General features: G+C 36.6%; 22 protein-coding genes and 1 long non-coding RNA gene across 28 annotated transcripts; 12 read left to right on the forward strand and 11 right to left on the reverse strand.

The window, feature by feature from the left end:
* Positions 1-4,530: 4,530 nt before the first annotated feature.
* On the reverse strand, positions 4,531-5,358 carry LOC137572320 (cytochrome b5 domain-containing protein 1). 2 transcript variants are annotated; one of them, XM_068284068.1, is made up of 3 exons: positions 5,201-5,358; positions 4,778-5,143; positions 4,531-4,727 (listed from the first exon to the last, which is right to left on the reverse strand). In XM_068284068.1, the coding sequence occupies exons 1-3, from the start codon at positions 5,345-5,347 to the stop codon at positions 4,593-4,595; spliced, it is 648 nt and encodes a 215-aa protein (XP_068140169.1). In that variant the 5' UTR covers positions 5,348-5,358; the 3' UTR covers positions 4,531-4,592. The 2 variants fall into 2 exon arrangements, with proteins under 2 accessions (XP_068140169.1, XP_068140170.1); XM_068284069.1 differs by having other exon boundaries at positions 4,778-5,152; positions 5,201-5,306.
* Positions 5,359-18,479: 13,121 nt separating this feature from the next.
* On the reverse strand, positions 18,480-68,275 carry IA-2 (tyrosine phosphatase IA-2). Of its 2 annotated transcripts, XM_068284065.1 has the most exons (12): positions 68,120-68,275; positions 66,966-67,062; positions 48,047-48,376; positions 30,314-30,367; positions 28,268-28,325; positions 26,748-28,190; positions 26,599-26,682; positions 25,923-26,535; positions 25,640-25,861; positions 25,383-25,580; positions 25,163-25,329; positions 18,480-25,100 (listed from the first exon to the last, which is right to left on the reverse strand). In XM_068284065.1, the coding sequence occupies exons 3-12, from the start codon at positions 48,360-48,362 to the stop codon at positions 24,617-24,619; spliced, it is 3,639 nt and encodes a 1,212-aa protein (XP_068140166.1). In that variant the 5' UTR covers positions 48,363-48,376; positions 66,966-67,062; positions 68,120-68,275; the 3' UTR covers positions 18,480-24,616. The 2 variants fall into 2 exon arrangements, with proteins under 2 accessions (XP_068140166.1, XP_068140165.1); XM_068284064.1 differs by lacking the exons at positions 66,966-67,062; positions 68,120-68,275 and adding an exon at positions 59,009-59,312.
* gNacalpha (germinal nascent polypeptide-associated complex alpha subunit) lies at positions 51,951-52,895 on the forward strand. The gene is made up of 3 exons (XM_068284062.1): positions 51,951-51,980; positions 52,039-52,162; positions 52,221-52,895. Exons 2-3 carry the CDS (start codon positions 52,066-52,068, stop codon positions 52,814-52,816), a joined length of 693 nt encoding a protein of 230 aa, XP_068140163.1. The 5' UTR covers positions 51,951-51,980; positions 52,039-52,065; the 3' UTR covers positions 52,817-52,895.
* Positions 68,276-71,456: 3,181 nt separating the features above from the next.
* S (EGF receptor activation regulator Star) lies at positions 71,457-103,721 on the reverse strand. The gene is made up of 5 exons (XM_068283981.1): positions 102,744-103,721; positions 84,418-85,471; positions 73,239-73,750; positions 73,013-73,177; positions 71,457-72,950 (listed from the first exon to the last, which is right to left on the reverse strand). Exons 2-5 carry the CDS (start codon positions 85,394-85,396, stop codon positions 72,723-72,725), a joined length of 1,884 nt encoding a protein of 627 aa, XP_068140082.1. The 5' UTR covers positions 85,397-85,471; positions 102,744-103,721; the 3' UTR covers positions 71,457-72,722.
* A 238-nt stretch (positions 103,722-103,959) lies between these two features.
* ast (protein asteroid) lies at positions 103,960-106,683 on the forward strand. The gene is made up of 2 exons (XM_068283982.1): positions 103,960-104,980; positions 105,040-106,683. Exons 1-2 carry the CDS (start codon positions 104,033-104,035, stop codon positions 106,597-106,599), a joined length of 2,508 nt encoding a protein of 835 aa, XP_068140083.1. The 5' UTR covers positions 103,960-104,032; the 3' UTR covers positions 106,600-106,683.
* Positions 106,684-109,296: 2,613 nt separating this feature from the next.
* Positions 109,297-116,545, forward strand: Tps1 (Trehalose-6-phosphate synthase 1). The gene is made up of 5 exons (XM_068283984.1): positions 109,297-109,914; positions 113,904-114,444; positions 114,507-115,399; positions 115,469-116,090; positions 116,156-116,545. The coding sequence occupies exons 1-5, from the start codon at positions 109,781-109,783 to the stop codon at positions 116,393-116,395; spliced, it is 2,430 nt and encodes an 809-aa protein (XP_068140085.1). The 5' UTR covers positions 109,297-109,780; the 3' UTR covers positions 116,396-116,545.
* LOC137572248 (protein YIPF6) lies at positions 116,542-117,708 on the reverse strand. The gene is made up of 5 exons (XM_068283985.1): positions 117,567-117,708; positions 117,287-117,506; positions 117,045-117,216; positions 116,824-116,981; positions 116,542-116,757 (listed from the first exon to the last, which is right to left on the reverse strand). The coding sequence occupies exons 1-5, from the start codon at positions 117,582-117,584 to the stop codon at positions 116,645-116,647; spliced, it is 681 nt and encodes a 226-aa protein (XP_068140086.1). The 5' UTR covers positions 117,585-117,708; the 3' UTR covers positions 116,542-116,644.
* A 227-nt stretch (positions 117,709-117,935) lies between these two features.
* Tango6 (transport and golgi organization 6) lies at positions 117,936-120,945 on the forward strand. Its single transcript, XM_068284058.1, has 3 exons — positions 117,936-118,051; positions 118,110-120,320; positions 120,377-120,945. The coding sequence occupies exons 1-3, from the start codon at positions 117,991-117,993 to the stop codon at positions 120,874-120,876; spliced, it is 2,772 nt and encodes a 923-aa protein (XP_068140159.1). The 5' UTR covers positions 117,936-117,990; the 3' UTR covers positions 120,877-120,945.
* On the reverse strand, positions 120,892-122,886 carry L2HGDH (L-2-hydroxyglutarate dehydrogenase). Its single transcript, XM_068284059.1, has 3 exons — positions 122,489-122,886; positions 121,535-122,398; positions 120,892-121,478 (listed from the first exon to the last, which is right to left on the reverse strand). Exons 1-3 carry the CDS (start codon positions 122,602-122,604, stop codon positions 121,091-121,093), a joined length of 1,368 nt encoding a protein of 455 aa, XP_068140160.1. The 5' UTR covers positions 122,605-122,886; the 3' UTR covers positions 120,892-121,090.
* A 474-nt stretch (positions 122,887-123,360) lies between these two features.
* LOC137572264 (uncharacterized) lies at positions 123,361-126,091 on the forward strand. Its single transcript, XM_068284005.1, is given in 3 exon segments — positions 123,361-123,525; positions 123,586-125,400; positions 125,402-126,091. Coding segments are annotated over 3 exon segments (2,517 nt in total). The 5' UTR covers positions 123,361-123,454; the 3' UTR covers positions 126,033-126,091.
* A 2,308-nt stretch (positions 126,092-128,399) lies between these two features.
* Swip-1 (EF-hand domain-containing protein D2 homolog Swip-1) lies at positions 128,400-144,003 on the reverse strand. The gene is made up of 2 exons (XM_068284047.1): positions 143,423-144,003; positions 128,400-129,507 (listed from the first exon to the last, which is right to left on the reverse strand). The coding sequence occupies exons 1-2, from the start codon at positions 143,662-143,664 to the stop codon at positions 129,093-129,095; spliced, it is 657 nt and encodes a 218-aa protein (XP_068140148.1). The 5' UTR covers positions 143,665-144,003; the 3' UTR covers positions 128,400-129,092.
* Positions 144,004-144,141: 138 nt separating this feature from the next.
* LOC137572270 (NIF3-like protein 1) lies at positions 144,142-145,180 on the forward strand. Its single transcript, XM_068284014.1, has one exon. The coding sequence runs from the start codon at positions 144,228-144,230 to the stop codon at positions 145,113-145,115; it is 888 nt and encodes a 295-aa protein (XP_068140115.1). The 5' UTR covers positions 144,142-144,227; the 3' UTR covers positions 145,116-145,180.
* On the reverse strand, positions 145,123-146,214 carry mRpL4 (mitochondrial ribosomal protein L4). Its single transcript, XM_068284013.1, has 2 exons — positions 145,464-146,214; positions 145,123-145,395 (listed from the first exon to the last, which is right to left on the reverse strand). Exons 1-2 carry the CDS (start codon positions 146,132-146,134, stop codon positions 145,176-145,178), a joined length of 891 nt encoding a protein of 296 aa, XP_068140114.1. The 5' UTR covers positions 146,135-146,214; the 3' UTR covers positions 145,123-145,175.
* Positions 146,215-146,393: 179 nt separating this feature from the next.
* On the forward strand, positions 146,394-148,526 carry LOC137572266 (uncharacterized). 2 transcript variants are annotated; one of them, XM_068284010.1, is made up of 2 exons: positions 146,394-147,575; positions 147,634-148,526. In XM_068284010.1, exons 1-2 carry the CDS (start codon positions 146,558-146,560, stop codon positions 148,524-148,526), a joined length of 1,911 nt encoding a protein of 636 aa, XP_068140111.1. In that variant the 5' UTR covers positions 146,394-146,557. The 2 variants fall into 2 exon arrangements, with proteins under 2 accessions (XP_068140111.1, XP_068140112.1); XM_068284011.1 differs by having other exon boundaries at positions 147,259-147,575; positions 147,618-148,526.
* Positions 148,523-150,868, forward strand: LOC137572267 (uncharacterized protein CG42266). The gene is made up of 7 exons (XM_068284012.1): positions 148,523-148,946; positions 149,014-149,082; positions 149,141-149,191; positions 149,269-149,307; positions 149,379-149,423; positions 149,992-150,033; positions 150,093-150,868. Exons 1-7 carry the CDS (start codon positions 148,636-148,638, stop codon positions 150,766-150,768), a joined length of 1,233 nt encoding a protein of 410 aa, XP_068140113.1. The 5' UTR covers positions 148,523-148,635; the 3' UTR covers positions 150,769-150,868.
* A 55-nt stretch (positions 150,869-150,923) lies between these two features.
* LOC137572341 (uncharacterized) lies at positions 150,924-152,796 on the forward strand. The gene is made up of 3 exons (XM_068284087.1): positions 150,924-151,269; positions 151,328-152,729; positions 152,787-152,796. The coding sequence occupies exons 1-3, from the start codon at positions 150,924-150,926 to the stop codon at positions 152,794-152,796; spliced, it is 1,758 nt and encodes a 585-aa protein (XP_068140188.1).
* Positions 152,797-157,606: 4,810 nt separating this feature from the next.
* Positions 157,607-158,053, reverse strand: Hyls1 (Hyls1 centriolar and ciliogenesis associated). The gene is made up of 2 exons (XM_068284088.1): positions 157,825-158,053; positions 157,607-157,767 (listed from the first exon to the last, which is right to left on the reverse strand). Exons 1-2 carry the CDS (start codon positions 158,051-158,053, stop codon positions 157,607-157,609), a joined length of 390 nt encoding a protein of 129 aa, XP_068140189.1.
* On the reverse strand, positions 158,028-168,790 carry chif (chiffon). 3 transcript variants are annotated; one of them, XM_068284006.1, is made up of 3 exons: positions 167,978-168,790; positions 159,783-164,832; positions 158,028-158,271 (listed from the first exon to the last, which is right to left on the reverse strand). In XM_068284006.1, the coding sequence occupies exons 2-3, from the start codon at positions 164,811-164,813 to the stop codon at positions 158,164-158,166; spliced, it is 5,139 nt and encodes a 1,712-aa protein (XP_068140107.1). In that variant the 5' UTR covers positions 164,814-164,832; positions 167,978-168,790; the 3' UTR covers positions 158,028-158,163. The 3 variants fall into 3 exon arrangements, with proteins under 3 accessions (XP_068140107.1, XP_068140108.1, XP_068140109.1); XM_068284007.1 differs by lacking the exon at positions 167,978-168,790 and adding an exon at positions 164,955-165,200; XM_068284008.1 differs by lacking the exon at positions 158,028-158,271 and having other exon boundaries at positions 158,927-164,832; positions 167,978-168,789.
* A 30-nt stretch (positions 168,791-168,820) lies between these two features.
* LOC137572271 (uncharacterized) lies at positions 168,821-170,254 on the forward strand. Its single transcript, XM_068284015.1, has 2 exons — positions 168,821-168,992; positions 169,086-170,254. The coding sequence occupies exons 1-2, from the start codon at positions 168,824-168,826 to the stop codon at positions 169,439-169,441; spliced, it is 525 nt and encodes a 174-aa protein (XP_068140116.1). The 5' UTR covers positions 168,821-168,823; the 3' UTR covers positions 169,442-170,254.
* Positions 170,255-171,054: 800 nt separating this feature from the next.
* On the reverse strand, positions 171,055-173,322 carry CaBP1 (Protein disulfide-isomerase A6 homolog CaBP1). The gene is made up of 3 exons (XM_068283990.1): positions 173,097-173,322; positions 172,808-173,028; positions 171,055-172,379 (listed from the first exon to the last, which is right to left on the reverse strand). Exons 1-3 carry the CDS (start codon positions 173,107-173,109, stop codon positions 171,309-171,311), a joined length of 1,305 nt encoding a protein of 434 aa, XP_068140091.1. The 5' UTR covers positions 173,110-173,322; the 3' UTR covers positions 171,055-171,308.
* A 13,657-nt stretch (positions 173,323-186,979) lies between these two features.
* jhamt (juvenile hormone acid methyltransferase) lies at positions 186,980-188,132 on the forward strand. The gene is made up of 2 exons (XM_068284001.1): positions 186,980-187,634; positions 187,691-188,132. Exons 1-2 carry the CDS (start codon positions 186,980-186,982, stop codon positions 187,939-187,941), a joined length of 906 nt encoding a protein of 301 aa, XP_068140102.1. The 3' UTR covers positions 187,942-188,132.
* On the reverse strand, positions 188,059-189,259 carry LOC137572262 (telomere-binding protein cav-like). The gene is made up of 2 exons (XM_068284002.1): positions 189,036-189,259; positions 188,059-188,971 (listed from the first exon to the last, which is right to left on the reverse strand). Exons 1-2 carry the CDS (start codon positions 189,153-189,155, stop codon positions 188,303-188,305), a joined length of 789 nt encoding a protein of 262 aa, XP_068140103.1. The 5' UTR covers positions 189,156-189,259; the 3' UTR covers positions 188,059-188,302.
* Positions 189,260-216,971: 27,712 nt separating this feature from the next.
* LOC137572326 (uncharacterized) lies at positions 216,972-217,563 on the forward strand. Its single transcript, XR_011031619.1, has 2 exons — positions 216,972-217,248; positions 217,313-217,563. It is a non-coding gene; the product is annotated as an uncharacterized lncRNA (long non-coding RNA).
* The last annotated feature ends 33,306 nt before the right edge of the window (positions 217,564-250,869 follow it).

Below are 250,869 nucleotides of genomic sequence, written 5' to 3' on the forward strand. Positions count from 1 at the left end.
TTGTAAATTCGTAACTTTTTTTAAAGCTTAAGTCAAATCAAGCGAATATCTGAAGTGTTTCTTTATACAATGTCGTTTTGAAGTTTTATTTCACTTTAAAACGAAATCATTCTTGGCGGAAATAGGGCTGTAAAACTTAGCTGTCCCTTCTTAGAATACTCAAAGAAATATTTGAAAGCAACTGGGCATAATCTACTGAGATCATAAATGATTCTCGAAGCAATCATTGGTAATAGAGACATTTTTAAAGCAACAAGTCATTCGAAAAGTTAAACATATGTTGGAAACAACGCATATGTTATTGCATACTTTAAGGGACAAAGTTGCCATAGTACGTAGATCCGCCTATGCCATGCACACTTTTGCCAAAACTTGCAGCCAAATCTTATTACGACCTCTTCTGTTTCCATAATTAAAGAAAACTTTATTTAGATAAGAAGTAAGATTTTTACTTTGTCGAATCAAGACTGAACTAGTCTTAAGTCTAAATGTCTAGAAGAAGTTTACTTTGATTCATACAGACAGACTAGAAATCTGAGAAGAAACTGATATAACTTTAGGAGTTCGCCTAGTTGGGCAGATCAAAAGTATAAATGTTTACCTTATCTCATCATCAATGTTAGGAAAGTTATAGAAGACTCTAAGTAGATTACAGGGAATAGAAGGTCGCAATCAGAGCAGAGGACCCTAACAGGCTCATGCATGGCACAGTTAGACGAACAACGACTAAGGGTTAAAGATATAATACTCTACTCTACTCCGTCTACATGGTGCCGACAGATTTACCTGAGCTAATGGCTCAGGCTAATCAATATCACCAATTAGGAGCTTGTGCATAAAAATAGCATCAAGCATAATTCTACGGTTAGTTAGGGTTGGAAGGTTAATCAAGAGAAGTCTACTAGAATACGAAGCCAAATTGATATGGCGATCCCAGCTTAAGCCACGAAATGCAAATAGCAAGAACTGCTTTTGAACGGATTCAAGTCTAGTCTGGTGCGACTCATATTGAGGTGACCAAATGCAAGATCCATACTCTAAGATAGGACGGACAAGCGAAGTAAAAAGAACTTTAGTTGTATAGGGGTCGTCTATGAATAAGACCAATCCTGTGATCGCTTATACATTTTAAATAATTGCTTCAGTATATTCTAAACCGAATTCGGTGCGACGACTTATCCACTTCATTGAGTTTTACTTAAAAGACAATGTCAAAATAAAAGCATAAATTAATTCTTTTAAGTAGTCTTAATGTACACTTTCCTGTTGTTTGTCTTAGTCTTAATTAGCAAATGTTGACAACACTTTTTAAAAGGCGACATATACAAATCACTTTTAAGAAATATGTTGGAAATGTGTTCTGAATGAGTTTGCCCAAAATGAACTTTTAGTCTAATTTAGCTGGCAGTGGCTTGAAATTTAAAGTCACACGTCTTATAACCTTTTTTTGAATATTGTTTCTAAACACATGAAGATATCTTTCAGGATGTAAGTTATACCTATAAAGCACCGCAGATGATATCCGTTCGTTGCAAAATACTCGACAATGTGTCATTTGAGACTCTCGAAATCGGTCAAGCAGCAAATGGCCCCCAAGTTAAGTTGGCATTTCATTATCGTAACGAGTATATTTAATATGCCCATGACAATGCCAATAATACTTATGCTTTATGTCGCCAGTGGCCACTGTCTGCTGGCATCCGAATATGGCAGGTTGAGAATTTTGTTTTGTGGCGTGGCCACTTCCTAATTTGGTTCCGCTATTTATTGTCACATGGGTTGGTTTTTTGTTTTTTTTTTTTTTTTTACCAATTTTTATTTATTATTTAATTTTCTTGCCTCTGGTGTAGAATGCCAAATACATAATGTTGGAAGCGGTCAAATTGTGATGATTTTGTATGCCAAATGCAATTTGCTTTGAGGCGGAGAGAAAGAGAGAGAGAGAAGACCATAACGGATATTGCTGGATTGGGTGTGGGAGAACTTCCTTTTTGAAAAACGCTTGACCTTCAGGCCAAAACAAAACTGCAATATTTGTCTTGGCTTTCTATTTTCTAATCCAGTCAAAAGTCATACAAAAATATTTTATGTTTATGCCTGGTTAAATTAGTTGCGCTGAGAACTCACCAAAGAATGCTCGACATCCGCTTTGGCTTTGGGAATGGAATTCAGATTTAGATTCATAGTCTACGCATAGCTCAGACTGTGAGAATGGGTCATGGTGTGGATGATGATGATGATGATGATACCCCTTTACTCCATTGAAGTGGGTTAGCTAGTTGTGGGTGCTTGCCAAAGGAATGTTGCTACCATGAAGAGGGCAATTTATGTACTTGTCTCTCCCATTTGCTCTTCATCTCTCTCTCTTTCTCTTTCTCCCTCTCTCTTTCTCTTTCTGTTCCTGTTGTTGTTGTTGGCAAGAGATGTCACATTCATGTCCAAGCACCGTTAAAGCTGTAGCTATTAAAATAGTTGCAGAATTCTGCAATCTTCACAGTTACAGTTTGGGTCATGGCCTTGAGCAATTTGCTTACTAATTGTGAGAAGGTAATTGAGAAATTCCTATAAAAGAGTTGATATATCAACAGTTGAACAGTTTGCCCAGAAACTGGAAAAGTTTTTAGTTGAGAAACAAAATTTAGAGATTTAAGTACCAAAATATATAAATATATTGTAACTTTTCCAAAATATTTTCAATGTAGCTTAGCCCTGTATGTCCATATGCTCATATTTCAGGTCGACCCTGGACCCTGACCTTAGTCACCTTAGGTAAGAATAGGCAGAATCTGAAGAATATAGTTTTCGAACAGATTTCTTTTATAATAAAGTTCCATTTAATAGTTTTGAAATCTGAATTTAAGCTTCTATCGTTTCCGTTAGCTGCAGCTGCATATGACCTATCCCTAAAATTTAGAGGAAATATGAGAAATAAATTGAAACAAATGTCTTAGTAGGGATAAGGTATTTATATTAAGATATTTATAAGTATATATAAATATCAGTTTTTATAATTTAACAATTATAGTTTATTACTTAAACATTCTTTAATAAAGCTACAAATGAATCCTGTCTCCATAAGACTAATTAAAAGTCAACGACAAAACCTAAAAATTATTGTTACAAACAGATTTCTAAATACATACATATATAATTTAGTTGTAGCTTCAAAAATGCATAATAAAATAATTTATTTTTTATTCATAACCAATACAAATCTAACACTTCACGAATTGGTCTAAACAAGCTAAATAATTGCATTGATATTTGCCACTTTATTTGTTTATTCAAATGTTGTATAGATATACAAATATATAGTTGATTTGCCAGATTTTATGACTGCGTGGAAAACATCGCTTAATAGGCAAAATACATGAGGCATTTGTCTGAAAGTGCAGGCAATGAACTCATACCAAACAAATGACTTAGACAACGAACTCGAATTCGAAGGCATGCCAAAAACTGGTTTTGGTGGAGCCAATTCACTTGTTTACCGTACATGTTCGTTGGCCAGTGCAACAGTTATTCTACGCAATTCTCCCACATCGTTGTGACTATTCCACACCTCCCCCTCATTACAACACACACCGCCCACCTCTCTCTCTCGCTCTCTTGAAGCCCTTAAGAGTTGAAGTAAACACAGAGTGAGAGAGAGAGAGAGACGGAGAATATTTGCCATATTTAGGTATCTATTGGCTACCTTTGTCTGATTATCTGACTACACTACAAGTTAAAACCTGCTCCTTTTCCCAGGCTTCACGAGACGAGACAAAAAAAAAACGTTAAAGAAACCAGAAAATGTGAGTCATTCTCCGGTTTTAAGAATTTCACAACTTTGCCTTTGCCTTACTTGAGAGACGAAAGATGCAAAAAGATGCCACCGAATCTTGCAAAAATTGGTGAAATATTAGAAATGCTTGCGGATTAGATTGGCGGTAAACGTAACTGGCTTAAGGCAAGCCTCTTGTTCTTGTCAAAAATCCTACACCAATTCTTTGTCACACTTGGCTTGCTTGTTTAATGTTTAATAAACAACCTAGAGCGAACCATTTATGGAGCTTAAAACTGGTTTGCAATTAAAATGTGTTTTTATATTTGTTGAAATTAATTTAATTTATGCTTTAAAGATAAGCTCCAGCAAGCGGGGAGTCTTTGGCCCGGAGGTAAGTTAAAGTGGGCGTCGTATCCACAGAATACAGAGAGAATTCTCTGACTTTGGCATAGCTCACGAATACAAAAATGAAAAAGAAAAAACGCCTGGCTAACACAGTTGAGTAAGCAACACCCCTAGCAAATGGAGAAGGGCTCATGTCTAAGGCTGCCTCGTGCCAACAACATTTAGCTAGCTGGTGTTAGGGCCAGGGGCAGCTGCAGTCAGTCAGTCAGTCATACACGAGTTCACAGCTCCAAGAGAGCAGCTCTGTTGCTCCCGAAACCCGCATAAATTACCATCAGGAGGCAATAAGCCACTGCAACTAGCTTACATTAAGCGATCATGTCGACCATGACATTGGTAGAATGAAACAGGAAAAGTTTACCCCGATCTATCCGTTTAATTTTGCCAACTTGAACCTAAAACAAAATGTAATCAACATTCAGGCAATTGTTATATCATCGGTATAGTACAGCCAAAGAGATGGTGGTGGCAGTTCTATGGAACTTTCCTCATCCGATGTTAGACCATTCTCGTCCAAGGTGCCATTTAGATTCAATAGGCCGCACATTTTGGCCTGAGTTAGGACAAGTTATTAGGTCAATCTAATTGGCAATTCTTACTTACACCATGGGAGAACTTGCGCCACTCATAGCTGCCAGCATGATGATTATATCGCTCCTTATATTTCTGTTGTATATCATAAATGGTGTCCTCGTCGCATACCGTCATATACTGCGAGTGAGCTGTCAGAGCATTAATAATCCTTATCAGACGAGATCTTCGTGTGGTCATTCCAATATGATAGACTGGATCCTGGCTCCAGATGAGTCCAGGAGTCTTGACAAATTCACTCATGGCCACCTCTAATATAGGCGGAAAGAGGACCCGCGGTTTACCACTTCTCGAAGAGATTTCTGTACGGGGTTCGCAGTTTTCGTGAAACATATGCGAGAGGTCTTTGCCCGCATGAGCCACCAGATAATCCATATTCTAGATGATCTTTAAATAAACTCACAAAGTGGGGAAAGTAAATACATGAAAACATACTGTGTTCCAATGATCGAGTCTGTCCTTTATCAAGGCCGTCAAATCGAAGACCTTCCGATGGATAATAACCCAACAGTCGCTCTTCTTATTGTGTATAACAACTTCGTCTTTAAGATAGTATCGAAGGTTTTTATTAGAACGATCCATTTGGGAGTAATTTGAATTGTGTAACTGAGAAACTGACATAATTTTCCAGTGTTGTCTGGACACAATGGGTCTTGGGTCAAAGACACTATCAACTTTTCGGGACTCCAAGTTGGCCAGTCACGCGTGTTGAAATCAACTTCCGCAGGATTACAAACTTCATAGGGGTCGAGGGTCAACAGCTGCCCCGTTGCGCATGCCCAGACACAAGCCCAAAGGGATTTGCCATGGCAACTCGAATGACAAACAATAAAGGATACTATGACAGGGTTGAGCGCACATATCGTATTCATATTTCCATTATAGATTCAAACAAATACATTCTCGCAGATATTGTTTTTAAGTGCTAAAAGGATTTACAGATACTTCAGTATTTACTTTAATTGGTTTACCCACTCTCGCTCTGCTTAGCCACGCGTCTGCCACCTCTAAGTGGATTTTAATATTGGGTTCATTTCAGCCTCGCAGGCTGCTTGATTTGTGGCAGCTGTCGGCTGTTGTTAAAACATCATCCAGAGGCCAATTAATGGTGTTGTGAAAGAAAGTGGCATCCTTTGCCATTGCTACTATTAATATATATTTGGCCGCAAAAGCCACATGGAGGAATTTTTTTGGGCCAACAGATGATCGAAAATTGCCATTAATCACGCAATGCCATTAAATTTCGTCCTAAAAATAACTGGTTTCAGGAATTGTGAAATGAAAAACTCTATTTGACAATAGTTTTACATTATATCTTTGAAGTAAATCAAAAACTGGAGTCTAAGGAGATCCATCAATATCAATAAGTCATAGATCTACATAAATCGATCACAGATCATCTGTTCGATAACTTTCTGACATTTTAAACAAAAAACTCTAATAAAGTTTATAAGTCTCTCCGGAGCCATAGAATTTCTCTTGTGAATCGTATCATGTGATCTTGACCATTAGTGGAAAAAATTGGACTTCACAGAAGGTGAATTTCCAAAACTTTAAAATAATTTATACAATTTTAAAACAGAGAAGAATTAAAATTACAGTGGTCAGCTTGTAGCAACACTGTGATAGTTGTTTTCTAAAAGAAATGCAAAACTCGACAGTTTTCCCTTTTTCGGGTCCTGCGAATTGAACTGCATCATTAGTTTTTTAAGTTATCACGATGGTTTCATCCGAAGTTTTTATATCATACACCCATAGGGTGAAATGGTATTTTAAAGTCGACAAAACGTATGTAACAGCCAGAAGGAAGCATCTCCGTCCCTATAAAGTATATATATTCTTGATCAGCAGCAACAACCGAGTCGATCTAGCCTTGTCCGTCTGTCCGTCTAGAGCCACCAAATTTGGTATTTAGACTCGTGTAGTATGTAAATAGGTCAAGTTTACTTCAAAATTTCGCCACGCCCCTTTCCGCCCCCGCAATTTAAAAAAGGCGTTTATCTCAACGACTATTCTAGCTAGAGACACCATATTTGGTATATATAGGTATTTGGTTAGTAATTGCGCACATTATGTTTGTGTAAAGGTCTTGCCACGCCCCTTTTCATTTCGTGAAAATGCATTTGTTTAATAAAATTAAAATATTTGCTTTATTGGTGTATGGTATACCTAAGTCGGCGAGACGACTTACTTTATTTATCATAGATTCTATTTTTTCAAAAGGGTCTTTTTTTCATTTTTCATTTGTTTCTAACTTCTAAAATAACTAATGATACACATAGATTTGCAGGACCCGAAATAGAGTGAAACCGTCGAGTTTTACCATGTGTTTTTTATTGACTATCACAGTGTAATTGATCCACATCCGAAATGTACTTAGATATAAATCAAAAAACTTGAAGGATTGTTTAAGTTCAACTTTGTCACTTATAAATGGAAAAGCAGAAAATACGATTAAATAATCTGTTGGTTTAATCCATACAAAGACGACTAAATACGAAATAATTGTTCTTACTTCAAATCTTCCTACTTTTATATATAATCCTTATATACTTAGATATAGCAATATATTTGTTCTAAGACTAACCGCTGATACATATATTATGTTTGATATATCTAGTAAAAATTGTTTACATTAACACTAAAAACACAAGAAAATTGCCTATGAATACTGAAAGTTCTATTTGTTAAACATTGGAACCACTTTTCCCGTTGAAATTTTATTACAAATTTTTTATCGTATTTTTAAACCTTTTCTTACTTTAATTCTCTTCTCGTTTCCAAGTCAAACTTGTAAAACGATTTCCCGCAATGTCGTTCAAGGCAACTTTTTTTACCCAAGACGAATCTAAGACTTAAACTCAACCAAATTGGGAAAGTTTTAAGCTAAATTGATAAACAAAATTAACAAACTATTATTAAGGAGTCATGTTAAGCCCTTGGAAGCACTTCTATACAAGGATTGATTGGGGTCCGAGATGAAAAACTTTAGTTACAAATTTTCAAGTTGTATTTTTGAGTCTTCCGATTAAGCGTCGTTTGGCAAAACTAATTTCACCCTTTAACCTTATCTTAACAACGAATGAGATAGTCTATTTAATTCCTTAATTACTTCCTGATATTTATTGGTATTTTAAATTCAACTACATATTAAACTCATAAAACTCATTGCGAGAACATTTTAGTCAACAAACTAAAAATTTGTTGAGTGTATTACAAAAATTAAAGTGAAATTAATTTTCATATGTCTATACCAATAAAAATACAACTTATTATTAGTCATACCAAAAAAAGAAGAAATTTGATGCTCTTCAGTTGTCATAATTTCGAGCTATATATAAGTTTCGATCTTAGACTATCTACTATTTGAGTAATATTTATGAGTGAAATGTGAAACCTGTCGGTAACTGAAAGGGAACTCAAGTGTTGAAAAGGTTCAGTAAAGGGCGACATTGAGAAACTGTGGACAAAAACTAATAAATGTTTCAAAATTGTTCCTCAAAACAAATATAGATGCCCACCACTGATGGGGTAGAACACAATAGCATGAGGAAGTGGAATTGTGTGCTGAGGACTAAGTTAGCCCACTGAACGGCAGCTGCTTTTCTCACTTTAATTATGAACAACGCCTCGCTTGGTTTGGTGTGGCTTGGTTTTTGTTTATGGATTGGTCTGTGGGTGATCAACAGCTATTCGTTCTCAGTTCATTTGCATTTGTAGCCACTGTAGTGGCAGGGACAACCCCCTGGCAAGGGTGAGAGGATGTGAGTCCACACTAATTGCCTAGAAATCAACTGTGAAGCCAAACATATGTCGGGTATCGAGTTGGCCAACGAAGGACAATAGAGGTTTTTCTTTTTTCGTCGGCAGGTTTTGATTTTCTAGCTTCTTATGGATGAGGACAGCTGGTTAGACCGTTTTGACGTGCCTAATGTTGATCTTAGGCCAAGGAGTTGCAGCAGCTGGTGGCTGTTTTGTTGGTGGTGGTGGTGGTGGCAAAGTGTCTTGGGTCATGGATCTGCGTGTGGCAGGCACATGCGACCGGGGCGAGTGAAGTGAAATGAACAATGCTGGCGAAACAAATAAAAATGAAAACTCAAATGCTGCGGGTCACTGGCAAGCAACCCCAAAAAGAAAAAAACTCTGAATGCAACCCCTACGCAAACCACGTGCAACATGCGCAGGCGTAGCCGCTGCTGCTGCTGCTGCTGCTGCCGCTCGCTGCAAGTGGCAGCCAAAGGGAACTCCGACTGAGGCCCCGTTCCCGTTACAAATCGAACAATGGGCCAGGGCCAGTGCCAGAGCCAGCCCAAAGCAAAGGCTTTTCAGAAGAGTAGAAAGAGAAAAAACCCATTAAGTGCGTTATGAATATAAATAAAAACTAGCAGCAAAAATACTTTGTTGTAAATGGCAGGAAATGTGCACTTGAGTGCCAGCATGGCTCCCTCCCCCAAACCAACTCCTCCTCCTTCTACTCTTCTCCCTCATCTACCAGTATTGTAGGTTCCCCTGAGAGGCTGGCAGCAATTAAACAAATATAAAAATAATAAAGACCAGAAAATAAAAATCCACTTAAGCGGAAAAAAAGTGTGACAAAAAGTTGTAATTGCAATTGCAATTGCAGCTGCAAGTTTATTAGTTTTTTGCAAGACCATAAGAAAAAACTAAGGCATTCAATGCGTAGGCTTAACAAGTTGTTGTTGTTTTTTGTTTTTCTATAATTTTATCGCATTTTTGCAACTTACCTTGACACAATGACAAAGTGCGGCGCCAGTTTTGTTGGTTTCAACTAAATTTATGAATTGCGAGACTAACCAACCCATATAAGTCAACGTGGACATATTGATGAAACTTGTTGGAATCTCATTTCTACAAGTCAACACATGACTTGGCCAAATTGTGTACCTCTGTCTGGGTGCTTCTTAGTTTCCACTCAACCTCACAAGGGGTGGTCTACACAATAGTTAACACTCTGCAGCTGACGGGGTTCCTTGTGATCAAACACATTGTACATGGATGCCTCTGTTGGGTTGAATCATCAAACATGCAACTAATTGGAAAAGTGTGGCATAAATTTCAAGAGAAGAGCCCTACCAACCAGGGCGGAAGGCAGGATCATGTCAGATGGACGAAAAGATCGTAACCAACTGTTATGCCATAGAGGGAGGGTATTATTGTGTCTACTAGTTGCACACAAACGCAGAAAGAGGGCTGAAATTCTCAACATATGTAGGTAACTTAAGTCCTGCACAAATAGTTTTCAAAGAGGATTTCAGCAATTAACTCTCCCGATTGCCATCTGTGTTTGTGTGTGTGTGTGAAAGATTCGCAAATGTTCCGAATGAATTATTCAAAGGTTTGCGTAATTTCGTTGCCAAAGATCTTGAACAAAATGAATGGAAATATTTCATTTGAAATTCAATTTCATGAATAATTGCAATGCCAGTCACCAATTGTAAAGTGAACAGGAACGCATTCACAGCTCAACAGCTTACATAATAATCCATGCCTGGGCTAGAGAAAGGGCCAATTCTTATGGCCAAATACAAATGTGAGTATGGCCTAGAGGCTTAATCAAAAAAAACGGCTCCAAATTGCATTATGATTAGCTTTTAGCCGTGGCATGCAACATGCAGTTAGTTTGGCATGTTGGAATGCTGTTTGGGGGCGGCCAAGCCCCCAAACCCAAGACCCGAGAACCCCAGTCTGAAGCAGATTCCGAAGTGCAAGCCCAGTTAACAGTTAGCGGCAGACAAACTTGGCGGCAAACTTAACAAGACACCAAGCAAGGTCGTTGTCGTTCAGCCAAAAACTTCCTGTCAGTTAATTGCAGGTATTGTTGTTGTTGCTGCTAGAGATGTTGCTGATGTACTTTAATACTGGCTTGGTTGCTTGGTTGCCGTTTGCCATTAAGTCAAATTCCATTTTGGCGTTTCACATTGTCATCATCAAGTCAACAAAGTTCGCATATATTTTAATTGAATTTTGCAGTTCATGTTGTTGCTGTTGTTGCTTTTATTGTTGCTGCAGTTATTGCCATTGCTCTCTCTCTCTCTCTCTCTCTCTCTCTCTCTCTCTTCCATCAACCAGTTTTTGTCTGCTTACTTATTTTGGGCAATTTAATTAAGTTTCTCACTCTGGTCTGGTTAATATGATTACCGTTAATCGAGTTGATCTTATTGCCAGTTTGTGGATTTCTGCGCTTGTCTTTTGAAGTTACTACAATTTAAATATGTTCTTTTTATGGATATTTATTGAATTTCTTGTCTTTATTTAGTTAAAGTGCAGCCCTTGAAACGAGTTCCTCGTTCATTGCGAGCCATACCAGGAGAACTTATGGGGAACGCAGACGCCTTTGTGTCTGTTGAACATTTTGTTGTTTTTGTGTGGAATGCCACACAACACAACGCAGACTAAACAAAGTGCATAAGTTGCCCCAAAACCAAAACGGGTCTGGGGGCGGGCAATGTTTACATTAGGTTTAGCACGCGCCATGGCCAAATGGCATTAGGAATACTCCGGTCGATCGGATTTTGGTTTTTCTCAAGTTGCAATTCCACATCATTTTGGTCTCGACGTGCCGAATATTGCATTGATTTTTCACTGGGGTTAGAGGCTGGAGCTGGGGCTGGAGCTATGTCTGGAGCATGTCTGGGCCATGCCTGACATTGACATTAATAAAGTTGCAAATTCCTCATCGAACGAGCAAACAATTGCTGTAAAGAAACAATCACAAACAAGTAGTCGACTTTGATATACTCTATCTTATTATCAGCATTGGATGAACTTTAATTGTAATTAAGGTACAGTGGCGGACACGAATTTAAGACGTCTTGTTTTTTATTTTAGTTCTGATTTTCTCGGCTCCTAAATAACATTATAGAATAATTTTTCCGCAATTTGTTGATTATTGTATTCAGATAATGGGCCTTCAAAATGTTGATTTTTCACAGGTGCATTTGAACAAAGAAAAGTCCGTTTTTTCGGGGGCATATATTTATGACGTTTTTTCCAAATCTTAAAAATTACAGATAGAAGTTTGAACTCTTTGAAGCAGTTGCAGATATAGCAAAACTAAGATAAACTGCATACAATAATTTTTCATATAATTGAAAATCTGAATTTTGCATTGGAGTTTTTAGTTCTTTGGGCGAGGCTATTTTACAACACAAGTTTGTACTAAAGTACTTATTTTCTTGAACTACAACAGAAAGTGAATTAAATTTCCCGTCAAATGACATATTTTTCATTAAAATCGGATAGAAAATATATAGTTTTTATCGCCACTGTATATCCATCACTAACAGGAGAGTTCAATCAATTAATTAAGGAATGGTTTTAAGAATTTTGGGACTACAATTGAACTAAATTTTGATAAACTTTAGTTTAATACAAAAAATATCAGGTAACCTAATGTATTTTAGAAGGTTTTATCAACTATATTAAGGTGGCTTTCAGCCTCTTGGCACCAAGGTTAAGGAAAAGCATTGGTTTGTCTGCTGACTAAAGCTAGTTGAAGATGAGTTTAGTAATATTAGCTAATTGGTGAAAAGAAAAGATCAAAATAAATAGAAAGATGACAGATATTAGATAAAAAATACAGTCTAACAAGAATAAAATCTAGACCCAAATTTAATTTAAAACATTCGGAAAAATTTCTTAAAACTTCTAAGTTATAAGTAATTTGCCAAACTTTGTCTAATCTTCAAAAGTCATAAAATTAATTTTTTTAGATTTATTCTTAAATTGGAATGTAAGTCACTATAGTTATCAAATTATCTTTTTAAGGAAGTCAAAAATTGCAAGGAATAGCAAAGTATCCCCACCAATTTTTATAATATCTTTCAATCTAATTAATATCTCTTAAATACTTAAATTTAATCAAATTTTCGCAAAAATCGGGCTAAAATTAAACTTTTTTAAATATCTAAGTGTTTAATTTTAAATAGAGATTTATATAACTGAAATCGGTTACAAATTGACCCAAATACAATGGAATGGAGTGGAAAGTTTTCGCCTCTCCCAAAATCTTATATTTTGGTGCCTTGGTTACTGCATGCTTAGTCCGGCACTGAAAGGAACTATAATATTTTTGGGTGTGTTCCTTGAAAGAAATTCTAATTTTTCGATTAAGAATTGATTAATAGAGCGATGTTTCGGACTACAATCTGGATCTATCCATGGTCGAAAGGGTGGTTAATCTTAATAAATAAAAAAACTACTTATTCAATAGTATTTAATTACATATTAAAGTATTTAAGTATTTAATTACATATTATTGTTTGTTCTTTGATTTTTATGTTTCCATTATTAATAAAAATAATGAAAGCAAATTAAATTTTTGTTTAAGTGTACAATATTTTCCCTTGATACAATTTGCATATGAAAACTAACTCATTTTATCCTCTTCAAGACAATTTGATGAATCTTCCCACTTAATATTCACCTTGCAATACTTACCATTTCCGCAATGCATTACCCAACACTATTTTGCAAAAAAACCAAAAAAATGTCATTTGGTTTATTTGCAATGCAAATTCCTTATAGCCAATTTCGCGGATAGAGTATAAAGTGTAAATCAGCCATCTGTCAATGGGTTCAACTGATTCCTCACACGTGCCTAACCGGAATATTGCACACTCATCATCATCTCGGGCATGGGACATGGACACGTCCCGCCTAACCTCTGATACGCCCCCTCCCTGCCCAACATCACGTAACTCTTTTCATTTCAAATCCATCATTATGGCCAATGCTCACACAGTTTGCCACTAATCGATTTCGATTGATTCGCTAAATTTATGCGCTGTGTGTTGTGTGTGTGTGCGTGTGTGTGTGTGTGTGTGCGGGTGTTTTTCTGTTTAGTCGGGGTTTATTTAATTCCTCTTTTTGTTGTTATTGTTGTTGGTTGTCTTTTATGTTGGTTGTTTCATTTAATTTTATGTTTTATGTCAAGTCTTTTTGTTGTTTTTGTTTCCTAGCCACTTTAATGAGATTTTTTTTAGTTTATGGCTAGCCAAAATTGGTAGTAGACGAGGCTATTCGACTATTCCCGACTCGGCTTGGGTATTGGGTGTTTAATGCTTTTTTATGCTGATACAAGTGCCTGTCATTAATGATGTCACTCGAAATGGCAAAGAGATAGAGTAAGCGAGAGAGAGAGATAGAGAGGGAGAGCGCGAGCAAAAGAGTGAAAAGTCATTGGAAAAGAGGAAAAACCACATAAATAAATTCGCTTTGCAAACGGATCGACGTCAGAGGTAGCGAGTCAAAGCAGCTTCCCATCGATAATTCACAAACACTCTCTGTGTGTGTGTGTGCCACACATGAAAAGCGAATTTTCTCCCCAAGCAAGCAAAAAAAAAAAAAAATACCAGCAGAAAGAAAACATCGGAAAATTCGATGTCGGGGTCGAGTATGTGTGTGTGAGTTTTCTTTCTTATTTTGGGGGTTTTTCTTTGGTCAACTTTGCCTGCTAGCGAATGCTGTTCGCCTGTTACAAATATCGGAAAATTCCTTTGAGGATTTGGCACAAAGGCGGAAAAGCCGCAGCGGCAACCTTTGATGATTTTTCCAAACACATACGAACTCTCTATTGCCATGCATGTCTCTCTCTTGCTCCATCTCTCTCTCTATCTCTCTCTCTCTCTCTCTCTCTCTTTGCCTATCTATCTGTCTTTCATCCACTCTCTCTTGCTCTTGGTGAACATTAATTTTCCCGATAGTGACAAGCATTTGCAACCCCCTCACCAGACTCTGGCCACCCCTCCACAATGTTGGCAATGAAAAATGTTTTACGACCATGCTTCCCTTCGCCACTCCTCCCCGCCACGTCCTGCTACATCTACGCCATCTCATCATCATTCCTCCAAACCGCACTCTTATCTGCTTCTGCTGCTGCTGCTGCTTCTTTTACGTACTTAATACTTTTGACTTTTTGGAGGAAAAGCATTTTCCAAGTCAAGCGAGAGATGTGTGCATGTGTATGTATGTATGTATGTGTGAATGAGTGAGAGTAAATGTGTGTTCCTAAGCGATTTTTCTTGGCAGCTGCTGCTGCTTCTGCTGCTGCTCGTCAGCGTTTACACGTTTGGCATTTGGCTTCGCTTTCTCTATTCCTGTTCGCCTGTTACATAATTCGCGTAATTTATTCAATTTTGAGAATTAATTTTTTAGCACCCGCGAGTTTTGGTCCATGTCGTGCATTGCATATGAGAGATTTTATTGAAAAACAAATGGTATTCAATTTATGGATATATTTGTATTCTTTACAGTCCACCAAAATGATTCATTTCAACTTTCGTATACATATTCTCAAACACTAGATATATTAATGGTCTACTCTCGAATACAGGAGCGGAATTAGTGGGATGATATATGAAGTTAACATTTAGCCATTGTACAGTGAAGTTTGAGAAAACTTTGGTCACAGTTTCATAAAGCTTTTGTATTTGAAGTTTCAAGATTAAACTACTTGTCACAGAGCAGCCTAGCATCTATTTATTCTTCTATTTCAATTTCATTAATTTTTTAATTTAATTTAATTTTAAGTTAACTAAAGTTGAATTTCCTTAAAATTAAAGCAATTTTGTTTACCACCTGAGTGACTTATTTCAAAAGTTAACAGTTTAAGGTTGGTTTAACAGTCACTGTTAACAGCCTCAAGAGTGAAAAATTGTGTGCATACTTTTAGGCATTTTGATTATTAGACTGCAACTTTAAACCAATTAACATACATACTTTTAGGTTAAGACCCAAAATCATATTCTTTTACTCTTTCGTATACGTTGAAGACTGTATTACAGCTTATTTTAAGGTCTAATTAAGACTTATCCGCCGAATGGTAGTCCACCAATTTTCCGTCATAGGCAAAGACTATAAATCTTGAAATGATAAAGAGGCCAACAAGGACTTGGTCTAAACTTATCTGTAGGAAAAGACAAGAGCCGCTCGCTCTATATATACTTAATGGTGACACAATTAGACCCAGGACATCAATTGTTACCTGAATAGAAATTCATATCAGGCTCGAAATTTGTTGTGTGATTGTTGGACTAAAGATCTGAGACATAAACTGGAATTTACTTACCCTTGAACAACAAAATGCTATCATGTACAAGTTTCTTATGTGTCATAAGCCGTTGGCGAAGCAGAAAACACACGCATGAAGGATCATGGACATACTTACAGACTCAATGTTGCCTTCATGGTCTACTCCTGTGATTTTCTCACCCTCTTGCTACGCCCTTGCTGGCATCTACTCGTAACCTTAACCTAAATACAAAAAAAAAAAAAAAGAATTAAAGCTATTCCCTGCTCCTGTTACTGTTAAGGTTACGCCCAAGTGCACTTATTCAAAACTACAAAGGAATTGCCGCATTCAGACAGCAGAGAGCCGGAGCAAAACAAGAGAACTCTATAATCTTGTTCCACACACGCCAGCCACTCCCCTAAAATTGATATGCGGCGTCGGTGGCGGCACACCAAAACCAAAAACCAACAGCAACAACATCATCATTGAACATTGAAGCGGTGGTCAGCACAGAGTCTCGTCATCGAGAAGAGCATTTTGAACGCTTCACTTCCTTGTCGTCGTCGTCGTACTCATCGTCATTGTCGCTCCTCAAACTCATTCCCGCCCTTCCATTACCCCAACCCCAGTTTGAGTTCATGTTGCTGTTGCCATTGCCGTTGCCGTTGCGGTTGTTCGTGTTGGTAGCAGCGGAAAATCATCAAAGCATTTGCACGGCGGCTTTTTGCCTTTCATTTTCGGCATTTCAAAGAAACGTTCCGACATTTGTACCAGGCGAACAGAAATCAAGCGACAGCTGATGCTTTCTGCCAAAAACTGAAATGGAACGCCACACCACCGTCACTCCACCCCGTTCCCCTCTAGTCACCCTGCAGTTGCTTCTGCTGCTGCTGCTGCTGCTGTGGCTTCTGCTGGGCGTACAAAATTGGCTGTGCCCCGATTTTATTCTAGGTTCATTTTATTTAGTTTTTTTTTTTCATTTCATTTTGAAATTTATTATTCGCGGTCGCTCTTGGCCTTTGTTGTTGGTTTCGCTTCAGTTCTATGGGCGAAAGCGGAGAGCGTCTGCAAAAGCAAAAAAAAAAAACACAACAAAAAAGAAATGAGGCAAAGGGGGTTGCAGTTGAAGCAAAAACGATAAATGAAAAAGGTTTATCAATCAAAATGCAAGCGAAAAGGTGCTCGATTGCAGCTAATTGTAAGACGTGAAAAGTGTCAAGACTAGCAAAAAATGTGTGCAAATTCGTTTTTGGGGTAGGTTTACCATGGGCGGCGACTAAATTTTTGCTAAATTCCACAAATTGGCTTCAAATCGCAACAAAAGAATAACAATAACTACCTGAATTTTAATTCGAAACACCGACTCTTAAATACTCTACAAAATTAGTCAACAGAACAAGAGTATGCCATAATAGACTGATGGTAAGACCATCGTGTGGATCATTATGACTATAGAAAAAAATAGGATTAAAAAAATGATATGTTAGTATGAAATTATCTAAAGAACTTTTTCAATCAATGTTTGTAAAGGGGAAGTTTGATTGAGATTATATTTCCCCATAGAATATCTAGAGCTGTACAAGGTGAGAACTTTGATCTCTAAGGTCATTAATACATTAAGCAGTTTGAACATATACAGATATTTGGGAATGTCCTATGACAGCCTATTGCATACTTTAAGGGGCAAAGTTCCAAATACCTAGATCTGTCAATTCTGGTTGCTGATGATGAATTGGATAGACAAGCTACAAAATTTACATATCTCCAATTAAAACTATTATTAATATGTACATACATTATTATTTTGATAGTTTTCTAAACATTTTAAAACTATATGAACTAAATTTGAGAAAATTATTTGTGTCATGGGCCTAGAAATCGTCTTTATAAATGAAAACCTTTTAACCTTTAAGCCGACTCGAGCTCAATTTTCTGAAGAAGATCAATTCGAAGCCAGCACAAAAGGTTAAGGGTTGTCTGTACCAACACGTTTTATTATCAGCAGACTTTGCTTGCAATGGCCATACTTTAACGCTAAAACTAGTTGGGAATTGCAACTAAATGAAGCAAAACAAGATTGGCGATTGGGCTCCATGATGATTAGTGTAAGAGCTTCGCCCTTAACAATCAAAATATCATGCCCTAATTTGAGATGACATGCTTATCGGTTGCCTATGATATACAAGTTCTTATTGTCTTCTAGACTGCTAACTAATTCTAATCTTCTTGAGAATGGGGAAAAAACAAACTGATTAACTCAGGTGAAGAATTTCAAAATATCATTAAATAATACTTTTAGAAACTGTAGAGAAAACATCTCTATATAATCGAGTGAGTCCAAAGTACTCGTGTATTAACAAATTCTATTAGCTATCTAAATCGTATCTTCACACCATAAAACCAATTCTTCTTAGAGAACAAAGCAACCTCTTCGAAAGGGTATCAAAAGCACTCGACTTAATGAAATCACCACAAAAGAATATTGTTCTTTGCTCACTTTGAATGCCAAAACGATGTTATCAGTTTCCGAGTAAACTGCATACAATAAAACTAACAAATTCTTCATTAAAAAAGGGCTTGGTTTTTTAGAGTTTTGTTTTGTTTTTTTTTTTTAGTATTTTTAATGCTTGCTTTACACAAATTGATTAAATATGGTACGAATAGGTACATTGATTAAATTCATTTTGGTTTTGCGGTTATTCAGTTAGACACATTCACATTCACATGAGAAGAACATAGAGTGAAGAGCTCAAGAGGATTCAAACTCAAACAGATTCGTGCCAATGTCCTGTCGTAGCTTTAAGCTTTTGCCTTTTTGTGACTCTTAGCTATTTTGGAAGCTTTTGTGATTGATTTCATTATGTTTTGTCCCCAGTCGGGTGGGAGGACAATTAACAATAATTTATAATTTGTTTAAGCAATTGAAATAACCGTTAGTTTTATTTCTTATGTTTTTGTTTTTCTTTCTTTATCTTGCTACTATTAACTGTATACATATACCTGATGTCGGTGTTTTGAGAGAAAAGGGGGCGTTGGGTGCTGGGGGTGGAGTAATTGAGTCATATATAGTGGGAAAGTTGCATGCACAAAGCCAAAAAAGGATCAGAAATTTCAAAATCTTTTGATGATATCAGCCAATCTGTAGAATTTGGATAGTATAGAATGTATATGTATGTATATGTGTTTGTGGGATCAGTTTGCTTTAGGTTTTTATGTTTGTGTTTTGATTTTTCGAAGATATACCTATATACTACCTATACCTTTTTTTGTTGTTGCTCTATATTTATGTTGTATGGATGGTGTTGCGTTTACAGTTTGAAAGACACTGCATTTAGCAGTTTGCGTCTAGAAAAAAATCTCAATAATAAAGTCGATGAATCGACTTTGAAATATCCTGTATCTAGAGATAGTATGAAATCAACCATTTAAAGTCTTCAGCTCCATTGCCAATAGCCAATGCTTTGTTTTGGACTCTTTTTTTAATCTTTCCCCTCAATTTGAATACAACTTTTAAGTATTTTGATAGTTCTAAAAGTTTTTGATTACACAATATGTGTTTTAAAGATGAATCTTAGATGGGAAATTGCAGAAATTATTGTCTTTTTTTGTAGAGCATTACCTCTCGAGATAGTAAATTTAGCCCCTAAAGTATGCAATTGATTGCCAAAAACTGCATTGCTTTCAAAAACTATAGATCATTTGGACAAAAAACGATCTATATAGACATTGACGAAACATTTTTCAACTACAGGACATTCTACAAGTTGTTTACAAATGCTTTGCTGCATACTTTTGGGGATATCTAGACAGACTTCTCAAACTCAATCAGCATACAGGATACAGGATATTTTCGTTGCCTCAAATTGTTTTGAGCATTTTGTTTTGAAAATAGTTTCTAGTTATTTCTATAGAATTTTAATAGGTTGATTTTCAGTTTTTGGTTTTGTTGTTTGTTTTGTTTTAGGGTTTCTTTATTATTTTGTTTTGGTTGTTGTTTGTTTTTTTTGTGTCTTGTATTATAATAATAATAATAATCGTTATTATTACCGGTTCAACATCTTTGTTTACTTTGCTTTCCTTTGTTTTAACGAAAATTGTTCGCTTTTAGTTTTTGGGTTTTGCTTCGTTTTGGTTTTTCTTTTATGTTTTATATAATTTACACATGCAGTTAACACATATATATAAATATGTATGTATATGTAGATATTGTAATTGTTTTTTTTTTAGCATTTTTAGCATTTTTTGTTGTTTTTGTAGCGCATATTACACAATGGCGCGATACACACTTAGATTTCCTTTTTGTATATCATTTCAAGACACATATATACATATATATATATGTATGTATAATGTATTTGTATATTTTACTGAAGAATATTTGTTAAAATACATAATTGTCTTGTTGTATATATATATATTTATATATATTTTTGTATGTAATGGTTATGTTTAAAACACTTAAATTGCATATTCATATTCGTATTCATGTTTCTTAGATGTTTTTCATATTATTTGTAATTTTTTTTTTGTTGCACAAAAAACCTTTAATAGGTATGCTCATTAATTTGTATAGTTTGTGTTGTTGTACATTTAGATTTTAATATGTAAAGTTTTTTTTTTTTTTTTTTAAATTTATTTATTTTCTTCAATTTGTTTATAAGTATCCTCAGCCAGCATAATTTTTCTTGCTGCATTTTACGATTTTTTTTGTGTCAGAGTTTTTTTACTGAATTTTTTTGGTTTGATTTTTTTGTTCATTTCCATTTTTGTTTTGTTTGTTAGTTGTCTTCTTTAGGCCAATTGGCTATATATATATATATATACTGATTAACATATACACACCGATATTTGTTTGAAATGTTTTTGCACTTAGTTGCTAAAAATGTTTTTAATTTTTTTGTTCATTTTTTAACTTAACTATTTTAGTTGTTTTGTGTCCAAAAATGTATGAAAGCCTGCGCTTATTCAATTTTGTTTTTGTGTTTAGCTTAGTTCATTAATTAATTGAATTATACAGCAATATTTATGTATTTGGTATATATATATATATGTATATATATGGTTCGATATATGTTGTTGTTGTCTTTTGTATTTATTTGTATTTGTATATATACCAAAACTCAGGGAAATCATTTGTTCGGTAAGCTATAAATATATATATTTTCATATGTCATCAATTTAGATTTTGTTTTTGTTTTTTTTGTCATGTTGAACGTCATATGTATATGTATATATGGTTTATATATTCCCACCGACTTTCTAATCTAAAAGCAAAACTTGCCCCCAATTTGTGGCATTTGAAACTGTCCAGAAGGTGAGGTCCATTTCGGGTCTGAATCTCATTGTGTAAGAGGCCTAAATCTAAATTGTCGTTCAAGTTGATGTCCGTTTGTTTTGTTTTTGGGATGGTCAGATCAGTTTAGCTCATTTCAGATCATCCTAATCATGATCATGATCAGCGGATGTCTACCTAACATTGTCGGTCGCAGTTCCCAATGAAAAGTATTTGTCAGGTTGTTGATCTGCTGTTTAGTTTGTTGGATAGTTGAGATGTGCGTATATACAGCCTGTCCTGGTATTCATTGTGTCGTCGTCATCATCTCCATCATGTGTGTGTGTGTGTGTGTGTGTATAGGAACTCAAACCATTTTGTGGGTCGGTCAGTTAGTCGGTCATTTTACCCTTTTAGACCCTTTAAGATAGTTTCAAATGCCTCAAATCAAAAGCCATTTTTTGTTTTCGTCTAGTTTTTCTCATCTTGTCCGAATGTCTAAGGTTTTTAGGCTTTAATTCTGTCCGATTTTAGTTGTTGTTGTTGTTTGCTTCTCGGTACGAGGTTATCTTTTTTGTATATCTATGTTACACCATCAATGAAATAAGAAATTTTAGTTTATATTATAGAAATCATAAACTGTGCCTGACTTACATTATCCCTCTCTCTCCCCCCCAAGACTCCTCACTCCCACATAACTTCAGTGGGGCAGAGACAAGGGGGCGTGCGAGGGGGACATGTAATAATAAATGTATATATATGTATATATAGGTTGATATAACATTGATTATATAATATATGTAGAGTTTACTTGTTTTTTTTTTTTTTTTGTGTAAGTTCCGTTCAATTTTCTACGCATGGTTGTTGTTTTCTTCAAGTTGTTAAACATTTGTTTTTTATACATCAATAAATAATTAATTGTTATGCATATATATTTCTTTAAATATATATATATATATATATATATATATGTCGTTATATGCGATTTGACTACAATCAAGTTAGTTAGTTTGTTTTGTTTTTAGTACACTTATTTAATTTGTTTTCGTCGAAGAACATTTTGAGAAAAAATCAATTTGAAAAAACTCTCTACTAAATTTTAATTTGTTTAATTGTATTTGGTTTGCATTTTATTTAATATTCTTTCTACCACATTTAATAAATTGTTGTTGTTCTTGTTTTTCTTTTTGCAAGCCCTTTTGTTGTTGTTAGTTGTTGTTAGTTGTTGCCATCAAGGGCCTGCCACAGTTATTGTAATATTGTTCTTTTAAATTTTTTATGTATTTTATGTTTTTTGTTTTTGTTTTTGTTTTTGTTTCGTGTTGTGTTGTAAACGAGAAAAAATTTGCTAACAAAGAAAATTGTTTGGTTTTTTTGCGTCGAGATAAATTCATCTTAATGTTAAGTTTATTTCAACTACATTAACTCATTTTTCTTAGGTTTTTTTGTTTTTTTTTTTTTTTTTTTTTGCTTTGTAATTTTCAACTGCTACATAAAACTGTTAATTATGGTACTTAGTTTCCCTCATTTTGTTTGTTAATTGATATATTTTTTTTGTTTTTTGTGTTGCGCTTTATTTTTGCAGCAATTTGCTTTCGTCTCCTGTCAATTATCATTTTTGCTTTCTCTGCTTCGATTTGTAAGGAATATATGTATATATTTTTTTAATTTTTTTTTTTTTGTAATTTTTAATATTTTTGTGTTGCAAGTTGGTTTAGCTTAGCTTCATCTTTTTGGTCATTTGTATCTTTGTGGCTGTTAATGTCGAGTGTCCCGTGTTGAATTTGTTTTTATTTTTTACCATTTGTGTCGAGTTCCGTTTTAGTTATTTGTTTTAATTGTCCTTTTGAGTCAATTCAAAGGGTCAGGCCTGAGTGGAAAGTTACTTGTGATGTGATGTGTGTGATTTTATATGTTTGTATATATATTTTTTTTTTTGTTTTTTTAACATTTTTTTTTGTTTTCTTCGTATCTTTTAGCTGGCATTCTAAAAACAGCTTGTTATGTGGCACATTCTCCTAACCGTAGCACTTTTTATTCTCTATAAAACCTTTGCCCGTTTGCTCTATTGACTATCGATGGTATTTAATGTCCTGCATAACTTTATCCAGTTTTTAGCTGCCTCAAAAATGGTATAAGAGTAGAATTATATATGGTTGATTCTGGTCTAAAGGTCTGTTTTGGACTTTATATAGAGCTCAGGGCAAAGGGCGGTGCTTTACTTTGTTTGTTGATGGTAGTTAAAGGATTAAAGAGTGAGAAGCTTATGTTTTAGGTTAGAGAAATTTTCAAAAGAAAAACAAAAAAAATAAAGAACAAAAAAGTCGTTTTCGAAACTGAACAATTTCTTTTGGATATACGTATCGCATATGGTTTGGTAAAATAACACGCATCTCTCAATTTCATTTTGCACATTTAGTATATGAATATTAGTATATATATGTATATATGTATTGTGGTTTAATTAATTGTCATACACATCAATATAATAAGTAGATTTCTTGTATGTAAATAGAATTTTTTTGTTTTTGTTCTTTAGGTACAACATTTTGCATATTTCCATTTATTTTTTTGGTTTTTCGTTTTGTCTTCATCCTTTTTTGTTTGTTTGTTCTAGGACAAATCGGAATGTATATGTATATGTTTGGAGGTGTATATGTGTGTGTGTATATGTATGTGTAGGTGTTTGTAGTTTTTGACGGCATATGTATACCATTTAGCTCTCGATTGTTGTTGTTGTTCTTATATCAGTTTGCCTTTTAGCTATATATATATATGAAGCTTTTATCATCTGGCCATATCTGTCAAGCACATCGATTAGTTTTGAGTTTCAGTTTTTCTTTTTTTTTTTTGTTTTGTAAATTGATTAATGCCAACATCGATATAAAGTCAAAATGCACATTTCATAATTGAATTGCTTAACATCTAGACACATGTACAGAGAGATATATGTGTATATATATAGAGGTGTATATAAGTATACATGTAAATATGTTCTGCTTGTATATACCATTACATTGATAACACTCAGATATATATATATATATATATGCTAAATATATGTGCATTAAGTTTGCATTTCATTTTTTGGTTTTTTTTTTTTTTTTTTTGTTGCACATCGACGGGTCCGGCACGGAGATTGATCCACTCGAAACGCACTTGAGATGCGACGGGCTGGTGTGCACACCAAAAGCAGCGTGCGTGTGTAGCAAGCCCCAAAAAAGCTAAATGCCATCCCATTTTCAATGTGTCCTTAAGGATGAACTTATTGCAAAATTATATAATTTGAAACCATCTCTAGCCAACCATATTCAAGCCTTTTTCGAACCTTCCAAGTGCTTAGACCAAATAATACATCAACTTAGAATCACAATACTATAACTAAAGGAACAAAGGGTAATATACTGATAGATCTATATACCTACTATATACTTATATAAGGGACCCCCGAAACGCTGCAACAATTTAAAAGCATTAAACAAAATTACCAAAACTTAAGAGAAAAAATGATGATGAAACGAAATAAACGCCGAACGTGGACGTTGATTTACTTCTTTGCCTGCTGCGGCTGCTGTTTTTTGGCTGGCGTCTTTTGTTGTTCCGCCGACGCCTTGGTGCTACTGGTCGGTGCCTCCTCTTCGGCTGCCTCCTGGGCCTTGTCTTCTTTTAGTGGCTCTTTGGTGGAGGAGCCAGTGGCCACAGGTGCTGCTGCCGCTGCTGTGAGTGCCGGATCCTTATCCAGTTCACGCTTTTCGCCCGACGAATTGGCCGGTAATGCCTTCAAGATGGCATGAACCTCTTCGGCCACAGCCATGAGAACGAATTCGAATTGCTGTCGTGTGGCCACGACACCAGCTCGTTGATCTCTCAAGTGTTCCAGCGTGGCGGCAATGTCAATTTCACGGGCACCCTTGTTCATGCGTTCCAAGACCAGATCCAACAATATATAGGCACCAGTGCGACCAGCACCAGCACTTCCATGGACCACTATGGGGCAAGAGCGACGACCTCTATACGATTTGTTCACCTTTCTGTTATAAACAGGACTCGGATTAGTAAATTTTTCAAGGGAATCATCGTTTAGTTGTCTCACCGTCTAAAGTCCAAAAGGGCTTTGGCTTGTGTGGGTATGCCCATTTGAGGCCAGGATAGGAAATGGAATTGTGTTACTGTGCGGGTCTCGCTAGTGCGCAGATTTTTCAAATAGAAAGAACGTACGAGGTAATCATCACACCAAATGTGTTCACTAACGAGATGAACCTGAGAGGAGGAAAAGAAGAGGTTATGGGTCACTCAAACAGCCTGAAGCTTACCTCATAGATGTGATAGACCTCTGCACCCTCTTCCGGCCAGTAGCGAGCACAAGCCACCTCTCCATTCTCTTGAAGGCGACACAGGGCTACAATGACCACTGCACCCTGTTCCCAAATCATTTGCCAAAAGTGTGCCAAAGTCGATGGTAGGGGTCCTTGGGCAGCCACATAGGCTGGAGCACGTGGATCGTGATCAGTCTGAGAGAAGAGAATTTCAAATTAAACTCTGACTACGCAATGTTTGTTGATAGACTTACAATTGTTGAAGCATTCACATAATCCAATCCCTCGGCATTGGCCAAATGATTGAGGACCACACGCGAATGATCGTAGGGCAAGGGAGCTCCAGGACGGTTAAGGCTAACGCACTGAGGCTGTGAGGCAGCCTCCCGTGCACTGGGTTCAGCCTCGTAGCGGCACAAGGCCTCCCATTCCCTTTGCAGTCGTCCCTTGTTTCGCAAGTGATCCTCCATGTAAGACTAAAAAAGCCAAATTCATTTAGAAGTCATTGAAATTGTGTTGTGATCGGTGATAACCTACCAAAACCATATGTCCTGTAGATATATCCATATTGGTCAATGCCGGCTCCTCGCTCCACGATGAGGTACTAGATCGCGAGGATGGTGGTCGTCCTTCGTTCTCCTTGCTCAGCGATGTTATGCGTCCACTGTGGGCAGGCTCCCCAGCAGCTCCAGTTCCAGTTGCGCCTGAGCCGCCACTGCCACTGCCATTTTTGCCAGCCATGCGTGCCCGGCACAGTTCCTGATAGTCCTTGCTGCAGGTCTCTGCGCCAGCCATGCCCGATTGCAGACCGCCCAGCTTGTCGCGCTTCCGATCGTGCCTCTTGATCAGAATCAGGGTGACAAAGATCACAATGACTGCCGCAGCGCCTGCTCCAGCGAACATATATGCCATAATGTGGGTGACATCTGGCCCCTGTTCGGCCAGCTCTATGCGCGAGGCAGAGACACTGGGATCTGACAAATCCTTGATCTTGTCACCCACGCCAGCATGCAGGACATAGAAGCCAACGCGTCGCTGAATGTTGTTCTTCACGCCGCGATTCTCGTTGATGATGCGTGCCACATCTCCGGCGGTTTTGCGTTCGGGGTTGTTTGAGTCCACCCGGAAGCTCACTTCGTGCGGTTGAACGCTATTGAGAATAGAATTTCATCTTGGCGTATCGCGGAATATATAGCAAGATTTTGTTACTTACGTTAAATAAGAAAAGTATCCCTGCATGTGTAGTATTTGCGCCAACTCATTCATAATACGCTGCCCATCGTACCAACTGTCAATTCTGCGAAACAAGAAACCACATGGATTAGATCTCGAAGAGACTTGAGAGAGATCAAAAATTCTTACGGGTTCTTCACGAACACATGTGCATATTCAGTGTCTACGGTGTGCGGCGCATGATCCTCGGCCGAGTGCTGCTCCTGCATGACCTTCTTCTTCTTGTGTGCATCGTCCTCGTCGTTGTTGCTGCTGCCCTTAATGTGCGCGGGTAGGACCTCCTTGTTCTGCTGTTTGCTGCTGTGTGCCTTGTCCGTTTCCAGGTGATTGTTGAGCTCAGCGGCCGCGGGCTTAGGCGGTCCTAACTGTGGTCCAGGTTTCTTAACATCCAGACGCTCGTGTCGGGCAAATCCCAGCATATTGGCCAACAGCGATTGTTTGATGGTTGCTGTTGGTTCATCTGCCTGCATGCCTTCGAGGTCTGAATCCTGGTCCGAGTTGTAGGGCATCATTAGCAAGCCGCCTTCAGTGTATAACCTTTGGCCATTGGCCGTCCGGGGAAAGGTGTTTGAGGCCAGCATAGCTTCTTCCTGCAGTGGAGTCAGTGAGTTGCGCAACAGACCAGTATCGAAAGCCAACTCCTGTTGATCATAGAAGGGCGGACGTCGTTTTACCATCGCCTCAAGCTCGGGCTCTGCCGCGTTATTTCTGCTGTCCAGTTCACGGAAGAAGGATCGCTTTGGTGGCTCTTCGATTTCAATCGGATTGCGTCCACGTCCTCGAACACGCTTGAAGGGTGCAAAGTTATCAGGAATGTAAAGTTCACTGGACTCGTTCACATCTTCGGGCACATAGACAGGAGCCTTCTCCTCCTGCTCCTGCTGCTGCTGTTGCTGTTGCTCTTTTTGCTGTTCCACTATCGACTCCAAGGTGTCCATGGCATTGGCTTGCATTTTACGTTGGTAGGGCTGAGGATCGGGCTCAGAGGCGGCCAAAATTTGATACAGTTCCAGACGTTCATGCTGCTTCTGTTGCTCCTGCTCCTGTTCGGCCAATCGGGCTTGCTGTTCCAGCCTCTGCCGTTCGGTGTCCAAAAACACATCCATTACACTCGGAGTTTCCAGTTGAGCTGCTTGCGCCCCATGACCCAATTGATCCAACTTGCCGAAATGCTCTAGCTCACCAGGATCGTGACGCAAGCGTCGCCTGTCCTGCAGTTGCAACTGATGGATGATGCTATTGATGCCGTTGTCTTGGGAATCCTGTTTCTTATGCAATATGGGATACAATTGGCCCGGCTGCTGTTCGTAGTAGTCCAATTCGCCCTCGATTTGCGGTTCAGGTGGAGTGAAACGGACATAGGCCAATGCACTGGCCGGATCGCCATATTCCGGGGGAACTGGCGCCAGATTGGCACACAGATTCGGAGGCAACTGCTGTTGACGTTGCAGCGAAAAGAGCGTGCCCTGGATGCGGCATTGCACATACGGATGATCCCAGCCTAAGCCCGCGCCCTGGAGCTCCTCCAGCATGGTGGCCAACAGACGGGACTGGTCCTCAGTGAGTGGTGTCCTACAAAAACAAGAAGAAAATAACAAAGGATTACATATGCTGGTCAATCTGAACTGAAGTCTTTGCAGGATAATTACTTCTCAATGTCCTCAACATCGACGCCGGTGGTGGGAATGCATTTGCCGAAGATGTTATCTAAAAGGGGACAGAGAGAGAATTAGTGAGAACAATGAATTCGTTCATTTATTTTTTCTGTAGGTATTAATAGAGCGTGTAACAGCATAAATCGAGCGTCCCGTTTGCACCACTTGCCGCCATCTTCTTCGGTGATTCAGCACCTTTTGTTTTCATTACAATTTACGAGCATTTAAATGCATATCCTTGTGGCTTGTCTCGGTTGTAATTTGCATAATGTAAATGCCTTTTCATGTGGACCAAACCGTGACTGTGACTGCTGCATATATGTATGTAAGTGGGACTTTCCCCCATCTCCCATCTAGCCCACCTTCTCTATTTACATTCACCCCGTCTTCTTTTTTTTTTTTTGAGGTCAACCATTTTCCTACAATTTTCGCAATTTTTCGCAGTAGCAGCAGCAGCAGCAGCTGCTTTTCCAATTGTTCGCTGGCTCCCTTCGCTTTGTTCATATGGTGAGGGTCTCGCTGTGTGTGCTTACATAAGTAATTGAGTGTGTTCTCGATAATGCACCGGCTCTTTTTCCCTCCCCCACCATCACAAGCCTCCCTCGACACTGTTTTCCCTTCTATCTAACCTACAAGCATTTGTTTTGGGTGCCGCTATACGAGCTCACCGCCGCTTGGCCTGGCATTGAAGAGCTTGGCAAATACGAATATGCCATTGCTCCATCCCTCCTCTTGTCACTTCGGAATCGCCAATGATTTTGTTGCATTTTCCGCTTGAGTATGGGGCAAAAGCAAAGCAACTGGTTTTAAATTCCCATTTTGTCTGCACTTAAGGCAATTGAGCTAGCCGAAAGGACCTTTCACACAGCCCGAGTTTATTTTGCCCAGAATGATAAACAGTTTTTTGTTTTTGGTTTCTTTTGGGAGAGGAGCCAATAATCTGGCTATAAATCTGCGTTACTCCGACAGACGCTACTACGTCAATATGACACTACATATGCTAAGGCAATTGTTGAAAACTTTCTAAGCATTTTGCCTAACTTGGGGAAAATTGTGTTTTGTAAGAAAACTTTTGTCATCACTTAACACAAGTTTTATTTCGAAACGCTTCTCATGCTTACACTAGCCTACAAAAAAAGTTTGCAAACCCAAAAAGAAATTTCATAAGGAAAATAAGATAAAACTCGGAAATAACTTTCCAAAAAGGGATATTTTTTAGTTAAGTTGTCATCAATACTGGACTTGAGCTGGTTTGTGGTTAGAAAATCTTATGAACTTGGAACATTTTACCTTGTTAGATCTTAATATTATTCGTATCTTTTTAATTAATCCCAGTATAACCTAAGAGAAAGTCCTCCCTGTATTCACAGGTTGGCGAGACGTTAGCTATCTCTTACGACCTCAAAACTAAGTTATTTAATTAATTTTTTTTATGTTATCAAAATCTAAACAATCTGACAAATGCTTAACTACAATGTTTCGCATTATGATCTCATAAGCTCAGAGACTATTTTGCATAGAAACAGTCAGTTAGTTGGACAGAAGTACGTTGTCTAACTTGTTTCTTTCTATTTCTAAGAAATTATTGGGATCTTTTCAATCGAAATGTTTCGATATACGATGTCCTATTAAAAAGAACACTGATAAACCTTTTAACTCACTTGATTCATTAAGCATTCCCTGGAATCAATTGAATTTCTCGTTAAATGAGACGCAAACCAATTTATTCGTCATTTCAGACTTAAGCCTTATGCTTTTTTGTTTCCTCTGGTTTTCTTACGAAAAGTGATTATGTCCATGTAAAAGCTTAACTCAAGTTAAGAGAGCATATTCAATTTTCGTAGAATTTTCACACTCACTAAAACCCAAATACACACACACACACACACACACACATACAAACTGACACGCAGACACATTTCCATGCTGCTTAACTGATGATGAACACAATCTGTGAGCTTAACACCATCTTGGCAATGGGGATATATCAGTTGGCCAACTAACAATGAGAGCGTGTAACTATGTGAGAAGGGGACTTACCATCATAGCAAACCTCGGTGTGGGGTATGCAAAGCGTCCTAACAAACTGGCAGCCTGCAAATAGAGAAGAAGAAGAAAGAAAAAAGAGTTGTTTAACAAGACCATGACAAAGACTGGAGAAGCGAACGTTCAGTTAAGACATAATGATGTGGTAAAAGCCAAATCAGCATTACATCGCCCAAGCAGCCTTACCCACACCCACACCCGTATCCAAGCCATGCTTCTTCCCCCCCCTGGAGAAGAATGCGTTGACGTACATACATGCTCCGCTTACTCTCCGCGTTGTGTGTGCGGCACGTCGCTGTCGCCATTTTGTCGTTGCCGCTGTAGTTGGTGGTGTCATGTGCCACTTGCTTGGCTCTTGGCTAAATAAATGCTTTTTATGAGCTTGTAGCACATGACTAACATACACACACACACACACACACACACAGACACAGGCACAAAATATCCCTCAGCCCCGAAAAGTATGCACTGTCTTTAGTCAAATGTCTGTTTACTTGTCTTGTTTGTTTCGCTTCATGTCCTGACGTCAACACCCGCATCCATCCAGCTCACCGTTGTTTTTTTTTTTGGCTACCCTTCACTCCCTCCTCAATTCACCCCCTCTCACTAACCATCCTCCTTCTTGACAATGTCGCCCAGGAATTTTGCTACTGAAAAATTTGCCACTGTCGCTTGTCAGAGAGCAAAATAGAGTGAGAGGGGAAACAGAGGGCACTGGCATGTCCCTTCAACAAACCCCCCATACCCCACCCACACCCTCCACTTCCTCTACTCATAGAAACTTTGTTGTCAACAGTTTTGCTTGCTGTTTTTTCATGGTCTTTGGCTGACTTTAACTTTTGACGTCGACGTCGACGACGTTGGCAACATGCGTCGGCCATTAATTAAGGCTAAGGCTGTCGCCAGTCCTGGCATTCGTTTTTAATTGCTGAATAATTATAAAATCCAGAACGAAATGAATGTGAATACAAAAATTAACTTGACGCCCAGCTGGTGACTTCTAATGACTTCTTTCTGTTCATTTAACAAATGAAAGGGGGAAAACCGGAAAGGTTCAACTTTCCATTCAATACAGATTTCATAGAAAAACAAACTCAAAAAAGGGGCGGCAGCAATAAAATTTGTCAATAAATGTTGCCCTTGTCTGTCGGACTGTCTGTCCATTGTCTGTCTATTTATCAATAGGCCACTGGGACGTGACTTGGTTGGGCAAAAAGCCAGGCGTAACATAGAAACTAATTAAATGAAAGAAAGCAAACAGCCGCTGAGAAGCAATTTTCCACTAACAAAAAAGGAAATAGAAAAAATGAAAGGTAGATAACCAAAAAAAAAAAAATAAAAACGAAGGACCAATCAGTCCATGAAATGAAAACTCTCATAAATATGCAGACCCAAAAGTGGTGGGAGCACGGGGCGGATAAGCAATATACGCTCACTGTGAATCTGTTGGTCAGCAGGAAAAATGCAGAAAAAGTGCAAAAGAAAATGCCATATAAAATGAAAGTGAAACGAGGCTAAAAGCTTTTTTTTAAGAGCCACTATCTATATGCCATTTTCAACTCTACCTCCTCCTGCTCGTCTTCTTCTCTTTCTACCATATCGGGGCAAACTGACCTCTGACTGCCACCTTTATTTATGATGCATTTCCCAGCCAGTGATAGGATGGCCGACAGGAAAGAGCTACATGCAAATGCCTTCATCATGATTGGCAATTGACGCCAGTTCGAACAACAACAATGGCTGAAACAACAACAAATCAAAATGCTGGCCTTTTGTGTGCGGTTCATGATTGATACATTTATTGGTTGCGGTTAAAAGGGAGCAACTGGGTCGATCGAGAGAAGCATTTCATTTTCTAAGCATAAATTATGCCACAGGCTGTGTGCCTGTGTGGGTGAGGGTGGGTGGGTGTGTATGTGTGGCCACTTGGCAAACAGACCAGCGACCGCAACAATTTAATAAATTTTCTACGCCACAAGGCAAAATTGAAAATTCCTTAGGCACTGCCGCTCCTCCATCCTCCACCATCATCCCTTAGTGGCAGCTCCCTTCCTACATAAATTTTGTGGACTCTTGCCGCGAATTGCGGCTGCTGTTGCATTTTGATTGATGTCCTGCTCCCAGAAGGTTGCCACCAGTGCGTCCAAGAGGAACCTTTGGCTGTTTACTTATGTCCCAACCTCTCTCTCCCACTCATATTTCTTTCCATCTTCATTTTCATTCCGCTTACTTTAGCTGTTTGCTTTTGGGTCAAGGCATTCTTTGCAGTCTAAAAAAAAAAAAAACCGAACGGAAAAGAAACCAACCGATTTTTATTTCATAACAACATTTTTTACTGGCCACAGGATCCAGGTTTTGTGCCACGGCATGGATGGACATGCCACATGAACATGCCACGTGCCCTGCCATTATAGCAACAGAGACAAAGCAAAGTGTGGCAGGGGAAGAGGAAATGGAATTCTGTGGATGTCTTATGTGTGCCACAGGCGCTTTAATCTCGGCTTAAATGGTTAGCATTTTGCACTATAAAAAAAAGAAGGAATCAAACGATTTGGCACACTTGTTGAAAAAGAAAATGAAACCAATTTGCTTTCGCCTTATGGTGGTAAAAATCAAAGGAGAAAATTTTTTATTTGCCTTGCGGAAAAAGTCGACAAAACTTTTATCAGAAAAATTGTTGAAATTGTCATAAAATATAATTGTGAATTTATACGAGAAACGTAGTCACAGTTGCAAGAGGATTTCCTTCATATTTTTTTCTGTTTTAATAATGCCATAAAAGGACCTTCAGCAATGATAAAGAACGTTGACAACATGTGTCAATGCTGTGAGCCAGGGCCAGGAGCAGGACCCACACGACCGGCAGCAACTGTCAGGGACTTGGCACAAAGAAAATAAATAATAACAGGGCCCCCCATTAATCATGACAAAGACAAGAAACAAGAAACAAAGAGCCCAAAAGCGAAAGCAATGGCAAAGCAAACATGGATGCAAGTGTTCCACAGCAGCTCATTAAAGCGTGCCAAGTCCTCCACGTTACTGAAACCCACCTCCGTCCACCATCATCTCATCTTCCCTCCTCCCACAATTTTTCTGCCTTTCCAGTGGTCTTGATGCTGTTGCTGCTGCTGCCTGTTTATGCATTAAAGCTGCGTCTTTCGCCTACTTGACTTGCTAAACATTTAATGCCTAGGCACACACAACGAGAACACAACAACACACACACACACCCAGAACTAAGCTTAAAAATTTGCATGGCTTATTTTAAGGATTCGAATGAGGAATACTCTCTTAAAAATATAAAGAAAGCAATACATAACTCACAGTCTAAGACGTCTACAATATGAATTTTCCTCTAGAAATGGCTTTCAAAACGAATCTGTCCATTTTTCAATATATATCTGTTTATATCTAATCTATGGGTAATCGCTTTACTTCTCTGTCTATACCAGAAACTAGTCCTAAGAGTATTTAGCCTCTATTTAGTATCTCTATTCCTTTTCAAAATAGAGTGAATTTTTTGAAATGACAATGTTATCACTCATTTACATATTACTGATAAATTTCCAACACTTACATAACAGAAAACATTGTAGTAACTATCATTAAAGACATGATAATAATACCTAGTTCACAATAAAAGTATTTTCATCTCCAGTGAGTCATAGTAGTTTAACCAAGTACTAACTAAGTAATCAAACGTTGAGGAAACAAATTTCAAACTTGCTACATTTGCAACTTTCCAACACTAAAACACAAAGCTTACGAACTGTAACAATTTTATTAGCCAAAGTGTTTTATGCTTAAATGATTAAAGGGACTCTAGAATGATATCTAACTCAAGAGCGTTGATTGTGAAACGACTGGGACTCAAGTACATCGTTCAACTCGCTTCGCTTTAATGGCGAATTTAACAACTCGACGGGATTAGAGGGTATCTCAATTGCAGACAAACAAATAAAACATAATGGAGCTCAGCCGGAAAGTCTAAAAAAACAAGCAGACTGAGAATGCTGCTGTGGCAGCAACCATGCCCGGTTGGTTGGTGCATGTGTTGGGTGCCCCATGTGCCTGGTTGGCTCATGCATTTGATTTTATGTGGCTTTGGTTGCAGCAAGGCTTTGTCTCAGCTTTATTAAGTGTAAATAAGCAGCGGCATTTCACGGCAACAAGATTTGAGCCGCATGGCTGACACCCACACGAAGCTTATGATGGTCCTTTTTCTTGGTGGTGTTGTTTCTAGCTGTGGTTCTTGCTCCGTTTTTCATTTTTTCGCATTTTATGGGTCTGTGTGTCGCCTCCGCCTACTTCGTTGATTTATGCAGACTCATTTTATTCATAAATTTTCAACACGTTTGTCTTTCTTTCTCTTTCTCTATCTCTTTGTCTGTCTGTCTGTCTCTGTCTCTGGTTGATTTATCCTGGCACATTTCTAAGCAAAAAATGTTGTGGCATCCACACTGACCCCCACACAAATTTGGCACGCAATTAGGCAACAGCTCCTCGACCAAAATCCAGCATAAATATAAACTTTTTCGGCAATATTTTTGTTCTCGTTGTTGTGGGAGCCACTTTTAGACATTTTCCTTTTGTGTGTCTAGTCAAGGAGCGTACTAATAAATTGAGTGGCAGAAGCTTCAAGAGGAAAAGTGGGAGAAGATAAACTGACGCATAAAGACCACCAAAATGGTCAAGAATGAAAAAAGAAAGCAGGAACAGGAAGTTGAATGGCAACAAAAAGTGACTGATGTGAGGTAGTTAAGAAGAAAAACCGAAGAAGACCAAAATGTTTTAAAAATCATTTAAAATTCCATTTTTAAATGCAAAACATTTGCAAACGTCTTCAAATGTTTCTTCTTTCAAACAAGGAGTAATTAAGTAATTATTAAGACAAAATGTGGCCATTAAGTGAAAGATTTTTGACTTTCCATATAACTTAAAGTACTATAAGTTAAAAGGACTAACAAGTCAACTGGGATAAGATTTATTGTCAAGGGATTAAATTACTAAGACAAAAACTCTCCCAAATAAAGTCAACTTGAACTATTTTTGGCCACACACTCAGAATAAAACATAAATTTTAATAAATGAGAGAATGAAAACTAAATGTTTATTTAATTTGAATTTATTTCTATCTACTTATTTAAAAATAATTTAGTGAACTCCATGTTAATGATTTTCATTTTGGTTTTGCATTTTATTTTCAGTCGTGGTCAGATTTATGTTGTAGAGAATGAAATGAAATATAATTATCTTTTATGTTTTTGTAATCAATACATTGTTTATTTAGGCCACGTTTCGTTTTTCATTAGGTATTTCGCACTGTTTAATCAACTTCTATAAAATCCTTAATCGATGGTAATTGTTTTGCAGCTTTCCACTGGCTATATACCTCTATGTATATTGTGTTTTAATAATCTAATAGTCCAAGAAATAATACTATAATAATACTGTAGAATCAATTATTAGCTTAAGACCAAGTCGAGACGATAGACCCAAAAAGAGCAATTGTTGAATAGGGATTCGAGGCAGAAAGAAAATAACCCAATCTTCATACGTTGAATTCAAAATATGAACTGATTTTATTTACAAAAGTACGGAGTTTATATAGGATATCTTAGGTTCTAAGGTGTGACAATTCTTCTCAAAATATCTCATTCTAGTGAGTGATTGTGAGATTCTATAAACATTTGAGTCTTTTTTGTGATAGTAATCCAATGAATCTCATTTATATATCTATAATATAATTATTATTAAAGTTGGTCAGAAGTGTTGTGATTATTCAAAGTATATATGTCGGAGCGCCAAGGCTGTTATTCACTTTACTCATGTTTTTAATAGTTTCCACTTTAGACTTTTCACTTTCACTGTAACAAATTTTATTTGTAACTCTTTGGCTTTTAAACTGAGCTCTCTAGCCCCTGGCTCCCCTTTATAAAGAACTTGACCTAAAGACAGCTCTTAACATTTGTTGCTGAGGTTGCTTAGATGCTCAACCAGGACTACAACTGGAACTAACTAGTAGGCTTTGACATATTAGTCACTGAACCAGCACTATCCGACATATACATATTCTTGATTGATATAGCGAGTTAAGTTTATCAGCCATTGCAGTTTGTACTTCAGTTTGTATCAAGGCAAACTAATAAAGACTATATAAATATACAGTTGTGATCACCAGGTCAGCACGTTTTTTGTTTTTGAACTTTAGTATTGTATATCAGATTGGACAATTATTTCATATCGCATCACTATTGAAAAATAAGCGATAATCCCAAAAGATAGGTTAAAAGGTTACTCAACTGATGCTTGTGAGTAACGAAAAAGTAGTAGAAAATCATGCAATAGCGCAATTTTCATTTCCTCATATTTCATAGGCAGTTTTATTAAAGTAGCAGTGTAACTTGAATTTCTCAACAAAGTCAAAAGAGCTGTCTATTTAGAAATTTCATTTCATTGCAAGAGAAAATCCTACTAACGAAGAGGGTTTCAGTTTTAATTAGACCAAGAAATTCATTTCTCATTGTCACCAGTCACATAAGTCATTATATGCAACTCTAAGCTTTGTGAAGTCTTCAAATCCTTAATGAACAGAACGTCAGTTTTGCATTTCTTTTCACAAAATTGCCAAGAATGCAGTACCAAGTCTGTGTCCACCTTTGTGTCTATTCTCTTTCTCTCTGTCTGCTGTTGGGTTTATTAGAAATTCTGTTGCAAAATGACCTGCAACCTGTACGTAATGCCATGCCTTCTGGACTTCCATAAACCACACAAACTAGACGAATGGAAATTGAAACGAAATGAGTCAACGTCAAGGCAACAGAAATTGAAGAAGAAAAAAAGAAAACCTTTAGAATACGCATTCGAATTGAGCCAAATGGCAATCGAAATCAAAAATCGTATATAATATCAAACTGATTGCTAGCCCCAGGTTGCCAAGAGATGATGATGCTGAACTTTACAACCCTTTCACCCTTATTCCCTTCCCCTCTCTCCCCTTGTGGTTTTTCTCTCTCTCTTTTTGCAAAGTCAGCAAATGCTGCACATAGATTTATGTCAGGTATTTATCTCTGGGCTACAGTTGGATTGGTTGGTTTGCATAAGTAGGAGAAGGTGGACGATGGGAGCTAGGCGACATGATGGCCTTTAAAATCCCATACAAAATTGCCAAATCTCCCCTAACAATTGGCCTTACATAAGAGATTTATTGAAGTAGGCGTGGTTGATTTTACGATGCATTCAAATTGATTTAATTAAATGCAAATAATTTGAAATTTGCTTTTGCTGTTGTATCGGTATTAACGCCTCAATGGTCTTTAATATGCAATTAGCTTAGCAATTTGCCATAAAAATACAACACACACAGCAACAGGCACACACACACACACACTCTGAGAGCGAAAAATCTTTATGGCTTATTATTTTTCAGCGTTTTCCTTTTTACATTTCCATTAATGGTAAGGCAGCTTTTAATTTGGACTCATTAATGGAGGTTTTTTTCAGAGATGGTGAGGGGAGGGGAATGGCAAGGCAACGCCGATTTCTTTCATTCATGAATTTTCATTAATTTGTTGTTGTTCTTGTTGTTGTTGCTGCTGCTGCTCCTGTCCTTTTGCTGTCTTTCGAATCCACCTACTTTTGGCATATAAAAAATTCATTAGATTTTTCTTCTTCGCTTTTTTTTTGTTGCTTCTTTTCTTTATTTTGCATAAATTATGGGCAAAATCAACAAACTACACGAACCAAACCAAAACAAAAAGTTTCGTGGCATGAATATTTATTAGTTGAAGTTCCTTTTTTTCTGGGGTTTTAAATTTAATGCAAAATGTTCGCTTGTGGGAAATTTAATTTGCGGCAAATTATTTTATTCGCCAGACTTAATTTGTTTTGCCATTAAAATGTATGCGGCGCCAGGCCCAAAATGTCTGGTCCATAGGGTTAACTTGATTTATTTTTCAATGGTTTTTGGGTTGAGGTTCAGATAAATCAAATCATTAGCACACACACACACAAATCGTTGGGTGTCTGTGTGTGCCCTTTGCCAAATTAAAGCAAACCAATGGAGCATGCTGACACTTGTATGTTTGTATATATGTATGTGTGTGTGTATGTGTAAATGGCGCTCAATTGCGATATATACCTAAAGTACAGTGGTTTTTTCGTCCATGTAAAATAATAGAAATAATTTAATAAAAATTAACTGCTTGTAATTGATTTTTGAAATTTATAACAAATTTATTACTCATATGTACGTCATGTTGCCATAACCCATTTTATTATGACTTCTTTTAGAAGTTACTTTTATGGAGAGTCTATTCTAAATAGGGTACTCAAATTTACTTGTCTAATGAAACAAATAAGTAGAACTTAATATTCTTTAAAATTGTTGAAGTAAAAAGAAGACAATGTCGATGACTCTCCACTAGTTCTGTTACCTAGTCGGTGGCTCAATGGAGACCGACTAAAAAACTACAATTCTGTTGTGCTCGAGCTCGAACCCCGACGTAGGTCGAGTTTCCTTCGATAAAGTAATACTGTAAGATAGTTCTGTCAGGAATAATGGAAACGATTGTGGATAACGAATAATTTTTTTCCCACTAGTTCTGCTGTCAATGCTCTTGCAGTTGTTGTTGTTGTTCTTGTAGTTGATGTTGCTATTGTTAATTTATTTCTTGTTAATCAGATATTATCCACCGAATCAGCATCGTTATCTGAGCTAATTTCATCATCGCTTTCAATATCGTCATCGAATCCATCCTCAACGAATGTGACTGTCTCATTAATGATATTCAGACCGATCTTATTCTAACACTTTGTAATTTAGAATAGATCTTATTTCCACCATTTCACTGGCTTTAGCCATTCGAAAACATTTTGCTTCTTGAAACTGTTTCTGGTGACGAGCTTTTTGAAACTCCGGAATTTGTTGTTACCCAATTATTTAGTCTTTTTTGAGTCCTTTACCTGATTAAACGACTCAAAAACGCTTCTTAGATATGATAAATATGACAATCGTTGAAACGCTGGTTGGTCCAAAAATAACTAAAAGGAAATCTTCTACAAATTGTCATAATAGATTGAATTTTATGTGAAACATATACCCCAACTAGCTCAGTCAACTTAGTGTCCCATATACATTTATGTATATAAAATATCTCAGAAAATACAATGCAATAAAATAAAAACGTTTATCCACTTGTCCAAAAGTCTCTATATCCTTTTTGTTAGTTTTTAATCTTTTTTGACATATTTTGAGAGAAAAACTATTAGAAATTGCGAAGCACAGCTTAGAAAGTGGTTACCTAAAGCAACAGTACGTATGCGTAATATTTTCAAGATTTCCTAAGTCAACATATAATTTTGCAGAGTTTTATTAATAATTGCAAATTCTCAGTTACATCAGGCAAAAGAAAACCAGCCCAATGTACCACACACATACACACACACACACACGCACACACACAGACACACACATACGCATATTTATCGTACATATGCAGAGCATTTGTTTTCTGTATTATTTGCGTATGCGTAACACATAAAAATCCAATTCTTATTAAATTTCCGCACGCCCACACAAAGGGCTAGGCCGAGATCCTTTTACCCCAGCTGTTGTTGTTGTCGTTGTTGCCTGTTGGTGCTTTCTTGGCATTTGCTCAATGAATTTTGCATGTTTTCCTCTACTTTCTTCCTTGCTTTCTGACTTTCCTTTACGCCCCCTTACACTTTATTTTTTTCCTTTTATTCTTGGGGCCCCTTTGTTTTTTGCTTGTTGCCGCCTCTAGGCAAAGGCCCCAAAAAGTAGGCAACATGCAAATAAAAGTCAATGTATTTGTGCTTAGCACACACACACACACAGCAAGAGATTGGAGTGAGAGAGAAATACCACCCACATAGGCTTTGGTTGTGTTGGCTGCCTATTTGCTTACACCTTGTGGCCAAGTAAACAATATTAACATTAAATTAACATTTATTTGCTTTTCTCCTGGCTTTGGCTTCGGTTTCGGCATGGGCTTCTCTTTCGCCTTGGCCAAATAAATACATTTGCATATATTAGGCAACATACATACCTACATATAGCTGACTGATCCACATTTGTTTTTGGCTTCAAAGTGCCAACATTTGTAATTGTTGATATTTTGGTTGTTTTTTGGCCTACAGCAACCATTTCTATAAGCATATGCCCATCAGCCAACAGCAACCGCCCCAACAACTCATTCCCCGCCCCACCTATTCATGTCATCTCATTTTTGATGGCCACGCCTTTTTTTCAACTCCACCTCCTGCTCCCTCTCACTCTCTCTTTAGCAGTTTGAACGCATTTTACGCATATTTGCACTCAGCATCATATAACATCTTTCATATAACCCAAATGTTCAAATATTTACGATGTCACGTTAATTTTTATGACATTCTCGACAGACAGATAGCAATTTGTTGCTCTTGTCGTGGCCTATCAAGAGTCCTTTCGAAGGGGAGGGCAAAAAAAGAAACAGAAATAAATGCAGAATGAAGCAAAATTAAAACAAAAGCCCCATAAAGTTATGCCACATAACACTCCTTTTTGCCGACATGGCAGATAAAAATCTTAGAAAAAAATTGAAAAATATTTCCTTGAAACTTTCTAGACATTAAATTTTAACTGAAGATTCACCTGCTAAACTTAAGAACCTATTTAAAATATGTTTTTAAAATCTGTATATACTAGGAAGACAACTTTTGAAAGATTTCAATCGATTTAATCTTGAACTAACAAAATGATTTGTCTTTGGGGTGAAAGTATTTGCTTAAAGAGAAACAGATATGTTTTCACGTTGAAGTTCCTTTAGCTAAAGAAAATTGACTAGTCAAGTGGATAGAATTACTGTTTATATGCTTAGTATAGCGTATCAAAAGGTCGACTAACCACCTTATGTTTAATGGTTATACTTATTACTATAATACATGTTTATGATGATTACAGTTATCAAACATTAGCCACGCTTTGTGCTGTCGCAGCTGCTGCCTGAAATTTTCTTTTCATCATATGATTATCGTCAATTTTTGTGGGTCTTTTGATGAAATGAAATACTTGGCCATGTCTGCTTAGCAATCAACATTATCTGTCAATATAATAAATGCAGGTGGGCCCACACACCCCCACAAATACACACACACAGACAGAGAAGAGGATATTATATTGCTTATAGTTTCGCTTTTATCTCTTAATTACATTTTCATCTCTGTGCCATTGAAAGTTTAATTAACTTTCCTGGACAGGAAAGATGGCAAGTCCATTCAATAAGGATTTCGTGGTCTTCAAGAAACTCTCCTTATACCCGGCTATAATTGAATTGTTATGGCATTTAATGATAGCAGCCAATACAAGAATGTTGGGTAAATAGAATAGAAAATAGAAATTAAGCCATTCACTTGCATCAATTGGTCAAGCATACTCAAAGATTTATGTGGTGAGATATCGAGGCTCGTAGAGAAGTGTCCCATTCAGATTGGGGGACAATAGACACAGTTAGGATATGCATTTTGTATTGCCTACCCTTATTCTCCCCCGCATTTGGCCACCTCTTGCTCGAATGTAATTGCAGTACACAAAAACGTTTTGCCTTTCAAGTTCTTTTTGGGGCTTAACTTGCAGCAGGCAGTTGCCATTCACTCGATGTTGCAACAGCCGTTTTTCCCACTCGTTTCCTACATTTTCCGGCAAATTGAGCGCGCAATTATTTGACAAGCTAAAAAGTGAAAAACAAAACCCCCTTCGGAAAAATGGGTTTGCATTTAAAAGTCTGTGCCAAAGTTTCGCACAATTTTCAGTCTCCTCTGTTGTTCTTACAACGAATGCACCGAAGCGAAAGGGTAACTGGAATGTATGATGCTATAGCAGCTGGATTTCTCCTTTATGTTAACAATTTCCTTGGAAAATATGGAACATATTTGCTAAAGCAGACAGCAATTTGTTCCATGTGACTGGAGAGGAGGAAAATTAAGTGCATTTTCATTAGTTGCAAGTTGTTTGCCATCTTCTCTCTTCCTTTGCCCGCCGCCCCCGGACGAACCATTTGATAAATTGAATTGCCCCGCAAGGACAACAAGAATGAGAACGAATACGAGGCGAAAGGAGTGAACCAAACAGAAGAAGTAGAAGTACACAGTAGTCAAACGGAGGCCAGGCAACTTGAGGCGCTTCAAGTTTTCGCATAGCAATTATTTTCTTTCCCCTCTCACATTTGTTGCACTCTCTCTCACTTTGAGTTGCACAAACAGCGGCGGCAACTTTAAACCTTAATTTTTGCCTCTTTTTTTGGGTTTTGTTTGTGTTTTTTGATGGGGCTATCATTTGCACCCACTCATCAATGTGCAGAGAAGAACCCTCTTCCAGGATAGATGAAAGTTTGCCCCTTTTAGCTGGCCCAACAAAATTTCAAGTGTCTAACCGAAAAATAAAACCAACACACTGCCACGGACATGTAGGGATTCACAGTGAAATGGCCACAAATTCTGTTGAAAAACTTTGCTTTTAATGAATTTTAGTTAGTTTCTAGTTTTAAATTTCTTTTGCAAGTGCAAAGAGAAAACTCTTTTAGGTATTTCCATTTAAATTGAAGCCGAAATATCAACAAAAAAAAAAAAATTTAAATTCATCCAAATGGGACAGGAAAAGTCTGCGAATATTAAACTTTTGTTTCCACTAGAAGTTAAATAAAGCAATTTGCATTTTGATTATGTATTGGAAAGAATTATTAAACAAGAAATATATTCAAATCAGGCCACTAGAGTTTATATACTGTTCCGAATTGGAGTTTAACAAATTTGAAATGGAAAAGTTGGGAGTTGTCATTCTCCTGTCCTGAATACGAAAAACATTTTTTAGAGACTTAAAGTTTAAATACTGAAAATTTAGTTGATTTTGAAATCAGAATCAAGAAAATGGCGAAATCTTTGATTATTTTATTTAATCGTTTGCTTACTTCCATATTTTCAACGTATCGTAAAAATTTTAGTCTGTAGGATGGTGAGCATTTACAGAAATATTATCAGTCAGAAGATTGATGGTTGTTTTTTTCACCTAGATAAGTCTGTTTCGAGTCATACATTTGATTAAAAAATTATTAATTTCATGCACAATTACAAGAAGACACAAATTTTCATTCATATTTTGATTTATATAAAGTTTTTTTTATCAAGAAGTCAAATTAATGTGAAAAGTTTTTGCAAAGACTTTTTGAATTTGCTTTTTCTCACTTACTGAGTCTCACCTTTTGAACGACAATTTCATTGTTTTCAAACAAAAAATCATTAAAAAGAGACTTGGACAAAGAAATTCTCAAACAATGCTCAAGTGAAAACTGAAACAAAATAGGAAACTAATCTCTAAATCAGATGAAAATCGAGTATTTTAAGTTTTTTTTGGCTTCTGCTCTGATATTGAGCTTAACGAAAAAAACGACCAACTTAAGCAAACTAAAACATCATAAAGTAAGTACGTACATATTTGATTAAAAATATATGATTCTAAAAAGATTCGAAAGTGATACACAGAAGAGACTGTAACCAATTACTCAAGTGAAGTAATGGCTCGATATTTAAGTCGAAAAGATTCGTATAAGATCCGCAATTTTATAAAGAGCTCTTTGGTATCAAAGAAGGATGATAGTCATATAGTCGAATCGTTCCATAAAAGAATCATCATGACTCTTAATTGATTAATATTTCCATCACTCATTTATTTCATTTCACAGACTTATTCATTTGTATTTGTTTGCTTGAGAAATACTTACCATTTAAGGTAAGAAGATTCTAAAAATTTATTAAAATGAGTACTCCATTAAACAGTATTCAGAAAACAGATTCTTTTCATTAAAAACTAATCTGAATAAACAAAGTTTTGAAGGTATTCATTAATTAAGTACTAGTACAGCTAAATAACTAATAGAAAATCTAATTTATTGATAAACTGAAACTCAGAATCTGTCAACATTGTCTTAAAATTTTCACCTGAATACTAAAATAAATAATGACTTTTGAAATTAATTTCCATTGTTTTAAGATAACACCCGTAAGATTTTCTACAATATTTTGTATTAATCAATTTGCAAAGATAGAAATCAATAAAATTCCTGAAGGCTTAATTTCTAACAATTTACAATATTAACATAAATGAATATGTTGTCTTTAAATATCAAAATAAATGAGCCATCGAACTGCATCTGTGGTTTGGGAAAGAGGATTTAAAATTTTAATGAAATTATGGCCTCTACGAAAAGGCTTTTGTATTCATTGTCTCTCAGTCGAATGGAAATGCAAATTTCGTTGATTTGCTGTTCCATTTTGATGACAGAATCGATTGATTATTACCATTATACCATATATACATATGTATGTATATGTGCGTGTGAGTGATCAACAACAATGACAGAATGGAAATACAATAGAAGTTGCATTTTGCCATTTGTGGTTTTCCATTTAGCTCTCAATTCTCGACAACAAAAACCACAGAGAGTCAACTGCAAATGCAAAAATCTTTTCACCTACACTTTTTCACCCTTTTTTCCCCTACCCTCTTGGCTTTCCGTTGTGTGTGCGTAATAAAATGTTCTACATGGAAATTGCATTAGACCCAAAAATGAAACGAAACGAAAAGGTTTTTGTGTAAAGCGAACTAATTAATAATGCATACGCGATTTGATTTGAAAATGTGTGCAAATGCGCCAAAATGCAAAGGATTATCCGAATGGATGGATGGATGGATGGATGTGGGGGGGCAAAAAGTGTTGGCAACGAGTTTTACATTTTCATTTTGCATTTTCCTTCGAAACACAACAAAACAAAACCAAATAGAAAAGAAAAAGGGAATTTCATTAAAGCGCTGCGCAAAATAAAATATGATGTAAAACCAACAACAACTATCTGCAAAAGCTTTTCAAAATGAGTGCAAATATTTGTTTTTCAAATGAAATGAAATGAAAATGAATAAAGGAAAAGTTCTCAACGAGCTAGGGGAGGGAGAGGTCTGATAAAGAGGGAGGAGGGAGAGGTAGCCGGAGGAGATATTCTGTGTCAGTTTAATGAAGTTGCAAGTGCAAAGGTCAGAGGAGTGCTCGTTGTTGCCTGCAACTTATGGTGCAGCAGCTGTTAATTAAATTTTATTGTGCAACCATCAGAAGTTGCCACAACAACAGGGAGGACATGTTACCATGAAATATGCGAAGGACAGAGAAAAACATCGAAGAGTGTGGAAGGTGGAAGGTGCAGGAGGAGTAGCGCATCAGCTGCTGCTAATGATGATGTTGCTCCCGTTGGTGCCTAGTTGTCTGGTTGCTAATTTATACATGAGATAACAGAAAATAACGACAACAACAACGACAACAATGTCGCCCATTGTGCGGAACCCTAGCATCAGCAGCAGCAACATCAACAACAGCAACAACAGCACCACCAGCAGTGGCAAAAAGGACATTTATCTGTGTGTCGTGTGTCTCTCGTCTGTGTGTATGTCGTATGTGTGTGCACCTGCAGGATGTGTGGGCGCTTTGGAGTGGCAATCAATAAATCCCAGAACCCAGCTCCTGTTGATATATGTATGCACAAGGCTATGCATAAATGTAGAATGTGCAACTCCTGCACCCCCCAATCCTACTCCTACCCGCCCACCTTTTACACTCTCTCCCCCTGATTCTCATTTCGCTCTACATTACCATGCCCTTCCTTCGATGGTTAACTTTCTGTGCATGTGTGGGTTGATTGCTGACGTCCATGAAAACGAAACGAAAGCTGCAAATTTGCATGGCCAACAGCAACAACAGCAGCAGCAGCAGCAACTAGTTGTTGTCATGGTAGCAACAACCAGAAAGATGATGCTTACATGGTTCTGCAATATGAGCTGTGAATCGTCAGTGCATGAGCTCTTTCCAGGAGAGAGGACTCAACTGAACCGTCCAAATCTATGGCGGAGCAGAGAGGGGTACAGTTGTGTTCGCTTCACTTACTTTGTGTAACAGTTGTTGGCAGTTGTTTCTAAAACTCTGGCAATGAATATTTAAAGAACTATGTTCTCGGCTTGTTTGACATACATTTTGTACCAAACATTTGACACATTAGACAGATTTATGACTTAAATTTATGGAATATCTAAGATATTTGCAAATAAATTGCACATCAAACTCAAATATTACCTTTGGTTTAATCCTACAAATGCTTAATCTTGTAGATTTGTAGCAAAGATTCAAATGGCAATTCCTAAGGATTCCTTATTTGATTTGTATTATATATAACTATTTATAAATATTTATATTGTGTTGAGTCATTTTGTTCATCAATCAATTTACAAATGAACAAATTTTGAAGATTATTACATCTTAATATAAAAATTACCCGTTTTCAAGGGGTAAAAGAAGTCAGTATAGTAACAAAAGTATTCAACCAAAATGGATAAGACGGAATCGGAAATAAGATGCTGTGCAGTTGCAGTCAATATCTAAATTAAATCATCTTTGATCAATCAAATTTCATTCATTCATTTCATCGATCCGTAATATTATATTTTGGGTTCCCTTTTTGGGACAAAATAAACCCTTATGATCAGTAAAAAGCTCATTTATGACGGTTTTAACAGAAAAAGAATTAGAAAGGATTCTTATGTTGCACTCTGAAGTTTGTCGAAATAAGTCCATGAAGTTCCTCTTATCCACACGATAAACTCTTCTGAATTAAATTTTATTAACTTTAAACTACATACAAACTGTAAGGCTCTCTTAATATCTTTCTCTTTGTTGTAACTTTATGATGAAATCTGTTAGGAAGTCTAACACTTCGTGAATACATTCAAAACCCCAAACGAGTTATTCGGTTTTTGTTAAGTCTGACAACTTGCTTTACTCATTTGATATAGAACAAAATGTTTGAAATTTGAAAACGAATAGAAAAGAGTTCAAAAAACAAAGTATTTGATATTCAAAAACGAATAGAATTGGGACTTAAATTTGTGAGTTGTGAGTCAATGGCTTGAACTTGACATTCACTGAATAGTCTTTGGTGTTTCAAGTTGTATGTAGTAAGGGATTGATTTAGTATTGTTTAAAAACATACCTTACAAAAAGTTTGCTACTTGCAGTTGATTTTCTTTCCTTTTGAAAATTCATCAATGGGGTGATTATTCTCTCTTGTGGGAGAGACGATAGACATGGCAATTAACAGTTTGTCAATTGATTTGGCCCTTTTGCCTGTTGCACACTTACGCTTGCCCAAAGATAATTTGATTTTAACAACTGTAACTCATTTACGGCGATGTTTGGGTCAGTTTCCGGCCAAAAATTGGCTACTGCACAGAGGTCACAGGTAACGCACATGTATACATGGTCCATGTTGGCCAATTACGTGGGTAAACTAGTTTAAAACATATTTGCATCTCGTTGTCCACAGAGGGAGAGTGAGTGAAAGTCATAGCCAACGAGGATGGGGAGAGGGAAAGGAGGGAGAGAGGGAGAAAGAGTATATATGCAACTCATAAGGGAATTGCGGCTGACTTTGCTGCAACATGTGTTGCTGGTGCGTGTCAAAGTTTTAATTAAACTTCTAAATGTTTTCCCCCCAGCCCTATACAGAACCGCAACACAGAACACAACAGAACAGAACAGAACAACTGTGAGAAAATGAGAAAAACATGCAAAAAGTTAAGGGAATTAATCCCCGCCACCGTCTCACGAGACCCACTTAAAGTTCTCAAGCACTTACCAACATTGCCCTCCGCTTCAGCAAAATCTCCATGAGTGGACAGAAAGATGATTAGCAGAAGGAAACCAATTGGAAGAAATTTGGATGGTTGTCTTAGGACATTGAGAGATGCACATAGCAGGAAAGATCCAGAAGCAGCTCCAATTCTTATGCCTGGTCGCTTCGATGATTGATCAGGCCAAGCTTGGCACTGCTTTGGGTGCTCTAATTCTGAGGACTGTTCCGTTGCTCGTCGCCGATGCAGTTGCCGATCTTCACTTGTTGCGTATGGATGTTGTACCTGTTGTGATTGTTGTTGATGCACATTGCTTGCCATGATAACCGGCCCACCTGGAACGCAGAAGAAGGAAGAACATTGAAAATTGATTTACAAATTACAAACTCGACTCAAGGAATGGGGGGAAGGGGAAGAGGTAGAAGCTAAAGCTATTTGTTAAGTTTCCATTGTTGTTAGCGGAAATTAGCAATGTAAGCACCAGAGCTTGCCACGCCCCAATTCCCATTTTTAAGGGCAGGGAAATTGCATTTTATTGTGTCTGACAACAACAGCAGCAACTTTGCGCTTTTCCGGCATTTTCCATATTTCAAATATTTTCACCACAAAAGAGGCGAAACGTGGTATCAGGGTGGGGCTCAGGACGCAGGACGCAAGACCAGGACCTTTGTTTATGCGCATTTGTCGCGCTGCAGTTCGCAGCTTCCTGGTTTTTTTTTCCTTTTTGCTGTTCAGCCATTGTTTGCCGCCTATTCGCACTTTTCCGCCCACCTACTTCAAGGAAATTTCTCCTTTTTTTTTGTGTATATGTATGTGTATTTATGTATATAAATGTCGGGTACTGGTATATATGGTAATAAATGTCAAGCTCCATTTTGCCAAGCCGCCCCCAAAAGAAATGTGCAAAGGAAATTGATTTTCTTTGACGCTTGAACGGCTGTGACTCTTGGCAGCAGGTATGTATCAGACATTGTCGCAGCCAAGGGAATAGGGAACGGAGTTTGTCTGGATCGTTTCCCGAAAAGCGTATTAGACTTGACATGTTTTTTATCCATTCTTTCTCTGGGTGTGTCAAGGCTGATTTATGTACACTCGCACACACACAAACACACACAGCGTGTAGGCGGAAAAGCCTTCACAAAAATAACTTAGATTAACTTTTAGTAGAACAAAACAAAATGTCAAATAAATAACGAAACTAAACCAAAGAGTAAATCGAATTTCTCAATTCTCTTGGAAAATAATAATATTAAAAAGAGAAATATGTTTAAATTTCTTAAAGGATCTTCGAAGATTGCGGTTAATAATAGTGCTACCCATAAAGTTGGTTAATGGGTTGCACTTTTGTTCAGTGTTATTCAATGATGAAAGAATTTTGAAAGTAGTCTTAAAAACACGAATCGAAAGACAGTTAGTCAGACCTTTGATACATAAAGACTCTATGAGAGAAGAACCTAAGAAACTTCTAGTTTTCATTTCTAACTCCCTTAATATAGTTTATATTCTTAGCTTAAAGAATATCGAGAATGAATTGCATTCATGTTCAGTGTTGTAAAGCGTTACTACTCTTATGAATCCACATCCATTAGCTTCTCAACTAATCTGCCTTTTTTGTAGAAATTAGAATTCTAGCTTCGCTTATCTCATCTAAAATGCCCTTTACTTAAACTTTATTTAAGTTTGGACTTTGGTAAGCCACGTACTTAAATCGTCTATTCATTGCCCTATTTCTTGTTTGACTTTCTCAACTTTCCGTTCCATCACAAAATATGAATTCAATCATTTGGCATAAGTTGCATGATTAATGTGTAACAGATTCCATATTCATCCCCATCACCCCCATCTCCATCTACGTCTGTTCTGTTTTCCCATGGACTTTATTATTGGCCTGACATTGCCGATTGGTCCCAGCCTGCCGCCTTGATGTCTCCTTGGGCTTTCGACTCAATTCATTTTTCATACGCGCCAAGAAGAAGAGGGAAAAAACTAGCTACAAAACTAAACTAAGCTTCAATAAAACTTTGCTCCCGCCTCGACTAGGTCTGGCCTTCAGCCAAAGCGGATGACATCGCAGCCATATGGGGTCGGTATAATTAATCATAGGCAAAAGGAACGTGCATGGCCCAGAAAGCCAAAGGAGCAAAGCCAAAGTGAAAGTTCTAACCTCTTGAGCTCTTTATAATATTAGAGCAAAAAGCTGACAAAACTAATATGTATGTATGTACCTACAGAAATTTATTGCTTGTAAAAGGGAATATTTGATTAAATGGCCACTAGAATTCAATTAAAATGTTATTATGACTAGACCGAAAAGGCAAGAGACATCGAGAATGAAGGGAAAGAATGCCATCATTCGGCATAGGTACATATATAATTGATGTAAGTTAATTTAGATTAAGGGAAAGGATAGCAGCAATTAGAAAGGACATTAGAGACGTGGGATTATTTATAAATTGCAATTTGCAAATGATTGTCGCTTGCTCCTGGAGACTTTCTCGGTCAACAAGTTGAACAATTATATCTGTTCAGCAATTGGGTCGCGGAAAATTTGTAATTAAGTTAACTGGAAGGCTTTCAACCAGACGTCTACATAGGACACATCTCCCATTCTCATAAAGCTATATGTATGTAAGTATGTATGCATGCTCAGACCGCAAAGTGCACTTGTCGCAAGCAATCTGCAATGGGAAACCACAGCCAATGGCAGTGCCAATGCCATCATCATCATCACCACCGCCGACAGCACCACCACAGCCGCAGGAACCGCCTTTGCGCCGTTGCTCGTTTGTTTGTGCGGCATTCTCGGTTATAAGCCGCCCATCACCCCTTCCACCCACTCGCTCTCATTGCTGCAATTAAAATTCAAGGAAATTATTTCCCCAAAAATACATTTGTTGCTATCCCTGCTAACTATTCACCACAAACCCCACCACCACCACCACCACCACGAACAGCCTTTGACTCCTTAGCCACCAATTTGTTTGTCATCCATTCTGTGCTTGGATTTTCATTTTCCATCTGCACTTGCCAAAATTGCAGCGCCAACAATTCATCACGCTTTGTCCATGGCTTCTCCTCCGCAATTTCATAAAATTTCAATCGAATTCGTCCTGCATAAGTTTCATCGAGCAATACGCGGAAATTTCCATAGCCTCTTTGCAATCGTGGGTGGCAACTTTAAATTCAATTAGAACTGCGGCAAAAAACTTATTTCACTTTTCCATTTCTTTGATTTTCTTATGCGGATTCTAACTTTTGCGTATAAATTAGCATGCAATGCGAAAATTGTTACAGCTAAGTTAAATAAATTTCTGAAATGAATCGATCATGGCTAAGAAAAGTTAAGAACATTCAAAGCCTCAAGTGAAATCAACGAGTGTAAGTAAGTACATGGGTTTGAAAAGGTATATGTAAGGATGTAAGTACTGAAAGACAAGTATACAAATACTTTTACTACGGAAATGTATCCTGTTATTTAACGAATTGAAAAATACTAAACGAGTCATTTAGAACTATAAATTCTTCAAATTTCACCATTGGACCAACAATTTAAAACAGATTCGCATTGATTAGTTCAAACAGAAACTAAAACCCTTAATAATAAATTTATTCATTGAGAAAATAACATTTCAACCCAAATCGTCGTGGACTTAATGAAATTTCTTCTTATGTTATTTTCTTGAATTATATATATATTTTTTATATTTTATATATATTATATAATAAAGCTATACACTAGACAAAAATCATTTCATGATTTGTGATCTCACAAAAGTTCGAATGTTTTCAAAACAGTGTCACGAAATCTGGCCACACTTAACTGTAGAACACTTAAAACCACTTTCCAGCACTAGCAAAAACCCTTACCAACACTGACTAAGTTTTTTTTCTTTTCATGTGACAGGTAGCACGTTTGTGAGAAATTTATTGTCAGCTTGTGTAAAGTTTGTAAAGTATTCTTAAAAATTTTTTTTTATTAATCTGAATAATTACAAAGGGCAAGAAGCAAAAGCAGAAGAAGACCATGGATTCGAAGCAATCAGAGGAAGGTGGTGCTATCAAAAAGGATAGTAAACCCAAGCCACAAGCGCTCCCCCTATTCTCGACAGGCGTTACAGAAGGTGTGAAATTTTCAGCCATCAGTCGATAGACATAACATACAATTCTGCTCTTACTCAGGTTCCAGCATTAACCACTCATCGGACAATGAGGACATGCCTGAACTGGATGATGTGTCGGAGAAGAACGATGACAAACAGTCGATTCCAATCAGCGAGCAGCTGGCTAGCCTTGTTGCTAGGCAGTCCCGTGGAGAGAAGAAAGCTCGCCGCCTTTTGATGAAACTGGATCTGAAGCCAATAGAGCATGTGCAACGTGTCACCATGCGTAAGAGCAAGAACATTTTGCTGAGCATGGACCTTCCGGAAGTATACAAGTGTCTGCACACGGACACTGTGATATGTTTTGGCGAAATCCGCGTCGAGGATATCTCAAATACAGCAGCTGGCCGGGCTACCGAACGGGTCTCTAGTTCTCCGCTTCTAAATCCAAATCTGTTGCACGATGCGAAGCTGACTGACCCATTCGGAAATGTACAACTAGTCAATGACGATGAGGACGATAGCGATGACAGTGCCGATGCCACAGGAATTGATGAGAACGACATTCAGTTGGTACAGATGCAGTCAGCCTGTTCACGCCAGAAGGCCATCAAAGCACTGGCAAAGAACGACAATGATGTCGTCAATGCCATAATGGCCCTGACTGTTGGTTAACATCGGCAGGTGCCAAACACACACACACACACACGGAAAACTTGACATCAGTCAATAAATGAATTCAATTAAGTTTCGATTCGAGCTAAATGCATTTTGTTTTTATTTTGTCCTAGGTGCTTTTGTGGTTACAGTTTCTCTCGCTTTATCTCAGATTTTCCATTGTGGAAAACTTTTTGCTGCACTTTTTTGTTTACTTTCCGCTGCTCTGGTTTTTACTTCTAGTGGAAAGCATTCATTCAATTAAAATGGCTTTTGTGAAAAGATCTCTTTTGACATCCTCCTGTCTAGGTGGCAATGTTGATGTGGACAATGATGATGACGCTGGAGGTCTTAGCCAAGATTTTTGAGACAGAGAGAAAGTTAAGCCACTTAATAAATGGCTTGGCTCTAGCTTTCAGCATAATTTTATTTAATTTTCTGCTGTCGTCAGCAGCCATAAAAAAAGGCTTTATTTTAGCATCTTTCGCAATGGCTGGGCACGTGCAGAACAGAGAAAAAGTGTAGAAGAAAATTAAACCGAAAAGTGAAAACTTTATATTCCATTTTGGCCTGGATAATGCGTTCGTGTCAGAAGGAAAAAAAAAAAACTTTTACAGCCCGAGGAAGCATCAGAGCAACAGAACTTTAGCCGGAAATTGATTAACTTGGCCACACACAGCTGTTTTAAGCCAAAGTCAATGGGATACGTTAGGAAACGGTTTTGAAATACAAATCAGTTGACAGACAGGTAAACAGCATCTGGCAGGCATATTTATCTCAAATGATTTGGAACAGTTAAGCTCCATCACCTTCACTCCCATCTCCAGCTGAAACCAAGAAAACAAACTCTTTTTTCTGCCCCTGCCTTCACATCCAAGCAGATGGCAGCCTCCTTTCACTTCAGTGAACAACTTAAACAGGCCGAAACATTTGTACCAACTTCAGAGCTCAACACCAAGGACCAAGAAGCATAGTCCTTGGTGCTTCAACCAACTAACTAACGAGCTGCCAGTTGGCCCAGTGGCCAAAAAACTGTTGTAATTTTCAAAGCCAACAGGATACTCTCCAGAGCACAGCAACAAAATTTGAAGTTTTTTTCCGCTTTCCTCTTTATCCTCAAGGTGTACCCTATCCAAAACAGTTTAAAGTTTTAGCTAAGTCATGGCATTTGTGAGATTACTTAAATGCCATTGAAGTAGGAGTTATTCTCAGATTATCGCTAGCGTTTCAAGGGCTTTAACTTTAAGTTTAAACTATATACTAACTTTTAATATAAACTTTGTATATTTAACTTAAACTCACAAGAAGTATGTCTTAGAAACTTTAAAGACCATTTGTCATAAGTGGCTAAAACATGGTCCTGATTGAAAACTTATATGTATATACAATACTTATAAGATGCATCAACCATCTTCAACCACCTATTGCATACTTTAGGGGGTCAACTTTGGCTCAATTCACATTCCAAGACACACCTTTTAAACATCAATAGCTAGATTGCAATGATTTGTTCGGAATAGTAATTCAAAACTAATGAAAGATTTTGAATGTTTCAGCTAAAAACATTAAAGCCACATTCTTTTATGTATCGTTTATTAACAAAGGTTAAGAGTCGAAGTAAGAGTTAACTGAGTAACTTACAAAGGACTTAAGTAATTTTTCCCACTTAGTTTTGTTGTTAATTTTAGAGTTGTTCATATCAAGTGAAATTATAATCTCTTCTTCTTTTTTTTTTTTGGGTTTTGTTGAAAAGGCTTAGGGTATTACCATTTTTGGCCTTTCATCGCATAGTTTCACTTTGCACATTTTCTTTGGTCTTAACCTCAAGGTTTATAAAGTTTTCATTCTTTGGTGCTTTTCCTTTTTTTTTCCTTTGCTGTGCAAATGTTTGGCCTACTACTTATAAGACAGAGATAGGGAGAGATAGGGAGAGTTTTTTGGGTTTGAGTTTTTTATTTTGGGGTTGAGTTTGGGGTTGAGGTTGGGGCTGGGTTCTGGGCCTGGGTTAGCGGTTTTTATGCATGACTCCGTGGGTGGTCTACCCTGCTGTTGCTTTCAAGTTGATTTTGGGGTTTTACTTTTTATTTTTCGTATTTTTGTCTTATTTTTTGTGGTTGTGCATTTTGCTTGACCAAAATCTTTCAAGATTTTCCATTTCAGATGATGCTGTCCTTTTGCCTGTTTGCCACTGTCTGTCTGTGTGCGCTTAAGCATAAAACCTGTGCGATTCGGCTTAACCTCAGAAATGAATCCCTCAAAATGTAGAAACGGAATAGGATCTGGGGTGTTTTTTTCTCTTTTTTGTTTTGTGTATGCTCGAATGGTTCAGTGAAACTCAGTTCAGTCAGTTCATCACATTAAATCGCTCAGGATATACGCACATATGGAGTCCTGAGCTAATCATGACGCCAATGATGATGTGCCAGATCCAACTGATGGGAGCAGGGGACAAAACTCGCGTTTGGACCAATTTGAAAGGTCGGAAAAGATGCCACTTGGCTGTGGTCTGAAGTGTTGGCAAACTTTTCGCCGTTTGATTTGATGCCTTGCTCTTGCTGTGTGTGTGTGTGCGTGTGTGAAAGAAAGAAGCTTCGTCGGCGGTCGTCAGTTTTTGTTTGCCCCCATTGGCAGGTGTTGGCTTGCACTTTAGAGCTCTTCAGGGTTCTATTATTGTGAATATCGACAGACCGACAGTCCAACAGACACACAAACAGATAGACACTGAGCCTGAGTAAGAAATGCCTAAACGGGCGTTGAGTGGCAGAATGGAAATGGATTTCGTTTTGGATGGGTTTTTGTCAGGTGATTTAAGGTCTCGGCAGGCTCAAATTTCCTGGTTGCCTTTGTGTAATTGATGCACAACATGGGTATTCTTAGCCAAGGTTTATGTTAAAGGCTAACAAATTGCTTTTATCTTGCTTTCGCTCTCTGTTCCTCTCTCTCTCTCTCTCCTTTTTCCGTTTCACCATATAATTCATAATTCTTTTTCTATTTCTGACTTTCTTTTGCTTGTTTTTGTTGTTGATTTTCTTTTTTTGTCGTACTCAGCTCAGCATGAAAAAGGATTTCCGTTCACAAAATGAAAAGCAATTAGATAAGCATGCCAGCAGCTGGAGATGCGGCAATTGAAAATGAAAGTGGAAAATGTCTGAACAATGGCGGAAAGCAAAACGGATGGGTGTCCTTCCAGCTGTTTATCAATTGGTCAGCATTAGATTACAATTTTTGTTTTGTGTCTTTTTTACTTTAAACAAACTTTTGAAACCAGTTCAGAAGACCAAAAGGCCAGCAACAATATCCATGCAAGTTTTTTATATGAGAGCACAAAATGAAATGCAAAGTGTGGAAATCTAGAAAACAATGAAAATATTCATCGTGGGATTCTATAAAAGTTTGCGAGTACCAAAAATGAGTGAAATACTAAAAGATCAAATATATTTCGTATATATTGGAAAGCCGTCGATAACAAAAAAACAGGTTAACAAACTTATTCTTCTTCAACTATATTAACTGTAGTATCAAAAATTTGATCTAAAAATGCAAGTAAGACACTTTCCCGGTATAAACAATAAAAGAATCGGTGATTTTGAAGAACTTCTTTTGGAGTTGGTGAATAAAATATTTTGTAAATTTTGTCTCTTATTGGGCTTACATTTCAAGCTGGTATATTACTCAATTTAGGGATCTAAAAATAATTTCAAATCGATCAAAAATAATCATCAAAGTTTAGTTTAAAAGTCCGTGAGCTGCACAGAGTCTGAAATTTGAAATTTTTGTGTGGGTGCGGGTCACATTTTTGGATCTCTTCTGGACACAATTAAAAATATTTTGCTTAACCCCGAAGTGAATCAGATTATTGATTTTGAAGCCAGCAAATATTGTAAAACTTTGTTAAAATACAATTCTTGCCACTTTGTCTTAAGAAAATCAAATGAAATCAAATCATTGTAAATTTGTTGGTACCTATTTTTTAAAAACTCTTTCTTAACCTAGTGGTTCTCGTTCAAGCAGATGCTTACCAAACCTCCACTAGTTTCCATAATTTTCTAATTAGAGCTAAGGAAAGCAAAGTTCATCTACTTTATATACTGAATTTTTAATCTACCTCCAAATTTAATTATAGAACCTGTTGTAAGTAAGATAAGATATGTAGAAACAGTCTCAAATTTACCAAAAGTAATTAAATAATTAGGACATTTTTAAGTCACTTGTATTTTTAAAAACGCGAACCTACTAATCGAAATACTTAAGTATTATGAAATAAAAAAGTAAGTTGAGTTCAGTCCTAAAGATAATAGTGAATAGAAGTTTTTAAAAGTTGATAACTAAAAGTCACTGATTTAATATTTATAAAAGTTTATCTAATTGCAATATTTGCTTGAATTGAGAATATCCTTTGAAAAATTTAAATAATTACTTTAAAATCTTAATAGATTATATAATTAGCTATAATTAGCATTCTATTCAAAGACCTTCAAAAGAATTTTATTATATTTTAAGATTTCACATTATTAAATTGTTTAATTTGAACATTAATAATTTAGAAAAGAACTTGCTCAATTCTTGTTTTAATACAAATAAATAATTACAAGATTTTTTCTCTTGAGTTTAAACAATTTCTACATTGCAATACTTTTTTTAATTATAATGAAAAGTTTTTTTGTTAGACTTATTTAGAGTAAAATTAACACACTAAAGAAACTTACTAAAAGTTAATATTACAAAACTAACTTTTTGTTTGTTATAGTTATAAAAAGTTCTATAAATTTTTTGATAGATGTCTAATATTTAAAACTATGTCCAAAAGTGGGGCATATTTTCCATATGTTTTTAAATTTTTTAAATAAGAATTAATATTATTATTTAACTCGAGCTTACTTTAAATGAAACTCTTAAACTATTTTCAAATTAATAAACAATTTATTTCTTGTGTAAAAGATGTTTCTAATAGTTTATGGCTCAGTTTGTTAGACTTTTTCGCTTCGTTTTGGATTAAAATATTTTGAAAATCCTTTAGCTACTTTAAGGCTTAGCCTGTGTCCACAAATTGCTTTTCATTTAAGCCAAGCAAATTTCCATCAAAAAAAGAATAGAAAATGGAAAAGCTAAACAAACTGCATGGAAACCCGCTTACATGTTCTCCAACACTTTGGCAGGTTTACAGATTGTACTGTTGGCTCTGCTTTGGTCTACCAATTATACTATAAGCCAGCTTGCGAAGGGCTCTATTTCTTTTTTTCCACTTTCCTTTTTTTTTTAGGAAATTCTCAAAAGCGCAAACTGCATGGAAATTGTGCACCGCATTATAATAGGAGGATGGTGGTGGGGGGTGGGGGGGACAAAAAAGCAGCTTATATTTTGCTGCTGATGTTGCCGAAAAAGGTGCATGCAACGGGCAACATATAAACGAATTTTTATATACGACAATCCGCTTTTTCCCTATATGCTTTCATTCCTTCTCGGTCCATACTTTATGCATGCATGTAGGATACAATGTATATTTAAATAGTATATATATACATATGCAAGTCAAAGGACCAAGGCTCAATTACTTTCTCGCTCTGATAATACTGTTAATTGGCTCGTTGACAGTTAACGGGGCGTGGGGCCAAGAGCGGAGAGAGAGAAGGAGTGAAAATGCATATCAGTTGGAAATTTTATTTTCCCTGCAAAACAAATTGCGCAGCCAACAAATTTCAATGTGATGAAATTTTGCTTCTTATATATATTTTTTATCTCTTCGTTTATCTAGGTGACAGGAAATTGATACATAATGTATGTATATCTTTTTTATTTTTGTCGGTGATAATGTTTTCAACCTTCTCTGATTAACGTTCTACTAATGGGTTTTTCATCATCATTGTTATTATGATTGTGATAAAAATAATTTGATTTAAATTATTGACTCATATGCAAATTATATTTCACAATTTGTGTCAATACTGATGAAAATTGAAATTAATTGGCAGATTGTACGAATAAAATGTATAAATGGAATTAAATTTGCATTTTGATTGAATTTTTATGCAAATTCCAAAATTTGCATTGCCTACTTTCTGGCTGGCTGATCCTGGTTTTGCTTGTTTCACTTCGTGTGTTTTGTGTAATTGGAAAAGTAATTGCAATAGTTTCATTTTACGAGCATTGAGCCAAAGGTCGGAGTGGTAGTTCTTCCTATTTTCTTTTTTTGTGTTCCTGATGGCCACTTACCGCATGTTGGCATCCAAAAATGTTTGCCATATGTTAGACTTAGTCTTTCGCTTATCAGCCGAAACAGTCGCACACAGAGGGCCTCCGCACACACAATCACACGCAGGGGAAACAGGACGGCAAGTCGTTGGAGCAGCACTCTGGTCCGATGGCTTCGATGAAGTAGCTGGCGCAGAACACTAAATGGGAATTTTTGTTCCCTACTCTGGCTGTTGTTGGTAGGTACTTGGCACTTTTCTTATTTAACCGCTCAACACTCCTCAGTGGGCCAAGCAGCGTTCACTCCGCTGCGCTCACCAGGTTGAACTGAACTCACTGCCGGAGCCGTCGAGAGCATCAGGTAGCCCCCAAATAAAACGAAACGCCACGAAAGCGAAACGAATCGTCTATTAGGAAACGAAGTTCGAGCCGAACCGCTTTCCAGTGAAATTCCAATGCCATTTCTCGGCCTGGGGAAATGTCGTACGGACGGAAGAGAGCTTTGGCAAAAGCTTTTACTTTCTGCTGTTGCTTCTCTTCTCCTGTTGCGTCGACAGAGAGACGCCCACACACCGAAAGCTTTTGGTTTTAACACTCTGCCAAGCTTTCATCGCCCAGAGCGTTCCTTTTTGTGTGACACCCACGCACACTTTGCGTGTATGTGTGTGTGCGCCAAGCTAAGGAGGTTCTTTGGGTGGGCACACTTCGCGAAGCTTCCTTCTCCCTCACAGAAGACCCAGCCCTGCGGTTCCAAAAATAGCAACAGCAGCACGAATATTCACATTTGGCCGTGTCCTTGCCCATACATATATCCTTACAGTGTATTTTGACTACAATTTCACTTAAATGCTTTTCGCAGTGAGTTTTTAAGCTGACCCACCGCAATCGGACTTGTTTGTTTGTTAAGTATTTTTCTCACTCCTCCTCTCCTCCTTCCTGACACCTCTTGGTAGGCACTACCTTACCAGAACCAGCTATTTATAGCGAATCGCCGAGGCAAAGTTGTAGCCTCCCCATTGATTTTTATTCTCCTCTTTCGGCAACGCAGCCTGACGCAGCTCCTTTTTGTGAATGAACTCGGCACAAACACACACTCACGCACAAATACATACAAACATACATTAGAATTTTTTGTGGAATATGAGAGACCGCTGCACTCCCACTTGAATGGTTAAGGAGTGGGCAAGGTGGCTGGGGAGGCAGTGGTTGCGGCTGGTGGGTGTTCCTTTCGGTAACCCTAATAAGCGTCTTTTCAATGTCACTACGCCTGCAATCTCATTAAGTAAATGGATTGTCGTCGACGATGTCGTTGTCGAGGTTTCGTGATAGAGACATTCTCGCATATGACGCCATTGTATCCAGCAGGAGAATCATTGGCTAAGGTCCTCATGATGTCACAATGTGTAGATGAGTATGTCTGCCTGTATGAGTGTGTGTGTACGCGATTCTCTGTTTATGCCTCTGTGTCTCTATATACATATATATATATGTCGGAGACGTGCTCTAGCTTACAGAATTATGATTAATATTGGCTCATTTTAAAATTAATTGCATTGCCGTTGCCATTGCCATTGCCATTCTTACGGAATTCTCATTAATAACAGCGTCCTTAATTGATGAAGCCAGATTTTTCGTTTTACGGAATGTAAACGATTATGTAAGACAGGTAATCCAATTAAGGGCGAGTAATCTGAGAGTTACATATTGCATATTTATTCAGAAATTTGCCAAATATTATCATTAGGTAATATTTCCTTTGCTCGTCCTTATCCTTGTCTATTTGAATACACAAAATTACATTTTAAATTTCCTGGAGTGTTAATGTTTTCGTAGAATTTCAATGTATTCAAAGTATTTTAACTTCATATTAAATTCAATATCATGCGTACCTATGTATGTATATCTATCTATTCAAATCAACAATATCTTGGCCTTGCCATTACCGCTTTGTTTTGACAATTTCAAAAGTTACTTTATCCCATCTGACTGAAATTTAGACTTTTGACAATGAATATTACTTCACTGGCAAGATCCTATGATAAACAAAATATCTTATAAGATGTGATAAATCGAATCTTATGAATTGTTAACCTTAAGCCTTTTATACTAAAATTACATTGCTATTATAATAAAAACTTATAAATAAAATATATGGGAAGTTGGCCACATTGGGCAGTTTTTATAGCCCTGCAAAGGATATCCAAAGTGTTGTTCAGACAACAAATTGTAACCCCAAAAAGTATATATATTCTTGATCAGTATGAAAAATTTACCTAAACGCTATTGGGATAAAACTTTCCATTAACTTTGTGAGACAAAACCCCCGCCTACATCATTTAGAAGAGTATGAAAACTCGAGAAGGGTTTGAACTTCATTTATGAAATGAAGTATTGAATTAGTTTTTAATGCAATAGATCATATTCCTAAACTTAAGTAGGATAAATAAATAAAACACAAGTTAAAGATCTAAGTCTAGAAATCAGCGAAGCAGCTCCGAAGTTTGAATATATGAATACATATACATACATAGTTACATCTAAGAGGCTTTTGCTGGTGATGCTAAAGATCCTTAATGGATAAAATTGTTCTGCAATAAGCAATTGATCATTTCTATTTTGAAAACAAAGATATTTCCTTTCAAATATTCTGCCGATAAAAAAAATGTCTTATTATGATGAATATCTTAACTACATGGTCAAGTAAAAGTTCAAAAATTTTCGAAAACAATAAATATGTTTTACCCTCAATTAATTTTCCCAGATTGGCAATTTACTTCATTTCACTTTCCTAGATATACATATGTACATATATGTATATACTTAAAGCAAATCCGACAAATATGTTCGAAGCAATAGCTGAATTTTTAGGGCCAATTAGATGTCTGTGTAAGCGACTTTTGAACCTTTAAAGGCGCTTTTCTTAAAAACTTATATTCTTCTTAAATTGGTTCCCAAGGAGATAAAAGCCGATCTAGGTGAGTGGTACACTGATAGAAAGGACTTGCCTGGTATAAATTGCCTGCCATCTCGAGTGAATGATAATAAGATAAAACAATATTTATAATAAATATTTTCAATATTGGCTATGACCAAAATTATATACATATGTATCTATGTAGTTTCATAATCTTTTTATAGTTTTTTTAATTGTGATTATTTTTAAGGAGCCTTCAGGTTTTGATACTTTTTCATACAATAGCCTAAAAGAATGTTAGACAGATAAATAAACTCCAATTAACTATTAAATAATTATCTTTGAATAAATGTTTTGAAATTACTTTAGTTTTTGGGCTTCTAGATGAACATTCCCTCAAAGATGGCTTTAAATTTGTCGACCTTTATTATTATTTTCAGAGCTTTCTTGACATTTTGTCATTTTCCGAACGGTCTCAGCATGAATATTCTATATACATATTTGAATGCTTTAGGACAAAATATCAAAGAAGCTAAGTTTATATACCTTTGCAGTCCGTAACCATAATATTTTTACTTATTCCAAATTCTGTATTAATGCATAGACAAACTCTTCCAAACATGATTTCCATTTCCTCTACTTTTTCTTCTTCCCCATGCTGAATTATGTAATGTTGCGTTTGTTGTTCGAAATTTCGGGATCTGATGTTTTATATCCAAAACTATCATTAGTAAATTTCATAGAGATACTCACTCCAATTAATTCATCTATATTTCTTCTAGAACTATATGATATGGTGGTCAAATCCTGACAATTTTCATACTTTATCTGCCCCCTTATATAAGTAGCTCAAATATCAAGTTTCATCCTGATATCTCTTAAGATGGCACAGACGGACGGACGGAAGGACGAACAGACGGACATGCCTATATTGACTCAGCTTCTCATGCTGATCAAGAATATACATATATTACTTATGGGGTCGAAAACGTCTCCTTCTGTGCGTCACAAACATCTGACCAATTTTATAATATCCTCTGCAAGGGTATAAAATTAGCGTCTGGTTCTTGAAATCGTTAAAAATATAAAACAAACCCAGAAGCAGCACTTTAAATTTTAGCAAAGTCCGAGAAAAGCTTTTAAAGCGCTTCGCTTAGAGATAAATGATATTAGCCAAATTAAAATGGATTTGTTTGCTTTTCACAGTGTCTACCAATATTTTGACATTAACTTCTAGACTTTATATAGGCCATAAGAAATGTTTATTTATCTTCGCAGCGCTAAAGTAAAATGCCTCATAAGTTTTGGTTTTAATAGTCAGCCCCCGCGCTCCAGTCCGACTACTCCGACTGCTCATTGTGGCCTTTACATAAGAAATATGTTTATGCATTTTTTATACGCCCATTTGTTGATGTTTACGCCAAAAAATATTTGCGTTTCATTTTTAGTGTTGGCTCCTGCCATCACCATATTTCCCTCCTCCATCCTTCCTTCCTCCCCTTCGAGCAATGCCTACAACTCTCAGCCAAGATGTGGCTTCCGGCTGTTTACGCAAGTCTTAATCAAATGGGCCTTTGTGTGACATTTATATACCCATCTATATATAACTCAACTTCTAGGCCGGACCGGACGTATATCCTCTTTCAACGACAATAACAACAGCAACAACAACCACAAGAAAAACAATAATGTCAACAGCATTCAATCAAACGCAATGAAGTCAATAGGGTCGTCATTGTCATTGTCATCGCGAATGTCGTTCACATTGATGAATTGAGAAGTATGGAATTTTATATTGTAACGCAGAACGAAACAATTATAATCAAGTCACATGTTCAGCACCTGAGGGCAGCCACATCACGTTGCAATACCCGGAGTATAATCCACCAGAGTGAAATGGCAAAAGGTCAAAGAAAGCAAGTAGCAAAACCTTCCCCTATGAAAGACTAGATTAAATGTAGATGGAAGTTGCAAGGGATAAAAAAATATATACATATACATACAACAAGCAACAACTTTCCAAGTTTTTATGTTCCCGTTGAGGTTGCTGTGGCTTCAATCTTGGGTCACCATATACTAAGTAAAGAACAGGATTTCAGGTGTACAATATGGAAATTACCATGCAGAGTATATACATACACAGGTTGGACAGTGACGACTTGACCTAAACTATAGCGAAAGTGGCATACCCTTATTTTCGTATTTTCTAAAATGTTTCTTCATTTCTTTCATTTTTTTCTTTCAACTTTTATAGCTTAATATAAAGCGAAAGAAATTGTCTATTTGATATTGGAAAATTGTGTGACAGAGCTCTTTGGCATTTCATATATGTATATGAGAAATTCCGCAGCGCAGTCTTCTCTGTGCGAATATAAGGAATGCTTTTTAAAAAAAGGCGTCCTCCCATTTAATTTCTTTGTTATCAGCTGACAAAAATGGCTGACACTTTTTTCGTTTAATTTAAGTCAAAGTCAAAGGCTCATTTGATATGAAATTTACTTAACTTTCTTTTGCCTGAAAAGAAGTTTTAGTTTTAGTTAAAGAACTGCGAAAAAACAGAAATATAAATTTGCATTTGTCCTTTAACCTTATATATGTATAACCTTATGTCTTCAGTAAAAATGAAGTAAATAAGTCGGCTCGCCGACTTCAGTATACCATGCTTCATAGCAGTTGATATTTCGCTCACTCACTCGGGCCTTAAGGACCTAATTAACTTTTAACTTTGTTTTCGAGAAAATCAGTTTTATTATATAACTTGCGGGGGGCGTGGCAAAAATTTGAAATATACTCAATAACTGTACATACTACACAAGTCTACCTACTAAATTTGGGGGCTCTAGCTTTTATAGTCTCAGAGATCTATGTGTTCATACAGACGGACAGACAGACAAGGCCATATCGACTCGGCTGTTGATGCTGATCAGGAATATACATACATATGTACATATTATATACTTTGAGGGAAAAGCTCACTTCTGCTATTTTGACGACTTTAATATACCATTTCATCCTATTGGTGCATGGTATAAAAATAAACAACGTATCCTTTTGACCATAGTAATTAGTCTGCAAACCGAGTCCGACTAGTCAAAGGAGTTATAATTAATTAACCTTTTCCGAAATAATTGTTTGCTTCCAAAAGGATGTGTATTAATGAGGATATATGATCAATATAAGTACAATAGAAAACTCACAAAGATGTTTGTGTACTTGATTTATATATTTTATTGATTGAAAAAGTAATCCTAAAGATTTCCTACTTTCTTCCTACCCGTTCGCATAATTAAATGTCAGGCATGTATTTTGTAGAACCTAAATTTATTATCCTTAAAGTAAAATTTGTACTTTGATTTCTTGTTAAACAACAACCTGCAAAGCCAAAGCAAAACGTCTAAAGAATATTGAGGCCCGGCATGGAAGGAGTCGTCACACAATAGGATACTAAAATTTCCTTCGTGTGGGATGAAGCAAAAAAAAACCAGAGGGCCGGGGCTAACTTCGACCGCGTCAAAGTTTGTATACCCTTGCAACTTTTTGGTGACTCTTTCCTTACCTATTAGCCATCAATGTGGAAGAACGTTTTATCTAAAAAGGCTTCTGTTTGCGAAAGAATGGCCTACAATCATAGGAAATAACGAAGATATTGATCAATGTCACTGTTTTTCACCGATCGTTCCTATGGGAGCTATATGATATAGTCACCTGATCTTTATCAAATTCGACACAGTCATTAACAGATATATTAAATTAAGAAATGTTAATTTGAAAACAATCACGTTAAAAGTAACGAAGTTATTTACAAAAGTCACTGTTTTCGCCCGATCGTTCCTATGGGAGCTATATGATATAGGCACCCGATCTTTATCAAATTCGGCACAGTCATTAACAGATATACTAAACTAACAAATGTTTAATTTGAAAGCAGTCGCGGTAAAAGTAACGAAGTTATTTACAAAAGTCACTGTTTTCGACCGATCGTTCCTATGGGAGCTATATGATATAGTCATCCGATCTTGATTAAATTTGGCACAGTCGTTTATAAGCGTAATAAACTCTCTAATATTAAGTTTCACGATAATAACACAGAAAATAACGAAGTTATTGAGAAAAGTCACTGTTCGTGACTTTGGGGTTTGTATGGGAGCTATATGATATAGTGGTCCGATCCGGCTGAATCCGAGATATACAACGCCTGCAGTATACACAAGCCTACGTGCAAAATTTCAGCTCTGTAGCTCTTACGGTCTAGGAGGAGTTTGCGTTGATCCAGACGGACGGACGGACGGACATGGCTAGTTGAACTCGTCTCGTCGTGCTGATCAAGAATATATATACTTTGTATGGTCGGAGATGCTTCGTTCTATGCGTTGCACACTTCTGACCAAAATTAATATACCCTTTTTGCAAGGGTATAAAAATACAAAAATTTTATGGAAATTCGTTTAGAGGCTCTGGTCTCGCGTACGTGCCTGTTTAAGCTCTGTTTAAAAATAAAAAGTCATTTTAACTTTCCACCATCAAATATTTGATATATGTACATATATGTAAGTACATATGTACATACATAGGTAAAGGTGATGTCGTCTATTGTGTCAGAAACTTAACTCAATTTAGCGATATATGTATACATATACATACATATAGGTATATAAGAAAATTTTCAAGTGTCTGAAAGATCTTTCAATTCATTTGTTTGCTCTCCATTACTTTAAACGCTTAGAGAACAAAATGATTACATTTCTTTATTCAAAATGTACCGAATTCAGGTATTCAAAAGATTGCAAGTTCCTTAATCGATAAACCCACAACATCTCGAACGTATGTATATGACGATTTGCATTAATTTAATTCCATTAACATGCTAAGAAAGGGAAACTTACTAAACTAGTTGCACGTGCCTTTAATTGAGGTTGGCATTTTTAAAATATGCATAGCCTGCTTTTTGGGGCACCTGTTGCCAGTGAAACGAAAAAGGTCATCATATGCGAAATTGCTTAAACTCACAAGGACTAAAACCCAACTAATATTAATTGAATATACATAAATAACGTATTGGCTTACCTCAGTTTGACATTTATATTGTGGCTCATGTAGTTTTTTATATCATTTTCAGCACAAGCGAACGAAGACATGCAAATTGTTTAATAATTGTTGGTGACTGGAACAACACACATACATACATAGATGTAAATATTGTAACAATGTTATATGTTTGATTTAGATGGCAAATTTCATGAAATTTGCATAAGAATTTTCTTTGTTATATATATATATTGTATATGTATTTATATATGTATGTACATATAGAGGCGTGAAGAGGCAACAACTTGTTTTTGAGGCAAATAACGTCAGCAACTGACGACAGCAAAAGGCAGAAAAGAAGCCAAAAACCCGAGACCAAAACTCAAACTGAGCAAACAAGAGACGAACAAGGAGAGAGAGAGAGAGAGCGAATGAGCTTGTGTGTGTGTGTGCGTGTGAGCTTATGAGAGCGCCGGTAATCTTTCTATGTGTGGGTGTGTGGGTGTTCCAGGTGTTCGCAGGCGCACGATGTGACGTTGCCGTCTAATTGCCGCTACGGCCTGTTAATATTGCCCACATATTTGTATTTGTATACTTTATATGCCTTAACAAAAGAGCCCAAAAAAAAAAAAAAGAAGAATAAGAAGAAAGGTGGAAAAATTAAAGCACGCCCACTGAGCAAAATATGTCCTGGCTATTTAACGACGCAATAAACGTGACAGAGAGAGTCAGGGCGGGATAGAGATAGAGAGAGAGGAAGAGACAGAAAGACGCCTAATTAAATGGATGCTGTGGCCACACCATATGCTTGTTATTTTTCTCTAAAGCATACTTCTAGGCTGTCACTTTAAGTAAGCGCACACACACACACACAGGGCTAAAAAACAAGTATACGTCACACAAGCACACACACACATGCACATACACCCACATAGCACACACACATACATACACTACTCAACTTTGTATTTGACTTTTGTATTTTAATGAAGTTCAGTGTCAAAAATTTTATTTTCTCCAAAAAAAAGCGTAAAAACGAAAACGATATCAAAAGCTTTGCTTGTCGTCGCCATATTTATGTAAATCGTTTCTAGTTGTTTCACACTCTTCAGGCATTTACACATATCCATACAACACAATATATATATATGTACACGATTAAAACGTTTAACACAGTGTAAAATTATCTTTACTTTGTTTTTTTTTTCTTCTAATCTTTTATCTAGTGTTTGATTATATATATATGTATAATTTTTTTGTTGCTCGTTGCTCGCTGACTGGTGATTTCTTCTGTCTTCTAGCTCGCGTTTGACCGTCAGCCGAAGGACTGCCTGTCCTACTGAAATTGCCATTCGTTGGCATCAACATGCCAAGTGGTCTTCGGAGTTACACACACAAACAGAACCACATCTACTCTCACTCACACACACACACACACATCCTACGAACGAACAAAAAGAATGAAAAAATTCCTACGCATTTTGCTCTGGGTTTGTGTTGGTAGGTTAGGCACATGAAAGCTTGCCGAAGCTCTCTGCCGTTGAAGTTTAAATGTCAATGCATATGCGGCTTACAGTAAAGGCCAGAAAAATGTTGTCAACATCGGGGTCACCATAAACAAACATATACATATCCCCAAAAAGATCCAAAAACTTACGTTATATTAAGATATCAGTGTTTAATTAGATGTGATTTAGTTTAGAAACTTTACTTGGATTTAAGCTCCTTCTAAGACAACATCTAGCCATCTTATGACACACAACGTGTGGTCCTGTGCGGCCCTTATGCTCACACCTTTGCAGCTTTTGTTGGTTCTAGATTTTGACGTAGGTTGACAGCTGTTTGCCTTTACGCACAAACTTTATTGATATTGATTTTGCTCCGAATTCCGAATGGAAGTTTCTCTTGGTCGTTTTTTCTGTTGTTGTTCTTCTTGGTGGGCGCAACAGTTTGAAAGTCGCAGCTTTCACTTTCGTGGCCAGCAGGCAGCAGCATCCTAGCCTTACATATGTGTTAGTGTGCCATTTTGACGCCTGCGCCGGAGCACTTGGAAAGCTTTTGATACTCAGCAACAACAGCCTGTTGCAGGCTCGAGACTCAAAAAGTAGGCGGCGCCCATTTCACACGCACACACACACACCGACCCAGACTATAGCTATTGAATGACAATGTTCTTGTTGAGGGGCATTAAGTTCCAGGTAGTGGTGACGGGCTTAACTACAGGCGCCAATGCGCTGGAAGTCCTAGACAATGACCATGCATAAACGGCAGCCACCAAGGCATCACATACTTGACATAGCTGGGTTGAGCATTGCACAAATTAATTTTTATTACACGACAAAACGAGCTGCATGCTAATACCCCTTTAATGAGTTTTTCCTTTGAATGCTTTCATGGTCTTCATCCTCCTTTGTGTGCATTGTGGCTCCTGGGACAAAAGCCAAACGCTAAGCTCCAACTAAATGTTGAGCTTTAGACTTTGGCCTTTCGGCCATTTGCAATGAGCCAACTCAAATGGGTGCGGAGTAAACAGTGAGAGAGAGACTGGTAAATGGCTCTACAGGCATAGCAACAGGTTGCACAAAATGCTTAGCATACTTCTATGCGCAATAAGGATATTTAAATGAAAATTTATCACCACTAAAACTAAGTTTGTATGAACCAGAAATTCAATAAAGATTCGCAATTAAATCTTTACTACTAACTGTTAAAATTTTCAAACATTTTAAACTATTAGACAATTAAAAAGTAAATAAAGAAATGTGTATGCTTTAATCTTAAAGACTATAGACATTTTAAGTTGATTTTAAATGAGTAAAATTATCTCCCAAAGGTGGGCTGTAAAAGTATTTATAACTTTTTAGGCCTTATATATGCGTAGCAAACACTTGTAACCACAAAAATAAGAAATTGAAAAACTCAAGAATACTAAACTATTTGATTTGAGTTTCCCAAATTGAAATAAACTAACCTTTTAATCTATATACCTATTTTTTATATAAAAACAAATTGAAAGTATAGACAATTCATCTACAAACTGATAATCGAGTTTCTTCCGCTTCCTATAAAAATAATTCTTTGCTCCACATATTCCGCAGCATACTTTTAGGAAAACTCAATTTTGTGATTGATTTTATTATTTTTACATTTCATGTAAATCTTTATTCACTTTATTCATTCATTAAAGTTGTGTGTATATTTTGTTCATCAATTGTTTATAGAGTGTGGCATATAATTAGCTTCATATGCTCAATTCTCTGATTAATCTTTTTGTTGAGGACTTTTGCAAATTGGTTTAGCGAGTATCTAACTATATATATTTGGATGTAGATGCATTATATTTTTGATTTCCATTTGATTAAATAGTCGAATATGTATTCATATATATGTAGATAGTTTGTGTGTTTCTATATATTTCAACAGTTTTAGTTTTTGTTGGATGTTTTTTTTTTTTTTTTTTGTCAAGTCTAGTTTCATAAGATAATCCATTGTTCAGTTTCTTGCCAAGGATATATGCAAATATGTTTAGAAATTTGTTTAAATATATAAATGGTTTGTTTGTTTTTTTTTTTGGAAATTTTCGTTTTTATTTATTAATATATATTTATATATTAACTATAAATTGTTGTTGTTGTTGTTTCTCTTAAGTTTTTAAGCAATTTTCAATTAAAAATTTCTATGTAATGTTCGAGCTTAGCATGAGTTAGCCTTTTTTTTTGTTGTAAATGTATGTGTTTGAGTGTGTGTGTGTGTGAGGGGATAATGTAGTTAATCGAAAGTAACCTACTTAAAATTTGGTTATATGCTAGATTTTACACAAAATATAACTAAATTTATATATAATTCGCATTCTTTTGTTTAAGCAACAAAAAAACAAACAAAAAACTTAAATAATTTAAAGTGATGTTTAGTTTGTATGTGCTGAAGAGTAATTAATTCAATGATTGATTGGCTGAAGTTCTGAGGTGAAACAAGTTGAGACGGATTTATTTTTTGCAGTAACTTTTTGAGTGTTTTTTGTTTTGTTTTTATTTAAGGCAAGTGTAGGCAACAAAGTGACGGCTGTTGCTCGGCTTTTCTAGTATGTACAACATATATTTGTAAATTTCTATACACACATACTATATATAGATATATATATGTATGTGTGATTGTTTATAAAGAACATTAACTATTGATCTATGCTAGGTTTTTATTTTTTTTCATTTTTTGATTTTGTTTTAAAGTCTAAGAAGAAGGCACTGATTCTGTTAATATATTTGAATTCAATTAGTTGCTTACTAATGTTAGGCCATATATGCCATATATGTCTATGTGAGTGTGAGTGTGTCTGTTTGTGTGTTGTTGTTGTTGTTTGCATTGTGGAAGTGGGCGAGGTTTAACGAGTTCACATATCATCATCATCATTATTATTATTATCATTATCATCTTGATGATTAGTTAGCAGCAACCGTCACTCTGTGTGTCTTTGTTTTGCATAAAATAATACAAGTACAATTAATAATTACTAAAATGTAATTGAAATACGAATTGGTTTTTTTTTACATTTAATTAGCTGCTCGTTGTTCTACATTTACATTTATTTCATATTTATACTAAATATACATATAAAAAATGAGTGCATGAGTGTATATGAGTGTGTATATGAGTGTGTGTGTGTGGATGGTTGTATTTAAAGTTTATCTCTTTTTTGCCTCGTTTCGATTTCGATTTTCGATTCGCTTACATTTTAGCTATGAGTTATGAGATGAGTTTGAAAGCAGATTTATCCATTTCTATATATGTATGCATGTATATGTGGTTTGTTCGTATGTGTGTGTGTATGTTTGATTCAATAATTTAGAATTTAAATATTATTATTGTTTGCGTTTTAGGTGTGTCTATGAATTTTTGGGTATGTGTTTGTTTGTGTGTTTTTTTTTTAATTTTCTCTTTTATAATAATTTCTCTTTTGTGACTTATGTTTCACTAAATAAAGCATTCGATAGATAAGATATAATATATATGTATAAAGTTTGATAGTTTCTAAACAACTAAAGAGCAAAGCAAATACAAATTTTGTATATTTCATTTATGAATTTTAATTTATACATAGACAAACGGAAATATATATGTATTTAGTATATATATATATATATTTATATAATCCTATATAGAAGGGTAATAGTCTCCTGCATTAGCTTATAGCATAAATCATAATACATTACATATAAGTAGTTAGGTAGGCCTATATCCTATATATACATATATAGTAGGCTTTTGCTTTTTGCATCTGTCACACACAGAAATCCAAACAATTAAACAAAAATGAATAATAAAGACTTGAGGGTCAGGTCAAAGGGAAAGGGAACATGAAGACACAAAAAAATTTTGTAATTAAGAAGAAAAAAAAAAGTTGTACAAAAAAAATATAAACTAATTATACAATATATCTCAAGTGGTACATGTTTATGGGATATATATCTCTATATATATATATCGTCTAGCCGTATATAAATCGTATGTAACATGTATTGTATTTATCTGTGTTTGTGTGTGTGTGTTTGTTTATGGGTTACATATAATAATTATCATTATATTATAGACTTTCGATTGCAAGTTGAAAGTTTTACATTATTCATTTTGCTTCAACTCTCTCTTTTAATGTTGTTTTTTTAATATTTTTATTTTTTCGCTTTCATTGATTTCTCTCTTTCTTGTCTAACAGTTAAGGCTTTGTTTCTTTTTTTGTTTTCTTCTTTGTTTTTAATCTTTACTAATTTCGTTGTTTCTCTCTCTCGCGTTCGTTGTAGGAGTTTAGGGAGTCTTCAATAGCAATATATCTTTCTTTCTTGTCCGACTTGTGTTTGAGTTCAGGCGCTGATAGAAATAATTTCGTCCAATTGTTCGTTGCATTTTATACGATTTGCCGGCTAGGAACTTTGTTATGCTCTGCACATAATCACGCACATCCTCATGATCCTCCAGCAAGTGTATCGATATAATATCGATTTGCACTTTATCGAAGGGCAAAGTTTGCAATATCTATGAAAAGGTGGAACGAAAGTTTAGCAAAAGTGTTGGCGAAAGTTTTGGGGTCCACTCACCTCTAGCTCATGGCCCTGCACACCCAGACTGAGTAAATCATATTCGGTGCGCTCACATGCCAGCATGATTGTATAGAGCGGAAAGCATTTCACACGCGAATTGAACCATGAAATCGCCTCATCGTGCAGACTATTAATCCTCACATCCTCGTTGTGTATGGGAATCTGTACAGACGAAAGAGAGTTTAGAGTTTCGATTGTCGGGGCAATTTATCGCTTTACTCACCTCTTTGGGGTACGTATTGGGTGATACACAGGCATGGACCACCTGCATGCGTGCTCGTTGAGCATTTTGCTTACGCAAAGTGAAATACCAACGCGGTTCCGGCTCCACAAGGACACCCATCCAATCGAGATGTTCACTCAACCATGGAGCTGTTATCAATTTGGCCAATGGTCCACTCAGAGACTGGATGACGGCGCCATTGAATTTGCCACCCACCAGATCAGCCACATAGTGAGCCAATTGATCGGCTGCATTGCTGCTGCTACTGCTGCTATTCGCTGATGCCGCTCCACCAAATTTAAGTGAGCCCGTGCCGGCGGGCCCACCACTCCTGGAGTCGGCTCCAACTGATGATGATGATGATGGCGTTGCCTTTTGTGCCGCCGTTTTGCCTAGATTGTTGCGCATATGTATCTGGCGCAGGAATGCTATGAGTGCGGGATCATCTTGCGCAACGCTATTCAGTTCATAGTCGCGCGACATGTTCAAACGAAACTGTTGATGGCGGATTTCTGTGGAATAGAGAGACAGAGAGAGAATGGTGGAGTCAGTTAAAGTATGAGTACGTATGTTTTTGCTGGACTTGATAGTAATTAGATTTAATTAAAACTTGTTGCTCTAGTGGACGTTGTTGGCGTGCCAGGCTCTAACTTGGCCACGCTTCGTTGGCAATTGGAGCGCATTGACCATATTTATGATTTGCATTTCAATTGCCAATTGTGCAGCAGCACCACGACCAGGAGAATGCTTGCAGGCGGAACGTTTTGGCATTTGAAACAAGGTATAAAGAAAATTCAGCAAAGGCCGTTGCCAAAAAATAACGAATTTGGCGGCAGGAAACACTCGTAACTTAAACTTGGCATAACCTCGAAAACCTCATGACCTCGCCTTGAAACCATATTTTGGCCCGGCGGCTAGTCGGCCTTAGACCCAATATGAATTAGTCTAACCTTTGATATTTTCGAGCTGGCCCAACCTGTCCACATAAGTAAACAGCCAGCAGCAAGAAAACACGTCAAAACGATTTGTTTTACTTCTTTTGACTGCTTTTCACACTTTCCTTGTGCCAATTTTCAACTCTTCTTCGCTTTTGCTATGCTCGCTATACTTGGCCATTAAAAAGTAAAACGAAATTAAAAAATTTATAATGTACTTGCACATCATCATGTAAAGGCGTGCCCTCCCCCCCCCATGCAGTTTGTTTGAGGTTAGGTACATGGAAAAATGGAACAAGCTTTTGTGGTTTTTGTTTTTTTAATACACAAACTAGTTATGGCGAAAATTCACTTTCTAGCTAGTTTCTAAGATCTAAGACCCCACAGTTCCCCCCACTCACCCCCACATATACAATGAATTTTCCTTTTTGCCAAATGTTTTCCAAATGCTAATTTTATTATACAGTCTACATATACATTTTTTATTTGTTGCTGGTCACAAAATGGCCATAAAGTTTTTAGGAATAGAAACAAACGAGCGCCAACCATTAAAACCGAAAAATGAACATTATATTTTTTGCGTCCGTCCGTCCGTCTGTTTGTCCGCCGTCGACATTTTCGTAATTTGACGTAATGGAACAACAAAAGCGAACAAATAGCAAAACTTAAACTAATTAACACCATGTTGCCCGCTTCACCCGGGCCAAAAGTGGAGACAGTGGTGAAGAGAGCGGGAGGTGGGAGAGAAATTTTCCATCTATTATAGGTTTTTGGTTGATGGCGTTTTGAATAGAAACTTGATACCATCTATGAGGTTTTGAATTACAAGCGATTAAATGCTAAACGAATTATTTCATGATTTGTCTACCAGCATGAAAATTCGATCCGTTGATCTTGTGAAACGAAATGGCATAGAAACAGAGAAATTGCTGCAGCTGGTATTAACCGTTAAATTTCGAGCCCTTGTAAATCAACCAAATGAGAAACAAAACAACAACAAAAAACCCCAAAAAAAGAAATGAAATAAAAATCTGCCCTTAGGGCCAAGTCTGCAATTTCGGCGTCAAAAGCTGACATTTCTAATTTGCAAGGGTCGTCAGTCGTCCCCGTCACCGTCAGCGTCAGACAGAGGACGCAAGACGTCAGGGTGGTGGTGGCAAGACAAATGACTGGGCAAGGCCCCCGAATATATGTATGGTAAGTAATTTTTGTGGATAAGGAGCTGCAGGGACGATGTTTAATTGCGGTTAAGCGGTCGCAGCGGCATCAACTTAAACTCAAAGCTTCAGGGGTAGCAGCCAGCACACGCCCTATTCAATAACTTTAACAAAAGAAATGAAGAAGTAGGCAGAGAGAGCCCATCAGGACAAATAAAAAACTTTTTTTCTTCCTCTTTAATGCATTTTCAATTATGTATAAAAGTTGAAGAAAATGATTATGAAAAACTTTTTCCTGTTCTTTGTTTTCCTGTCCTTTATTTACGTATGTATGTACATACATATATACGTATCCTTTTTGAGGCCACACAACTTTGGTGGCGACATCGGCGCAATGTTACCCTTGTTGTGTAATCTTTGCTACGACCAAGTTGCGTGTCCTGGTTGCTCCTGCTCCTCCCCAATGCTTGTAATTCATTTCTATTGCCTTTTTTATTGATTTGTGCAGAGGCTCTTTGGGCTCTTTGTATAATTCAAAATGGCCTGTTTCCCCTCCCACCCCATCACCCATCGCCATAATGTTGACTCGTTTTAGCTGCTTTAGTGGAATGATAACGGCACATGTTTTCCATATATTTATACTATATATTGGTTAAATGCTTCATTCTCACTACCAGTCGACAATGACGCTGATTTATTGCTCTGTAATCTAAGTAGGTCGATCTTAATTTGCTGCCTGCCCTAGCTTGGCCTGGCCGGAGCTGGCCTGGCAAGTGGTGAAATGCAAAAGGGCACACAATAAATGCACACACAAGAGACACAACAACACACACTCAAACTCACACATCACGTGCTCAAGTGCAAACTGCTGCACTGCAGCAATAGCAAGGCTATGGGGGAGGAATCGGGCCTCTGCCATCTACTATCTTTAGAGAATGTTGGGAAAGGTATATATACATACATATGTATATAGGTAGATAGTAGGTAGAAAATGGTAACAACCAAATTGGTCGGTTTCTACATCAACAATATCAAACGATGTCTTATTAACGTGTCGAAATGACATAAATATTTGAAAATAACACAGAAATGAGGTCCTTAATCATTATGCGATTATTAACCAAAGACTTTCTCGTATATTGCTTTCTATGGGAACCAAAAGACTTAAATTTGTTAATTTCGATGATTGATTTTTATAGTGTACATTTACATTAGAAATAACAACTAGAGAACTTACTTAATGCAATATTATTTTAGGGGTTTTAGGTGTAGGTTTACGTCTCACCGTATGAAATCTCACAACTTTCGGGCTGGGAAATCAGTTTTTTAATTTTTTAACATCAAAAAGTTAGAGACAATAAATTGCCTTTGGAGAGACTTTATAATAGATCTTTATAACAATTGGTTTGTTTTTTAAAGAATTTAGAATTCTTACTCTTTTCCCGTAATATGTACATTTAGTCAGATTAAATCATCTATCACTAATTGATCGTCCAAGTATTTGTAAAAGTTCGCTAAGATGAATCATCTCTTTCACACATTTCAATTAGGCATTCTCTCAACAGGCCTTTCATTTTCAAAACAAAGAATATTCCATTAAGTATTATCAGAATCTAATGAAATAGTCTGGCGCATGTGAGTAAGTATTTAATCATGCTTTTAGCTCGATTTCTTAAACAAAATCGCGATAAAGCAGATTTCGAAAGCCTGCAGTTTCTGCATGACTTAAGAGGGCGATTTAGTTCAGACTCGTGTGGCTGCTTATCGCGTGGCAATTTTGCACAATTTCAATGGAACGCGGACGGGGGGAAAACAAGAACTCACACGAAGAAGAAGACGCCAACGCCGACGACGACAACGCACAAGAAATTGCGCAATTGCTGCAAGGGTTGCAATAAAGAGAGGGAAAAGAAAACAACCTAAGAAGCAAATGCGGGTGGCAAGTGACTAAGTGAAGTAGTGCCTGAATGGGGCATGCTGTGATAATGCCATTTGAGCTTTACTTTTCAAATTGAGCACTCGCTGGGCTTGCCAAGAAATGGAGAGTGAGCTGGGATGATCGTTGGCCAAAGAAAATAGTCAGGGCTATGACACAGCAAGAATGGACAAATCAGACATCGTTGACGAAACAGCGGGGGTGGCTTTTCACCGACCGGAGAGAGAGAGAGAGAGAGAGAGAAGGAGCTATGCAACTATGTTGTTTGCATTGCCACAGGAAAATTATGAATCACAAGGCATGTGAATGGTGAATTGGGGAACGGTGCGAGGGGGAATTTCGATTGACATCCGGTGGTTAGCAGAGCAAAAGTGGGAATGGAACTTATGTATGTACATACAGCTGCGAACTTAAAAATAGCACCACTTGCTGAGGTAATGTGTTCAAAGGATTCCTAGGCTTATTTTAAGGTTCTAGGAACATGTGAATACGTTTTTGAACGTAAAATACTTTCTACTAATGGAAGCAGAAAAAAAATTCTATCAAAATCCAACGTTTTCAAAGATTTTTACAAAAAACCTTGATATACTCAAAAAATACCCGAAACTAAAAATAGCACCACTTGCAGTATTTTGCAAAATACCGTTAAATTTCGCAGAATTGCATAGCAAAAAACACATATTTAATAGTCCCTGGTTCAAAGTCGATTTTAAAAGCAACAGTACTACAAAATATCCGAGACCTTTAGATATAATGGGTCGGGGAAAACACTGCCCCGGGAAAAAAGCGAAACGTCATCCTAAACCAGGTTTTGGAGAAAAAATCGGATCTTGAAGATGGAAAACTGGTTGGTACTTCCAACAGAGTGATCCGAATACCGATCTATTTGAAACAGAAGCCTTAAACTCGCAGACGAAAGCCAAGACTGAAGCAGCAAGAAGTCGGTCCCTTAATGCGAGAGAGCAATAAGGATTCTTTTAAGGCTCTAACAGATCTTAAAAAGGACTTTCAGCCCCAAACTAGGGTCCAAATTGTTCGCAACTACCTCCGGAAGATCAATTCAAAAGATTCCAGTCGAAGAAAGCCTCCACTTTTGAACGCTAGACATAATGCCAATCGCCTTAAGTTGGTCAAAGATCATGAGAATTGGCTTGTCCAAAACTGGAGGAACGTACAATGGACTGATGAAAATAAAATTGTAAAATATCGTAGAAAAGGCTATAGACCATACGTCTGGCGTCCACAGAACCTGGAATTCAACTCCAAATTCACCCTAGAGTCTAGAATCAGTGTCATTGGTATGGGGCTGTTAGTCTTATTATGGTGTCGGTCACATATCAGTCCACAAATCGATTATGGATCAGCAAGTTCATGTAAATATCTTATAGACGGTGTTGCCACTATACGCTGAGGATAATATACAGCTAATATGACCCTTTCAACAGGACATCAGCCCAAAGCACACCAGTAAGAAAGCCAGGAAGTGGTGCTCAGCGAATTATCTGAATTTAATTGAGTGGCTGGGACAGTCACCAGACCAAAATCTCATTGAAAATCTTTGGTCTGATATTAAAAAAGCAGTTGCTGTTTCATTACCAACAAAAATTGAGAAGTGTTGGGAAGTAATCCAGGAGTCCTGGGCAAAAATAACGGTCAAATGCTGTCAAGACCTGGTTGACTCAATACCAGGACGATGTGCTGCGGTTATTGCCAATAAGGGCAATGCAACAAAGTATAAAGTTTATTATTTAATACTATTTTTAATATCTGATCATAACTTGTTAATGAATTTTGTTTTTTTCTGCTATTTTTTAATTTTGAGTAAATATTTGTAAAGTGGTGCTATTTTTAGTTTCGGGTATTTTTTGAGTATATCAAGGTTTTTTGTAAAAATCTTTGAAAACGTTGGATTTTGGTAGAATTTTTTTTTCTGCTTCCATTAGTAGAAAGTATTTTACGTTCAAAAACGTATTCACATGTTCCTAGAACCTTAAAATAAGCCTAGGAATCCTTTGAACACATTACCTCAGCAAGTGGTGCTATTATTAAGTTCGCAACTGTACATATGTAGGGGTAAATGTAATAATAGTAAAAACAGCTTAGAGCAAACAGCGGGTGGAAGTCAGAGGGAGAGACAGAGAGAGAAAGCTGCAATGCGTGCTTAACGGGAATTAAGTCATTAGTGTTGGTAAATGCGCACATACATATATGCATGACTCTTTCATTCTTGAAGTCTCTCATTCTCTCCATCTCTGTCACTCCAATCTCTTTTTCTAGGTTTCAATTAAAGTTGCAATTTGCAAATTGTCACATGGTGTAATCACCACACAAGTGTGAAGATAATACGGTCTTAACATGATTAATGCCATCGAGAGACCTCGAGATCCCAGGGTTGCCCACACACACACACACACACACACACACACACACACACACACACACACAATGCAAAAGTCAAATAAATGACAGAAAAAAGAAAAGTGTTTGTTTTTTTCTTTAACCATTCGTTGTTTACGAAATATGCTGCACAAAAGTTCAGTTTTGCGCCATTTAAGATTTGGGCTAATGCGATTTATGTTCGTGTTTTCGTTCTTGTCTCTTCAGAAGGTGAGGCTAATGACATGTGAACAACAGCAGCAGCAACAACAACAACAACCAGAACAAGTGAAAATTGGCAACATTGTCCACCCCCCACAAGGTGTAAAAGGCGTGACTTTGTATCTTTTGTGTTGGTTGGTGCCAACCTGTAATCGATTACCAATTAGTTAATGCACATGACGGATATGGACAACTTTTCAGGGCGTCAATAAGTAGGCTATACGTATATAGATATGTGTAATTGGAAGACGTTGCCGTAGGGCAGACAAAGCGGTTGTTCAATGGACAAAGACTACCGTTAAGTCACAAAAAACTATTAGTTAAACAAATCAAACCAACAATAAATAAACAGGCTAAACTACTTTACAGGAAATAATAATCAGTTTTGTGTTCAGTTAATTGTAATTCTCAACTTGTTTTGGCTAACAATCTGCTGAATGGGATATGCTTGAAAGAATGCAGATTGTTGGAGAGAGTTACATTAATAGTTTTATTTTTTCTTAAATAAATTAGTTGAAATAACTTGATATTTATAACTTTATTATGTTCATAAAATTAAATCGGTTATATTCAAGTATCGTATTACGCATGTATTTTCCGTATTTGGTTTGTGTTTCACATTCCCTTAGATGCTCTAAAAATGTCTCTTGATCATCATCATCATCATCATATCACATTAAATTCGATATCCATCTACCTCTTAGCCCCCTTTCTTTCTATCGCATTTTTGGTTTAGTGTGTTCTCCAGAAGTCGATGTGTGTAAGACAATCAAAGCTAAAAACGTGACTGTAACAAGAAATCAAGGGATTTGGTATAGACCGCACAACAACAACAGCCGAAAATCATATAAAAGCAACCTCTGAAACCAAATAGAGCGTAGGCAAGCAAAAAGAACCAAAAGAAAAGACCGATTTTGGTTTGTGAGAGTTTTTGGTATTTCACATTCTTGAAAGTCATGGTCAAAGAAAAAAAGAAGATGAAATAAAAAAAAAAAACACCACAAAAAATTTGTCACTTTAATAAGCGCATTTTACATTTTAAGAGCGACTGCCGCCAAGTGCATGATTTGAGGAAACTAAAAGAAAATTTTCTTTCCAATGCAGAACGTGTTTCCACATTCCCTACTCCTCCATCTTTCACCCCCCTTTTAACTCTACGAGCGATGCTGAAATAGAGAAAAGAGAGAGAGAGAGACGAGAGGAGAACGACTAGATTCTAATTTATGCACCAGACCCCATTTGTATTATTATGGTTTATGAATCCGTTCGGTCGTATAAACCTAATAGAGTCATCAATGTGCCATAAAAATGAGGCTGGTCTGGGCCGTGCCCCGAAACCGAGAATCCGAGCCGTAGTCGAGGGTAAGCGCAGCAGCTGCCGCTTCTCCACCGATTCGTGACTGGCCACGCCCAATACCAGTGGCAGGCAGCTTAAACAGAAGGTTATTAAAATAGAAGGAATCATAAATCCACTGGAAGTAAACGAACTAAATGAATATGATAAATGCTCCAAGTTTTAAATCATCTAGAAATATCAGCGAAGCCACAATTCCCCCCTTTCAATCGATTCCATTGCTGGTAGTGGGACTTTTTCCTGAAGGATTTCCATTTGCTAAATATATTTTCAATTTCTTGCGAATATTTATGTAAATACTTCTAATTCAATGATTGAAATTTCAAACCTCATTATCGTATCATTTTTTGTTTACTTTACTCATCATTCAATCAACTGATGATGGCGACAATAAGGATGATGATAATGTTGATGATGATGATGACGATGATTGGGTGCTGTAAAAATTATTCTTAAATTTGCATATAATTTTCTTAAGACAAAGACCTGGAACGGAAGAAGACTTGGAACAGCCAGCAGCAGCAGCAGCAGGAGAGAGATTGACACAACTTCTCCTTCATGTGTTCCTCCCTCTGGCTAAAGGAAGACGATGAATGAAGCGAAAATTGTCGGCACTTGAGTGGAATTTTAAAAAATTGTCGCCCCAGCAACAACAACAACAAAAACAACGACATTAGCAGCAAAATCAGCGAAGGTTGCCAATGTGAAATTTGTTTTTGTCGTTGTTGGAAATTTACAGCTGGCGCACACAATGGTCTGACATTGATTTTTGGGTCTCGATTTAAGCGCTGATGACTCACTCGCATCCATCCATCCATCTATCCATCTACCATTCCGCAATCCATCAGATGCAAAATACAAATTAAATGCTTTCCGCTTTCATTGAGCAACTCAGAGCCATATACAACAAATTAAGCAAATTTATTTGTACTAGTCTCTGGCCGTCTCTGTGAGTTTCTGTTGATATATGTATGTATGTACATGTGGTACACATGTAACTTTGCCAGCAATAACAAAATATTTTAGCGAATTAAAAGAAAATTGTCTCATCCGACAACTAAATGACATAGTCGTCTAGACTCTCTACATAACTAAACAACCTCCAGCAGTTTAAAACTAAATTGTTTAGCTTGATGACTCAGCGACAACAGAACAGATAACAATAAATATGCAAACAAATATGCAAAAACCATTTTTAACACTTTCAATAATAGGTACATATATTTCTTATCTATCCCACAAAAAATTTATGACAAACTTATAAAACATGATAAAATTTGTTTTCAAGCACAAAAAGTGGTTAATACTCAACTTTAAGCTGATAAGTAGGACAGGAATTTGAAAAGTACTTGGAATATATGTATTAGATATTTCTAGAGCCACAAACTAAACACATTTCAAATGTGTTTTTCAATGGTAAATTGTTAAATTTGCACTTTTAAAGCTTATTAGCTACCTCGCCCTATGAAAACTTTTTGGACATTTTCTAAAGTATGAAACTCTTGGTTGTATTGGGGTTTGTCTTATAAACATCCTATGTATGTGTATCATATCCTTTCTTAACGTAGGATACACATTTCGTGCGCTAATCAATCAGCAATTCCGATAGTATGTATACACTGGCGGTCCCGAAAACCGGACCACTTGCAACACTGATAAATAATTTGTAGTTTATGGAAATCCCATAATGGGTTTTCAATTAAATAAAGGGGGGTTCCCTTGTTGAAGAATTGTCGATGTGCTTACATCGAAATTTCGTCATTTACGAGTGATTAACCGGAAAGACAGTTGTTTTTGAGAGTTAATAGCGAAATGCAATGAAAAGAAAGTCATTATCGACACATTGGTGAAGAAAGGGCTGACTTATAGGCAAATTGCTAATGGAATAGGATGCTCTCATTCGACCGTAGTGCGTTTTGTGAAAAATAAATAATTCTAAAAATTCTAGCCAGATTAATATTTGAAGGCTTAATTCAAACAAAGTTTTAAGAAGTTCTATGATCGTAGAACTTTTTATTTGGATACTTGTAAAATCCTCAGGCATGAGGATTTCTACGATCATAGAACTGATTCTCAAAACTTTGCGTTAATTAAGCCTTCAAATATTGTTTGACCATTTGACCACTTTTTCAGTTGGCCAATCTGTTGATCAACCTCAATTTTGATTCCGATTTATTATCTAGTATTCTAGAATACTTATAGAGTTTATATTCCTGGTACTATTGGCAGTAATCATTTATTGCAAGTACAGTAGATGCCTGTAATAACGATACTCAAGGGTTCTGCCGGCTTTTTGTTATAACCAAATGTGTTTGTATACAAGGAAGGAAGCCAAGCAAAGCTTCCTTCGTTATAACCGAAATATAACATGAATCTTCTGTACTAATAAATACTAGTGTACTTTCCTTATCACTTATCATTTATTTACTAGAAACATATTCCATTATTAAACTAATTGAATTGATTAATGTCATGTCTGAAAGCCTAGTGTTTCCCCATTTCTAGTTCTAGTTCTTATTAGCATGCTAAAAATAGGAGAAAAAAGAGTTGCTGCTCCTTTATTTAGCTAAATGCTCCTCCCACTTTAAGTACAATGGAAAATGGCAATTAGATATTCCTTTGGCGTTTGATGTCGGCTGCCTTTCTTCTCTCTACTCTCTTTGGGTATCTTTTTTTTCCTCCTTTTTAATATGTATACAGCTACATACATATATACATACTTGCATATAGTAGGAGGAGGAGGAGGAGAAGGAGGGCACGTGTCTGGCTTTGGGGAGCGACAACAGCTGCAACTTCTGTTGCCAAGTGAGACATCGCTGTCGTTGTTGTTGTTGTTGTTATTGTTAGTCGGTTTAGTGACAGGAAGCGCCACTGCGCCACATAAAAAATACCACGCCCATGCAAAAACTAAAATGCTAAACGATCTATGACTTTGGCCAGTTTTAGAATGGTAAACTAATCTCAAAAGTGTGCCCAAATACAAAAAAAACACAAAAAAAAACCATGCCAGGAAAAAGGATCCTTGGAAGGATCGAGCAAAAAACAAACACAGCCTACATCCGGTGAGAGAACGAGGAAAAAAAAAATTTAAACAGATGAGACATATGCCAAAAGATATCAAATTTAAAGAATATATGTATGTAGATAGTTAAGAGTGCTTAGGGAGAGGGGTGGGGAGGGGACTACTCTAAGGACTCACCTGTCGTATCCATGTAAACAATTAAAGTGGCAAAAACTGCGGCAAATGACAGCAGACACAGGGCTATGGGCAATAGCTGGCGATAGGGCGAGGGGCTGGGACGCGGATCTAGTTTCTTGTTGGCTTTACAGGCTCCAGCAGCAGCTCCTCCAGCACCGCTGCCCCCACCACCTCCACACGGCGTATTCGCATGATGATGATGATTATGATGCTGGTGATGTTGATGTTGATGAGAATGATGATGCGGATGATGTTGTCTCGCCCTTGATTCAGAGCTGGCTAATGATTTCGATGCTACTGTTGATTTCTGACAGCAATGCTGCAGTTGCTGCATGGGCGGCAATCTAGTGGGCGTGGATAATGGCGTGGACATGTTGCTAACCGATGGTGAGCTTAATACACTGCTGTGATCGCTAACATCCCCACCACCAGCACCTCCACCGCCGCCAACGTCTTCTGCTCCTCCACCTTCAAGTTTATGTGTCAATCGTGTCGTGTTTTGGTGTCGCTTGTGACGCAACTGGACATGATCGACCTCATCAAAGCTTTGATCCACACAGTCTTTGGTTTTATCTGTTGCTAATCTTGTTGTGGCTGGAGTTGCTGCTGCTGCTGCTGTTGCTGTTGTTGTTGGTGTTGTCGTTGTCGTTGCAGTTGCAAAATTAACCTCATCAATGTCCTCGCCCTCAATGTCATCATCGTCATCGACGGCTGCATAACTCTTGGTTCGCACCGGTTGCGTCTTATTGGCCATTATATTGTGTGTTTGGGCTGACGCACATGTTCTGCTAATGGCATACTTTTTGGGCATAGTTTTGGCATAGTGTCGCCTACTGCTGCTGCTGCTGGTGTTATTGTTGTTGCTAGTGCATTGTGGATTTTGATGGGATTTGCCAGAGGAAGCCTCCAATTGTTCGGCACGCTGTAATTGCTCAACGGCCAGCGCTGGATGAGCCGAAAACACTTGCTGTGATGACATGATGTGTTTGTCTGCGGCTCGGATCTTCTTAGATAATGATACTCTGGTCCTTCTATAGCCGCATCCTTGTAGTTTCTGCAAAATAAAAAGGAAACAAGAATCCAATTAGTCTTGATCGTTTTGACTAACCGAAAACTAATTTTATAAGGTTTATTGAACCATGGTGAGACAGAGGCAGAGACAGCGAAAGAGAGATAGAGATAGAGAGAGAGAGAGAGAGAGCGAGACGAACCAAAAAGCAGCCTTTGGTATGCCCAGCATCTTTTCCATATGTCTGGCATGCTATATCTTTTGTCTGAACTCATTTTCAGTTTTATGAATAGGCAAAAAAAAAAAAACCTATATTAAAAGAACTCAAGGGCCAAAAGTCGCTCAAAAAAAAAAATGAAAGAAATTGAATACGAGAAAAAAAATCCACCACCTGTCAAAAATCGAAAGAGCAGACAAAAACCCAAAAAGAACCGAACCACAGACAGACTCTTGAAGAGGCCAAAAGAATTTCAAGAACAACAACAACAACAACGCGCGGTATTTTGTGAACCAAATTAAAAAGAGACACAACAAGTGAGAAAGAGAGAGAAGGGCATAAAATGCATTGCAGCGAGGCATGAGAAATATATGTAAATGGAGAAGAAGAAAAAACAACACCAACAGCAACAACATTGACGAGCAGCAGTGAGACGAGGAGCGCATCGACTGAGGAAATGGCAGCCGCTTTAGGTATATTTGTGAGTTTTTTGTGTGTGTGAGTGTTCCCCCCTCTCTCACTCTCTCTGGCTTTAGTACACCAGCTCTCTCATGTACTTGTAAATGCGCCTGCGCAACAGCAAACGAGACGGGAATCATCGTTTGCCATTGCTATGCGAACGTGCGGAAGGGGGGAACGCAAAGAGTGAGCGAGAGAGGGAGACAACAATAACATGAATCGAGTTCATCAACTGGCAGCAACAGCAGCAGCGACAGCAACACCAACAACAACAACAACAAAAAACAGCGACAGCAGCAGATGTTTTTCCAATGTTTGGCGGCGGCTGTTGCTGAGGCAGATTCTTCTTCCTCTTCTTACATTATGGATAAATGTACAATACACTTTTCGAGAAAGGCCTAAACCGACCTGTTAACGTTATCAGGAAACTGAACGAGAGAATGAAGACTTTAAAAAAAATGTCAAAAATCAGAGAAATATTGGTCTTGATAAGTCGTAAGCCAGCTTAGGAACAATGTAAAATATCGATAGGCACCGTTTTCAGTTCTCGATATCGATTTTTATAAAACGATCGATAACTGTAGATTTAGGCGGGTTAGGTATTCTGTTTTGATTTTTTCTTTGATTCTTTGTAATCGATTTGTTCGATTCATTTTCTTGATTTTCCTAGGGAATCTATCTGAAGTAATGTTTATAAGTTACCTTATGTTAAATATCATCGATTAGTTCTAATTCTTTTAAATTGATAAGTTTTCGTATGCCATGTAACTTAAACATTGTTTATAACCAATGTTTGTTTCTAAAACTCTGTTTTATCCACATGACGTACCAAAATTGAGTTCTGTGACTGATTATTTCATACTTTCCCTCATTTTACAGCCCTAGATTTGGTTATAGTCTTAACTACAACAATATTTACCAGAGTAAGTTATTAATTAACCATTGTTGCTTGTTCTAAATGTTCTGTTATCTAAGCTACATCTATATATTTACCCGAGAGTATTTGGTAGTCGTTGTAATTATCCCTCAGGTTTAGATTGTAGGTTTTTTTTCTGTCTTTATGAACCATAACGTCTTCTGGTTTAGTTTAGTTTGCTTTGAGTTGTGTTTTTTCGCTCTCTTTTTGATTGTGCTAAGGGCAAGGCTACCATCAAGAGCCAGCAGCCACTAGGCAGATTGCTCCAAACGATCTTTATATATATGTATGTACATATGTACATATTAACTTGGGTCCACATTGACTTATGTGTGGATGCTGCCGCAAGGCATTTACTCCGCGCATTCATTATCCATTACGCGTGCGCCCCAGTGCCCAGAGTACAACAACAACAACGAGATTGCGTCCAGGAATCTCAGGTCTTCAATGTTGGATTTGTTGGAGGAATTTATTGAAATATATACCAAGAGTCGGACTCGGAGACCTGTGATTAAATGGCCTGTTGCTGCTGCTGCTAAGGATGCTGTTGCATTTAATGATACCTAAGGACCGAAATCTGCTCTCTTCTCTTTTTTTTTTTTTTTTGTATGTCATGTTGTCTTAAACGATATTGTTCTGGGAATTCGTTGGGTGGGGGAGGGCCTAATTAATAATAGTTTTCAACTTCTTTTTGACTCAGAATTTAGTTCATTTCTGTCGACTTTCAACTATTTTATACCCAGTATTAGGTTTTCCCTATACAAAATAACAATCTTTGATATAATATTTGGCTAAAATATCAAATCAGCAACCATGAATCACGATTTCCCAATGAACACTTTAAAATTTAATCGCATTCTTTACACTTTCGTATTGTTCGATTTTCATTGTATTCAAGTACCAGCAGCATTTTTACAACTTTAAGTTTTTCGATTTATTGAAAGAAAAGGCACAACACGAAGCGATGGCAAGCCATCATAATGTGCTTTTAATTTAGTAATTAGTTAGACTATCTATCTCCTCTATCTTTTTCTCCTCAATATGTATAGGCTTTAATCGTATAATACCATGAAATGGAACTTGAAAGAGAGAAAAACTATAGAGGAATGAATGGGAGGTGGGGGGTAGAGGGAAAACGACTGCCGTGTGATTTACGACTTGTCGCAGTGCATAAAATCGATCGTTTAAAGAAAAATAGGAAAAATGTATCTCTTACATTTATATATTTCTATATGTATATCTAAAGCCGGCACGGCTTTTATTGATGTTGGTGTTTTCTGTTTTTTGTGTCTGCTCCATGTCTGGGAAAAATTTTGTGTATGCAGTTGGCAGGCCAACAAATGGCGCCAGCCACATCAACAATAGCAGCAGGAGCAGGAGCAGCAGTTGGAGAAGGAGCTGCTGCAGAGTACAGTTCAATAAGATTTATGCAAATGAAAGGATAAAACAGCAAAGAGTAGAAATAATTATGTTTTGGTTTTTTTTGCAACAACTTGAGATACTTTATTCCAAGAATTAAGAAAACCAAATAAACATTGGGATGAGGACAGCAGCAACATGTTGCCCAGAGGTGGAAACATTAGAGAACCAACAGCAACAACAACACTAGCAATGTTTTGCGGTTAATGATCGTTCCAACAACAGCTACAACAAAAACACACAGGTAAAGATAGAGAAAAGGAGAGGTAGAACGGCACAAGACATTTTGATAAACATTTACAAACGCACTGAACCAGAACTCCACACCAAGTAAACGTCGACGACGATGACGATGACGACGACGACGACGACCAAGAGACCAAAACGAGGTAAGACACACGGCAAGCAACTTGGCCTGCTACGCTTTTAACCATATGGTTTATTTATACACAACAACAACAACAACAACATGAAGAATAACCATAGTAGAAGAGTCAGCACACACACACACATACTCAACAAAGTGGCAAGACAATAAAAATGCAATTCTGAAAACCTACAACCAACAACAACAAACACACAAACCAGAAAAGCAACAACAAACAGCCAACAGAACAGTTGACGACAACGCTTGGCCAAGAAGAAGACGAAGAAGACTATCACAAGTCGAATCGGCCAAGTAGAATAAATGTTGTTTGGAATTTGTTTTGTTTTTTCCTTTTGCTTCTTACTCAACGCTCAGGGGGGGGGAACTGATAATGTTCGTTGGCCAAAAAACGAGGGTAGCTTAAGTAAAATGTTTAATGTTTATATTTAAAAACAAAGTGTTTCGAAACTTTTGAAAACATTCGAACTATGAAGTTAGACTATACACTAAATCTGATCATGTGATTAGATTAGTATATACTAAGCAAATCTACATATGTACATATATACCAAATTTTATCTGAGAAAGTGAACTAAGGAATCAAAAATGTGTGGACATGGCTATATAGATACATATGAATTTTAATAAAACGTCTTCTAAATACTTTTTTTTCACTAAATACAATTTTTAAAAAATCAGACAAAATGTACAGACTTTTTAAGGAGTTAAATTTTAGCGTAGATCTTTAAATATGAAATAAAGAATGATCTCAAGGGATCTAGAAAATATAGGAAAATAAGGATTAGTTTCAGGATATATTAAAAATGCTTGACCAATTCTCACTAGTAAAGCGTAAGGAAAATCGACAAATTTTGAATATCCTTTGAAAATATCGATGTTTTGGGAATCTTCAGACCTCCCTTCTTGAATCCATCCATGATCAATATAACAACTTCACTATTTCAGAGCTATTACAGCTGGAATTCCTGCATTTCCATAGAAATGCCATGAAACCTTCTTGGTTTCTTAGTTTTTCTACCTTATTATTCGACCGCCCGACAAACCCTCGTTTCGTTTTTAAATAGCTGATGAAATTTACCAATTGTAGCAGCAATTGTGTACTTGATCTTTTTAGCCCCCCCTCAAAAAAAAAAGTAGCCTAGCGACCAGCCAAGCGATAATGAAAAAATTCCCTTTTTTCCTTCGCTCTCTAAGGCAACTTAAGGTAAAGAAGGTATTTTTGAAATTTATTGTTAACGAAAAGAGAAGAGAACAAAAAAAAAAAAAAAAAACAAAGAAATAAGTGAAGAAATGGTCGACGAAATGTGGTGCAGCATATGTTATTGCAAGTGCTGCCGGTGTGAGGAAGGGATGAGGGAGTGAGAGAGGGGACCTGCCTCCTGTGTGAGGTCCGTCATTCGGCGTCGTCGTCGTCGACGTCTTCGCCGTTTGCCGTCAAACTTATCTTGCCTTGTTAATCATAGCCGGCATTTTAATTGTTTGCAGACCCAAAGGCAAACAGTTATTCTTGTCAGTGTGAGTGTAGTGCCTCTCCCCCCGCCGCTCTGACTACTTGCTGCTGCTTGTTTCTCTAGTAAATTAGCACATAAAATGTGCGGCAAATGGCAAGTTGCCAAAAAGAGAGAAACAAAAACGAAATAGTCTCGAATCTAGGGTAAAATTGCAAGAGAAAACTCAAAGAGAACAGAAAAGAAAAAATGGAATGCGCTGCTATTTTATTGCCTTTGCATGTTGTGAAAATTTATTACACCAGAGTCAGAGCCAAAAGCCAGGGATAGGTCTGGATAGGCTTCAGTTGGCACTCACCAACAACAACAGCTGCGCGGCGGGCGTGTGCCAAAATGCGCCAGGACCAGCACGTTCCAGCAGGAAGTTTTTTTTTCTTTTTGTCAAGACGTTCTTTGCCTGCAGCACTTTGTGTCAACGGCCCCTAGTCGACATCAAATTGCAATTGCAATTGCATGCTTCTTGGCTTTTTCATCTTCCATCGTGCTTTCTCCTTTCATATATCGCCTATCAATGTCCTCTGAGTGGAAACACAAAAAAACGCTTATCTTAATGAGAAGTTGACGTGTTTGCATGCCTTCCGGAGCAAAGAAAACCACAAAAAATTGCCTTAATATGTGCCGCAAAATGGCGCAGATCAGCAAAATTTATGGTCATTAGACGGTGGTCCCGACCATCAAACCGGCAGGGAGGCAAAGTCAATAAAATTGTGGGAGTTACTTGGCAAATTGCGCTATAAATATTACTTGCTTTTTTGGCCACAGGGTGTTGGTGGGTGCTGCTGCTGCTGGTCTTTGTTGTTTACACTATATTCAAGACAGACACGATTGACTACTGCACCTCATCATCATCATCATCATCATCATCATCTAAGGGGCCCATAACTTTGACCGACTGATTAAACTAACAATTGTTTGCATTGAAAATGAAATTTGTATTCTAACTTGGCCATAAATATTACAAAATTATTTCGCAATTCATTTCTATTTGAAAATGCCTTACACTTGAAAAAATATAATATAGTTAATATTTTTTTCACAATTTCTAATGACTTACAAACTTACATACGTTCAATTTAATATTTCAGACACTGTTTAGAACACTTTACTTAAACATTTTAACCTCTTACTAAGTATTTTTTAAAACAAAATGAGGAGTTAGGCAGACAAATTCCAACTTTAACTTGGCAAATACTTGATTCGAATTCAATAATCAGTTTTCAATGCAATAATAAAGCGTTTAAGAAAAATATTTCATGGATCGGAGTAAATTGATTTCTTTCTGGTTCTATAACAACTAAATGGGAATCAATTTTGACGCAGATAAATTCTTGAAATGCCTTTTAACAAATTAAAGCATAGCTTAATAAAACTTGTAAGTCATTAGAAAGTGTACAATGGCAAAAAAGGGCAACTAAATTTTAGATGTGTATCTATTTTTCTGCCTTTTATTGTCTAATTCGTAATTTCAATATGCAGCAAAGAAAATTGGATACATCCAGACATTGCAAATATAAACTAGTCACCGTTTTAGCTTCCTTTAGCTTGCAAGCTCAGTTTAAAAGTTTAAGTCGTTTTACAAAGAGTTCTTAGTTACAGATCCTCGAGTAAGAATATGAGTAAATTTTCCTCCCCCAAGAAAGAGATTTTATGGTAAATTTCCATACCCTACACCGATTTCATTTATTTTACCTTATCATAGAAATCAATCTACTTGCTTCTAATAATGTTTATATCGATGCAACTAGTATTGTGGCCACATGTGTGTAGATGTATTGGTAGTAATTATGTAATACTCATCTTGGCATGCCAGGCAATTAAATTGAAATTGAAGACTCTTGAGCAGTATTGGTAGTGAATAAGCATTCACATTTCACTAGAATCTAAGGAACGTTATACTAATTTGCTAAACATAAGGCACACCATGTAAGATATAGATGTCGATATCTGTAGATGATGACGTGACTGCAGTCAACCAAAGTACGTTAAGCTCAATGAAATGGGAGATGAGATGATGGGAGATCTTTTTCCATGGCGCGTAATGAAGAACACGCACAGAATGAATTGGTAATGGAAATGGATCAAGAGCAACAGATACACAAACAACAACAACAAAAGAAAAAGATAGAGAGAAAGAGAGACAGCGGCAGGTCAAGCAGGTACACAAATGCAACAAGCGTTCGTTCGCTCGGCTGATTAGAAAAAAGAGTGCAATGTGCGTGCAACAAATACAACAACTCTCCAAGTATGTGTGTGTGTGTGTGTCTATTTGTTGGAAACATAAACAATATTTGATGGACTTTGGTGGTGGCTGCTGCTGCTGTTGCTTCTTGTGTGTCTACACATGCATGACGAATGGCTGAAAGAGCAAGACAGAGATAGAGACAAAGTGAGCGAGAGAGAGAGAGAGACAGAGCGTTGCACTTAATCAGGCTTCAACGGATTTGCCGCCGCCACCGAGACTCACACTCATCTATCTTTTACTAGTTTCAGTTCAAGCCATAGACAAATTGTTAGCCGCTTTGCTGCCACACTGATAAGGTCAAGACGCCGACCGCTTAGACGGACCTTAAAAATGGATGCGGGGCGGCTTAAACAGGGCAGGTGAAAAATGAAAATCGAGATTTTTCCAACTACTCAAACACATGTCGTCGTTGTCGGTGCCGTCGAGGGAAAAACGGAAAAGACTCTGTGCATAGAGAGGAAAAAGAAAAACTCAAGTGGAAAATTTTACCCTAGGATGTTTTTGTTTGCAACACGTACAACATTTGTACATCTCATGCCATTCTCTGTTACTGGACTTTATTTTTTAAATGCCATGACATATCATTTTTCGCCACACACACACACACACACACACGGACAGACACAGAAATTACTGCAGATAAAAGATAAAACCTAACAAGAGATTTCACTAGAAGTAGAACAGAAAAGAAACGAATTCAAGGCAATTTGTCGAAAAAGCAGCTGCTGTTGGAAAAATGAATTTTCTTGAAGCTCACACTAAACTCACATACACATAAATCGATCGATGGCAGATACTTTTAACCCTTTATGCACCTGATTTACAATTCCCTATACTTGTTTTTGGTAGTGTCAAGCGAAGGCACCACACAAATGGCAATAAATGTCAGTCAAAAAGTGCACAATCGAAGTCAGAGTAACGAGTTTTGAACTTCGAGTCGAAGGGTTTCTGTCAATAAATCGAAAATGTAAACTCAATTTACAACCAAAGAAAAAGAAAGAATAAAATTGAAATTGAAGCAACCAAGAGGGTCAAAACGGTAAGGGCGACTGGTCGAAACGTTGCACCTGCGCACTCACCTGTACAGAAGCGACAAAAGGGGAGGTTGGTTAGGTAACTTCCACGATGATTGCAAAAATCAGGGTTAAGACTGCCCCACAGCGGGGTTGTGAGGAAAGGGGACAGCAGCGTTTTGGGAACCAAGGCGTGGAGGTGTGTGACCTTTTGGCCAAAGTCGTCATCGTCTTAGCATTCGTCGTGTGCGAAACATTAAAAAGGCAAAACTTGACGAAAATTCGCATAAAATTTGATGAGAAAAAAAAACCCTAAAAAAACTTTATTGTGTGATTTAAATGAAAAAGATAGGAGTTAGTAGCAGTTGCCTAACCCTAAAGTTAGTTCAACTTTAGTTTTTTAATGATTTAGTTTATCAATTCGAGGAGTAGCGGAAAATGAAGGTTGATGATGGAGAAGGGGAAGCAGGCGGAGGAGGCATTGAACCCTAACATGGTCTATGCAACGATGTGCAGCGGCTTGTTGCAGGAAGCCACAACAAATTATCATCAGGTGCGACAATGACGACGAGACGAGACAACATGATTGAGCTTAGGTAATTTAGTTCGAACTGCCAGCCATGACACATTTTTTTTTTTTTTTTTGGCTTTGTGTTTTGCTTTTTTACCGGGCATTTTTTCTGGAGCGCAACGACAATCACACTTCAGTCCCCCTTCTTTCTCCCTCACAGTTCCTTGGTTGTAGGTAATTGAAAAATTAAGTAAAACGTTAAGGCATCTGCAGCAGTATTTTAATTGATTCAAACAACTGTATACTAACGGGACGACTGGGAAAATTGGTAAGTAGTGACACATTTTATTATAAATTCTTTTAGATTCTACAAAAGATTTACACTGTTTCTTCTTAATAATGGTTCAATGGTAAATGTTTACTTTGACTACTGTAGATTTTAGTGTTGGTCAACGTCAACAGTGTTGATAAAGGGTAAACAATTATCTCTATTAGCAGTGCTCAAAATGTTTTAATATCTCCTTTTTAAGTTTTGGTAAATTTTTAATTATGCTACACGGGCCCAAAACACTATAAAGGTATGTACATCAATTTGGTTTGAAACGAAAGAAAAAGTTCCACGATCTCAACGATATATGTATGTACTTATGTACATACATATGTATGTTTTAACATATTTTCCAACACTATTTCGAAAATTTATAACTTAATTTTAACGGATTTTAGACAACAAATATCGTTATATTAGTTGCAAAAACTTTTTCCACGATCAATTCAGAATAAATAACTATTCTAAGTAATGCAAAAAGTAAGGAAAAAACGTTGAAAATCGTTTTGGATTGCAACCATTAGATACCATTTTAGGATTGAATTACCTATAAGTAAATTTTAAAAAATACCTAGAAAGAGCATAGAAATTTCCGTCAATGTTGAGAAGATTTTTTTACCACTTTCTTGTATTTTCTTCTTTTTCTGTTCAGTCATTGTCATTTGCCATATTTTATGATACCAACAAAGAGAAGTCGGTAAGAGGGAGGACCAGCAGTTGGGGGGGCAAAAGAGTTTAGTTTAGTTTAGTTAAGCTTAAGTTTTTGTGTCTTTATCTCAAAGATACATATATTCTTTTGTTATTGTTGTTGTTGTATATTTTGTCGCCACACCCCAGTGAGAAAACTTTTAGTGCTATCTCGCTTCTTCCGATTTTTACTTTAGTTCTTTTCTTACACACACTCATACAAAAGAGAAATACACACACCTTTTTCTTGCTTTTCCTTGGCTTGTTTTTGTTTTGGCAGCTCTTTTTTTCTGTTTCTGTTTTTGTTTTTGTTTTTTTTTTTTTTTTTTTGGCCTGAAGTTTTCGTTTTTGTGGTCTAGAAAACACAGTCAAGTCAGTCAAGTCAGCGAGCGAGTAACCACAAGAAAAAAGTTTGTATTTCAAAGCAAAACCACATTTGGATTCTTTCTTCTTCTGCAACTCCTCCACCTCATCTTTATCCAACTCCTCTCTTATTCTGCTTCTTCTCTTTCAAGTTGGAGTTTGAAGAAGACGACACTTGGATATCATTTTTTTTTTTTTGGTTCGTTTTGGGGCGGTTTTGGATTTTCTGTATCTGTGAAGTTGGTTTTTTTTGGTTTTGGTTTTGGTTCGTCGTCTCCTCGTGTGTGTTGGTTGTGTGTGGGGCATTGTTATAATTATGGGAATTATTATTGTGGTTTTCTTCACTCTGTGTGGTTTTTTATATTTTGGTATCTTGGTATCTTTCGCTGCTTCTTCTTCTTTTTTGGGGGTAGCGCAATTTAAGTTAAGTCTAAAGTAAACTGGTTTTTGATGTAATCGATGATAAGAAGAAGTCGACAAAATGTGTCTGGGAAAACTTTTGGACTTTGGCTAATTTAGTTGGTAAATGGTAAAAAGAGCAGAAAAATGTCAACTGATTTCAATTTTCGTTTTTGGATTTTATCGTTTGAAGTGGCAAAAAACGTAGTAGTAGTCTAAATAGTTTATAAAAATTATTTCTAGAAAGCTAAGGTCTTAATCATGTGAGTTTGGTTAAGTTTGTTTTCTTTTTGACTAACGAATTTTTAAAAACCAAGCTTAAAAACCCCCTTTTTTAACTAATTGGTTTTGATTTTTAAGGCAATCTATAAAAAAAAATTTAGAAATTCCTTGAAATTTGTTCCTTCTTCATCCCTATACATGGATGTTCTATGATATCCAAATATAACATTTCCTAGACAACTGATAAAAAGGAACGTGTTTGTACTGCAGGATAAATATAATATTCCATATTCGATTAACTTCTATCCACTAGATCCGGGGATCCATCAATAACACTTTTCATATTTAGTGATAACTAACACGACACTTTTCTCTACAAATGTCATTGGATAGATGGGTAAATTTCCCAAAAAAAAAAAAAAAAAAAATTGCTTCCGATAGACATCAATCAAACACTTTGATATATAGCTCACTTCCATAATCGATAATATCAATCAGACAAACCATTTTGTATGTGTTGTTTTTTTTTGTTTTTTGGTTTTAGAAAAAATTGGCAAATAAATTGTTGCAAATCTCTTTGTTTATGCCAATATATCACACTGAACGCAGCAGTTACCGTCGATTGATGGCTTAGGCTGATTGATTGGTCAAGAATGTGCTAACCCACACACAAACCCACACCTATGTATGTATATATATTTATCATAAAAATACAAATGCATTTTGCAGATAATATTTATGGACTCTTCTTAGAACTCTTATCTATAGACTCATTGTTAGAGTAAACTGTATTAGTCAATTGGTTTATATGGAGTGAGTTGGTCGGATCGGGGGGAAAGGGCCGATAGGATAAAGGGTTCCCACACTTTATCAAAAAAAAAAAAAAAAATGAGTATGCACGCTAAGTGAATCATTAAACAAATTACAAATTAGTATGCCAGTTATAAATAGCAAAAAAACGATGAAGAGAAATATGAACAAGAAACGAAAAAGAACGCGAGAAGGAAACCGAAAGCAGACACAAAGTAGGTAAACATATTGTATATGTCCATCAATGTTGAGTAAATATTGGCGCAGTATCCAACTGAATTCGAGTGAGAGAGACCGAGAGAGCCAGCCAGCGAGAATGAGTTAGCTGCTGCACCACCCACAGTCATTCAATTGAATTTAATTCAAAAAAATACAAAAAAAGCCAAAATAGTCAGCCAACTGTAGTCTGTTCTTTTTTTCTAGTCAGCTGTTTGGTTGTTTGCACAAAATTATGATAAATTTTATATAAATCACAACTGACTACTAAAGAACATTTATTTCATTAGACTCTGACGTCACGCGTGTTGGCATGAAAAAAGAAGAGAAAAACGAAAAGCGCCAATTCATTCAATTCCTTTCCCCCAAGTTTCCCCCAGACCACATGATTTATTGGCCAAGTCTGTTATAATTATATCAATTAATGATCTCTATAATCGCGTTTATTCGGTAATTTCAAAAACACCAAAAAAAGTGTTTTTAATTTTTTGCATTGCCAAACAAAAAACAAAATGAAAAGAAAGATTAACGACTTTTCCGATCAGTGGAACGGAATCAAAATCGATGAAGAAGAAAAAAATTTTCCATGTTCTTGTTTTGTTTTGGTTTAATAGATTGTTCTTGGAAGTCATTATTTATTGGAAATGTAACGATTATGGGCCATCGATCAAGTTTAATTATAGTTTAATACTTAAACTTTTGATTTAGTTATGTATAAAAAGTGTTTTGTCTTGGTAAATCGACACAATCAACGAATTTGCATAATATTTACAATCTTTTTTCGGCACTATCCTAGGACTAACATTCATTGCCTAAATGAATTTAAATCTGTATCGTCCAAGCTTATCGAAAACAGTTAAGTGGATAATTTACAACTACGTTCTATACTATGAGAATCATAATATCGGGGTATACAGTGACTAAACTTTGTAATCACTCAACAAATGCTTAAAATATAAATTGAGGGATTTCTTTGCTAACTATTTTTAACAAATTACAGGTTATAATGTTTCAAATGCCTAAAAAGGCCATTTCTAAAGGAATATTTTGGCTGCATTACGAAAATACAAAGCAGAAGTCCAAAACAAGCACCTGGTCAATTATGTTAACTAGCAAAAATATAACTTTGAGCTTTTAGGAGTTATATAGAAAAAAAGTGCCTTAAATTATAATTTATATGCACCTGATCGATGTCTAATAAGACTCGAAAAAAAAGTTTAAAAATCGAATCTAGAGATACATCATTTATTTTGAATAGATTGTTAAAACGATTTTAGTAGCCGATTCTTAAACGATAGTTGTTAAAAGTTATAGTTCTGAGAAGAGTGCTGGTTGGAATACCTAGTTGTTTCACACCATACAGCCATGGTGAAATGGTATATTAAAGTCGCCAAAATGTATGTAACAGGCAGAAGAAAGCTTTTCCGACCGCATGATCACCATTAACAGCCGAGTCGATCATCTCTTTTTCATCTTAAAGTATTAGTTAAGAAAAACGTCTCAGTAAATAGTCCAAAGTCTTAATCTACGACTTTATCGATATAGGAGAAACTAATTTTTGGATAAGTTTGGCGTAGAAAATATAGCATAGAGAATCAAAGAACTAAAATTGCACTGACAATAGACACAATAAGAATTCTAAAATAAAAGAACGTTTGCTTAAATAATTTAAGGTGAAGGATTTCAAGATATGACAGTCGACCATGTGCGAAATTTCTTGAAATATACATACATATATGATTATTTATAAAACAATTTGTGCAGTTTTCTGACGGAAAAAAATCGTAATTCTTTAAAGAACATTTATATTGAATTGCATTAACAAGAAGCTGGCAAACGTCTGCTGTGTTAAAGTAGTTTAAATTTGACCAATAAAACGTCTTGTCTAGACTTTATTGAAATTTTTGGAACGTAATTGCTGGTCTCTAATTTCGTTTTGGACCTTCCAAGCAAATTAACTTCCATGATAAGCAAGTGACAGATATGGGCGGATCTAGGACCATAAAATAAAGGACCTCAAGGGTAATTTGTCCCAAAGGCTGGAAAATTGTTCATTGTTTTTTACAAATTTATAGCTGTTTGTATGCCTAATAACTTAAACATTGACCACAATATTTTAACCAAATTAAACTAGACAATGCTTTTGCTCCACTGTGCACTAGAGCCGGCTCTAAATTTACAGAAAATGTCCACGATTTGGGTAACAATAGCTTAAAAATAGCCTAGATCAAATCTTTTGGAACTCCATACATGGGTATGAGGAGCTCTTTTTTGGAATGGAAAGAATGGAAAGTGTTGTTTTAAAATTTAAACAGAGTGACTTATAGTTAAATGGCTCCCCTCCCCCATTGATTCGTTTCGATTAAATATAATTGTGAAACACAGAATGGACACTTATTGTGAGCTAAAAAAAAAAAAAAATGATGACGATGACTCAATCTCGTGTTGGTTTTTTTTTTTTGTCTACCTACTTTACCTACTTTCAATATTATAATGTTGACGCCAGCGAAATGAGGCGGCAACCAATCAATTGGCAACAAGACATGGCCATATATAATATATACATATGTATGTATGTATATATGACGTAAGCTTACACATACCGGTAGCCCTCAATACTCAACATCCCCCCTTCTTCTTAATAGAGAAAATCTACCAACAAGGCAATGATTTATGAATTTTATTTTGCCAAAGATTTTTTTTTTTTGGTTTGCGAAATTATTACAACTCAAGTTTACCCACACACAACAAACAACTAGAAAGAGAGAGAGAGAGAGAGACACAGAGCGTCGTAACGTAAAGTAAAATGGAAACGTAAGATTCATTCAAGACTCATACTCATTCAATAAACAAAATTACACTATATCCGGTTCCGGCTTTGACATTGATAAATACGAGAAATATACTGATCAATAGAAATACCTTTTGAAGATAAGGTTATCGATCAATTGAAAGTAAACCTTATTGATATTAGATCGATTGAAAGTTTATGCGAAAATTGCAATAGCAAGTGCAAATGAACTTGAAAATTGACAATCAAATTAGAATTAGAATTTACCCAAAACGATGTTTGAGCTTCAAAACCTTCTCATTTTTCCGTGCATTTTCCACAAATTTCTGTGGGAATATGTGATCTAAGTGTCTCATAAAATAAGTAAAATTAAATGTTTCACTTAAGTGACAGAGATCGATCAAGGTAAGAATTAGTTCTCTCTTTCTCTCTCTCTCTCTCTCTCTCTCTCTCTTATTGTATTCTATTCTTCTAGGTGCATTTTGTGTTTCCTTTTTTGGATTCATTTGGGGAGCAGGGGCTTCTACCCGCGCACGTGTTGGGGAAACCAGCAACAACAACAAAAGTTGCTGCCGCCAGCAGCGGTTGAAAATGAAATTCTTCTTTTTTGATTTTAGTTTTTTGTTGGTGTTATTTTTGGTTTGGTTTAGCTGCTTCTTCTTCTACTATTTGATATTTTTTATGTCTTTCCGCATGTGAAAGGAAATAATTACTTTATTTGTGTGTTTTGAGCATAGTCGTAGGATCTAAAGGGGGGTCCGCAAAAGTAGTGTTTGGGCGGTTTAGGAGCACCTTAAACGCTCAACTGGTTTTGTTTAATTCCAAGTACTTTTGATATATTTCCCCCTTTAAACGCCCATGGTGGAATCAGCAGCTGCCTCTGCATTTGCTTCTTCTTCTTTTTGCTTCGGCTGCATTTCAAATAATTGAGAAATATCGAGAGAGAAAAAAATTGTTTGCAAGCTTTAGCCAACACTTATACAAAATAATTAACAGTAAATAAAATTTAAAAATGGTTGTGGGTGGTTGAGCGGTGGGATGGGCGGGGTTTGAGGGGGTAACGTGTGGGTGTTGGTGGTGTGGCCACCAGACACAGGAAATTGTCTGTGATTGACTCTTGTAGGTCAAGAAGAAGCACAGAATTTGTGTTGCAATGGCTAACTAACACACACACACACACAGAGAAAGAGAGACTAACGGTATTTAATTTCTAATGACTCATAATTATGTAGAAGGAAAGTGAGATCACAACGCAAGAGACAAACAAATTAAGTCTATATCTTTTTTTTAAGCGACAATTTCCGCAATCAGCAGAAATCACATATGCAGAAAGAGCGAGAGAGAAAGAAAGATAAAGACAGAATATTAGACAAATTTGCACAGTTTTATTAATCAAAGACAATTAAAATAATTAAGACAAATAAACTAGAGTAATATGAACTAAAGGAAGAACATAGAAACACCTCCTCTGACCCTCCCTCTCTCTCTCTATCTCTCTCTCTCTTTCCCACTGTATGAGTGAGATGGCATTAGAAGTGCAGCATAACATTTGTCAAGTGCTGCTATTGCACTTCCTACTAGGAAATTCTTTAGAGAACCAACCAACGTTGGCAAGTGTCATTTGAGACATGCACACACACAAACACACCATACACACATATACAGTTTAAGACAAGAAGCAGCTGCGTCTCTTACTCCTAACCTATCTGTCTGTCCCTCTCTCTCTTTCACTCCTTCTAAGATATCTTCACGTTATAAGAAAGTCATGAAAATTTAGATGATTTTATTGAAGGAGCATCTGCAATGAGTTAAAAACTCTCAATAATATAGGGATAGATACCGAAAATACAGAGATTAGGATTATTCTAAAAAGTCCATTCGAAATACTGAACGTTCATCCTTCTACCCATCTCTCTCCTAAATTTCCAGAATTTTACCAATGTTCTATATCCAAGTCACCCAAGAATTATGTAGAAGTCGATCCTTTCATTTGACTGATTCGATACATTTCAAAGTTCGAAAACTGAAAATTTTTAGAGTGTTAGTTTACCCAATTGAAGAAGAATTTCAGTTTCATTTTCAGAATTTTGAAATCAAAACACGCTCAAATATAGAAAACTTAAACTAGTGGAAACAATGAAATAAAATTTCCACAGGACAACGCCTTTTATTTGCTCCCATTTTTAAAACCTTTCTCTCCTTTTGCTACTAGAAAGAAGTTTCTTTTGGTTGTTGTGTGAACTTTTGTGCTAAATTTGGCAGTTGCCAAAAATCGACAAAAGACGAAAATGTCGCCAGATCGTTGTTGTTGTTGTTGTTGGCAATCAACATGATTACATAATTTGGAATCGGGGAAAAGTGGGCAACACATTAATATAGAGCTTCACTTTATAGCCTTCCTCTCCTTCATTTTGATTTCGGATAATTTGCTAATCATTTTTCGCAAAACAAATATCAACGGGAGGCCCTTTCTCTAACATTCTCATTTTCTCTCATTATCTCAGAGTGTGCCTTAAAATTTTCGTTTCGGGTTTTTCGGTTTGCTTCTTTTTGCGGGCCACCTACAGAGCGCGACATGGAAAAGAAAATGTGAAAATTTGTTGGAAATTTTGTTCATCTGCTGCTCTACCTGCTGCAGAAAAAAGGAAAGGAAAGGTAGTGTTGGGCAGGGGAAGGAGCATGGACTAGGGCGAGGGGCGTGGGAATTGCAATTGCAGAATGAAGGAAGAAAATGTGGGAAATACAAAACGGAAGACAGGAAATATGACACGGAGAATCTTCCTGGAATTTTCTTTAGATTTTTTTTTTGCCCAATGGGAAATACGCACCTTGATGTTCTCTTTTTTGTTGTAGTTGCTGCTAGTTGTCGGTAGTTGTTGAATGTTTGAAGAGATAATTATCCAAAAAAAAATCTTGTCTTCTCCTTGTTGTTTGGTTGTTTCTTTGCTCTCTCTTTTTTTGATGATTGAATTATTATTTATTGGCCTTTTGCTTATTTCTTGAGATGATTTTTTCGAAATGCTTTTCTGGAGCACTCACACTCACACACCGATAGAGGGAGAGAGAGAGATAGATGGGTGAAGAAAGAGCGAAAGACGCGAGAGGGGGAGAGCGAGACACACACGTACAGCAAGTACGTAACGGACGACACTCACTAACTTAAACACCCACGTACACACACACAGGAACAAGTAAATAATATTCATTCACTATACGGGATTTTTACGGTACGTATTTAATGATATTCGCGATCGCTCTCTCATCCATATTGCTGTTGCTGCTGCTGCTTGGTCTTGAAGAATAGATAATAATACTATAATTGTGTAAAAATGGCGCCCGACTGGTTTTTTCTTTCTATCTGGTGCGATTTGGTTGGGTTTTTTCTTTTCTATTCTGTTGTTGTTGTGCAAGATATTTGGAAATTTCAAATTTCAATATTTTTGGTTTTTCATCATTTTTCTTGGCGTTGTCGCTACCTGTGCACACACAGCGACGCAAACAACACACAAACACAGACACACACTTAAACGCACGCACACAGCGACGCAAAGACACCAACACACGCGCAAAGTGGTGAAGAAAAAAGCAACGGAACCCGTATATATGCACGCGCTTTGCAGAATCAATTTTCAATATTCACGTTTTCCTTTATTATTATTTCTCGCACCAAAAAACTATTGTTTAATATTATTGCTATTTCGTTGCGGCAATATCAAATTTACACGGATATTCTCCACAAAAATTTTATTTCTTTTCAAAATTTCTTTCCGACAGACCGCGCGCACGACTCTTCAGCTTGAAAACAAAAACAACAATAAAAAAAAAAAACAACAAACAACATGGCGAAATCAATTCGCCTCGGTGCGACGAATTTGCCTAAGACGTAATATTCGCTTTAAACCACATGCAACAAAGGAGTCGAACTCGAACAATTGATGCCAACATCGAACAAAGGAGTCGAACAATTGATGCCAACATCGAAGATTAGATTTATATTCGCCGTTTTCCGTACTTTCCAACACTGAAACTAATATCTTTCTAACACTGAGACTAATACCGCACGTGCGTAAGCTGATGTAAACAAACCAAAACAATAATTCACCATCAAATACTTTAAATGGGCGTTCGGGGTCTGACCAGCTATATAGCCCAACGGGCGGAAGTCTACTTAAAGCCGTACGAACTCCATTCGACGGCTCTGGTAATAGATGGGGATAATTTGGCTTGCAATCTTTACAAAGATGTCACTGGATTGTATTCAGCATTTGGAGGCGATTATGATGATTTCTACCGGGCAGTGCTACAATTCTTTCAGGTACTGGCTGAATGCTCAATACGGCCATTCGTCCTCATGGACGGCGGCTACGAAGAGCGCAAATTGCGAACTGTTGGCCAGCGACTGAGAGGCAAAATTGCAGTGATTAAGCGCATAAACCCCAATGCATCCATCACTCTGTTCCCACTGCATCTCAAAGAGGTATTTGTGGACGCTGTCCGGGACTGTGGAGTTCCAGTGATGCGTTGTGTCTTCGAGGCGGACGACGAGTTGGCTGCACTGGCCCGTAAACTCAATTGTCCCGTGTTATCCTACGACTCGGATTTCTATATACACAATGTTAAATATATACCACTGATTACTCTAACTGTAAAAGTGCTAACCAAGCAAAGGAAAACCCAACCACGAGATCTTCGTCGCCAGGAGGCCAAGCATATGGAGAAACGCACAAAAGCCCACAAAATCATGACCGGAATACAGCAAAGCAGCACCGGGGAAGTGAAAAAACCGAGTTCCTATAAGTATTTGGACTGCTGCATATATCGTGTGGAACACCTTTGCGGCCGTGGGGCGTTGAGTGCCGAAAAATTGCCTCTGTTTGCTGCCCTACTTGGTAATGATTATATAGCCAGATCAGCATTTCGCAATTTTTTTGACGCTGGCATGGGTAAAGCAGGACGCAGTCGCAAATTAAAGAAACAACAACGTCGTATACGAGTGATTCTTCAGTGGCTTAAGACGGAGACTGCCGAATCCGCTCTATCCAAAGTTTTGTCCCGTCTCAAAAAGGTATTTATTAGAGACGGAGGATCACAAAAAGGGTTTAATTTTATTTTGTATTATTGCAGGGTCAACGGGACTCTTTGGTGGCCCAGGTCCAGGCAGCCATTTCTGGTTATTCTAATGAACTGTGCCATGCCTATGCGTTCTTTGAGACACACTACGACAATCCATTTAGCCATATTAACATAGCTAGTGAATCAGACGATGATGGGGTGGAGGAGGAGGAGGAGGAGGAAGATGAACAAATGGCTAAAAACAGCGATTCGGAAGAGGAAGAAGTCTTAGAGATCGATCATAAAAATGAATCCGCCTCTAGCAACGAAGAGGAAAATGCAGATGACGATGATGCAGAAGAAATTGAAGTGGAAGACAAAACTTTACTCTTTCCTCAGTGGTTTCTTGACAAACTCTATCCTGCCCACCTTTCACGTTTCCTTGTGGATCTAATGCACTTGCGGAAATACATCAACAATCCCCAAATTGAACATTTTCCCCATCCTGATTCCAATGAATTGGCATTGCCTATACTAAACTATGTCTATGCCCTGCTAAATCATGTGGACGTAGAGGAATCATCACCACCCGAACTGCCAATTGAGTACACGTATCTAACCCGAGCCCAAAGAATAACAAATGTGAGATATAATCGCATGGCCATTGAGCAAGCACCGCCGTATAACTTCAATCCTTCAGTAAGCGATATATGTCACCTGCGTTTCATATTTGAAAGCAATCTGCCGCAGTTGGATACGGATAGACTATTCAAGGAGTTGGATGTTTTGCCACAGGATTTGCAATTATATTTTCTAGCTATTGTCTATTGGCTACACCGTTCCGAGCATTGTGATCTTTATCATTTGAATGCTATTATTTTGTGCCTTGTGGTTTTAAGGACCATCGACGTACGCATACCGGCCGAGCGAGAGGTGAAGACCTTTCAGCGTCGTTTTGGCAAAATCCTAAAGCAAGAACGAGCCGTGCGCAATAAGGAATTATTGGAGGGCATTAAACGTGGAGTAAAAACATCTCTAATGGAGTTATCTGTGCCAGAGCGCATGCAACATGTGCCCAAATCGGATTGCTATCTGGTGCAGGAACGTCTCCTTCCGCATTTTCATATGCAGGAGATATTCAAGAAGAAATACGATCTCTATTCCACATCAGTTTTGCATGCTTTTGCGGAATTTCAGGCTGTGATCTATCAGTTAAGCGCTTTAAATTCGCTGATCGGTTTTCCCTTACTCAATACCCGCATGAATCAATTGTACTGTGGAGCATTTCTATATAATCTCTATGATCTTTTGCGAAATCGTCTAGATGTACGCTATCACGTGGAACATTTTCTGTTAACCGATTCTCAACTTATGTTTGATTTCTATGGTTTTTTATTGGATTGGTGTGGTCAGTTTATCCCATCGTGGAAGCAATCGGATGCCAAACAGCAGGCGGTGGTCAAAGCCCAGGAAAAGAAACGACTTAAAAAGAAGAGGCAAGCCGCTCGTAAAGCTGAAACTGAGCAGAATTTGGCAGATCCCAATGTGGACATGATTAAGGAAAGCGACGAAGACGAACCGGAGGATGAGTTTTATGATTTAAATAATAAATTTTGTGGCCTTAAGATGTAAATATTTCTTTACTGCACTTAGAACATTTGTTATAAAGTATATCCCGCTATCAATTGTAAATAAATTATATAAACTGTTGTAAAATCATTTTTTGTCATTATACAGTGGGCCCTCGATTAACAAACACAATTAATTCTGGCTAAAAAAAGATAAAACTATCGCACTGAACAGCATCAAAATGTGTATTCAGTGTTTTCTTGCAAGAATTCCCCTTTTTCTTGGTCATTATGCGAAATAATGTTCGTTATTCGTGGGGGTCTACTGTATATGACTTCTCTTGTCTGAATTCCTCTGGAATATTGAATTTCTGTAGTAGATTTCCTAACAGATCCAATCTCACTCACATTTCAATCAATAAATTCATAAATTTTACTTTCAACGAATATATTTTAATTTGCCGCCTCGCACACTGGCGCCTCCAAAAATTCGTTTGAACTCGAGTTGGCAGCCCTAGTTTAAAAAGTAACCGTTACACGTTCTCGGCAGGTGCCTTTGAATGTTTTAAACCTTTGCTCTAGCAGACTCGAAATAATTTCACTTACGTCAATAGACAATTCGGTTAATTGCATTTGGATTTAAAAATAAAAATTTCCTAACCCTTTGCCCAATGTTGATAACCCAAATACGAATTCGATTGCAATTGCAATGTAAAGTGTTTTTGGCTGACTAATTTGTGGCAAATGCTGCGTATTGTGTTTTGTTGGTGCTGTTGTTGTCGTTTTATTTTTAATTTGATTGCCTTGCCCAACATCTAACTAACAGCTGAAACTAAAACGATAATCACGTAAAACGCAAAACACATCATCGTGTTGGACACGTGATTTAGGTCCAGACGCGAAACGATGCTAATGACGATTGTCATCAGCCTCATCCTCATCATCATAATCATGTTTAGATCAAGCAACGTTCAAGTTCAACAAAAGTTTTCCATATATACAAACGTATATATATGTATGTATATATGTATATAATTAGGAAAGAAGCCAAGCTAAGCCAACCAATTAACCAAATCCAAAAACCTCTATAAAAAATGCATTTAAACACATAAACAAATGCAACTTACTTTTACGTTAATCTTATCTACCATATACGACGGTCAGAACAAGGTGATCCCTTATGCCTTGTTAACTTGACATTTGCGAGAGATACTTGGCATGTAAACATTTTGCTAAAACTAACTAGAAATACAAAAATTCACTATATAATTAGTTGGCACGACTTTTGAACACAATATTAAAAGGGTAGTTTTAAAATGAAATACCGCCAAAATCAATTAAATTTATATAAATTATATATAATTAATAAATTGGAAATCATAGGCGGATCTAGGACTATGAAATGGGGAAACTTTCCCCCTTAAAGTATGTAACATTCTGGAAAAGTATTAATTATTTGCGACAATTTTACAACGTTTCTTATGTCTAATAACTTAAGAGTTATCTACAAGCTATATTTGCTTTAACAGTTTTCTTTTTATCGATAGAATATTTTAAAAACTTCTCTACTTGTTTTAGAAAGCGAATTTTATACAGTTTATTGCATACTTTTGAGAGTAAATTTCCCTGTTAACCCACGACTAAATCTGACCATGCTAATATCTACATACATAAATCAGCATAAAAATTACATTATTTACTAACTTAATTAATTAAAACTTAAAACTGTTTTCGAAAATTGTTAATTAGAAATAAAAACTGATAGTTTTTTAAATAAACCTTATCCTTATAATAGTTCTTTTAATATGTATATTGTTTAGAAATGTTTTTGTTTTATGATTACTTTAGAAGTTTAAAAGTAAAACATCTGAATTAATTTTTATATTAAGATTGAAATTGTTAACTATAGCCCCATTTTCGTATTCGTACTTTAAGTAATTTTAAGAATTGAAAAAAAAAACTTGAATGAAGCAGAATATTCTCTTTATAGCTCTGTCTGATGCAATCTTCATCATTTCTTTCATAAGCGATTTCTAAATTCCAATTAGTTATAGTAAGATTAATCACCGATGAAAGTCCATTTTAACTGAATCTTTAATTAGTCTCATTAATTCGAATCCTGTAAGTAAAGGAAAACTGGAGGATTCATCTTTTTCGGTCAACTTTTGAAGTGGGAAGATAAAATCAAAAATTATTATTTGTTTACCATTTTTGGCATGATTCCAATGGACTCGTTTTTTTACCCTACAATGCACGGATATAAAAAGAAAATACGAGTACACTGAAAATCAGCGTAAACAAGCAACGCCTCAGCCTACAAAATCAATGTATTCACAATTATCGCCTTTAAAAAGACAATATAAAGAAGATGGCGGCGTAGAGGCAAGCAGGGGGAGGAGTTTGGCATGCTGATAATACCAGGCCCGACCAGTTAATACTAGAAAATTTAAGCCTTACCCAAGGTATTCTAACAGTTTATAAGCATATAAGTATATTGGCCACCAAATTCGCTTGGATTCGCTTGGATTATGACCCCATTGGCCTTTGTCGAAGGATCTGTTTGGAAAATGAGTACGTGACTGCAGTTTTCCAGCAGTTTCTCTCCATGAACAAACACAGACTCTGGAAATCAGAGAGACTGAGAGCGCGTGAGACAATAAACTGATAATCAGGGTCTTCAAATCATCTGAATACGTTGAATTTTTAGCAGAAAAAGTGCGACTTGAATGATCGATGGGCTTAGTACCATTTTCGGCAGGGTACAGAACGGAGCAGACTCCGCTCTCGCGAGCAAAAAGCTACTCCAACGTCTTGCTCTCGTTAGACAGGAAAAATCAGCAAAGAAAACAAAAAAAAAAAAAGTATATATAAATAGATAACATTTCTCCGTCAGTGCATTTCTCTGGAGCTCTTCCATAATTACCATAATTTTGACTGTTGCTGTTGTTGTTGTTGTTTTTGTTACTGTTGTTGATAAGAACAGATCGGCTCTGATTCGGATTGACATTCCAGGTATAGATTCTCATTGCATTTTGAATGCAATTTAGTCGAACTGCGAATAGCCAAGTGTCAAGTCTAGTCCAAGTCCGAAAATAAACAAAAAAACCAAAAAAAAACCAAAAACTATGCTTTAATTTGGTCAACAACAAAAAACATAAAGTTAAACAACAACGAACAAAACCAAATAATAAAATAAGAGTTCAAGCAATTTAGAAACACACACAAAAAAAAACAGGACCGTCAATATGGTCGACACCGAGATTATAGTAACCAATGCTGGTGAGCCTTCCACTAAGGCCAGTCTCATAGTGGTATCGAATCGTTTGCCTTTTGTTTTAACACGAAATGCCAAAACCAAGGAGCTCGAACGTAAGGCCAGGTAAGTGACAAACAAAACAGAAATGGTCTTTAAATTTGATATAGACTTTTCAAATTTCGGTTACGCAATTGTTAAATGGATATAGTTCTTAAAACATCATTTGTATAAATATTTAATTTTATTTACTGTCGAATTCTTTACTTGAATTGTTTCGATTGAGTTTAGAAAAGTTCAATCCCAAAATTCTAGTTACTCTCTGTGAATTCATATTGGTTATATAAGTTATAAGAATTATTTGTCAGTCTGGTTGAGGAATTTGATTAACTATCAGTAGTTTTCATAGTGCAAATACATTAAAAACACAAAGACCATTAAATTCAAGTTGAATAAACTGTCGTCGTTTAAGCTGAAAAATGTCAATAATAGACATTTCTGTATAGAAACCAATTTCTTATCAGAAATCCCCGTCGGATCTCTCTCTCTCTCTCTCTCTCTCTTTCACTCTGCTTTCGACTGTATCAAAAATTGGTTAGTTTCCAACTTGTACAAATTGAAAAACTAACCCAATTCGAAAAGCACGAGGCCTACAATTTGCATTTGAAACAATTTGATAATGTTTAGCAGCACCCAACCCCACCGAAAACGAATAAAAAAAAAAAAAAAATTAGAAGCTGACAAAATCTTATCAGCGCAAAATACAAACAAACACCAGGCGGCAGATAGAGATAGAGGGAGTGAACGATGAGATGAGAGATGAGCAAACGTGTGTCTACAAAAAATTCGAAATTAGAAAACAAATTCAATAATATTTAAATTGACAAACAGCGACTATAACGACAACGTCGATCATTTGCTAGCTTATCAGTGAGGTCCATTACGCGTTTTTGACCCCAAAAACAGCAACAGCAAGTGCGGCTACTGCTGCTCCTTCTCCTGCTGCTGCTGCTGCTAGGAGATGATGATGATGATGATGGGCAACAACAGCAAATAAAATGGTGTTAAAGGGGTCAATATGAAAAGCCATTTATTCAAGGCTTATGTAAAAACAACAACAACTAAGTATTGAACCTGACAATGAAACTTGATATGGCATCACGTGAATGGTTCAGCTTGCTTTAGCAAACGGAAATCACGAATATCTGAAAAAGAAAAGGCTACGAAAAATAAGTGTTGCATATCTCAGAGGGCAGTTTCTTGTTGGTGATCAAATTGGTTTTTGAGGGACTTCAATTAACAAAAATTTGTTTTGCTTAAAATCTCTCAAAACGGTTACTATAAGAAATATTTTGTGATTTTTTTTTTTGCAACCTTTTTGATTGATATCAACACTTCAGTTAGCTGTTATGAGTTATTTTAGTTGTTATTAGACTTAAAATTTGTCTTCTTTCTTTTCGTTTTAAAAGTTTTTTTCTTCAACAAAAATCCAAAAGAAAAATCACAGAGTTGACAATATTGGTTTTTGTTTTCACACTGTTGTTTAACTACCTGTAAACGAGAGATAAAATTGTGTATTGTTTTGCTTTCAGTCTTTTTAAGAAAACAATTTCAATGAAGCAAGTAAGTCGACTCGTCGACTCGGGTATACCATACACCAGGTGAAACAAATTTTTTTTAATTTCGAAAACCAAATGTATGTCTATTAAATTGTTTTTACATGCTTCATACTATGTGCTATCTCGCTGACTCTACAAACACACGAGCACTCTAGCGCCGCCACTAGCCAACGGCCAATTCTGGCCTTGTGGACCGCTTAGTAAAATACGTTCATACTCATATTTTGCATGTTTCTAGTCCGATTTCAATAAAATTTGGGAGTTTTGTGGAAATAGATAAGATTAATTAGTCTGCCGAATTTGAATGCGATGGTCAAAAAACTACAGGAGGAAATCGGTTTTTTCTTAATTGTGGAGGCGGAAGTGGGCGTGGCAAAATATGAAAATATATATACTCTGCGCGCATACCAAGCCAGTATACATACTAAATTTGGTGACTTTAGCTTTGTTTGTTTTTGTTAAAATCAGTTTTGTTTGATTTGCGGGGGCGGAAGTGGGCGTGGCAAAATTTTTAAATAGCCAGTTTCTGCGCATCTATTAAACTAGTCTGCATACCAAATTTGATGTCGGTAGCTGTCATAGTTTTTAAGAAAATCAGTTTTATGTAAATTCCGGGGGCGGAAGGGGGCGTGGCAAAAAGTTTAAACAATTAGTTTCTGCGCGCCAACTAAACGAGTATATAAACCAAATTTGATGTCTCTAGCTGTTATACTTTTTAAGAAAAACAGTTTTATGTGATTCCCGGGGGCGTAAGGGGGCGTGGCCGAAATTCCAATTAACTCTGAACATGTGCATACTACACGAGTATACATACCAAATTTGGTGGCTCTAGCTCTTATAGTCTCCGAGATCTGCGTGTTCTTACGGACGGACGGACGGACGGACGGACGGACGGACAGACGGACATGGCTAGATCGACTCGGCTATTCATCCTGATCAAGAATATATATACTTTATAGGGTCGGAGAAGCTTCCTTCTGCCTGTTACATACATTTTGGCGACTTTAATATACCATTTCACCCTATGGGTGTATGGTATAAAAATTTCAAAAATGCATCCATTTTGTGTTGTATACCAACCTTTTTGGATTAAGTTCTCTACAATATTTTAAGTCATAGAACTATCTCAGTACTTAAAAGGCAAGTCCTTGCTAATTGAAGGAATAATTTTTGTTAAATATAAATCAAAATTTCATCATTAATCAAGGTTTAATAGTTCAAACAATTTGGCAGGTTTAAAGCCATTTTGGTTAATTATCAAAATAAAATCATTTTTTGTTCAGATGGATTTTGGGATTTTTTTTACCAACAACAGTTCCATTTAAATAATATTTTAAAAATCAATAAATTAATTACTTCCACAATTATTTTTTTATTTTTCAAAAATAAACTCCAACTAAAATTGTTTTCAAAGTATCCACACAATCTTTTAAAAAAGTTGTTGTTGCTTTTAAAAAGAAAAATTTTACCAAGAAAATTTAATTTGTTAATATTTTTGAATTAGTTTATATTTTATTAACATTTAGTAACATAATTTACACTAATGATTACAGAACTTTAACTTAATTACTTACCAAAAACAATAAATAGAAACTTCATTTTTTATATTTACTTTTCTGACAAAAAAAATGTAGCAAAAAACAAAAATTTTCTTAAAATATATTTAAATCTGTTGTTTTGAAACTTGAACAACATCAAAAACTTGGTTAAGAATATTCTGAAATGTCTACTAAAAAAGCTTCTTTCCGTTCGAAAAAATTTGTTAATTTATTTCGTTTTTAACCTCTTGAAATCTTCCACTTATATAGATGTCAAATTCACAAAATAATATGTGAAATGTGAAATTCTTAAAGTTAAAAAACAATTTAGTTATTTTCATTCCGATTTCAATATTAAGATTTCCATCTTATTTCTTATTATAAGGACATCCAATTCAATACAATCCTTTTGAAAAAATAAGTTAAATATATTGAAAATATAAAAAAAATTGCCATGTCAAAAGTAGATATCATGGCTCCCTTATCTCTAGCAGCAATTCTCAAATAATTGTTTAAAATTATATCTAAATTTTGGATTTGTTTCAAGTCTTGTTGAAACATTTAAGAGGCAGTTAGGGAAAAGTCTCAAATTGATTGATTGAAATTCTCAATTTCTGTCGCTTGTCTGGATTAATCAGATTCAGTTTTTGGCTAGTCTGTTTCGTACTGACCCTACACAAAAACCAAGATTGAGGGCTTCCAAAGGTTGATCGACAAGCCGTAGTCGAGGTTGTTTACACGCCGTATCAGAAGCCTCTACACTGGCGTATATTCAATATATTGGTGTGTTTGCGTTTCATATGTCCATGTGTGGGTATATTTTTTTTAATGGATTTTTTTGCTTATCAAGAAAGATGGTGTCAAGCACTCTGCATAAAAATGGGCTGGGTCTCTGTGGTGGTGGTGGGTTACATACGCGTTGGTAAATGATTTTATTATGTATTATGTATTTTTGCAGCGCTGGTGGTCTCGTCACGGCTGTCTGTCCGGTTGTGATCAAGGGCAGCGGTTTGTGGGTGGGCTGGTCTGGCATTCATTTGGAGGACCCCAATGAGGCGATACCCGAATCGAATCCGTATGATCAGACACCGACGGCGGGCTTGAAGTCGGATCAAGTGGTATCGGTGAACATTGATGCCAAGATCTTTGATAGCTACTACAATGGTTGCTGTAACAAGATCTTTTGGCCGCTCTTCCACTCGATGCCGGGTCGAGCCAACTTTGGTGGAGAACATTGGCATGATTATGTGACGGTGAATAAGCATTTTGCTGTCCGCACCATTGAGGCACTGGAGAAATGTCTAGCCAAGAATAATGGTAACGAAAAGAATCCACCAATCGTTTGGATTCATGACTATCACTTAATGTTGGCCGCCAATTGGGTGCGTGAGCATGCCGAGGAGAAGAATCTTCCCTGTCGCTTGGCCTTCTTTCTTCACATACCCTTCCCCCCGTGGGATATCTTCCGATTGCTGCCATGGTCCGATGAAATCCTACAAGTGAGTAAATCTATAAAGAAACCAAAACTTATTTTAGATATGATGATGATCCTTGTTTTTAGGGCATGTTGGGCTGTGATCTGGTTGGCTTTCATATCCAAGACTATTGCCTCAATTTCGTGGACTGTTGCCAACGCAATTTGGGTTGTCGTGTCGATCGCAACAATCTGCTGGTGGAGCATGGCGGACGCACTGTCCGTGTCCGTCCTCTGCCCATTGGTATACCCTATGAGCGTTTCGTGAATTTGGCTCACAATGCTCCCAAGGTGTTGAAAACATCCAAGCAACAGATTATCTTGGGTGTGGATCGTTTGGATTACACCAAGGGCCTGGTCCATCGTCTGATGGCATTCGAGGCCTTGTTGCTTAAGTATCCACAGCATAAGGAGAAAGTGAGTCTATTGCAAATTTCAGTGCCCTCACGCACAGACGTCAAAGAGTATCGGGAGCTGAAGGAGGAGGTCGACCAGCTGGTGGGACGCATCAATGGACGCTTCACCACAGCCAATTGGGCACCAATACGCTACATCTATGACTATGTCAGTCAGGATGAGTTGGCGGCCTTGTATCGGGATGCGGCTGTTTGCTTGGTCACACCACTGCGCGATGGCATGAATCTGGTGGCCAAGGAGTTCGTGGCCTGCCAGATAAATGAGGTGCCCGGTGTCTTGGTGATTTCCCCATTCGCTGGAGCCGGTGAGATGATGCACGAGGCATTGCTCTGTAATCCGTATGAGGTAAATGAGGCCGCTGAGGTAATTCATCGTGCCCTGACCATGCCGGAGGATGAGCGTGCTTTGCGTATGGCGCGTCTGCGTCGTCGTGAGGCTGAATGCGATGTCAGTCACTGGATGCGTTGCTTCCTGAAGGCAGTTGGGGCTCTGGAAATGGATGATGTGGGCACTACCATTATGCAGCCGGTGTCTGTGGATGATTTTGATGACTACTTACTCAAGTGAGTGAGACAAAGCCTCTGAGCGGAGTAGCAACAGATTCATTACGAAACTTTCTCTTATTCAATTAGATATATTGGCTATAACCATAAACTGGCTCTATTGTTGGACTATGATGGCACATTGGCTCCCATTGCACCCCATCCAGATTTGGCCACACTCTCGCCAGAGATTAAGAATGTGTTGTACAAACTGTCCAATCATTCGGATGTCTATGTGGCTGTCATCTCTGGACGAAATGTGGATAATGTTAAGAAAATGGTCGGTATAGAAGGCATCACCTATGCCGGTAATCATGGCCTGGAGATATTGCATCCCGATGGCAGTAAATTTGTTCATCCCATGCCCATTGAGTATGAGGATAAGGTTAGTCATTTGCTGAAAGCTCTGCAGGATTCCGTTTGCCGTGATGGCGCCTGGGTGGAGAACAAAGGGGCTTTGCTCACATTCCATTATCGTGAGACACCGAATCAATTGCGTCCCGCAATGGTGGAGAAGGCGCGAGGTCTAATTGAGAAATATGGTTTCCGTGCCACCGAAACCCATTGCGCCCTGGAGGCACGACCTCCTGTGCAATGGAACAAGGGCAGAGCATCGATATACATTCTACGCACATCATTTGGTGTCGATTGGAATGAGAGAATCAAAATCATTTATGTGGGTGACGATCTTACCGATGAGGATGCCATGGTGGTAAGTACAAATTTCAGAGACATCCTAAACACATCTCATTCTCATCCTATTCTTTTGCATCGCAGGCACTGAAAGGTATGGCTCGTACTTTCCGTGTGACATCGTCGGATATTGTGAAAACTGTTGCCGATCATCGTTTGCCGTCGACAGACTCCGTGTACACGCTTCTCAAATGGGTCGAGCGTCATTTCATGGGACGCAAGGCGAGAGCCAATTCGCTAACCTATAGGCCAACCAAGGGAGATGGCGTTCAAATGCAAATGTCTCTCGAGGTGGCGACATCGGCCAATAATCTAGAGGTTTAGTCCTTTTACAATATAAACATGCAGCACACACACACACACGCACACACATAAATAAACATCTCTTATTCCGCATTAACACAGATTATTTCTAAGATTTCGTAAGAATAAAAAATACAACAAATAAAATAAAAATACAAAATGGACAATTGATTTGGATTCTTAAGTTTCTTAATTCGTTTCTGTTTTTGTTTGTTTAAATTACATTTAAGGGAACGTGCACAGTTTACTTATAAATTAATTAGTCAACGACTAGTTATGAGATAAAACCAGCCAAGAAATGACAAAGAAAAATAGAAAAATGGGATAGACAGCTAAGGGTTTACGATGCGGCGGTTGACTTTGACCCAGGAAAACAAACGAAGCTACAGCACAAAAGTGAAAATGTAAAGTTAAAAGATCATTTTGTGGTTTTAAATTGATGCACCTACCATATGTAGCCCAAGCAAAGCCCACTGTGGTGGTCACAAAGCGCAAGAAGAATAGCAAATGTGTTTGGTGGGTCAACAAGATCACACGGCAAACAATTAAAGCGATGGCCACAGGAGTTAGGCAATAGCCTAACACGCACACAGACTGGAAGAAGGATCTATTGGCAGCAGCGTTTAATTAGTTAAATTTTCTACTAAAGATTTTTATTTAAGTTACTCACATATTGCCACCTAACAGTTTGGAATTTAGAGTAACAACAGCTGCTCCTATCCAAACAATCACAAAGACCTGGGCAAATTCTGGTCCATTATCGGCCATGCTGTCCGCTGAGTATGAACCCTGCAATATGGTGGCCATGAAGGTGCACAAGACGAGAGGTCCCCACAGATCCCCTGTAATTAGAATACCAATGTCATGAGTAATTTGCTTACGACTGCAAACAAATTGATAATGATGACGTACAATCACGCAAAAGACTTGACTTCTCCTTGGGGTAGAGAACATGATAGAACTTAACGCCCACAGCTCGTATATCCCGCAGCACAGTCTCACTAATCGGTTCATCCAAAGTATTGTAATCGGGTACTCCGTTCTCTGTGGGCTTAGTTGTTGTCCTGCGGCCTGGAATGGACATGTCACCCTCTAACGAATACGTTGGCGATGTGCTGACATCTTCGAACATCTTGAAAAGTAACAGAAAAGATGCAGTAACAATATCTGGGTGCGGCTCTGCAATACTTACGTCTAATTTTGCATCCATTCTGCCAGAAACTATAATTCGTTAAATTACGTTTACATAGAAAAAATTGATAAATAGTCCGCCAGCTGTCAGTTAGTGTGACCGTGCCAATGCAAATTCATTAGATATAACAGAGTTTGACGTGAGTATTTTAATCGAACAAGATTCTTCTTGTCACCAGACTTTTAGCTATCACTGTGTTAAAGTTATTTAAATAATATATTTAGTTTAACTTCATATATACTTATTTAATAGCTTAACTCCATATTTTTGCCTTAATTACTTTGGCTGTGTCAACTCACCAATTTACAGTTGTTATATTTAAATAGAAATTCTTTCCATCTCTAAGAGACTGCAATCGGTAGACACGGTTTTTTATCGATACAAAAGCACATTATGCACAATTTTTAATTTTAGGAAACTAAAAATGACAAATACATTGAATTACTTTAATCTCTTGGGGAGTTTAAAGTTCGAGCACGGCTTGAGTAAGTAAAAAAATGGTTTAGTTTCAAAGAGAATATTAAAATCGAAATAATTTAACAGAAAAAGAGGATTCGGCAGAGCCAATTATCTCGAGCAGTCTTCAACCCAATTTGGAAATATTGGAGAAATCCATAGCTTTAGACATAGATCAGCAATTACAAGAGCTATGCTCTCAGTACAAGTTAACTTCTGAGCAGACCGAATGCATTAAATTGCAAGGACAACCACAGTATTGCTACATTGTGCGACTCTCTTATGTGCTCCACTTAATCATAAGAAACACAAAATTTGATAGCGATGCCAAGGAGGATTTAATATCAGTGGCCCATCTGAAGCTATGCATTCAAGCTGTTCAGGAGTTGTCCTACTACGCTTTACGTTGCCAATTATCGGAAGATTTCTACAAAATAAGTAATCCCCGCGTTACTTACCCTAAAAAGTCGCCAAATCCGGAATTGCTATGCTTAAGCGTTCAATTCTTTAGGCAATTGATGCATGTAAGACAATTTCATATTGCCGATTCTATGCACATGGTACAACGCGATCTATTGTCTGCGATTCTGAGTTTAGATGAAGATCAACCGGATTTAAGTATTGCAAATCTTAGTAAAGCGGATTTCATTTCTCTTTTGTTGCTGCTAAAAGCCACTGGCGGTATGGAGTCACATCGAGATAGAATTTTGCATCACACATTAATCAGACAGTTGAATTCCCCTCATGGACTTGAGAGTTTAGTGGAATCCTTGCGTCAGCAGTCACAAAATGATAACCCAAATGTCCTTGCCGAAATCGTGGCCAATACAATTATTCGTTCATGTCGTAGCCAACAAAACCAAAAAATGAAAATTTACGAAGCTTTTGATATTTGTTCAAAATGCTTAAAGCAAGATATGGATGATTTTGAAGTAGGATCTTTAACTCTGCGTCGTCTTTACGATCAAAATGGTGAGAATCAATCAAAGATCAAAGATATAATGGCCAAACAATGGGAGGTTCTTATAAACCCTACAGACTTGCTTACCGGTGTGATTTTGCAAGAGCATGATGAATTATGCCATCTCATTAGAATGTGGTACCACATCTTTTGCAGCTCCACAGTTGCCTGTTTGCCCAGTAGTTTGCTTATAAATTACTTGCCCCTTCTGCTGCAGCTTTATGATGGTTTGCCCTTGCAGTTAAATGAACGTAAACAAGTTTCGGCATTAATTATTCGATGCCTTGACAATAGAGAGATGCGTGAGGAACTACCTAACCTTCTAAGAAAACTTTTCAAGTGGGATCTCATTGAAAATAAAGAAAGCAATTGGCTGATTCTTCATCCTCGCATACTGTTAGTACCTGCCTTGGATGCAACTAAAATCGTTGTAAAAATGGGTCCTATCAATCCCGACGATCATCACTCAAAACGGAATTTAATTAAGATCCTTGCCGAAATCTTACTAACTAACTCAAATCACTCACTGACCTGTAATGCATTTCTGGCTCTTCTTTCACATTTGGGAGACCTTCTCAAAAATATTACTTCCTCGAGCATTGATTTTATTTCCACAGAAGAGGAATTAGAATTATTTCTTTATGCCACATACAACTCAAAACTGGAGTTGCTCTTGTTACTCAATCAAATGGTGGCCCATAAGCCTCTACGCTCACAAATTGCATTGAATGGCAAAGAATTCGTAAAACTAATTGAAAAGCTACTACAACAACGTTTGGACTTGCAATCTGGGGACTCTGACGATCAGATATTATTACTTATACTCAGTTTACTACAAGAAGTTTTGGATAAAAGTGAGGATTTACTGATTGCCGGGCATTTCAAGCGACTTCAAGAGCAATTGCAACAGTTGAAAATGCAGACATCAAATCTGATGATTCAACAATCCGCTGAAACTCTTCTCAGCCAGTTGCAAGGCATTTGGAGTCCAAGTGAAACGTACAAGTCGGAAGCATTCAATAGAGCACGCTCGCTGATTGAGGAAAAGGAATCGCATTTGCAGGTATATGGAATTCAATTGCTGTTAAAGCTATTGCATCAAAAGGATCCCACAACAATGACCAAGGGTCATCTGATAATCGCCTTAGCTTTAGCTACTCTTAAAGATAAGGAATCGTATACATTTCTAAATTGTGTGCGTCTATTTGTGGTCCTAACCCACACAATGGAAGCGGAAGTAATGGAGAAATTAAGCGATGAATATCTATCGGAATCAAATAATTTGGACTATCGTCTGGTGGTTGGTGAAGCTATACTCAAATCAGCACAAGAGTTGGGTAAGTTTGTGCACTCTTAAACGAACGATTAACGCCTTAAAGTAACATCTTTTCAGGACCGCTTTGCTATCGCTATAAAGCAGAACTTCTCAATGGCTTCATGCTTGGTTGTCGTTCCAATCAGCCAGAATTCCGCATGTCATCGTTTGCCAATCTGGCCCAATTGTGTCGCATTTTGGCCTATCAAGTGCATAATTTCTTTCAAGAGTTGCTGCAACTCATCAATGCGGAATTAAATCTAACCGATGGCTACCTACCCTCGAAACGGGCTGCTGTTTTGGTTTTGGCCGAACTCCTAAATGGCATGGAAAATCTTTTAGACTACCAAGAGATGCTGTTGCCCATTTATCGCCTTTTAAAAGCTATTGAAGCAGAGGAATCGGGTGATTCACAAATGCGCCAACATGCATCAAATGGTTTAAAGATTTTGAATGAAAAATGTCGAGATTTAATAAAATCTGTGATCGATCAGCAGTCTTTGGTAAAGGAAATCCAAATTTTGGGCATCAATGATAAGCCAAAGACAGACAGAAAAAGTATATTAGAATTAAATTAAATGAAACATGATTCCTTTTTGTTTTTGTATGAAAATATAATGACAATTTTATAAGTTAAAACAAAGAAATGCACAACAATTAATAGTTCTAGATGGAACAGTCAGAGGGCTAAAAATGCTTTTAAGGCCATAATTGATGAAATCGGATTTGGTATTACCACTTTTGAAGCAATTTTTCAACCCAACATCGAACCTTCATCTTTTCGTCTTCCGATTACTTTCCAATGTTAAATTCCACTTCAATTTTATCGGCAATCATCTTAGCTATGGCCAAGCTACTTGTAGCACCCGGCGATGGAGCATTACGGCAATGAAGAACTTGTTTCGCCAATGCTCCCTCACCCTCGCCGCGATCGAAGACGAAATCATCAACCAGATTACCCTGCAGATCCAAGGCTTGAGCCCGAACACCGGCTGGACCACGTTGAATATCATATTCATTGATATCTGGGATATACTTTTGTAGGGCTTTCGTCTGAAGATTAATAAATGCCGATTTGGACATTTCACTAAGGCCAAATCCAATATATTTGCTAGCCATCTTAAGGAATCCCGGATAACGTAGTGCGTCAAAGAGTTCCAACAGATTGATGTCACCCCAGCTGAAAGAGATTCGAAATAAGTTAATCTGATAGCCAATCAAGCCACAGCCGCTCACGTGTATCCCTCTCGCTTAAGGGCCAACACCGCATTTGGTCCCAGCCAAATAGAGCCATCCATGCGTGGAGTAAAGTGCACACCCAGGAAGGGGAAACGGGGATCGGGTACTGGATAAATATTTCCCTTAACCATATGTTGCTTCTCCTTGGAAAGCAACAGGTATTCTCCACGGAAGGGTACAATGCGCGGCGATCGCGGACAACCCGTCTTCTCGGCCAGCAAATCGGATTGTAGACCTCCGCAGGTTAAAACATTTCGTGTGCGCAGTGTTTGACCCGGTTTAGACCCATGGATGGTCACTGGATATTCAGCACTGTTTCCTTCTTTGGTTTCACTGAATTTCTTAACATTGTAATCGAGATAAATGTGACCACCAGCCAGTTTAAAGTCATTGCCATAATGTTCGGTGACTAAGGCCCAATCAACTATGCCCGTATGAGGACTATGCAAAGCTTTAACACCTTTGCAATAGGGCTCAATCTCTTTGATTTGATCACCGTCAATCATACGAAGATCGGGAACCTTATTGGCTATGCCACGTTGATGCAGATCCTCCAGCAGTTTCACCTCCTTCTCGTCGGTGGCGACAATCAGTTTGCCGCATTTCTTATATGGAATCTTACGCTCATCTAGATACTTGTAGGCCAAATGCAATCCCTCCACACAAAGGCGAGCCTTGAGAGTGCCCGGTTTGTAATAAATGCCAGCATGTATTACTCCCGAATTATGCCCACTTTGATGGACAGCCAATTTCTTTTCCTTCTCCACAACAGCCACTTTAAGTGTAGGATGTCTCAGTAGGATTTCTCTGGCCGAGGCTGCACCAACGATTCCACCGCCTACCACAACCAGATCGTAATCTCTAAATTGAGAGAGAAAGAGACACACGAATCAAGTGAATTAATTTGACACGCGCAGACGACGGCGACTCTTATCTTAGGCCACTACATACCCAATGGATGATGTTGATGATTGCCAACGTTTTTGGGCTATTGCCGATGATCCCAAATGACTTATCCTTGGAGTAGCACCCAATCCCAGGTGTCTCAGTTGTCTAAGCTGTGCCATTGTTGATACACTTTACTTTCTCCACCCACACACTTTATAGAAAATTCGTTCGTAACTATGCCAAAGACCTTGCTTGACCTTGCCAAATTGACAAATTTTCCTCGAATTCGGCTGCCAGATGCGAGCACACGAGCAGATAGACTGAAAACAGAACTCGAAGAATTCTCGTCTAGAAGGCAAAAATAAATACGCTAGCACATAAACCAGGCGGGTCAGTAATAAAGACGCTAATTGATAAGTGTAAGTCCCAGCCGGTGGACCGACGAGGGGCTGGTGAGGGTTATTAACCTAACCCTCCGCATATCAGCTGTTTTTGTTTTGATAAGAATCTTTTTTGCTTTGTTAACAAACACTGTTTGCTTGCGGTGGGAAACAAGTATTCGTGCCTGAGTCGTGAGTAGAGATGGCAAAAGTCATGTGACGACTTCGTGCTTAAAATACACAGAAATTTGATCGATAAGCGAATCCACTTTTTCTATATAAATTAATGAAATACGAATTAATGTGTTTTTAGTTGAAAAACAATACCCTATGCTCTTATTTAAATTGTTATTTAATGAAAAAATATTAAATGCATAAAAAATTCACCATTATTCATATTTGAATTCAGCTTTAATTTAAAGTAATCTATAATATAATATTTTCAAATGAATTAATTATATTTATATATATTCTATGATTTTCTTTATATTTTAATAGTGCCTTGATTATTCGTGTTAATAGAGTGACAAGCTTGTCACGCTCTCATCTCTATGCGCAGCTGATAGCAAGTTGCAAAGGAAGAAAAGAGCAAAACAAAAGACAAATTTGTAGATAAATGCTGAAAATTGTTTAAGGATTTCAATTGGCCATGCCCGCCCACTGCGCCGTTGTCAATTGTAGCGATAAATATGTACATAAGGGCAGCATATCATTTCACAGGTAAAGTAACAATTGGAAAAATGTTAAATACTGTTTGTAATATTTATGTCCATTCCAAAGGTTCCCCTTTAAGCGCAAAGATCTGCTACAGAAGTGGATTAATTTTACCCAGCGTCAAGGACAATGGATGCCCAGCAAATGGAGCGCCGTATGCAGTCGCCACTTTGTGGATGCGGATTTTAATTGCAGCAACAATCGCAAGACACTCAAGAAAAATGCAGTTCCAAGTGTCTTTGGCGTTGAGGCAGTAGAGTCATTGAATGTGGTAGTGGAGCAAGTCAGTCGGTGGCAGGATAAACAGACTCTCGCCAGTGTGGCCAACGAGAATCCCACGCCCAATGGCCAGAAGAGCACTTGTCGGTTTTGTGGACTATGCATGAATTGTGTGTCCTTTGAGAAGAATTTCGAACTCTTTGGCAAAATACAAAAATGTTTTCCAACGCTACAGATACTACAGGATGATTCACTGCCCAAAGACATATGTTTGGAATGTTGTAAGCAATTGGAAAATTTTAATAAATTCATTGATGTGGTTATGCAGACTCAAAGTGAACTGCAAAGGAAGTATCGACGTCAATTGAAAATCAAACAAGAACCTTTTGTTCGTGTCAAGCAGGAGAGCTTGGATAATCTGTTTCCCGATGAGCTGGATATTGGTTTGGATGAAGCCGATGCTGGCGGAGATTCGGCCGATCCCACCGAACATAAGTTTCCATTCTGTGATTTCCCCCTCTTGAATGCTCAAGATATAATTAATAATTGTGATATTATGGAGATAATTAACTTAGATGATCCGTTTATAAACATAGCTGATGATGCTGATGTAAGTGGTGCCAATGCTGCTGTTGCTGCTGCTGGAGTGGCAATGGACGAAGGTATCTCGCAATCAGCATCTAATGGAGCTTCTTTGCCTACGGTCAATGAAATGCTGCAGGCTGAATTGTTGACCGAAGAACACAATTACGCCAAGGAGGAATGGCATCAACTGCCGTACAAAACGGAAAAGGTGGAAGGAATAGATGCAGAATCTACGGCTAATCCACACCAGCCCGCAGAAAAGCGTTCTTGTAAACCCATAGTGACCAATGTCAGTCAGATACCAAATTCCCTGCAATGTGTATTGATGCCAACGCCAACAAAACCACAACCACCAGCTGCACCGCCTCCTTCGAACGTCAATTCAACACCGATTGGGCCAGCACCTGCTGCACTCTCCATCACTCCCGTCAAGCCCAATATTGTTGTACTCAATGACAGTGTAGTCCAATCTTCTGCCGCCTTTCGCCTGCATAATTGTAATTTTTGTATGGCCAAATTTATAACTTCCGATAGCCTGAATCAACATTACAATCAAGTGCATGCCAATCCCATGCCCATGGTTAGTGTTCCGCCATTGAATCTAAATCCAAGCAACCCCCTTAAACTCGAAACTTTACCCTCAACTGGCGGTCACTGGCAAACAGATACGTGGCAAAACACATCATCGTCCAATACGAATTTAAAGAAGAAAATTGATATTTTGGATATGCAAAGAAGCTTCCTGGTGGCGCCAACGTTGCCATCACAGCAACAACAACAACCACCACAAACACTACCCCAACCGCCGCCAATAGCTGCTCCTCCAACGGTTCCCCCTCCGCCTGCCCCAGCCGCGTTACCAGCGCCTCTTGCTGAATCTTCAACAATCTCATTAAGTCAACCAAATCCGTTAGTATTGGATGAGAACTATAAAAAATTGGCCTTGCGCTATCGCCGACTAAAACTCAAATGCCAAAAACTTCAGAAGAATCAAACAAGAAATTCATCCAATCTTCATCCATGTCCTCAATGCAGTGAAATCTTTGCCAATCGACGGAAACTGATAAATCATAGAAAAAAAGGCCCATTATGCAATTTCACATCGACGACATAAAACATTGGCCCTTAAATGTTGCGGCTGCTGGAAGATATTCAGCTCTCGTTTGGGTCTGCGTCAACATATGCGCTACATCTGTCAGTCCTTGCCATTGCGAACCCAACGCCGATGCCTGCAGAGCTTCAAGTGTCGTCATTGCCAGGCCATAACCTTCACCCACTGGCGCCTCTATCGTCGACACGAAGTCAAATGTCGCCACCATACAAGGAAGTCGACGAAAGGTCGTCCAAAGCGAAAGAAACTCCCAATGACTGGTGCCACCATCTCGGCTACCTACCTCTGCAACATGTGCCAAAAGACATTTCGTTCGCTGACTGGCCTTAGGCAACATCGCATCACCCACTCAACGGAGAGGCAACATAAGTGCGGCATCTGCGACCGAGTGTTTAAGCGACGGAATGGTCTCTCCCAGCACATCAAGGGCTACCACCTGCAGCTCAAGCCGCATGTCTGTCCAGTTTGCCAGCATCGTTATGCCCTCAAGTGTGATATGTTAAGATGCCGCCATTCGCAGAGACGCGGCGCAGCAGCCACACAATCCGCGGCAGCAACTGGCCCTTCTTCAGGTGCCGCCGCATTGGTTGGAGTGTAAATTGTACATACAAATTCAAAATAAAAAGACTCGATTAAATCGAATTAGAATTGTATAAATAGATTTCCCTTTTAACTATCTCATTAAGAATGGCACAACTAAGTATTTTCCTTATTTTAAAATGTATTTTACAAACTACAAATACGAATTTTTAAAATAAAAAACATTTTAAAAAATTATTCAATTTTGAAGGCAGGATTCCTTATTTTTTGTTCCTTTACGGTTCTATTTAACTATATTTCCTTGCTATTCGAAGAAATTTTGTAGTGTGTTATTATTTTGTTCCAATGGAATCAGAAACCATTATACACTACAATATTTGTGACTAAGAATTAGAGATTGTATTACAGGTAATCAGAAGAGACTCCGAAAATTCTTTTTTGTAACTTTATATCAATACTTTTTAGAACTTAATAGTTTTTATTAGATTTTTATTCATTAATGTTCCGATTTTCAAAAATGTTGGTATTTTTCAAGATTTTTCTTACTAAGCCTATTTTAATAAGATTTTTCGATATTTTTTAAATTACAAGATGTTTCTCAATATTGTAAGCTTCTGATCATTCCAGAAGCTTTCTGATCGAATGTCGGAAGTTCATTCGTACAGACGAAATGGCTATATAGACTTGTCTTCTCATGCTGATCATATGTTCATATATATGTACGGTAGAATCCGGTTATAACGACGCTAAAGGGACCGACGAAAATCGTTTTTTGGTGTTTCCTTTTTTAAACTGTAAAAGGTATGATCGTTTCAAAAACAATAAAAACAACAAATTGTCCTAGTCTCTATCCGTTTCTATATCGTTTTGCGCTTGTAAAATCAGAACGAACGTAAATATGGTTTTTTAAAGCATACTTTTGCGTACAAACATGAGAAAAATGATTTTGAATGGGTTAACCAATTCAAACCGCAGAAAATATATAGATATGTAGCTAGTTCTCTTTTATGAAATGCAAATTTAAATCGATTGGTTATAGTAAAAACAATTGAGTGTATTCTGTATTATATACAGTGGTGGTCAGCGTGTAAGCCTCTTTTTTTTTTTTGATTTTAAATTTGATTTTCTCGGCTCCTAAGAAACTTAATGAAGAAATTTTTTCAGTTATTTGTTGGTTATTGTATTTAGAATCTGACACGTAATTATTGTCATTCCAGCTTTCGACGTTTTTTTTACAGGTGCGTTTGAAAAAAAAGCTCCCCCAAAATGTTTGACAATAGTTTAGCCCGGTCATTTCAAAATCTTTAATATTATAGTTAGACATGTGTATTCTTTGAAAAAGTTGTAGATCTAGGTAATCTAAGATAAACTGCATACCAAAAATTTTCATTTTAGCCCCAGTATTTATTTTGGGGCCTATCGAAATTTCGGGAGTTTGTATGTAATTCTTGAGGTCTCTTTGTTTGGCGACGTTTTACGATACCAATTTAAACTTAATTATTATTTTCTTATTCTAAGTATGAAAGTGAATTGAATTTCCCGTCAAATGATACATGTTTCATAAAAATCCGACAAAAATTAGATTGATTTCATCGCCCATACTTAAAAAAAAGACTAGAACTAGCAAAATTTCCCACACATCCTCCGTCTCTTTCTTTGCACGCATGTATGGGAAATTTTGCTTACCTGGTTTTTAAGTATGGGCGATGAAATCAATCTAATTTTTGTCGGATTTTTATGAAACATGTATCATTTGACGGGAAATTCAATTCACTTTCATACTTAGAATAAGAAAATAATAATTAAGTTTAAATTGGTATCGTAAAACGTCGCCAAACAAAGAGACCTCAAGAATTACATACAAAATCCCGAAATTTCGATAGGCCCCAAAATAAATACTGGGGCTAAAATGAAAATATTTGGTATGCAGTTTATCTTAGATTACCTAGATCTACAACTTTTTCAAAGAATACACATGTCTAACTATAATATTAAAGATTTTGAAATGACCGGGCTAAACTATTGTCAAACATTTTGGGGGAGCTTTTTTTTTCAAACGCACCTGTAAAAAAAACGTCGAAAGCTGGAATGACAATAATTACGTGTCAGATTCTAAATACAATAACCAACAAATAACTGAAAAAATTTCTTCATTAAGTTTCTTAGGAGCCGAGAAAATCAAATTTAAAATCAAAAAAAAAAAAAAAAGGGGCTTACACGCTGACCACCACTGTACATTTATTTATTTAGTTTCCGTATATGTTGTCAGTTGTGTTCGGTATTGAAATATTATTAAGTTATAGCTTGCATGGATCTGTATCTGGTTTAAGTATATATTTATAAATGTAAATGTATTTATGCATTTAATATTGCTTGTTGCTAACACATTTAACGATAAGACATCCAAATACTGAACTTTTGCAACTTAAATAGATAGACAAAATTTATTAAGATTCCCAACGATCGACACAAAGAGTTTTATCTTCTCGGAATTGGAATATATACATAAACATGGACTTAATTTTGATTTATCTAAATTATTAACATAACATTTACACAAGAAAAATAAAAATGAAGCCAACTGATAAACGGAAAACTTAAAAAAATGGCACACTACATTTAAAAAATGAAAAGAGAAAAAATGAAAATAATAAACTAAAAATCCAGTTTTTTTTTTTTTTTGGTTTTAAATAAAATTAACAAATAAAAATAGAACAAAAAAGTGTGATAAAAGGAAAACGCATAAAACTTAAAACTAGAAACAATTTCTTTTTTTTTTCTGTTTGCAAAACTTATGATTATTTAACTAGAATTTAGGCTTTTGGTATAAACGTGATGCAGCGTATCATTATCTCATGTCGTGTATATTATTGCATGGTATATGAATTATATATATGTGTGTGTGATAGATCAGATATTAATATATGTAGGTAGATATATATGAATATTTAGTTCGGTGATGTGCTTGTAAAAATGCTTTAACCCGTGGTTCATCATGCCACATAGAAATGTATTTACTTTAACCTACGCCCAGAAAAATGTATTTTATTTCTAAACTACTTTAGGTATAATTGGATTCAGCATTGCTTTCCATTATTATGGACAGATACATGTCTGCCTATTGAAAAATGGCAGCACGCTGCTGGAACTGCTGACGACGCTGAGCCCGCTCCTCCTCCTCACGACGACGTTCCTCCTGCTCTTGCCTGATCTCATCATGGAATTTATTCGTGCGCATCTGCTGTTCGATTTTGGCCTCAAAGAAATTTTTGGCACCACTTACGCCCACCTGTTCCACATCGATTTCGGTGAGACGTGCCAATTGATTTAGACCAGAGTCATTATCCAATTCCCCGGCCTGGGCCTTGCGAAAGATCAACAGAAATTCACGGAACGAGATTTTGCCATCGTTATCCTCATCCACCTCGGCAATCATTTTCTTTAAGCCCAAATGGGTTTGTGGTGCTCCCAGTTTCTCCATCATGAACTTGAGCTCATTTAAATCCAAGAAACCATCACGTGCAGTGTCATAGCTAAAAAGAGAAATAAACAAAAATCAATTAGTGGGAAAAATTCAACAGACACAATTCCATCTGGTCATTGACACAGAAGCGAGACTCAACACGAGACCGACCTAAGTCCGGATTAGCAATCGATAATGCAGCAAAAAAAATAAAAATAAAACGTGGGCACAAGCGTCAGAGGTCGCATGGCCAATCACTGAACCCATTCTACATCCCCCTCCCCCACTCGTTCACCCTCTGCTGGCTAGTGAGTGGGCGGCAAATGGTGTGGGTGGGGTATGTTTAACCTAATTGCATGTTTAGGTCGTATTTACACTGTTAATTTTGTTTCATGGAATTTAACAGCAGCAAACGTAAACTTGTTCTTCAATTATTGACAATTTTTATTATCAGCATTATCTGTTCTCATTATTTTCTTTATCTTGGAGTATTCAACTCATTCGAATGGGGAATTGTATGAAAAATGGTAACTGATACATGAGATATGTAGCTTAGTTTATTGTGTATACCATAAAAGAATAAAGTTTTAAGACTTAAGGCTCTTCAACCATTTCTACAATACCGAAACATTTTTCTGTAAAGAATCGGATTTTGGCCTATTAATCTGAGGCTTCCTCCAGAGGGAGCCACGTAGGATTTCGGAAAACGGAAAGTTATATTTAAAAAGTAACAAAAAACAAGGTAAAAAAGGATATAATTTCATATTTCAAAACAATATGAAATATCTATAAAATATCGTTTTCGGATCCATCACTGATTTTTTTACGAATGAAGTTTTAATTTGTATTTATCTAATATACATATTAGCTCTATTTAAAAGTTCTTTAATGGACATATTTGAATTTTTAAATGATAGCTACTCCAAACACTTTATATTAACCTTAAAATAGTTAAAATAGTAATTATTTTAAACAGAAAATTTCAACATTAGGATAGTAAAAGTTGGCTAAATGCAAATAGGTAGATAGCAAATGCTATTAGCCCTGCCCTTCTAGGGCGGCGCACTGAAAGGTTGATTCACTCACAATCTGAACAAAATATACATATGAATGGACAAAAAATTAGAAAAATCTGAAAGACTCTTAACTATGCAAATCTATAGCTTTACCAAATTTTAACGAATTTTTAAACAAGATATCCTGTATAAATCTTTTCTTCTTTTTATTATAGTTCAATTTAAGAAAAAAATCGAAAGAATAAGTTTTCCAATAAACATTAATATCATAAGGTTCTAATTCTTAGAAGTTGGAATGATTTCTGTCAATCTACATTAAAATCTTGAAAACTAAGTTTATAGTAATTCGCAAAATAACAGTTTATGTGATTTAACTTTATGACATCGTTTAGAATTCGGCCAAATAACATTTTAAAAACCGCATATTGACAAAATATTTATGTTTAAACAAATTCTGAAAAACTTTCTGAAACTATAAATATTCTAGAATCTAGATTATAACCATTATTTCCCCCAAGTTTAAACTTGACATTGGAAAGTGATTTTCTAACTTAATTGAAAGTCCGAAAAATATTCTTTTTGTATAGATTTGATAAGCGAATACCTGAAGCAAAACAATAATAAATTATTGTAAATTGTTATAAATTATATTTAATATTGTTTAAAATTCGTATTGAATTTTCAGAATTCGACACCATAAATGCTTATATCCTTATTATAGCTTGACATAGTTCCTGCAAATAATACATTTTTTCTATTCTTCTATTGTTTTGTAGATTTTTCAGTGATTTGGGGCGACATTAGACTAAACAATGTACATATTTTCTATTTTTTAAACAAAGTCATGGAAATACATTGAAGCCAATAACTTTGCTTAAACAGTTTTTTTTTTTTTTTGTTTGTTTGTTAAAAGTTGAATGACCGCATAGGATAAATTGACAATATTTTAGCTGTGTCTCAGTTTTGCAGTCAAAGAGTCAAGAGTTCAAGCCGTTATTTGGTGGCTTTTTTTCCACTTCCGACTTGACTGTCGGCCAGGAAATTGTGTGATAAAATAAAAATGCAAATAAAATATACATATATTTATTATCTTTGAAATTGTGTAATACATTAAAAAAGCGAAATGAATGGAAACGCAAAAGAAAGAGAAAACGCAGAGAAGAGAGATGAGCCGCCTATGAGTTGATGGCAGATGAGCCACGGGCAAGCAAACTATGGCGGAAACATTTTGGCTAAAAACAGGCTCCTCGACCTTGCCAGGCCAACCAACCAACAAGCAAACCAGCAACAACAACATAAACCCAAAGGATGCCAGAGCCATCAACTGCCAACTAGCTAACCAACTAGAAACTAGTTAAACTAGTTAGTTTGGCTAAAAATACTATATGTTTATCTAACTATGTATACAAGTTGCCATTAAAGTCAGCAGGTTGCGTCTCATGCATGAGCAAAGGAAACACAAATATGTCAACCACACTGCCTAACAAATTTTAAATTTGCTTAGCTTTTCTCAAGGAATGAAGGGCCGTAGAGTCACGAGAGTCAAAACAACTATACAGAGAAATGCCAGAAAGAACTAATACCAAGTTTTTCAACAGTTATCAACACAACTTTCAGTTTTAAGTGGGTTGTAAATTTTAAATTTCCCAAATCGATTAAGAACTTATGAGAAAATATTGATCGACAACATTCATTCATTTGATATTTAATTTTTTAAAAACGTAAAAAAATGTATTTCTTTTTCATTTCTCTTTAGTTTAGCTTCATTGCCATTGTAAATGGTTTTTGTTTAAAGTTTAAAAGTTTTCATTCATCATTTTCCTTTTCTTTCTATCCAATTCGCTTATATGGTATTAAATAATCAACTATCTATGATCCTATTACAAGAAAGTATTAAGTAAATTTAACTAACTAACTTAAAATTAATAAGCTAAAGTCATTTTCCAACTTCTGTCTTTCAATTTACCCTTCCCATGCCATTACGTATAAGTGTATGTAGCATAGTGTATTTATGTTGACTATTAAAGCATAACTTTCAATTTCGATTTCACTTAGTTGGAGATTATTTAGAAGCTTCACGTAATAATTGTTACAAAAGAGAGTTTCCAACTTTTAAGGAATTCAATTTCAATTTTCTCCATCATTTTATTTCAATTCAATTTTTGCTTTCAATTGGTTAATCATATTAGATGATTAATTCCATTCCATGTATCGATACAAATTGCGTGAGTGTAAACAAACACACACACACACAGACATAGACACACAATGAGTGAAAGTAATTTGTTGTTTACTACTCCGAGACATGTCTGCAGATGGATGGAAGGCCCGAATCTGAAAGATATACATGGAATTGGGTGGAGAAGGTGTCACAGTATCATCCATAGATGGGCAATTATTAGTAATTGCCATTGTTGGTTGCTACTACTAGTGTTACGCTGTTGACTTTAATTAACTTCAATTGCCTCACATTTCGTTAGTTGCGTCAATGTGACAATTGTTAATGTTTATGTATTTCTTTTACACTTTTTCTCTCTCTCTCTCCCTGTCTCTCTTGACGCTTTCCTCATCTCTTTCGACTTTTTCTTGGCATTGTTTTCTTTCTAATTAAATAAAGTTGCTTTCATTGCAATTGAAAACTCCCCCGCAGCTGTTTAAATTCAATGACAGCAGGTGCCCCCCTTTTCCCCTCTCTTTCACTCACCATCCCTCTATCTATGCCTCACCATCTTCTCTTGTAATTTTTAAACAACGTTTTATCGATTTGTTTTCATTTCACTGAATTTGCTTTTATTTTTTATCTGTTTTTTTTTTCTTTGTCAGACACATTTTGTGATTTTTGGAAGTTGGGTATATTGGAAGTGTATGTATTTAGTAGTTGCACTACAAGCAGCAAACTCACTTGTTAGTCAGAGTATTTATGTAGTTACATTTTAAATAAAACGATCCTTCATTGATATTTTGACATTTGCAACAAACCAAAAATGAACTTTGGAGTTGTAAGCTTGGCTTTCATTTATTCGCTTCATGGGTTTGTAATTCGCAACTGGTTTTAGTGTTAGATTTGTTCAATTCTACAGTGGTTAGCGAAGTCTGCTGATTAAAAGGCCTTCGTGCCTGCTCATTTGAAGGATTTTAATAAAATAACTCACAAAAAATAAAAATATTTTTTGTTTTTATACCCTTGCAAAAAGGGTATATTAATTTTGGTCAGAAGTGTGCAACGCATAGAACGAAGCATCTCCGACCATACAAAGTATATATATTCTTGATCAGCACGACGAGACGAGTTCAACTAGCCATGTCCGTCCGTCCGTCCGTCCGTCTGGATCAACGCAAACTCCTCCTAGACCGTAAGAGCTACAGAGCTGAAATTTTGCACATAGGCTGGTATATACTGCAGGCGTTGTATATCTCGGATTCAGCCGGATCGGACCACTATATCATATAGCTCCCATACAAACCCCAAAGTCACGAACAGTGACTTTTCTCAATAACTTTGTTATTTTCTATGTTATTACCGTGAAACTTAATATTAGAGAGTTTATTACGTTTATTAACGACTGTGCCAAATTTGATCAAGATCGGATGACTATATCATATAGCTCGCATAGGAACAATCGGTCGAAAACAGTGACTTTTGTAAATAATTTCGTTACTTTTAACGCGATTGCTTTCAAATTAAACATTTGTTAGTTTAATATATCTGTTAATGACTGTGTCGAATTTGATAAAGATCGGGTGACTATATCATATAGCTCCCATAGGAACGATCGGTGGAAAACAGTGCCTTTGATCAATATCTTCGTTATTTCCTACGATTGTAGGCCATTCTTTCGCAAACATAAGCCTTTTTAGATAAAACGTTCTTCCACATTGATGGCTAATAGGTAAGGAAAGAGTTACCAAAACAGTTGCAAGGGTATACAAACTTTGACGCGGTCGAAGTTAGCCTCGGCCCTCTGGTTTAAAATTTCCTTAACATTTCCCCTACAAACTTGAGAGCATCCTGGGAGTTTCTTTTGATCTGAATATAAAGTTTAAAATAGTTTTCTATTTCTACAGATTTGAGAAGTTTCCTATAATGGGTAACTAATAGTCGTGGATTTTTCTCAATCATCAACCGATTCATTATAATAATGCTTCAGTTTGGCTTTTGCGTCTTCTAAATACACATGAGATTTTGTTCAGTTTCTTTGGAGATGTTTTTTGTCTGCCTTTTTGTGTGTAAGTTTTTTTTTTCGATTTTTTTGTTTTTTGGTACAGTTCAACAAATAACGGGGTCAGCTGGCCATTGTTGTTGCCGCAATTTGCATGTGTTTATATTTTGTGCATATGTATGTATATATCTGTGTATATATCTATATAGTAGTACCTATGTACATATCTGTGCCGATGTCTATGCATGTGTATTGCAATTATTGAACATAGCTTTTTTTCCTCTCTATTAGCCACTTTTTATGCCCATGCCCTGCAATCGCACATTGTGTCTACCATTCGCGGCGAAGTCTACACTAAGCGAAAAAACAACACAGTCTATAAAAACAAATTGCACTTGTTTCAATATTATTTTTACTTGTGGGTACACATGTACATAAAAAGCCTATTAATATTAATTCTGTGTCCACATCCACATCAAATATGTAAGTTCAATTTGTTAATTGTTTTTTTCAAATTTGTTGAGTAATTTTCCCCAGGGTCTGGAAGGACTTTCTTCGTAAAAGAGATTCTATAAAAGAGGTATATTTAAATTACTTTCAAAAATGGTGAATGATCTCTAACTTACTTCGGATCCATTCTTCATGTATCAACTACTTATGTACTTATTAACTCTTAGGTTGTATGCATGACTAAAAATGCTGGTAACAAAAGAAAGAAGTGACACAAAGTATAGTTCCTTGAAAACTAGTAAAATAGAGTTAAACTAATAAATAACTCGTATTCGAAACTAGGAGTTCTTTTGCAAGTATTTGGGTTCCAAGTTTAAGTTGAAAGGGTGCTAAGCTTCTTTGATATATTTCAAAATAAACTTAATATAAGCTACACTAGTGTACTCAAGAAACGAACCTCCGAATTGGAGACGTGCCTACATTATCCAGAAGTTGAGGAACTGTATGCTGAAATCCTTCTATTTTTCTTAAGCATCGTTTTTGAGATTATTCCAGTCTACATAAGTAGACTTCATTAGAATTTAATTCTTATACTAAGAGATATACATATTTCGGAAACTCAAAAAATACTCAACAATGCAAATATTGGTACACAAATATAATAATTCTAAATAAAATCATTCAATAGTAAACATTTAAGTTACTGTTGAGGTGTATAAAAATAAATAATTATTATTCTTAATGTTTTATTTGTCTGGTTTACTTAAATGTTTGTCATCGCTTTATTTAAAGATTAATCAAGTGTTATTCATCGATGGGAAACTTAAATAAAATGATGTTTATGACGAATGGATTCATGAGTATCACAAAAAAGGAAGTCACATATCCGGTAAATGAAAATTAAGCGTTGTGGAACATGGAAATTTTGATAGATAAGTCTACCAGGAATCAACAAATACTAAATTAACCCAATAAATTTCTTGTAAAATCTTTATATTTGAAATTGTTATGCCTTATCGCCTTATGGCAAGATATCGACATGAACTACAACTACAACGATTCGAAAAATGACAAGTAAAGTTTGGGGATATTTGGCGCATTCTTTTAATCGTCTATATATCCTGACTTGGAACACACATAGTTTTGCATGAGCACTTAAATGAACGGTTAATTCATTGTTTACCCAGTGATCAATATAATATTTAGAGAGGATTCGCCTTTAAAAAGCTGTGTCGTGTTTTTTGAACATACCCAAAACGGGCATTGTCAAAAATTGGGGAATTGTGGGACGCATTTCGGTTTCTTTTATTTAAATAAAACAATTTTTTTTAAAAATTTAAAGGTTGTTTAATATTTAAGATATTTTTTTTATAAATAAAAGCTTTCTATGCCAAGAAAAATGTTGGTTGTTGATCTAAATTCGTTAAGACCTTCATTATGACTGGTAACTTCATCCTTTGTATAGGAGCTACATATTTGATATAGTCTTCTGATCAGTCTGGTTCTGGTCTATGTGTTTTCTTATCAATAAAAAGTTTAGTTACTGACTTTTAATCAAAAATAGTTCTGATTTTGATGCACCACTTTGGCCCACCCTTATTTTAAGCATTTGAAACTTTAAATTTAAAAATTGTGTAAATTACACACGATAAGTTAAGGCATTTCGAAACCTATTTCAGTTAACATCGAACAATTTTAGATTTTAAAACAATATTTTTGAAATATAATCCCAAATATTTTGGATACTATGAAATTAATACGTCTAAATTGATTATCCATCATGGGTTCCTAAGAAATTTGGCACTTTCCGGTGATTGATGGTGCTGTTATATCTCCAGATAACTATTTGGTTGCCCCACCTTACCCTAATCAAAACCAGAGGGAAACTTGCAAACTTCCGTGAAAGAGTTGTGAGTGTTTTTTTTTTCTCACAGTGCATGGGTACTTGAAGTTGTAACACACATTGGTTTTTTGTTTGTGTTCAATGTTTCTTCTGCCCATGAGTTACATTTTTGCTTTTTTTTTGTTTGGTTTTGGTATTCTTGTAACGGTTATTTTTGTAACATTGTGCTTAAAATGCATTGCAGGTTGTCGCCTCGACAACAACAACAACCACAACAAAAAAAAATGAATGAATACTTAAATAAAGTTTCATGTGGTCTATGTGCGAGGTCTTCAATTTTTTTTCGTTTTGGTTTTTTAGCTTTATCTATCGTAAAAAACTGATGTCTTGCATACAAAACAAACATAAACATTTTGTGTATGCGTGCACCTGTCTTCTTCTTCTTCATTTGCTTACAAGGTACAATCAATAAAAACCGAAAAAAAATAGAAAAATATTTTTCACAGCAAACATAAAGTATCTAGTTTAGTTTAGTTCAGTTTTTGCTCTATGGTCCCCCACAGATGGCCCCAAAAATAAAATGCGTCTATGTCGAAATTGGAGCAAACATAGCTAAAGGAAGATGTAAAAACGTTGCGTGGGTCGGTCAGACGGACGGATGGACTGAGGGAGGGACGGATGAACATCGTCAACATGATTGCTGTTGACTTCATCTTCAAACTTGCTGCATTTTGTGTGGTTAATTTCTGTACTGAGACGATGAAAATAAAACACAAGTTGTAAGTGTGACAAATTCAAATGACTAATTGCATTCGTCTATTATGATTCTGCTTTGCGTGCCTACGACAAGCACACGCACACACATACATATATATAGATAATTTGATATTTCCTCAATTTAGTTACAAAGTGACGCATTTACTGTCGGTCGGTCAGTCATTTCATTTCATTGCAATCCCTTTTGTCCAATAGTTCTTTTTTTTTTTTTTGCTGTCAGACTGCTGGTCGCCTCCATCCATTTTCATGTGAGTGTGTGTGTGTCTCCCCATTGCAATAATGTGAATGAACTGCAATATTGAGGGAGTGCATCATGACTGTACTTTAATATGGGTGCAACCCTTGCAAATATCGTTTCGCTTTTTGATATAATTTGCATGATGATAATAGTGACCACGAACTGGCACTTTGTTAAACAATTTCCACTGAAAAACCTCCCCCATATACATATATGTATGTATGCATGTATGTATCTCTGTGTGTGTGTACTTATTATTTGTGCGTGAGTGTGTACTTGTCCATGAACTCAAATTGTAACGCATCGTTGGGGGTAAGTGGGAAAGAAATCAATTTGAAATGAAATTAACAATACAGAACTGGAGATGATAATAATAATACTGTTGCATGCACCGAAGTTTCTTATACACTTTACAAATTATTATAGTTGCTCTATACAATAAGGATCCAGTTGCGAATCAGAGCCTAGTGGATGGATGTAGTTTTCGTCTGAGCCGAAGTAACAGAAGGTTAATATAATTTTTGTAAGCCAAATTGATTTTTAGAATTGAAGAATTCTCTTAGGATTGGGGAGTTCTCTTTTAATAGGATTATTGGGATTTAATAGGATTGCGAATTAGAATTTCAACATGACAATTACAAGAAATTCTCATAAAAAATGAATTCGATTTGAATTTTAAGTGATTTATATTAAAGTTAATAGAAATAGGTATCTTAAAAGGTAATAACCTTAAATTTCAAGCGAAATTATCCAAGATGCAGGTGATCTGAGCTCCAGATGATCTGTGCATCCAGCTGCTCTACAAGGCCATTCTGAAGCCTGTTTGGACTTTTCCAACGATTCCAGAACAAGCTTTTAAAGCGTAACTCAGCAATCCACAGAGAACTCAACATCTAGTAAGTTTAAGGCGAGCTACGGAGGTACGGCATTTGGTACCGCTTCAGGCTGGAAACCCATGTCATTCTGGTGGTAATCAGGATACAGACTAGACTAACCTGCCTTTTAGACTAGAGTCTGTTTGATGACCCGAAGTCTCAAGATAGCTGTTCCTCCATGTCTTGTAAAAATATTTGCTTATTATCCATTTAGGATAGATTAATGCTGTTTAAGATAAAACTTAATTAAAGGTACTTAAGATTCTTGAAATGACAACATTATAAGCGTTACTAAATGGTTGAGAAATTCTACAGTCTAAGTGTGAATATATTGTTAAAATCACTGGTCTGAGAAGGCAACATTATATAGAATGTTTTGAATGAACAATTATTATCTGTCTGAATTCGAAATTCGAATCTGAATACGTTTTCTAAAGTTGATTTTTGAATATACATATGTATGTACATTAACATAAAAGAGTTATATTGAAAAATCTGCTTCCGAAATACGAGTCAAATTGAATATACCTCTTTAATGGAAATCTATATTCAAAGCCGTTTTTTGTCACGAACGTTAAAACCTTTTTTTTTGGCAATTGTTTCGAAACAAGAAAATGAAACTGAAATATTTTCGAGTGAATACATTGGCTAAGAGTAAACAAATTTGGAAAAAACAAAGCAAGACCACAACTTCAATTCTAATAAAATTTATTCGGCATCAAAAATAGTAACAGGAACTGTTCAAATTTCCCGTTTTTCCATGTGTGTAAACAACTTGCCCAAATCAATGTATACTCTTCTTTGCACTCGTAAATTGTGCAAAAGTGCATAAAACCAAAACAAATATGTATTATCAGAAGATGCACGCCACCTCCCCATCCCTTCCTGACTTTATCGTATTTCTGGAGTTTTATCGCCTCCCGGAAAACGTTCAAAAACCGTGCGGAATATGTGCGCATCTAAATTTATGTATGAATACAAAAAAAAAAAAAAAAGAAAAAGAAAAGCAGGAAACTGCAAAACTGAACAGAGAAAAGAAGAAACAAAATCAACAAACAAACAAATAAAATTAAGACGCTATTAAAAAATACATTATGCCCCCCATAATATGAGCTCTGATGTGAGATAAAGCTAGTTCGGTTGTAATCCAAAACCAAACGCGTGGATTGATTCGCTTTTCATTCTCTCTTATCTCTTCAATGAGAGAGAGAGATGACGTTATGACGTAGTTTTTCCTTCATATGAAATTGTTTATCATTTTCAGTAGTTCTCAATAAAATGTTACAGCCATTGATTTCGTTTTGCTTAATGCAATTGTTTAAACAAAAAGCTAACTTTGCCGGCATGACTCAGGCAACATTTGTTAGGCAAAGGAATAAGGGTATATACAAATAATTAGAAGATTCGCAACTGTTTTCTATAGACATTTGATTGGACGATAAACAAAACTTTAACTAAAGAAATCCAATTTATGACTCGGACTCTTCGTTTGATAATTCCTCGAACTCTCATCAACAAATATAAAGTATGTAGATATATTATAGGGTATTCAAAAAGCCTCTCCGACTTGATGAACGGGTTTCCTGTTAATCTGCTTTGATTGTTTAATACACATTTCAATTTGCAAATTTAGCACATAAATTTATGTGTGACGTGACTGGAAATGCCAAAAGTCGAAGCTGGTTTTTTTTTTTTTTTGTTGTTGCAGTTTTTGTTATTTTTGTTGTTAAAACGTTGGCATTTGATATAAGAATTTTAGCAATTTAAATGAAGCGAAGACGAACAGAAAACATTCTAAAGAAACTGAAAAACCGAAAAAAAAGTGAATGTACAAAAACAAAAATAATAGCAGGTACTAGAGGCTACCCATCTTATTTAAGATAAAGCTTATCAGATATGGTTTTAATTTAATTCATTTATACTGCAAAATGGTTTATATGCTTCAGGCTAGAAGATATGTGACGAAATAGGTTTTTTTAATATAAGTCGCAATATTAGTATAAGATGGGAATAATTCGAAATCATCTTTTAGTTTTACTAAGCAATATTTTCAAACTTATTAAGTGTAAGATGGATCTTGGATCTGATATGCTAACCCCAAAGATATGAGATCCAACATCTGGAAATGCAGCAATCTGTCATCTGGTCATTCAAACAAACTCACGAGTAACCTTTGACAAATTAACAAATTAAATTTAAGAGAAAACAATTTTTGATCTTTAAATTTAGTTCTAAAAAAAAGGGCTTGCTGGCGTCAAGGATAACTCGATCCGGGATCGTCTGTATTATAAATTTAACCTGGCGTAAGATTCAGCCTAAATGTATGTATGTAATTCTGGCCCCTCATTCATAATTTTAGGAGATTTTATAAAAATGCTTTTTGTCTATTTTTGTGTTGTTTAACCAAAAACGGCATATCACCGAAAGTAATAAAAATTTCGAATAACCCTTTTGGGACGAATTTCTCAATACTTTAAAGAATTATTTAAACTAAACAAAAAAAATCAAAAAAAAAAAAACATATTTTCCCAACCAACAATATGTTTGTATTTACCTACCCAACCTACATTGCTTTATCAGAATCACCTTGATGAGTCTATACGGATTGAAAAATGATTATTTTTATACTTCATTAAAATTATTATAAAGTACAGTAACAAAACGTGAGTCTGTCACATTACTAAAAGAGTCTCACAAGAGTGGAAACTTATTAACAGAAATGGATCAATCCACCTCTTTTTCTTTCGACAAATAGTTCATTTAAATTCAGATTTTTTAAACAAAAAGAGGATTGCAAAATGATTCGTATATGATCTGCACGCTTATAAAATACTCGTAAAGACATATAAAAAATTACAAGGAGTAGTTTTTTTTTGTACAAATTTGGAAATATTCTTCAAAACATCGACAGATGGCAAACAATTAGTTTTTAAAACTTTTCAGAGTGACCTTTAAGCTTCTATATAAGTGTATATATATAATTAAGAAAACAATTTAAAGCGTTGTGGCTAAATTTATTTGTATTCGTTTCCATCACAAATGCAATTGGTCTTAGTAAATTACAAAAGTCAAAATAGGAAAAACAAAAAAAACAAAACAAAATTATCTAATTGTAAGTTTTTCCCAGACTTGCTGGAGCTACTTTTGCAATACCAACATACATACATATATACATACATACATATGTATGTACATATATATTTTTTGTGCTATTGGCTCTTGACAATTTGCCAATATGCAGTAAAATCTGTATAAAACTGCAGCAAAAGAAGTGACCAGGCTTTTAACAATGGACCCAAACATTCGGTGTGGTCGACATTCAATAGGAAAGCTGGACTGTCAGTCAGTTAGTCAGTCAAAAGACATAAACACTTGCTAATTGGCATGTCAAGTTGAATATAATTGTTTATTACAGGTTTTTCGATGATTCAGAAAAGCAATAGTATAAAATCCCAACACTAAGCGGAATGAATATAAAATTATATTCTTGTGAATCAGAACAAAGTGAGATTTAAAATATGAGATAAATTGCTTTTTTCATTGCTTAAGATAGTGTGTCATATGTTGCTTTTATCAAGACCTAGACCTTCGTTACGTGCTGCTAGAATTTATTTAAATAATAATAAGAATAATAATAAAAAAAAAAACACTTCAAGAACAGATTACAGACGACAGCAGACAGCAACAAATTGCGCAATCTCTAGTCAGGAGAGAGGCTATCAAATCTGTTTAAAGTGTGCGGTCAACCGCAAGTTGAGGAAAACAAAATATATAAATCTAATTACTTAACGTTATGGCAATTTGGAAGGTGTCAGTGTGTGTGATATTGGTCGGAAAAGTAATCTAAGACCGTATTATCAAGGTGAGATTAACATGTGCTTCGAATGGTTTTCCTCTCTTGCCTCATAAAACGAGGCTCACTTCAGTGGCGGATCCTTGAGACGGGAAAAGAGAATAATTTCTTATCCTAAACACAATTTTATACTCTTTGAACTGCTAAAATTATAGATTTTACCTTCCAAAATGATCGTTAACTATAAATCATATCAACATTATTATTCAAACTACAATCTTTTTTTAATATTTTAAAATGTATTTATGTAGTATGTATGTAAAACTAATCAATATTTAAATTTTTATATTATAGACAAACACAAAATGTGAAACAAATATTGTTCAATATGTTTCAATGGTTTCTGAGAAACAAAATTTTGTATGGTCTTAGAATTTGACTTATTGGAAATCCGCCCCTGAACAAGATCGTCTCATCATTACAATGAGATGATAATATGAAAGCAACTTTTGAATCATGATAGCTAATATAAAGTTAAAGAGAAAGGGAGGTGGGGATGGAGGGGAACATGTAAGCGACTGTGACAAAGTCGCCAACACTTTAACTGAGTCATGCCCCATTGCATTTTAAGAGGATTGCTTGGGACTGAGAGGAGTCAAGAGGTGGAGGGAAATGCAATTTACTTGGGTGGGAGGGGGAGCCCATGAGTCTTACGCTCACTCAAGATGCATGGGAAAGAAGAATGTAAATTGAAGAAGCGAATTGAAAAAAAAGTGAAAAGCAAAAGAAAAGAAAAGCTTAAGAGTTGCGGCTTCAATTTGGCCTTGACTTACGTATTGAAGGTCTTTTGATAGTCCTTGATTTGTTTACGGGAAAACTCATGGAATTCCGTATAGACATTGACCACTCTGAATGTTTTGGGCAATTCAATGCCAGCTTCCTGTGAATCCATTATCTCCTGCCGGCGATTAAGAATGTGCGTCAATTCGGAGCTATCAGTGGTGTTTGTTGTATTTGTTGTTGTGCTATCATCCACACTGCCATTGCGGGAGGAGGCATTCGATGAGACAGACATTTTGATGATGGTTTTCCTTGTGCTGGAATTTGACACACCCTCGCAGGACAAAACAGGATACACACACACAGGTCACACACACAAACACGCACGCAGAAGACAAGTGGCAAATAAGAGATAGGAATAACACCGAAAACAGGTGCAAGTCGTTTCGGCTTTGTGTTTAGTTTTCACCAAAAATTTTGTGCTCTAAATTTTATTGTGTTGTTTTAATTCTCTGAAGGCAGGCTTTTAAAGTTTTTTCATCCCCGTTTTCTTTTAATTTTGGTTATGCGCGCACTGGACAAATTTTGAAAAATCCGACTACACCGACCGCTTTGGTTGAAAACAAAAACAACAATGACGCGCCGGAGGTGGAGAACTGTTGACTTAACATCGATAACATTAACGGTTTCATGCAAGCGAATACAGTGTTGAAAATAACACTGACGGCTTACGCCACTGGGTGTCTATCGATATTACTATCGATAACTTGTCAACACTACCGGCACTTTGTAGCAGCACTAACTCAAAACATCTGTGACAATTGGAATAAAATCTATTCAAATTTCTAAAATTTTTAAATGTTACGTAGCCTTACCGGCATAAGAAAAATGAGCAAACTATCCAAGGTGATCAAAGAGCTGGAGGCATTCGCACCAACCGCTTTTGCCGAAAAATGGGACAACGTTGGTCTTTTGATAGAACCCTACCGCAAGGAAGGAGCTGAAGAACATACGGTGAAGACGATTTTGTTGACCAATGATCTAACGGAGCCCGTAATGAAGGAGGCCATTGAGAAGCAAGCCGAACTTATTATTAGTTATCATCCACCCATATTCAAACCATTAACCAGGATTACCCAAAACCATTGGAAGGAGCGTGTTGTAGCTGCCTGTTTGGCGAATTCTATAGCTTTATATTCGCCACACACAGCCTGGGATAAGGTTGTGGGTGGGGTAAACGATTGGCTGGCCAAAGTTTTGGATATCAAAACCATAAAGCCATTGGTTCAGGAAGTGGGAGCTCTTCCTGGGAACGGTTCGGGTCGTTTTGTAGAAACCAGTTTTCCCATTGGCGAACTGATTCATAGACTGCAAGAACACATCCAGACCTGTGTGCATGTTGCCTACGCTGTGGGTCACACTGGCAATACTGTAATACACACTGTGGGCATTTGTGCGGGTTCTGGAGCCTCATTGCTCCGTGACGTCCAGGCGGATTTGATCATAACTGGTGAAATGTCGCATCACGAACTCTTGGATTTCCAGCATAGGGGAACTACAGTCTTGCTTTGCAATCACAGTAATTCGGAGCGTGGGTTCCTACGTGAATTTCAGCCCAAATTGAATGTAATGCTTGATGGTTCCTGCCGGATTTTCGTATCCGAGAAAGACAAGGATCCCTTGGTAACACTGACGAGGACTTCAGCTGCCGGCGATGCTTCAACAGCAGCTCAACAAACGAACTAAATTTGCATTTGTTTTGGATTTTGTTTATAATCAATATTAAATACAACAATTCGATTAATTCTAAACTTGATCAAGTTTGAATTTGCCTCCCTTGCTGAACGCATCGTTGCGATGCAATTGATAAAGCAAACGCTGCTCCAAATGTTTGACTGCATCCACAGTCAGCACCAATGTGTCATGCTTCAGCATAGAGTACACGTTCAAACCAAAGGTAGGCATTAAATTGACGTAGCCCAATTCGTCAGTGGCATAGCAAATATTCTCTGGGAAGATATCGGCCCTGAAATTATACAAAGGGAGCAAATTATAATTTTCTATATGCAATTATGCCACTTTCGTCGCACTCACTTGTCCACTATCAGCACGGATGGGCCCCATTGGCGCTCTTCGATAAGATCCTTAATGAACTGCGGCTCCGTAGTGGGTATATCTGTTGATTCAATGATGTGTAAGTCATCTTGAGCCAATTTAACACTCAGTGTGGAGGTCAAGCCCAAAACACGCTTATAGAAGGGCAACATATAAAAATGAGTTGTGGGCGATCGTGGTCCATGAATGACGCCGCCTCCTTTGAACAGAGGTGAACGTATGGAACCATGTCGGGCTCTTCCCTGACCCTTCTGTGGCCACGGTTTTCGTCCTCCACCGCGTACTTCAGCTCGGGTCTTGGCATGAGCCATGCTTACATAACGATATTTACGCTGCCATTCAACATTTTCTTGAATGATATCTACTCGCGGTTGGGCCGCAAATACATCCGGATGGAGTTCTATGAGACCTACTTTACGCTCCGCTACTGTATCCGTGTTTTCTATCCATGCCTGCCTAGTTGCGTTCCTATTCACGGGCGGGTATTCGGTGTAGTTTTGGACCAAAATCAAAGGAGCGGCCAACGGAGCCTGCGCTGTGCTTGTAGCCTCGGACTCGGCAGCTACATTACTCTGTTTGGTGGTTAAGGATAGATTACGAGCCACCGGGTTTATTAGCTGCCGGGATCTGGTTAGGATGTTTTTAAACATTTTTCCAAAAATCCGCAACCAATAAATGTTATTATTATTGAACTATTATTATCGTATCGAAAGGCAACACTGAAAACACGCGCTCTCTTTGCTTCCCCGCTCTCGTTTTCCCTCACAATCGATAACTATCGATTAATTTTACTGTAACCGGCAGGTATTTAAATTTTAACGTCCACCAATATGACTTCTTTTTTATTTTTGGCAATAAAAGTTAAGAATGAATTCCAATTTTTTCTTAATTAGTTCCTATTTGGACTTAGCACCAAAGAAAATTCAAAGCTTTTCCACCCGCTTTTATTGGCTTGTAGAGATATTTAGTTTTTGGCTGATTTACCGAATAATCTCGAATCTTTTTGGCAATGAAATTACTATCAAAATTTTGCTGCAATATCGAAAATCGAAAAATTCTTAAGACCGCATACAATGTATTCAATGGAACCAAGTGGACGTCTTTCCAGAATGCGGCCAATGGCATCAATACCCACTACAAGAGCGACGACTTCTCAACGTTTGCGTCGAGTTTGTGTTAATATTGAGGCTAATGGCTGCAGTTATCTCCCAGTGAGGAGACGTCGACGTCGTTTCGTTAATACAATAACAATGCCAATGCCATCTATGATGTATTCCAGTCCATATGAGCAAATGCTTTGGAATCGTCATGATATCTCTGGCGAGCAACAGCATCCACAAGAGCAGCATCAGATGGAACGTTTATCCTCTGGTCAAGACTACTCCATATACCATAGAACCGAAATGTTAGCCAATGAAAACACTGGCCCCATAAGTAATTCATCTCAAGCCACTCTTTGCGATGACAGTCCACGACAGGAATCACACTATTCCATATATAATAGTAAATCTATTACCCAGGATACCATAAATGAGTTGAAATCTTTTGTCGAAGCATTGGAAAGAAATTTGCAGAACGAAGAAGAGTGCAAGGCTCAACCACAACCGAGACACCAAGAGGAATCCACCAATCAATCTTTCCAAAATTCTCAATTACATGTATTGACCCATCTTATGCGTGAGACCAACGACAAGTTGGATGCATATATTGCAAATCAGGATACCATAATGTCATCAAATCCTCTAATGCAAATGAATCTCATGGGTAAACTAAAGGGATGTGGTCGACAGCGGCGTAACTTGCCTGTATTACCGTTATTCGTTCAGACTTTGCCCCCAGCAGCGTCCATGTCTGCACTTCCTCCCATGACAATTCCTCCAAATCCAACTGCTACTCTCATTGAAGGCAATGACTCGTTCAATAGTCGCCAACGTCAATATCGAGCTACCCCACCGCGTGGAGAAGCACGACGACGACGACGTCCCTTACGTTCCGCCTATATACATTTGGAGAACCGAAGTTGTAGCACTGACGACTTGGAAATGTTGCCACGCATTTTATTGGCCAGATCACCGGCTGGAAATGAAGCAAGTAAGCAAGTAATCTAAAATAAATTTTCCAATTTAATGAAAGCCTTCTCCCATGGTAGTTACTCCAAATATACGTGATTGCGGCACCACGATGTGGTGTCCTATGAAGTGCTGTCGTCAGCATTTCTGTGGCGTTTCACCCACTGATGGGAAAGGACTTCAACCTCTTGAAGAGAAGGATAAAATGGTAACCCCTGTACCATATCCCATGCAACCATCACCAAGGACCATAGAGACCACAATATCGTTTAAGGATGATACGATTACAACTCCACCACCGCTACCCAAAACGCCGCCACCAACAAAAGAGCGATTGCATCAAAAAGAAGACTATCAGGTGGCCAGTAGAAACTACGATTACGATCGTTCTAGTTCTAGCTCTAGTTCATCACAAGAATTGAGCTATACTTATATGGAAGATAGACGAGAATTTGATCTGCACGACTGGTATAACAACCTGGATGTTATGGAGCATTACTATAGAGCTAGAAGAACCAATGTACAGACCAGCAATAAGCAGCTACAAACGGACATTGAATCAACGGCATCCACAACATCGACCAGTGATATACATCATATTATAGCCACTACCGATAAGGCAGTTAGCACCACCGAGTTTCAGATGAAACCCATAAACATAGTGTCCCAATGCAAAAGTTCCTCCCTTAAACCCCAACGCCCTAATCAGAGACCTTTAAGTCGCTCTCAGATCAAGGTTAAGTTTGAGGAAGAAAACCCAAAAGTTGCAAATGTAGGAACTAATCCCATGCTCGAATCGAGTTTAATTGAAATGCCAATACCTCTACAAAGACGTGGACAGAAATTGAATACTCTTGACGAAACCCTAGACCGCAAAACTGCTGGCAAGCAGGAAGAGTCCACCTGGTATAGAGTAGCAAGCGGTTCATACTATTTACCACCCTACAAGGGTTATCCAACATGCTGGAGCTAGATCAAAGTAATCATTATTTCATATGTCTTTCAATTAATACACACACACACACACACATACACACATATCTAATACTGTTTGGCACTTGACATGGCCACAAAATTATATTATGTTCTGTGAAGAGCCAACAGAAGTGCCGGAAAAACGCATATGTCGCTGTAAACATTGTATTTTTCGTAAACCCGACACTGTCCCTTGGCCGGAGGCCCTTGAACTAAAAATGGCGGGCAAACAAAAAGATCCCCTTAAGCCGATAGAAGAAGAATTTGATGCGGACCGCAGATCGACTGTAGCGTCAGCGTTAAGCATAACAACGAACGACGATTTGGACAAACACAGGGGTACCTCCCTAAGAGGGGAAAGTCCTCCAGCGCCTAATCATCATCACAATCAGCCAACCATTTTGCTCGTTGTGGTCAAGTAAGGAAAAAAATGAGCGTAAGAAATCTGAAAAATTGATTAAAGCTATCTCATTGCATCCACTTAGCAAACCAGCTGAAGGTTATCCAGGTCAAGTGGCATGTCCAGGTCGGTGCAATCCAGCGGCTCCACCTAAGTAAGGGGTTTTTTCTAACATTAAACTCAAACGGAACTGACTTGCATTTACTCCATAGTTTTTACAATCAGCCACCGCCCCCTGGTTATGGTTACAATCGTGGTCGCTAGTAAGATATATTCCGTAGATGTAGATTTAGTATAAGTAGAAGATTTTCTCTCACTAAACTTTACCATTCATCCACAGTGACCCAGGCTATCGGGATAATCGACCGCCTTACTTTGGGTAAGTCTCTATCACTATCACTTAAAGATATATGTACATATTTGGGTTTCCATAACATATTACCATCTTAGAGCTGCATATCCAGACGATGGACGTGGTCCGGATCCCAATAACTGGTAAGTTTTCGTGATTAAAGATTGAGTTCAGCATCAATGTTTCTTATTGGGACATAGGGAAACTACAGAGCTTTCATTCAAAATATTGTATCCTTATTGATTGGACCTACATATAAGAATCCTATCAATTTCATATTGAAGTTTTTATTTACTTGAGGTTGCATGGACTTCAGTGCCGGATTAAGCCACCGCGGGGCCTGTAACAATCCAAATACCTAAACACATGCAAACTAGGACACTATGAAAATTGTTTAATGGAAAACGATTTCCAAAAATGTTTTTCTTGGAATTTTAAACATAAATTTCTGCTTATTCTGACTTCCTTCCTTGATTTCTAACCGATTTTAACAAGATTTACGTCAAGTCGATCTGTTTTTTATCTCATTCATTCACTATTACTTTTTGTCTTCTGCTTTTCACGTGATGTTGAACTATTGATGGTCTTTTTGATTTGATAATTTGAAATAATCGTGTTCTTGAATGTGTGTGCAATGACTTTGTAATATTTCCAGAATTGATCCCTTTTTCAAAAAAAAATTTTCATTTAATTTTTATCTACTTGTTTTAGGTATCAATATGGCAATGCACGTCCAGGAAATTTACCCTATGGGTAAGTACTTTTAACTTCTTTTGTCCAATGACCAAATCAATAGTCATTCGGCTTTGCAGTGGCAATGGACAACCTGGTCAGGGAAGAACACCGGAAAATTACTGTCGGTGTTTGCCAACGGAAGGAGTTTCCCGGAAACGCTGTGGTTGCAAAGCAGAGGCAGCTGCCAAACGTAGAGTATGCCATTGTAAGACACCACCTCCATCGCCACCACCAGAGAAACCTATTACGCCTCCGAGAACTCCAACTCCAGAGGAGCCAGTTCCTCCTTTAGAGACAAAACAAATGGGCCAATATCGCTGCGTTTCTGTGCCCATATGTATAGCTCATGGAAAACCTGCTTGCTGTGATTGCTGCGAATGCGATGACCAGGACGATGTAGATTTGGAAGAGCAGGCGTCTACCTGCTGTTGCAATAATCTGGAGAAATGCATATGCATGGGACCGCAAGGACGTCAGAAGCCACCCGTTTGTGAATGTAATATGACGGAATTAGAGCGCCATTTGCGTCATCTTATGCCCAATATGGAGTGCATATGCTTTCAGGAGGAACCGAAAAAGAAACGCAAGAAAAGGAGGCCACCGCCACGAAAGATGTATGATCGTTTCGCCAATCCACCATACGTGCTTGAGCCAAAATCCTGCTGCTTGAACCGCTGCCGGACAATCTGCTGCCAACCCATGGGCAATTCCTGCTACACTCAATCCTACGGTGGTGCATGCAGCCACTGGTGAAGACTCTACATTCTCACAGCTTTCACATTTTATAATTATCAAATAGAATCTGAAAATGTAAAACTCCATAGCCCATCTGAAATATTAGCCTTTTCTTAAACTGTCTTGGAATTCATTTATTTTTTTCAAAATATTATGTGACTTTGGGTCTAGAAATGGTCACTCGTCGTAGGAGGAGACGTGCTACCAAGCAGGAGCAGGCAACGCAAAGTCAAGATGACAGTCATCATATGATGCCCACCCTGGTGAAGCCAAGTCCACCGACAAATAGTGGCATAATGGTGTTGCCCTCACTCTCACGAGATCCTCATCTAGTGCAGGCAATGCAACAATGTCTGTCCAATCACTCGATCTTGAGTCGCCGTTGTCATAGGCCTAAAACTAAAGGATATCCGCGGAAATTGCACAAACTACTCACGGTGAAACCTTTTCAAAGGAGAAAGGAAGCTGGTAAAATGTCACCAATTGATTCCCGATCATGGCGTAAACTAAATCCTAGTGGTAAGGCCTTATTACAGAACACTCTCAGCAGTTCTCATTAATCATAAATATAACTTAGCTACAGGCAATCCATATATAAGCGGACGCTCTGGTCATAGTTTAAAGCCTTTTGAACGCTCCCGTGGTAGCTCGAGATCTCGACACAGTTCATCCTTTTATCCCTCGACCTGGCAGCTGGAGGATGATTCAATTAAGAAAAATGAACAGATAATTGACTCTAAAAACAGTCTAGAAGAGATAATCCATTGTGCTTGTCTAAATCGCACGGCTTACGATCATCGATTAAACACTCCCCTCAAGACAGATACGGCGTGTCAGTGTCGATTGAAACGAAGTCGGGAGAAGGCCATTCAAATGCCATCCACACGGATACGATCGCGGTCTTCTTGCAAACTGAAAAGGCTCAAGCAATTGATCTCAAAGCATTTGTTCTCCGTCGTGGCTCAGCAAACGCAAACCTCGTTGAAGAGTAATTCGCATGAGGGAAAGGTCAATGGCTTGTGCAATCCCAGTTTGCATCGATGCCGTGCGTACAGTGGGGAAGAGGACAACAGCAAGAACGCCAACAAAAAGGCAGCCAAATTCAAGAACTATGGTGGTTATTCTCCATCAGAGACAAGTTTCGAAGATAGCCACGAACGTCCAGCGGAGCATCTATCTCGAATCGAAAAGATCAGTAAACCACCGCGACGTAGACCTTCCGATCCACCAAGGATCCAGAGAGAAAATAGTGGAAGACACATGGATTATGATATTCAAGGTCCTCCTTGGAGTCTACATTTGGCTAACGTCAAAGAGATCGAGAGATATACGGCTAGATCTGCAGATTGGGATTATTGTGATACAGTGTGCCCCAAAAGAGATATATGCCATTGTGACTATGAGGATTACTACGACGACTATGATAACGATGAGGACTATAATGATAATAATGAGAATTACAATGATTACGACAACGATGGAAATAAAGATGAGGATGGGCCTGCAGAGGAAGATGGAAACCCGGATGGGGATGGTGATGCCGATGTCATAGTTGAAAACTCTGAGAAGAATACTGATCGTCAAGATCGACGCCAAGAAGTTCTAAGCCATGACGATGACAAAAGCATTACTACACACGAAGATTTCGATGACCCTGAAGATGCTAAAGTTATGGAAGAAAAAGCATCTGTCAACGAAGATTCTCTAGTTGAAATTGACGACAAAAAAGATGAGAAAAAAGATTCATCGGACCAAAGGGATAGTTCAAAAACTAAAAAGTGGAAAAATGTAGGATTCTGTCCGGATGTTACTTGCAATCGCAAATGTGGCCACTGTTCGAAAGTTCAAATGGAAACTGAATGCGACTGCGAAAATTCAGTCAGGGGCAGGAATGGAGAACCACCTAGGTATACGAACAGAGGCATATGCAAGTGCTGCCAGTGTTCAAGGACTCCGAGTTTCAATCGATTAAATAGTAAGTTTTCTTTTTTATTTCTAAAACTTGAAAGATTAATTTATGTTCTGTATTTTTAAAGGAGAAAATAGAGAATTTTGTTCCGCTGCTAAATGCGATCGGAAATGTCGACGCTGTCGTGAAGTTATGACTCAAACATCCAAAGAAGTTTTTACAAAAGAAGTACCATCAGAACAAGATAAAACATCTACAAGCCCCAAAAAACGATCTACAAATCTCAGATCGGATAAACCCAGTCAATTGAGTAGCAATAATATCCACAGGGAGAGTCCTCGGCAAACTAAAAGCTCCCGGAAAAGTGTTTTATCTGACAAGCACCGATCTACTGATAGTCAACAATCACTGGATAATGGGTCTAATAACTCCAGGAAAACAGATCATGACAGTCCAACAAAGATAGAAAGTCAATCAAGAGAAGGAAGTCAACGTTCAGTTGATAATCGGTCAACCATTTCACGAAGATCCAGCAAAACTGATCAGAGCCGTGTTTGTGTTAGTCCAAAGAAGATAGAAAGTCAATCGAAAGAAAAAAGTCAACAGAATACTCGAAACACTATCGTAACCAAAACTCGTCGAACTCCTGAGAGTCGTTCAAAAGAGGGAAGTCAACTTTTAATAGATACCAAGTCGCCAGATTCGAGAGATCACAAAAACAGAAAATCGAAAATGGTTGAGGTGGAAGATGATATTTCTTTGGCAAAGGACAGAGAGCAAAATTCATCGGATGATCAATCCAAGAGAAAAGAAAGGCGCAGGAATTCAAAAAGTGGAGAAGGACTACTAAAGAGTTCTATAAGCAGACATGGTAGTCCTAAGGAAAACACTAGTAAGCTAAGTACGAGAGAATCTCTAGAAGTTCCAGTGAATGTGGAAAATTATGCAAGTGAAGATGTTAAAAGGGATGCACCCGATAAAAAACATTGTGGTGACTTAAAATGCTTCCGCCAATGCCGTCCATGCTCTGAGGCTGTGACACAAACTTTTTTCCCTCCAGAATTCAAGGTAAGATGCTATTGTCCCTGTGCAGAGGCAGTGACTCAAACAAGTTACCGATGTCTGTGTTGTCGGCGCTGTGGAGTTGCCTTGAAGCGATCGCGCTGTGGACCGTGTGGGCCACGCCGCAGGGATAGTGGGACAGAGGCAAGCACATTTAGTGAAAAATATTCCCAAATTTCCCAGCATCTACCAAATAAATTTTGTTACTGTACGGAAAATCGAAAAAATTTCTCGAAAAGTTCGTTAGACAAATTTACTAATCATAGCCGAAGATCATCTATAGATCGTAGATATAGACAAAGTGAACGTCTACATTTTCCCAACTACCCAAAAGGATATCATTTCGGCGATAAAAGCTGTACTCCGAGCCATATGCAAGGAGAATGCAACTATCCAAGTGTGGCAATTGGCAGTCAGAGCGATTTGAAACAGATCATAGATATCTTGCATAAAGCCGTAAATGGTTTGGAACTTCAACAGAATACTAAAGAACAATTGCCACCACGTAATGGGACAAAAGGAGGTCGAGATGTACCCTTAAGCAATCAGGGAAGCTATACGGACTACCAACAACCACAACAACCCTGTTCGAAAGATACATGTCCACAGAATCTTCCGCTTTATGCTACTCAAGTGATGCAACCGCATTACTGTCAGGATAATAGAGCAAGTCCTCTAAATGTTCAGTTATATGCCCTTAATGAATATTCCAAACAACAGTCGATTGGCCATAATTTAGGGAAACCCATTCAAAAAATTCAATTCGAGGATCAAAGTCTGCCGTTGCCTAACCCAAAAGATTCTTTTTCAAAATTTAAAGATCTACGTTTTAATACTCAAGACCGAAGGAGTCACGATCAAAATTTAAGTTCTTCAAATCCTGAACTAAAGTCTCATAAATTTGAGGACCTTAATGCGGAAAGAAAAAGTGCTAACGATCAGTATCCATTATTGCATCTTACAAAACTGCCAGGTTTAATGTCTTTTCAAAAAAATACAAATGTTCAAGGATTACCTGCTAAGTATCTACGTCATATAGAAGACATAAATCGCAAAGATCGAGTGTCGAAGCAAGATCGGGATTCAACGTATCAATCGTCAGCTGTAGATGCCCAGAATTATACGAAAAGGCAGGGTTCAGATCCAATTATAATGCCAAATGGGAATGCGAATATTCAAGGCCAGACTTTATATTATCAAGGTCAGATATTAGCATCTACAAAACCAGATATCAAGGGTCGTAGATCATCATATCCGCCCTTAAATCAAAACTATCAAACTCAAATTTCGGAAAATTCATATCAAGAACATAGGGAAGAGAGACGAAGTATGCCAACCCGTCGATCAAGTGGTCAAGCTATTCAAAACCATAAAGATTCGTCTAGATTTCGAGTAAGTGAGCCTATTTATCAGAGGGATCCCAGCACTTTATATGACGAAAGGAAATTTAACACTTCAGAAAGTTTAGACGAAACCAAACCTCAATTGTACTCAGATGGTGTACAATTCACTTATCCTTATGGACCATTTGACCCCTACAATCCGACTATGCAAAAATGTAATAGAAATCCTGAATATTGCCAAGATCAGTTAGAATATAAAACTAAAAAAGATCATGAGTATAGCCATAATAAGTCGCCGTGTACACATCACCTCCAAGCACCTTATCGCGTAGGCTTCACCGATCTTAAATTACCAATGGATAATAAATTGCGTAAAAGTAGTGGTCAATCGGGTGCTTTTTTAGACGATGAACAAAGTCAGATGAAGCAAATGCATTTAGCAAATGGGCAGAGAAGCAATTTTAACCCAACAATCCAATCCAAATGGTCACAAACATGTACACAGATTAACCCCCTCAATGGAAACAGTTTTCTTGTAAAGCAACAGCAGTTTTGGCCATCTAAAGATAATCACACTCAAAAGATTCAAAGAGGTTTCCTGCCAAATTGTGAACCACATCCAGGTATAGAACCCATATGGCCACAACCTAAGAAGTTACTAGGAAGAAATTCCATGATTGCTCTAAATAAGAGTAGTTTCTTAATGGAGCCTGAGGAAAATGGAATCTTAAATTGCAATTGTAAAAATAGAGAGGATATCCCTACTGCTCCAGTTTCCCGTTTGAAGCATCACAATTCAAATGCAGCCTTATCAAGACTAAGCAGTTATGATAAGCACATTTTAAGAGATTTCGAGAGGTCCAAAGAAGTTCCTCAACCATCATCTGAAGAGACATCATCTGAACCTCCCGAATGCCCTTGCTCGGATCATTCAAATGAATCTGAGCAAAGAAAACATAGTCCTGCATGTCTCTGTTGCGGATGCATGGAGGAGCTAAATAGAGAAAAGGAAAACGTCCATTATGAAGCTGAGCCCAAAACCTCCAGGGTAAAGTTTGCTTGCTGTAGGATGCCAAAACGAGAGAAGAAAGAAGCCCCGAAGCAGTTGGAACCAAAAAGTGGAAAACAACAAGAACCCAGAAAAGTGGAGTCAAAACCTTCGACAGGACTCTTTGCATGCTGCAAGAAAAAAAAAGACGATGAAAAAGTCGAACCAAAGATTACAAAAGAGAAGCAAAAAAAGAGACGGAAAAGAAGCCATCGAGGGGAATTTTCTCCTGCTGCAAGAAAGAGGAAAAAGCAGCCTCTAAAGAAGTGGACTCAAAGCCATCCAAAGGACCTTTTTCTTGCTGTAAGCGATCGAAAAAAAGAGAAGAAGGAAACACACAAGGACACCGAGCCCAAGGCGAAACCATCTAAAAATCTTTTTGCTTGCTGTAAGACACGTAAAAATGAGAAGGGAGATAAACCCAAGGACACTGACCTGGAGCCGAGATCATCCAAAAATCTTTTCGCTTGCTGTAAGAGACGTAAAAAAGAGAAGGGATATAAACCCAAGGACACTGACCTGAAGCCGAGATCATCTAAAAATCTTTTCGCTTGCTGTAAGAGACCTATAAAAGAAAAGGAAGAAAGATCCAAGGACACTGAGCCCAAGACGAAACCATCCAAAAATCTTTTCGTCTGCTGCAAAAGACCTAAAAAAGAGAAGGAAGAAACACCTAAGGATGCTAAGCCCAAGTCGAAGTCTTCCAAGAGTCTTTTCTCTTGCTGCATATTATCAAAAAAAGAGAAAAAAGAAACATTCAATGACGGAGAGCCGAATCAGTCTAGAAAAGAGAAGAAAGAAAAGTCTAATGATGTGAAATCAAAGAGATCTTGCAGTTTGACTTCTTGCTGGAAAGGAGAGAAGTCGAACAAAGAAAAACCCCAGGCACCGCCTAAACCATTAAAAACCGAAATGACATACGATAAGAGTGAAGAAATTGAATGCCCGTGCCCTAAGCCCAGGACATACGATAAAAATGAAGAAATGGAATGCCCATGCCCTAAGCCCAGACAAGTTAAAGAAGTCAAGGTCCTTTTCGATAGCAGTTCTCGATTCCGCGATTGTTCCAGTGAGGAAGAAGCCATCTGCTATAATCCCCTAACTCGCCAAATACCAGAACACGAAAGACACAATTATGTGATATGTGACAAGCTTGAATCGCCACCAACTTACACTTACTGCAAACCTCCAACAAGATCAGTGAAGACCTACGAAACGACGAGTTCGAGTACTTCATGTGATTGTGATTCCTCGGCAGACTCCTCCGATGAAAATGATGACGAATCACAAAATGCAAATCATTTCTATACCATATTCAGACCTCAAAATTCTAATAATACGCATTGTTATTGCAATTCACAAAGAAGATAAAATGAAATAATTCATTTAAATGGAAATCTCAAATATAATGTATTCTATAAATATTTCAATAAATGAAATCGATTTGAAATTCTTTGTAAAGGGAATGGAATGTTCTTTAAGGACTTCCTCGGATCACTTGGGATCCATTAGCTTATGGCGTTTGTTCCGGCGTAAGTCTGCATGTTGAGTAGCTCCTGGTATCTGTTCACGGAAGTGAGCCCATTCTTTTTGATAGTACTGATACAGGGCCACAGGATCGCTTTGAGGATGCTTCGACTTCGGACCACGGCGAGCTGCAAAGCAAAAAGAAACATTAATCTGAATTCATTATTATATAGAACATAGTTTACCCATAGCAGAACGGCAACTGCGACTACGTGGACGGGATTTGCCCTTGCCTTGAGATTTCGAACGACGACGATTGTTTGGTGGACTGGCCACAGTGGATTCGCCACTAGAGGGACACACGAGTGGAGCACGAGTCTTGCTGCGACTACGGCGAGCGTTTGGAGCACTTGCCGATTTGACTGGAGCATCCATGAAAAGTTTCTCACAAAATTCCCGTGTTAAATCGGCCATCTTGGATCCGCCAGCGCTTAAGCGAGCCCCCTCCTTATCATCCGATGCCGGCGGCTCGTTCTCCTTGTCTTTAGTTTTGTCCTTGTCATCAGCTTGTCCTCCATCTCCACCTAATTTGGCACGCGAGCTGACTGTGCCCCGTTTATGCAGGCTACCGAAATAGTCCTCCTTTGTGTTCGCCGCCATGCGTTCTTCATGCTTGATGAGCTTACGTAGGTCTAGAAATTTCGGAATGGGAGGTGGTGGTAAGGTAAAGATCAACAAAAGGAAAAACGAACAAACAAAAATAATATGCACAATTGATTGGGAGTTGTGAAAGGAATATTTTGTGCTAGGACCTAGAAAAAAGTGAACTTCTCTTTTGCGATTTTGTGTGAGAATTTGTTAAACAAAGAAAATGCTGATGAATGACTTGAAAAATTATTCATTTAGATGAAACTATAAGCTATCGATATACTAACAAAAGTTTTAGGAATAGCTTTGGCTAAATTCGCGTCTGTTTAAAATATAAAATCCTAGGAAATGTGTTTACTTTAAAACTCATTAAAAGGTGAATATAAAACAATAAAAATATATTCAGAATATGTATATAGATTTTTCAGAAACTTTTTATCTTTAACCTATTTTACTATATCTTGGCTAAGTTTAGTATCTAGTTCAAATTGATAAAAAATTTAACTAAATACTGAACAGTGGGACTAAAATAAGATCATTTCAAGTCTGTCTTTATATAAATCTAAAATGTTCATAACTTTAAGAATAAATTCAGTATGAAATAGTTAAACAATTTAGTTAGTTACTTGAAAAAGTCCGTTATCACATTCTAAATATAACTTTTTGCTGAAAACCTTGCGGAAAGATCACTTGAAGAGATCAACATTTTCACAGAATGTATTTTATAAACTAAACTAAGAAATTATTTTTGTCCTACACAATTATTATATATAAAATGATTTTAATGGAAAATGCCGCGTGACCCGAGTGTTTTTATGAGGATTTTTAATTTTGCTCTCCCTTTTATCGAAATTTGCAATATAGAAAAATAAATGCCATCAAAACAAAACTTTATAATTTATATTTATAATTGAATATTTAATTTACTCTTTTTTTGTTTTCTTTTTTTTTAAATATTTTTACAATTGCTTTTTTTTTCTTTCTTTTTTTAATCTTTTACAATAGTAGTTTGTTTTTGTTGTTGTTTTTGAGCTTCGACTTCTTGATGGGAGGAGAAGGGGAGATTAAATGAAAATTAATAGAATTAGTCAATGAAAAACTAAAGAAACTTTCCTACTTATGGACTAAAATTGGATTGATTGAATTAGTTGTTTTTGTTTTTATCTTTTTGGAATTGTCTGAAGGATGAATACCAAAGAAAAAAATTTTACTTGGTTTTCATCTTTGTTTTTTTCTTGTGTTAGAGATGGAAATTGATGCTAAACTAAGATATAAACTAAGGCTTATGTACGTATTATATTTCTTGATTTTTCTGTTGTTAAATTTAAGCTAAACACAAATGTGTCCATTGGTGTGGAGGGAAGGGTGAAGATCCTAAAGTCTATATCATTTTTTTTACATTCCACATATGTATGTATGTATGTACATATAAATGAGATGATGATGATGATGGTGACTTGGTGGATGAAGATAATGTTGATAATGATGAAGGTGCTTAGCGGCGATAACGAAAGCGTCGAAAGGGCGCTCTAAGACGACGGCAGGTGACACGAACCTCCTTCTTGAGAAACTGGGAGATGGCCAAAGATTTGACAGCGGCGGTTGCCGCCTCAGCGGCACAACTGCTGGCCGCCTTTCCATTGTTGGGTGGTGCATACTTGGAGATATCAAATTTACGCTTCGGCGGCGACGTGGTCTGCTGTTGCTGATGTGGGCAATCCGCTTGATGATTACTTAAATCGAGATCAGTATCCAGGCCATCCGAAGAAACGGTGAATATATCGGAATTATCACCCAATTTTTCGCTAGGTGAAATGCAACTACCCAAACTGCCATTGAGTCGCTGTTGTTGTTGCGGCTGCTGTGGTTGCGGATGATGGTGGGTTGAACTTGGTGTGGAGGTCAGACGTTGGCCATTGTGCAGGGTGAGCAATAGTTTCTTGCCCGAATCGGGTTTTGTGGGTGTTGTGGCGGTATTGGCATTTGTCGGAGTTGTTGTGGTCGACGATGAATTTAATTTCGATCGCTTTTGTGGTGGTTCCTCGTCGACATTTAGCATTTTCTGTTGCTCTTTGGGTGGAGGGGTTACTAAATCTCTGGAAGGCTCTTCAAAGGCATCTTCGTAGACATCTTCCTCCTCCTCCTCCTCTTCTTCGACATCAGCATCAGTAGCTTCAATCTCAGCTTCTTCATCTGCCTCCTCCTCGTCGTCGTCATCGTCTTCATCCTCATCATCATCTGCATCATCGTCATCTCCGGCATCTGGCAAACTTTCCGCCTCAATTGGTTCTACATCAGTAGCAGGTGGAGTCATTACAACAGCATCTCCCGTAGATCTTTCGACTTCAACTTCTTCGGCATTAGTGGTTTCTGTAGTCTGGGAGGGCGGCGCTTCCAGCGGCTCTTGCTTGACCACAACTGCTGTACTTATTTCATTGAGACCCATTTCTTTAAAGCAAATACGTTGATCGCTGGCTGCCAGATGACGTGACCCTCCTCCGCCGTGTCTTCTTCTTTGGGCTTTTGGCCAACCCGTGCGATTCGATTTTAGACTTTTACGTTTACGATAATAACTACTGTATAGACTAAATGTGGAGCTTAGCCGACGACTGCCGCCACCCATTGGAACTGCGGATGAGGAGTCTGGATCATCATCTCCACTGCCGGCGCTGCCGCCTTGGAGTAAATCACACAAATCAAATTCGCTGGTAAAATTACAATCCGTTGGCGGTGGCGTCACTACCTCCTCCTGCCTGGACTCTTGACTTTCCACTTCATCCTCATTGCCATTGTCGTTGAAGTCGTATTCTTTGCCCACCAATTCCAGATATTTATCAATTTGCCAAGCCATCAGATGAGGACTACGATATTGCATAGATGCATCTAATGCCTTCATGGCACATGGTTCCATTTCATATTCGAGTAAACCCTTTTTGCTTGGCAATTTTCGTATACCCATACCATAGGACAAATGATTCGTTGACTGCGATGATCTAGCAGCAGCAGCAGCAGCCGACGATCTCGGAGGACGTCGTCTTGCTGAATTAGTGGTGGCAACGGAGGCGGAACTAAACTGTAGACGTCGGGAATAACAATTATTATTTGGCCTCTGTTGCCTGGCAAGTGGTGGAGCTGTTGCTGGTGCTGGCGGGGAATGATCATATTTGTTTTGTCCACGTCTCATACGTTTGACCGTCTCACTAATTTCGGTTGCAAAACGCAACTCTTCAATGGGTGTGGCTGCCTGAGAGCGAGTAGTACGCGGACTGGAGGCCACAACGACATCAACTATATCGGGTTCCTTTTTAATGGACCCCGATCCCCGTGGAGGAGGAGTCTTCATTTTAATTGGAGGCGGTGGAGGATCTTCCGCTTCTGAATTTGTTTTACTATTCTGAGAATCCTGCCGTTGGCGTATAATACAACTGACCAGAGCCAAAGTGGAGGCATGTTCTCTTGGAGATTTACGTGGCGGCAGTTCGGTTAAACGTGCCAATTGCTTATTACGGCAAGTATTGACACTCTTTTGACTATTACTGCAACTGGAACTGGATGAGCTGCGTACTCGATTCACTCGACTGATGGCCCCCAGGGGTCCCAGTGAGCCAAATTCACGTTCCAAGAGCTCCGGAGTGCTGGCCTTGCTATCACATTGCTGTTGTTGTTGCTGTTGCTGCAGTTGCTCCTGCTGATATCTTTGCAGTAAATGCAACTTCTTGTGCTTGTACAGAGATGAGGAGGATGAGGTGGAAGTGATGGTCGCATTGATGGTGGAGGCGGTTGGCAGTTCATCTAAATGTTCCCTTTTCACTATTGTCTCGACATCATCTTTTTTCAATTTGAGCGTTTGCTTTCTTTGATCTCTTATATCCTCATGTTGCTTGTCCAGAACTTCTTCCTCGGGTTCAGCTTCGGCTTCTGGAGGACAAAGACGACATTTATGTTTGCCTAATTGTGTTGTTTTCATCATGGGTATGGGTCCCATTTCGTAGGGCAATTTACGATATCGTGTGGATCCGTAATACGTATAATATTCCTCTTCTCCCCTATCCTGACGATTAAAGACTCTATGCCACAGCTCACCCGTGGGCAAGGATTCGAAAGTATAACGCATTTTGGTAAGTCTCTCGCTTTTGGAACAATCAAATATTTGATCTTGATTGATTGTATTGTTGGGATTCAATGATGATTTGTTAGCTAAACTATTACGATTTATGGTTAAACGAGATTGACGCCGGGCAGCAGCTTTGCTTTGTTTAGTTTGTCGTCCTCGGCGACGGCGATTGGCTACATAATCCTCGTCACTGCCCGATGAGGGACAACAACTAGACTCCTCATCCTCCTGCTCTTCCACTTCGTCATCCTCCTCCTCGTCAAGAGCGGGTTCTTCCTCATTGTCCCCAATATCAGCCGCTGCCGCAGCCGCCGTCGCCTGCTTTTCTTCTTCAGCCTTTCGCTTCTTATTTACTTCCCTTCTGTTCTTAGTCTTAGTCGGAGTTTGTATACTACTATTATTATCCCCCATCCTATCCTCCAGTTTGGTTTTTCTAGTGTTCGTTTGACGCAATTGCAATTGATTGCTAGTGGTGGCTGCAGTCACTATGGCAGTGGCCATACGACTACTTTTCCTAGTGGCCACCACCAGCAAATCTTCTTGCTGTTGTTGTTGTTCTTGCTTTAGTTCCGATTCTGGCTGGATGGGGGTTTTTGGAAAGCGCTGGTGTTGCTGTGGCTGATTACCCAATTTTCTTCTTCTAGCTACTAATTGGGCCCGTCCTCCCGCTGACGATGCAGTTGCTGTTGGTATTACTGCTCCTGCTCCGGCTCCACCACTTGCGATATCAGCCTCGCTTGTGCTGGTGGTATCTAAACTCGCCGATGATATGCTATGTCTACCTCGTATATCTGATGTAGTCTGACGATCTATATCCGTGGCCAGTTCACTAGAACTTTTTCTTCTGGTGGTGGCCGATGCTACTGCTGCTGCTGCAGTTGTCCGGGGGAACATGAAATTCTCCGCCTCACCATTCAGCCGTTGCAACTCGGATTGGCGAACCTTTTGGAATTTCACTATTAGGGATGGTGAATCTACATTTTGATTATTAGCCGTTCGTCCCCGTCTCAAGGGTGTTGTATTGCTGCAATCATCTCTGGGTATCGTTTCTACCACTTTGTATAGAGATGAAGGAGGCAACATGGCTCGTATGGGTGGCGATAGGCCTGAGTTTTGTACTACTACTTTAGAGCGTCGACTGGGCGTGGTTGTGGCTGTGGCGGCTACTGCCGCTGCTGTTCCTCCTCCATTGAGGCTGCTGGCCACCAAGGCAGGTGAGTTGTTTTGTTTGGTTGCTGGCGGTGAGGCAAACTTTTCCGAGGAATGTTTACCCTTTGTTATCCTTTTTGATTTCTCTCTCAATGCTGGCGAGGATTTGCTGCCACTGCTGCTATTTAGTTGCTCTTCCATTTCATTTAAATCGTTTAATTCTAATAAAAATTCCTTAACATTCGCCGAGGTTTGTATAAGACTATCCAAGGCAAGGAAGTTCTCTGGATTCTTGGCAAACAATTCGTGATCCTTGCTCTGTAAATGTAAGCTCAATGTATCGTATTCCAATTTACAAATCTCACAGACTCCACACTGTTTATCGCTCGATTCCTTTTCCTTTATAATATTCTCCTCCTGTGGCTTCTTTTTTATAATTTCTGCACCAGCACCGGCAGCTTTGTTATTTTGTTGTTGTTGTTGCTGATCTTCTGTAGACTTGCGTGTGGTCATGCCGCTTTGAAGTGATTTCGATCTACTGCGTTTCTCCTGTAAACGAAAGGCTCCGTCTTCACTATCTAATTGCAATTTGGGCCAATCTTCGGGTTGTTTTATCAAATGATAATATGGCCTATAGTTTCGTTTAATTGATTCAATTTTAACAAATTGCCCCTTTAGATGTATTGATCCAGCGGCTGCTGTTCCTGATCCCGATCCTCCAGCTGCTCCTGCTCCCTCTAAATAGGCTTTTAACTCAGTTTGTATGCGTTTAAAGAAACGCTGGGCATAATCTGTTTGCCAAACAATATATGAACGTGTTACCGGTGAACCAGATGAAGCTATACCGACTCCTCCTGTTCCTGCTGCTGATCCTCCTCCGACCGATGTTTGCCTTCTAACGCGACTTAAAATAGCATCAGCCCGTGATTGACGAGTCTTTCGTACCTCATCTTGTTGTAGTTGTTGTTGATGAAGAGGCGATTGATTTGGCGTCAAGGGAGTGTGTGGTTGTGGGGTCTGACCCTGTTGTTGTTGTTGTGCCTGCTGGAGTTGCGGCTTATCAGTTATAAAGTGGGTTATATTATCACTTAAGAAAAATTCCAATTGTCCCCCCAGAGATTTGATATCCTGTTCTACACGTTTCGCTAACTGATGATCACAAATATCCAAGTAGAATTTAAAATGACAAAGTGGACGTTTGCTTTTGATGACTTTTACTTTGGGACGCAGATCAGTTGTTGTTGGAGTAGTTGTTGTTGCTGCTGTTGTTGCTGTTGCTGGTTTGCTGCTAGCGCTGGGCTTGTCCGACTGTCGCGGTTGCATACCTTCAATAGCAAATTAGCTACAAGGTAAATACCACAACACGATAGTTAAAAGGAAAAAAAGAGGGAGAGAAAAAGGGAAATTTGTATTTATTTATTTTTCTGTGGAAAACTTATTTTATAAATATATTTCAATTTATACCGCAATTTTGGTTCTTCGGAAAAAAAAATGTTCTATATCCTTTTTACATGTGTGTATGCCAGTGTGTATGTTATTAGGTTATGCAATTCCAATTTGGCCTTTGTATATTTTGGCTTTTACAATTTTGCAGCATTCTGTATGTATCACAAGTATTAAGTTTGAGTTAAGTTTTGTTTTATATCAAAACTAACAAAATTTATTGGGTTTGAGGTTGCAGCTGCTGCAGGCAGCGAATTGCAACCCAAGCGGGCGGCAGCTGCACGAAACGTTGCCGTACTGCTCATGAGCTAGAGATGAGCAATAACAGTGACAAGTCACAGGTCACATTGTAACAAAATTGGGTTTACCTGAACCGAATATAATTCATATAGTTTAGTTATATAGATAATAATTATTACTTGACAGTAGTTTAGTAGTATTAAATAATGTCAAAGAAAACTCAACTCTAACATCTATTATTCTAAGTTTTTTTTTTACGATATGCACCTTGATTAATTATCATTTTTCGAATTTAAAAATATCGCCTTATTACTCATCCTTAATAAAGTGTGTTGCCAGATAGTTAAAACCGTATTATCAACTGTTTTTTCCGCCCCATTCCCTTACAAAACCAGTTTTATTTATACACTTTTGTTGTTAATTTTTAAACAGAAAAAAAAAACACATGTAATGCATATGCATAGAGACATTTTAAAACATTTACCAATGTACATACAAAGGTTAAATGTAGCAAGGTCTTTTAGTTCCCAAATTGTTATCGATTACCACATCTACATACAAGTACCGACATAGATAAAGAAGACGTTTTTAGTAGTTTCAAGATAGAACATAGCATGAAAGAAATAGAAAAAAAATGTTTTTCCTACAACAGTTCCACCCTCTACAAACACTGCTTGCCCACCCGACCGACTCACACCTAAGGGCAACGGTTTTTAGCACGAAACCAGCACATTTTGTTGGATTTCTTTATTTGCTCTTTCGTTTGTTGTCGTCGTCGTCGTTGCCGTCGTCATCGTCTTTATTGCCTCCGTCTGTTCTTTATGTGGTCGCCGCCGACGATTCGGACTGACTCCGCACGTACAAAATGCATTTACAGTACGGCTGTGTGCAGTTGCTATGCAATAATTTAGAATCTTATTCATGCAATCAAAAAACCAAAATATCGAATAAGAAAAAACTGCATAAAACAATGCGAATTACATAGACAAAGCAAAGAAGGCGATGACATTTTATTCGACAAGGTGGCAACTTTGTAGAGGAAAAAAATAACAAAAACAAAAAACTTGAGTAATAAGGTCGTCGTCGTTGTTGTCGTTTTATCTGAACTGAATAAAATTTAGCAACAGTTCTTTTTTACATTTATTTATTTTCAAAGCCGTGTTGGCAGTTACACAAAGAAATAAGACAAAAAGAAGAGCAAACAGAAAAAATCTGGAATTCACAGCAGCAAACAGCAACAACAACAAAAAATAAACGAAAGAAAAGAAGAAAAAGAGCACATAAAGCAATACAGAAAAAACAACACTACAAATTGAACGGCAAAAAAACAATCACACATACACACGCGCGTAATGTTGGAGAGAAAGAGTGGCAGCAGTAGAAAGATAGGAGAGAAGGGGAGCAATGTATATATGTAGAAATTTATGTAAAGTCACAGAGGCTATGGCAACATTTCCACATACATATATGTATATATATGCACATACTAACAATATAATATTGTTTGTATGTTTGAACGTTTTGTACGTGGAGGCCGAAAGACACACACACACATGCTCACACACGCAGACTCACACACAGATACAAGCCACCACTGAAGCCCAGGGCAACAACAACTAAATACGAAACATTCGTTGCTTTTGCTCTAAAACCGCCTGCAATCGTTTGGTCGGTCGTTCGCCGCCTGTACATAGCACACACATATACAGTAATGTTCAAAAATATATGTACAGCACGTTATTTAACATAGAGAAAAGATTGTCACGCATAGATACGCATACACGTCTGTCTATTTATCAACAATTTAATGATGTATCAATGTACAGAAATGTCATAATCTGGTCAATGTTCCCATTTTACCAGCACTTTTAATGATAAAATTCAGTCAGTGAATTGTGACTTAGTTATTCAGCAAGTTTGGTAATATAGGAATTTTTAATTGACATGTTTTTACATAGTCACAGCTGTTTTTCGTTATACAATAGGGTGCATGCAACATAAATTTTAGTTTTAGTTGGCATTTGATAAATATTTTTATCAAGAGTTGTTTCTAGTACTGTAATAAAAAACAATTTACATATGTGTCAAGAAGTACTTCAGCTTTCAATTTTCAGTGTTGACAAGTGAAAAAATCGGCTGTAGTAAGGTTTAGTGTATATTGTTAACACAAAAACTTGGCAGTAAATCACCGGAGTCGTTTTCCCCTTTCGTTTGATATCAATTTTATATACCTTAAGGCATACCGAACGGTTAGATATTTTTAAATGTAGGGAACTTTCCTCCTGTATATAGAATTGTGTTTGCCACTGTACGCATATGTGTGTGTGTGTTATACTCCGCGAGCCGCATGTATCTTTGCCTACCTTGGTCTCTTCTTTCTTCTGCTTCTTCACTTCACTTTGCTGTGCGCTTCTCACTCCACCAACCCCCCGCCGCACAAACATACTTTTTGGGCTCTTTTGCCTGTTTTTCTGCTGGCTCTGCGCGCTGTTTCTGTTTCTCCTCTGTCCGGTGGCCTGTGTGTGCGAGGTTTATTCACAATTTCCGAGTAATACTCGTTTTTTTTTCTGTATTTTTCCCCCATGTTTTTTTTTTCGTTTCAATGCAGTGTACAAATACAAAAAAAGATGGTGACGAATCGCACGAAACCGAAACTAAACATTATTTTCGATGCATAATATAGCAACTAACTTAAAACCATACTCTCTCTCACACACACATACAATCACACACTGGCACATACAAACAATGGCGGGAATTTTGAATATTCCTTTCGATTATGGTGGGGGGGGGGGCGGTCTTACCTTTTAGAAATTCACGTAGTTGCTCGGCTGATATATTTCTATAGCCCAATTCATTTAAATGTTGGAGTATGGCCCGTGCATCTAAAGGCAAATGTGACATTTTCTAATTTTTCCACATTTACTCGTCGTTTGCGATTGTTTTATTTTCTTTCACCCTCCTTTGTTTACACACACACATACAGCAACAACAAAAGTTGTGTTGTTTTTTTTTTTCTCCTGCAAATTCTCTTTTACTTTAGGTTTTCTTGGCGCTTTTGTTGTTGGCCCTGTTATTTCTTCTTCACTTCACTTTGTGCTCGTGTTTCTTCCGATTGCTTTTTGATTTCTTATTCGTTGTGGTGCCGACACAACTGAAAAATTTTCACTTTACTTTTCCTATTATGTAGTTTGTTTTATGTTGGTTTTTTATGTTATTTGTTTCCCAAGTTTTTAATTAGTTTACTTTTTAAATTGAATTAGTTGTAACGCTCTCACGAAATATTTCTTAACTTTATGTAGGTAGGCAGAGAGGGAAAAACGATGAGAGAGCCAACAGTGATAGAGAGGAGGAAACGAGGAGAGTGAGCGTCTTTTTTTTTTTTTGTTGCCTTTTCATTCGTCGTTGTATACGCCTTTGTTATTTTTGTGCAATTTCTCTAATTTCTATGTATCTGGCATTGCATTTGTCGTTGTGCATGCTTATTCTATTTATTTAATTTCTGTTTAAAATTGCTTTCACATATTTTTTCAATGATTTTATAACGAATTTACATCCAATTGTAATTGAAAATGCTTACGACTGCGGCACACACACGCTCGACCGAATTAACTTTTCGATAACATTTGAGCCAATTCGATAGGCTAGTGATGGGCAATTGCATCTTTTTCATTTCCACTTTGTTCTCGTTCTGCGCCTGCGTCTGTGCTTGTCGCATAAATAAAAGAAAGAAAAAGAGTTTTAAAATTTGTATTTCATTTTTTAACAACGGGCTAAAAATGTCGAATAAAGCATATCTGGTGTGTTTCCTGGTGATAGGTAAGAAATTGCAATCAAAACAAAATAAAGATACTTTTGTATCTATTTCTTTTAATATAAATCTTGCATTTTTTCGTTTTTTTTTTGTTGCAGCTTCCACTTGTCTGATTTCGACAGCTCATGGATCGCGCAGCTCACGTCGCGGTTATCAGCGCAATCCACCAACAACAGAGCCGCCCACCACTCCACCGCCCCCGCAGACGCCCAAGGAGTTTTTGGATAGTAAAGCTGGTATATCCACGTTTGGCATCATATTAATTATCTTTACGATAATTGTCCTCTGCTTGATATTCTATTATGGCATCATTTGCTATCCTCTGCTCTGTCGGGATGAGAAAAAGTATCGATTCATGGATGTATCCTCGACTATGACGGCGGCCACCTCGCGATCCATACAATCCATAGAGAATTATCCTGTCGACCAGAAGCATCATCATCAACTTGCCTGATTTCAGGTCTTCTGAAACGAAAAAAGACTTAACTAAACAGACAACAAAACAAAAAACAATTCGAAAAATGCAAACATAATTAGTGTAACTAGTGTTTAACCACGGTGGAAAATGCATTCTTTAACAATCATTGTACATTAGAATCATTTTTCCTTGAACAAGCGCAACAAGTTGGCTTCCACCTCCCCCCTCTCGCTCACTCTCCCTCATATCGGGCCCTTCGGTTTTAATGGTTTTCTTTGTCCTTTTTTTTTGCTGCAGGTAGAAAATGTTTGCTGCTGCCAACACCACCAACATTATCATCATCATCGTGAAGACAAAGCCAAAATGTATGGCAATTGAGTCACGTTTCTTTTGAAACCTTTATATACAGTGTATATGTCCATATGTATGTATGTATCTGTGTTTCTGGTGTGTGTGTGATTTAAAATTTGAACCTTAATTTGCATTTAAAAAACAATTTCGGTTTTTCGCCCCATTTTTGCTCACAGGTTGTACTTAAATTACTTTTGAAACCAAGTACTTATGTTTATAATTAGTACTATTTTTAGTTTTTTTATAATTAATTAATTATTTAAGTGCCGATCTGCCGCCACTAATGATAAAAGAATTTATAAAGTTTTGCATTTAGAGTACATATTATACAAAATTTATGTATTTAAAAGAAAGCAACAAAACAAATGTGTCAAACGAACGTTTTTAGACGTTCTTCTAGTTTAAGATACTTTTTTATACAAATTTTTGAACTTTTTTAATGCAAATTTATACAACAAAAAAATTTAATAAAGCAAAAGTTTTGTTTCTTTTACCGTAGCTTATAGATTTTTTAAAATAAAAACATCGTAATGGTTCTAAAAAGAACAGAATTCTGGAGCTCCGGTTGGTCAGCATAATATCTATGTATATATAAATTATAAAAATTATTATTCTAAAATGATCTGAAATGATTGTAAATCAAAGTCACTAAGTTTTTCATCGTGTTTTTTTAGTTCTTAAAGATTCAGTTTCAACACAAAATTGTTAAAATTGACTTGAAATATTCCAATTTTTTTTTTTTTTTTTTTTTTGAATAATAGTAATTTAAAGTAGGAGTAAACTTTGATTTTAATATCTTCAAGAGCATTCAATTAATTGTTCTACTTCGAAAGATAGATACTTCGATATTAAATATTAATGGTCATAATTCAGAGCAACAACAAATTTCGCCTTCCTATAATCTTCGTTCTAAGTTTAAAAGGAATAACAAATCCCTTATACGTATAAAAATATAAGCTGAATATACAAACTCACCATTCTTATAGTAAAGTTTCCGCATTCGCTAAAAAAATTGAAACTACACATCTGAAATATAAATATCTTATAAAACATATTTGTTTAAGCTGAGTGAAAGACTTCGTATCTATGTGCTGAGTCATGGATAATAGCTTGAATTGATGATTCATCATTTTGTTTATTTACTGAAGTCTTTTGGATTTAACGAGAATCGTTTAGTCCCATAGTATTCTGTTTCTAAATAGTATTTTCCTTATCCAATGAATGAAATAACGATTGAATGACCAATTTGGCTCGCAAAATGTTTCACGCTTCCAAGTTACATTTAAAATTAGTTATAGTTGTTAATTTTTTTGTTACACAGTTTATGTTAATTTATTTCCATTTCTTGTACACAATTCTCATGTTCGCTGGTTTCTCGTTTGTTACATACATCTAAATTGAGGTTGATTAGAAAAAAAGCTAAATGTGTTTTAGATACTCTGGCTGACTTATGATATATTAGATATATGTATAAAAATGTTTAAGTTTCTCATTTGTGTGTGTTTTTAGTTGGAAAGTTGAGCAGTCTTGATTAAAGGATTCTGTTAAGTTTTTACAGTTCATCCTTGCCGTTATCATCTAGATCGATGTCGCTCAAATCGATATCTTCCTCGGCGGGCAATTCACCATCCTTGCCATCCCAGGGATCGACACTGACAATGGCGGGCTTCTTTGCTCCACGTACTGGGGCTGTATGACCACGTCCAAAGGAGATGTCGCGTAGGAACTCATTGATGCCATCCTTGGAGAAGGAGCCCTTGAGGACAGAGAATTTCATTTTCTTAAAGTTAACCACAGCCATGGCAGGATAACCGAATCCTCCCACTTCCAGTGACTCCTCCAAAGCAAGCTGTTGAGCACCCTCGGTCCATCCCCAGCCCCATTGTTTCTGCTTATATTTCTCGCCCAGAGTACGCAAAGTGTCTAGGAATTTGTTGCGGCACTTGGCATCACAGTCGAGGATATGCGGCAATACAGAAACTACACACAATGGTTTGCCCTCGCAGGCTGTATCGAATGTGGATTCATTAATGATCTCGATTAGCTCTGGGGCTGGCACATTGGCTACGTGCTTATCACTGGCCCAGGAAATAATATCAGAGGCAGTGCGACCACCATCGTATTCTTGAGCATCGCTGGCACGTTTTGAGTTGGCGGCAAAGAATTTAATTGTTGGATATCCACGTACATTATACTCGGCCGCCTTGCTTTGATGGACTGTGGCATCGAGAGCACCTAGCTTAACCTTGCCCTTCAGCTCCTTGGCAGCCTTAGCCCATTCGGGAGCCAAATTCTTGCAGTGTCCGCACCATGGGGCAAAGAATTCGACGAGCCAAATGTCGTCTGAGTTCAATACCAGTTTGTCAAAGTTATCGTCAGTCAGCTCAATGACATCATCATCACTGGATGAGCTACCACCATTGCTGCTGCCTCCGCCAAAAGCTGCTTCCACCTTCTTTTTCACCTCAGCTAGAGCAGCATCGGCAATAGCTTTAGCTGTGCGTTGGCCATTGAAATCCGTGGGCGATCGTTTATTGGCTCCGAATATTTTGATTGTGGGAAAGCCACGTACATTGAATTGGCCACCAAGCGAATTATGTTCATCTGCATTAACTGAGCCCACCTAGAAATGAAAAAAACCAAACAAAAATATTAATCGAATGCAAAGGGAAAAATGTTGTTTCTTGTTTTTAAAGAGATTCATAGGCATTCAATTAGTTTACCTAAAATTAATACCTATCAAAGGAAATTACGGAAATGTTTAATAAGTAACTTCATTAACTCTATAACAAAACAGAAGTTCAATTGAAAATTCACAAGATTGAAAACAAATACCCTTTTTTTACGAGAGGAAGTTATACAATAGTATTGAAGATAAGGCAAATGGATGAATTTGACTATAGAAATCGGATGAAAACTGTATCTGCAATCGAGCCTGTTATCAGCCCTGAATTTGATATTACAGATAATGATTTAAAATTAATTAATAATGTAGAAATAAGAAATTAAAGAAGAAACTACTAAGATTGCCCTTTCCAATTTAAAACTCACCTTGACAACGCCTTTCAATGCCTTGGCCAGTTTGATATATTCAGGAACCAAGCTCTGGCAATGACCACACCAGGGTGCATAGAACTCCACAATCCATACAGAATCATCGTTGGTCACTAGTTTATCAAAATTAGAGGGCGTCAATTCCACAACGCCATCGGAAGGGGAATAAAAGGCGGCTTGAGCAGCACCCGCAATAAATGCCAATAACAAAAGGCTTGCTGCTTGTGACAAAGTAGTTTCTATGTTAATAATTGCTTTATAATGGTCAATTTCATTTAAATCTTACAGAACTGCTTCATTGTTGTTGCTAAACGAGAATTTTCGCCGGTATGAACGCTGGCTTACGTGGCCTCTTCCACTTATGTATCTATATTTGGGTTTACTTTAAGATTTAACTGTAAATGTATGCCGAATGGTTTATCACTTGTGTTTCATAAATAAATGCGGATCGAGAGACGTGTAGCTTATAAATTTATATGCGGCAGGGTACACGTCACAAGAAGAATTAGTGGTGGCTCGTGAATAATCGATGGCATTTTTAATATATCGATTGTTTCATCCCTTTTAACGAGTGCAGCCATCATCTCTAGTCAAAATTTCAGCGGTGGAATTGGCACAGTGAGAGAAATCGGTATTGAGTGCTCACTTTTTAAAGCAAATTAGACAAAGTAGAAGTAAATTCTTGTACTAACTGAAATTGGGTTCTCAAATTTAACCTCGGAATATATTTGCGTTAAACAACACTGAAATTTACCAATGCTATGTTAGAAAAATTTCCGCACCCTTAGGACTTTTATTTTCTCCCTTAGCACTGTTACTCTCACCCTTAGGACTATTACTCGCGCCCTTCGCACTGTTACACTCTCAATTTTTTGTGTGTTAAATTAATATTAATAGTTTAAATTTTTCCAAGCACTAATCAATTTAGCATTATAAATTAATGAAAGTAGACACTATGTTCTATTAAAATTAACAAATGAGTTTTTATCCAATTTTAGGACAATTTCAGTTTTGGTTAGTTTCTGCTTGCCCCTTTAAGTATGCTTTGTTTATTTATCTCCAACAAATGTAACTTATTCAACGAGTCCTGCCTTGGACTCTTATTTAATTTACTTGGAATATTGGTTTATATAAAGACTGTTGCTTCTTGTTCCAACTCGAATGCTTTCCCCGCATCTGCTCCCCTCCACAACCATTGACTGTTGCGTGTGTGTGGTGGAGCATTTGAGATAAAATATGTGGTCAATTTTACTTAATAGCGACTTAGTAGTAGTGTTGCCAAGATTTATGTGACGTTAATATTGGCCATAGTCGAAGAAATTATTTTTTGCTCCTTGTGATTTCTCGTTTTTGGGGGTTCTTTGTTTCGACCTATGGAAAGATAAGTGGGTGGCGGGGGGTTAAAACGAAATGAGCTTTGTTTCGGTGTTATTTTTATGATTATTGAATTTTAATGCATATCGAATGGAATATTGTATATAAAGATTCAATGACACAAAAAGTCACAACCCTTTTAGCATAAAAAAAAACGAAAGAAAATCGAATGAAACAAACATTTGCCCAACGGAGCGATATTTTTATTGATACAGCAAGAAGATTGAAGGGGGTATGTCATGGCCCCATATTAACCCCTTGCCAATGGTTATTCAGTTATGTCAAAACACCTTTTCGCCACGGATATGCGCCTGTCACTTGCCAGGCAGACTGAGGCACTGACTGAGGATACGCATACAATAACCAATGGTAGGTAGTGTTCCGGGGGGTGTTCCATATTTTTATCGTCAAATACCATTTTGCAACGTGTCATATTTACTTTACGGATTTTGGCCCATTATTCACTTGACAACAGGCAGCAGTTGCTTTTTCTTCTATATTTTTTTGCGAGTTCTTCAGTTGGAGTGCCTTTTGCGGCTTAGTTTAAAGTTGATTTCCCTTCTTTCCATCTCGTTACCATCGAGGTTTTTTTTTTTGTCCTTCTTCATTGCTGTTTGCCTTATCTATTTTTCTTTCTATATCATTGAACTGTTTTTTATGGGATTTCGTGGATGAGTGTAGGGTTTGCCACTGTCTATGGGGTTGTCCGTCTGGGGGGATTTGGTGTGAGTGTCGAAAAGTGTTTCGATTTCTGGTTGATTTGCAGACATTGACATTGACTTCTTATCCATATGTGTGTGTGAATGAGGGGGGAGGGAAAGGCATGTACATATGTTGATGGTTGCTCATTGATGACTATGATGATGATATGTGTGGGTGATTATTGTCAAATTTTATGGGGATTTTCATGTGTGACTGCATTTTACCATTCCATATGAGGGTATCAATTCATGTATGTATGCAAAAGATAAGAATATCATAAAAATGGTTCGGGTCTAAGACGTTTGAAATGGTAAGCAAAATTTTCGATTCTTTTTTGAATATGTTAGAAATTTTAAGCCTATTTTGATTAGGTATATTTCCGATTGTAGATTCTGACACCAGTCTCGAAAATGTGTTCTTGATGATTTTTGATGGCATTTGGAACTTACAAACATTAAGAATTATTAGGTTAAATCTGTTTCAAACTGAGGTTAATCAAAAATTATTATTATACGTATAGGATATAGTTTGTAAACTATCAACCTAACTATATTTTACAAGCACTGGCAACTAAGGCATTCGGCTTAGACGAAAACTACATCCATACACTAGCCTTGGATTCGAACCCGGGTCCTTGTTGTTCAGTTGCCAAAATGACTGGATCACTTATTGTTAGACAACTCTTCTACCGAGGACTGCTATTCAAAAATTATTTACATCTTTGAGACAAATTTTAAAATTCTTATAGAACTAGGAGGTCGGAGGAAATCGATTTTTATTTGTACATATGTAGATAAGTATGATATATGGGTGACTTTCGATATAAATACGATGCAAATGGTTCATAACTTTGCTTAGTGGTCAGATCCGGCTGATTTCGAGATATACAACCCCTGCAGTATTTACAAGCCAACATCCAAAATTTCAACTCTGTTGCTCTTAGGGTCTAGGAGGAGTTCGGGTCTATCCACACGGACGGACGGACGGACATATGGACGGACGGGCGGATATGGCTATTAAAACTCGTCGCGTCACGCTAATCAAGCGCCACCTCATATTCACCGTGGTTGTGAAATATTTTCCAAACCATTTGGAATAATTGACTCAATTTTTTTTACAATATAATTCAGTAAATTCTTTTCTAAACAAGACAGTTTTGAATATTGTAAGTGATGAGATTAATTTATTATTTTACTTTTCTTTAATGAAGTATGAAAAAAGAGTATTGAAAATTTGTTCATCAGGTTAGCGCCATCCAAGATACGTCTTATGTCTCTTGTTAAGACCGATTTTGAATTATATATATTATATTATATTGCTTTCCGGACTCGTGCACCTTCCTAGCCAACCATCCCCAGACATTCTCTATAATATTTAGGTCCGGCGAGTATGGGGGCCATCAAAGTCCTTCTACAAGTCAAAACAACGTTGGGATACTCGCTTCATGGAAATTAATATTATTTGTTTATAATATAATAAATAATGACTTTACATGATTATCATCTTTCATGCACCAAATCTATAGAGATAACTAACTACCAATTTGTAGATATAATTGAATTTTTTTTTAAGTTTATGCCCTGTTAGGAAGATTTGATTAAAAGTCGCTCAGATTAAGGATCATGAGATCTCAATAGAGCACGATTCCACAAATATTTAATTTGTTATAGTCGCAGAAATTAACAATCAATTCATCTTGGGCACAACTTAAAAAACTTAACGAAATTCTGGAAAAAATATGTTTGGTTTTCTAGTTTATTAATATTATTATATATTTGCCTAACTTATAGTAACTATGTACAGTCTGTCAAGAAACACTATACACAGTGGAAAAAGCTCAATTTGTTGACTTTATAAAGAGTTTTTGTTTAATTTAACTAATTTTTTTCAATGGTTAACTGTTTAATAGGTATTTTTAAATCAAATTATAAAAAAAAGGAACAAAATTAACAAGGGTGAAACTTAAAAAACAACAAAAACTTAGATACTGTCAAGAAACTCTTTACACATTCTGTTCTCTTCATCTGTAGCTACTTTTGAATTCCTACATTATGGACCGAGTTGCTCCAGACTCAAAGATTTTAAAATATATTCTTAGTCTATTTTTCATTTCTGTGTATCTGTGATTGGGATGGAATTCGAATCGGACGAAACAAGCTCTCGAGAAAGGCAAAAAATTTTGTTTCTATTTTGTACAAATAATGAACTGCAGAGACTTCCAAGTGCTCGGCAATCTTTATGCTCATCTAGGAGGAACATCTCACACAGCTTCAGTCCATATATCCAGAAAACTATGCCAACTAAAATAAACCTTAAAACAGGACGTGATCAAACATAATCAAAGACAAAGGTACTCCCTCTCTTCGACTGCTGGGCCCCATAACGAAAAGCCTATTCTCTGGTTTGAGGGGGGTTGGAAAGGCGGAAAACTATCATGTGAAGGGACACACACACTGAACTGAAGAACAAAAACCTTATAATTTTCTTATGAAAATGAAATAAAGTGCAAATAAAGTGAATTTTATGCAAAATATGTTTAATAAACAAAATCAAGAGGATACGCTGGAACAGCAACAATGGCAACAAGAAACCAGCCGAAAAAGGACATTCAACGTTCAATGTGTGGAAGGAAGATTTTTAATTGCCCTTACAAACAAGAAGGAGGAGTTGGGTGTGTGTGTGGTTGTAAGGGGGATGGGAGACGGTATGTGTAAGATGCCAACAAAGATAATAAGATTGTAAACTATGAAAAGGCCGAGGAGAGGACGAGACAGAGAGGGAGAGGGAGAGAAAGAGAGTTATCCTTAGCAAAGCATTTCATGTGTGTCTCTCATTCTTTGAGTCCGTGTCCAGGGCATCCTGTACGTCCTTCTACTGCCTTTTTAATGTCATTTCAGCTACTTTACAACCAGAATTCATTTGGGGGAAGGCATTTTCAAGTAGTATTACGAGGGGAAGGGGCAAATTCGTGGGTGTAAAGTGTCTGAGACAATTTCAGAAAATGCCAACTCATTACAATTTGGCTTGGGCAACTTTCTTGGGCAACAATCTGCTTCACCCAACCAACTTCCTTGCCATGTAATTAATGACATACATACATCTATAAAGACAGAGATATATCTATGTATATATATACATACATCCATATACTTGTATTTGATACCTTTGCCTTATCTGCAACTTTGACTTTGACTTTGGAGCTGTTTTTGTTTTTCACAATGTTTTTTCTTGCTGACGTTAACTCGAAAATAATTTGATATTTTCAATTAAAGTTTTCAATGGCTTTACAAAAAATGGCCAAGCAAAGAAGGGAAAGAGACTACGAAAAGACTTGAATGGGTCGTGGGGGAGGTCGGATAATAATTGCATTGTAATTGACTTTTGATAGTGTTTGGTTTGGTTGGCCTACCAAAAGATGGGACACGGAGTGAAAACAAGATGGCAATGTGGGGATATTGGACATTGACGATTGTAGGAATCATTACAAAGAATCAGATAGTTATTCAAGTCTTGTTTTTAAAATAGGTTCTTAATATATGTTAAAATGGATTTGTAGGCTACTTTATTCATTCACAAAGCGCATTTCCCAGACGTCAATTTTTGTGTAATTTGAAAAATGAGCTAATAAAACATTTATTAACCACATTATGAAGATAAGAATTTAATGAAATAGAATCATTTATTTTGTAAATTTTACTAGAAAGACGTCATATCAACATTATTGTGAAACAAATAAAACATCGAAAATTAGTAACAATAAAAATTCTAAAAGTTGTAAGTGAATGGAACAGATTCTTTTCCGTTTCTGGAAAGTTGCGAATTGTGTCAAAGCCATTAAATTAAATTAAAGTAACAGTTAGCAAGTATTTCTATTTGTTCAATTTGAATTAAACTAAGGTGGTACGAATTTTCAAAACTTTCTAGTTCCCAAACACGAATTCGAGGTACTTACATATAAGCTGTCAAACAAATTATACTAAAATACAGATATATCATATATGTATGTATACAGACCTGTTCTTGTTTCCAAATTGTTTTGAAACGATAATCGGATTCATTTTAAAATCATTCTAAAATCAGAAAATTTAATTAAAACACTTTTTAGCTGATGTATTAAATAGAATACGAGTTAAGCGGACAAATTCATTTGGAAAAAACAGCAAAAGAATTTGTCCATTTCCATTTGCGAATCGCGTTTTTGAAAACGGGAACATTTCTGATTGTCTTACTTTCTTATTATGTAAATAAAATATATTTTGTTTTTGTCCTGTTTTAAGTATCTTTAATAAGGTTAAATGATGTAGATTTTTTTCCAACTTAAACAACATTTATCAATATTTTCCATCAATATATGTATGTATATGTATTTCTATCTAAAGTTAGATTCTTAGATTCCTTAGATTCGTATACTTAAGATAAATTTTTAAAGGAAATGAATTCTCGGGATTATTTCGGACATTTCTTTAAAGACTTTATATTTTACTTCCAACTACACATTCTAAAAGTGAATAACAATTACGATCCCTGATTTAACAATCTAAATCATTATTTTTGTTTCATTTTAGGGTTTTAATGTGAAATTTGAAAAAAGTTATTGAAGAATTTCGAGAGTTTGCCAAAAAATGGGTTTCCAGTAACTTAATTCAAGCATCAACGATATATCCTCATTATCCTGGCCCAGTCAATTAGGCAACTGTACAACGAGGATTCGGTTTCGAGTCCCAGACTACTTTATTGATGAAAAGTTTGGATTGATGTTTTGGCACTAATCATAACTGTTTGGAATGATAAAGAAGATAAACCTTTGGTTGTGCCTAAGTTCACTTACCCTTTTAGAGCGAAATCTTTTAGAATTTTGAATTCCTACTCGAATAAGTTTTCTTTTTTTGTTATATTTCTTAGCAGCTATAATAGAATTTCAAATCTTGATCCTATATTGGGCACTTAAAGGCTTAAACTCTAAGTATTATCACTTTAGTTTTGTTTCCTTCTGTGCCTTACAATCATCTGACTAACTTCTAACTTTAAACTTTACCTGAACTTAAGACCGACATGTTAAGAGTCCTTTGACTAGTCTATCGCTTTAGAAATGGATTCCAATTAAATTGAAGAGAATCTCCTAAAGAAGATACATAATTAATTTCATAATTACGCAGTCTGTCAATGGTATTCCAAAAGGAGGGCAAAGATATTTTCTTTAGAAGTATTTTTTTTCATGATTTTCCAATTGAGTTTCGATTCCTTTTGAATTTTTGGCCGTTGCCCCGCGCTGCTGTTAATTAATTTTTCTTCTTTTTCATTATATATTTATTTTTTTTTGTCTTCTGATATGCTGGATATTCAATAGCATTTTGCCAACTTTGTGCTCCTGCATTTCCCTGGACAGTTTTAATTTACACCCAAACCAGAAAGAAACCACCCGCACCACCCTCACCTCCCGCACCACCATCTACCTCAACCCCGGCCTGAAGCTAAAAATAATGTTGCAGCAAAACAAAAACAGCGAGTAAAGGAAAAACTTGATTATTTTATAAAAATATTTTGTTACGTTAAAGAAAATTTTCACAATTTTTTCCTCTTTCTGGTTTCCTGTCTTTTCCTTCTCTTTCTCTTGTGGGTTCTTTTTTTTTCTGCTTCTCTCGATGATATTAAATGAAAATAAAAAAAAACACACACACACACAAAAATTATAGCGACAAAAAATTGCACAATTCTCTTTTTGTTGTTGTTGTTGCTGTTCTTTATTTACCTGAAGTGGGCGTGGCTGGGTTGTAATTGTATGGCATTTCATTTTGTTTCGTTTTTTGTTTCACTTTCTGCATATTTTTTAAGCGCAAAATCAGCTTAGGGGCTCTCATTATCCTCCACCAGAAGAGAAGCATCCCAACCCAACCTCCCACCCAACGACCCACTTCCCATTCTCATTTCACGTTCATTCATTTAATTTTTAATTAATTTTTCCATCGCCCGCAAAATCGAAACAAAAAGAAAACAAATTAATATAAGAACGAAGATATAAATATAGAAAAAAATGTGAAAAACACGAGCATGGAGTGGGCAGGAGCAACGTAGTGGGGGGCTGAGCGGTGGCGAGGGGTAAAGTCAAAGGCTGCATGCTGCCATCGACACTCACTAGCTTTTGGCTATTTTGCCCTTCATCCTCCCACACTCCATCCACCTCTCCTCACCCCTTTCAATTTTAATGAGCAGCCAAAAAGAAGTTGCCAAAAACAAAAAAAATAATCAACAAAAAGGACGAAAATTATGACCTTATGAATACTCTTTCCATGGAATCGGAAAAGTTTTGATCAAAGAACCAAAGAGTTGATGGAATGATTATCCCATTTAAACTAACTAACTAAACTAAGAACTAAACATGGATTCTAAAAAATTTATAACTAAAGGGTCAGTAATTTTTCATCTCTTAATCTCTAAAGTTGTCATCTCTTTTCAGATTTATTTTTATCCTTCGTTTTGTACGATTCCCAGAAAATATAAGAGAAAGAGTATCAAAGAAAAGGACTATGGAAAAAAGCAAGAAATCTTAAGAAACCAGCAAAGTCAAAGTGTTGCAGGGCAAAAACATATAGAAAGGGTATTGTGAGGCTCGACTGACTATTTAATTAATTTGAGGCTGGCCTTTTGCTTGCAACTTGTAAAATAAAATAATAAAATAATCAAAAGTAAAAGAGAAAAAAAGAAACATAAAGCAGGAAGAGAGAAACGCGTTAATTGATTTTGTTTTATTCTTTTGACTGGCCTAAACTCTTAAGGCAAAACAAAAAAAAGCCAAGAATGAGTGGGAGCCAAGAATAACCCCTTTAGCCCAAGTCTTTGGCAGTTTTTATTTTCTTTGTATGTTGTAGCAACAGAGGAAAATTTCAACTCCTTTTATGCTTAATTAAATATTCATCAAACACACAATGGAAAACTTTTAAATACTCATCAAGTTTGCGGCATGCGTCTTCTTTTGGGAGAGCCAAGGCAAAGGGATGAGTTCCTGTTGTCGGTATATCTTTTGCCTTTCTTAGAGTCCTCCGAGTCAGGCCCATACCTCATTTTACTGGCACCCCTTCTGGCCTTCCCGTGGCCTACCCGTGGCATGTCCGTTTTAATCAATAACAACAAATCACCGTTTACTTTGTGTTTTAAATCCGCTCACATATGGTTTATACGTACATAAGTTTCCCTGTGGTATTCCCCTTTGGGACATTAAAAACTCATTTCCCTGCCAACTATTCGAAGGATAGACCGAAACCCAACCCCCCACTTCAGCCTTTACTTCTTATTGTTATTTTAACATATGCAAAAGTTTTTGCTACTACTATGTTGGTATATATCCTTACTATATATACATATGTATATACATGTGTCTACAGTTCAGTTAGATAAACTTGAAATCATTCTCAAGTGTGTGCGAATGATAAAATGGATGGGAACGGATGGGGTGCATAATGGGGGTGTGGCAAGTGTGTGTGAATCCATTAGAAATCACATAAAACTATGAGCATTTGTTTGCATTACCTTTTTCGACGGGGTCGAACTATAGTTCAGATCCACCCACAAGTTTTCCCTGGTCATACAACGAATCCATAACATCTTCAGTCAAATGGGCGTCAATATTTGCATTTGCCAAGGAATCGAAACGAAGGGAAAACCAAAAATAGCACACAATGAAAACGACCAAAAGGAAAGGGTTTAATTGGCCAATTCATCCATCTTTTTATAACTGATAGATATTAAATTTAACTTAAAATGGAAAATAGAAATAATATGGTTTTTATAATTGAAATTTTTTTAGTGATTTGTAAGAAGAAAATCTAAAGATTTAAGCACACTTTTTATAGTTCTTAAGATTGATTGTTTATCTCATGAATTTTGTATTTTATATTTACATAAAATATCTCATTTAAGGGCTAATCATCTAAACTTTCTTATGAGGCAAGAAAAAATTAAGTCATTTATAAAAATTACATTTTTAAATTGGCACAAAAGTCAAAAACTTCAAAAAATATACTGAAATTTCAAGATTTCTTAGCTCTCGTTTTGTTAATTTCGGTTTTAGAAGGAAAATTAACACATTGTAAGGTAGGACTATCTCTCCGCTATCCCATCTAAAATTGAAAAAAAATCAAAATGGTATTTGCATATCAAGAACTAGAGCTATTGAGTGCTGATTTGAGATAAACTCCATGCAACATAGAAAAAGTACGATATTGCCTTTAAACTTGCCGATGAGTTGGATGAGAGGAGAACTTCTATCTAATGTCCACCAGGACATTAAGCCCTTAGGATAGTTAGTAGGATAGACGTTGCCCATAGAAGGTGTCTTATCTAAGTGAACGAATCGATTGATTGATAGTAACTCATAGAAGTTCTCTCACACGAAGGACTTGGAAAATTATTTTAACTAAAAGTACCTTAATGAGTTTATTATCATCTTGAAAATAAATCGAATACGATACAAAATATGATTCTGAAATGAATCGCAATTAAGTAGAAGTCAAAACTGATTTGTTAAAATTGGTTTTAAGCAACTGATCAAGATAAGATGTGGTGATTTATGATCAAATAATGAACTTATTTTTACCTATTTAATTAGAAAGTTGACGAGTCTCACCTGTTTTCGAAATGCTATCGATAACAATTTTAACCCACTTATTATAGCTTACTTTTACCCAATAGATAGAAGTTTTGATTTTGATTACAGCTTCCTTTTTTACAAGGTGTAAGTGTTTATATATGTGCTTGCTATGATCTATGATTTAAATAGACTATCCCTAAAAAAGGGGCTATTATTGTCTACAAACGATTCCAGTCCAATCCATTTTCGAGTAGCTTACTTTTGTCTGGACATAGCTCTATTTTGAAGGATAGTCTATTTAAATCCAATCCAGTCCAATCTGCTCATTCGACTGACTAAAGAAAAAACCATGCCAAAATGCAGGATCTACTCTTAAAACTCTATCAACAGATTCGTTGATTTTCAAAAAGAGTCTGGATTTCTATGAAGACTCTTTTATTCATAGAGAAATCAAGAAGAAGTGAATTTTTTAAAAGACATGTTAGTTTTTTTTGAGGTTGTTTGCTAGTTTATGTCCAAAAACTTGTTTTAATTGTTTAAAATTTACATTTATGCATTTAAATTACAGAAATATTACAACAAATTTGTAATTTTGTAAGTATGTGTGTATATACTAAGAATGTGAATACTAAAAAATGAATTTTTTGGATCGCTTTTTGTTATATATTTTGTAAAAATTTAAAAATTAAAATACTCACTAGTGTAATTACAACTATATCAAAAATAATATCTAACTATTCAAGCACATTATATTCATTCAAAAGTTCTCATTGGATTATTATCAATATTTATCAAAAATATTAACTTTATTTTCTTACTACTCTATTTCGAAAACTATTTGTCCGTATAATTTAAGGCTTTAAGTAGATTCTCATAAAGAATAAGTAAATAAGTGTAGTAACTTACGAAATAAGGCTTAATTTGAATATTGCTAACTTCCTATGAATCATAGAGATTTCCTCAATATAATCCCTTTCCAAAACATAATTGTTGAGTTTACCCTCGATGATATATTGAGATAAAAGTGTAGCTATTCCACCACTTGATGCACAACAAATCAATCGAAAACGTTTTTCATATATCCAATGTCGTTTTTTTCCGGTCAATTTAGGAATTCAAGACCCACTCCCATATAGAAACCCCTTTTTCGTTTGTATGTACATACATATGTATGTATACTAATTGATATTCCCCGTGTGTTTCTGTGACAGCTATCGAATCGACAGCTTTTGGTAATTGCGAAAACCCCCTCAAAGTATTTTCGGCAGAAAGCCAAGCCAAATGCAATTAACCAGCCATGACGCCCACACATTAAAATCCAAAAAGGGAACACGGACCCAAAAAATAACAACAATTGCCTGGCTTTTTGATGTCGCATATCCAAAGGACGACTCCATCAATGCCATCATCGTCCTCTGCATCATGGGATACATCAAACGTCGTACTCATATGTGAAATATTTGGAATATCCATAAGCAGCTAGCGGGACTGAGAGCAATTACACAAATGTAATTTGCAGCTAAATGGAATGTTTTTAATGAATTTATGTAAGTATTTTCCCCCCACCAAAGGAAAAAAGAAAAACTCGAGAAAAGGGTGACTACTATATCGTTGTCTCCGACTTCGCCCCGCCTTCAAACTCAAACTTGAAATTAAATCAAAAATTTCGACTATATTTAGAAATGTGAGCACTTTGTCAAAGACAAAATAGAAAACCATTTCTTTTCGATATTTTCTTTAGAGTACACATATTTTTCTTGAGGTAGGTCAATGAACCGTTACATAGATACCAATTCTCTAGCCAAAAATATAATTTAAAATTTGTTTTCTTTTGATTTGAGACACTTCGTTGGGTCGCTAAGTTACACTGAGACAAAAAAATTAAATAAATCGAAATAACAAATAAAGCGATATGCAAATACTATTTATCGGGGGGATCTACAAGTTCAATGTGATTTACATTTCTATAGACAACGCGAGCGCCTATTACGTTTCAGAGATAGAGAGAGAGAGGAAGCATTAGCTAAGCTCTATTGACCTAGAACTTGAGCTTGTTCATTCCGATCTGTTCAGATAAAAAATAATAAAACAACTTTGTCTCTGCCGAGGTTTTTTATTTTACGAGTATGTGGCACTGACACTGGCATACAGGAAAAAAATAAATACATAAGTAACTATGACTATTGCATAAACATTCTCATATAATTTCAAAGTCAGTGAAAAGTTTATGAAATCAGCTTTTGAGCTATATGAGTGATCATTGAAAGAATTCCATATCGGATTTTCAAAATCTCTGATCAGTCAGTGAAGTTGTTCTATTGGAAAATAGTTCCAAACATGTGAGAGAGTAATAAATTTTAATTACTTATAAGTATTTTTGTCATTACTTGTTAAATTCAAATTTAGTCTGTCCGATTTGGTTTTTAATTAAGAAGATTTATAAGAGTTGCCCGTCAAAAAGTTAATTTCTTATTAACATAAATTTTAATTAAATTTTTTTGTTAAATAATTACCGATTAAGTAGGTACTTTTTCATTACGGACAATGTTTTCGGTTAGATCGAACGAATTTATTTTGGTGAGAATTGTCTACAATTATCGAAGTTTTACTGTCTATCTTTTATTATAATTCAATGGCATTTGTAATTCAGCTTTCTCGAGCTTTTAAGTATCAAAGATCTTAGGAAGAATTGTAAAATTAAGTAGCCAAAGGTGTGTCATAGAAGCTTTTATACCTTTTCTTTTCGCATATTTTCTAATTACTCAAGTTTTCATGTTTACGGTCTGAGAGTTTACGTCATTTACAAACAAGCAATACTTTGTAGGTTTTTGCCATTAAAAATGATTCTTATTATGTCAACTCAATTTCGCAAGGCTTAATCACTGCCCATTGACTTTAAGTACTTTATTTTATTACTTCAACTTTTTGTTTTGAAATAAATAAATATATTGTTATAAGAAGTTCGATGAATGTTTAACCCACATGAAGTCAAAGTGTCCATTTCCATACAAATATTTCAATATTTCTTATAAAGTATTTAGAGATCTTTTTCGAAACGTCCTGTTCTTATCTCTATCTTTATATAGTCTCATATTTTTGAAATATTATGAATTTATAGGACTTGATCTTCTTAGATTCACACACTTTTAGTTGGTAGACTTTAGACTAACATATGTATAATAATAATTTAAAAAAAAAAACTCTTAAAAACTTGTAGGCTAGTGTACATCAAACTGGGAGGTAAGTAATGTAAATAGTTCTGTTTCTCTCTCTCTCTCTCTCTGTCTCTCTAACTTTAGCCGGAACTAACGTAATTTCCCCGCAAAGCTTTAAAAATAAATCAAGTCCATCTCTAATATGCGACGTCATAACCCAGAGAGCGTAAGAGAATCTCGAGAGAGTGAGAGAGCTGACGACAATGCCAGCGTCATGATCGACGGCAGCTTGGAGATATTCGGGTCCAGGTATAAAAGCTACAGTTCGAATGCGTTTCGGAATCAGTTGTTAATATGAATCAGGCCTCACTCTATCAGCACTCGAACCAAGTGCAGCGACATGATGCCAAATTGGTATTGGATGAGTATGCCTCTTCGCTCCAATGGCGCCCAGATGGTCAGGATAAGTTGCTGGATGTCGGCTCCGGTTCGGGTAATGTGCTGATGGACTTTGTGAGGCCTCTGATGCCGCAGAAGGCTCAACTGGTGGGCACCGATATATCCACGCAAATGGTTGGTTTTGCCAGCAAATTCTATCTCCAGGATCCGAGTACGCAATTCAAAGTCCTTGACATTGGCTCCGAACACTTGCCCAAGGAGCTGAGGGGCAAATTCGATCATGTCACCTCCTTCTATTGTTTGCATTGGGTACAAAATTTGCGTGCAGCTGTGACTAATATCTACAATTTGCTAAGAAACGACGAAGGTGGCGATTGCCTTCTAGTATTTCTGGCCTCCAATCCTGTGTATGAAGTGTATAAGATCTTGCGTACTCAATCCAAATGGTCGGCATACATGCATGATGTGGAGAGATTTATATCACCCCTGCACTATAGTTCCAATCCTGGAGAGGAATTCAGTGAACTGCTCAACGAGGTGGGCTTTGTACAGCACAATGTAGAAGTTCGCAATGAGGTCTTTGTCTACGAAGGCGTAAGAACTCTGAAGAGTAAGTACATCAGCCAAGCTAATGGAAAACATTCAATAGTAAAACCTTCTTTGCAGATAACTTTAAGGCCATTTGCCCCTTTTTGGATCGTATGCCAGTGAATTTGCATGAGGAATTCCTCGATGATTATATGGATGTGGTCAACTCAATGAACCTACAAGAGGGAAACCAAGAGAATGAAGATGATCAGCGTTTCATATCGGCCTACAAACTGGTTGTGGCCTATGCCCGCAAATTACCTGCTTTTGTCAATAGTGTTTTAGCCGATACCATGAGACCTCAAAAAAGTGCCAAGGGTTTGGATTAGATCCCATATACATATGTAAATAATTATCTAGAAATGCCAAATATAGAATAGAAATTTAGCGTAGACATATACATACATACATATTAAAACTCAGGGAAAATGGCTAATGCCTTTAAATACTTGAGTGTTACCTTAAAAATGTAACGTAGTTTTATTAGTAATTAATAAAAGATATATTATTTTCATTCTGGGGATACTTGCTTTAAACTTAAAAAAAAAAGTTTTTCAAAACGTGTCAAATTAATTATTATAACGATTTCATGGTAAAAAAAGTTCCTATTCCTATTCCAATTATAAACCAAACTCTATTAATTTAATATCCATTATTCATTCTTAGCATTTATATTCCGCCTTTGGGGATTTACAATAACTTATCGGCCTCCGAATCCTGTGTAGAAGTGGATGGAACCTGAGTATCAAATGTTGTGTAATCAGGAGCTGGATCTTCGCTTTGACTTAGGATCTGAGACTGCAGCAAATCATTGGAACATATAGTCATGGACTCCGAATTGATCTCATCTATGTCTCGAAGCCAGTCAGTTTGGGCCGAAGGCGCAGCATCAGCTTCATTGCCAACGTTAGTGGGATCCGCCTGATTACCTGCTTCTTCCATAATTTCATCATCATCGCCAATGCCATCTACGTCAACAAATTCAATAACAGATAGATCAAAATCTGCTTCCTCGTCTTTAGGTGGATTCTCCAATTGCTTCTGACGCTCCAGCTGTTTCTTCCAACGATCCAGTCGCATATTGTTATCCTTTTTGAGCTCACAAAGATTTATGTACTGATGTTCAGCGACAATCTCATCGGGATAAGGCAATACCACACCGCGTTTGAGTACCTTGATTATCATTGCATTAGTGAAACGATGGGATCGGTGGGTTATGCGTTCATTTTCGACCAACCACTTTTTGGCATCGTACACGCAATTGATGTGCGTCATGTTCACACGCACTTTGGTCCGCAGGCAGAGCTGCCGTACCTCTTCCGGAGTGTACTCGCGTCTCAAATCTTCCTTGGTCACTTTCTGTAATCGAAACCACAGTTATTTTCATTGTGCGACTGCCAAGAAACTCTGATTATGTACTTACTGTCTTCTCAATTATTTGGCGTACGAATTCCAGGTTATCATCTTTGGCCTCGCTCAAGATTAAACGTTCTTCCTCCTCCTGGTGGAGTCGAAGAGTCTCCCAAGACTGTAAAAGCGACATTTCGTATCCAAAATTTGCAGTGTTTAAACGAAACTTTTTTTAAATATTCCACGTGGTGACAGCTTGACTGAGATTGTATATGTACTGTGTTATCGTTATCGATTCACGATCACTATTTTACAGTTGACAACACTGCTGAGCAAAAGAAGAAACTATATTATTCTCTTTCACTCTCAATGATTTTATGGTTATCTAGTGAGTGAGAAAGAGAAAGAAATAATATAAATGGGAACTGTGATCCAAAGCTAAAACAGCTGTCAATGATCAGATAAAGAGCACGAATATGGAGATCAAAGAACAGGAAGTAATAATTGTAATTAAATTAAAGACCAGAGGGCTGAGGCTAACTTCGACCGCGTCAAAGTTTGTACACCCTTGCAACTTTTTTTGTAACTCTTTGCTTTTTGCAAGGGTATAAATATTGAAATACGCTCTGAGAGCAAAGATTAGAATGTTTTCTTGTTGTAATTTACTTACATTATGTCCATTAATTGTTTGCAAAATGAAAAAAGGCACACAAATTCAGTAATTCAGCTTTAGGTATATGACAAAAAACAAGAAACAAAATTTCAAGAAAACGGTAAAAGAAATGAAGAAAACGAAGAAACGGCATTTTTGACTCTGTCTATTAATTCTTTGCAAAATGCAAACACTGATTAAAAGAAGACGAAAGATAAAGTAACGGGACATCAAATATGAAATCAAATCGTCGCGTGCTTTTCTTAAGTCTTCTTTGCAGTCATTCCTTCCAACATTTTTTTTACATATGTACATACCTATACATATGTACATACATACCTATTTATTTCGGTTCTTTTACCAGGCATTGCGAAAATTTGATTTGGACAATAAAGTGCACCGAACTAATACCGTGTACGTGGAAAAGGAATTACTTATACAATTTCTAAAATTTCTAAATTATTTTCTAAGTACCTACCTTTCTTTCTCGCTCAATTTTCCAATCAGAGGAGCACTTAAGCGCCGCCCACGGTCTTTTTTGGTACTGTTCGAACCGATGGATTTTAAAAACGAAAAGTTTAAGAAATTTAGATGTTTAGGCCGACAGACGGACAGGGCTAGATTCAATTGTCTATTGCAGGGATGGGTACGTAGTGGGTCTTTTGGCTCCCGTGGATCTTTACCGGCAGAGGCTGGGCAGAGAAAAAGGTAATTTTTTGGACTCTATTGGTTCAGATCAATAATATTTGGTTGTCGAAAATTCATCTTTCTGTCTGGTATTCCAGATATTAAATTATTAAAAATTAAAAACAATTAACTAGAAACTTAACTTATAATGTGAACTTATATTTCTTTTTATTCTAATTAAACTTACCCTTGACCTTACCTTACTAGTTAAACTATTATACCTATTCTAGACGTGGGACTTTCTTAACCTTAACTGAACTCTGTGAATCATAATTTTGTCTTCTAATTGTTAATTATTCAGTTAGGTATGCGGATTTTTATATTTTTTGAGAAATACATAAACAGTATTTACACTTTAAATGCTTTTTAAAATGTTGTGCAAAAAAAGTTGTATTACTTGATCAGAAGCCTGAGAATTCCGAAATGAAGTGACAAATAGGTTCAAATGGTGTTGGATAATCATTAAACAATCACTGCTCAGTTGTTCATTTGTTCGATTTTGATAATTACATCTTAAACATTACCAAATAAACTATAAGACAAGTGAACAAAAAAGAAAGAATTGGAAGAGAACATGTTCAATTGATCAGCTCGGTGAACAAATCTTATGAGTTAACCAAGATTAGTCGCAAATAATAAATTATTAGACTCTGAATTGTATTTATTTATGTAATAATTTAATAGCAACATATGTATCTGCATTTAAATGAAAATTTATTATTATAATTGAGTGTCTCAGTTAAACTGCATTATTTGTATAATCGAAAATCTCCATACCGAATGGTCGAACCTAACCCAATGATATTTCTAGTTTTGCAACTTTTCATGTGATTACAAATGTATTTTATTTGCGTGTTCTCTTAACATTTCTCCCCTCAATGGAATTACATGGCTTTTGTAACACTTTTCCTGTCCTATACGTAACACAATAGAGTCAATTAGAATTTTATATTTCATATGTGATATATGTGAATGAATATATGTACATACATATGTGATTAAAGGCAGATTCAAAGTAAGCTACAATTTGTTGATTGATAATTGCCTGCCACTGACAGAACTAATTATTAAAGAATATAACTCAACTCAGATATATAGTCAGTTGACTCATTCCATCAAGCTCTACGTCACGGCACTTTACTCCACTCCACTCCAGCATTCGCGATTGTTTTAGCGATTCCCAAGTGATTTCAGCGACCACCCGCTGAAAGGGTTGAAAATGAACAATTTTAATTGTGTTTCCATTTACGTTACGTATGTATATATAGAAGTTTTCTTGGAATTTTCAAAGTTCTGTTATTATGAAACGCAATGCTCGTTTTTTGCCAAAATGTTGATCCAACGCACACACAACCGAGCCATGTCATTTATCAAGCAAAGGGATGAGGCAAAGGCGTGAGTTTGTCTAGCTTCCAGGCAATTGGCAGGCGGTAGTCATGGTCCTGATGCTGACTTCTGAGTGCCTCGATTCCTCGTGGTGGTGGTGGATTGGAAAGTAGTAAATGTTTGTCTTAATCTTTGATTTTTGTTTTTGAGGCAAATGTAAACGACAGGAATTAATTTAGATAAATGATTTCTCAAGTGCTGTAGCGAGAGACGACTTCAGACCGATTTGCCGCCTGTCAGTCATCACACAGGCGATTTGTAAATCGCCTTCCACCCCCTCCTAGACCACCATCTACTACTAAACAGTCTCACAAATTGTTTTCGCAAACAAATTTTCGTATTGAAATTTGATTTATTTGTTAATTTGTTTGTAATGAATTTTCCGTTTGCTTCGTTGCTTGGCCTTAGGCTCGGAGGTTTGGGTTATTTTTTGGGGCTGTTGGCGTAGCGGAAGGAACTTCATCTCCATTTCCATATCCAGTTCCAGTTCCTGGCTTTTGCTGTTTTTGGTGGTCCTTTAATTGCCCTGGTCCTGGCATTTTGGTTTTTTCTTTTCTTTTTGTTATTCGCCGTTTGCATTGCATCATTTGTTTAGCTAATTTTCTTAAGGCATTACATTTTTGTGCTTTGGCTTGGAAATAACATTTCAAAGAATTCACATGACTGCCTTCTACCTACATCGAAACATGTTTAATCGCATATATATGAAGCTAGATCTACATAGATGAATGAATTATTTAACGATGGAGGTCTTCAAAAAATAAAATTCGGAATGTAAATGACAAAATTTTGCAATCTAATGGTTCCAAATTGATTCGAAACCTATGTGATTTCAAAAGTTAGCAAAATGTTCAGAACATCCTTAAATATCCAATTTATTGTTAGTTTCCTGTAATAGCTTATCCTTATTTTGGAATTCCCATATACAGTTTTGATCATTTTTGACTTGGAAAGGGAATATCAAGTAACAAATCATTTATACTTTTTTGTTTAACAAAAACTTAAGACATAAAGAATTCGGAACTTCTATATTTTAACACTTTATTTCAGTTATGTTATATCGGAAATCATTCAAAAGATTATACAGATTATACATACAAAGATTATATGCATATTCTTTACACCGCAACTCAGATAAACTCCTTTTCGTTGAAAGATTGGATCCATTACGTTAGCATAAGAAGTCGAGTTTATATGCCCAAGTCAGTCTGTTTTTATCATTTTTATGCGCGTAGAGAAATTCAAATTTTTTATTATAGTCAAGGTGAAGTTTTTGAATTTTCAAGATCGGAACACTATAACTTGCAGCTGTTATAGGAACGATAAGTCGAAGTGTAGCCATTCTCAAAACTCTAAATTGTCTTATTTTCCATATTTTACGAAAGTTTTCTATTAATTGAAATATAATACAGACTTTTTTGTGCCTGTGACATTTTCTTAAGGTGTTTTATAAGCCTTAGAAATGGTAACGATAAATTATTGTGTGGTAGTTTTTTTTTTTTACCAATAATAATAGTAAAGTTTTAAAAATAGTTGAAAATCTCTTTAGTTGCAAAAAGGGGTGATGGGTGGGTTTCCCCCGGGCCCGCGATACATCACTTACTAAGATATGCTTGTAAAAAGCATGTGAAAATGCATTTGTTTAATAAAATTAAAATATTTGCTTTACTGGTGTATGGTATACCTAAATCGACGACTTATTTCATTTAAATATAAACTACAATTTAAATGCTAGAGGTCTGAAGTTTTGCATAAACATCAGAGTTGACTAAAATATAATTTTGATTTTTATTTATTTTTACAATGGGATTACAAGTTTTTTTTGTCTTAAAAACCTTTTACAGAATTCTTTTACCTTATTTGCCTTAAATTAGGATATATTAAGAGCGAGTCGGCAAAATTGGACTAAAAGTGTTGCCCAAGAAGATTTGAAATACATATATTTGACGTTAATCTTCATTTGTTAGTGTTGATGCTACAGCAAAGTTGAGTAATAATTTCATCCATTACACAGGCCGACATTTTTGAGGTCATGAAAAAGTGTTTGAAGTTCAATAGGTCTCCTATACATAGAAATTGGGGGGTGCTGATCACGGCCCTGTACTTAGTTTTTCTCCATCACGTCAGGATTTCGAAAAAAAATGCGTTCAAATTATTCAAAATGACCTCATTTGCAATATATTATTCCATGATATAAGCATTATATTGTATTAAAAACATTATTATTTTATCCTATTAATATATTTGGCTTGATTTAAAAGAAATTTACAAAATATCAAAGAGTTATTTCTTTGTTATAATAGATAATGTTCTACACTCTGGATATAGTTCTATAATGAGTAAAATTTGAACCAAGAAGTATGCTACAGAGATTCCAAGAATTGTCTACTTTTTAATTTTAAAGAATTATGGGAATCTGCTGCGCGTAACATATTGTATATTAGTTATATGTGCAAACAAGAACTAATATTCTAAAATCTGTTACAAAAGTTGAAAATTTTTATTTAAGCTTTCTATAGTATACTTTTGGGTGCCTATTTTCCAACCCCAGATCTCCAGATTTCACAAAATCTGGACGTGATGGAGAAAAACCAAGTATGCAGTTAGAATCAGCGTACCCGAATTAGTTAGGAACACTTCTTAAGTTAACTTCAGCAAAAATCATGTCGGCCTGTGTTATCGACTGTAAAAAAAAGAGAACTAACAAATGACGTTGTAAGCGCGTTAAAGACGCATTAAATGTTTTAAAATTATAAAATTTATAGCCACAATCAATGCATTTTCAAGTTATTAAGTGAAATTCTAAAGAAAATGTACAACAATTTTTTGATTTTGTACCAAAAAGAAACAAATTTAGGGCCAATCTCATGGTCGAATTTTTTTATTAATTCTGAAATATAAGTTAGCCATGAGAATTGTTTAATGTTTTTGATAATATATACATTTAAAAAAATATTAACTAAGGATTTAAGACGCAATTTGTGTTTGCTCTTTAAGTGAGTTGCTTTACTTTTGGATCCAATTTCATTTGTATGCAGAGTGAGAGAGAAGGAGGGAAGGGACTATCTATTTAATAACTCTTCCAGAAGGTGGCAATTATAGAAGGAATGTAAAGAAATAAATTTGTGAAAATTACTAAGAGAGAAAAATATACAAAATATAATTTGGCTTTTGGTTGTTGTTGTTGTTGTCTGTAAGCATATCATGTGAGATGTGAGAGGGTTTTTTTTTTTTTTTTGTTTGTTTTATTAAAAATGCAACACTAACGAGATGCCTTTGTTTTTAAATGCCAGAAGCAGAGCTTTTTTCATGTTTCTCTTGGTCTACGGCAAACCCATTTTTCCCGCTACTTTTCCTCCTCTTGCCACTTTTCATTTGATGCTGTCCTTTGCCTGGTTAAATAAGAATTTTAATAAATTATATTGTAATATGACAAAAACGCCTGAGTGGGCGTCTGTCGACTTTCTCTGTGTCTGTGTCTGTGGCTGTGTGTGAGCGAAAGTGGGAGTGTGAGAGTGGGCGTGGTTAATTGTATAATACAAAAGAGTTGCCACGCCTCCTGCCTTCGTGTGTGTGTGTGTGTGTGTGAGTGTTCCTTGGCATTGCTTATAAATTTTTCAACTAAAAATTCTTGAAATAAAAAAATTGCCAACAAAACAGCAAGGAAAAAAAAATTCTAGAAAAATTTGTATCAACTTTTTTGAGCTAATTATGGGCATCAAGGGAACTTATAACTCTCTATAAAGAAAACCTTGTGGGAATTATCCCTGCTTAATCCTTTTTTTCTTTTCCAGATTTCCGTACTTCATTACGTTTTCGTAGCTTTGTTGGGGTTTTTTTTTTTTGCTTTTCTTTCTTTTTTGTTTTTGTTTGGTTTATTTTAATTTCATTTTATGATTTAACTTTACACCTGCTTGAAAAACGACACAAGGACTACTTCAATTAAAAACCCCAAAAGCCTTTCGTTATATGTATGTGTGTGTGTGTTTGTGTATCCTGAGCCCAGGCACTTAAGTGCCTTTTTAACTCCTTTTTTCGTCCAAGGTGTGAGTTAAAATTTCTCGTCTTTGGCCCAAAATTATGTTCACTCCACAAAACAAAACAGAGTGAAACCAAAAAAAAAAAACCAAAAAGGGACAACAGTAATATGAAGATTTCTCTCTTCATGCCGGGTCAAGGGTTCGACAGTTTTGCCGAACCAACTAAAGGGGGAAGGCTTACCATCCTCGTGGTCGTCAACGTCCAACACTTCGTTGAGTTGAGAGCAAATCTTCATGTAATCGGATAAGGTAATTGGAGGCTTTGTCTAGACATTAAGTGTACATAGTAAATTTATTTAACCCACAGTTTTTGTTTTCTATGCCAAAAGATGAACAACTGTATACAGTGGGGTACATTAAGAGAATTCTTATTATGGGTTATAGACAGATATATTCTCGAGCTTTCTTTTGAGGTTCTTTCCTTATTACAGAGGGAATCGTTAACTAGGAAACACTTTGTAAGAAGAGACAACATATTTCGCTAACAAAGAAGAATCTTCCAGTAAAATAAAGCTGTAGAAAAGTGGGTCCAAGTCTATGGAATGTAATACAGAGAACTTTTGTTCAAACAATCTATAAAAAGTATTATCTAAACTCGTTTCATATACTGGTCAAACAAACAAGAATGTTCCATGACTTGAGAAATTAGAATATGTCTGTTTCAGTTCCTAACTTAATTTATTATTACATTTAACCAAATGATAGAAATATAAATTCTGTAAAAAGTTGTTGGCCATTTAAGATCTCAGTTAGTTACATCGTGGAGCACTTTTATAGTTTCCCCAACAATTTTCTAGCAAATCCATCTTAGCCACGGTGACTTTTGCAACATACGCCTGCAATGCTTTTGCAAAATTTTTGCATACTTTAGGGGGAAGCCTCACGCGTAGCTGCAAAAGTTTTCTGTTGAGAGAGAGGCAACACATGGCGCCGGTTACCCATAGTTTTGACCTAAGAACAGATGCAAGTTGGTCCTTTTTTGGTATACGGCGACGACGGCTTTTAATAAATCGATTTAAATTTCTGATCATATTTTCATCTCTGGAGAAATTTAATAGTTTTTTGCAATAACATTTTGTGTGCAGGGACTGCAGCGACTACAGCAGCGAGAGCGAGGCAACTGCCAAAAAACTATACGAACTAAAATAATAACAGAGGCAACAAACTTGCCAAGTGGAAAGGTTGGTTGGGTGGCGGTGGGTTTGGGAGTTATGGAGACAAGGAAGGTACAGGACCAAGTCCAAACAAAGAAACTGTAAAGTTTACGGGTCACAGACACTCACACACAGGCACACTCGTGCAAAGGAACTGTGCAGGATTCCCAGGACTCTCGACTGGTCTATGCAACTTCCTGCAGCTTGGGCAATAAAATTACTTTAGCCCATAAGTATGCTACAGTTTTGTTGGCAGCAAGTGCGGCAAATAGTTGAATAGCCACGCCCCCCACCACAAGCCAGCAAGCAAAGCGCGCGCACACACACACACCGACACACAAACACAACACACACATCATAATTAATGCAAAGCTGGTAAATGTATGCAACACCTGCGGTTTTGTTTAAAACGACCACAAAAGCATTTACCCACCAAAAACCCTTTCCAACCACCCCCACCATACCACCACCCATCCAGTTTTTAACCTGCAATCGTTTGCCTTCGTCCCTTCGACCCAAAGTCGCTGACATTTTATGTTTATTTAATTGCTAACGCTGCCTAGAAGTAGGCAATGAAATTTCAATTCCAATTTCAATACGTTCTGTTGCCCCTTTTCAATTTCAATTTGGCCCAAAGCATAAATAAGGGGAAAAATATAAATAAAAATGCCAAATTGAATTTCAATTTCATGTGGCATATTCTTGCGGTCAACTGGCTAACGAGGGTCAGGGTGCAACTGTCGCCGCAAAGGATGACGAAACAAAATTCTTCATTCTTTTTCATTTTTGTGGTGATATGAGATGTTTTTGCATTTGTAGCATGTCTCATACATATGTGGTTGACTATAAAACTATATGTATAATTATGCCATTTACTTGTCCATTTACCAATTGCCAATTGTTTTTAAATTATTTTTCTTTACAGCTTTGTTTCATTCCTTTCAATTGAGGGTTTCAGCTCGTTTGTCAGGCATTGAGTTGTCATCTGTCTACATGTAAATTAACAGACGATCACAGGGACCCAAAAGGTTTGTTAAGATATCATTCGGGTCCTGTCTACATATGTATTTACTTTATTTAATTGTTTGTCATTGCGGTACGGTCATTCTGTGTACTTAACTTAATTGTTGGTCTTTTTTTTTCGGTTATGTACATGTGAAATAAAACATATGGAACTAAAAGCTAACAAGACTGTTTTGAGATAAAGAAAACGTACAGGTTTTTCTCCATTATTAAATATGCCTCAGATGGAGGACAATCCTATTGATAAAATAGTGTAAAATCATGAAGTTCTACGATATTCAAAACGAATATGATCATTATTTATTAGAATATTTAACCTATGAGTAAAAACCGTTTAATACATATTCTAAGACTGGTAAATGCAAAAACCATTGCCCCTTTAAGTATGCAACATAATTTGCAACAAATTTATAAATTTTGGTATGCCTTGTAACTTTCAAATTGTCCAAAAGCAATGTTTGATTTGAGAATTTCTTCTTTATTGGTTATATTTCGAAACAAAATGGTGTTAAATGTTCAATTCATTGGAGGACTCAGATTTCTGGCTTTCCTTATTATCAATTGAATATGTTTACTTTTGAGAAAATTCCAATAAGCATACACAACCAAGAAATCAAAACATTCAAAAAGATCTTGTTAAATAAATTTGTTATCAGTTTCAATCTAATTATTTGAAAACTCCTTCGAAAGAAAACATCAATAGTCAAAAATCGATATTTAAATTATAGTTTGGGGTTATGTATATTGAAATTAAACTCCATGATTAGACAAGGTCAAGCTACTTAAAGTTCCAATGTGAGACCACAGCCGTGACCGAAAGGACGAAGGTCATCCCCTTTAACAAATTCTAGCGACAACATTAGCATTAACACTGGTGGCTCTGGCCACTTGATAAACTCAATTAGATTCATTAGGAGAAAATTAAGCAAGTGTCCAATCTAACTTTGCCCATCACAGGACACAAGCATCAACAGAAAAAAAGGCAACAGAAAAAAAAACACAACCAACGGAAATAATAAATGTTTGGGTACATTAAATAAATGATTATTACCAAGGGGACGAGCAGGCAACTTTCTGCGTTGTGGCAGGAGGAAATAAAAGCGCAGCAAAAACGTATTTTTATTTGCAAAGGACACAGGTCTGCAGACAGTAGACACACACAGAGGACATCGGACATGGATATCACAACTCGCCCAGGCATCCAATAAAAATTATCAACGTGCGAAAATAAAACCAGCTTCATATGAGCAAAAGTTATGATTGCTCTGCATGGAGGACTTTCAGGCGAATGAATGCCTGAAAGTCCTCCTCTTTTGACTTTTACTCTTTGGTCTATAAAAACTGATTACTGACTGTTGATTAGATGACTTTTGTGTTTATATACATACATACATATACATACAAGCTATGACAATTTCAGTTTTTATGCCAAAAACATAAAGTTGGCACATTTCACTTATTGTTTATTATAGAAATCATCTGGATTTATGAGTTGTGACACATAAATATATCGAATTTTATTATGTCCTGCAACACCCTTAATTAAAATAATCACAATATTTCACACACAGACACACAGCGAGAGAGAGAGAGAAGAAGAGAAAGAGAAGAGTTGGAATGAGAGAGAAAAACTTAAGACTCTGTAATTATAATTGTCAGTTTTTCCAACCCCTAGGAAAAGTAAAATGGGTGGCAAATCTATAGACAAGAAAGCTGGGGAATGATGCTCATTAAACATAATTTTTGTGTAAACAAAAGCCCAACGAAATATGAGAAGAAAATCGATCTGAAGTCTTTCAGTTTTGTTCTTTGAATTCGGGGTGGAGGGTGAGAATATGTATAATTACTCTAAAAGAAACTGAAATTGGATTTTTACATCTTGAAAAAAGGCTTAAAATTTATATGAGTTGTGATAGGCGAATGAACACTCATTAAGATGAGCAATATGCCTTTAAAAAGTTAAAACATTTTTAACAAAAAATGACAACTAACTAACAAACCTTTCTTAGTGATTGAAAAAGAAAATGGAAATGAAACTACCTGTCAAAGACTTCAATTAGAGAGGAAAATCTTATTGTCTTTGCCTTACATTCTTGAATTTGAAATTAATGAGGTTTTAATAAATGTTATTGCACATCCTTAAAACCTATGATGATCGAGTATACTGTAATGCCGTCTTGATTTATTAGTAGACAGCATTCAATATAGTCTAGCATATTCATCTATTGAGCAAGATTTGAAAGCTGTTTTTGCCACCATTCTACGGGGTGTATCGATAGTACCTGGATAAACTTTAGTTTTGGTCAGGAACACTTACTCGGTGTTAAAGATAGAGTTACACATGCTAGTGTCCTTGAAATACTGCACTCCTCTTAATACAATGCAGACCATGCCCAAGAATGCTTCATATAGGAATCACAGGAAGGTCATTGCAACACTAAATAGCTCCATATGCCACTCTGAGGCGGCAGAAGGTATCCAGAAATACCTTAACTCACTGGCAGATTCGTTTGAAGATCAACACCCTAAACAAAATTAGTCTCTACTTTAGAAAAACTCAACAACAATACCCCATCGACTCACAAGTGGAACTTTAGGTATGCGAATCACCGATTTAGATGAATTTTGGATATGTTGTAGAATACCCCGTCATTTGTCAGTTAGAGGGTGTAGTTCTAGGCCAACCTAGATGAGGGACGAAACGTGTGACAACAATTGCGATGACTGTTAAAATGAACGATAAACGTATACCGCTTCTAAGGGATCGAGCCATGCGACAAATTAACGACGTCGTGTCTGTCGGAGAGCAGATAGAGTGATCAAATGATTGGACACCGTGACATGGTCGAGACCCGACATTTTCTTGCCCTACCGTAAAGGCTTAAATAAAATGGGTTTCTAGGCGAAATATCATACTGTTTATTGGAGCCATTGCTTCCTTTTAATTAAAGAATAATTGGTAAAAAACTAAAGTGATAAAATTTGACATATGAATTAAATTTATAAAATTCAAGACAAGAATATGGAGAATTAAGTATTTAAAGTAATTAAGATAGAAAATGGCCAGTTTCACAATTTATCTTTCAATTCCACTCTTAACGTTTGTTTGATAATCATTGCCAATGTTCCTGTCCTTTCTTGCTACCTCTCGCCTTCATCCGTATATTGTGTGGACGCCAGGACATAGCCTATTTCGAGCGAGCCCAAGCAGAGCGCTGTCCACCTCCCGCTCAACCGACCGTGGAGCGCAGCCGTTTACAAATCAAACGGACAAACAATTAAAATATGATTAACCACAGCTAATTACGAGCTAAGTATGCTAAAATAGAGGTTTTCACAAGTGAAAGAGAGGCTTCTAATCTGATTACGGGATACAGAAGATTGTAATCAGAACATAGGACTCGAAAAGGTTCATGCAGGGAATAGTTAGAATTACAGGATAGAGGAATAAAAATTCTAGTAGGTCTTCGGGGTACAGATAGGTTTAACTGGTTCAATAGCTCAGAAGAGTATATTTCACCTATTGAAAGATTGTGAATAAAGATAGCAGCAAGAATTACTCTACTATTAATTAAAGAAGGAAAATTGATTAAAAGAAGCCTCCTGGAGTATGATGGCAAATTGACATTACGATCCCAAATTAGACCGCAAAAAGCAAAAGGCAGAAATTGCTTTTGAACAGATTCAATTTTACTTTGGTGTGTGTCATATTGAGGTGACCATATGCGAGATCCGTACTCTAAGATAGGGCCTATAATCAACAAATAAAATGAGAGGCTCAATAAGTGCTTTGTTTGCAATTATAAATCTTCATTATTTAAAAAACAAAAGACTTATGTACATATTGGAAAAATTCAATTTTAAATTAGATGTTCACATTTGTTCAATCAAAATTCTTTCAATTCCATTGTAAATTAAAAAATTTGCTAATAAAAAAAAAAAAAAAAAAAAAAACAAAAAAGGAGAAGACAACAAAACGTTTAAAAGTATGAATGGTAAGGAAGTCAGTCAGGGATTTAACCAATAAAGCCAATAGCAAAATGTTAAACGAAAAATATTTCCAACTCATTGATTTGCCCCATCTCTCGGACAACTCACAACTTCTTCGGGGCTCTTTCCTCTGTTTGCATACAAGAGAATAGGAAGAAAAACGAAACCTGGGGAAAAAAAAGGGAACAAGTCTATGAAATAATGAACGCATGAATGATTGCATACTTTTTGGCTGTTCGCCCTCGAACCACTTTTCTTTCTTTCCATTTCTATTCGGTTATGAAAAAATACCGAAAAAATCGGTTAATGTTTATTGAAAAAGCATAAAATTCGTTCTACCAGAATGGAAAATATGCTTTTGATACAATTATTGTGCCTATCTGCAGGCAACCGGCGATACAGTATCCACGGCATCCATAGACTATCCATACTGAATTCTGAGCATCCCTCCCTTTAAAAAAGAAAAAACGGCAACGAAAAAAAATGTTGTTTTTCCTTTTTCGTTTGAGTTCATTTTGTAGGCTGGCGGCACTTTTTCCGACTTCCTGCAGTTATATGGGTCGCTTGCCGTTGATAACAATTCAGGATAATATGCGGCAGCAATTCTCTGCCCAACTTTTGGGGTGGCAAGTGGCAAGTGTGAGAGCGTTTGTTATGTTGTTGGCGGGGTGGGGGGCAAACGGCAAGCGGAAAGCAATTTCATGCCCATAAGGTGGAACAATGTATGCCGAAATGATATATATCTGGGCTGCTCATTCTATATTCTAGTTCTCGACACAAATTTGTTTATTCAAAATCTGATTAAAGTATTTTAATTTATGTTTACTATTACTACTCGAGATTTCAGTGTTTAAAAGTGGAAAAATCGGGTAAAGCTAGATTTCAGTGTTGTCAAACGCTATTTTTTATTTGGCGCGCTGTTTGACCGCCCTGGTAGCCAAATATTTTAATCTAATTTCTAAAGTCGAGGAATATTTGGCTGCTCTGGCAGCCGAATATTGTATTCTGAACTATATTTGTTCCATAAAATCAAGAAATATTGTAAACTCAACAATATTTTCGTTTGTTGAGAATAGTGCGAACAAAAGATTCAAAAAGCCCGCGTATTTGAGTATCCAAAATTCGGCATTTGGCAACACCATCTCAAAATTGAACAGCTTTTTTTAGCCGGAAAAAGCTACTTTTAACTATAGTCCCGCTAAAAATATTAATTTTCTTTTGTTAATTACTCAAAAACTACGAAATAAATCGCCAAGGCGCACCTGAGGTCGTGCTCGTGCAATTTTTCTCTTTCGTTTGATACCAAAATTATGTAGTTTAAGCGCGTTTTGGGCCCGAGTAGTAATAGTAAACATTTACCGATTAAAATATTTGGCTACCAGGGCAGTCAAACAGCGCGCCAAATAAAAAATAGCGTTTGACAACACTGAAATCTAGCTTTACCCGATTTTTCCACTTTTCAACACTGAAATCTCGAGTAGTAATAGTAAACATTTGCCCTAAAATTATCAGATTTCTTTAATTCTTTATTCGATAAATACATTACTTTTGAAGTACTGTCGAAATATTTTAGATTCGAGTTGTATTGGGTTAAACTATTTTGTGTGATTAAGCGAATAAAATAAAATGCAAATCAAAAAGTTTTTCAAGTGAAGATGTTTTGACTGAAGTTTCCATTCCAAAAAAATGAAAACCGAATTCCAAATGTATTCGTCGCTTTTGATTTATAAGGCTGTAGGTTCAGAGTCTATACTCATTTCTATAATCGACTTAGCATTGATCCTTCTATTTTCTTCAGAAAGGTTTTCAAACCTTTTAAAACAAAGTATATTCCATCTCGTACATTATTTGCACAAGATGACAAAATGGTTTACTTTTCTTTTTACCTTTTTATAATACACCAATTATTTTTAACGTTTATGAAACAAAGCAAACAAATGTATTCGAATATAACTCGGTGTTTTTCGAATACATATAGTGGCGGACACGAACTTAAGACTTTTTTTTTTTGATTTTAGTTCTTATTTTCTCGGCTTTTAAATAACTTAATGGAACAATTTTTTCTGTAATTTGTTGGTTATTGGATTCAGATAATGAACCGTACGAATGGTCTTCATGGTCTTCATTTGAACAAAGAGAAGTCCGTTTTTTCGGCGGCATATATAGACATATAAGACGTTTTTTCCAAAATCTTAAATATTAAAGATAGACTTATGATATCTTCGAAGATGTTGTAGATCTAGCTTGAATTTTGATTCAGCTTCAACTTTCGATTTGGAGACAATTGAAAATCTGAATTTTGTACGGAAATTTTTTATCCTTTGGGCGAGGCTATTTTACAACACAAGTTTGAACTTCGAAAGAAAGTGAAGTGAATTTCCCGTCGAACGACATATTTTTCATTCAAATCTGAAAAAAATTATATAATTTTCATCACCTATCAATTTGCATAACTGCCCTTCTATTCTCCATCTATTTCTTTTCATGCGTATACGCCTTCCAAAGGCCGCTGCTTAGACTGGCCATTTTTATCCGATTTTAATATATGTATGTATATGTATGATCTAATATGTTTTTGGATCTGTGTTATACCTAAATTTATTTCTACCTTTTTAAAATTGTATTCTTTCTATTTGTTTTGACACTTGTCAAACTACTCAGTTTATGACACTCGGAATTGTAAGTAAACATGAATGCCCCGTTTGATATTTCAAATGTATTCGAGAATGATTCTATTTCAGACCTGTAGATAGTTTCTAAGAAATAGAGCTAGCTGCCTGGTTTGAATTTAGTTTCGAGAATTGATGCATCATTTAAGACTTTGTTTGAGGATTTTAAAGATTATCTATAAAACAAATCGATAGTGATAATGTTGACGGTTTCAATAGACAACTTTCATAATTATAACTCACTGAAAATTTGAATAAACATGAACTACTGTAATTTAGTTTAACTAATCGTGTAATATAAAAATCGAAAACAGAAATCGATAATTTTAACTGGATTACTAAGCTTACTAATCGGTTTCTTAAAGATCATTTCTTAATAGGTAACCTTGCTTGGTCTTTTCTTGTTAATTTATCCATCTATATACAGAACATTTCTGTTTCTTTGTTCAACTTTTAATTCAACATTTTATTTGCATAAAACCATTTAAATGAAATTCCAATTTGATGTTTAATTAACGCAAATTTTGTTCGACCTCGTTTGAACTTTATCTTCATTCATCATTTTGTTTTATCGTTTGGCTATTCCAACGAATATTCATTAGCCAAAAAGATATGTATATATGTATCTACTTATATATATGTGTAAGTATATTTGTGTGTGTGTGGACGAATTTCGATTATAATTTAAATGAATTTGGCTAGGAAAAGTTTTGAAGCTCAAAAGGAAAAGAGTACTTTGCTTTGATATTCAAATGTCTGTTGTAAAGTTTCATTTGCTGGCAGTTTACCCAGTTGCGGCAACTTATTTTCACAAATTTTCACAATTTTATGCATAATTCAAAAAGTGTTGCCCACTTTGCGGCTCTCGGCCCCGCTATATGTTGGTCAACGAAGGGTTAAGCGCGCTGATGTCGTCGTCGTTGGCGACTCGCCAAACAAAAAGAACACCGAAAATAAAACACACAAAAAAAAAAAAAACATATTTCATGCCCAAATAAATGCAATGAAAATTCATCAATTGACTGATCCTGCTGCCGCAGTCAACTTCAACTTCAACTGCGACGACAACGACGGCAGCGACTGAGGTATTTGCATATAAATTGGTTTTGACAACGTGTTTCCTATACATATATACACACACACACACACACACACACACTTTTTACTTATTTCTTTTTAGGCCATGTCAAGTGTTTATCGGCCTGTTGGCATCTGTTTTTTTTTCTTTACCGTGAAAAGCAATTGCAGAAGAGACGAATTCAGTTTTTAATTGCCGCAATTTACGCTTAAACGTTTTGGCATTTCAACTTTGTGCCCCGTTGTGGTCTTCCAGCGAAAACAGACCAATCAACGAAAAAACCAACACCCATGGTGACAATTATATAGAACGAACATCAAAGGTAGGAGGCGCTTGATACCACTCAGACTGCCCTTGGGCTAGGACATGGAGGCTTACAAGTGCCGCCCATTAAGGAAGAGCGTTCTGCTTTGTGGGGAGTTGCCCGAATACCCCGAAGGCCGCTGAAAACTGTCAACCAAAGAAGGAGCAACGTCAATATTATAATAACAAGAGAGAAAATATTAAATTGATAGAGCAAATAGATGTAAAAACAAATGGAAAAAACCCCAAGAAATATGATTAGAAAGCTATTAAACTTTGAAATCGATTGTGAAATTAAAGATTATTATTCAAGATGTATAAGATGCTTTAATCAAAGGCATACATTGTTAGGGGCTATCTTTTATTTTTTGTTTTGAATTCTTTATTGAAGATGTGTCCTTTCCAGGACATTATGTTACTACATTGACTGCATTGAATTTATGCCTCAAAATATTAAAGAAAAATAATAAATTTAACAATATTCATTTGATGAGAGATAGGGAAATGAACGACCAGTGGATCGCTCCTTGTCTGTGTACTTTTATCAAATAGATTTATATTGTAATTTCTTTAAACAAAACGTATGCATTGAGTACTTCAATTGCTTTACTTCTAATCTACTACCAGTAGATCCCTTATTAATAGCAAAACTAGCAAGGGGGTATCCTTGAAGTCAAAAAATTTGACGAATATGTAAGATATTAAATCGTAAGCACTACAAAAGTTGGGCAGGCTGTCTATATGTATGTACTTATATGCTCATAGTATCGAGAATTGTCAAGCTTTATCATCAGCAGACATTGCTAAAGATATCAGAATTCTGATGGCCATATTAACGATGAAACTAGTTTGGAATCACAATTAGATGAAGCGAAAAACAAATAGCAAAGCTTGCAATAGTAGAGGTTTTATACCCTTTCAAAAAGGGTGTATTCGTTTTTTTTTCAGAAGTGTGCAACGCATAGAATCCGACCATATACATATACATATATATTATTAATCAGGATTATGAGACGATCCCTATACTTCATGTAGATTGTAAGATCTACAGAGTTAACACTTTGCATGTAGGCTTGTATATATCTCAAATTCAGCCAGATCGGACCACTATATATGTATATAGCTGCCATACAAGCAGTCAAAGTTAGTCCCGGCCCTTTGGTTTTCAACTGATTACATCTTATTAAAGTTACTTTTCCGATGGAAGCTATTATCACATGTAGGTACATATTCATACAAATTTTTGGGAATTAAATATAATTTTTGATATACCCACATACTGATAAGGATGATAAGGTTAAACCTCACAAAAGTCTAAATACTAAATACGTTTTGTTTAATGGTCTTTTTAGTGTCCAAAATCTAGGGTTTCAAACATCGTCATGGCTATTGATTAAGAATAAGCTATATACATATCTTTCAGTTTCAATTAATAAAAATAGTGTTTTAATTTATATTTTGGCGATGTGGATTTCTATACTTAAGAAAGGTCCAAACTACGATAATTTATGTGACTATTGATTTTTTAATCTTCTTCCTCTTGGATTGAGTAACTTTTAAAGGTAACTTTGGTGATTTACATTTTACATTTAAGTTTATATTTATTTGTAAAACTATCAACAAATATACATATCTATTGAATACTTCAGATTAATTAAAGTTCAAAACATCTAAATCTAAATTTGCCATAGCTGACATAACTTTCGCTTTTTCTAAGAGAAGACATTGGCAAGAAGATCATCAGATTTTTTGAATTTATTATTAAACTCACCTAAGATATACATATGTTTATAAATCTCTTCAATTTATCACTTTACCTTGGTAACTTATCATTGAACTAAACTTAATATGGGAATTAATTCTGGTTTTTGGCATAAATTATAACAGAATTGCTTACCTGTTGCGTTGCATTTGCTTAGTATGTATCATCAAAATTCGCCAATGGTGTTTTCCAGAAGAAAGTATAAGCCATTATGCCAACTATTAGGACAAAGTTTAGCTGGTCTCAGAATTCAGACACCTTTCCACTAAAATGCTTTCTATTCCTCCTGCCACGGTTCATGTTAAAGGTCTCAATGTCCTGCGGGGCTTCAACAAGAACAACATGCGGCGTTGACACAAGAATTCGTTGGAAAAAATCCTCAAGAACAAGAAGACGCATTAAAAACATCGAAACAGTCGCGCAGGGATGCCACGCCTCTCTGGCCTCCCCCCCCACTGCTGTTGCTACTGTTGCTGGTAAGGGTGACATTATTTTTCATGTCAATGCCTAAACAAAAACGGAGGAAGAAAAAAAAGAATGAAGGAAAACCATGAAAAACAGGAAAAACGGGAGACTTTTGGCGGTTTGTTGTTTGTCCTGGCATTGTTTGCTTTGCTGATTCTTTTGCATTTTTGATGGCGGTCTATGGCAGGGCTCTCGTTGAGGTGTGGGTGGGGAAGGGGCAGACCGACACTCGGCTTGTTGCCCTGGGGGCAGGTGTTGCGCTTTGTTTCTATTGTCATCAACCCGAATTGGCTTTTAATGTTGCCGTTGAGATATCTTAAGAATAATTGTTTTGCGTGTTTTTCTTGATTTTCCTCTAGCACTCTCATTCACGTTTTTCCTCGTTTTTCTACAAGATTTTTTTTTTTGTTTTTCCTATATAGGCCCCGCAGGTGTGTTTTATTTGTAACAAAATACGATTTTCGGGCGACAGTATTCTTTTATGTAATGTTTGTTTAGGGGCGACTTTTGGTATGTCCTTTTTAATTGGCCAAAAGAGGGCACAAAAAGTTTTTTAATTTTTAAGAGTTTTGCCATTTCGTTTCCCTTATTTTCCTATTGTTGTTCAAAAACATTATAAATTAAGACATATTAGTGAAGAATTCTTATCAAATTGCAGTAGACTATTTGGACTTTCTCTTAAGGTACACAGTAGAATATTTTGATTGGTTTAGAACCTCAAAAGAGATCTTTTGTAAAGTTAAATTTATAAATGTTTCTTTACTTTAAACCAAAATTTTATCTCTTCTTTGTGGTATTTTAGTGTGATAAGACATTCATTTTTTCCAGTGTACTAAATAAACCTATGCTAGCACGCATCGTTTTCGATTTAAATATGAATGAATATTTTAACACGTTTTCTGTAAATTTTGATGAAGTTTCCTCCGACGATGTCGAGAACATCGGAGAGCATATCCTTTCACTCATTTAAATTTAAATCCTTCAGTGTGTGCGTGTTTATGTGTGTGTGAGCCTTTGCTCATTTAATCTTAATTAAAAACCGGTTTTTCGGGTTGGTTTTATTTTAACTCTTTTTTTTTTTGTGTCTGTGTGCGTGCGTGTGGCGGCTCCAAAAAGTATGCTGAAAACTGTTTCAGTTTTATTGTTGAATGTAGGAACCACACTCACACACACACACACAGACACAACCTGGCACATTTATTTAGTATTCATCATATTTCTGATTTATTCAGTGGCAAATGGGCACGCGTATTTATGTTTATAATTATCATACAGAATGGAATATACTCGTATATGCTTATATGTGAGTTTATAGAGCGAAAGCAACTCCATCCTTAAGGATTAGAGGGGTTGATGTGTGCGTTTCTATCGGTAGTGTGTGTGTGTGTGTGAGTGTGTGAATTAGTGTGTGTTTATTCATATGAAAATTGTTGGTTTCTTCCTTTTGTTTTTGGGGGTATGCTTATAGTTTACGCATTTCACGGTCGAATTTACACCTTTGGGATTAGATTAGTGTCGGGGGAGGAAATGGAAAATAGAATATAGCTACATAATACTATTTCCAGCAGGGTTGCAAATTACCAAGAGTGGAAATTGGTTTTGTTTTTTTTTTTTGCTTTGTTTTAGGTAATTTAGGTCAATGTTGAAAAAAAAATGGGTCACATATGTTGGAAAATGTTAAGGATTTTCTTCTCCTAACTCAAATGAAACCCGTTTAAATGAGTGTAATTGATTTAATATACAACACATATAACAAAAAAACTTAATACATATATCTAATTTATAGTTAAGTCTCTTGAAAAAACCCAATGACATACAGTTGCGAGCAAAAAAATAGTAGCGCATAACACTCGCTAATATTTATTACTATAACTTGCAAGATAATATTCTGATCTGTTTAACACCTCTAAGTACTGTTATTAGCAATGTCTAACATTAGTCTATTACATTGTAACCTGACTTGGGGACTTAACTTTTATGCTATTTCATTTTTAAGCTTTATTCCCAAATTTAGAGCAAGCAAAATAATTATAGTAAAGGATCTTTTTATGCAGGAGACTTAGGTTGGTTTTTTTACTCTATTCTATGTGTCAAGATTCATTAAAGTTTTTCAATTTGCATACTTAAATGGGCCGTGGTAAGCAAATGTCTTTTGAGAAGAGGATTCAGATCAAAAACCTCATAACTGAGGGCAAAACTTACAGTGAAGTCCAGGAAATTTTTAAGAACTCTCCGACTGCAGTTCAAAATGCAACAACAAGTGAAAAAATGTTAGAAAGATGTGGCCGAAAGCATAAAATCTCGCTCAAATTAGAAAAAACAATAGTACGAGCCTCAACTTGGCACTATTGACACAAAATCTTCATTATTTTCGAAAAATCAAAATGGAGTGGTTTTTTATACCCTTGCAAAAGGGCCAGTGGCGTTGCCAGAAAATTTTTTTTGGGGGGGGGGGGGTTAACATGTTTTAGGATCAAAGATATTGAACAAAATTCTAAATATGAGATATCACTTAGATAATGTGTAATATATATGTAGGGTGTTTTATATTGAAATGCTGTATAGAATATAAAAATTTAATTTTATATATATGATATATATGAGCATCTCAAGATAAAATTTGACGTACGATTTTCCATTGTAGTTTATACTAAGTTTAACGTTTTTAATAAATAAGTAAACAATATTTACATGTAAATAATTGTTTGTGGAAAAAACAGTTGAAATCATATTGTATTGAATAAGTATTGATCAATTTATTGATAATTCTGGAGCATAAAAAACTGTTGAAAAACATAAATGTACGAAATCACAAATCGATTTTCCTCTTTTTTTGAGCGAATCTGTCGATAACTTCTTCCACCGTGATATCAATATCTCTGTTAATACTCATTAGAGCAAGTCCGTTCAGCCTATCTTCTCCAGTTGAATTTCTTTTCCAATTTTTTAAACGCCTCAAAGTTGAAAAGCTCCGTTCGCTGCTAGCAATGGTCACAGCTAACGTTGCTCCTATCTTCAAAAATTTTGAAACGTTGGGAAAAAGTCCTTCGTTGCAAAGATTTAATGCGTCGATGAATGTCTTCGGATGAGTTTCTGCCCCAATCCAACGTTGTGTTCACAATAGGACTTCATTTATTACTATGGAAACAGTTGCCTCAGTAGCTGTTGGCCATTTATCCATTATTACTTCGACAGTTTCAGAAACAATACCATTTTCAACTCCTTTTTTAAGCAATTTTTCAGGGAGGATATTTTCAATAATTGACAATGTCTTTTTGTGTTTGACGAATCTGTCAGATAAGGAAGATATGAAGTGATCGAGGAATGGTATGAATATTGATTGGCGATAATATTCTTCTGCCGAGCTGTTCTGGTAATTTTGTCGATGTTTTTGACATTGAACAATCCTGGGAACTTCAATTTTTTCTCCTATTGTTTCAGCTAATTTTTCAGCATCAGCGAATACTTTTTTGAACTTTGATGCAACGTTTTCCCTCATTTCTTTCAACAACTATGTATTAATCGAGCATTCTAGCAATTGAGTTGGTTTAATGGCTGAATCAATTTTATAAAAAATTAACCAATTTTCGTTATTTCCTATGACTGTAGGCCTTTCTCTCGAAGGCATAAGCCTTTTTCGATAAAACGTTCTTCCACATTGATGGGTAATAGGTAAGGAAGGAGTTACCAAAAAAGTTGCAAGGGTATACAAACTTTGACGCGGTCGAAGTTAGCCCCGGCCCTCTGGTTTTTGTTTATAATATAATTAATAACAGGTCGAATAATAAATTTGCATAACAAAAACTCTTTGTCTAGCGCCGATAACATAACTTTCTTTGCTATAAGTAAAGTGGGCGATGCCACTTCTATTTTTTTGCTCACAGCTGTATGTAGTACTCATACGTAGCCTTAGGAAATTAAAGGATATAAACAAATATACAAAATACTCTTATTTTGTGAGTATTTTTACTACAGGATCAAGCCAATTTCAGTTGTAAAGAATTCTGTTTTTGGCCATTCAGAGTCTGATTAGTCTGTAAATCAGTTTCTGAATGGCCAAAAACAGAATTCTAAAGGATTCAGGATCCTAAGATTACGCCGAAAAGATTAGATTGGATTTCCTTCATTCCTGAAATGAATCAATCTGAAATTTAAACTCGGCTTGCATGAGTCCTTGTCTACCTTACCTTTCATGTAATAAAGAATCTGAATCATTTGGTTAAATGTAGAAAGGAGAGCCGAATATCCATTCCATTTACTCACCATTAGCATTTGCTTTGATTCTTAATTCAACATTTTTTTTACTTAATGGTTAAAGCTTTTGTTTTTTAGCCCCAAGTCCACTTTAAATGGTCAAATTCTTGTCTCTAATAGATCAAAATGAATGACAATATTATGCTTAATTCATTGAGATTAACTTTTTAAAAGAGATGTGTAAAAAAGAATAGACGCATTATATTCATTCCATATAATGTATTATCACATATGCCATTTGCTCGTATGCATTTGCACATTATAAACTGTCAATATCCGAAAGAATGCTGAAGATAAACATCAAAAGTGACTTTTCGACTGTGTCATAAAAATTGATACCCTCTACCATATAGGCCATATGTTTCTCCATGTGTGTGTGTGTGTGTTGTCTATCGTGATTTCTCTTTTTTATTTTTGCGTTAAAAATTTCAATAATTCACAAAATTCATGGCAGACATAGAGCAATTCACCGAGCAATGAGGGATGAGTGAAGTGAGGGATTGAGGGGGGAGAGAATAGCGCTACCTTTTGACGCACTTAATCTGCCAATAAAAGTAAATCAAAAGGCATCCCAAGCCACCCACCCGACACACACACACACACACAAACACACACTCGTAGGGTGGAGCAAAGAACAGAGCAGTTCAAGAGGCATTTCCTGTTTTAAATTGAGGTATAGGTTGGGATATATTGCCGATATGGATATGGGATATAAGAGAAGGAAAAAAAAAATTCCTTTTGCTACTTTTTTGCATCAATAAATTGCCCGTTGTTTCAGTGCCGAATCGGGGGCGAGTAAGAGGTTTTCTTTTTTTGCGCCCATATTCCTTGTCTGTGGTGAAAAGTGTAATTTTAAAAAGTCATAATCGCAGATAAGTGCGGTCTCAAATTGCCAGCCAGAAGGCTATTCATTACAAACGACCAACAGCCGGATAAGGGTGTGTATATGTGTGTGTGTGTATACATATATGAGTGTGCGATTCTCTGTGTGTGAGTGACTATATATGATGATGATGGTCGTCTCTATTCTTTCACATTTTCACATATACTTATTTATACCCTTGCAGTGGGTATTATATAATTCCATCATTCAAATAAAGTATCTGCATTACTTTTCAATCTCTTTCGAAACTACGATTTCAAATAGGTTGGACTTTTAAAACGATTTTGTTTCAAGATGTATTTAGGTTAGGATAAAAGTTTTATAGATTTGAGGCCTGTTCTTGGTCAATAGTAAGAGGGCCGTATCTAATATTTCTTACCATCAATTCGAATGAACTAAATGTTAAAAATCTTTTGTAAAGAGCTTGTTTTGAAGTTTGTTTTCTCAGAACTTTAAGTAAAACACTTCAAAAATAATTTAAATTAGACATTTTTTTTAAATTTCTTAGACAGTATTAATATTGGGGTTACGATACGGTTTAGTAGCGGTAAGTATAACAAGGGCTATACAAATGATAAACAGATATAACATTAAAATTGAATGAAGTTTTGAATTCATGATGATTAATAACTAAAATATTCCAAAGTATTTCAAATCACATAAGTTGTTAGAGACTCCTAGAACATATTCTTAGTGAAAGGATAAGACTGACTGACATATAGAATACAGAATGGAATTAAAGATCACCCATTTCCATATTGCACATTTGATTAGATTATATTGTTAATCCTTTTTGAGTAGTTTTTTTTTCTCTCTCTAGGGTATCTAAACTTCGTTTTGCTTACAATTTTGGTTTATGCCTTATTTTTTTCTTTCTTTTTTGTGGCTAAGTATGCCGAATCCAACGATTTTGCCAATTTTCATTTCAAGTCCATTGTTGTGTGGTCATGATATATGTAGGTATTAAAAGTTATTGAAAAAATTGCTGACAAAAGAAGTATAAATATTTACCCAAAATACTATTTGAAAGTCAGGGCAATAAATGTTTACTGCTGGTTGGGGGGTAGGGTGGACGAATAGGGCGGGGGTTGATATAAGAGGATTGCAGCATTGTTAAGAGCTGTCGGCCTGGCAAATGCAAATTATTGGCCTCTTTGATGTTCTCTCTCAATGTTCACAGTTTTCATGTGGCTATGAAACGACGAATGGAATATAAGAAAGGATTTTGGGTTAATCTATTGAATATGGATATTTTTAATTACATTTAGTTTCAAGTTAATGTTTACAATTAGCTTGAAAATGTTTAATATTCTATTATTAGGTTGATCCTGTCAAAAGCTTTAGATAATCTAGTTAGTCCTATATTTCAATTCTTTTCGAACAAGACTTTCTTCAGCGTATTCAAGGACTATAATAATTCATTTGTTTATCAAGAATTCAATTAGATTTTAAACTGAAACCTCCACAAATTGTGTAATGTAATTTTGAGTAAGAAAGAATTAATTTATATTTCAACAATTATTTTAAGCTTTTTTACCCATTTATTTATTAAGCATTTTAGATTTTTTGTATCTATCTCATATCCCACTCTTGGTGTGAAATTTAATTAAAAATCTTACGAAAAACGAAATACAATATTTTCATTTCATGGAAACAAAAGTTTGCCCCATTGTAATTTCACTCCGATGACTGAAGGTATATGTACCTATTGCTCTTGTTCTTTCAGCATCTCCTGCTCATTCAACTGGCATATAAATAAAAACCGTAAATGCTATAAATTTTATGTGAGATATAATTGCTTAGTGTCTAAGGATGTGGGATGTGGCTGCTTTCTCTTGTAATTGCCACAATTCACACGTTCTAAGGCGGTGGCAGGATCTGCTAGAACTTACCCATTCTCCTTCTCTAAGGACTGTGGCCTTATAAATAAAAATTAATTTCCAAAATAACAACAATAACAAGACAATTACACACAGAACACACGAAATGAGCTAGGGCTCCACCTCCTGCCTCATTTCAGATCCAAGGACTAACAAGGACAAAACACCGACAAATTTGTTTGGTGGCCGTTTGTCGAGTAGAAAATTGAAATTAAAAAGAAAGTAGCAAAAAGAAAAAAAAAAGGAAAATAATAAGAAGAAAGAAGAAATGCCTAAAATGTTAACAACTTTTATGGTAAGCGGGAAAGGGATGGTTAGCTAAATGGGGGAATGTGTGGTGAGGGGGGATGCTAGGACTCTGTGGGAAATTGTCGCGTCTTTGGCTATAAATCAGGCAGGTGTCGTCGGCGGTTGGGTGTTAAGCATGTTCTTCTTTTCTCTTCTCTTCTCTTCTTTTCTCTTCTGTTGCTTGTGCTGCTGCGGTCGCATTAAAAATGCAGCAAAGTTTTCTAGCCCTCCATCCATCCCCAGCACCCTTGGGCAACATTTCAATATTTCATGCAAAAAGCGCAAGTAATTAAATTCAAGGAAAAACTAACAGGCGAACACCGCCGCACTGTAAAAATGCCATAATTATACGCGACTGCATGTCGTGTGGGCTTAGTGGGTGCCCATTCCGCTCCACGCGATTCCCCTTCCCACCCGCCAAACCTTGAGACAACCTGCGGTGTGGCGGGCACATAGTACATACGCGTCATAACCTTTTGCAGCCCACGAGTCCGCCCCTTTTCCTAAAAACCAAACATTGAAAGCGACGTCTTCATCGTCTTTGGCGGTCTTCTGTTTTTGTGTCTTGTCTAAATACCCTGCAAAACAGAATTAAACACATTACGGGTATGCACAACAATTGAACTGGAATGCTTTCTGAGTAGAATATGAGTCGAAATATTAAAAAAACGCAAATTGATTTGGGCTAAAATGATTTTGTGTTAAGTTATTTGATAATATTAAGTTTTCTATTATTCATACGAATCTGAAATCTGACTAAAGTTTTGAAGGGCAATTCGTCTTTGATCGGAATTTTATCTGCCTCTGAGGACTCGTCACTGAATACATAGTATGCAGAACTAATTAAGAACAGGTCTGATTCATAAACTTCTACTCATAGCAATACGAAATCATTCAGAATCCCGATTCCTTCTTCTTTTTGTTAAGAATATTTTAATTGTTCTCTATCAAAAAGTGGTAAAATTTGATATAAGTCAGATATGGATATCTGTTATTTATAGTTAAAATCGCCAACAAGAAGAACCGATTGCCGATTTTACTTATATCACGTTACAGAGTTCGTTTTCGTTTCCTTTATTTGCGATTCTCAACTTGTTTAAGCTCTTAAGCATAACGTTCTTAATCAAAAGTTTATCAAAAATGTTTCAGCTGTAAGCGAGACAGTCATTTTCACTTCTTTTTTTTAAATTTAAGTATTAGTTTATCATAAATATCCAGTTTGAAAAAGAAAACTAGAGTAAATACCTTTTATTATCGGATTGTCTCTTGATCCTCATTGTTCTTATGCAAGAAACTTGACTTTGTTCTCGAAAGAGAAACAATTATTCAGATAAACTGATGACCATTAATATGTAATAATCAAACCCCCATAAATTGTGTCTATACAATAGAATTGGCTCTTACTGAATCACTGAAAAAAAAAAAACAAGTTTAACATGGAAATTTGCGTTAAATCTTGTTTAGATATGCCTAATCAATAGTGTTAGATATTTACTAAATCAAGTTTGTTATAGTTATGGTCAATAACTGGCTACCAATATAAAGTTAATTTAACTTTACACTCGAACTAGTTCAGATATGCATTTGTTACTAAAAGCGGTTTTGTTTTTTGTCTTAGTTCAAGGATTAATGACATTGGAGGTTACTGACGAAAATGGTATTCCGAATTGTTGTAAAAGGAAATTCCCTTGCAAAAAATCCATTTGTGAATTATGGAAATTGAGTGATTCTTATGAGATATTTCCTTAACAGCTGAGTAAACTGCCGAATGGGTAAATAATTAAATATTCTCTGAGAAATCTGTTTAAAAAATGCGTGTTTTGAATACCTTTGCAGGAAGAAGGATCTCTCCCGAGAAGATCAGATCATTCATTTAGCCTTTTGGATCCTTAAAACTACAGTGCGAACATTCACAGCCAAGATTTGCAAAGATTCATTGGAAACTTTTGTTTCCTTAAATATTGGAACTCAATTATTCACAACAGAATGTTTTGAAATTAATTTAACATTTGTTCTATTAAAGGGGTATACGGAACTTCGTGGCCTTTGCACGTGCTTCAAGTTGTTCCTCATGCACAGAGTAACCACATTTTTGCAGTTTTCTTTTCATGTCTGGTCGCCAAGTAAGCAACATTGAAGCCCTAAACCTCCCAGGTCTACCCTCGCTGCCTCAGGGCCTTCTTGTTGATGGTGGGTATAAAGTGGGGTGGGGCAAGCGTTTGCGTCTTAATCCTTTTTCCATTATTATTTTCATAATTCTTATTTACATGACGCCGAACGTCTTCTTCGTCTTCGACGTCGTCGTCGTCGCTGTCGCCTTGTTCATGGTTTTTGCTACTGCTGTTGTGTCTTTTTACCCTGCCGAGATTTTTGTCTGTTATTGTTGTGCTCCGATTTCCCCCGGTCTGACCCCACCTCTTTACCATCCTTCTTTGGCATAACCAAGCCTGTCTCTTTTGCTTTGGCTCATTGCTGTTCTTTTGCTTTCTTTTTTTGTGTCTTAACCATTTTTTCTGTAATGTTTGGCGAAAAATTATTTTCTTATAACTGAATTATTCACTGATTACATGCCGTTGCCTTTTCCCTTTACGTCTTCAACGTATTTCTCAATTTCTTGGCCCCGCTTTTGCAGTGTTGTTTTGTTGCCAACCCCTTTTGGTGCTTTACAAATTTATTACTCATACGCCCCGCCCAACATGAGCTCTTCGCCTGTTGGCCGGGCCCAATTCGGCATAGCGTAACTCGTATTCCAGAGTGTGGGACAGAAAGGCGGAGAGTAAGAGAGAGAGAGAGATAGAGAATGAGAGAGAGAAAACAAGATAGACTTTAGGGTTGGGGTTGCTTGGGGGTTGGGTAACCCACCATGTGAGAACTGCATAATTATGAGCGCAAAAAGGATTTAATTTTTAATTAAAGCGCATTTGAGTGTCTCGTATTGCGATGTTGCCACATTCTGGCACATCTTTTCGTGTTTATTGTTGTGCAGGAAGATTACGTTATTATTCCAAAATAATAATTATTATTATTTATGTATCTAAGCATTCATATTCCTCTCAAGAGCTACGTGGGTAAGTTCAGGTGACTTTAATACTTCTTGAATTTTGTATTTAGTACTCGATACTTCCGCTGAAACTCCGTAAAAACTGTTAGTGCAACTTAAATAGTTTGCATATTTTGCGGTGGGAATTTTGTAGGCATCGAAAGTATATCATCTACTTGAAATCACTTAAATTTGCTTCATTTTCGTCGCAGAGCGAAAAGCACACACAATCCCCAGTGCCCCTGGAGCGTACTCATCATGTTGGCCTCTTGTAACTCTATCTACCTTGCCACTTCATGCACCTATTACCTACTTCACCCTAACCCGTTTACCCGGGCAGCCACTACGCCACTCGCCCTGCCCTTCCCTGCCTCTTCTTTTTGTGCCCTCTAACTCTCTGGTGCATGAGCTTCAATATTATGCTTTCATTTCTGTTTGCCAAGTGTTTGCATAAAACGCGCGCTCTCGCTCGCTGACCAAAGCAAACTGAACACCCTTACCCTCCCTCACTCTAACCCCCCACGTTCATACGCATCCAGCAACCAGCACTTTCACATGGGCATCGATAATGTGTCGCATGTCCAGCTTCAGCTCCAGCTCCTGCTCCTGCTCCTGTTCCTGCTTGATGATGATGACACTCATAACAATTGCTTGGCCATTGCGCGCGGCGGCATTTTACCTGAACAAACTTTGATACATGAATGCGAATGGGTGGATATGGGAGTTGGGGTTGGGTGGGTAGGGGTAACAGCAGCCAAAGGCAATGACCAAAAACCAACCAAACCAAACGTAAACGTAAATGAAAGCAAAATGCAGCCATGTCAGCAGGAACAACAACGGAAACAACAAGTGGAGCCAGCGATGCAGTCGATGTTAACAAAACAAGTGAGCAATGGGGAGTTGGCCATTTGGCAGTTGGCACTCGAATGCAATTTCAGTAATTAAAATAAACAACAGGAATCCAGCCAGACGCATTTGCCACTGGGACCTCCTTTACTCCATGGAGGAGTCTCTCTCTTCTAACAACTCTTGCGGTCATCTGTATGACATTGTCATCAGCATCATCATCGTCATCATCAACATATCATTATCAACTCAGTCCTAAATCTCAAACTCTGTTCAGTCGACATGACATTTAGGCAACGATTTTGTCAAAATAAACAATCAAGTTGACTCAAAGGTGTATTCAGTCAATACGATTGGAATATACTCTTTAGCACAGGAGTATCAAGGATGGCTATGTACCATGTTTATGACTAAATGACTATTTGAGATATCTCGACTATTTGAGATACCTTGGATGGGATAAGAGAGTTGTTAGTTACCATTAGTTTTTTCACCATTTCTTAAGTTAAATCTAAAAATGTTTTTTCTTTTTGGGATAGTTTTAAAAATTTTGTTTCTTTATGCCTATTTCGCGTAAACATTCCTATAAAAACTCATATGCTTCTTAATAGATTAAGAGTAACACATAAAATTCCCCACAAAATAAACGAAAAGCCCAAAAGTATGCAATGGCTTTGCTCTTGATGGAGTGGGTGGAAATTGACTTAATTAAATGCAATTTGAGAATACGTTTTTGGTCATTTCAGTGAGCAATTGATGTAACTCTCTGCGAGACTTCCATTTGAATGAATCGCTGGGAGTGGCATGGGCGAGCAAGGACGACAGGAATGAGGCATTGTCACTTTGGTTTCTGTTTTATGTTTGTTTAATTGTCAATGCGTTTCGCTTTATGCTTATTTATGATTTAATTAAATGCAATGCCAGTCCGCAAAATGAGCCATGCATGATAACAGGACACCGAAAACGAATGGAAAGGGATGAATGTTGGCTACCGCATTAAGGGTAGCAGCAGCTGGCTCATTGATGATGGCTATTTAAGTGTTTGTTTTGGTTTCGAGACGTTCTTTGTGGCCGAAACCGAAACACGCTGAAGCTCATTTTAATTAAGCTGCTCGGACATAATGAGGAAATTGATGCGGAATAAAGATATAGCAAAAATATACTTATATATATATGTATATGAACATTCCAATTTTCATACAGACAGATATATGTATTTGTATGTTTGTATGTAAAAAGGAAAACAATTTATCATGATGAACCCTTTCCCCAAAATAAAAAGAATGTAATAAAAAATATACTTATATAAAAAAATGGCCATCAATCAAAATATTAAGGTCTCTTTTTATTTTTTTGTTTTTCCAAATATTTCTGGCAGCATTTGGTCAGCAAATATTGATTAAAATATATAGCAAAAAAAAAAAAGAGCAAACATGGCTTGGCTTGGCTAGCCCAAAAATTTTTTTGTTTTTGACCATATCCTAACATTTCCGCTTCCTTTCTTGCCACTCCCACTGCCAGTTTGTTTTTGGCTTTTGAATAATTGAATTCTTCTGCTTGACGAAACACAAACTCAAATGCACAAATCGAATGAGTTGATCAATCAATTTAAGGATTTTCTATATTAAGTCAAATTGTCGACCAGTCGTTGAACGATTGATTGTGTCTAAATCGACTCGATATAAGTTATTTTGTGCATTTTAAAAATATTTCTAGGACAGACTTAATAAGTTTATAGTTTAATGAGATTGATTTTTTAAATAAAACTTTAATAGATTTATCTTAATTTTCATAGTTTAACAAATTCATTTTCTTAACGTGCAAATCATGGACTTATTTACAGAGAAAAGATGTGAATTCAATACATTGTTAAGGAGGGAAAGCATCGAAAATCGTTTCACTCCTGCAGAACCAACGAAGAAGAGTCATTTCACGAGGGGAAGATGGTATGATAGTCTATCTAGAGTGTGAATTTGTTTTGCCATCAATGCCCTCGCAATGCCTAGGCCTAGCTCTTCCCGTTTAACAGAGAATCGAGAACAGACAAAAAGGACAAGTTCTGCTTCTTTAACGATCCCATTACAATAGGGCTCATGGCAATGGTCATTCTTGAGTTTAAATTTATATGAGTATTATTGAATACAACCGGGTCCATTCACTATTTGAGTAAGAAAGAAATCTGTTTGGCCATGTGGCCACTTATAAATTCCCGCACATTAAATATTAGCCCATACGTCCATTATCCTTGTTTCCATTTCATCAGCGTGGTGTTTTTCCTTGACCGCTGGGAGTTTGAGAATGCTAGGCTCGACTGCCAGCAAATCCAGAGTGGCCACTTCAGCCACATGACAGCATCCTCAAAAATTGTTCGGAATGCTCGGATCACTTGTAAAACACATGTCCTGCACTGGGATCTTCACTTTCAGCTGTATGTTGGCAATTCCATAGCAGACGCCGAAGTGATAAGCGATCTCATGTTATTAAGCATCCGAATGAGTATTGTGCTTGCCCCTTCAGGTGATGCTGAATCATCATACTAGTTAAGGCTGCTGCTTATCAACACCGACTCAATTTTGTGTGCCCCAAGTGCCAGTGCATTCGCTTCTATGCAAACTAAGACGAGCTGTAGCGACTACGTCATTGGCATGGTCTATGATCTTCGTGGCATTTCCAGCCTCAGTACTTCATCGTTCATCGTATTCCAAAAGAGATTCTTGTGATACTCCGACCAACTCCACTCGTGATGTCATAATGCGATGTTTGATGATCAAAGTAGCTAGCTTGTTAGATTAAGCTAACAAGATATTCTCGCCTCGGACTTATGTGTGTACATGATAAGACTTTTCTGAAGTGTCTTTAAAGTGAGCTGATGTGTAATTTTTGGAAAAAAAGTTATTATAAAATGACCAGTTAGGTTTGTTTTTTATTGAATCAAAGCTCGCAAATATATTTTTCACCTATGTAAGTTTGATATTGCATTTGTCTTCACTTAAGACTTTTCTATTAAGGTCAATGGGATTCCGCAGTTTGTTAATATACATACTAGTAAAAAATTCGAATTAAATTTTTAAGAATTATTTCACGCAAATGGTGAGCTTTAATGAAATTTGACGGATACCTATATACAGAAATGCAGTCTATGTACATATGTACGTCCTATATTTATGTGGAAATTTTCATCAGGTTGGCTCAGTTGTGCTTTTGGCACTTAATTCATTTGCTGGCGAATGTGACAAGTGTCGAGACGTGGCATGAAATTGAGAAGAACAAGTACGAGATTAAGAATGAGAGTGAGAATTGTAGCTGCTGACGATGAGAACGACGACGTTCAACTTTATGTTGATTACCTTTTTTGATTATGTCTGAAGAAGGAGTCGTCTCCTCTCTCTGACTAGGTGTGTGTGTGTCTGTGTGTGTGTGTGGCACACGGCAAAAACAATAAACATAAACCAAATGACGAGAGCACCAAAAGGAACTGAAGCACCCCGTGTCCTGGCAAATGCTCGTGAAATATGATTGAAGTCGAAATGAAACTGGCGGCGCAAAAGGAACAGGACCAACAACATGCCACTTGATGTTGCCGCATGTGTAGAGACTAAGTCACTGGGGACATCTCACTGCCTTCCTTTCATCCCATTGTCGTTGCTATTCCTATGGAGTTTTTAAGTCGAGTCGAGTTGAGTTCAGTTGAAAAAGGTTGCAGCTGGCAAAAAGCATATAATCACTTTTGCCTTGTCACAAAAATTAAATCCAAGAAAAGGCAGCAACAAACTTATGTCAAATATTCTAATTGCAATAAAAATGTGACATTAACTACAGAGAGAGAGAGAGAGAGAGGAGAGATGTGGGGATAAAGTGAGCGAGCAGGAAAGGAATTTAAGTGGCCCCAGTTTGTCGTCGTTGTCGTGGTTGTAGCTACTTTTTGTAATAATCATCGAATAAATTATGCAAAAATCATTTCCATTGTTGTAAGTGGCTTGTCGTTGTCTGTCGTCCTGCCACATAACCTGCTCCTGTTTCGTTTCCACCCCAGCTCTCCCCTTCCCTACCCTCCCCTCTGTTCTAAAGGGAAACATTTTGTATCGCATTACATTTTCAGACTCTTTTTGGGGTTATGCAGACTGTCGAGTGGTGAGGGGCAGAGATGGAGTCAAAAATTGTCATCACTTGAATTTTTCATGAACCAGAAAATGTTTTTCAACTCATTTGACGACTTTGCTTGATTATGAGGTAAAAGGCATAAACTGAAATAACTATTTCATAATTAGAATTTCTAAAAATTTCCAACTTTCTTTTTAATGAACTATAACGAATGGTACTTTTGTAATATATAAAAGAAAGCTAACTTTGACTGTGCTGTCCTTGCCAGTTCTTGGCCATCAAAAATTTGAATTTTTTCTTTCCATGTTACCCTTTCTCTTTCGAAGGTGTCTTCAAAATCAATATTCTGACACACAGCGAAAACTTTATTTAAGTCTTGTTGTTGAAAACCTTAATGTTAACTTTTGCTCTGTATATCTTTTGTTCCCCTCACACATTGCATTGCAGATTCCTAATAATATTCGACGCAATAGCTACAAATCCTAAAGACTAGATTTAGAATTAACGAACACTGTCCTGAGTTTTATAATTCACTCTGAAGATTGTGAAAAGTGAAAAAAGTAAGTTGGTTTCTTTTAACAACCCTTTTGATTGCTATCAAACCTTTTGTTTGCCAATTCGAGATCGATGAAAAAACACAAGAGTTTATATCTATTTAGATTATTTCTTCATATATTTCGATCTCCTTGGAGTTTTAAAACTTCATCGGATATATGGGTGCTATATGTGGAGATTCAACCTTATTCCGGACGTGTCCCCAAAGTTGCGGAAATTCAACCTACACACTGGTTTGATTTTATTAGCTTTTTTGTATTATTTTCGTCTTATAGTCGCCTATTAACAATATTATGACAAAATTTTACAATGTTTCTCTTGTTTCTTCGCACACACTCCGAATGTCTGCACACACTCTTCGAAAGGCAACTTCGCCGGCTCACTGTCTGGACTCAACTTCACAGACTTACCACTAGATTCTCCATTCCTTATGCATCGTATATTGTTTCATATCGATATTCTATCAATTCCGATTCTTACTCGAAATCATCTCTACTACAGCTTTTACTCCGAACCTACATATATGATCCGATTCTGACTGCATTTAACAACGAAAAGCTTACATAACGAATTTCTCTCAAATAAATGTTGTTATAATTTTGTTGCACCTAATTACCGTGCCTTCTGGTGGTCCAACTCGACCACCTAAACTTGTAGCATTATAAAAATGTGTCTATTTCACTTATTATCAATCAAAATTAAAAATCGGAATAACATTTTTGATACTTTTTCTTTGAGTGATATAGAATACACATATATGGATGTAAATAAATTGGCTTCCTTTAAGATTATTATCCAAATATAGCGATCTTAGAACACTTATAACTATCCAGATCTTGCAGGTATATCTTATCATAGCTTGACATTCCCCCATGTTAAATAACTACATATAAGAAGTATTAAAAGATATTGGGGATCACTTAGGAGACTTACACATTTTGTTAGTCTTACATTTTGGTAGACAACAACAGACGGATATTAGTTTAGTAGTTTAGTTTGGTACAGTCTTTCAAATACAACATTTAATATTTATCGACCATTGTTTTTTGCTATCCAAAGTCTTGGCATAAACAATATAGTAGTCCTAGTATCGATAAGTGTCTAAATATGTATATACTTTCCAAAATATAGGACATAGGACATATTGAGTGCATTTAAATAAACTAAGATTTTGGCACTAGATTTATCAAGTCGGAAGATAATTTTGCACATGTTTAATAAAATCCTTAACAACTTTGCTATTCATTTACCCGTATAACATAAAAAACAAATTAAAGATTAGCCAGTTTAGTGGTAGCCATGCAGAATCATCGGCAATATCGTTTGAGAGCATGTTAAGCGACCTTTTATTTTCCACTTTGCTTGTATTTATTTAAATTTGAGCATCTGAGCAACAAAAGGCAGAGATATAGACTTTCGATATGGCCCAAAACGAGACGAGACGAGATGAGATGATGTCGCTGAACGGGATGGACCGAATGTGTTTGGTGGCTTATCGCTGGCAAAGCTTATTTGCACAGGCGATTGCCGAAAACCAATCGGCGTAAAATTGAAACCAGCAACAGAACAGAACACAGAACGGAACGGAAAAAGTGGAGCTAATGCCAAAAAAACAGGGGATCATCACCGCACAGGACGAGAAGCGTGTGCCCAGGCATAAAAATGAAATGCAAATAAAACGAAAAAAAAGAAAACAAACCATTTCCCTTTTCAACACTGAAACTTGTATACTCTTTTCGACAAAGACCAACAGCTAGTTAATATATATAAAGTTTTCGAAGTACTAAAAACATGAAAGATATTTGAGCCTCTCTTCCGCCTGTAAACATATGTACCTAATATTTACCTTTAGGTACTTATATTTGTAAAGTTTATAGATTTTTGAAACAAGGTTTTGCTATATCTATTCAATATAGTCGAATAAAGTTACAACTATTCTATATTTCCATTCAAAACTGATGTACTCTTTGAGTTAGAGTACAAAATGAACGAACATTGAACACAAAGTCAACGGCAGAAAAAGTAAAAAATATGAATTTTCAAATTAAGTATGCTGAAAAGTCCTTCGCTTCGATTGATTGACGCGCGATTTGACACGTGGAAAATGCATAAAATAAAATAAGGACGAAAACACGCCATCTGTAATTGTTGCATCCACCCTCGAAATGGGCAGATTCATATTTCTTTGACTCTAGCTACTTCAATTTCGTATGCAAATCGTCAAACGGTAAGAAAAACCGCGTTGTTAAGCGTGAAATTTGTTTTGGTTTTTTGTTGCCCACCCCATTTCAAATCGAATTTGGCCTTCACCAATGTCATAAGAAAATATTTGAATAAAAGTTAGAGAGGTTATCCACTTTCACTGGGAGGGTGACTCGAGTTGACTTAAGACTCGTTGTTTTTGGTTCCATTCGGCACATTATGCAAAATAAACATGCAAATAAGATTTGCAGTTAATAAAATTGGCGTAGAACATTTTCGTTTTTTGCTTTTGGAGAAGATACTTAGAGGGAGAGAGAGAGAGAGAGAGCGAGAGAGTCCTTGCCCCATGCGGCATAGTCCATATGCCACTTTGGGGAACAATTATGTGAGATTTTAATTTTATTGCTAAACGATTTTTTGACATGATTGTAAAATGAGATGTTCGCTTAAATTTTTATACACTAGACAAGAGGGTGAAATGAAATTGTTTGAAACAATTCATAGACATTTTATAAATGTAAGATATATCTATATGTACCTACAATGCCAGTTTTATATCTATATCTTTGATCAGCAGTTTAGTTTTGAGATTGATATTATGAATCATGAAAAACCAAAATAACATTAACTTTTGACCATGCAACTTAAGCTAACTTCTTGACCTAATACTTACCTAATAATATAAATAGTAACATTTACAAGTTAATACAATAATTTCTTAGATGAATTATCTTTCTTAAATTTAATATCAAATATCTTGTAAAGGTATCGTAATTGTCCCAAAATTGGCAAAGTATCAATAAATGAAGTAAGTAAGTAGGTATACCATACACTAGTAAAGCAAATATTTCAATTTTATTAAACAAATGCACTTTCACATGACTTTACAAGCAAATCTTAGTATCTCGCTCACTCAAGCATACAAGCACCCAGGCGCCCCCACCAACCAACGGCCAACTCCGGCCTTATGGAAAAACGTTTATATGCATAACTCGACTATTTTTTGTCCGATTTTAGTCAAATTTGGTATTTTGCTGAATATTAGTATCAAATTTAAGTGTGCCAAATTTGATTGCATAAGGTAGAAAAAGAGAGATAATCGAGTTTTTTCAAATTACGGGTGCGAAAAGGGGCGTGGCATAATCTTTACACATACATAAGTCAAAAGCAAATATACATACCAAATATGGTGTCTCTAGCTAAAATACTTTTCGAGATAAACGTTTTTTTAAATTGAGGAGGCGGAAAGGGGCGTGGCAAAAATTTGAAATAAACTTGATCACTTTACATACTACATGAGTCTACATACCAAATTTGGTGGCTCTAGCTCTTATAGTCTCCGAGATCTAGGTGTTCATACAGACAGACGGACAAGGCTAGATCGACTCGGCTGTTGATCCTGATCAAGAATATATATACTTTATGGGGTCGGAGAAGCTTTCTTCTGCTTGTTACATACATTTTGGCGACTCTATGGGTGTATGGTATGAAAATACTTAATTAGCTAAATTTTGTCAACTAAAACTGAACCAAGATGGCTTAAAACAAACTGCTAAAAGTGTTTTAAAAACAAGTATCCTAAAAGATTTTATTTTCAAATAAATGTAAGGGTATAAAATCTCTTGTGTTCAGGCAATCACTTTCAATTTCTTTCAATAGATTTTGGTATCTTAAAAATTTAAATAAAATTTTAGCAACATAAAAAACTGTTGAAGATAGACTTTAATAATATTTTGGTTTTTTTTCTTTTACGGACATTCATAAAACTCCTGTTTGCACAAAGAGAATTTAATATTTCGCTGGTTCCTTTGGGTTCTTCTATTTGAGAGCTTTCCCTTTGTTCAATTTGGTTTCGATTGCCTCATATAAATGGTCTGAAATTCATGCACCGTGCATAAGTAGCGTTAAATTGTGAGATTGTATTACATTTGCTCTACCCTGGATTAGGCAATTCTTTTCCTTCTTTTTTCCCCCATTTTTTTCTGCTCTTGGTTGGTGGGGAAGGGGAATGCAAATGCGACTGAGATTTTCGTTTTGTTTGGGAATGAAAGGAGAAGGCTGAGGATTGGGTGTGATATGAAGGCAGAATCCTGTGATAATACTTTTTACTAGCTTACCAAAATATTTAATGCCGAATTCTGCATAATAATATTAGTAATAGATAATACTAAAATAACTTCTGAAAGTGGTCAGCGAATAAATAGAAAAATAATAAATAATTAATGGAATATAGGAAAGGCAAATGAATTAGAAATATTTTCAATTTGCACGTCGACGTATTTTGTCTTTAAAGAATTCACTTTTGATATTTATGTATAACATTTTATCCATTCTGATTCTTTTAAAATTAGGTTTTGATTTCCATTTTGTGAAATTAACAATCATAATTCAACAAAATAGATATATATATTTAATATATTTTTAGACGATATTTTCCCCTCTTCATATTAAAATTTGCCATCATCTAAAAATCTAATGTACCATTAAAAAAAAGTTGGGATTACCTTTTTTGATAGATTATATGGACGTTCTGGGAAGTTCTTTATGTTAGCCTGCAATGAAAGCCGCGTTAAATAGTAAGAGGAACCTATAATGATATTCTGAGAATCGAGTACCGATTTCTGATGTTGTGTTTTTTAATGAATAAAGCAATCAATGCCTTGATTTATTATTATCTTAAAGAAACATTTAAAATATTTATAATAACACAGGCCGACCTGATTTTTGGTGATGTTAACTAGGGAGGTGTTCTTAATTAATTCGGGTACGCTGATTCTGACTGCATAGTTGGTCCATCAAGTACAGATTTTGTAAAGGGATCTTGGTTTGGAAAATAGGCACCCAGAAGTATACTATAGAAAGTTAAAAAAACATTTTTTCAACTTTTTTAGTAGATTTCAGAATAGCCTGTGTCAGAAATATAGCTCCAATTGCAAACATCACTAATAAACAATAGCATACTTTTTGGTTCAAATTTAAATCATTATAGAACCACATCCAAAGTGTAAGATATTATAACAATGAAATAACTCTTTGATATTTTGTAAATTCCTATTAAATTATACTTGATGCATTAATAGGTTAATAAAAAACTGTTTTTAGCATAATATTATGTCAATTTAAATAATTTGAACACACTTTTCTCGAAAACCTGACCTGATGGGCAAAACCTAAGTACAGGGCCGTGATCAGCACCCCTCATTTACTATAGGACACCTATTGAACTTAAAACATGACAACTTCATAACCTTAAATTGTTAACATTTAGTTTTATATTTAGTTAGATGGGCGAAGTTCACTACTAGATATAGTACGGTATATAGTAAGCTTATCTAAAACGTGGACGAAATGATGGTTTTATAGGTTCTGATCAGATTTGTCTCTATAGTATTCAGCTATATTGATTTCATTTTAACAGATATTAATACGAGTTAAATGTTTCAGTAACTTACAAATGCTATCATCTTCTATTAAAAATACTATAATAATAATATTTGATGATAGTTAAATATTATCATGTAAAGGATTCAAATAAGTATGTATTTCCATAGGCGATTTTCTGAAGACTTGTCACCTGTGCTCCTTACCACTTAACCTTATGAAACTATAAGCAAAATCCACTAACAACATTTGCTGCTAAAATCGAGGGAATATGGAATGTACATATGATGATGGATATATATACAATTCACAAATAGATATATACCAGACATCTAGCTATATCTATTTCATTTTCAACTCTCAACACAATGTACAAATCATCTTGAATATCTTTTTCCATTGTAAGCAAATAATGATAATAAATGACAAACAAAATGCCAAAATTATGTTTTTTAATAAGAGCAACAATACTTTATGACATTGTCAGCCCCCCTCCCTGTGTACAAGATGTTCTTTTTGTTAGTCTGCAATGAAAGTCACGTAAAAAAGTAAGAGGAATGTAACAAAAGGAAAGGCAAGTCAAGGCAGGGAAAGTCAAGGGAAAAAAAAAGACACACGGCTGCTTAGATAAATGAATGTGAATTACATGGAGCACAAGTATGAATGTGGTGGTGAGAGAGAGAGAGAGAGAGAGAGAGAGAGAGAGAGAGAGAGAGGGAGGGCTCAAGTTTTCCAGCCTGTGCAATGCCACATACTTTGCATACTTTTCTTCTTCCAGTTGTTGTTGTTGTTGTTCTTTGACGGGAAATCAGCGTGAAAGCCGCAGCAACTGTGTAAAATTTGTTAAAAAAAGAAAAGAAAAGTGAAGCAAAAAGGGAAAAAATGAAAATATACAAATGACTTTTTATGTTGATTTCATGGACACAGCTGTTGGTTGCTCATAATTTATTATGCTGCACGTTTGTTTTATGAACTTTAAATAAAAATTTATTAGCAAAGAGATGGCGGGGGACTGGATGGCAGACATCGACCGAGAGATAAAGTCGAAGACAGTTTTTACATTTGCTTTTCTTTATCGATTTTGATTAATTTTCTGCAAAAGCTATATATCGAATCGATGCATCAATCAAAGTTTTCAACATAATCAGCCAGCAATAAGGGGAAGTTCTTTTCTATTGTTTCGCTGAGGGGTTGTGCTATGGTTTTTCCCCTTGATCTATAGTCTGACCAATACATTTTTCACCAATGAAAGTTGAACAAATTAACGGTTTAGTTTTCTTGAGGGTTCTGTCCTCGCCAGACCCTATAACGTTTATTCAGTATCTGTAGATGTTCCTGAGAAAACTTCATCTATTTAACCAATGTGCTGAATCCTAGCGAAAGAGAAAAGTTAAATTGTTCTCTAATTTCATTTATCCATATAGCACAAAAAAAAAAACAGAAGAAAACTCTAGAGAACCGTAATGAGAACCAATGTATCCAAGTAATTCAAATCCCCAAAGTGAAAAAAAGCATACACACAAGCCAACAAAGAGCGGGGATTAAGTTGGCCTCTACCCCTCCATCCTACTGGCAAGTGACGGGCACAACCCTTTTGGTTCCGCGACATGATAAATGACCGGTGTTATTCAAATTAATTGATCAAATCCGAATGTCAGACTGGAAATCTGCGAGAAATTGCCAAATTACGGCATCAAATGAATTAAGTGGCGAACTCAACTCACATGACACATAGACGCAGACCATGCCCCGATGTTGATGCTGATGCCGATGCCGATGCCAATACCAGTACCAATGCCCATTCCCATGTTGGCAATCAGGAAAGGGATGCAAAAGCAGCTGGAAATTTGCATGTGTCATGGTGCGAGTGTGTGAAAACGCCATAAGGAAGTGTGGGCCATGAGGTATATGTGTGTCAAACGGTATAGCTTCCGGTTGAATGATTGGACAAATGAATGGCTTACAAACGGACACACGAAACGGATGCAGGAAAACCACATACACACACACACACCTCCCTTGGAAGCCTTCTGGGCCTTGACTGGGAATGGGTAGAGCTCACTGACCAAACACACATCGACTGTTTGCGGTTACTCCAAGGGAGTGAGGCAGTTGGTTACGAAGATGAGGTTGATATTGCCCATTGGGCATATTTTTCGGTGCAAAAATTTTGCTGAAATTGAAATCGGAATTGCAAATTAACAGCAAAGCAGAAGCAAACGATTTATTGCTATTAGAATTACATTCACAAGGTAAATGCACTTGAAAAAAATAAACGAGGAAATTTAGAAATACTTTTTTATACAATATTGGAGTTTAGATATCTCAGTGAGAGACATTATAGATAAGCTATCAAAATCAGTTTCAAAATGAAATTTTTGTTGGGAGTATATGTATAGAAGGATCTCGATGGTCTCATTTGCTACCCTTTTACATAGTTGCTATCAATAAGGCTAATATTTTATTTGAGAATTTCGAAAGATTAATTCTTTTTGGAAATAATTTGTCATTGAATTGGCATTGTTGCCCTTTTTTCCCCAGTGTAGTCATTTGAGTTGGATTAATTGCTCAGACTAATACACACACACACACACACACACACTGACAAATACTCACATACGCCCGAATTGGCAAACTGATTAATTTCTCTGAGATTTAACTTGAAGTTTTCGTTTTGGCCAAAATGATTGCAAAAAGCAATTAAATGCTTAAATTGACTGGCAAAACGAATTCTCACAAACAGTTTCCAGTTTCAGATACAGTTTCTCAGCCCATAAGTAGGCAATGAAATACAGACAGATACATACATTTACACGCATGCATGTATGTATGTGTGCTTTGGTATATTTTCCCACATTTCTCACTTGAATCCCACTTGGACTAGGCAAGGAAGTGACAAAGCCACTTAACACCTACTCATGTCACCCACACAATCCGCTTAGTTTAAATACCCAAAAGGCTAAATAAAAAACAAAACAACAACAACAACAAAAAGTAGAAAAACCACCAAGCTACACACACACACATTTTTCCTGGACGGGGTGTCGACGACGACGACGACGACTACAACGACTTTCTGCAAAATTTAACAAAAACAACATCAGTCACCCTTCTGGCCCCCTTTTTGTATGCGACGTTTTTTGGGTTTTGGTTTCGTTTTCGAGTTCCTTTTTTTTTTGTTTTTGGTTGAATTTCGGGCCAAACCACCACCAAATAAACGGCAAAATGAAAAAAAAACTACAAACAAAAACGCCTGCTAAAGTTTCAACTTGTGTGCAAAATAAACCCCCGTCAAAGTAAAGTGAAGTACTCAGGGGTGTAAGCAGAGTCGGCCCCGAACGTCACACGGCGCAACAAGTGCCCACTAGAAAGCGGCAAAAAGCAATTCAATCGTAAGCAAGAAAAGGAGTGAACTAACGCTTACGACCTCTAAGAAGACCAGGAAGAATCGGAAATAAAGCCACTCTCAACGAACGTTGAAGTTATGGGAAGGAGTGAGGGTGGGAAAATGTCGAGAAGACCTTTGGGGACTTAACCAACGACCTGAGACCTCTGATCTAACTGTGTAGAAGAACAAATATGACAGCTCATGGGCTTAAGCTATGAGAGAAGATTTCAATATTCTTGTTAATTGGCTTATCTTAGCATACGTATCAACTAATCATAGCTAATTGTAAGACTTTTTAGACTAAATTTGGTTCTCATAAGTTATTTCTAAGTTTATCATCGATTGAAAGATGATGAAAGAAAAAGTATCTAATATCAAGTCTTAAAATTGTCATTAGAGAGTTTAATGTCCTAGAATTAGAAAAGGAATCCAATATTTGTTTTAATAGCAAGCCAGGTGTGCTTCTCTGTTAACATTTTGAAGTTCTAATATTTCTAGAAAATAAAAAAACTTTGAAATTCTCCTCCCTAGTTTTTTAACTCTTTAGATGCTATAATTCATAATAAAATGTCTTTAAAGAAATACGAATTTAATAATAACTATTATGGCAGAAAATAAAAAATTTCATCAAGGAGAAGAGAATAAAGTGTTAATAATCTTATTATACGAAGTCAGACAAAAGCATATGTCTCTTCTTCGACACAATCAATCAATTTAATTGATAGCCTTGATATTTTCAATACTTTCCAAATGATAACTTATTCTAGTTCGTAACTAGTTTATTTGAAAGTCAACGGCCTCCATTTCGTTGTAGAGTAAAATAAACCTTGTAAAAATGAAATCCCACAAGCGTATAATAGAAAATCCTCAAAAAGAACGACCCTCAATTGAAGCGGAAGTGTTTTATAAAAGTGGCTTTGACTTATGGCCAAGACATTGCCTCAAGCGGAAGGGAGTCGTGCCACCAACAAAACACAACATCCAGCAACCAGTAGTGGCCAGCCAAGTTGTCAACGCAATTGGCTTATCTTTTCTTCTACAAGCGAATCGGCAGATTGGGCAGTGTTGGATGTGAGGGTCAGACAGACAGGAGTTGGTCTGACCGTGACTGACCTTTCCTTTCTTCGTTTTTCTTCGACCCTTTTGGGTAACTGTTTACCTTTGCATCAATTTCAATTTGCATGACCAAAATACAAGAAGATGGCAAAAAAACAAGCGAAAAAAAGCACCCACAATGAAAAAGCAAAATTCAAATTTAAAAGTGTTTATGGCAGCGAAATGTAAATTTCTATTTGTTTAAATGCGCCAGGCCGCTAAATACGCAAAAAAATACAAAAATGTGGAAACCAAAAGAGGAAGGAGCCCTGCAAACCTTTTTTCCACCCTCGATATTTGCTTTGACTTTATGTGTAAGGACCAAATCGAAGGGTGTACAGTGAGCCAGTGAGTTTGAGTATGTAAGCGAGTCCACTTCACTGTCAAGTGCATATCACTTCCATTCCCATTCAAAACTTTACACACAACGTACATTGTATTACCATATGCAAATAAATTGCCATTACTTTTGTATCTTATATAGTACCATATCAATAGGCAGCCTCACAATTCTGTACACCATTTCAATAAAAACAATTTGCCACACTGCACAAATTTTACACAATTTTCGACAATTGAGTGCTAACGGTCTTTTGAATGTTGTTGCAACAAATGTTGCACTTCCTTGAGTTCATAAAATAAAAACAATTGGAGGATGTTCCATTAAATGTTTGCAACTGAAATACGCAAACATTTATAAAGCATACTTTATAGAGTCAGGCTGGAATTACCGTTCTAAAAGCATTTGAAACTTTGTTAAGGCATACTCTAAGGCTAAATTCATAAACTCATCGAATACAAATTATTCCTTTCAAAAACGTTTTTCTTGGTTTCTACTAGATATACAGGTTCACAAGGAGCATTTTTTTAGACAGATTGTTTCAATCGTTTAAGCATAAAGCTAGTTTACAAAACGATATTGCTTCTGGTGATTTCTCCTATCCATTTATAAACCCTGAACAAAAAGATGAATTTGTAAACCAAACTCACCCAATTTGTTCTCGTTTTGGTTGGTTTCTCCTTCATTTCTCGATACGTTTTTGTGGTATTTTAATATTGTACTGCATACTTTTCAGGCGCATGGCGCAGTCATCCTCATCGTTTGCAGCTGTCGTCAGTTGCCATTTTGCCCGCATTTAATTAATTGTTCAATAAAATTAATAAACATTTGTGTGTATTCTGTATGTGGCTGAACCGGGACCCATGGCCCTGTCCTGTCGCCCATGGAAAAAGTCATCGTTTTCGTTGCAATGAAATTCATAACATTTTTTTGCAACTGCAATGACAATGACACAATGCACTTGTCCGCCACCAGACCACCCAGACCACTCCTGCCCCTTCCAGTTCCTGTGCTGTGAAGTGCATGTCCATTCATATATGGTCCAGCCTAGCCTTGGGGTTGGCAATCTGTGCGTTGCAATCTGTGGCAATGTTTGTGCAAAGCCTCCAGTTGGAGTTGCAATTCGGGTTGCCTCCGGCTAGGAGGAGGACTATATGAACACGAGTGAAAAAGTCGTTTGGCGTAAAAACATTTTGTAAATTGCTTCATAAATATCAATTTGTAAAATAATAATTGTTGGTCTTTGTCGCTCTCCCTCTCTCTCTCCCTAACACTCCCTGGCTCTCATTTTTGTTTTTTTCGGGTATGCCTTGGTGCATGGGTTTGAGTGGCGGCCAGTATTGTGTTGTGGTCTCGGGATGGAGTCTGAATGTTGAGAATTGGGTGCAATCTATGCGTCAACTAAACATAAAGAACAGTGTAATGTGTTGGTCTGTCCCCTTAGGGATATGTTGCACTCTATGGAGTTTTGGATACAACGTAATTACACCCTCTAAAGAGGCAGTTTCAATAGGGTATATAGGTATATAACTTAATTTCCCTAATAATTGATTTTGTCTCAAAGCAAATCTATTGAAGGATTGAGATGGAAAAACCCACAAAAGGCATTTCAAATGCTGGAAATGAACATTTTGTTTTATTCTTCAACACTCAAACTTGTCAGTTATTATTATGTTTAAACCGTTTTGCAACACTAAATGCATGAAAGAGAAACAAAGAGAGAGAGAGAGAGAGAGATAGAGAAGAGAGGTTTAACACTCGAGGCTTAGTTTTCAGATATTGACTTGATATCGACTTACCATAATCATAAGAAACTTTATTTCTTGATTTTCTCTTTTCTTGTTAGTCAACACTCAAATCCAGAAACAGGATAGCAAGCACACCTATCATAATTCCTTGAGTGCGGAGTATTTCACATGAGTGCAGTGCTGAATTTTCAATTCGCGCAGACAACGAGTGATCGTTTTTATGTTTGGTCAACAATGTGGAACACATCCTGGATGTGGAGATAGTTACCTGCGGATGCTTTTGCTCTGTAAGCCTCGTCAACTCTACCTAGCTGGCTAAGTGCCTCGTAAAAGGTTGCCAAAGAACAGGCAGACACCGGCAGATAGAAGGGGGCGATTGATTAAAGTTGTAACAGTCATAACCAGCGAATTGTCAGCCATCTGGGTGTATGGGATGTTGGGTGTTTCGAGTTGGTCGTGTCAAATGTCACACCAGCAGCAAGACACAAAAACGAAGTTCAGTGCCCGCGGCAATATGACAATGCAAACACATTTGAAGTTTACCTCGTATTTCAATTTCAATTTATGTTTCATTTCATTTACTTTTACTTGGACTCACACAAACGAGTCTCTCCCGCCCGAGTCGTCAAGTCCTGAAGTCCTCTTCGCTCTGTTGACGCTAAAAGTGTTGCTCAAAAGCGCATAAACAATTTGGTTTGTAAAATTTCATTTCACTTTCACATCACTCACTCTCGTTTAATTTTTCTTGTTTTTTTTTTTTTTTTTGTGTTACGTTGCTCATAATTTTCATTACATTTTACGCATTCGAAATGTGGAAAATTGAAAAGTTCAAATTGAATTTGAATTCAATTTGGCTGCTAACATACCAAACGGACAAACAACAAACACCCAAAGAGCAAAAGGACTTCCAAGTCGAGAGTGAGGGAGGAATAAAAAAGAATTGAGTTAACTGCGTATCTAATGGGTAGTTCAGTGCAAAAAAAGAGAGAAAATATGATGAAGGGAAACATCCATGGGCATTGGCTTTGGCATTGCTGGTTCACTTGTTATTAGAAATTTCATGAGTGGGATATTCGGTATGAACAAATATTTCTCTGGGGATTTGCCTTTATTAGCCCAAAATTCACAACTTGTTTTTTCTGTTCTCTATTCTTTTAAGCAAGCCAAATCCTGCGTATATCGGTTTGATTTTGAATATTGATCTATTGATTATTTGAAACAAAAACGATTTTAACGCAAATTTCAAATTGTATGAAGTAGTTTTTATAGTAACCAATTGCTGATTGGAGTGAATTTTCTTCTTATATGCACACAACAATATTATCTTTATAATCCATAATTAATTCTATAGCGGACTAGGTTAAATAAGTTTTTTCGATGTAATGTAGTCTCGGCTTGAAAAAGTGGATTGTGTTTTAAGAGCCTAAGTTGATTGCATTGTAACTAGAGCTTTAACCCCTAGATCTTTTATATCATCATATTATAATTTACATAAAATTTGTGAAGTGTCATGGTATAGTGAAATGTGTCCTTCTATGGATAAAAGCAGGACAAGCTGGGCATAGGCACCGGATCTACCTAAAGAAAGTTATTGTACCCATACAGGAACTGTTTCACAACCGCATTCTCGAAAATTAACATTGCAAAGCTGCTATTCCAAATATTGAAAAAACATTATGTTAAAAACTTACTAAGCTTTGATGGTATTGAATTGTAATAAGAATTTAAAAGACAATTGGACAAAATGGTCTATTCCAGCTTACCATATTTAGCACTGAAATACTTCTATAGTTAAATTTCAATTCTTTCTATTGACGTCAGGTGAAAATTTGAGGACCTCCACTTTATTATGGCCCTGCGGCCTCCGAACTGCCAAATCCTGCTCTTTGTGTAACACTTACTCAGCAGGTTTGGAGAGCCTAAAACGAAAAGGGCTACACACAGTACCAGCAATTTCGTTTCGTTATATGTAATCGGTACTCGTTAAAACCGATTGTGCTTAGATACAATCACACTATCCTTCGATATAAGTATCAAGATAAACGATATCCTTAAAGCCGTCATATACAGTACTTTGCGGATCTTGTGAAAAGGAATTTTTGAGATGAGTTGAAAAAGTTTATATTTTTCGGTAGAGGGTAATCTCTTTTTATAGAATAAAGAAATAGGATAGGATTAAGAATATTACGTCTACCCAAAAGACATATCAAATTGTCGAATTAATATATATTTTTTATTCCTTAAAGAATAGTCGAGAATTCTAAGAGCAGAAGTGCATGACTTAAAGAAAACAACAATAAAAAACAAATCGAAACTTTTTAACTTGATCGACTTTGTATATTTATATATCAAAATGGGTTATAGATAAATGAAAAGTCCATTGATCAATACAAATTTACTTTGGAGGAAACCCAGAGGACAATCACCAGCCAGAGTCAAAGTGGCAGTCTCTGATAATCCGACTGTCTGTGAATTTAGTTATTACGCTTTTTGAATGGAACTCAGCTCAGAAGCTTCTTCTCTACACATATAGAATAGAAAATTTTCTCTACCCTCATTAATTGACCCTGGGCCTCAATTACAAAAAGTTTTAAAAACCACAAAGGAAAAAAGTACAAAAATTATTTTTCATAACCATTTCCATTTCAATTACTAATGCAAATGTACATAAATTTCATTAAAAATGCATTTGACTGTAAGAAAACTTTTGGGCCAACCCTCCATTTGTACCTGGCCAAAACACACACACCCACACACACAGATAGAGAAACAAACCCATCTGTGGCCCATCTCTTATTGTGGTAATTGTAGAACTGAACCTCAGCTGTTTCCTGGGGGTGGTAAAATATCTAAAGCATCTATAAAAAGTTAAAAGCGAGGCATTTGCCTTTTCTTTTGAGCCTACCAAGAAAAATATATATAAATTTTTATATATATACAAATGGACTATTCTGTTGCATTTTGTAAAAAGTATCTGTAAATTCTAGCTAATGACAGGGGGGAATGGAGAAAAAAAACACACCTTTTAAACAAAAAGAAAATGCTGAAAATGCCGAAAAGCCGTAACGAATGGCAAAATGAGACAGACCAAAGGACCAAACGCGCAGAAATTAGTCGCACTTCGTTTTGAGTTACATTTTGATGACTTCTTCAGTTTTCCCTTGTTTTGCCCTCTTGATCCTATTATGGTCATGCGAACAGCTTTTAAATGCTCGAAATTTCTACTCAAACGAGTTTCCTTCCTATTTTGAATTCTTTTTTTTTTTTTTGTATTTTGCATAAAGATGACATTACAAACAGATTTTCTATGCCATTGCCGGGATGAAGAGGAACAATGGACGATGGAAATATTTCAACAATACTTTGATATAAAAAACCGCTTTAAAGCAAGTTACTCAAACTACAAACTAAAACCATAACAGGGATAAAGAGACAATGCAAGGTTGGGAGAATGGTTTAAGGTTGTTCGGTTATGGAACAGGTGTGTTCTGACCATTTATGTGGACTCACAACTATTAGAAAGCAAACAGAAAAGGCTAAAAACTATAGAGTTCCTCCTCACTCAGCACTCTCTTTCTCTCTTTATATATCCTTTAGGACATTTTTGTGTTTACAATTTTCACATTTTTCATACCAAAAATATTTTATGGTCAACTGGGTGAAGTGGTAGCAGCATCAAGGGGTTTGAGTGATGTTGCTTTTTGTACACTAAGAAATTTGATCGAAAACGGGACAAGGAAAACAGTATGGAAATTGGCAACTGAGCAACTAAAAACTGAGGTGTCTGGGCCCTTTTGCAAAAGCTTTGTAATTATTTTTGGAGTTACTGCAAACGACGTTGATGTTCCTGAAAGTAAAAGAAATAAATGAACAGAAGATTCAAAGTAATAATAATTGTCTGAAAACGACAAAAGTAACTCTAAGGATTAAATGTAAAGGAGTGAGGTTAATTAATAAAAACAAAACTATTTTTCATCTTTTAAACTAGTTTAGACATTATCTTCATGGACTACAATAATGATTAAAGTCCAAATTATCTAGTCTATTATTTTTTATACCCTTGCAGAGGGTATTATAAAATTGGTCAGATGTTTGTAACGCACAGAAGGAGACGTTTCCGACCCCATAAAGTATATATATTCTTGATCAGCATGAGAGCTAAGTCGATATAGCCATGTCCGTCTGTCCGTCTGTCCGTCTGACCGTCTGTCCGTCTGTCCGTCGGTGCGTACGCGTTTTACTCAGCCATCTTAAGAGCTATCGGGATGAAATTTTTTTGGGAGCTTTTTTTTACCCGGGTGAGATAAAGTATGAAAATCTACTACGGACTACTATATCATATAACTCTGGAACAAAAATTTTTGCAAAAATTGGAGTATCCCCATGAAATTTACCAATATAATAGAATTTGATATAAAATCTCAGATCCCAAAATTTGACCCTGATCGGATAAATAGAACACAAGTTACAGTCTATATAAATCGGTTCAATCGCTGCCGGCAGCTCTGCTTGCTGCCTACTACGTCATCATCAACAGAGCACATGCATACACACACAGACGCAACGCTACATAAACTGTATGTGTATGCGTGCGTTGCTTTGCTTAGGGAATGAGGGAAGAAGAAGAACAAATTGTACATAGTATGAAGAGTAAAATTGTTTTGTTTGTATATTAATGAATTGAGTTGCAGAAAACAAATTTTGAACATGTGAAATTATTATTGTCAAGGACTGCAAGGGTATATAAACTTCGGCATAGCCGAATTTAACTTCTTTGATATTTATTGTTACGACCATACAATGAAAGATAGCTTTGTCAACTTAAAACTATAACAACTCCGAAAGTAACACAGGTCGACTTTTTTAAGTTGGGGGATAATGCTGAGATCACGACCCTGTATTTTGGTTTTGATTATCACGTCAGATTTCGGAATAAAATTGGTAGAAATGTAAATATTTACTTAAGCTATTCGAAATTTCAGTGCTAAAAAACGTTAAACGGGGGAAAAATAGGCTAAAGCCTGTTTTAGTGTTGGTAAACGCTATTTTTATGGATCTAGAGCGGCCAGTTTTTTGTTTTTTTGAAATGTGTTTAATTTGGCGTTCACTGATACTATTTTTGGATTTTTTTCTCTTTTATTCGATTCCAAGTTTATGTACCTTTGAGCCCGACTATCTTAAGTAAGCATTTACCCCAAAAAGTATGCTATAGAAAGTCGATTTTTTTACTTAAATACTTGGAATGTAAAAAACAGAATCAGTCTACCCGAATTAGTTACACATCACTTATTACCTAAATTACATTATAATTATTTGAAGGATATGTGGCAGATAAAAATTGACAGGGCCTCCTGCCCGCCGTTTGGTAATCATTTAATAAATTTCTCATTTCCAACTCCATGGAAAGTAAAATATTGTGATTAATTTTGAAGTTTTCATCATCTTATGATTTTAATAAATTTAAATATTGGTAGACTAATAATTTATCAATTTTCAAGAGTCAAAATGTTCTGCTGGTAGCTTTCTCGTTTCCTTGTATTCTTATGGTTTTTCTCTTGGAGACTGGCAATCATCTAGGCAAAAATATTGGGATGGGGTTTCCATTTACCCCGTTCACCCACAACTACCACTCCAAAAAAATAGTAGAGAAGAAAAGCCGACAAGCTCTCCTGCCGGCTATGCTGTTGCAAAATTTCATTAGACTATAATTTTTAATTGAAAACTGTATATCATTGCCAAAGCTGGCAAGAGGCACTCTCTGTCTGGGTTGCCAGCTACCAGCACCCACCCATCCACCACACATACCCCTCAAATATCCCCTTCCCTGGTTAGTCTCTTCGTTTTTTTTTTTTTTGAGAAAAATGCACGAAAATATTTTGTAAGCAGATTTATAGTTTCGAAAATAATAATTATTTGCACAGGCGGTGAACAAGGACACCAAGGACATGGGCAGAGACTGAGCGAGTGAGAGAGAGAGTCAGAGAAACCTTCCTCTTCCCATCACTTTGACAAATAGGTATATTTTTGGCCTTATTCATCTCCCTGCATCCCTCGATAGCTGTGCCTGTCTTTCTGGCAAAAAAGGTTTTGGCCAAGTAGATTAGTTTATCATTTAATTATTTTTTAGCAGAAAATAAAACAACAAGCAACATCGAGTTAAACGACAAAAACTCACAATTCTTCCAAAGATTAAATATCTACTTTTAATTTAGTTAGTTTCATTTGGTTTTTGGTGTCATCATTGAAAAAGGGTTCTCATTGCAAATCGAATCCCCAAGGATATTAGCAATGAATGATATGGGAATTGAAAAATAATTCAATAAACACTTCGTGTACTTAGGGAAAAGTGAAAATCATGTGCGTTGTGAAAGCTAATTATAGATAATTTCATATTCAAGGAAGTATTAGAGTAGATAGCCTAACTAACCACAAGGCAATCTTTTCAACATAGTTATGGGAGTCAAATAATTGGTATATTCTAAGAATCCTTCAAAGCTCTGGATTCTTTAAATCTCAATTTACTGCATTAGCCATATTTTTTATGCAGAAGTATTAAATTTAGATATCCTATTAGTCAGGTAGTTCAAAACACTTCAATATAAACTTTTTAGTAGTTCTCCTTTTATTCTTCTGTAATTATTTATAGACTTACAAGGTAACTAAATTTGTCACTAAATCTAAAGCTAATATATGGAGCAAATAATAATTGTTGAGTTCTTACCTTTTGTCAACTTTTAACATTAGTTAAACATCAAAGATCTCTAGCTTTGCTCCTCTATTAGTTCCTTTCGAAAGCCGTTAGCCTGTTATTAATACTCTCGTAGACAGTAGTATCCTTGGGTTACATCCTTTCTTTGTCTTTAAGTTTTTCAAGGTTCAGTGATTCTCATTAACCATCGTCATTATTCAGAGTTCTTTGATTATTATTAACTCGGGTTCCACACACTCTTCGAAAGGCGTTGAAGTTGTCAGTTGCGGGTGTTGCCATTGCTGGTCAGTCTACCTCAACTGACCTCTCTAATTGTTTTGCATGCCATTGTGACCTTTTTTGTTCTAGCTCTAGCTCCTGTTGGGAAAGGTGTCAAACGCATTTGCTGCTGTTGCTGCTGGAGATGGAACTGGAGCTGGAGATGAATTCTCTGTACTCATTCCCGCCCAGACACGTGTGTTGGCTTTTGATGACCGCTTTTTCATTTCAAAAGTCAGCGGATGACCACACACACACACGTACAGTGACCTCCCTTCCTATTCACACATGACCATTAAGGACCACCTTTGTCAACAGTTGCCTTTTAATTTCACTTCATTTATATTTAAAAAAAAAGCGCGTGTGATGTTTGGCCTGGCTCTCTAATTGCTGTTGGACAAAATTTTGTTTGTTAAGTGTCGAGGCACACCCATCAAAATAAATAAATAAATGAAAACCAGCGGCCGCCCCCTTAAATGCAAATCGCTCAAAACGGATGTTTTCCCGCCATGTAATTTCATATAAAAAAGGAAACGTTTCCACAAATATGAATGACTAATGTAAAAAAGGTAAGCAAAAAATACAGAAAATGTAACCATAAACGAAACTTCTAACAATTTCGTCTCACAACATTTGAATAGTACTCTCATATTGAAGATGGACATGGAACAGGAACCTGATAGAGTAGTTTTTGTTTGTTTACGACCTTGAAAGAAAATTGATTGGGGTCGGCAAAATATCTGCAGGCAATGGATATAAGTTTTGATTCTACCAATTGGGACTATTATCCTCTGATATTCCATAAGTGTGACCAGTATTTATTGAAGTAATGAAATCCTTATCTGTCTCAAAGGAAACTAAGTTGGTTTATGGCAACTAAATTAAACCCAAATCACTGCTTAAGTTGTTAATTAAAATCGAAGCAATCCCAAAGTAGTTAAACTGCAATAAATATGCTTAAAATTTCGAAAGGTCCTGTTCATAAACACTAAAATAACTAAATAGTTATTACGGTTTAATGATGCATTTTCAATTTCGGACTTGATTTTACCATATTCTTACTATACGCTATCCAGCGGCTTATGCTTTCAGGTAGAAAAAAATGTAATTTTCTTACATTAAAAAGGGTCTTGGAATAGGACTAAAAACACGATTTTAAAATGTTTTCTTTTATTGGCTTTTCTAGGTTTGGTCAATACTCTATACAAAATGCATTGAATCGAGTCGAGTTTTAAGGATTCTAATTATTTTACACGCTTTTTATTATATTTTCATTAGAAATTCTCCATGCTGTCATGTTTTTCTAATGAAGTTTTATTAGGATTTGTCGTGAGACAATAATTAATATTTCCTGCAGTTCATGATTGACACTGGTACGAGTACTGCTGCCCAGCAAGTTGATAGCCAGGATATTCTCGTGATGTCCAAGCCTCTAGATGTATCGCTCGCTCAGCCTGCGGATTTCTTAATTTAGTTCAGGTCTCTATGCAGTACCGAGTTTCTGACGTATAGGGGAGCATTTACTATTCGTTGTATTGAAATCGCTGTAGAATTTCAAGGGTCGAGTTAGAAACAGAGCCCCAGAGTTGGATGCCGTATGTCTTTATGATGGTCTTGTACAAAAGGAGCTCGTTTGCAGTGCTCAACTGTGATCTGTGTCCCATCAGCCAGTACATCTTTCTCAATTTCATGGTTAGGTGTGTCGTTCTAACTTTTATGTGTACCTTCCAGTTCAGTCGGCTATCCATATTGAGTCCTAGATATTTGACTGTGTTGACGGTCGGGAGGGTAGTGCCACCCAGGTGCACGGACCTGTGCGGGACCGTAAGTCCGCTGTGAACAGGGTGTAAAGGATTGGACCCAGAACACTGCCCTGAGGAACGGCCTGACCATACCTCTATACAAAACTCATCGTATCGTTTTTTGGTATTTTATCATTTAGCTATAAAAGTTATTATAATTCTGCTTCGAATGAGATTTTGTTGATTAAAATAGACTAAATATATTCATGAATCAAAACCTTATTTTAAGCAGGCTTCAGGTCAATATTCAAATGGAAGGTTATTGTCTGAAAAGTAAAAACTACCAAGTTCTATCATCAGCAGATTTCCTAAGGAACGCCAGAATTGTAATGGCCTAAGCGCCCAAGGGTATGCACAGAAAGATGAACTTTCGTACTGTAGGCTTCGTCTACATTCAGTTGCAATTCCCAACTAGTTTTAGAGTTGCACACATGGCGTGGACATTACAATTTTAGAGTTCTTTAGCAAAGTCTGCTGATGGCAGCGAAAATAAGCCCACTTGGGCAAAGTAAGGGCTTAAAAACATTTTACCCTGTCATCAGATTTTAATAAGTACGACTAAAAAGTTGAACACAAGAAGGTTATAGGATTCCAGATTCTGTTTGTGAGGTCGAGGTTTTATTTCAATTACAATTGGCAACTGCTTCCGAGAAAAAAGATTTGGCCGAAACGAACATGGAAAAATTAATGCTTAAAGGACCTTGATATAAGAAGAAGCTATTATAATGTGCATATATGTATCATTTTGCTAATCGAAATGGCGAAAGTGACTTACGACTCTTTTTTTATCAGTCCATGAACTGAACTTCTGAAAGAAGAAGAAGCTATTACTTCTTCAATTACAAAGAGCAGACAAAATTATCTCTCTTGACCATTTTCAATACACTTACCCGTGGAATAGCACTTACTCATTGTGCTGGCTTTCCTTTCCATAACTTGTCTTAAATGTAGCATAAAATGATGGCATAAATACAAATTATGCTCAGTGAAAAGGCAAAAGGAAAATGGGAAAAAATGGAAATAAAAATAAAACACTTGCCATACCTAATGGCATTTATTAATCCAATTGCATTTTTGGTTTCCCTCGCCAAGTCACTGGTTTTCGGTGAGTGATGTTGAGGGGCGTCCCCACCTAATGGTAATAACATTAATGACCACCAAAAGAAGAACCCAGCAGAACGAGAACGAGAACATTTTGCAAATCTAATGAGCCTCGACGGCATAAAAAAGTAAGAGAGACGCCAAGACGACAAAACGCAGACAAAATTAAAAATAAAACGACAGGCCAGAAAAATTGACAGCTTGGTGGGTCATGAACCGGCATACAACCGAAAAAAAAGGAACGACCCCAGAGCGCAAAGACCAACCCACCGACTCTAACACCAACTCCAACTCCGTTTCCAGCTGGGTCAGTGAGGGTGCAAAATCAAGAATTAAAATGTCTTAATGGTCGTGTCTTTATGAACTTCGCTATCTTTGCTGTCCTTCGTTGTTTGCGGGGGTTATGCCCAGTATGGAAATGGTCTGGAGAGGGGAGGGGGGATTGAGTCTCTGGGCCAAGGGTTTCTGTTTCTGCTGTTTCTGGCATTTTAGCAATTTTTCTCTGGTCTGTGATTTCTCGCACTTTCTCTCCCTTTCTTCTTGCTCACATCCGACACTTGTTTAGTTAATTTTCATGTAAATTAAGCAATAAAATTGTTTGCTCTAATGTTTCAATTAACGCTTTTGTGTATTTAATTACATTTCCATTCTCCCGACATGGTCGTGAACATATTAAAGGCAAGATCTTAAGTAATTCCATATGCTTAACTTGGTGAGAAGATTTTTAAGAAAATCGCCTTAAAAACGATATTAAATGTTGGCTATTAAAATGGGCTTAGCATTTGCTTCCCGATTTCAATTTAATAGGAAGTGATAAAATAGATCCAGAAAATCCAAATGAGGAATATATGACTTCGATGGTTGTGTTTTCTCCCCCTTATTCGGAGCAATCTTATTGGAAAGACACCATGTAAAAGTCACTACCCTCAAGGAATAGTAAATCCTACCTAGTTATCTATTATTACATGATCTTATTCATTCTTAAAGTTATAGAAGGCTTTAGGAAATTAGGTAACATGTTTTCCAATCTGAAGACTAGTTAAACTTCAACTTCTAAATCTTTTCATGAATACAAAAAATGGGTAGACCGACCATAAAAAAATTCCAAACTTCAAATAGATGGCCTAAAATTCGAATTTTCTTATAAATATATACATATACATACATATATACTACATTTATGTTGTACTTATACTACCATTATTCAAATTCGAAGATTATAAAGATAAGCATTTGAATTTTCAATTAGTTATTATAAATTAGTTGATAAAACTAACCAAATTATACCTGAATCAACAAAATATGCGAGTATAAAACTAACTTAGTTAATTTTGACATAGAAAATATAAATGTGTTCAGTTTGGCTTTAGTCCTTACATACTAAAGGCAATATACTACCTGAACCTATAACTAATGCTATTAACTTTCTCATATCGCTCCTCTCCTTTTTCTCCTCCTTTTGCCAGTCAAAGTGAACATGTGTAATACAATAGCATACCTTTTTGCCCTATGACCGGAGAGGAGATGCGAACTAATATTTGGCCAAAAATGCCAAAACAAAACGACTAACATAAAAATCACAATAAAAGAACTACAGAATTTTTCCCCCATTGTCCTGGGGGTGACAATAGGTTGGAATTGAGGATGAGGTATAGACTGAAAGCTTTTAGTTTACTCACCATCTTGCAATGCCCTTTGTAAGTATGTGTGACTATGCATCTGTGTGCTTACTGTTTGATTTTTTCTGGCACGCGATATTGTCTTCTATGAATACCCTCACGGAAAAGGTTATATGTCATATTTCCAAAACTTTCGTCTTTACAGTCCAGAATGAAACTTGCATTAGTTTCTCTTAACCTGTATGAAGACTCTCTTTTGTAGGTGGTTCTATCCCAATCATTAAAGAATCTAGGAAAGAATGATGGAGGGAATTCGTTCTTTGCAGTATACAAAAACTGGATACGTTGGATACTTTTAGGGGCAATTTGTTAAGCTAAAGGGTATACCGAAATCGGTTTGCCACTAAACTCAAATTGCTTCTCTCGTTTCTGTTTTCGAGTCTTCTTGCAATGTTTGCCTTCAAAGTGCTGCCTGATTGTCTGCCTGTCCGTCTGTCCAACTGTCCAAACGTCCTCCTGTTACTGTTTGTTTGCTCCTAGTAAAACGAACAACTATGAAATGTTCCCTCACACTGCATATTGTTTGCATTAGTTGGTTCTTTTTGGCTTTTTGCCATTGTTCTTGGTCTTCACAACACAAATGAAAGCCATGTTGATGTCAATAGGAAATTTATTTGGTTTTTATTAGCTAACATATTCGCTACTGCTCGCCTGGTGACAGTTAATTAGGGAGTGCGGGGAAGTTGCTATAGAGAGGAACACAAAAAACAAGAAATTAAAACTCAGTATGTTGAAAATGCAGAAATTTTCCTGGCTGTCATGTCTTCATTGACTGGATGCAAACAAGAACAAGAACGAGAGCAAACAGCAGCAGCAAAAAATTTATGCACGCACATGCAGCTGGTTGCATTTTTTGCAAGGCCTTCTCCTTGTTGCAAAACGCCTTTTTTCCCCTCCATATCATGTGGCGGAGGGTGAGAGTGAGGGGGGAGGTAACCGTGTTGCAGGTGCACTCAGCACGTGGCAATGCTCGCTACAAAGTTGTCAAACAAAATATGCAGCCGGAATCTAGCCATGATCTAACTCGTCTGGTACTGCAAACGTTGGCGGTTCTCTGATTGTCTCGTCAAGGGGAGACTTTATTCAGGAATGTTGATAGATAATAACTTTATGCTAAAATTAGCTTAAATTTGTGTTTACTTACATAAAGTACAAGTTAAGGAGGTAGTTGAAGTTGTTTAGCAAAAAGACTTGGGGCTAAAGTGTCCCTGTAAGCAATACATTTGGTTACTTAAGAGATTTTTTAGAAATCGCATTTCCTGTACCCATGTCCATCCAATTTTTGGTCTATTTATTTGAATCAAAACTAAGTTTTCACTGACCCTACAGGAAGAGTATTCTTCTGCTGTAGAAAACCGGCTAATGCGTTAATATATTGTGAATACATGGCGGATAGTGTTGATTAAGTGACTAATAAGTCTTAGCCTTTTGGGTTGTTTCAGCTGATTTGGAGGTGGGTTAATTCTGTAGGATGACAGATGGAAAGTAGCATTTCCAGTTGTTGAGTTTGCAGGATGATTAGCACCTTTGTTAGAACTGGCATCAGGTAAGGTCCTATATAAGAGGCATTGGGATGGAGAGCTTAAGTTGCACATTGGAGTGGAACTTACCATACAGAGATGAGTGATGTGACGACAAACAAGAATGATGAGTTACCTCAATAAAGACAATACAATTGAAGTAACTCTCATATGTATATATGAGATTTGTTTTCAAAAGATACGGAAGAAACTGCTTGAGTTTAGAAGTGATTTGCAAAGGATTCCTAGACAAAAATGCAACTTGACATATATAGAACATCGATAAGTTATATATGCAGGTGGAAATCAATTTAGATGAAGTTAGTTGAGTCTATTACTCTTCAAGTGCATTTCTTCCACATTGTATTTCTTAAGAGTTAGTTGGTTGATTTTATAACTGGTTGTTATCCAACAAAAACCAAGATTTAAGTCATGATTATCTCAAGTTCATTAGAGTTGACACCTTATTCAGTGTTGTAAAAGTCATTCTAAGGCTAATAAGCTGAGGTTTTCTGTGAATTTTAGCTATTGTAAAAAAAAAATGATTACTTTCTTTTATTGAGTTCTTTTATGGAGCTTTTTAATCTTTTGATTTAATAAAAGTTTATAATATGCTCTGGTCCATAGCTCTTGCATACATTTAATTAAATTTAGATGGAAATAGCCTTCCTTACTGTGTGTGTGTACGACTTTAGGGCTTCTGTTTTTTCATTTGGCCCTGCAATTAACATATTTGCACTGAAGCTGGCTAAAACCAATACGAGAAGTGCAGTCAAGTCGAGTCGAGGCTCTTATCTGAAAATCAACAGTTGTTATATTATGTGTTTCTCGTTTTTTGTGGCTCTTACACAGTGAACCTCGAGGGGGCTAAGAAAAATAACAGAGTTGTAGGCGTGTCCGAGGCCCAGGCGGTGGCTGAAGTAAGAAATTTGCAACTGCAGAAGCCAAGTGCAGTGGCTGCCACTGGGATCTGGTCTGCTCCACCCACTTTTGCGCTAGCAGGGCGAACAGTTTTTGTGCAGTTTTTTCTTCCTTCCTTTTTTGGGGTATCTAGCAGGGGATCTGAGTGGGCAGGCAGGCAGCTGTGTTAGCCGGGTTTAGCTGAGCTTAGCCGGGTTTGCATGCCAAAATAAACAAGTTGGTTCACTTGATTTACAACAGTCGCCACTTGGTTTGAACTGTTTTCGGTATTTGGTATTTGGTATTCAGCAGTGTTCACTGCTAAAGTTTATGGGTTCGTGTGTGGGCGTCAATTACCAGCTCATAAATTGGCCAAATGATTTGGTTACAAATTTTCGTTGTTTGGTTTGGTTTTTTTTTCTGGTTTTCTTTGTAATTGTTTATTAATCAACTCATTAATTAGTTGTGGAGTGTTTGTTGTTCTATTGATTTGCTGATTTGGTGGCATTCCGCTTCGATAAATTTAATTAATTTCTCTTAAAAACCGTTCTATTTTTCTATTGCATTTTTGATTAGTTTCATTCGAATTTGAAACCAACTTGGACGTTGTGAGTTTATGCTGGCAAAACCAATTCATGAATATAATTAAATGCATTCAAGCATTTTTAATTGTTTTTTGGCGCTAATTTAACATTGCTTACGCCCACCTACATCCATATAAAACCATA

The sequence above is a fragment of the Drosophila tropicalis genome, unplaced genomic scaffold (assembly GCF_018151085.1).
Source record: "Drosophila tropicalis isolate 14030-0801.00 unplaced genomic scaffold, ASM1815108v1 contig_3, whole genome shotgun sequence".
NCBI lineage: Eukaryota > Metazoa > Arthropoda > Insecta > Diptera > Drosophilidae > Drosophila > Drosophila tropicalis.

Bases quoted from the DNA above. Each gene is read 5' to 3' on its own strand.
- LOC137572320 (XM_068284068.1), bottom strand. From the start codon at position 5,347: ATGGATCGTTCTAATAAAAACCTTCGATACTATCTTAAAGACGAAGTT. The intron at 5,144-5,200 runs GTATGTTTTCAT...AAGATCATCTAG, and splicing joins GACTCGATCATTGGAACACA to AATATGGATTATCTGGTGGC. The intron at 4,728-4,777 runs GTAAGTAAGAAT...GTCCTAACTCAG, and splicing joins GGCGCAAGTTCTCCCATGGT to GCCAAAATGTGCGGCCTATT.
- gNacalpha (XM_068284062.1), top strand. From the start codon at position 52,066: ATGGATTCGAAGCAATCAGAGGAAGGTGGTGCTATCAAAAAGGATAGT. The intron at 52,163-52,220 runs GTGTGAAATTTT...GCTCTTACTCAG, and splicing joins CTCGACAGGCGTTACAGAAG to GTTCCAGCATTAACCACTCA.
- IA-2 (XM_068284064.1), bottom strand. The intron at 28,326-30,313 runs GTAAGTCCCCTT...GTCCCCTTTTAG, and splicing joins CACCGAGGTTTGCTATGATG to ATAACATCTTCGGCAAATGC. The intron at 25,862-25,922 runs GTAGGTTATCAC...TGGCTTTTTTAG, and splicing joins CTACAGGACATATGGTTTTG to TCTTACATGGAGGATCACTT.
- S (XM_068283981.1), bottom strand. From the start codon at position 85,396: ATGTCATCACAGCAAGTGTTTTCGGCTCATCCAGCGCTGGCCGTTGAG. The intron at 73,751-84,417 runs GTGAGTCCTTAG...TCTATTCCACAG, and splicing joins TGTTTACATGGATACGACAG to AAATCCGCCATCAACAGTTT. The intron at 73,178-73,238 runs GTGAGTAAAGCG...TCGTCTGTACAG, and splicing joins CCAATACGTACCCCAAAGAG to ATTCCCATACACAACGAGGA.
- ast (XM_068283982.1), top strand. From the start codon at position 104,033: ATGGGCGTTCGGGGTCTGACCAGCTATATAGCCCAACGGGCGGAAGTC. The intron at 104,981-105,039 runs GTATTTATTAGA...GTATTATTGCAG, and splicing joins TTTTGTCCCGTCTCAAAAAG to GGTCAACGGGACTCTTTGGT.
- Tps1 (XM_068283984.1), top strand. From the start codon at position 109,781: ATGGTCGACACCGAGATTATAGTAACCAATGCTGGTGAGCCTTCCACT. The intron at 109,915-113,903 runs GTAAGTGACAAA...GTATTTTTGCAG, and splicing joins GAGCTCGAACGTAAGGCCAG to CGCTGGTGGTCTCGTCACGG. The intron at 115,400-115,468 runs GTGAGTGAGACA...TTATTCAATTAG, and splicing joins TTTGATGACTACTTACTCAA to ATATATTGGCTATAACCATA.
- LOC137572248 (XM_068283985.1), bottom strand. The intron at 116,982-117,044 runs GTGAGTAACTTA...TGCTGCCAATAG, and splicing joins AAACTGTTAGGTGGCAATAT to ATCCTTCTTCCAGTCTGTGT. The intron at 116,758-116,823 runs GTAGGTGCATCA...TTTGTGCTGTAG, and splicing joins CTTTGCTTGGGCTACATATG to CTTCGTTTGTTTTCCTGGGT.
- Tango6 (XM_068284058.1), top strand. From the start codon at position 117,991: ATGACAAATACATTGAATTACTTTAATCTCTTGGGGAGTTTAAAGTTC. The intron at 118,052-118,109 runs GTAAGTAAAAAA...ATAATTTAACAG, and splicing joins AAAGTTCGAGCACGGCTTGA to AAAAAGAGGATTCGGCAGAG. The intron at 120,321-120,376 runs GTAAGTTTGTGC...ACATCTTTTCAG, and splicing joins CAAATCAGCACAAGAGTTGG to GACCGCTTTGCTATCGCTAT.
- L2HGDH (XM_068284059.1), bottom strand. From the start codon at position 122,604: ATGGCACAGCTTAGACAACTGAGACACCTGGGATTGGGTGCTACTCCA. The intron at 122,399-122,488 runs GTATGTAGTGGC...CTCTCAATTTAG, and splicing joins TCATCAACATCATCCATTGG to AGATTACGATCTGGTTGTGG. The intron at 121,479-121,534 runs GTGAGCGGCTGT...AATCTCTTTCAG, and splicing joins CTTAAGCGAGAGGGATACAC to CTGGGGTGACATCAATCTGT.
- Swip-1 (XM_068284047.1), bottom strand. From the start codon at position 143,664: ATGTCTGTCTCATCGAATGCCTCCTCCCGCAATGGCAGTGTGGATGAT. The intron at 129,508-143,422 runs GTAAGTCAAGGC...TTCTCTTTTTAG, and splicing joins TATCAAAAGACCTTCAATAC to CTATGACACTGCACGTGATG.
- LOC137572270 (XM_068284014.1), top strand. From the start codon at position 144,228: ATGTTACGTAGCCTTACCGGCATAAGAAAAATGAGCAAACTATCCAAG.
- mRpL4 (XM_068284013.1), bottom strand. From the start codon at position 146,134: ATGTTTAAAAACATCCTAACCAGATCCCGGCAGCTAATAAACCCGGTG. The intron at 145,396-145,463 runs GTGAGTGCGACG...GTATAATTTCAG, and splicing joins TCCGTGCTGATAGTGGACAA to GGCCGATATCTTCCCAGAGA.
- LOC137572266 (XM_068284010.1), top strand. From the start codon at position 146,558: ATGTATTCAATGGAACCAAGTGGACGTCTTTCCAGAATGCGGCCAATG. The intron at 147,576-147,633 runs GTAAGCAAGTAA...CTCCCATGGTAG, and splicing joins ACCGGCTGGAAATGAAGCAA to TTACTCCAAATATACGTGAT.
- LOC137572267 (XM_068284012.1), top strand. From the start codon at position 148,636: ATGTTCTGTGAAGAGCCAACAGAAGTGCCGGAAAAACGCATATGTCGC. The intron at 149,083-149,140 runs GTAAGGGGTTTT...TTTACTCCATAG, and splicing joins AATCCAGCGGCTCCACCTAA to TTTTTACAATCAGCCACCGC. The intron at 149,308-149,378 runs GTAAGTCTCTAT...TTACCATCTTAG, and splicing joins AATCGACCGCCTTACTTTGG to AGCTGCATATCCAGACGATG.
- LOC137572341 (XM_068284087.1), top strand. From the start codon at position 150,924: ATGGTCACTCGTCGTAGGAGGAGACGTGCTACCAAGCAGGAGCAGGCA. The intron at 151,270-151,327 runs GTAAGGCCTTAT...AATATAACTTAG, and splicing joins GCGTAAACTAAATCCTAGTG to CTACAGGCAATCCATATATA.
- Hyls1 (XM_068284088.1), bottom strand. From the start codon at position 158,053: ATGGCCGATTTAACACGGGAATTTTGTGAGAAACTTTTCATGGATGCT. The intron at 157,768-157,824 runs GTAAACTATGTT...TTTGCTTTGCAG, and splicing joins CAGTTGCCGTTCTGCTATGG to CTCGCCGTGGTCCGAAGTCG.
- chif (XM_068284006.1), bottom strand. From the start codon at position 164,813: ATGCAACCGCGACAGTCGGACAAGCCCAGCGCTAGCAGCAAACCAGCA. The intron at 158,272-159,782 runs GTTCGTGTCACC...CGAAATTTCTAG, and splicing joins CCCAGTTTCTCAAGAAGGAG to ACCTACGTAAGCTCATCAAG.
- LOC137572271 (XM_068284015.1), top strand. From the start codon at position 168,824: ATGGGCAATTGCATCTTTTTCATTTCCACTTTGTTCTCGTTCTGCGCC. The intron at 168,993-169,085 runs GTAAGAAATTGC...TTTTTGTTGCAG, and splicing joins GGTGTGTTTCCTGGTGATAG to CTTCCACTTGTCTGATTTCG.
- CaBP1 (XM_068283990.1), bottom strand. The intron at 172,380-172,807 runs GTGAGTTTTAAA...TTTCATTTCTAG, and splicing joins CATTGAAAGGCGTTGTCAAG to GTGGGCTCAGTTAATGCAGA.
- jhamt (XM_068284001.1), top strand. From the start codon at position 186,980: ATGAATCAGGCCTCACTCTATCAGCACTCGAACCAAGTGCAGCGACAT. The intron at 187,635-187,690 runs GTAAGTACATCA...CCTTCTTTGCAG, and splicing joins AGGCGTAAGAACTCTGAAGA to ATAACTTTAAGGCCATTTGC.
- LOC137572262 (XM_068284002.1), bottom strand. From the start codon at position 189,155: ATGTCGCTTTTACAGTCTTGGGAGACTCTTCGACTCCACCAGGAGGAG. The intron at 188,972-189,035 runs GTAAGTACATAA...TTTCGATTACAG, and splicing joins GCCAAATAATTGAGAAGACA to AAAGTGACCAAGGAAGATTT.